Here is a 202,116-nt window from a genome sequence, read left to right on the forward strand (position 1 = left end):
TAGTTGTACTCCCTGACGTCTTCAGGCAGTTTAGAAAATTTTGTGCATATACTGGTGTATAGTGACTGCAGAAGTCTTCTTACACAAAGACTTTTATTAAACATGTAAGATAGTTTATTCCATGTGCTATAGTACTGTTCAAGTGGTTAGTGTAGTGTTCTTAGCATCAATATTCTTAGCTTCAACATATATTATGTTGAGTGAAATTGCAGATATGAAGGCTCAGGACCACAAAGACAAGGTATTTCATAATTAAATTTTTGCTGTTTTTTCACTGTCAGCATAGCTCTGGATGATCACTGTCAGCATTAGTGAGAATTTAGACATGATGAAAGCTTAGACAACTGTAGACATGGAAGCACATCATCATCGTGATTTATAGCATGGGATATTATACTGCAAGGTTGCAGTACTTTAGCATTCTATATTTACAGAGAAAAGAAAGTAATATTCGGTCTCTAATATAGCACAAAGCTAGGTTAGTACACATGCATTTTTCTGGTATCCAGAGTAGATGATTTCTCTTGCATGGACATGAGGACTTATTATTATTTTTGATTTTTTATTAAATTTTTTATTTAGTGCTTAAAGTCAGACTACAGTGCAGTAGTTACTTCTGAAAATTAACACTGTGTCAGAGACAAAACAAACAAGTACTCACCCTGGAACAGGAGATTGCAGCAACCACAATATTGTAGAGGTTTATTCTGTATTAGTTAACAAGTGAATAATAATATCTACCAAATAACTACAAATTCCCCCAGAATCTAAGCCTTTAAGCTCAGACCCTTAACCCTTAGAGCCACTTTTATGGCACAATAATATCTGCACTCGAGCAGAGCTGTCTGGAAAGCAGAGAACACAGGAGCATCCTGTCAACTCAAGTCAACTACAGTTATTGCTACAAAAATTGTCAAATACTAAAACACTTCATGAAAGACCTCTGGTTACAGAAGATACTCTTAACTCAGTGTCACAGACTCTTGGCTTGCCTGTTTTTCTCTCAATGGCACTGTGTGTCTGCTGCCTGAATGAGGTTAAATGTGTTCTGATACAATGTTGATGGAATTTGTATGAACCTGGGTAATAAAACTTGTGATGGCTTACACCACTCACTTCTGAGCACTGTTTATAGAAGACTGCTAAGACAAATCACTCCATGCCAGTGGTGTTGGGATGGGAATAATCTTATCCTCATACCTATTTCAATTCTGCAGAAGAAGCACCCGCTTGATAATAAAATTGAAAACAACCTGCTGTGCTAGAAATGGTCATTCCCATTACCCATCCTCAGAGACCCCTCCAGTGCTTCACAGAATCATGGGATCACTGAGGTTGGAAAAGACCTTTAGGATTGAGTCCAACTGCAAACTTAATACTGCCAAGCCCACCACTAAACCACATCCTTAAGTGCCTGCTGGGATGGTGACTTAACCAGTTCCCTGGGTAGCGTGTTCCAAGGCTTGACCACTCTTCTTGTGAAGAAATGTTTCCAGATATTCAATCTAAACCTCCCCTGGTGCAACTTGGGGCCATATCCTCTCATGCTGTCACTTGTTACCTGTGAGAATATACTGACCCTCATCTCACTGCAACATCCTTTCAGGCAGATGTAGAGACTGATAAGATCCCTTCCCTGAGCCTCCTTCTCTCCAGGCTAAACATCCCCAGCTCCCTCAGTCATCTCTTGTAAGACCTATGCTCTAACTTCCTTCCACAAAGCTATCCCCAAACAAACGGGGCTTATTACTTTACCAGAATGAGCACATAAAGGGAGTAATCTGGATTTGTTGAAGTGGTAGACACAGGAAGGACAAAGAAAAGTCCTGAAGAATGACGGGCAAAGCTACAGCCAGCGCTGACAGGAAAACAAATTAAATGGGTTCAAGGCCTTACTGGAGACACTGGAGCCTAGGTAAGCTGGAGAGTAGTAAACATGCTATTTTACCTGAAAAATGACAGGCTGCAGCCAGTTTTTCATATATTCATAGTTTTTCATAGATTGCCAGCACAGAAGTGGATAACAGAACAATAAACAGAAAAAGAACAATATGTATTCTCTGACCTTTCCCAAACAGTAATTTGGGTACAGACCCAGAGAGTTGTGGTGAATGGTGCTGCATCCAGCTGGGGATCAGTCACCAGCAGCGTCCCCCAGGGATCTGTGTTGGGCCCAGTCCTGTTTAGTATCTTTTCTGATGATCCAAATGAGGGGATTGAGTCTGCCACAGTAAATTAGCAGATGACACCAAGCTGGGTGTGAGTGTTGATCTGCTGGAGGGTAGGAAGAGCTCTGCAGAGAGACCTGGACAGGCTGGATAGATGGGCTGAGTCCAACAATCTGAGGTTTAACAAGACCAAGTGCCAGGTCCTGCACTTTGGCCCCAGCGATCCCCTGCAGTGCTGCAGGCTGGGGATAGAGTGGCTGGACAGTGGCCAGGCAGAAGGGGACCTGGGGATGCTGACTGACAGCAGCTGAACATGAGCCAGGGTGTGCCCAGGTGGCCAAGAAGGCCAATGGCATCCTAGCCTGGATCAGCAATGGTGTGGCCAGCAGGACCAGGGCAGGGTTTGTCCCCCTGTACTTGGCACTGGTGAGGCCACACCTCAAATCCTGTGTTCAGTTCTGGGCCCCTCAGTTTAGAGAGGATGTCCAGAGAAGGGCAACCGAGCTGTGGAAGGGTCTAGAGCACAAGTCCTGTGAGGAGCAGCTGAGGGAGCTGGGGTTGTTTAGCCTGGAAAAAAGGAGGCTCAAGAGAGACCTCATTGCTCCCAACAACTGCGTGAAGTGAGGGCACAGTCAGGTGGGGGCTGGTCTCTTTTCCCAGACAACCATTGACAGGACACAGCCTCAAGCTGTGCCAGAGAAGTTAAACTAGACACTGGAAAAGATTTCTTCACAGAGTGATTGGACCATGGAATAGGCTGCTGAGGGAGGTGGTGGGAGTCACCGTCCCTCAGAGTGTTTAAAAAAAGGCTGGATGTGGCACTCAGTGCCATGGTTTATTTCATAAGGTGGTGTTAGGTCATAGGTTGGACTTGTCTCCAAGGTCTTTTTCTACTTGATTCTGTAATTTTGTAATTGCTACCGTTAAATTTTGCTGGTAGTGGTTCAAGCCAAGGTACTCAGCAATCAGCAACCATTGCCTTTCTTCCAAGTTCTAATTAACTAACCATTCTGACATTCGTTTCACATGTGTGCCTACTGGGTACCATCAGAATTAGGATCCATAGGATGCAATAACGCCCTTTTGGCATTACAGCTGTGGTAGCGTATTTAGTATCTAGTGGTTTAGTGGGTTACATAATCTTGAAATGAACTTGGCCACTGTGACTTCTGTGTATTATTTTCAAGTGCTACCTACTGACTTTTGGAAAGGAAGCTACATGTGTTTCTGCAACTTTTAATTATTACAGCTGTGTCAAAGAAGCTGTAATTGCCAATGCCCACACAACATACACAGATGTGCTATTTATCTAGGCTAAGACTGTATTGTAGCTTTTCAACACAACAAGGGTGAGAACCTCATTGTTTAAAAAAAATAGCATTTAGTCACACTGAAGTTCTAACTAGTTATGCTGGGTCATAGGAATGTTCTTCCAATGCTGTAAAACATTTATTAAAAAGTTAAGATAAAATTTACATTGAATGCACTGGCTCAATGAAAATTACATTACTATTAAGGATCCCACTATGAAAAAGAATACAAATATTTCCACTAAAAGCTAAGAGATTTTGAGAATGTTGAGAAAATCTCTAGCTCCAAAACCAGTTAAAATAATCCAGTAGCATGTGATTCTATTCTGTTTCAATGTTCATTCAACCTTCAACAGAAGACCCTCTGGATTTAACAAAAACAAGTAAAAGCAAAGGTGTGGTAGCATACTTGAATTCACCATATCTAGGCTGTATCTCCATTGGAACGCTTGAGGAGTCTGCAGTTCCAAAAACTGTTGTGTGTGTACTCATAAATCCATTATACAATTGCTTTGAGGCCATTTGCTCTAGCAATGTTTCTTACTCTAACATTTTTTAAGCATTAGGGTTTCTCCTCTGTTTCCATATTTGTCTATTTGCAGCTGCAGGGTTGCAGTGAACTTTTTAAAGTCTTCAATCCACCAAATATTTTACTGACAAATAATCAGTCTGTTTTGTTTGTAATACTGTATGTGACTAATTTTCTGCTCTGCAGACCTGATTAAAAGTATGCTGATCCTAGGACACAGAGAAATAACACGGACATCCAGTCACAAGCATAAAAGAATATATTTTTTTCAACTTCTAAGGACAGTTATGTCTTGCAGTTTTTTGTTGTTTGGTTTTTTGGGTGGGTTGTTTAGTTTGGTATTTTTTTAATAATAGTGGTTGGTTATTTGAAAGCTTCAAGGAGCAAAAAAGCATGATGCAGAGAACAAGTGATGAAAGACATACTGGTTATATTTCTCTTTACACCCCTCCACTTGCATTGTCTGTCCTTCCAGCAGCCCAATAAGTCTTGGAAAGGCGACTGCCTTGCTGATTAGCTGTTGTGAAAAACGCCAACCACTTGGTTTTTAAGATTTTTAAAGTTTAATAATAATAAAATGGTTATAAAAATTTAGAGTTAGGACAATTACAAGACAATAAAAAGCAAAGAATTACGGACGTCCGGATGCTCTCGGGCACTTAAGCCACGACAAGCACACCTTGTGAACAAAGGAATAACCTTAAAAGCAATAGCCTGTTGCATATACAAAACACTTCATGATATATTTTATTTAACCTTTCTGTTAATCCCCAGGCGCCTTCGAGTCTAAGTCAGGCTTGAAGAAGTTCATTTCTATTGATAAGGAAAGCCATAAATTCTCCTCCTCTGGAAAATTTAGGGGTTTCTGTAATTGTTATCTTTGTGCGAAGAATTCCTTGATTATCTCATCTCTTTCTTGAGCTAGTTAAAAAGTATCTTACATAGTATAGTTTCTCTTTTAACATTGTGTTATAACCTAAAAATACATTCAACACACTACTTGAGAGAATTAATATAGTATAACTTTCCAACATTACACATATAATATTCATTGTAACATTTGTGAAAAGCCAATCATAAAATATGCCTTTTTCACAATCCCTCCTCTTATTCTTTATAAATCATTTGACTTGAGCAATATTTCTTATCCACTTGCATTCTTTTGACTCTGTTGGTAATTAAATAAAACATGGGATTAAACAAGGAAGAAACATCAAAACAGTTGTAACACATAAAAGGAAGAATCTTAATCCACCATCCCATTCTCAATACATTACCCCACCAGTTAGTTTTTTACTTTGTTTTCCCATTTTTGGACTGATACCTGGGTTATAATTTTTTTTTTATGATATCCTTTGTTTTTCTCAGGATGACTTCCCTATTGTCATCTATTTTCAATGATCTGATATATTAAACTTTCTACAAACACCCCCTTCGACAGCTAATAAATAGTCTAAAGCCAACCTATTCTGATACACTACAGTTTTTGTTTGGCTTTGCTGACTTGATATTAATTTCAATGGCTGAGCGGTTTTGTTTGTTATCTTTATAACTACTTGGAGTCCTATAATACGATTCAGTATATAATTTGGGGTCAATATAGAGCTAGATTGCTGTGCTGGTATCACCTTTTTTTTTTTTTTTTTTTTTTTTTTTTTTACTAATTGCTTTTTTACCGAATCTTGGACTATATCTCTGAGATCAAATGTAAAACAAATCCATCTCTCTCCTTTTGGACATTCAATGCCCCATCTATTAGCGCTTTTTCCTAAGCTCCTTGTTATCTTGTATTTTTCCCCATTTGGCCTGCAGGTACTTAATTTGGATGGGTCATAACAGTGGCTGTTGACATGGGTGTGTGTAACAAAAAAGGAACGTTGGTTTCTTTCCATGTAATACTTTCTGTATCATTTGCGACACAATTTTGCTGGTATCTCGAAAGGTAAAAGACAACAAATGAGAGACAGAAACAGGAATAACAGAGGTCTGGAATGGCTTATACCCCTACCTCCCCTGCCTATGGAGTTGCTTCCCATAGCAGGTATGTGTGATCTTCTCGGTGGCAAGTACAGTGGTCAATCCAGGCTTGCCCTCTGTTTCCCTTGTCACTTCTTTTTACTAATATTTTTTTTTTGGCAAGTCCTTTTTGACACTCCTTAACTGTGGTTTCCCACTATTCCTCAGGTTTCTCTCAGTCAACAGGCATGGATAATTCCCATGCACAAAACAAAGTTTTTACTTCAGTTCTTTTGAGTTCTATCTGTATAGGGGATAGATTCAGTACTCAATACCTCTTGCGACAAGAACATAGATTTTGTGAGCTCTAATACCAATTATTCCCATAATTTGAACATTTACTTATAACCCAGTTAATGTGTCCAGTATTGGGATGAATCAAATAAAGTATACAGTATAGTACTAATCGCAATTTCCCTTCTTCCCTGTACAAGTCCCAGGCTAAGGCCAGAATATAAGAACCTTTAATTAAAATAGTCCTGATCTTCCTGTTTGAAGTGGCAGTAGTCCTCTCCCAAGGAGGTGTCGGAGACGTCTCAGGGCTTATTCACGCAGTGCTTAAAAACCAGTGATGTAAGCTTTGCCTTATTTCTCAGGCAGGTGTTATTCTTTGTACCTTCCTTGGATCATTTGGGTCTTCCCAAACTTTTACCACCCAGTCCCAGTTGAAAGTCAATTTGTTATCACCCGGTTTAGATGTGATAGTCCATTCCTCAAGTTTCTTCACAAGTTCTTTGATTTTGCTGGCATGAATTCACCCTCTTTCTGTGATTCGGATTGCTGCTTTAGTAGTACCTGGAAAGGACTTCTTAATAACACAGTGTTAAAAGAAAGACAGTACTGCATTAACTTTTACCATTAGTTTTCCTCAAAACTTCTTGGGTTTAACTAAAACTGTTTTTCTACAGCTGCTTCTTGTATCCAGCTGTGTTAATAGCTGCAGAGGCCAATTAAACACTAGACCAATTCTAACACGAGATGTATCACATCTCTTGCTTTTTACTTTTTGGGTGACATTTAACTGTTTTAGCCTTACAGACCCATTCTTTAGAACAAAAGCCTCCTCTTCTTAACAACAACAACAAAAACAACAAGAAAAAAAAAAAAAACAGAAAGAAAAAATCTTGTCGAAAAAACCTACTTTGTGAGGTTTTGGAGTGCCAACTATTTTTGCTTTAATCCTTATATCTTCTTTTTCACAGCTTTGCGTTTAACTCTGTTCTTGGCCTCTCTCCCTACCTTGTTGTCACTCTATCTAGCGGGCGAGAACTTACAGACAGCCATGGGCATGGTGACTTTGGGGGCTTATTTCACTATCTCTTTCACTCTCTCTCTCTCTCTTTCTCTCCCTTTCTCTCTCTTTCTTGACTTATGTGCCGGGGCAGAGGCTGCCATCTTGGACTCGGGACCCTGGCAGGCTGGGAGCTGCCCCTGGCAGCTCTGCTACTGAGCCAGGCCACTCCTGGGCTGCAAACCTGCACAATCCACACCCAGCCCCGCTACTGGGCTGGCGAGCGCCTCTGGCAACTCCTCGCTCTCTGGGACCTTGGCACAACCCAGCCAGCCCCAAACCCCAGTGGTACCTTGTGCTGTGCCACTTCCACCGGGTGGGCGAAACACTAGGAGTTGCTGCGCTGGGTAACCTCCATGAATCCACTCCTGCCGCAGCCCCTGAGAGCAGCCAAACACTTTTCAACTTCAACAACTCTAAACCTGGCGTCCCCAGGTGTTTTTGGTATTCTATTTCCTTAGTCTACATATCATTGAACAACTTTCTAACAACCATGTGTTAAGACACTTCTCTGCCCTTTATGCAGAGACTGCATTCAAGCACTTGTCCTCTTCTAGCACCAAGACATCACCACTCTACATTCCAACATCTACATTCCAACATCTACATTCTAACATCACTCTACATTCCAACATCCCAGAGAGGTGAGTCTGCCAATCAACCCTCCCCCCTTTTTCAACTTCTTCTGCAAGTATGCAATTCACAGCATCCTCCACCAAGGCTACTAGCCACTCACAGCTGACACAGTGCCAAAACAAAAGACTTGCTTTGCTATGACCATTTTTTTATTCACAAGCTTGAAAAGGTGGCAGGAACAAGGTAAACTACAACTAACTTCCAAAGTGACCCTGCCTGCACTAAAAAATTTGAGGCAATGTTAGTTAGTGCAATACAATTTGCAACCAGAGTTTTTCCATTCACAGATTTCCAGCCACAGCTCTCAAGAAATACCTCACCACCTCCGTTTTACTGAAACAGAGGAATTCAAGGAACTCCATCACTAAAAGGCAAAAGAAATGGTCAAACATCAGAACAAGCACCTCTTCTATCACCAATTGCTCAGGACACTATGAACTCACCCCTGGGCAGAAACACTAGTTCTGATGACACCCTTGCCTCAACATCCCAGGGCCTCTGAGGTAAAAAGGTACTGTGGCACCAAATTCAATGGATTGAAAACATCCCTCCATAAGTCATGGAGTGGAATAATAAAGCTAAGGTTTGATTTGGGAAGGGCATCTGAGGACACAGAGCATGAGTTTTACAAATCCATATTTTGAAGAGGGAATGGACAAAATATGAGTACAGTGGGGAGACAGCAAGTAAGGAATTTGTCTTTGCAATACCCTCCCTTTGACTGCTAGGAAACACTGTCCAAAGAGGTTCCTGTGGTACAAACAATAACTGGATGGGAAGAGGCACTCTTGAATTTCATAATAGGAAACAGCACCTGAGTACTGCAGTGGTGAAGCACCTTGCCTGCAAACTCACCAGAGGCAAGCGACTGCTGCCACGCTGCAGGGCTACCTGCAGCACAGAGGGAATCATGGCCAAGCCCTCGGTGCAGGCCTGGAAAAACCACACAAGGAACCCACAACTTCCTCACAGCTCTCCAACTCACTCAAGAAATAAAACTACAGCAAGCAGAGATCTCCCCCCACTATCTTTTTTATGTGTGTGTCACACACCTACAGTAATGCTGAAAGTAACAAATTAACAGCTTACATTAGAAGATACCTTTTCTTCATCTAGCTTTGTAGGTTCCCTTTTATATATGTAGCCACCTCCAATTCTGGGTAAAAAAATGAGCCCTATTTTTCAGAAGGGCTATGCATGCACAACTCTAGCCACTGTTCCAGGTGCACTGCAAGTAATCAGTACTTCCAGAAAAACTACCAAACAAACAAAACAAAAACTAACAAAGCAAAAACACCTTTGCGTACCTGAAAAAGGACTGGCTGGAAGGAAAAATGTTTCTCATTGACCTACTAATCAGCTGGTGTTACTTTTAGTTTAACTTTACACAATGAGAACCACTTGATTGAATAACCTGGCCTCGACTCAAAATAAATTGACTAGGTTTTGCTATGTCACAGCCGTAAACTAGTTTTTCAATCTTAAGAGTACAGCAAGTTACATATTTGAAGATGAAAAATCACAATGCAAATTGGAATAAATAGTTTAAACTACTTGTACACAAAGGGAAAAAAATTAGCTGAATCAACAGCTCCATGAAGACATCTGCTCCATATGAAGCATCCTCCCCTATTTCCTTCTCCAGCCCAAACTTCCTTGTTAATTTTTCTTTATCTTCTTGGCTTAATTTTAAAAGTCTGGCTGTCATCTTCCCATCTTCTGGGATAACCCCTATTCTTAATTTCACTTGTAAATCTCGTCCTAATAAGCTGCTACCCTCCCCTGGGACTAATAAGACATCCCTTATTTAAAATTTAGTTTCTCCCTCAATTGCCACATTTTTAATGACAGGAACTGTGAGACTTTCTTCTCTTGCTCCTATAACTTTACAGTCTTTTTACTCACACTATAACTTTTTAGAATATTTAACAGACAGGTTCTTTCTGCCCCTGTGTCTACCACAAATTCCAATTCTTCTTCTTGGGGACCCACTTTTAAAGTCATCACAGGCTCCAGATGGTATCTGTCCCCTAAAAAATAGAGCCTTTGACACCCCTATTCTTCCTCAGTGTTCATCTCTTTGAAGATTTTCAGATCTTTTGCCTATTTAGGACAGTCCCTCTTATAATGTCCTTTGTCTTGGCAGTAAAAACAGACATTCCTGGAATGCTCTTGAGGTTTGGTTTGTATTGGGGTTTTATTCTTTTCTGTTCCCCTGTCTCTACAACCATCATATCTAGGAGTAGTGCTTGTGTGTTTTTGATTTTTCTTGTAATTGTTTTCTCATGGTGACTGCCATAATTTTTGCCTTCAGTTTAGCTTTTTCCTCATCTTTCCAGACATAAACTTGCTGAGCTTCCTTCAATACGTCATCTAATGGTTTATCATGCTAATCCTCAATTTTTTCTAATTTCTTTCTAATATTTGGCCAAGCATTTGTAACAAAGTTAATTCTTAACAAAGCTTTTCCCACATCAGTTTCAGGATCTATTCCAGGATCCGGTTTTATATTTCTCCTAAGTTTGTCTAACCATTTGGTTGGAGTCTCTTCTTTCCCCTGCTGTGCCTCAAAAAGCCTTTTTCATCGAGGTGCTGCCCCTTTGGGCCGGTCGGGCAGCCGCGAGCAGCGAGGTGTGGGCCGGTACCGAAGCGGCAAAAGAGAGAGCGGGGGAGCTGCTGCGGGCAGCGGGGCGGGAGCCTGCAGAGCCGCCGCGGGCAGCGAACTCGCGCCTGGGGCATGAACACGCGGCAAGCCAGGACCTGGGGTAGGCGCTGGGACCGGGACAGGCACCGACACCGGGGCCGGCGGAGCTGAAGGGAGCAGCTCGCTGGGACATGAAACCGGCGCTGGAGCCGCAGGTGGTGCAGGCGCGAATGGGAAGGGAGGGGGTAGAACTTTTAAAGGATCCCATTCTTTTTCTTTTCCTCTTGCTCCCCTCCCTTCTCTTTCCCTTTTTTTCTTTTTTTGTTTTGTTTCGGGGATTTCTGCTACCTTAAAGATTTTTATTTTCCTAAAATCCCCAGTCCAACATGTGGCATATTCTCTTTCTTCTGGATTAAACAGTTCCTTTGAGTTTACAAATACACTTAGAGCCTGACATATCCATCTTTCAAAAGAATCATATCTAGGCCAATAAACGTGGTCAGATCTTATTTCCTTTGTTGGCCATTCAAGCATACAAAATTGTATCATCTTTACTTTGTCCTTTTTTCTTGTACAAGGGTTTTTTTCCCAGTTGGCTAACATAACTCCCAGGGGACTATCCTGGGGCATCTCTGTTGATAATTTTTTACTCCTGGATTTCTGTCCCATTTTTCAAGATCTTATCTATTCACCCCCTGCCTCTGTTTTTCACTTTCCTCTCACTACCTAAATACCACTTTTCTTTCGGCTATATTCTCAAAAACCTCCTTTTTCTCACACTACTTTTCAATACAATACACTTTCCTCCGATGAACTATAATAAAACTTAAAATAAACAATCTACATTACATATACTTTAATTCATCCACATTCACTCAATTTTATTTTTCACTTACTCTCACACACAACAAAACAACAAGGTACCTTTTATTTTTCAACACACCTATTACACTTTTCGGTGTCCCTGGCCAGTCCCGGTGTTCTTGGATACCCCTCAATCCAGCTGTGTTGTTCCCAACCCCAGATCCTCTCAGGCTTATCCTCAAACTGGCAAAATTTATACTCAATCCTGGGTGCTCTCGAATATTAATATCTCAACCGAGCAAATTTAATTCTGGGTGCTCTCGAATAATAATATCTCAACCCAGCAAACTTAATTCTGGGTGCTCTTGGAATGTTAATCCCTCAACCCAGCAGGTTTGAATCAACCCTGGAGGCTCTTGGAACATTAATCCCTCAATCCAGCAGGTTTGAATCAACCCTGGAGGCTCTTGGAACATTAATCCCTCAACCCAGCAGGTTTGAATCAACCCTGGAGGCTCTTGGAACATTAATCCGTCAACCCAGCAGGTTTAATCCTGGATGTTCTTGGGCATTCTTATCCCTCAATCCAGCAGAATTTTTAGGGGCCCCTCCCACACATTTTACCTTTTATTTTTCCCCAATAGCTTATGCCAAGAAAACCCTCTTTTTACCTTTTATTTTTTTTTTCTTCCCAATGAATTACCTTTTATTTTCCTCCCCCACCAAGGGGTCCCACTGTTTCCCCGGGGGGGGGGGGGGGGGGGGGCGGGATTCTCTCACTCTTTTTGTCGCTCGCTTCGTCTCTTTACTGGCCGCTTTTCTCGCGAAAAAGACGGAAACGCAGCATGGGAGACTGCCGGTGTCGCTTAGCAGGTCTGGGGTAACCAGCCCGCTTCTCATTCACACACATTCATCCCCCCTTTATCCGCCCCGTCCCAACAAATACTTACCTATCCTTTCTCCTTGTGTCTTTGTTCTTCGTGCACACTTTAGTCTTAGCGGCTAATTACCGCGGTTGTAGGGAATCTCTTCCCTTTTCTTTGTTTTATTGTCTTCTTTTGTCCATCGGATCTTAACCTGCATCTGTCGGTCACACCAGGGGAGCACAGTGAGGCTGCCTAACAGGGCAGGACGCGTCTCCCTCACTCTGACTCTCCTAAGGCACCGGCAGAGAGGTGTTAGAAACCATCCTCTGCTACCATAATTGTGAAAAACGCCGATCACTTAGTTTTTAAAATTTTTAAAGTTTAATAATAATAAAATGGTTATAAAAATAGTAATACAATTAGAGTAATAAAAATTTAGAGTTAGGACAATTACAAGACAATGAAAAACAAAGAATTACGGACGTCCGGATGCTCTCGGGCACTTAAGCCACGACAAGCACACCTTGTGAACAAAGGAATAACCTTAAAAGCAATAACCTGTTGCATATACAAAACACTTCATGATTATGCATGTATTTTATTTAAAACAAGAAATTCGTCTGGTACTTGTCAAAAAGTTTCTGTTAATCCCCAGGCGCCTTCGAGTCTAAGTCAGGCTTGAAGTAGTTCATTTCTATTGATAAGGAAAGCCATAAATTCTCCTCCTCTGGAAAATTTAGGGGTTTCTGTAATTGTTATCTTTGTGCGAAGAATTCCTTGATTATCTCATCTCTTTCTTGAGCTAGTTAAAAAGTATCTTACATAGTATAGTTTCTCTTTTAACATTGTGTTATAACCTAATAATACATTCAACACACTACTTGAGAGAATTAATACAGCATAACTTTCCAACATTACACATATAATATTCATTGTAACATTTGTGAAAAGCCAATCATAAAATATGCATTTTTCACAGCTGTGCTGCCCATGTGGCCCAGTTTTACACACTGGCATCATGGTACTCTGCGTAATGCCATCTTACAGAATCCAACCTTACAGCTCCCGTTCCTTTTCTTCGCTGGCAAAACTCATTGCAGTCATAAGCTGCACTGCAGCAAGGACTACAGAGTTCTGATTTACTTAATTTTCTCCTTACTTAGATTAAATAAAAGCACCTTCCTGCTGTCAGGCATTCTAATTTACTTTCCCACCTCCAAAAGAAATAGTTCAAACAATACATTTAATCAATTAATTAAGTATTAAAGGCAAACCTCCAAAATGCATCAGCTTTAGTCCTCGAGTGTTGGTCCAAGGCACCAGGTAATGAACTGAGCATAAAATCAAAGTCAAAATAAACCTATTTCAGATATGACTAAAAAGGCCCAGCCACCTGTACATGGAGTATCTCCTATTAATGTGTAAGTAGACACATCACTTTCCAGTGCATTTTGGCAGATTACTACTGCATTAGTTAGTAGCAGTAGAGTACTAAAAATAGCGGTGCTTTGTAGTAGGCTTGCTGTAACAAAGCGTGTAGCACACTCAGTGTCTAAATACACAGTATTTCACACACTACCTGAAATCTTACTGTGATAGCTCACAAGGGGGTGCTCCAGCACTGAGTTTTACACTGCAGTGCCTAACTTCCAGAAGATGCTCTTCCTACATTAGCTGTCACACTTATACTTTGTGAAATTCCAGGACTGATTCTGGCTTAAATATTTTTGTTTCTACACTGTAATCTCCTCAACAATCCTTCAGGGGCTTGAAGCTTTCTTGGAGGTTTCTCTCTTGGGTCACACAACTAGCCTGTGTTCTCAGCAATAAGGATAACGCTTTCAAAACAATGTATTGCTACAGCAAACCCAAGACTATGATCTGGAAACTTCTGGTAAATGATACACAGAATCATGTTTAAAAAGGAGGATTTCTGGCTTCAGTCGGGAAAATACCAGAAAGGACCCACTAACAGGCTACATTAACTGTGAATGTTAAATTCCTCTGTCGATCTTTCTGGGCCAAATCAGTAATTCCTTTGATTGTTATGTAAATGACGGCTTTTCAAAGTAGCAATTTCTAAATGGCCCAAGATTTACTCATCAGTGCAGCAGCAGTTCTAAATCTTTGCACTAAGGAAAGAACAGAACAACGATTTCTAAGAAAGCCAGTTAACTGGCAGCCTCATTAAGACTACCAAGAACTGCGTGAAAGGGAGATGAAATTATTCTTTTACTATTGCTGGCAAGCCTTTCAGGCCAAAAAAGACATACATAGCCTTTTCAATGGAAAAAGAATGATTCCATTAGCAACTATGATAGAATACACTTCGTACACCAAAAATTTCTGATCTCACATAAAATTTGACACTAGAGGAACATAAAAAAATGTAACAAAAAGGTGTAAGCCAAAACTTTTCAGAACAGTACAAATAGCTAAAATCTAATTTTTGCTCTCCATGTCCTGCTGCATTAAGTTAGACAATCTTAAAACTGCCTTGTCATGACAATAAAAAAAAATTTTTGCCCTCTTGGATAGTCAGAGTTCACATATTCAGAAAACAAGCTGAAGCTGGTAGACAGACAGATAGATACTCAACTGTAGTATTTATTTAAATAATACAGAATCGAAGTGTGAACTGCCACATCTCAAACTAGAGAGAAAGTATCTGCCAACATATTGAGCAGTTTATTAAGCTGTATTACATTCAAGATAATAGAAAAGAAACCCTTGTGCTAACGTGCTCACATCTTGCAATAGGACTTACCTACATATGAGGCAGTCTTGAATTAAAAAGTGTGGTTCTCTTACATTAAAAAAATCCTTTTGTACAGTGCTTTTAGTTTTCAATATTATTTTAATTACACATTTCAACATATAAAAATAAAGCTAAACTACAAGCTGAAAACTTCTGTTTATGCAAACAAAATTAAATTTCAGGTTCTCTTTAGGCTCTAGCACTTAATGATATCTACATATATTCAATTCTCCACACTCCAGTCTCTGGTGAGAAAACTACATCTCTCTGAACTGTCTACTGATTGACATGATTTTAGCCATCTACAGATTTCAGCATTTATGCCACTAAGTCAAATTTTCATGTTCAGAATTATGATAACATTAAAAGTGATATTTGACTGCTATAAAATGGAAAATACCAAGCAACATTATGTCCCAGATAATGATTCAGAATTCACATCTTTAAGACTGTTTTACCACTAAAATGCTATTATCACACTAACATTTACAAAAATCCAAGATTATTCTGTGTGGATTTTTTTTTCTTCTAACAATACATGAGCTCTGATCTTCTTTCACTACAAAAGTGCAGAGATGCTTCAGACCTAGAAGTAGACAATACACATACCATTATGGCATTACTGTTTGCAAGGTTCATACTCATCAATGAAAATAACTAAGTAAGGACTGACAATACACATACAATAATTTATAACATACATAGCAGGATTTACTTACTATCTCTTCCTTACAACAATTAAAAAAAAAAAAAAGTCACTTCCCTAAACTAGTAACTATTACAACATAGCAGTACGAGCAAAGGGCAAAAGAGAGGAGCTACTACGTAACAGATCTGAAGAGTTTCAACATAATTTCAGGTATTGCCTTAAATGTAACTGGGCCAGTGACCACTAGCACCTAATGCAAAGCATGCTACTATGAATTTAATTCTGGCAGCATAAATGGCACTGAAGCATCCACAGCTCATTTCAGAATCCAAACTGTACATAAATTGCTGTCAGCCCGTTAACATAAGGCTAGTTCAGATGTAACTGAATCTATCTATCTATGGCAATCTAAAACTGCCATAAAAAAAATTAGCAAGTGATTACCTAATAGTCAAAACCCACATCTCATCCATTTCCCAAGTATTCTTCATATATTTCTGGTTTCTAACCAAGTGCTTTTATAATCCCTAATCCCCAATTTCAACACGTAAGAATTCTTTACATACCATACTACTACTGGAGTTTGCAAACAAAATTCCATGCCTCACACCTGTGTAAATCCATTGACTTTGATGAAATCATCTAAGCCACAGCCACGTCTGTTTTGAGCTTGACATCCTCTTTGATCCGCCAAATTATCTTTTGCTACCTTCTCTTTTCAGAATGCAATCCAGAACCCTCTTGGGAAACTGCTATGGGCACTAATGGATACTTATGCTTATGTGCTTTATGTGATCTTAGCAAAATGGCAATGTGTAATTACTCTTCTCAGCAATTTACATTTCAAGTAAGGGCTGATTCGGATGAAACTACATGTAAAACAATACAGCTACCATGAACCACATTTCTCAAAACCTCTACCCAAGTTAATCCCATTTACAAAGTGCAAGACCAGATAATCTGACACAGCATCTCATCACACAAGCTTGTTAATGATGAAGGTCAATGGACTTCCCATGAAGATGGACACTTCCAGTGGATGATGCACTCAGTCCTGTAGGAGCAGGCTGGAACTTCATTACTATGCTATGTAACCAGTTTGTAAGTGAGCTACCCTCTGCAGAGATAAGCATTTTCTAGACTAATAGTTCTCCGGGGTGGCTTTTTAGGAACACTTGGTGAGATGGACAGATCATAACTACCTCACATACCTGTACAGTATTTACAAAACAAAACCAGAAAATACAGCATTTGCAAGAAAATATGACATGAGGAGGGGAAGAAATGTGTGTTTGGTGGCTGGTTGCTTTGGTTGGGTTTTTTTCCTTAACAAAAAACCAACCAATAAAATCAACTGAACAAAAACCCCAAGACACTTTTTGTAGGGGAACCATAATTAATATACAGTATAACAATGTGCTGCATATAGCCTCACACAGGTGATAAGCTAGCTAGTAAGTTATGGCTGCCACCCATAACTATTAACTTCCAAAGGCACATTTCTCAGCTAAGTATACACAATCCTTCACATATTTTATAACTGATACATCATAGAACTATGCTATTTCAAGATAATAAAACTCAAGAAACCAAACTAATACCAGCCAAAACATGATACACTGAAAGAATACTAGTTCTTCCCAACAGAGAAATTCAGCTTTTCAAAGAAAACATAAATAATACATACATGTTTTCACTAATATCCACATTTAAAATAAAAGATGCTCTATGAGTAAACCCAGATGGTCTAAAAATACTCCTTTAATAAGTATGTACCAGTAGAAACATCCCTCTAAAATACTTACTTTATTAGTGAAATGGTACCAAAGATAACAAGTATACAAACAATCTCTTTGCTCTATGCTACTTACACATCATAAATAAGACAGCTGTTGTTTCAAAACAGAATCTTTCAGTCTTCCTGTAAGCATACAGATTTTTTATTCTTTTATCAGAATTAGCTGTTTACCAGCCAACAGCATGTGGCTAAAAGATCACAAAAATGGCTGTTCTATACTTTACATGGTAAAGCATTTTCTGTTGTCTTAAATGTACACAGTGGCAAGAACATTAAACCTTACAGAAAATGAGGAGTGATTAAGCAGCTTCACAATCAAATTTGATTTCATTACCTTAGGAGTACGGCAAAGTTTTCATTCCCTGTAATATGCTTCCCTTCCACTGAAAAAACTAACTATGTGGAGCTAAAGTAAAACAAGTAGAAAGCAAACAGGCAATACACTTAGTTTTTTATTTTAACTGAAAGAAATAACACTTCCCATGAGGTAAGGCAATTAATAATTTGATTGCATTAAGTTGTAGTAAAAATAATCTACACGATTTTAGCTATAATTATGTCTTAAAAGCGTAACTTATCAGAAATCTCATATAACCGATTAAATTACTTCAAAGAACAAAAGCCATGTTCTGCCATGACAAAACCACCTGTTTTGTCATTCTCTTCTTGCATGCTTTCTCTACAAAAAACGATAAAAGAATCTCTACTATGTAAGCCCTGCATAAATTAGAACTTTCTTCCTCAAATTATTTATCCCCTATTTCTCTGCATGCCATTCCTTTTATATCACCAAACAGGTATCAGAGAAAATAACAGAGAGGTAACAATTAAGGCCATCCAAATGTATATTAAATGTCTTAAGGGCTTTCTTTGATGCAGGTGATGAGAGCACACTTTGTATTCAGCTACTACTTTTGTACAGTGGTGGTCCCTAAATTACATCTTTTCTCTTATTTATAAATCTCTTCTAAGAATAAAAAATAAAAGTAAAATGGAGCTTCACTATTTTAACAAATGAATCAAACAACCATTCTGGCAAGTCACTTGCATTTTTGTCTACAGTATGGTGGTGGCAAAGTAGCAAGAGAGATCATATAAGATTTAGCTAAAAATGTGTAACAGCACGTATACATTTCTAGAAAATACCACATTTTAAGAAGGCACTAAAGCTTCTGCTTGTGCTCCCATATTTTTTTAACAAAAAGGAAAAATTTATTTTCTTAATGGCACCTGTACTATTCTCAGCTGAACAGACACACTGCAGTACATTGCAAAACAAAGCTGTAAGTTATGGTATCATCATACAGATGTGCTCACTTCTCTTTGGACAAAGAAAACAACAAAACAAAACAACCCCAAAATAGCCCTGTAAGCTAACCTAATATCTATAACATGGCAATGTTCCTTTTAGGAACAGAAGAAGCGCATGCATTGTTCAAATACTTTATAAGAAATATTAATTTCAAGGATATTAGTAAGAAATTATTTTAAATAATAAATCCTAAGAATCTCAAGCAGTGAGCAAATGAAAAACATACTAATCTATTTAACATAAGAACAGTAGAACAGTAAAAACATGTTTATGCTAAAACCCCCTTTCCCCACAGTTGTCATTTACAAGGAAAGAAAGTGTGTATATTTATGCACCATTTTCAAGCACATCAAACAGCACACATTAAAGTTTTTGTGGATTTTTTTAACCTACAGGGTAGAACAATCCAGAAGTCATCAACAAGCAGTATTTTAAACAACCTTCAATGCATATCTTCAGCTTTTTTGGGAAGTACAGGTTTACATCTTTCAGTTTCTAGTTATTTGTAACAGCTTATAGCAAAACTTAACATAAATCATTTTACAAGTACAGCCATCATGGAAATGCATGGATTTTCAGAGATGAATAGTTCTGATGGCATCTACCTTTTCATGGTATTAACTACTGGTCTGTGCTCTCTTGCTTTACAGCAAGAAGACAACAAAGCTATCACATGAACTGGAGGAGCTACTAGTACTATCAACACATTCAGGTTGATTGCTTTGACATTTTCTTCCTCATTCTGGGAAACAAAATGCTTTGGATTTCATTCCTTACTTGAATTAGAAGTCCATTCTTTGCTTTAAACCTCTTCCATTTTAATTGAGAGATTTTCCTCATTTGGTTGACAATTCCCATTCTGTTGTAGCTTGACTTCATCTGTCCTTTGTGTATCTCTATTGTCTACTTCCTTGTCAGTTTCTGAATTCTGATCTTCTTTATTGTTATCTTTGTCCTACCAAAGATAAAAGTATTTGACAACAAAATAATATTCTTAGCATTACAGGCTATGACTTCCAACCAACTCTCAGTAATTTTATTGTTTCAAGTTTTACATGTGTATCTTGTGTCTGCAAATTTTAGAATAGAGGTGTGAGCTTCTTTGCCCCTCCATCTTTTTTTAAAATATGCTTTTCAGTTGGCTGAAGTTCAGCACTCACAACAACTCCTCACCCAAGAAATTATGCCATAGAATGATCTGTCTTTATGAACTAAAATAAACTCATATATAAAGTTATAGAACAAGCAGCACCATGGAACGTATGAGAAGCAGCTCCAGAAATTAAGATTTCACTAACAATTTTTAAAATAGAACAGGACTAAATTTTTTCTCATTTTTTGTCAGGTATCTGATGCATTTTTAGAGTTCTTGAGTAAGATACTTCCTCAAGCATTTGAACAGTCACCTAAACCAGCTGTTTTTTACCAGCTGAGTAATTCTGAGCAGAACTAACTACTCTTTAAAGGTGTGCGGCTATTCAAATTCTAAGATTAAACAATTTGAAGATATTTCTTTTCTTAATTGCAGCACTTTCTATTTTGCAGGGGAAAATCCTATACCACTCTTTCACAACTCCTCCACTTTACTCTTACAGAATCCAATATACAGACCAGGACCAATTAAATGAGAGTTTGAACTGCATAGTGAGAGTTTATTTTAAAAGTAATCTTTTCAGTTTCACAGTCAAGCCACCCCTGAATACTGCTTGTTAGTCAATAGTCTGCCTGCTCCTAAAAGTAGGAAGCCAGGCAAGACCTAACATAGGGCACCAACACGAAAGAGAAACAAGGTGTTTCTGTAACCTAAGCACACAAACTCCAATAGGTCAGCTGAAGATCAAATATCTAGACTTAAACTGGCCTACTAACCCCAACTAGCAAATACTGAACTCAAGCAGCACTAATTCGGTAAGAACAGGAGAAATAGAAGGAGTAAAACAAAGAAAAAGTAGACAGAGAATTTCAGTAATGGCTTCACTACCTCTTCATTCTGCTGATCACTTGGTCACACAAACTTACCTTCAAAGTAGTGGTGCTTTTGTCAGATTTCTCCTTTCCCTCTTTTTCTTTACTACTTTTTTTCTTTGAAGTGGAGCGTTCTCTTTCTCTTCTTTCATTATTTGTATCTCTTTCTCTTTTTTTTTCTTTCTTGTTTCTGTTTAAGAAATTTTTAATTCAAATTAGAATTTGATCCAACTACAACAAACTTCAAACCATTTGACTGCAAACTAAACACCCAGCATGGGTTTTCAAAAAACATGCCAAAATTTAACCAAAAATCCTTTTGCAAAGACAATGGCATTTTTTTGGTTGAAGAGAGCTAAACAGTTCACACGACCACCACATACTGTATTAGCAAAGAAAAAAACAATTTAATCTGTATCAGATGAAGGGATTTTATTGATTTGAAGCAATTTGCAATGCTGGTTGATTTGAAACTATGTCATTGAAAGAACACCGCAGCTCAAATTGGTTAAAGTTCTGAGTTAGTTTTAAATTAAAACTGAATCATACTGACAACTGAAATCATCTGAAATCACTAGCGCAAAGGCAGTAAACAGTGAAAGTACTATAAATTCTTCCTTCTTTACTGATAATTAACTTCTGTGCTTACATCAAACTGACCTTCTTGGAGAAGGAGTTCGTGAAGACTTTCTTTTTGCTGTTTTTGATGTTTTAGGAGATTTGGAGGGACTTCTGCTCTTCCTTTTACGCCTTTCTCTACGGGACCAAGTAATTCATTATCATCAAAATCCAAAAATAATAAACTCAAAGGATATAAAAAGAGAAAGCTCTTTTAATGATCTAAACATATTCACTGAATTTAACAGTCTATATTACCAACAAAATATGAACTGTACAAACTAAAAAAAAAAAAATTTGTATGCTTCAGTTTAGTGGTAAAGGCAAGGCCAATGCAAGAAAAAAAATATGCCCTTTCAAAAATTTTTTTACAATCTTTATATGCTTGATAACAATGAAAACACACTGAAGTCAGTAATACTGTATCAGCTGAGTTTCTTCAGTCAGGAAAATAACTCAATTGAATGAAAAGCCATATTAAGACAAAAGGTATAACTTGAGCAATATGAATTTCATAACTTTACAACCTGAAGATCACTGCAACTTCAGTTTAACCTGACTGAAATTTAATTCCTAAATGTATGAGCTAGAATTAGTTCGTTTAGAAGAAAAGAGTGCAAAATGAAGCCCAAGCTGTAGTCAAAGTCACAATAAATAAAATCTATTGTTTCTCTAGTGGTCCTTGCTTAGCAAACAGAATGTCATCATTCTGTAACACATGTAAGAGCTTGAAGTGTTTTACAAAGCAACTGTTATACATAGCTAAATGGAATTTCCTGAAGTTGTCATTATGGAGTCTGATCTTGAATATAACAAAACATGAAATAACTGGTCATTTATACTATATAAATTAAAGCAAAAACTGAGTCAGTACAACTTCATTTAACATAAATGCAGAAGCCACCTATCAAAATAAGATTACTTTTTTCCTATCAACTCTTTGTAAAGCAGGAAAAGCATACTGGAAGAACAACTGAAGAAAAAGAGGGACGTTTAAAACTTACTTCTAGATACAGCAGATGAGCTAAATTTTTTTTTTTACAAAACAGCTTTTGCAATTTGTGACTATTTAAATCTTCAATATATAGAAAAGCCAAGAAATCAACACTTATTAGATAAGTAACAAAAGGATATTTAAATTGTAGCCAGTATCACTATATGGATTCATACTCTGACCTATCAGAGTACCAATCCATAGTGATACTCAATATACCATCTACTGTGACTGTCCTGATAATTTTCTTTCTAGCAATGAGAACGGTGCTGTATTTTGGATTCAGAATGAGAATGATGTTGATAATACACTGATGTTTTAGTTGTTACTTATCCTAAAACAAAGGACATTTGTTTCCCATGCCCTACCAGCAAACAGGTACACAAGACACTGCAAGGGAGGATGACCAGGAGAACTGACCCAACTGGCCAAAAGTCAGAGAGGTGAGTGATTATGTAGTGCATCATTTGTTTCTCTTGGGCTTTATCCCTCTCTGTCCTTTCCATTACAATTACTACTGTTACTATAATTATTTTGTTTTAATTACTAATGTGTTCTTTCCTGAACTCTCAAAACAGAGCCTGGCAGAGCATGACAAGGATGAGCAAGGGAGGGACTGGTGAGGGAAAAAAAGTCAAAAAAAACCTGTCATGGTTTAACCTCAGATGACAACTAAGTCCCAAGTGGCATTTGCTTATTCCCTGCCTTCTTTTGCCCCCTTTGCCCATCAACTTCCATAGCCCCAACCCACCAGGGGAGGGAAATAAGCAGGAAAACAAGAAAAACTCCAGCACTGTACCAGCTGCTAGTAAGAAATTTAACTCTCTTTCAATCAAAACCAATACAGTGACCTCCTGAAGCTGCACAGGACAAGATTTCTAAAGTATTTAGTTCAGCAAGCTTTTGATTTATCTTTGATAAACTAAAAATACAAAATAGCCTCAAAATTGTGTAGTAAATACCAATCACTCATCAGCTGTTCACTACTTAACATGCATTTTGAACATCTCCACATTGATCATCACCTTTATTTAATTAAGGATACTGGAAATTGATCACTCTCTCTCAGTGCTGTCACTTTGGCTACACTGAATACATTCTCACTTAGTTCTGCTTTCCAGTATTATGTACCTGCAAATCAAGTGCTTCAGCAATTGTGTTGACACTAGAAACTGCTTATTCATTAAATTTTATTTTCAGTTTCTGCTTTTCTTATTTCAAGTTGAAGAAATATAACTGCGTTTCACTGCATCTCTTCTCATCTCTATTACACTTGTACATTAGAAGATTTTTGTGCACCCATTTCATTAAATGTCTTACACAATATTAACAGCAAAATTTAAGAAAAACAAGTTCTGAATGCTTTGATAGTGATCTTATGTCTCTTAATTATACAGGGAAATAACATTCTGTATGCCATCTACTGGCTCTGCTAGCCTGTAAGATAGCTCCTTTTCCAACCGATTTCACTTCCCCTGGTCTGTCTCTTCTTTCAGCTAGGAATCACAACCATCTTATTTCCAGTACCTGTGAGCAAAGCAAGTCAGCAAAGCAAGGTCAGCTGCCATTTAGTTCTTAGAAGGTCCTGTATGTCTTATTCCACCTTCACTTCTTCTCCAAAAAGATGACTATTTGCCCAATATTTTATGTTTATACTTATATTTCACATTTTACATGATCAGCAGTCAACTACTGTACTGAAATTCAGGCAATTGAAATTTCCATCTGTTGAATGATCTTCACTGGAAAAGTCTGCAACCATCTCAACTATGCAATGTCCATCACCAAAGAAAGACCCCTAACGTAACCTAACCTACTCAGTATAAAAAGTAAATGACATTACTGAGATTGGAAGAACCCTCTGAAGATCACTTAGTCCAACCTATCCCTTCCCCACCTTACAAGAGGGTCAATCATAGTATGTTATTCAGGGCCATACCCAGTCAGATTTTTGGCTGGAAGAGACAATCCCTTGAAGTAACTGGTTCCAGTCTGCCAAGCAAAACCACAACTTCAACACTAGGAAAAAAAACCCTTTATTTCCCATAGGTCAATATGTGCCTGTCACCTCTTAATTGTCACAGGCCTCCGCTGGCTCTGTCTTCTTCAAGCTCTTATCAGATATTCATACATATTGGTAAGATGCTCCTCAGCCTTCTCTTTTCCAAGCTAAACAATCCCAGATTCCTCAGTATTCCCTTGTATGAAGGAAGTTCCAAGTCCTTTATCAGCTTCGTGGTCCTTCACTGGACTCGCTCCAGTACATCTGCACACCTCTTGTAATGCGAAGCCCAGAACAGGATCCTAAATGTGTCCTCACCAGAAGAGGGAAAGAATTACCTTTCTTGACCTACTAACAACATTGCTGCCTTCCTTGGCTGCAAGGACATGGCAGCCAGCAAGTCCCCATGCTATACTGGTGCAATGGCATTATTTCTGGCTGGGTGTAGGATGTGTCCTTTCTCTTTGTTCAAGTCCATGAGATGACTATCAGCCCATTTCTCCCATCTGCTAAGGTTTCTCTAATGGCAGATCAGCCTCCCCCCCCAGCTGCTTCTCTGCTGTTTGCAAAGCTACAGAGGATGCACTCTGTCCCACTGTCTAAGCCTCTGATAACAACATTCACAGGTATTGGCCTCTGCACTGATGCTCTAAGGATAGTTATATCTGAAAAAAATTGGAAATGCATAATAAAAAGTGTATTTTCTTATCTTCCAGCTTCAAAAGAACACTACCCTTGATTAACAATACCTGTATTATACCAAAGTACCCTTTGGACTTTGACTGCACTAGAAGAAATGCACTAATTTTCACAAGAATTCCATGCTCAAGTACATGACATTGGAGCCTTCCCATAGCGATTTCTTAACTAGTAAGATTCCTAAGGGGGAGCAAAATTATTGCAAACTAGAATATGAGTTTTTTGTTAACATCCATTTAACTACACTTGCTATTTGGCACTAGGAGCCTGGCTTTCCACCAAGGCTCCTATGTAAGATACATATTGCGAAACCCTTACATATTTTTATGCACTTATCCAATTCAAAACTCTGAGGCCTATGGACTGAAAAAAAATGGTTTCAAAGCTGACAGAAGTATCTCTATGTGAGTCTTCCAGACATTTAAATAGGAAGCTGCATATGCTTAATGAAGAAACAATATTTTGCCCATAAACCTCGTAACACAAACACAGTGTTCAGAAACTATTACACCCTTTTTTGCCTTCTATGAACCCTGAACTGATGAATTTTGAGGACTAGAGAAGGTCTGCGTGAAACTATTACAATAGGTAGAACCTGTCCAACTCATTCAGCATTTCATTATCTCAAGGTTACAGATATAATTTGGTGTTTAAATCTGATACAATACTACTGAAGTCCCTAATTCCTGATGTAACAAAAAGGACCTTATCCACCAATGCTTCTAAACTTAACTTAGATACAATGCTTTTAGAATATGCCTGAGCTTGCTTACAGAGATTGTTTATCATCTCACAGCCTCTTTCTGCTGTAATGAATTTATCCAGACTTCCTGCCAGTTAAGCTTCCCTCAGAGCCAAAACCAACAGCCACATTACCTTTGTTTTCCTGCTTACTGTCAGTAGTGTTAAGGAATGTTATACTTTTAACTTACACCTGGGCGTCATATAAACAATACATCTGTCTCTTCCAATTGAGATACATTTACCTCGTGAAAGGCTAGCCAGCCAACCTACATGCTTGCTTCCTGCAGTTCAGTCATCCAGCCAAAGAGAAACAAGTATTAGAAAACAACCGTTTGCAAGATCTACAGACCAAAATGCTGCAGTATGTAAATAATGAAAGAACTATGTAACAGTTACTCAGACTTTCATCAGGGCAAAGATAATGTCTGTGATGTTGGTCAGAACTTTTGGCTGTCTGTAACATACACAACTGGCACAAGAATAATCTCATTATTGCGCTCAAGGTTCATACAATATGGTTATGTGAAAGTCAACCACCAGCAGCCCAACAAGAAACTCTGGTACATCAGGCATAATATAGAGCTTTTTATAATAGATGTTACTTTAAAGGAAAATCTACAAAGAAATAATACAAATTTATTTAGAAAGAGCTATGGTGGCATCAATACATAAAAATTAGGATGGTGCCTCGCTGAACTAACAAGTCAAAAAAAAAAAAAAAGCATGATAAATGCTAAACAAACCTGCTGGAGCTACGAGATCTTCTTGAAGAGCTATAGCTTCTTGGGGGTGTTCGGGATCTCTTATCTTTCTTCTTTTTATCATCTCTCTCTTTTTCTCGCTCCTTCTCCTTATCCCCATCTTTTTCCTTATCTCTGTCCTTTTCTTTGTCCCCTCCTTTGTCCTTATCTCCCTCCTTGTCCTTAATCTTCTCTCTGTCCTTCTCAGTATCTTCTTTTTCTTTGTTCTGATCTACCTCTTCCTTGTCTTTTTCCTTATCTTTATCTTTTTCCTTTTCCTTATCTTTATCCTTGTCCCTGTCTTTGTCTCGGGCTCTCTCTCTATCTTTGCTTCGCTCTTTATCTCTCTCCTTGTCCTTCTCCCTATTTCTCTCTTTATCTCGCTCTCTTTCCCTGTCTTTGTCTCGATCCCTATCCTTCTCCTTGTCTCGGTCTCTGTCTTTCTCTTTTTCTTTGGCCTTTTCTTTTTCCTTGATCTTTTCTTTGTCTCTTTTCTTGTCCCTGTGAAAAGCCAAACACAAACCCATTAATTCATCTTTGAACTTTCCAATTAAAATTACAACTAACTTTTTAATATACATCAAGATAATGAATCTGTTAAAAAATAGTAATTCTTCAATATTTTAATTTTTCACCCCTGTTCATAATAAGGAAAAGCTACATATAGCTAGGAAATACACAGCTATGTACAGCTAGGAAGAATTTGGAAACCCAACTGGAGAAGGGGAGGCCAAAACCAAATCAAACCACTATCTTCCAAGTGATGCTACTATGTTTGGAAAGAATGTGTCTTTTCACCTCACAGTTATGTAATTATACGTACATAAATTTTCTATACTTTGTCAGGAGAGACAAACTCTACAATCTGTAAATCTACTCTTTACTAAAATGTATCCAAATAAAATGGCCTTCAGATTAATCATTGCCAAATGAATACTGACAGCTGACTGACAGAAGTCTTTATATTCTACAGTTTTTTCTCACACAAATATCCTTGAACTGCTTGGCAATCCAACAACACTTAATACATAGAAAAAAAAAGACAACATGGAGAAAATGTCACCGGATTCCCTTAAAAGGCAAATATAAGATCAAAACTTAATCAAAACAATTCAACCATCCATAATGTCAGTAGGAATTTGAGAATTACTGAAAAATGCTAATGCAGTAAAAACAGAAGAAAGGAAAATAGCTTCTTTGGGACAGCAAATATGATACATGTTCATAAAAAGAGCAGTGAGGAAAATTCCATCTGATGTTCAAGTTATCAAGTCAAACAAAAACTAATTAGGAAACAGCTTTGGCTGGAGAATTACATTTTAGTATAGTACTATTTGAAAATGCAAGACTCCATCTTGTCCCTCTAGTACAGAGACACATAATGAAAGAACAATTGTTCAGAGAGAGAAACAGGAGAAAGAGGTAGAGGAAAAATTGATTAGCAGGCCTTATTGTGTCAAGAACCACCAGACTGGCAGAAGTTACCTGGTATCTATTGGTATCTATTCTAGATTTTTACATATTCTAAAAGAGACTCCTTCACATATGAAAGGTCCTAAGCACTCAAACTTTCCTCAAATTGAAGAAGTGTTTGGCTTCTCCTTCTCAACTGCAAATAAACAGCAGACTGTTGTATCCTCTACAGCCTGACAACTTTGACTCCCATCAGGTTCTGTCAAGTACTTCATTAGAGTCTCAGATGGAATGTAACATTATGAAGATGAAAGAGTGCACAGTCCCCACAATACCAGCCTTACAGCCTCCCAAGAAATGTCTAGTTAATTTATCAGAGATTTCATTGGGCTCTCCCCTTCCAGTGAGCAGATGTCTCAAGAAGCTCCAGAAAACAGAAACAATCAAAAGGATCCACCAATAAAACCCAGCCAGCTATGCAGCCTAGTTTTGTTCCCACATAGGTTCACAGATCTGCAGCAATCTTTCCCACAAAACTTGTCTCATAGAACAAGAGGCAGCCGCACAACCTAAGTACAGATCTCCCCTCAAATAAATCAGGGGAATTACAGAAATGAAACTAAGAACATACCAAGACTTCTATTCATGAAGCTATTTTCACAGGCACTTTTGGTTTGAGCTTATTCACTACTTCATCCCTAAAAAAATTATGCTATGATCTTGTTAAAATGCTACAGTTTAGTAGTTAGATGATCAGACATAAAAACTAATAAACTAGATAAAATATACATATTAATTACATCCTGAAACACATATATGCCATACAACTGACACATGCATTTGTTCCTGTTGTTTGACAAACAAGAAAAGTCAAAGATGAAAATAAACGGTTATGCACAAGAACTTTACACATATTCTCACAATACAGGATAAAGGTCAGTCTGAATTCAACCTTCTCAAAAGATACACATCAAACAAGCACTATCCATTTTTAGCAGGTTCACAAGCTACAGAGGATATTCCTTAGCTATTGGTTGTAGTCTGATAAAATTACTCTTTTCAGTCAGTCTCATCTACATTTATACTAACATCCAAGCTATGAAAGTTTAAGTGCCTCATCACGATCATTTAACCCCTGGAGGCACCCTACAGGCTACAAGAAAGATAGTTAACTCTATCCTAGCCAAAACTACTATACTCAGTATTAAAATTTACTTTGTCTTTTTGTCCCACAGATGAGACTCCACCCTTTATGGAAACATAAAAGCTTTATTAATTTTTTTTTTCAAAAACTGTATTCTGAGCTAACAGTACCATTTTGTGGAACAGAACTCACCGAGAACGAGAGCGACTTCTTGATTTCCGTCTTTCCGTAGATCTAGACCGTTTTTTCAGAGGACTTCGGGATCTGCGTCTGTCCTTGTGTCTTGAGAGAGATCTGTTGCCAGATCTACTTCTAAATGAAGAATGCCAGAAGAAAAATATTTTAATATGGAAACTTCATACAAATGAAGTCAACCAATAAAACGACAGTATACGTGTGTTGTATCACCACAAAGTATTATCTGACACCTTCAAGAATGACACCTTGATAACATACCATCTGTAAATGTTTTTGCAAACACGGATACTTTATGCTTCACCATGTGTAACATGCTCTACTTTGAAACCATTTAAATTATACCAGTGTTTCATCATAATTTCCATGAATCTGGAAAATAGAAGTTACTGTAATTTACAACAGGTGTCTTTACGAAATGACACTGCACAAAATCTGATTGGCAATTTCTAGCAGATTGTAAAAATAATTAATTACATTTTATTTCCATTCCTGGCCCAAGCACTTACTGAAATCTCAGTCCTCAAAGAAAGAGGACTTTGGCTGCAACAATCTCTTTTTGCTCTGTTCTCCATTCTTATAATTTAAATTCATAAAGTCAAGTTACCTTTCCAGATAAAAAGATCTGTTAGCATAGATTTCAGTTGTAATTAAAGTGTAGATACTCTGATTAAAAAAAAAAAAAAAAAAAAGTCTTATGCTCTTATGCAGGTTTGATGAATAGCACTTTAAATTTTTTTTCCAAAATACTCGTTAATTTCTGGAAGATCTTTTTCCCCAGGGAAACAAAAATAAAAAGTTGAATTTGCATGTTAAGTTTCAAAAAACCACATCACTGGATACTTTGCTTCCCAAGGCACCACAAGGTTTAACTTACCATAGACAGAAAGATCATAAATATTACTGAATAAAACCTAAAGAACTTTGAAGTACAAAAAGTAACAACTGCACCTACCTTCCACAGCTCAAGGCACACAGTTGAATGATGCAACAGGATTTTAGCTGTTATATTTTTCATACATTTGTAATCCTGCAATTTTTTAGTGTATAACTCCATATAGAGTGTTAGCTACTGATCTCCCATTTTGATCAGTCAAAACAATTCCTTTCCAGGCCTGGGAATCAAGTACACCTTACTTTCTCAGCCCCAAGAAATGTAAACAAAAGTGAGTTAGGGGGAGAATAAACTTGGGGTAAATGACTTCATTACCTGAAACTGTAATTGGAAGATTAACCCCCAGTATGCAAAGGAACCAAACTTACAGAAGTGTGAAAACCCGTGACCCGCTGTCCACTTTGGGTGTAGCCCCTGGGGGCAGAGCTTTGTCTGCCCTAAATGTATGTGGAGGCCCTTCAATAAATATAATCACTTTTTATTCCCTTAATTTTGTCTGGCCCCTGTTTTTAGGTAGTTCCAAACAGCATCAGTAAAATATACCAAGAAGAGGGGAAGCCATTTTTTACCTACAGCTTTGTTTTCCTTATCAGCAGAGAAATACAAATCAACTGCAAGTCCAATTTATTGCAACAGAATCAAAGCACAACCTCCAATACATTTTATGTCACAGAGACAAAAATGATGTTATATAAAACAGTGAAACAGGGAAGCAGTAAGGATAGATTATTTTTATGGATGAGGCTGCCTCAACAGGTCAGACTGGCTTTTTTTCAGCATGTTCTCAAAACTGGCAGTAGCAATATTAAACAATTTAACAAAACAAAAAATATAATAATTAACATTTGTTTAAGGAACAGGTTTTCTGCATTTAAAGAAAGAAAAGCTTGTCTTCTAAAATTCCACTTGGTTTGTGCCAATACAACATAGTACTGAAATTACTGCATTGTTGAGCAAAAACCAGTTTGTTTTTCAATTATGCCTTGAGTTAGGGACATAGCAGAAAAGCAAGCAATAAGGAAGTGACCAAAGGGTCCTTCTTGCATTAAAAAGTACCTAACATTTTGAAGTCACTAGAAAACACGTGCTGTGGTTCCCTACCATTGCAAAACTGAAGCCTGCATTTGTATCACATTTATTTGATAGTATAATTGATGATAATTCCCTCTCACCAGATTTTCTGTATTTAAAAGTATCCTAGTAGCCTTGTTTGAAGAGATGAATGAAAGGATGCCTCAGAGCTGTTGCTGCAATATGGACACCACCCACCTTTTAGAAGTGTAAGCAATCAAATAACATTCCAAATTGTGGGGCTTTTTTTTATCCTTAGCCAAGTATCTTTAGATTGATTTGCCTAGGTTCTCAGAATATACTCCTGACATCGAAAGAATCTGGACGATTTTGGGAAGCCTTATAATTCTCACAGAACAAGTTCTATGTTTCATTCACAGAAAAAAACCTTAATCTTTGAGAATGATCTAATAATTTTCTGTTTCAGAACTGAACAAATTTAGCAAAGCAAATAAAACCTGACAAATAAAAAACTGCCCCTGAAGCCTTTTCCGTATGCTTTTTAAAAACATAACTTCACATTTACAGGATGAAATTAACTCACTGCTTAGAAGTTGAGGACAATACCAAAAACCAGGGAAAAAAACAGCCAACCTATCTGCTCAGGTGTTACCAGTAAATTATATGCTTCATCCACAAAATGCAGGTTTCTCTATAAAATACAGGTCACAAAATGTTATTTGGCTACATAGCCTAATGTACAAAAACATAAAATGTACAAAAAACCCACAGAACTTTTTACGTGACACAGGAAGTGCCTTCTAGAATGTTTAAACTGAAAGTAATCCTATAAATATTTAGGGTTTAGAGGAAAAGAGTATCTATTCAGAGACAAAGTTTCTGGTTATGCTGATCTTCTGGGTGCAAGTTAGTAATCTCTATAGCAATACTTGTCTATAACTAAAAATATCAGTAACCAGCACCTTGCAAAAAATCCCAATATGATTTAGTCTGAAACAAAAAGCATACCTACCTGTGTTTTGAGTGTGATCTTTTCCTTCTAGATCGGGATTTTGAGCTAGACCTGGATTCTGAACGAGAATGGGAACGAGATCGACCGCCTTTTCTTTCACTGCTCTTTCCAGACTCTGAGAGGGAAAAACCACTTTGCAGTGTAAGCTCAGAACATTTAAAGATACCAGTTAACAATCTGGCACAAGTGGAATGTACCACATATATTGCACATCTTCCTTCTTTGCAAATATCCTTCAGAAACATCCAAGAAAGTCACTGCATATACTCATTGAGTGCAGCCATCCTGCAGCAGTACACATAAACCAGATAATTATAAACAGCTAGCTCTACTACGAATGTGATTTATGTTGCTGCCACAATGCACAAGATCATAACACGTCCTCCTTTTGCTCTATTTAGTTAATATAATTACCTTCTTTTTTTTTTAATAACTTGAGAAGAACAGAGTAAATTTAGAGGGCATAATTTTGAAAACAAGAATAAAATATAAGAATTACTGTCTGTATTTTTAGATATTTCAAACTGTACAAATACTGAAGTTTTATTCATCATTGTTTCGTAGGAGGAAAGGAAGAACAGAAGAGGCTGAAAAGTCTGACTGAAGGCAAGAAAGTCAACAGAAACCTAAACAGTGAGCTCACCACAATTCAGAGTCTAATTGTTATTCTGTTGCTTAACAGTGATAAAGTGGTAGAGTTATTTTACTTCTAACCAAAAAACACAACAGAAAATTATTCCCCCCCTCAAAAAACCATCAAGACTCCACACTATCTACCCAACACTAGACAGTATCTGGTTTGTTAGGAAGAAGAATGGCAATGACAAAAAGCAGCAGGAAGTTTACGAAGTTGAGATTTTTTTTATGCTATGGTTTTGCAATCAGTTTAAGCCAGTATAAATCACCACTGGAATGTCTGTCTAACCTCTCAACACAACATCACCTTCCTCCTTGAGCTGGCATATCAGTGTTAACAGGGAACAGGGAACTGGATGAAAAGAAGTCCTTTACAATATGTTAATATTTATCCCAGATTCATCCTCTGATCCCATTTGCTTTGAGGATGCATACAGCCTTTAGGCACCATGAAAAAGAAACCAAATTATCCTGCTCATTATAGATAAGTAAAGCATAGTATTACTGCTTTCTGAACCATGCTAGCTAATGCTGATCGTAAAACTATGGCACTAATGGGTGCTAAAGGACAACAAAAAATAGAAAGCATTTTCTTTTAAACGTTGTCAAGTGCTCTTAACTTAAAAAGTGCCATCATTAAGTATGGATTTAGTATCAAATTTGCATGTTTGAAAACATTCAGTGAACATGTATCTGAAAACACATGATGAAATAAAAAGCTTCAGTCCACTTCTTAGATGCATGAACAGAATTTTGATTATTTTGGTTTCTTCCCCCCAGCATGTACTGAATACTTCTGGATACCCTTCTCTTGTGTCTTACATTTGTGTCTGAAAATACTCTTAGAAATGTGTACCAAGGTAAACACAGAATGTGCCTGTTCAGTAATTAACACAATATACCTACCTGGCTCAATAGCAGCAGATATAAAAGACTGGGCTTCCCTTACCCTCTTCATCACTTCTTCTAGCTCCTTGGCAGCAGCTTGTGGTGTCATTTCAGGAGGCTTCACTATTGCATTATTGGAGTGATTTATCCTAAGTTAAAGAAAAACAAAAATCTTTCATTCTTAAAGATTTGAACAGGGCAAATGAAAAACAGGAAAACATCTCAAATTTGTAAAAAATTAAAACTTAAAACTTTAGTAAAACACCCATCTGTTCCAACTATCCAAAGTATCTTTTATTACTTTGAAATCTTACCATTTTTAAAGAAAGGCAGAACAGTATTCTTATGTTGCAATATTTTTAGTAGAAGTCCAGGAAGTTACTTCTCTATTTCAGATCAAATCTTCACATTAACACCTACTAACTACATACACATCATACTGAAAACTTAATTAGCGCTATGGACATCAAAGATTTTTTCACTATTATAGCTTACACTACCTCAAGATTCATATAAATGTATTTTACTCAATGCTATATGTATTCCATTGAGAGAAATTTATGCCAAACTGTGAAACTGGAGTTGATAAAAATGTTTTGGTTTGTTAACAACAGGTCCACATACTGAAAAAATACTAGTCACAGCATTTTGCTACACATAAGTCACAAATGCGTGTATAACGACACAAACAAATACCTCATTCAACAGCAATATGGATAATTAATTTCTTACTTCAGTGGCCGGTCTCCAAACATAACTCCATTAAAGGCAAGAGCTCGAGGTACAGAATTTTGGTCTGCAAATTCCACAAAAGCAAATCGTGTTGGTTGCGTCTCATCACCTGCCATTCGCACAAATTTGACTTCTCCAACTTGTTTAAAAAATTCAAGCAGCTGATCTGCTGTTGTAGTCTAGAAAGAGTAGAAGAGCTCAGCTGAAGTAAACTATACAATGAAAACCATTATCTATTATATTGAGTAGCCTAAGAGCCACAGATTTTTGGAATGCTATCTCAGCATTATTAAAAAGGTGACATGAATTTGGGAATGTTACATTTTAAGACTTAAAGATGTATATTTTTTCTTCCATTAATCCAAAGAACATTCTACAATTTTAAATAGTATAGCCACAAGCCCTTAGTCCTTCACCTAGGTGAAAAAAAGAAAAATATATTTACATGGGATTTTGTAGTTTTTAGGCAACTAATCTGAAGTAATTGGTAAGAAATTTCCTTGTACCTGTTTCCAAGCTACTGATTCTACCTTTTGATCAACTAAAACAAAAAAATCCAAACAATATTAAAGGACTTAGATTTATGTGGCTTTCTACTAGCTTCCAGTTTGTTTTATTTTATCCCAATCAATAGTACTTTTACACTCAGTAGATGTTTCAGAAGTCAAAAACCTCGAAATGTAATACTTACATTACTATCAGTCAAAAGCAAATATTTTTCTATTAATCCGATCGCCTCTCAAAAAACCAAGCTGCTGACTGAAAGAGATTTATGCTAATTTTAGAACTTCCAGTAGGACACATCATTCCATCTTACTGTACCTAAGCAACTACACTGTGATGTGGGGGACAGCTACCATGATCTCATGACTTCTGAGGATTGCTCATCTAACACAACTAAGCTGTACATTTAACCAACACACACAATTAGAAGTAGGTTTCTTTAATTGATCTACAGTGGATTCTCTGGTATTCTGACAAAGTCTGATCTAATCTGACTGGCTCGTGAACCTTCAAATTTGAAACAACATGAATAAAAAATTAAGTTTTGTTTAAAATCAGATCAGTTTAAATTCATATTATCATTAACTAACAGAAACTCTTTTAACATGTAAGATTAGAATTCATAGATAACATTTTCACACCTTCTGTTTGTATTTCTACAACACAGAAACAAAAAAAAACTACCTGGGAATTCAAGTTTCCAACGTAGACTGTTCTCCTGATTTCATCAATTTTGGATGGATCCACATTTCCCATAATTGGTGGTTGTGGTATTTCTCCCAGCGCCGTAATGTTAGGATCCAATGCTGCTGCTGGTATAGCCCCTAAAGTACCAAGTGAAACACCAAGCTGGAAAATACAAGCACAGAATACACTTTGCAGTCAAGCACTAGTGAAAGATATTCTAATTCTTAATACTTGTTTACCTAGATGTATTTCTGTAAAACAGATCTGATGAACAGATCTAATGTAAAACAGATCTAAGCAATACTTTAAAGGTCATAATGCAGCAGGTTTTTTTAAAGAAGAAAAATCTACTCAGAAATTAGCTTAAGATATAGCTATTAGTTAAAATATTCTGTGGGTTATCAGTTAACATATTATTGAAGAGATCTGGACAGGGATATATATTAATCACAAAATATACAGGCTCTAATGCTTAGAGTCAAATAAATTGAGTAAGACTCTTTCAGACACTGCCAGTATTCTTATTTTTTTGAAAAAAGTATTTGGACTGGATGAGGAATGGCTGAGATCTTGCTCAGCAAGGAAAGAAGGGAACTTCCAGTGCTCAGGATCAAAGGGACACATAAGTGTCTTCTGGACAAATGAATCACCCAAGATAAAATCAATTATAGTTGAAATGCAAAGAATGTTCTAAGTTCTTCCACTCATACCTAGAGAATGAGAAAAGTATACAGCTCTCATGTTTGGAACTGGAAATGGAAAACTCTCCTATGAAACGTTACAAAAAGTCACTTATAAATCACTACAAAATTGGTCCACTGAGTTCCTGGCTTGAATTTTCTCTACCCAAAAAGCAACTGTCTTTTCAAGAAATGAATTTTCTAAGAAGTGTGGGGAATTCTTAACAAGCCCTCAGTACCTTTTTTTATGTAACAAAGGAAAATACTACTCTATTTAGCCTTAAATTTTCCTTCAATAACCCACAGCAATTCACTGATGTCAAGAAAGGCTTACAGAGGCAAAAGGGAATGGAGGAGAAATTGCATAACCAAGCTCCTCTACTTTTCATAGTGAAAACATTGTTAGACAGTCTTAACAGTCAAAAATCTTGCCATAGAGATATCAAGGAAAAGTCTCTACTGCAGCTTTTAATGTTTTGAAGCACTGGTGTCAATGTAACTTAGGTTTTAATAAATTTTTTGGCAGTGGTAACTACCACTGGACCAAATTCATGATCCTACAAGGTAGGATGGCAATTAAAAAAGAACAAAAACCAAAACCAGTATTTTACCCGCTATTTTGGAAAATAGTAATCTGAAAGAAAAACCCTGGGAAGGTAGCACATGTATATCTTCTGATCAATCCTCAGGAGAGCCACAGCTAAACCCTCACTGCAACATCTGTCGACCAGATAGTCCTCATTCCTTGTCTACAGAAAAGGCTACAGAGAACAGAGGAAACTGGAAATTATACTGAACTTCACTTACTGTAGTCAAGGGAGTTGGTGTAGGTATAGGAAGCAACCCTGCACCAGGCATCAGACTTGTCATAGTAGGAGCAGGCGCCAGTAGAGACAGGGCTTTGGCTTCATCTGGGATTTTACCTGAAGAAGCAAATGAAAGCATTACACAGAGCTGGAACACTAGCCAGATGTTACTCATTCTATGATTTTACAATTACCCTTGCATTTAAAAATGTAATAAATAACAATGAATCTATCTACCAGATCCTTACAAAGAAACAAATAACGTAAGTTTTTCCTTTTACCCTGCTCTATTAGGAAAAACAAAAGTGAGCAAAACTTCAAAGACTAGCAATCTCATTAATGGATTATTATTTTAAAAACTGAATAATGTATATAATTATTTAACACTTTGAGCTATGGGTCACCTGTACTGGAAACTTAACGTTCATGAACCAAACGATATCAAGCATGGACGCTTTCCCAGGGCGGTGTTTTCGCGGTGATCGAAAGTTGTTTTACACATGACAACCGTTCGTGTTGGCTGCATCACTAATAGCACACAGAACATCAGATACAGAAAAGAAGAACATTTTTTAAAGTTTAATCCCCAGAAATGGCAAATAACCAAATCAGTAAAAGAAAGAAAACCAAAAAAAGAAAAAAAAAAAAAAAGAAAAAAAAAAAAAAAAGAAAAAAAAGAAAAAAAAAGGAAAAAAAAAAAATAACCAAAGTATGTGCTGACTGAAATTTGTGCTTTTCTTTATTACTCTGGTGCTACCTACTTAGAATGTAAAAATAAATAAAACAGAAAATAATAAACTACTGAACTACTCTGACTGCATAGAATACATACTACAAGTGAAGTTGAAAGTGGATGAAGGAAGAGTAGATAAAACTTAAATTTGTACTCTCATATTCTAGTCACCTCAGTTTATCTGAAACTGGTAAGCTAACTCTAAATTTACTAAGACTGAAGAAAATCATAACTGATCAGGCTAAGCAAGCTCTGTTTTCCCAACATAGGTACTTCCTGCTATTTTAACCAGATTATAGGCCTCCTGTAATGCCAAAAGTAAGTAACAACTAATCTGAATTAAATGCATTGAATGTTAGCCATGATTACACTAATAAATGAACCCCCAAAATATCTCCAACACCAAAAAGATTAATAGTTAAACAATTATGATTACATTTAAGTTTACATTTTAAATTTGAAATGCAAAGGGATTAAAACTGACAGAAACATTAAACACTAAACTAAAAAAATACTGAAAGAAGTTCTAACTACACTAGGTATCTATGATCCGTTCAAAATTACTGGCATAACTGTATAAATGTTAATCAACTGAGTCCTTTGATATTGCCCCATGGATCTTAATAAAGTAAATGCTTTTATTTCAACATTGTTTTAATAGTCAAGTAATACATAAAAAGTGTGCCAGTGGTTTCCTGCCTTGATTAAAACTGCATGTTTTAACTACAAAACATCTAAATCCAAAATTTGAAGATTAATATTCTTATTGAAAAGGAAAATTCAAAGTAGGTTTCAGAACAACCTGCAGGTTTAGCGATAGGAGTTCCAACTGACACCACAGCAAACATTCTGATTTAAAAAATGAAAAGAAACAAGTGCTGCAAACCTGCTCTACAGATCTGTGGGAAAGTGTGGGTTACAGCTGGATGACTGAATGACAAACCAAATCTAAAGGAAACTTAATTTATATGTAGCATGGGTCAAACAGAACAGATAAAATAACAGTATCCATTTTTATTTATGCTTTCTATTTACATCTATTTTATTTATGTTAAATTTTGAGACACCTTGCAACTTAACATGTAAGAAACCACTTGATTTTGCTCACTAAGAGAGAAAAATAGGAAAATAATTAGTGCTTAAGAGTTAACTGTGTAATAATGACTCCCAGGACTTCTTAAAAAAACATGCATGAATCTAAGTCACCATCACAATGTTCAGCCCTTTTAACAGATCTCATTTTGAAGTCAGGCATGCAATAAGAAGGGTACCTGATTTGCCTGGCTACTCAAAAGTATCAGGTACTTTGTGTATCCTGTCTAATATGTAGGCCTACTAAAAGGCTTTTGAATATACGGTTCCAGCAGATGTGCATGCAAATTAGGCATAGAGTTATGTACCAGTTCTTCAGAAAATCAAAGTATTAAAGTTTTTTCAAATGAGTAATCAACCAGAACTTATCCTGAACAGTCAGCATCTTGCAATTAAACAGCTACTCCTGCAGGTTTCTATAGTTCAAGAGACATGGCACAATTAAATCCAATGGTAGAAATGGCTCTGATAGTGGTGTGCCTGCATGCTAACTGAGATCCTTGGTCAGTACTATACATAAGTATATGCCTAATTTAAGTATGCACTTACATACAGCCAATTCAATACACACTTAACCAGGTAAACTTATAAAATGCTTAGGCATTTAGCCCTTTTAAACAGGAGTTGTTAGGCACATACAACTAAGACGATGACTCAAGTTCACAAAGTGACTTCAGTAGAAGCCTAAACTTTAAGTATATGCATCATAGCACTGAAATAACTGAAATCATTAACTTGCTGAATTATTGTTCAAGAAATCCACTGAACATTTCAGGTAGGTTCAACACTATAGCAGCTCACAGAATGAACAGCATGCATAAGTAAATTATAAAGTTTGCAGCATTATTTCCAGTATATTTTGGTCTTTCAACAATGTAAAGTTCTATTTTAAAAACAAAAATCAAGTAGGTTAGTTCCACACCACAAAGAAAGATTCATTTATTTTGTTTTCAAGAATGAGAAAGGGTCTATTTCTACAGACAGAATCCTAAAAAATTGCCTGTATATTCAATGACACTGTCTCTTCAGAATAACTTTTACAGTTTTTAAGTCCAGGTCAAGTTTTAAAAAAAATTCTACAGAACACTGTTGTGTAAAAAAAAAAAAAACAAAAAAAAAACAAAAAACAAAACAAAAAAAAAAACCCCAAAAAACCAAAAAAACCCCAAAAAACTGCAGTATCTTGAGTATCTACCTTCATATTCTTTAAATAGTTTTGAAAAACAAATTAACATGTGAGTCCAAATAACTTAATGAGTAAAGAGCTTTAAATTTTGCAGTTTTACCTGTGTGATTGTATTTATAAAAGGAATACAAGCCCACTGAATACATCAGAACATGCAGGTTATGACACAACAGTTTAGGACAATTTATTTTAAAAATAATACTTTCATTTTTCGAACATGGTATTTAAAATCTGAGTAAGAATGAGGTGAAGATATTTATTTTCTAATGAGGGAGCAGTCAAAATAATGATGCCGTATCTATACCACATCCTTAGACAGATTTCTTAGAAGCTCCTCTGCTTAGCAAACTACAGGTTCTATGATCATTTATTGATTCTCCCCTTTGCAAAACAATCTGGAAGCAAACGTACATTGTCACAGTGTTGCTTAAAGGCATGGTTGTGACTGCTACTTTTTTGTACCATTAGTCTAAAGAGCCCTAGACAACCTAGTCCATACTAGAATCCATTTTGCTGAAAGCTAAACAGAATCATCTGCATCAAACAAGTACTAATAACAGTATTTTTATTCTTCAAGCACTCAAATTAATTTCCAACTCTTTGTAGTGAACCTACACAGTCAAGCCTCACATCCAAAGTGCTTCTGCAACGTATTTGCTTGTTTTAAAAAAACTGAAGAGTTCACAGTCTACTATAAACATTAAAAAGGTCATTATTTTCCTGCTATTTTACATCAATGGAACACGTATGCTTAGAAATAAAGTAATTTCTATTAGATCCAACTTATGAATCGTAGTGGACTTAGCAGAAGCGAATGAAGAGATTACAGCTACTGGCAATTACAACTGTCACAGCCAAATTCAACAAAGATCACAAATCAAAGCTCTTCCCAGCTGCAGTGCAGAGTCTGGTGAAAGGAGTAAAAACAAGAGATCCCAGTGCAGCTGGCTGGGAAGAGCAGTGCCTGAGGACTAGACGCACCACTTTATCCACCACCACTTCTGTTTCAGGGCTTCTGTTTCACAAGAAGAACATCATTTAGAGATCAATCACTCCAGCATGAACTGCCAGGGCTTCTGAAACTCTGAGATGACTGGAAAAACCCTTTTTTTTTTCTGACTTTAGTGGTTTTTTAAAAACATCTTCCTGAAATAATTACCACTAGAGCATGTCAAAGTGCAACACACACGCACCCACACAAAGAAAACTGATTCAATCTTCCCACAAGTAACAGTGTTAAAAGACAATGTGTCTCACATAACACACTCCAACCAAAACTTCAGGCTGCATTTGTACTTATGAGTGGTAAATAGTTTTTTCTGAAAGTTACAGAAAAAAAAGATGAAATCTTACTACCACTGATCTCACTGGAGCAAGGTTTCATCAGAAGTAAACAAGTATTTAATGACATTCGATATTCATAAAAGTTCAATTTCAGAAGTAATTATTTTAAACTCATCATGTTAGACATAAATAGTAAGCCTTCTTTTAAATAGCTGGTGCAACATAAAATAGAACACTCTGCTGAGGGAAAGTAGCAGAGAAATACTATGACTTTACTTTCTAAAGTTGCTTTCTCCCAAAGTAAGAGTTTTAACTGTCCTTTTCCAAGACAAACTCATAAAGCACAACATATGGAAGAATAGATCTCGAAACACTATTCCTGTCTTCTGACACAACGTACTCATCTGCTGAATTTAGATACTTAAATTCCAAATCAAAGATATCCTTAATTCAGAGCACTAAAAATGAATCATTTTCTAAATTCTCCATATACCATCCACCATTCATAAGCAGCTTCAGGTCAACTTCAAAATCAAACACCATGAACCCTTTACAAACATCATTTTACAGAACTGAAGTACCAGTTCACAAGTACAAGGGAAAGAGATTTAACAGAACAAAACAAAAAAGGGACAAAATAAAATAAAAATAAAAGAAACAAAGGAAAGAAAGCAAAATAAAATAAAAACAGAGACAGGGCGTCCATCTTCAGCAGGTCAGACTTCGATCTCATTTCCCCCATGAAGGTTTCACTTGGCGGCAGGTTTAGTGGCATGGCAAACAATGCCTAACTCAGGCAAGTGTAACAGGTCTGCCTTGGCCAGTCTAGTCATCTAATAATGCACAAATATCACACAGAGAAAACATACAAAACCAAATTAATAGTCAAAATCCATCTACCAGATAATGTGGACATAAAATTTAGAAAGATTAGGGTGGCATCTTTGTTTAGCTTTCAACCTTTGCATTTTCAAAGCATATTTAAAGAAAAATCTACCAATACAGACACACACAAAAAGTCGTATTTTCACAGCTTAATAAGCTTACTTCATTTACAATTACAATTTTGTTAAATTGTTCATCAACTGTCGCATACTTTACATTGATTTCATTCTGTAGTGATTTCCTCCTTTATTTACCACTCTTTAAATACACTCCAAATTTCAGATTTTTTTCCTATTTTTTTGAACCAGGTTTTTAGATTTCCATTTTACCTCTCCTCTATGTTTACCTACACATTAAATTTTTTATTACTGGCAATGTTGGTCAATGGCAGCATAAAAAGCCATCACTACTTTTAAAACCCATGATCCACTTCACTGACTCTACTAACAGTGCATCATATGACACATAGTGAAAAAACCCTTATGCCATGGTCTCCAAAGCCATACTTATTTCACACAATAAATTAATCAGAAAGCTAAATTTGTATAATTTCACATATTTTTATAAATGAGTGATTTTGATACGAAGTTACAGAGAACAGCATTCTGACATCAAAAAAGGCAACCTCAAAACCCAATCACTTGTTCATCTAATTATGCATACATTACTGTGGAGTCCAGAATGTATCTGAACAGTGACCGTGTTTTCTCAGAAATGCCTGATCAGCCAGTTATGAATAGAGCTGGAACAAGATTTGCCAGAATTTTGACTTATTCTCCTTTCATTCACTGTCTACCACAAAAGACACATGAAAATGTAGCTTTACCTGCCTGTTGCCATATCACGTCAGGCAGTAATCTCATCACAAGAAAAACACCAGGAAGTGTTGTTCCCTCATTAGGCAGCCATCTTCCCTCTCTGGCAATACTGAACCAGTGTTAAAATCTTATTGATGAAATATAAAACTAAGATTCTGAACAATCTTCTGTCTATTTATTTAGGGGCAATTCTTCAACTGGAGACTCTGGTCCCCTTAGCCTCTACACAGTTTCCAGTCCATATATATAGCAATATTCTCTTCGTGGCTTAAGAACAAGTTAAAAATATGAAAACAAAGAGCCTCCAAAACAAGATACAAAAGGAACTAAAAACCTAGGCTTTACAAAGATAAATGTATGTGCTGCATGACCTGCCTAAGAAAGCTACAAGAAAAGGCAGTATACTGTAGGTCAATATGGCCTTTAGTGAAAGTACTTTTATAGTTTGTGAAATTTTGGAGATTTGTCAGTTTGTTAAGAATGTCCCAGATGAGTATTTTAGCAGCACTCACCTCACACTATTTAGATCATGATGCAGCAAACATGCCAAAACATGGTGCTCTGGGACCTTGTTAACAAACTGCAAGAAGTCAATAGTATTTTTTTGAACCAAAACCTGACTCTTGCAGTTAGAGATGTTAATAAGAGGTATTTCTTTATCTGCTGCAGTTTACAGTTCAATCACTCTACATTTTGCTGTTCATGGCAAAACAGCAATTAAGTTGAAAGTACAGTCAGGTTCACTCCATCAGCTGGAATGATTCCATTCTGAAGAGGCAAAAGGTCCAGTACCAGTCAGAGGCTAAATTCCACAGTGATCCTAATGAAGTCAATGGGGCTCTGCCTAAATCCATTGATATGCCTGCCACAAGAACTTGCTTCATGTAATTGTATTCAAATCTAGGATGCTTCTACTAACAACACAAACTGTCTTGTACTCAACACATCTGTAAAAACATGGCCTCAGAGCTAGGGGAAGGAACATCTCTTAATGTAAAATTCATCAACTATTTTATCTTATGAGAGTTTTAATGTAATTACATTAGTAATATTTTTAAGAACATTTAATGCAATTACATTATATCAATAATGTTTTTAAGAACACTTTATGATGGGAGCATTCTGGACAGATCACTGCATATTTAAACAGATATCCAAAACAAAAAAGGAGTACCAGTATACATAATGAAAGTTTTTTATGGCACATCAAGTAACATTTTCAACAGTAACAAGAAGGAAAAATGTTTGTTTAAAAATTAAACTAGCACATAAACATTTATATTCAAACAGTATTTTGAATGCTAAGTATCTTGGATTAGATGACTCTAAAATGGCCAAATGAGTATATCACGTCTGTAAGACAAAACTGGGATGCACTCTAAAAATGCAGAAATAATCAGTATATTTAAAAAAGCACAAATCAGCAAAAAAAATCTCTACAGCAGAGGTGACACATTAAGATTCAAACTGCAATGTTAAGTGTCAGGAAATTGCCTGATCTTCTCAGAGCTCCATTGACTTCAGTGGGAACTCTGTGTGCAAACACACTTGCCTACACAAACCATAGTGAAAGGAATTATTTTCCTTTCTTTTCCTTCAAAATACGTAATAACTATGGAAACCTGAGTTATCATAACTTAAACCAACTAGCTTTTGGCTATTGCTGAATTTCCATTAAACATGTATAACTGGGGCTTTTTTAATTCAATTTTCTATTTTGTTTCAAGGCTTTTTTTTTCCAAAAAGCAATAAAATAAAATAACACAACAACAGAGCATCACCTTACATAGAAAGCTTAAAACAATTAACAAACACAACAAAGACCAACATTACAGGAGAATGTCTAAAATACCAACCTTCTGCGCAGGGCACAACTATCAGAGCTCTGTCAATAAAAACCGTGTTAGTTAGATGCTGGGCCACACCAACACTCGATGCTTCACGAAACTTAATATAACATACTTTGGAGGAAAAAGCAAGAGGTGCGTTGCTGCAAGATAAAAGGAAAAAAAACCAATTAGTCTTAACTGTATGCACGTATTTTCAACTATTACTCCTTAGGAAAACAAAAGGTTTTTTCCTAGAAAAGGAAGCCTAAAGTATAGAAATCTACTAACTTGCTGTAACAGTGAGATAAGATGGAGCACTTTTTTAATGAAAACTTACATAAGCCAAAATCACTAATTAACAAGACTAATTTTCTTCTGTTATCTAGCTACACAACACTGAATAGTACATTTTAAATTACTATTTTAAGGAGCATATTTACTTGACAATTACAATTGCCAAATAATAGTTTATTTTTTTTTCTGAAAATAATCTTTGTTTAGGAAAGACAAACAAGAAACCCTGCCATTTTTTGGTGGGTCCTTCAGATATTAGCCTGTAATAATCAATATTCTTTCTCCAGCTTTCACAAAAGTAGTTTTATTAATTCTTACAAAGATAAAAACAGTTCATGAGAGGGCTTTCAAATACTGGGTCTTAGCTGACTAATATAACAAAAATAATTTGCCTCAGTTCAGCACAATGTAGCACGGAGTAACATCGGAGGAAGTATGAGCAACTCACCACATGGCTACAAAAGGGAAAAAAAAAATTGTAATTCATTTTTCCATTGCACTGTATGCCAAGAGAGAACAATGCAATCTTGATCAAAACCACTTAAGTTTGCTTTAAAAATTGAATCCATAGTCAGTGTTTGTAACCTTTATATTAGCAGCTTATTTCTTCACATGAAGGAAGTACAGGTAAATATTCAAAGAGAGAATACAGTATTGCTGGAATATCAGCAATTTTCATTTGAAATCATGGAAAAAATGTTGCATAGACTGTTTCACCCTGGTCCTGTCACAACCAAAATGGAAATACTTGTCAAATTTCTGGAAGCACCAGCAGCAGTTCAAGTTTAACACAAACCATCTTGGAGTCCCCTCGAATTCCAAGGACGTGTTTCCCCCAGTTATTCTGTGAAATTCTATTAGATTTCAGGATTTACATACAAATCAAAAGTTTCAGACACATGATCTCATCATATTAATTATAAAAATAAACCAAAATGTAAGCCTGAGTCAGGCAAACCAGTATGTTTCTGGCTACCAGGACAGTAGCACAAATGTATAATATCTAGAGATGGCCAAATTCAGAATGGCACTCAGAAACACCTATGATGGAAAATTCTGTAAGAACAGACAAGACTGTGGAAGAAAAACTAGACAGGGAGTGGGAGACACATAAACATGAAAGTCAATGTCATACAATTTAGAGAAACATTTCAAGATGACTACATTTCTTCTGCCCACTTTTATTTATTAGTGATGGGTAATGCTTTTACCATTTCAAGTTTCCACATTCAGGAAGGAAATAACTGCATAAAACAGCTTCTGAGCCAGCTGTAAGGTCTCGGTTGAGACCAGTTTCCAACATCAGAGGTGACAGCCAGCTGTGACTTTTTCAGTACTCTAGAGATACTTCATTCCCCACAAAGACTTCCATGGCCACAAGTAGTTTTTATTTGGTTTGGCTTGGTTTGGTGGGGGAGAGCACTCTAAGGGGAGGGAGGAGCTCATGTCTTGGAGTTTCTTGTCATTACTGTATGGTGTTTGCTTGTTTATTTTAAAATACATCCCTCAGTGTTATAACCCAAACGGCTGAAGTCACCACTGAAGGTTCTATGGCCCACACTGCTGAAGACTTCTAAGATCTGCTGACTTTTCTTCCTTTTTTATTTTCTTTGCCAACTCAAAAATATAATTCCGCTCCACGGAGTTTCAGACCCCCACAATAATCCTTATAAATTTTAATATCTATAGAGCCTGCACTATCAAGTGTGTTTTTGTAATATTTACTCTCCCCTGTATTCCCTGATTTAGAACACAAAAGTTATGTGGACAGTACGTTAAAAAATATTAGATGTCTGAACACTTGTGCAAATGAAGCCCTACAAAGACATCTTGATACCAAGTGTTTTCCAGAGGTTAGAAAGGAGAAATTCTCTACAAGGTGACACTCTCTACTAAAAACATATCAAAGTTGCATCAGGGGAAACTATTAAGATCTAAGAGATCTAAAATTTTAGAAGGTTTAATAGTGGTCGAGTCCTCTCCTTTTATGAAGGGGGCATCCAAAATCTTCTCATCATCCTTTTTAAGAAGGCTTTTTCCTAAACAGTGAAGTCCTACTCTAATTCCTTTTAGTGGGTTTTTTTTGGTGGTTTTTTTTTTTTTTTTTTTTTTTTTTTTTGCTAGCCTTTACTGAGGCTCAATTGAGGGAGACTCATGATCTTTTTCCTAGGTTACACAGCCTTGATGTCAAAAAGCAACTCATGTATCTCTAATTCAAAGTTACTAAAATGCAATTAGTCTCTTTGAAAAAAAAAATTAAGAGGAAATAAATATCTAAATAGTATTTGGACATTTCTAACATTTTTGTTTCACTTTGCAGGAAGACAGCAACATTCATCTCCTAACAGAATAAAAATCAACCAAAGTATTTCCTAAGAAGGATCTATTCAGAAATCTACAGTAATAATGATAATAATGATAATAATGATAATAATGATAATAATGATAATAATGATAATAATGATAATAATGATAATAATGATAATAATGATAATAATGATAATAATGATAATAATGATAATAATGATAATGCTACAACACATTTCTCTAATTCTCTCCAAATTTTCTCAAGTGGGGCAGGGAGGTGGGGTGTGTGAGGTGTGGAGGACATGACCAAAATGAGTTATTCATATTCAATAGAATATCATGGTATAATTCTGCAGATCAATTTTAAAAAGGCTCTGTGTGTTTTGCCTCATTGCTGTCATTACAGGATATAACAATTTTATTTATTGGACTACACAGATGACAACCCCTTTTCTCAGATGAGACTTCCCTTTTCTTGGTTAACTGAAGGTGGCCCATCCAGCTGTGTCAGAACAGATAAGGTATACAAGTGAGAGTGACTTGGGTGGCACTCCTCAATGCTAAACTAGGCTTTGCCCAAATATCTCGTTCATGAACAGAACACTTTAAAACTCCAAACTAGAGGAGGCCCCAAACCCCATTGCCAAGGTCTGGTATGGCATATGCCTCCACCTCTCAACACCTGCGGGGTTACAACCAGAGCAGAACTTCCTGGTGGCAGAACACAGAGGCCAACCCAGTCTTGCCCTTGACTAGGGAAGGGTTATGACAAACTAGCCAGTCATCCAACTTTTTGTTAAACCAAAAGTTTATTCTCCAAAAGAGTTCTAGCTTCCAAGACCACTCCAGACTATTCAGTAGCAAGTAGTACTACACAGCAGGTCTTTCCACACCTAATAGATACAGTTTGTGACTCCCTGCTTTCAAACAACTCGTTCTGCCAAAACCCAATTGTTGCTCAATAAGTTTTTCAACATTTAACCATTCAAAAATCTTCTTAAGGCCACATTTGAAGGCTCATTCCTACACATGTAATTTTGAAGCCGACTCTGAAAGACAGACTTCAACTGGGTTACAAGTGTATGGAACTTTCTGTGCATGTCTGGGACTAAGAATCCAATTACAGGTGTCACTGGTCTCCTGTTAAACTGAAAACACCACTAGGCCGCGGCAGGGGCTAGCATACTAGAGTTCCCATCCAAGTCAAAAGACCTGTCACAACCTGCAAACCAGCTTCAGTTTCTAACTGTACCGCAAACTGACAGTGATTTATGTTTTGTTTGGGACACCTCTGTTTCCTATCCACTTGTCAATGAAATACTGTTTTACGAATTTATCACAATGTTATTCAAATACATTTTCAGAAAGCCAACAGGAAACACTTTTTTTTTTTTAAAGGAAAGGCATTGGAGTAATTACTTAATTTTCTCCCAAGGTAGCAATTTGGAAGTCAGTTCAAATGTCCATAAGTAGGAGGCAAGGAAAACCATACTTTTAACATGTATGCATAAATAACGGTAAATAAAACCAAGAGTCAAGCAGGTATCAATCCTGCATCCTATCTCTGAAAACTGAATTCATCAGCATTATAACCTTGACATTCATAAGTTATTCCCTACTATGGTACTGGATTTTAGTATTTTATGTGTATATACACCCTGGCAAAATTGTACATATTGGCATAAACATTATTTGTGTATAAATGTCAAGAAAGTCCCCATTTCCCTTAAAACCTGTTATATAACCTAGTGAAAGACAAGAACAGCAGCTGCAACAAAAAAATCGATTCAGTCAAGAGAAAACCCAAAATATAAAGAAGCAACTATGGAACAAGTCCAGGACAAAGCCCTATAAAACTGTATAAAAATCCACAATATAGCTATCAGTAATGCATGTCTTATTTTAAGCATATTTTTATGTATTTTTTTTTTCTGAATGATTGGTATTCAAATATAGGCAGATGTTATGCAGCTACGTAAAAACTAATAAACACCAACTTTTTTGGCTGTTCTCTTTTGCAAATCAAAGTTTTGTTAGCCTGAGCATTTTTGTATCAAAGTTCACGTATTGGGATGCTAATAATGTCCTCTCCTTTCCACTATTCCGATTTAATTTTTCTAAGAAAATACAAGGTTTGATAAGGCACATTTATTATTCGCTTCCCAGGATAACTGCTGTCTCGAGAGAAAAAAAATCATCTCCTCCTGCTGATCATCGCCTTCTCGGGAGAGGCAACACTGGTATTTTGCAAGCCCCTGCATCTCCCACCTGAGCGCACCTCTCGCACGCCGCTGACACCACGCGAACCGCTATAACATAGGGAGAGATGTGACGCATTAATTTACTTCATAAGCCTTACTGGGGGCAACTACGAGACAGGGCAGGTTCCCTCCTCTGCCCTCCGCAAAACCTCAGATACTCTGGCTTCTGTTCGAATGGCCCCTTCTCGGAGCACACGGTCCTTCCAACAGAAGGGAAAAAAAGAAAAAGAATAAAGGCAATCGGGCGACGGCGGGCCTGGAATTCCCCGGTCTAGCTCGCCTGCACCCAGCGTGGGCGAGGAGACAGACAAGACACAGAAAGCGAGTTTTTAGGAAAGGGGGAAAATCGCCGGCGCCGCCATCTTAAGTGCGGGCGCAGCGCCTTCTCCGCAGCTCCGGCCATACAAAGGGCAAGGACCACGTGACGCCTCCCTGGTGCCCGCAATCAAAATGGCGGCTCTGGCCTCCTGCCCCTGCCGATCCTGCCACCCCCGGCTCCTCCGCGCCCTCCCTCATCCCTAGGCTCCGTCGCTGCCGAGGGCGGCACGGGCCCCACTTACTCTGGGGGATAGAGACGCAGCTCCTCAATATCTCCCAGGAAGCCGAAGAGCGTCCGCATTTGCTCGCTGGTCACGGCCGAGGAAAGGTTGGTGACCTGGATGACGGACGTGGGGCCCAGGGGGAAGCCCAACGGGACCCCGATGCCGCCGCTGTTCATCATGGCGGCGCCTGCCCAGCCTTACCGCGCGCACCCGGGGGCGCGGGCCCGCCCACCGAGAGGGGCGCGCGCCACCGGCCGTAGCGGCCCCGCGGACGGGCGCTCTAGTGGTGCACTCGGTTGCTCCCAGAAGAGTTCTCAGAGGAACTGGAGGCCCCTGCCAACGAGGCCTTCGGCCCGCCCGCGGCTTGGATATCACTCACTTCCCCAAGAGCCGCTTCCCCAGGAGCCACCTCATATGGAGCCGGCCGGGCCGCCGTGCGTAGGGCGGGACCGGCGCGGGGCCGCGCCCCGCCCAGGAAGAGGCGCGGTCCGTGAGGGCCCGCCCCTGCCTCGCGCTTTTCCGTGCGCGCGGCGGCGGCTATGAAGGCGAGGCGGGCAAGGGGCTGGCCTGGTTGGCCCGTCGGCTGCCCGGGCCCTTCAGGGGTCAGACCCCGGGGAAAAATGAGATTTCCCATTTAATTGCGCGTTTGGTGTCCACGATCAGTAAGAGACAGTTTAATCACCCCAGGGAACAGACCTCTGAACACACCCTCTGTCTAAACAGGAAGGGCTTGTAATAGAAAGGGTTATAAATTGTTCTGGTTTAAATTGACTGCGACGCTATCCCAGTGAAATTGATCTTGCCTGCAGTTGTAGTTCAAGTTCTTAAAAACTACATTGTCTGGAGCAAATGCGGCTGAGCACTTCATGTGTGGGCTATCACCATTAGGGATCAAACTGCTCTCTTTCCTAGTGGTATGGAGCTGTGCATCTTGGCACTGAAAGGTTTAAGGTTTCTGGCAGTTTGTAAGATTTTCCATTCCCCAACTGAGAAGAGATTGAAGTATTTTTGAAGCTATCTGGGTTGAAAAATACTGCAAATTTGTGACAGTTCCCTGAACAAGTAGGTCAGTTGTTACAGAATCTCCACAGATAAGTCTGGGTAGTGCTTCCTTTATTGATGCTCAATACATTACAGAAATGTAATTCCAAGCAATTGTCAGAAATGCATTTTATATAAATATGTTTATGCGTATGTTTCAGATAGGGCTTATTTCAAAATTGTTATCAGTGCACTCATTCTCTTTCTAAATGAAATCTGTATTCCAAAAGTACAAAAATCGGTTTTAAATACATTTTTCAGCCATTCTGTTAGCTTAAGTTGAGAGAAGTTTAACTGGAGCTTCCACATATTTTGTTATATATTTTTGAAAATGAAACTGATACTATTATTCTGCATATAGGAACGTTACATAAAATTTTGTTATGCTTTCACTAGATCATCTTATCCAAAGATGGTTAGCATAGATGTAGAAGCTATTTCTGCTATGAATATTCTTATCCTTTCTCTTTGCATCTCTCAGTGGGGGGTCCAAAATAAAAATCAACTCTAAAATTCACAAAGAGCCTTGTGATGTCAGAACTGACTGGGATACCCTCCTTCAGATAAAGCCTATAACAGTACATACAAAATTTTGAGCTACTGATTTGCTCTTTGAAAACAAAGCAAGCAAAGCAGTGTTTAAATTTTGTAATTATCAGTCCCTGCCATAGTACAAAATTCGTTTGGAAAATAAATTAATTTGTATTTCAAGAAGAATTGGAAAAAAAATCACACCAATCCCAGACCCCCAAAAATCTAATGCTGAAATCTTTGAGTTACATGTGCTGCCACTAAAAGGCTGGAAGCAAATGACTATCTTAGTCAAACCGCTCAAAATTTAACGTGTTAAGGAGCCACTCCCTCTCCTATAATAAAAACTTTGCTGTAGGCCTAGAGAAAACTTTAGGCTCTTTGGAGGTAAACTTAAATATATTTAGGTTACCTAAATATAAAATAAAATAAATAAATTTATTTAGGTTACCTAAATATAAAATGGTGAAGCTGTTAAATAAGAGTGACTATTAAGCTTTTGTCTAAGACTGTATTTTGTGATCTTCCCATGAGGATTAAAAAGCATTTACTGCGTAATGTTAATTACATATACCAGTAGAAAAATACTGGCAATTCAGAAGGAAATTACGGTAAAAAAGTGTTTTAGTGGTTCAGGAGAAAAATCTTTTCATTACAAGAAGTCAGCTTTTAAGCAGACAGTAGGTAGTCTGATAGAGGTGGACATCTCTGGTATTTGCTGTGCTTGCAGGAGAAGGGAATTGAAATAATATGAGGTAAAAGAAAGAAGCATCAGAACGCTTTCATCAGCTTTCCTTAAATGGAGCCTTAAAGACTTCAAAAATAATGTTAGCCACAGATTTGATTAAAAAAAATCAAATTATTTGATTAAAAAAAAAAAAAGTTCTAAGTTTTAAGCAATTTATGAGAAGTGAAATTTAACTTCAGATTCAACAACTCCTGTAGCACTGGTAAAACTTGCCTCTGGACATCTAAAGCCCTGGAGACTAATGAGAAAGCTCAAGCAAAAAAGATGTACCCATGGCTGAGGAGAACCAGGTTAAAGGAGTTGTTCACAGGCAAGGTCACAGGACATGATGGGATGTTTCTGTGAGCGCTGAGGAATCTAGCCAGGGTACTGTGTGGCTACTTCTAATTATCATTCAAAGTTATAGTGTTTGGGGAGGGGAATATCACCCCTAGATTCCAGATGGGCAGGAAAGGAGCATTGGTAAAATTATAGAGGAAATCAGCCCCATCTCAGTCCCTGGGAAAGTGATGGAGCAAATTCCCCTGACAGCCATTTTCAAGCATGCTAATGGCAAGAAGACTGGGAGTTGTGAGTATGGATTTATAAAGAGAAAACTGTGCCTAACCACCTGGTAGCCTTCTGCTGCCATGAAATAACTGGCTCATGAATGAGGGGAGAGTAGCTAATACTTTTATCTTGACTTTTTCGAGGCTTTTGTAACTTTGTCCCATAATATCCCTTAAAGTATTTTTCTTCGACTGCTCTTTTGAAAGCAGTACTAGAATGCCACTAAAAGCCAATATATCTGTATAGCCTGTGCTACCTAAGTTTGTTTTCATACACAGTAACTTTACACCACTTTCCTTATTGTATAACCAAGATGTCAGTGTTTTGTATAGATTAGTGATGCAGAACACAGGAAAACAGTTTCTCTTCTACAACATGAATGTTCCTTCTCTTGAATTAATCAAGAGGCATAATCTTTAAATGCCAATCTCCTACTACTCACAGTAGACTGTGGGTACAAACTACTGCTGATAATACTCTATTTTCTGTTTGTGCTCAGACACATGTTCCAGTTTCACAGATACATTTGCACGTCATATTAACTTGAACTAACTTTCAAATACAGACAAATCAGAACATTTCAAAGACAACAGACTTTTTTCTAAACTCCAGCAGATCCACAGTGCTTCCCAAGTACAAGAAGTGGCTTTCATCCCCTTTCCATTGTTATACCTTTAAGGTTTATCAGGTAACTGCTCTCATTTGTATGTATGCCTTAGTATAATTTATGGAGTTTTTTTTAAGAGTCATGTAGAACAGAAAAACATCTTACAGAAAACAAACTCTTAATTCTGTGTAGTAATCTTCAATCCATCACATCTATAAAATAATTTAAGAAGAAAGTATAAGACCAATTTATATACCTACCCAGAAAAATTATGAAAATATTTTTCCCAGATAAAATTTCTAGTGTAGTAATTGTTTTCCCCAGATTCAAGTTTATGCATTTAGAAATCTTAAAATCTGCCTATGATCAGATTAACAGATGAATGCTACATGGTCAGTGTAAGCAGCTGAAACCAGTTTAAACTTGCTGCCTCTGGATGGCAGTCAGCTGTACAAGTTAGCATTGGTAAACTGAAACAGCTGTGAGATTTCTGCATCTGCTTTTTATCTATTTTACAGCAAACATGTGAAAAAATTTAGAATTGCTGTATTGAGCACAGCAGTTTCAATTATAAGAGTCACGTTAGCAGCTCTAGGAGTGTGTTGAATGTATTTTATAATGACATTCTTCTCCCCATAAAATTGTTTGTATCAAAATGGAGTACCTCTTCTTGACTTAAAATTATTTTTAAACTTACTTCAAAATAAGATGAGGGGGTTAGCTGACAACCTGAGATAGTGTTGCTAACTCTGAATCTTCAAGCACATATTAAATATAACAAAGGAGGAGGATTTCCACCACTGAGAGACTGGGAAAATGCACAAAAGCAGTTAAGATTTGAGAATCTTAATCTGAAAACACCAGCTACTTTCAAGGCAGCATTTCTACTTATGAAATATAGTATGTATTCTACTTGGATTACAGAAGCATTTTTTCTTCAAAAGGTGATTTTAGAAAACCCTTTTTAAAAGCTATATAAAAGCCTACACATCAGTAGATAAACTAATAGTTTTATTATATACTTTTAATACCCATATGTGTGACTAGGTATGTCTAGAGAAATGAAAGGGAAATGTAAAAACTCAGCTTTTTTTTTTTTTTTTTTTTTTTTTTTTTAATTAAACTCTGTGTCTGCTAGAAGATGTGCTACTTAGTGTTTTTCTGGCAGGATATGCAATTGGAACTGTTTGGGTAGGTGCCCACTGGAGCGAAAAAAAGCACCTTTCTTCTTTGCTGTGAGGTTATCCTGCTGGGAATCACAGCATGTAATTCTGCATAAGGGGAGGATGTTTTTAAACCTCAAAAAACCCTGTCTGAACAAGGTAATTCAAAGGTGTTGGATAGAAAATTCTGAATTCACTTGGATGAATTTCTTCTGCTTTCCAGTCACATTTTGTAGGAGCAGGGCAAGAAGTTTTCTTTGTGGCATAAGAATATAATGGAATCTTTATAATTGTGAAGTTTGAGAACTGGAATAAAACTTGGTGCAGATAAGCATTAATGTTTTACTTCCAGCTTTTTTTTTTGAAAGTGGCATAAAATAGGTGGCATTACAAAACAAAGTGAGTTTGTTAAGTAGTAACTCTAAAAAAATTACTGCTGTCTTCAAATGTCTTGAAATATAAGCACATAATGATTCAATCTATAATAGATTAACTATGTTTGCAATTAAATAACATCACACATTGTTTACTGCAGGGTCAGGAAATTACACAGTTTTCATAAAATTAAAATGCAGCAGAAAAAAAAAACTGTTTAAATGTTTTATCTGTTTGGGGGTTTTCAGCATGGTTTCTAACCCTTGCATGCATCAACTCCCACCTCATCATACATTGCTCATGCAAGATAGTAAATGAGACAATTTTACATGATTATTTCATTTTTCCAGGACTTAGTATTATGTCAGCTAACCAGCTGTTACTATCTATTTCAATATGTATTAGTAAACTTCAGTTTCTGAGTAGTGAAGCCATAGCTTTCAGCTGAAGTAGTTTTTGGCAGAAACATTCTCAGCAAAAAATACCTTCTCCATATTCAAAACCAGTTCTTGGTTATTCTGTTGTAAGTGGAAGTTCCTGCAGATGAAAATAAATCAAATATGCTAAAACACTGATGTTGAGAGCTGTGGCACAATACTTAAAAACCCTGTATTTTGCCAGTGCATACTTAAAATTCTGTAGAAAGCTTCTACCCCTTTTTTTGGGTTTTTTATTGTTGTTTTTTTCTCCAAAGTTTCCTTCATAAATTACCAACTTCAGCAGTTGAATGAGAATTTCTCTGTAGAGCATCTGGTTCATCTGGTACTACTGTGTCTATGAAAAGACAGTCCATGAAAGGTTTGTCCCTGTCCCAGATGTATAAATACATCTGGCAAACAGGAGTGAATATTTTGCCACTTTTTTTTATTACTTTGAACAATACTAAAGCAGAAACATTTCAGCCATTTGCAGCATCCAGCCATGCCTCATGAAATGGATGCAGCGCAGAGCCACACTCCCCCTTGTGTTATGCAGCTGCAAAAATAGATGTTGCAGACTACTGTTATAAGAAATTTAATTCCTGGTGCTCTAATGATTGGGCCATGCAGAAAATTTTGTTACTTCAGCAACATGACTCTTCATGAGGAACTCTTTTTGGCCATCTCAGGAACCTTACCAGCCTAGTCATATGTTTTCTTGCACGTTCCCAATGCACCTCTAAAGCTTTTAATCAGGTATTGATCTAAATATGAGGGGCTGAAAGTGTTCTGACTCAAGTATTGCAAGCTATATGTTAACTGAATCTTTCACAGCTCAGTAATGGTTATCCACACTTGCAAATTACTTTCCATAGGCACAACGTCCTGAGCACAGTATTTCTGATGTAGTTTAAAACACTGGATTTAGTGCTCATTTCATGTTTTCTCTTCCTTTAAGCCAAACAGCTGCTATTTTTTCCATACTTAATGCTTATCCCTAATACAAAGCAATAGTTCAAATAGTTCAGATTGCAGAGCTGAAATACAAGTCACATTCTCACAGACAATATTCAGGAAAAGCGAACAAAGGGGAATAAAGACGTGGAAATCAAGGAGTCCCACAGAGAAGAGGGTCTGAACTGCAAGGAACTGTGATGCTGTCAGTACTTGAAACGAGGCTTTCAGACGACAGCAGCAGAAGAGACCAGATGCTCCTAGGAACCCTCTGAGAAACTTGAGGCACATGCTGCTGCCAGGTACAAGACAAGGGGGGCACTGGGGTCTGGGGACACTGGCAGTTTGTAGCAAGTGTAGTCAGCAGCCATTGGTGCAGCCTGCTTGGAGCCTTTGTTGCAGCTGCCTCTGCTTGGAGAAGGTGATCCTCCCACCCTTCAGCTTGGCGCTAGGAAAGAGGCTTTTTGGATCAGAGGGAGCACCTAGGCCCCCCCCGCGCCCCCCCCCCCCCCCCATGACCTTTCATGCAAGACCTGTCCTGCTAAGCAGAGGAATTTTGGAACTCAGCAACTTGTGCAGCTTCAGGAGAGATAGGACCATAGGACCTCTTCAGACCCTACAGCTTCAAAAGCCCTGGCCCCACAGTGCAGACCTGGGCAGTCTGTCACTAGCAGAACCACAGGTGGAATACCAGTGGAAGGCAATAGCTGGAAACTGGTGGCTTCTAGCACTGCATATAAAGTTTCTACAGTTTTAATGGTGTAGCAGAGCTCCAGTTTCTAGGCAGTCTCATAGATACTACAATAGAATCTTCTGTACACATTCCAAAATTGAATATAATCCATGGCAGCAGGGATACCATACCAAAAAATACACTTTCTCTCTGAAAAAGTGCCTTCAGGCAGAAAAACAGAATTTAGACCCAGTATTCTCAGATGCTTAATGAAAAAGTAAACTGTTATGAAATAATGTCCAAATAGGGAGCAGATATAGAAAACCTAAATAACAAGGGACACAACACTCCAGGGTCATCAAGGCCATAACATGTTAATAGTGAGAATCAGATTTCTCTATAGAGGAAGTAGAAGAGTGTTAGTGGTATATCAGATCCACATACACAAGGACAAGAAGACAAAACAATTTGTGTTACCACATTGTTTTGTGATTTTCAAGAAAACTGGATGTAAAGCCAAATTTAGCTCTCCTGTGAAATTCTGTGCCTACCTGTTTAATTTTTTTACCACATTATCCTTGTACACCTCTTCAGAGTGCTTTTAGCATACTCTGAATTTTAACCCTACTCATTGACCTAGGCATCTCCCTCTGCCTATCAAAATTAGTAAACTTGCAACTAAAGTCCTCTCTTTGTGACAGAAGCCACTAACTGCCCTGATTTCATTGCAAGACTGGGATGCACAAGGTCTGGCTGAGATGAAGTTAATTTTCCTTACAGCAGCTCTCACAGTGCTGTGCTTTGCACCGGTAGCTACAGAGATGTTGATGACACCCCAGTGCTTGGCTTCTGCTGTACAGCACTGGCATAGCACCAGCGCCGTGTTCCCAATGTTCTGCCCCCCCCCCCCCATCAGTAGGCTGGGGGTGAACAAGATCTTGGAAGGGGACACAAATAGGCCAGCTGACCCCATCAGACCAAAGGGTGGTCTGTTTCATACCATATCATGTCAGCTCAGATAGAAAAGCTAAGAAGAGGAGGATGAAGGTGGGGCATTGGTGTTTTACAGTGTTTGCCTTCTAGAGCAACCACTACCCATGCTGATGCCCTGCTTCCTGGAAGTGGCTGGACATCAATTGTTCATAAGAAGCAGAAAATAAAATTATTTATTTTCTCTTTGCTTTTATGTATGTAAACTTTCTCTTTTGCTTTAGTAAACTGCCTTGTTTAAACATACAAGCTGTTTTCCATCTTATTTTCTCTCCTGTGCAGCTGGGAAAGGGGGAGTGATAGAGCAGTTTGGTGAGCACCTGGCATCCAAGGCAAGGATAACGCACCCCATGGGGTTATTCACAAAAACACTTATTTGTTGTGAAGAATCCAGTCTTGCAAGGAAATCACTTAGAACAGGCCTGTGGGCACTGAGATGCAGGAACACAAATAAGACTTTACTAATGCACACTGATTGAGTACTGAGGTCTACAGAAACTGTAGATTAATCAATAGTGTTATGGAGAATTTCCTAAAACTTAAATAAGTCAATTTCACACAGCTTTAAAGAGCATTAGTTTATTATCTATTCTCCATGTGTTACCTCAGAAACAGTCTTCTTATATACAAAAATTTGGAATGTTGAATAAATGCTGCTCAATAGAAACATTACATTGCTGTTGACAAGGGAATATTTCTAAACAAAACCAAAATAATAATGAATGTTTTATTTTGTGTGTTGCTTATTGCTATGTCTGTGTTCATAGAATGCTTTCAAGTATATACACTTTTTTAAAATTCATTCAAAAAAGAAACTAAAAAAATATTTACATAATAAATACGTGGGAGACTTCATCTTTTCATTACATCAGTTGAACTGATTCTTTAATGAACTATTAAGAATAGAAAGAATTAACACAGTTTGCATCAATTCACTGCCATGCTGAGTAACTCAGGTTGCTGATGGATTTTATTCTATTCAAAATGTAGTTTACAATGCATTCAAACTGAAAAGTGCTGATATTGTCTGTCTCTCCTTTTGAATCCTGGTTGGACTTGATCAGGAGACATCTTTCTCCCACTCCCCACAAAATCATTTAGTCTGACATGTTTACCTTCACACACTGACAAAACAAACACATTTCAATTCACTGAAAACTCAAACATTTAGTGAGTAAAATCAGCATAATTCATGTTTTATTAGACAATTAATTTGCTAACTGACGGAAGACAAGCTTTGGCCAAGTATTTCCACAAGAAGTACTAAACTTCTTGCTATAAATCTCTAGTTAGATAGTTCTACCAGCCGAACAGTTTTTGGTAGAATTTTTCTGTGATACATAAATCTGAAAATTAAGTGACACAACAACATTTAAAACTTCTGTTACCATTAAAGCAAAATACAATACAGTATAATTTCTCAGTGATATATTTAAATGTACTGCAAAATGTATACAAAGTCAGTCCAAGATCAGTAAAGAATCAGTTCTGCTTTTTGGACTTTTCCCTTCTCAAAGATACAGGTTTTATAGAAGACCAAGGTCATTTAGGACTTGTCTGTATGTATCCCCATTAAAAGGCAGTGTGTGATAAAAATAACATGATTAAAAGTAATGAACATATGATGTGAACAGTTTGCATTTTCAATAAAAAAATAGAAACTAAATAACAACTAAACACTGAAGCCTGCCATTATATAGCTATGTTTCTCATTCTTCAACAGCACACAGAAAATAAGTGAATTTTATCAAAATACAGCACATTTCTGCTAATATATCAAAAAAATCATTTTCTATGTAAATATTACTGAAAATCAACTAAAAAGAATTAAAATATACAAAGAGTTGTTAAAGGGTTTCAATTAAAATTATTAGAACTATACACAGTACAATAAGCAATAGTTAACATCTTTGAAAGAAGTGCAATAATATTGGAGTTCACTTATTAAAAAAGTACTGCCTGTTTATTACTGATAGCTATGTATAATTCTTTCTCTTCCAGCTCATTGTTCCAAAACTAAAGAAAGCTGGTGTTTTTGCTAGCTTTATTAAAAGCATTTACTTTTTGGGTTGAAAAAAGCGCTTATACCTGTCCCAAACTACCAACTTGTATGTAATTAAAAATGAACTGCAATAATTGAATATTGCTCCAATGACAGGCTAATTATTAACCCTAATTAAAAACAGTTATCGGTCTTCTATGGCACTTTTCCCTGGTCCATAACAAACGTGTATGAATTATCACTGCAGACTATGCAGTCTCTATTCAGTTACAAAGGAGAAAGATAATGTATCTGGTAAATAAAATTAATAGAAGCATAATTGAACCTTTTATACAGTAACAAGGAACAAAGGCAGCCTGTGGTAAATCACTATTACATTAATGTAATTAGAAACCCTTTAATGACTCTGAAGTGTCTAGTTCACATTTAATGTTACCTGTAGGAACAGCCCTTTAAGAAACCTCACTACGAACTGGTGGGTTTTAAGTACACCCTCCCTTTGCTCTCCATCTCACCACAGCAATTCTCCATCACTGCTCAAAGTTTCACAAACTTGCTTTGGTTACCTAGCTCCATGCGTATGGTTTCCTTTTTGATTAACAAGGCAATGCAAAGGCCAAACAACATCGAGATGTTTTTCATAACCTTTCCTGCATAATTTGTGTATGTTTAAATTTATATTACAGGCAACAACCTTAAAAACTGGCCATTTCAGTTTCATTTTTAAAATCTGTCAGCTTAAAATGGAGTCTTTTTTATAAAGATAAAATTATCACCATTTCCACAAAATTGGGGATTTCCATAGCACAGAGAAATCTCTGGGCACAATTCCACAGTACAGTTGAAAAAATTATGTATGCAAGAAAACAACTAAACATAAATCACATGTGGCAAATGAATATTCAATGACTACATTAAGAACAAATCCTGTATAATATCACAAATTTGTAGTTACAGTCTTCCTAAAAAAAAACACCATAAGCTTTTATTGCATTTTCTATTGGTAGACGTACACGCCGGAACTAAACACTTTTTCTTCTCTCCTGATTCCAGATTTAGATAGCAGATAATTGTTTCACCTAACCTTTATTCTGTCCAACCAGCACCACCTTCCATCTACCCATTCATCTATACAATGTGCACATAGCAAAGCCAACACTTCATATCCCCGTTCGTATCTACAGAAGTGGTTCAGCATAACACATTAATATCTGGTGAATAAAAATAAAGGCAATAAACAGCTACAGGACAGACAGCCCTGCCATCTGTCCATTGGCTACAACTGAGGCTTCGCAAAGCCTTGCACAAAGTTAGTAATGTGTATGAATTATCCAAAAATAAACCTACCATCTGTACAAAAAAACAACACAGGTTTGTTCTTGGAGGAGTGATCCTTAAATTGCTATAATGCTTAAAAAGAAGTTTATTCACCATACGCATTTCCAAAATTATTTCCTGTATGTTCTCTACAGTGGTTTTTCCCCCTTTAACCACAAGTTCAGTATTTCCTGTACAAATTTTGATCATAATTCTTTTTGAGTTCTTTTAATGTATAAAAATATGCAAAATATTCAGTTTCCCCTAGTCCTTCAATGAATTCTGTTGGTTTATCCCCACAATCCACAGTACTTATGAAGAAACTTCTCGCACAATGATGAGTTCCACTGCATTCTGAAAAGTCTTTAGCAGCGATACTGCTTGTCCATGATCAATATTGATGAAGCTGTATCCATTAGCCTAAAAAGAAATATTTAAATTTGAAAATGACAGTCTTTTAGTCCATGTTACTAAAATATATTTCATTATTTAATGTACATTTATTTAAGCTTTAAGGTCTCTATATGAATGAGCAAAATAAAACACTGCAGGTTACTTGAATTTGTACCTGCATGCTACAAAAAACTAAATTACCATATCAGCCTTGGAAGAATATTGCAAATAATCAAAAGAAAACTGAACTTTAGGCTATTAACATCAGTCATCTAATTCATCAGCTGTTATACAGACACACCAAAAAACCCCAAATGTACCACAAATTACGCATCCTATTTTAAGTATCAGAATATTAGAAAAGGCATCTGTGATAAATTAAAACTATTGACTCCTGCGACAAAAACATTAATGGCACTGGGAGTAATTTTTTTGTGTTAGACTCTGAGATAATTCCCAACTTATATTTGCGTGTGACTCTAAACAATATTGTTATTCTTGGACAAGTTTGTCTTGGCAAACACAGACAGGCCCAAGTGGCCTACAAAAGACAGGGAAAACATAGCTATGGCTCAGAGTGTACCAGTGCAAGATCATGCTCAACCTGGTCAGCAAAATGTTGCAAAAGGACAAATTTGTCCATTTAAACTGCTGTGCATCCCATCTTTTTCCCTGAGCTGCTTATGTGGTGACAGAGAACTGGATGTGCTCTCTATGCCTTAGCAGTGACATTTTGAAAGTTCCAGTTCTTATCCCATCACTGAACACTCGCTGTTATTACCAGCTGAATCTTTGATTAGAAAACTAGGGGTTTTCAAATATTTCTAGAGTTGCAGAGGAAGATTTATGTAGACTGTTCAGAGAGCAGAAGTGCCAACAACCCTTCCAAATCATAATTTGTACAGAATATCCTAGCTTAGTCTTAAGTCTTACTTGCAATTATCTAGTCACTAGTCATGTAGTAGATTTTAACTAGAAATATGTATTAGACATGCATTATAATATGCATGCCTATTGAATGTTTTACAGAGAACACTGCAATATCAAGCATAGCAAAGGCACTTTGGAAGATGTGATATTCATTAAAAAACTCCACATTAACTCTGAGTGGCTCAAGACAGAGTGGGACTGTCATTACATCATCACTGGGACTATCACAGCTAAAACGAATGTGCTGTTACATGAAAAAAAAATACTCTTTGTTATGAGAAATAAAGTGGCTTCTGATTGTCTAAGCATGGAAATGCAACTTGTTCTCGAGCTCTTTTTCAAATTGAATTCCTTATTAAACAATAAGCAAAACCCAAGCAGTGCCAACATAAAAAAAAACTTCATTAAGTAATTTGATTTGTCTGCAAGGCATTTATAATGACAGGAATAAACCACTAAACAGAAATTACCTTTCAGGTATGTTCCACTTTACAAATATGTAACAAAGGTGCTAGCAGTTTTTTCAAAGGTTTAACATGCTTCCTGTTCCTGTATGTGTTGGTAACCCTGGGTGTTAGGTTACCACCATCCCTGTATCAGTAAGAGAACTAGGACCTCTCTCACCCCACTGAGGAGAAACAAGCAGAGATTTATCGTGCTCATGAACAAGCCATCTTTTAGCTGGAACAACTTAGTCTCAGTTCAGTTTTCTTGTATGCCTTTTGGCTTTATTTTTCATTTGAAGAATTTGGCTGAGTTTTCAATTTGGCTTTGTTTTAGAATACAATTCACAGGATGTTGTGGTTTAATCGAGATACTAGTAAGGGCTGGGGTGTTTGGTTTTGGGCTTTTTGTTTGTTCTGTTTTTAGAAAACTGAAATGCAGCAGAGTCAGCTCCGTCGACATTTTAATGATATGATGAATAATTATTTTTAACAAGCTCTGGAATTTAAGGGTAGCTAGAACAATGTTCAAATGTCCCACTAGCCCATTTTGGTTAAGAAAGTAAGGCACTATGAACATACTGCTCATTGCCCTGACCCCTCCCCCAATAGCTTACAAGCTCATTAGACAACTTCAAACAAATCTGATACAGAAAAGGTCTGATAGGTACAGACTTCCTAGAGAAAGGAACAACACAGCTTGCAGTCCAGAAGCCCTGGCTCCTCCAATGCCTGACTTGGCTGGCCAGCAGCAGATGGGCAGCCAGGAGGTGCATGCTGTGACCAGCCATTCACCAGGCAGCAAAGGGGCAGCTCTGGCCAGGGCTCGTGCATGTCTGGCCTGCCAGCAGGGGAGAGGCAGCAAAGGCTGCCAGGAGCTGCAGCATGGAGAGGGATGTAACAGGAGAGTGCAACTGTGGGGAGTGGCTGTCAGGGGCAGCTGCTGGTGTTCAGACAACTCATTGTTCACAATACTGCATGTGAATGACCACAAATGCAACAACTGAATGATAGTGTAGCCTAATGAAATGCTCCTGTTCTATCTCAAATGACATCTTTTGTCACTTCTTTTTGTCTTCAGATGTGTGAAAAATGTTCAGAATTTGAAAAAATGATCCACTGTGCTTTAGTCTGAGTCACTTATTGGTGTGTTAGGTGGCAGAAAATGAAAAGCTTCGTGCCGGAATGTATCAGGAATAGATACCAAAGAATAAATCAGGAAAAGATAGGTAATTATCTAAAAATTAAACATTCTGCTCTTAGGTGCAAACTGAAACCAAACTGGTATATTATGTAGGCTAGTTAATGAAGTCATTATTGTAATTAATTACATTAAATACATTACCTGAATTATTTTATCCCCTGGCTGTAACAACTTAGATGCCGGTCCATCTGGCTGCACTCTGGTTACAAATATGCCCTTGAAAAACAGATGTAGAAATATTTTTGACAACTTTTTATGAATAACAGGATAGCAACAAACAGATGTAATTCAAAGCATTTTTTCTATTTTCCATCCTAATTAGAAGAGAACATCATACTATTCTACAGGTCTCTGGTTTTTAAAACTGCCTCCCTATTCTGATGTTAAAAATCTAGAATTATCTTTAAAGATAATTGTGATCTACCTTGGTTTAATTTGGTAGATGCATATATCAAGACGAATTATTTACTACCAGAAATAGAGCTGTAGGCTAAATCACTGTCTCTTTTATAAGAGGATTCCCAATTGTACACTCTACAATTCACTATCTCAAACCTGCTAACTGATAACTAGAACTGTTAACCACTGCAAAAACTACTCATATGGAATAATTCTCTATACTATCATTCAAGTGTGACCACCTACAACCTTGATTTTCTACATAATTTTCCAGTTTTCTCCCTTCCAATCCTGGCGTGCAGTGGTTTGGTAAATATATATATTTTCTTTTCTCCCATTGCTGAACATGAGAAACATTATAGATTAGAAGGCTTTCAAGAAGCATTAGTATAGAATACTTACGTCATCTTCTGGTCTGAATGGATTTCCTCTCCCCCCAACTCCTCCTGATATACTAAATCCAAGTTCTGGATCCTTGTCAACTCTCACTCGAATCTAAGTGATTACAACCAAAGTTAGATGAATTGGCTGAAAATCTATTTTAAAAGCTATTGTAATGAAATTATTACTAAAGAATTCAGGCGAATAAAAGCTTTGAAATGAAAAAAAAAATTAAAAAGCAGGTCAGAGAGTATTGTATCTCATAATATTAATGCAGAACAAGTTCGCAATATAACATCATGTATCACTGTACCTAAGTTTTACTCCAGTATCACTATTATTATAATCATAATTCACATGGGCTTTAAATTCAGAGATATTTCAGTATTATGTAGGTTACTTTAATGCCCCCAGCAAATATACATGCTCATATGAAAGAATCTGTTCCTCCTATTTCTTTGTTACCTCTAGATAACTTTTGAAAATCAAACCTCATTCCTACTTTGACTGAAAGTTGTACATAGCCAAGACTGTTCTCTTTCTCTTGCTAGAAGAGTTGAATAAAAAATTTATTTTACACAGGAAGTGGACATTCTCATTCTAGCACAGAATGAAAATGAAGATACCAGGATTTTCTCAAAAAATCTCAAACAATATAGAAAGAAGGGTGTCACAATGAAAGTCATTAAATGGTATAAGAATTTCTTATGTACACATCTGTCTATCAAAAACAAAACTGATAATTATCAGGTATGTATCAGATTGCTCCAACATTTTTATGTATTTTTGCTTATGGATACACATTTCTGCACTTGCAGGTTTTTTTTAACCATTCCAGATGCAAAGTACTTGAAGTTGTACTGTGACTTTGTGTTTTTTTCAGTTACTAGCTAAATAATGAAGTTGAGATAAATAAATTTAGTTGAGAAATTAATTTTTAGCTCAGTAAAAATATGCAAGTTAAAGTTTCTGGTGCATTCAGTTAAAATTCTATCACATTTCTCTCAAAACTGGAAGGAATGTGTGATCTGAGGAATCTGAAGATCCGAGATCTTTTGCTGGAGATAAATCCCTACATTGCTTCTATCACCATTTACAGAGAAATGATAATAAATGAAAACAACATAACAATGTCTATGACTGACAGAGGTATCTGTCAGATAGATTTTACTCTTACCTCTTGCTTTGCCAACTCATGGCTTTGTCTGGGACAGCACTGGGACTGGGTATAGGGAGGTTGGTGGGCAACTTTCAACATCAGATAATCAATTAATTGCTCTCTAGATGGGTGTCTTGCAACTGATGACTGAGGAGGGAGATGATGGACTTGGCTATAGTTTGCTGGAAGTCTCTGAGGCTGGCACATTTGTCCATTTGTTAAAGGCATCTGAAAAAACACATGAATACTCAGGGGCATACATTTTATAAGCAGCAATCCTCAATTCTTGCTTCATTAATTCAATACTTCTCATATGTGACTGCTCTTAATTTTCAGCAACATTACTAAAACTACTCTTCTGGATTATGTACAATTATATCCATTTTGTTTATAGTTATCAGCTCTGACCTACTGAACAATATGAAAAACAAAAACTTAATTTGAGTGCTAATTTATTAGCACAAATTATACAGCCTTTGCTTTTAGGTCTTGTTTTTTTCATGGAGTTTCCTCAAATATTATTTTCCAGCAGTGCAACTGATGGTATTGACATTTGATTCATACCATTATAGTCTGTGCTTTTCTTGCAAAAAATTCAGAGGTTTTGTAAAAATTTCCAATAAATCATAAAAAAAAAATCCCCCCCCTCCGCCCCCTCATCCCAGGCTGGCAGACTACATGTTCCCCAAGCATATTATGGTGACCACTTCACAAGAAAACTCCCTGAGCAAGTTCCCATCCAAGATCAAGATTTTAATAACAAAATTGTAGTATTTCTGACAAATGTTACTCTTTTTTAATGCATATGTAATTGATTGATAGGTATAATGATGACAAGCAGTAGTGAGGTACACAATTGTCAAGACATACAGTGCACTCCAATCATGTTACCAGGTATGATGCTGGAGGTGGCAATGCTGGAGGTTTCCTTAGTGAAGCTGTGTTGAGAGGGGGGGCCTTTTTACCCCCTTGCCAATACATCTTGTGCTCTTATCCACCTTAGTCACTGATTCATCTGTATGACTCCAAAAATGCTATACACTTGAGTTACAGATTAGCCTGCCACCATTATCACATTAGTTTTCAGATACACTGATATTAAAACACCCTCTTAGTATTACAAGTAACAAGTGTGTAAATTTCAACGTGTAACCATGCTATGTGAATGGACACATATCAGAACCTGCTCTGTTGAGTTTATGTCACACTGACTCTGAGAAATTATAATGTGTGTATATAATACATTTTTAGACTATTTACATATCATATGTATTTAATATATACAATTTTTCATTGCCTTTTCTGAAAACTTGAAGTATGACAGGAAAACTTTTTTTTGTTGCCAGAGGTACAGTTTATATAGGTAAAATGTATCCACAGCTGTTCAAGTTCCAATACCCATTGTCTGTAGAAATGCAACTGAAATTACTGAAGGTGTAAGAATAAAATCAGCTTCTGCATCATAATAATTTACAAGAATCCATATAGTTTCATGGTAGTAAGACCCGCTTCAAGAGATGGTGCTTAGAGATGAATACAGAGTGTCTCCTACTAATTCTGGTTTATCATCACAATTTCATCACAACAGATTTCAAGTTTGTTCTTTAAAAGTTTTAATCAGCTTCATATTACTTTTTTGAAATCATCTGCCGTATTCCAATTTTTACTTGCAAGTACTTGTTTGGCTGCAAATTTCTTCTTTCAAAGCACCTACTGAAGAAAAATAAGAACCATCTTCCTTCATACAGTCAACTGTTTCATTAAGGATGCTGCTTCATTTATGCCAGTTCTGAAGCCTGTGTATTACATTTTAAAAAAGCCCTAGTTCCAACTGCTACCCCAACGTAAGTTTCTACTGCTAATAAAAAATACAGCCTTACAAATAATAGCAAATAATGCCCTATCCATGTTGTCATGCAGATAACTACCTGCACAGCTGTTTTTTTGATGCTGTCTGGAGGAACATCTTTGAGACTAAGTGTGGCAGATGAGTAATTCTGCTGTCCCGAAATGAATACTTCATCCTGGCATTGGTCTCCTGGAGCAGAAGCCTGGGGATGCTTTAAACAGAACAACGTGGTAAAGACATATGTCTTTATATAATTAAAACAAAAAATTCTCAAAAGTAACTTAGGATAAAACATTTTAAGGGCTTTATAATTATTTATATTTTTTATTAACTAGGACATTATTTATGCAGAAAATCTCACTAACCAAGACATACACCCATAAAATATTGATGGACATGTACAAATCTCACAACTGTTGAGGTGTCTTTTATCTGCAGTAAATGAATTAACAAATCCCAGGGACTAACTATTCAAAGATTCAAGGAAGTCTTCTGTTGATTTTATCCTGCTCACTATGGACACACACAACTCAGGGTGCTTATTTAAAAGCTCATTTCCTCATATTTTCAGACTATAAATTTTCTTGAATGCCTACTGTATTTACAATTTATATCATCAGAATTTCTTTTGGGGGAGGAAGAAGAATAGTAAGATTTTGTTCAAACCTTATCAGCCTAGGTTAAATTCAGAATGGTAATCTTTTGATCACAAAGGTACAATGAAACTAGACAGTTCTACACATGTTCAACCATCTACAAAGCCAGTTAGAGAACTCAACTTCATGACATTAAACTGAAAAGCCCTGCAATAAGTTTACAGCATATGAAGTGAAGGTAAAATATTTAATGCCTAAAAAATAATTTCAGCATATACATTTTATTGTTTTTAATAAAGCATTATACGTATGTAAAAGGATAACTATATCAATTTAAGGACCCCTTTACAGTTTATTCTTTCCCCCTCTATATATTGCAATAGCCTACTTAGGTACTCACTCGAACAATGTGCACACCAGAACCTCTTCCGTCTGCAACACTCAAGGCAACACTACCCTGGCTGCCATGCAGATCCCTAGAGCTGCCATAGTGAAAGCTGCTAACTGCAGCATAATTGGAATTAAAGGACCGAGACAGCATGCTCTGAATAAAGAGGGGACAGATTTAACACAGAGATTAGTGCAGCATGCATAAACCACAAGACATGTTATACATGTAATACAAACATATTCCATTGTCATGCAAGATAAAACCATGCAAGAACAGTACCACTGTGATTATAAACACAACTCAGTGACCTTATTTACCTTTATTTACTGTAAATCAGCATGCAATCAGCAGTTCACATGCAGAATTACATGTAAATAAAGTAATTGAAATATTCACGTCTGAAAAAACAACAAAGATGCATATCAAAATATCCAGGTTTTCATTATATTTGCAAAATATCAAATATATTATAGGAAGATAAGCTGGCAGTCAAGTAAAACACCTGTGGAAATCTGTCTAATTACCCCTCACTATTTTGTCTCATCCCCCCATCCCACTGCTAGTAAAGTACAAATAAAAATTTACACAGAGATTTGACTGACTGAATTTTCTTGCTATAACCATGCTGATAATATCCAGTTCATTCCAGTAATACTTCACTCAAGAATGCAAACAAGCCTCATTTAAAGGAAGAGGCTTGAATGAAACTGAGACTACCCCTGTGCAACTGTAGGCAATCTAAGAGGTATCGTGACCTCAAAGACAGATGTGACAGTGGTTTGGGTTTGAGCTTCATTATCTTGCAAACCTTAGCAAGGATAACAAAATGAAAGCAAGAGACATAACCATCTTGCCACCATGGTCTTTTGTAGCTGTAAGAACAAAACAAAATAAAAAGACAGTGCAAAGGAAGAAATAGAAAATCTTCCATGGGCCACCTGATAAATAAAACAAAGCTATCTTGAAAATGTGACAACCCCATGAAAAAATACTATTATAGGAAAAAGATACAACACAAAGCATTAAAACCCAGCAAATTCAAAGTTGTTTTCTGTTAAGCTTTTAATTTTTCCAAGTTAAAGGAAGGAATGTTCAAAATAGGTATAATTGATTAAGATGCTGTAACAATTCTTACATGAAATAAATACATTTTGGCATTTGTCTGTTGATTATATATACTAATATGATTCTGAAAATAGTCACTAATCCTTAGGCAAACATCTGGTCTTTTGTCCCAGTTTCATCTTGTGAAACTAAACTAGTTTAATAATCAAAGCCATATGCCTCTGCATACTCATATTCCCCAGATGCTCTGGTAGCACAGTCATTGGAAACTCCCTTTATCTTGGCCAAAGTTCTTGGATAACCTTTGTCTCAGTGACATAGTAAGCATTCTTCATGTTTCTCTTTTACACCTTCCCTGTTCTCTAGCCAATGGATTTTTCAAGCTTCCAAAGAAGTCTGCAGATGTTTTCCCTTCCTTGGGAGAGGAAGACTGCTTTTAGCATTTAAATCTACATTCATTAAACATTCAATCTGAGCTTACTGTTCCTCTAAGTTTCAGGCTAAACACCCAGGCAAAAATGCCAAAGTCAATTTTCCTTAGCTTCTTAGTGCCTCAAACAATCTTCTTACTACTCTTCTCATAACAGTGTCTGTAATTAACCAGGTGATCTTCTTGCCCCACCACTACAGGCAATTCATTGAAGTATCCTTACAGGAAGCTCTCAGAGGCTCCTGTATCTCTCCATCCTCTGTAAGTGGCAAAAAGACTGATAAAAATAGAAGGAAAGCATGGTGGGACTAAAAAGTTCTCTCTTCAAAGTGTCTCTAGCAGACCATCGTACTGTAAAGACCCCTAGATTCACTGGATTCATTCTTAGACAGAGCCAAACAGATGGCCAATAAATAGCAACAATCTATGTGACAAAAGAGATAAGTAACAATGCAAATTTGGATTTAAAATCTAAGATAGATCTGCAATAGAGAGGGAGAACTTTCCTAAAATTTACAGAGGTATGAACTTGTACATCAGGAACTGAGATTTCATTAAAGTTAGTTTCAAGGCGACTACATAATCTGAGAAGTATGAACTCTCAAGGGTTTATAAAATCTTCTTTCTTGGAAGAGACTTTTTCCAAAAGTACAAGAAAGGATTGTGCAGTTGATGTAGGGAAGAGTTGAGAACACTGCAAACACCACTACTTTCCTTTTCTACATGAGCACAGCACCTCAACACTAAATTAGAAGAAACCCCGAAGCTGTACTAACAGTACAAAATAAAGACTATTTAAAATTGACATACATGGTCATATAAGAAACTTTTAGTTTAACACAATAAGAGATTCCTAGGGACAAAACAAGAGTATTTGTCCTCTACCTATTTCTAGTTGGGAAGAGAGAAACAGATGCATTTGGAATGTGAACAGCATTCCTGTTAATTTTGTTTCTCAATATGAGAATGATGAAGGTTGTACATTTCCTAGAAAAATTCCTGAAGACTGCTGCACCAGAGAACACACTTTCTGAAATATGAATATGCAAATGCCACTAACCCCCCCCCCCGATTTTCACTCCAAATTATTAAAAATTGAATATGGAATAAATACATGATCTAAATTTCACACTGACTGTTAATTCTATGTACCAGCTCCATTCACCATACCAGCAAACCAGTCACCTGGTTTGCTACCATGTCTTAAGGCATATTGGCCTGCAAAATAATAATTCAAATATTTGAGGCTTGAGAAGAATTACTTCAGTAATTCTGAACTGATACTAAGAAATATACATGTCATGTCTCAGTATATTTTTACTATATATTTAATGATATATATATATATATATATATATAATTTAATAGATTTAATTTACATTTCTATTTAATATATTTTTACTATAAATCAGTTATTTAGCCATCAATAGTTCATATTAGGAACTACAAGACATCAAGAAAAAATGTCTATGTACAAAGTAATAATCAGTATGTTCATCATAATAATTCCAATTTGTAGTCAAATCAGCCTCTAATGGAATCAGTTTAAATGCAGGCAGCTAGTAGCATAATCCTGGGGTTTATTTATATTTTTTTTAAATGATAAAAGCTGGAACATGTTCTCTCTTTTGCAGCTTACAAAAGAATTAACATTTCAGACTCCAAAAAGGTGTGATGTGGGAATTAAAATGCCTTAATGCATTTACTTAGGTGCAAGAAAATAAGTAGTGGAATTTATTTAGGAGAATTTATATGGAATAATATTGTAATTTTAAGACTGTTTGGAGTCTGTCATGACAATCCATGAAATTTGGGCATAGAAGAGGAACTAATAATTTCAATATCAGCAGGGAACAAGACTCTACATTCTACTTATCTCGAAACAGCATAAACTGGTAACGTAACTGTTAAACCTAAGTATTAGTCTTTTTTATTTATTGATTTATTTAACATTACCTAGAATCAACTGCAGGGTGAAGGTGGACATAAGTCATCCTTTGAGATAATATTAAGTGTCAAGAAATTCCTTCAGATTTCATTCCCACTATCCACATAACAGACTCTTCCTGTTGAAGAGTTACATATGGAAAAACTACACATAATTTAAATTCCCCTGTCAGAAAATGTTTGCAGATTGAGAACTTTTGCTGTTTACATACCAAATGCACAAGAATTTTATTCCTTTTAAAGCATGGTGGTTTGACTTCTGAACTCCACAAAATATCATTATAACACACTGATGGTTCAGATGTCCATTAAAAAGGAAAAAATAATAAATATAACTAAAATCAAAATGTAAAACTAACAAGTACTAAAGAGATAATACTTTAATTTATTAGGATATGTAATTATGCAAAAATATTCTTCAGGTTATGATCTTATGAACACTTAAGCGTTTTATTTTATATATGCACAGACCCACTGAAGTCACTGTCTTTGACACACTGAAGCAAGTTTAACTAGGGAGGAAATCTGAGGTCATATGAATTAAAATATTTTTGCATGTTAATTATGTGGCATTAAAAATGTGTTGAAGAAAAATTTTCAAACTTTAATTAAAACTGCAATTCTGTATCAGTACTGAAACAATTAGATATTTTTCTTTTAATAAGGCACTGTAGACTGACAAGTCTACGAAAAAAAAGTAGGAATTAAACTACGATCCCTCCTCTGAATGCATTTTAGATAATCTGTAGATTAGATAAGTAGTAGATAAATTAGATAAAGTAGATAAAAAGAGAGGACTTAGTTTCAGATGAAATTCGAATTGAAAGCAAACACATATCTAATGAACTCCCATGTGATCTGCTATAAAAAAAGGAAACTATACCTATGCAAGGGAAGGACAATCATACTCAGTAACTAATTTTGTATGCTCAGCAAGGTCATGTAATAGATATTTGCAAGTAACTGTTGCGATACTTTCTGATGAGAAATTCCTCTATCACAAATGTATGACACTAGTGTTTTTACACAGGCGTAATTTTAGTTTCAATTCCTAAATAAAAGCCAACAGGAATACTATAAGAGTCTATTGTAACATATTAAGTAGTAAAATGGGTATGTCACACTCAAAAAGGAAAATATGCTAAAAAATATTACTGTTTTTAAAACTCTGTATTAAATTTATGAGGTTGGGGTGGGGCTAAATTGACTGCATGCTTTCCAACATCTTATGTATACAACCACTAGAGAGCAGTTTACATTTAAATAAGCTCCTGTATCCCCCAGTAAAATATGCTTTGCATCAGGTAAGCAAATTGTTTCTTCTAATATATGCAGAATTTCTATTTACAAATGGTCTCATGAACTGTTTTCACCTTCATTAACTCAGATGGGTAATTTTAGTTATTCTCTACATTTCACAGAAACACACAATGTTCTGAGTTTGAAGGGACCCACAAGGATCGTCAAGTTCAACTCCTAAATGAATGGTCCATACCACGACCCTTACAGCTTATTAAAGGTATTACAAATGCTAGCTATTTGGCTGGAACCCATTGTTAACCATTTTTGCTAGAATAAAACTAGTTTGTATTTTTGCTTATGCAAATTAAACTCCTAAAAGTCTTTCCTACCTATCTCAGGTAAAAAGGGCTAATAAATAACGAACTAGTTTCTCCAATTTGTCCAACAAGCAGACACTGTTGGACAAATTTAAGTGGGTTCACTCTTCCCTCTCTCTTCAGTTGCTAAATGTTATAAAAACACAACATGTCTTTCAGGAGCTTAGGAAAAGAAAATAAAACAACCAAACAAACCAACAACCAACAAAACCAATCCCCAAAAGCCCACTACACCCTCCTTCTTAATGAGCATTTCTATTTATAAGAATAGAAATGATAAACATGATTAAATTCAGTAATAGTAGAGTCGCAGCAAAAGTAGTACTATTAATCCATATTGGTCAAGAAAATAGTTATTAAATATTCATCACAATCTTAATTTTGTATATGTGTTTTTTCAGTGTTGCATCTTATGTTTTTAAAAAAAAAGTGCCATTTTAAATCCATGAAAGTTCTGTCAAAGTAGTTTCCAGTAAACATTCCTTAAACAATCTCTGTAATTCAACTTGTTCCTTAAATGAGTTCTGTTAATTCCTGGATTTATTTTCAGATTTCAAAACATTTCAGAAATTTGCTTTATAGATAAAGCACCACTTGGCTAATTTTTAATTACAAACAGAAATACCAAAGCCGTTATTTAAAAAGAACTAAGAAATATTAAGTTGATTGCTAGAATTTCCACATTATCATATCTGCCAGCTGCCATACAGGATCGTATCTGTATTTTTCACAATTCAGATTTTTCTTTTTAAGTCGCTTATATCCTAAAGAATATAAAGTAGACAATTCAATATACAAATTCACTTTAAACCCATAAGTAAGTCTCAGATTGTTAAGGCTACTTTAAAAAAACTTCAAGGCCAGAACAAAAGAAACATAAAAAACAGATTTAAAAGAACTGTTAAATTAAATGCACAGCTAAAATCTCAACAGCAGCTGTTCCACATAATTCTGACAGCAAAAATTAAAGTTTACCTATAAAGCATAATGAAAAGTATTGTTAGATATAAAGGGAATCAAGTCAGGCAGTCAATGTCATTTAAGTCACAGGTAACACTGCTGCATTAAACACTGTTCCTAACATGCCAATGAACAAGCTATAAACAAACTGCATTAGCAGAGCACTGAAGCTTGAGTACAGAATCACTGAATCCTTGAGTACACTCAAGGATTGCTGGTATTTTTGCTTCTCTTGTCACTTCATGTAAGATTTGATACATCCATCCAGGAGAACAGAAAATGAGGGAATGCATGTTTTAATAGAGTTGGAACATGGTGAGATTAGTGATCCTCCTGTGGGACAAGGGTCCCCACACGACAGCACAGTACTACCCTAAGACACTTCCTGTTGCGGGTGACCAGCTGGATCAGAAGAGTATGTACAGCTTTTGTACAGGTGTCTATGAAAATGAAACCCATCCCCTTCTGTCACCAAAATTTATGCAATTTGAAACAAAAAATCCAACCAAAAAAACCCCAAGAAAACAAAAAGCAAACCCCTCCCCGCAAATACTGGGATTTCTGAAGAAAAATCATAGTTAAAAATAATTTCTCCAACCATCTCCAGTTAAATTTCTCTAGCCATCACAGATATTCAAGTATTTACCATAATAATTACAAAGCAAACTATGTTCTTAGAAAATAAACTAAAAAACAAAATCCATCTAGCTGGCACAATCAAAATGAAATTTGGATACTTTACTCAATTCCCTTCCAAAGAAACATGATCTGGCTAAATGACATATAAGCCATTTTTAGGGATGATATTTTCAACTGGGTTAGCAGGACAGCACAGATTACACTCTTCCAGGCTCTACTCAATTTCTTTGAAGATACATAATTGTTCAGCTCTACTTATCAGCTCAAATTCTTGATGGCATTTACAGTACATAAATAATCCTGTTCATCATCTCTACTTATATCAAAACCTACTGTGATTTTTCTGAAATGAACAAGATTTTTAAGTGTTCTCATCTCACAGCAAGCTATAAATATTCATTCAACAATCTGTCAGATACCCAACTTCAAAAGAAAACTGGCTTGGAGGCAAATACATGATAATTACAGCTTTTGAATTCCTCAGCAACTAAAGCTGCAGACCTATACTTCTAAACAGATTTTACTGATTTTCTTTTTCCTTGTTCTTAAAGAGAAGAAATAGGGTGAAAAAAAGGCAGAACGGAAAGATTAAGAAGTGTAAGGGAATATTTTAGTAAATTGTCAATACAAAGCTACAATAAAATTTACCTTAAAAATTACCTTAAATGATCTGGCCTTGCAGTCCGGCAGGTCTGTATGACATTATTTAATGTATTCAAAAGTAATCTGGCAAAACTGGCAAATATGATGTAAAAACAAAAGCACCTTTCTTTTTTCTTTGGGGGAGAAGCTCTTTTTTTTTCTTTGGGGGAAAAGTTCATTTAGTTCAGTCTACCATCTGAGTGTTTCTTAGATATTCATCACAAACATTTATCCTTTTTAAAGCAGGATCAAAATTAGATTTTCAATAGTAATTAAAAGCTGTTCAAAACAGACTATTTACCTTATTCCATATCTAGGTAACAGAAAAGTAGAAAAAAATTTAGAATTATTATTTTTACCTTTTCTAGCTTTTTAGCCTCAATATGTCGCAGCACCTGTTCCCTCCAGTCATGAGGGACTTTAGTTTTTCCTGCAGGGTCTAATAACGAGTGCTCGGAGTTAACCCTTGGGTTTGATCTCTTGGAGGGGCTAGCCCGCGAGTAATTGAAGTCACTGACTGACATAGTTCTTTCTGGTATTTCGCTCACCGACGGTCGTGCACTCTGCGGCCGGGTCACATTGGGACCATCAATGCTGTATGTCCGAGCAGAGAGAGGCCTCTGCTGTCCCGACATTACCGCTGCAGCTCTTCCCATTGAATGCAAATCTCTGTATGTTAAGTAGTCCCCTTCAGGAACTTGGGCTCGTCTTGAAGGTCCACTATCCCCAATATTTATGGAAGCTGTAGAAGATACACTGCTCTGCCTTTGAAGAGTGTGCCTGGTTGCTCCTGGGAGCAGTCTGTCACTTGGTGGAACAGCCCACAGATCTGTGTGTCTCCCAGCCATCCGCTGGTGAGTGTTGTACACAGCGTTGGCCCGGATATTGTTATGATTGGAGAAATTCATGTTGCCAGAATGCTTTACATAACTGGGAGTTTCTGTACTGTCAGACCTAAGCAGATGCGAAGGAGGTAAAGTGCCCTGTTCTACTTGGGTGGTTTGTTTCTGGGGCCACAAGGCATCTTTTGCTGCTGCACTGCTGCTGTACTGAATATTATATTGGGGAGCACAGAGCATCTGTGCACCGCCTGTCACTGGTCCCCTCACTACATTAGCACCTTCAGGATTGTGATTTGAGTCAAACTTGAACACCGTTTTTGTAGAAGATACTAAATCAGATGATGACGATGACCCAGGAAAAACCTGTAAATGCTGATCATAGAGAAGAGTAGCAGATTTACTTCGGACTATGTTTTTTCCATCTGCAGTATCAGATCCTGATTTTACCGCCAAGTTTGGTTGTTGAGATCCATTCTCATTTACAGTATCATAGATTTTCAGCCCACCACTGTCCATACTTGTGATGCTATGAGATTTCATCACAGGACCACTTCTCTGTGGGGAGAAATCTTCAGTACTTCTAGAAACAGATAGCTCAGCAGAATCCCCATCAACTGTAGTGCTTTTTGCTAGTTTTTCTTTACCGGGAGACTGTACTGTTTCCTCAGCAAGTCCGTTTACTTTATTTACACGATATTTATTTCCATTTTCCAAGTGCTCACTTTCTTCTTTTGCATTGTTATTCAAAAAGCCCATTACTGAAACCATTTTCTGTGTTTCTAACTTTTCTACAGGAACTGCCACTGCCTCTTCACTAACGAGTTTATTGATATTCATGTTTATTTGGTCTAATTTGTGAGACTCCTCTACAGGAGTACTTAGATCAACACCTTTTCCTATTAGGCCTAATCGTTCTTCAATGCTCAATTCGTATTCAGACAAATTTGTAACCTTCTCTTGCACATTTAGTTTTTCTTCCACTGTAATACTCAATTCTCCTCCATTTTGCAAGAGATTATTCAAATTTTCATCTTCTTGCCTGGAAGAAAAAAAGATGGCTCTTAAAGAAATTCTCCTAAGAATGAATGTATTTCTCAAAGTATCATTTTAGAAAAAAAATTACCACTAATATGCAACCATGTTGGGCATACAAAACAGGACAATGAAACAGATTTGTGATTTGCTATCTTATATTGAAGAAATGTTATATAAAGAGCTCATTTGGGCAATGTTTTTATATCATGTGGTTTCAGAAGTTTGTTTAAACTCAACAACAATAATTAAAAACAGTTCAAAAGTTTCAAGTACAAAGTGATAATAACTTATTTTTTTATTAATTTATTTTAGTTTCCATTTTGGGCAATTTTCCTGTTTGTATTAGCAGTTTTTTTGAAAAATGGCACTTTTTAACTAGAACTCCTAGAAGAGTAACAACTGTAATTCCATTATTTGTAAGTTTTTAAGAACCTTTAATAGTCATGTCAGCAGTCAAAATGATTTTCAAAATTAAGCAAATAAAAACACAGAGCTTTCAAAATGGCATACTGATGTATTTTGTAGGGATAAAAACTTAAAAAGATAAAATTATTACACTGTATTATTAAGGGTGTAATATGTATTGTATACCCATGTATTGTATACTAAAGCTAGTCTCTGAAAGTTTTTTTTTTTGAGAACTTTATTAACCTTAAGAGAACATTATTAACCCTGTTATAAAACACTGATATTTTAAACATTTAATGAATGATAAATGAATTAATTAAAGGAAAGAACACCATATAAAATATTAAGTAACATTTTTCTAATGTATGTTCTTAGTGATCCACAGTATCTTACAAACCTGATTTTGGATAGAACAGCAGCATGTGTTTCTTTGTCAGGAGAACAGAGAGAAATATCTTGGCTACTGTCAGTATTTAAGGAAACAGAATCTGACATTCGAGAAGGAGAGGAACAGTTGCTGTTATTCTGATTACTATTGTGGGTAGCTTCATCTGATAAGGAATCAGTATCTTTTGAATCATCTGAAATAAAAATGTGCCAATTTAGTTAGATACACTGATCTTATTAATAGCCATTTCATATGTGTATGTAGAGTATTTAGAAACTCTCTCTTGTTCTTCAGTATTTCTTACTACCAGAAACTAAAATGTAAGCTAACATCTTTGCAAAATTCATTTAAACTTACAAAATACTGTTGGAAATAGTTCCTATTTTTTAAAATATTTGGCCTAATGTAAACAGCCCTTATCTGCTAATTAAATCTAAATTCTTGCTTTATTCCCATTTCCCTTGTCATACACGAGTGCTATATTACTGAGTACTTCCTTAAAATATCTAGCAAATCATACTTCTGTTACTATATGGATTTCAGAATTGTCCATTACATGAGTCTATTGGCCTCTAAGAAAACGAAGCACATTGCTTCACATGCAGTATTTTGAAAGGGTACACCATTCTTTATTTTGAATATTCTATCATTATTGAAGCTATTTACTAGACCAACTATTTACTATTTACTCTGGAACCATCTAGATCACTGGAAAAGCTCTGTATAGCTTTTTAGGTAAAGTAAAAAATCGGCAATGAAAAACGGTCTTATGCAGATTTTGAATTCAATGCATTCCCATGCTTTGCAGATCCCTTAGGACAACATTTTCAGAGTACTTTACCCCTGTGCACATTGATTCTTGCATAATGTATGCATACTTACATACTACATCCGTATAAAAATAATTTCTCTGGGAGAATTCAAGGCAGCCGTGATTCTGACATGAGTGTAGAAACAAATACATTTAAATTTTTGCTTCAAGCCAGTAACAGATGCCAAATGCATACATTTTGTGGAACTAATGTCTGTCTTCAGAGACAAGAAAGAAGTTTTGACCTGGTACTTTAGTCAGACAAAAAAATCCAAGGACAGCATTGGTAAACATCCACCTTTTCATCTGTATGTGACCCGCAGCAGATTCTTCCTGCTTCCACCATGTGGCTTTCCTCACCAAATCTCACCTTTTTATATCTAATGTCCAGAAAAGCCTTTTGTCCTGGAAGTACTGGACTTGGATGTCATATGAAGCAAAATATTATTTGCTATCCTCTTTCTATATCATGTTTTCTCTGAATCCTAGGCCATTTCTTACTCTTAAGGAAATGATTACCCAGACCAAATTTATATTTCAGAGAATATAAAATTTAGTTAATATAAAAACAGAGTCAGAATTTTCATGCTAGAGGAGCAAAGAAAAATAGAAGAGTGAAATAACTCTGGAGAAAGAGTTTTCACAAGAAAGGATTATTCTTAAACCTTAGGAGGAGAGCACAGCTTCTGTAGAGAAATTTAAGTAAGTGATACTGCTGCCTACAGCAGCAGTTCTAGCAGCTGCCTATTGCAGCAAGAATTCACAAAATCTGGATGAAGGGGGAGTTACAGAGTATTTCTAATATAAATACCACTTTCTGCAATCCTTTTCTTAAGGACATCAAGAGTGTGTTCAAGCTCCAAAACCCTCAAAACAAACACCCCTTCTCTTCCTGTCTGATTTAAACTGACAAGAATCAAGAAAATTAAGATATCAACACAGATTTCCCTCCCATGTACTCCAGTATATGCAATTTTTCCCCCTTTCGTTGCTTAATTAGGAAAATCTTTCTTTTAAAATATACAATTTAAGCCTACTTTGACTGAATTTAATTTGAAAAACTAACCACTTTTATTTGAGTCAAGAAATCATCAAAATCACAAAACACGTCCAATGCGTTTTATGGTATCTTACCTTTTTTGCTGTTGCTTAGGGCTACCACTTTCGGTTGGTTTATGGAGGTTTCTATCAGTGGTGGTCGCATTTCTGCCATTTTCATCTCTTCATCAGAGGAGAGTTCTTCTGACTCCTGCTAAAGAAAAACCAGCTTTACACTGTCTATTTTGAAGAGCAGTTCAAAGGTGAGTAAATGCTGTTCAAACTATCACTAAACAAAATAAAGGGGTAAAAAGATAAACGAGCCACATAACATATGCAAAGCAAAACAACTTTGTAGTGCATCTGTAGTGCAAGTCAACTGAATTATCTTTAAGAAGCAGCACTTTCAGACTTGCATTGTCACTGCTGAACTCTGTGGGATGACACCCAGACAGATAATTTTAACTGCAAAAAATTTCTTGGAGCAAGCAGATGAAGCCTTCATTTTAGCACTGGAGAGAGCATCCAGTTGAGTCCAAGTCACAAAGTGATCACTGAACCAGCAAACACCGCAGACTGACAAGCTGGGTATTGGTTTTGAAGAAGAGAGCTCAAACTTAAACGGCTATAAAGTAGCCATGACCAAGTCAATCCTAGGAATGGAGACATATGCTGTGAGAAGAAACTGAAGGAACTTGGCTTGCCTAATCTAATAGAAACAGAGTAAGGGTAGGTTGCCAGGGGTAAATTCCAAAAGGAAAAGAAGTTACTTAACTTCAAGAGCAATGGCAGAGAAAAAGCAGTACTGAACACATTTAAATTAATACTCACTAGTTCTGAACCAAAAAATGGAACTCAGTGCAGTTATGAGAGAGATTAATTAACAAAGCTGCTGCAAGAGGAGCCATGCAACTGATTCAGTTCCTACTGTAGTATCCAACTGCTAGCCCTATATTCATTTATCTTCAAAACTCAATTGTTTTCAGTAAGAAACAAATCCCCAACAAACCGTTCCTCAAAGCAGAAATTTCTTTCTAGTAAACATGCTTCCTGCTCCAAAATCCATGTTGCAAACTGCAAAGAAAGCCTGCCAATATTCACTTTTTCTTACTGTTTTGGAACACTTAATGCATGGAACCTACTGGAGCATCATCTTCCCATTATACAAATTACCTGGCCAGTTCTTAGGTCTATAGGAAGGACAAACTTGACTGAGACTTAACAAACAAGCTATATCAGTCCTAATTAAAAATAATAAAAAAAAAATCATTGGCTTTTCTCTACAATCCAAACATCCAACTTCTTCACTACATCTACCACATGCCCTTCCTCTTGGATGTGATATACAAGTGTAATCAATGCTGAAATGAAAAGCTTACATAGAGGCAAAGTTTAGCTATCTGGATTCTGCAACAGTGTTACCAGCAGGAAATAAGGAAATACATTCAAACAAGGACATCACTGTACCTGACTTGTGTACTTACTACAGTTACAAAGAATTACTGTCACTATCATTAGACAACTATCATGATCTTCTGAAATATTTTAAAACGAAAGAAAAAATGTCAATACCAGTATTTTCAAAAAGAATGTAGAAGCAGGAATATACTAGTGGGGAAGCAGCCAGTGACAGCCACTACTGCCTGTCACTCGAGTCTTTTCACTGTATGATATAGGCACATTCCACAGCTTACACAACACAGGCAAAAAAAATCACTTGTGAAATTATAAAAGAAGTATTTTACAGGTTGTGACTGGGAATTGATTGAATGGCAACTTCCAAAATTTGTCATAAAGCTCAAACTTCCTAAATAAATAAATTCATGGCGTTTGACAGAGAGGTGCAAAGTTCAGAAGTTTAAAATCCTTCACTGTAAGGGAAGGACTTTAGTAAGTATATTCCAAGTAATATTCCTGACAGCTTACTAGTAAATACAGAGGAGTAAATATTTTTAAAATTACTTTCCACTTTTCATTTGAAATGCATGTGTATAATCACTTGGACACAGAAAAATTTTATTGCTACCACTGACATTTTCTCATTTCAGCAATAATTAAAAGAGATTATTTAGTGAAGTACTGACAGTCAAACAACTGGAGAATTCTACAGAAGTACGAGTCTTTTCACAGTGTATATCAACTGAGTTTGCATTATTTTTCTTTAAATGCATGCATCTTTTATTATGAACTTTTTATTAGCTGTTTCAACTTTTACTTAATACAAGCGAGAAAAGTACTGTATTGAAAATTATCTGAATTTACAACATTTATGGAGAGCAATTTTCTTCTATTGTCAACAGAAATTTTCATCTCCCAGAAGAACAAATTCAGTACAACACCAGCACAATTTCTAACTGCTATAATGCTCATAGCAATGCCATACCTCAAGCATGTCCTCATGGTTGACAATTTTTTTCGTGTTCTGCAAGGTTTTAACAAGTGCAGTCACATGTGAATTTGCAGTGCTGTGCTCAGCTTCTGGTTCACTAGGCTTCTGCACAGAACTTCCTGCTGAATATTGCTTTCTCTCATCGGCTTTGTTCTTTATTGAACCAATTTCTGAGGTCTACAAAATTAAGAGTATTAGCAGAGAAAGCATCCTAAAACCTGTTTAGCAACATACAGACCCAGCATTATATATTTTCGGAAAACATGGAATGGAAAAATCTGAGCTCTGGAATTGTAAAGAACAGAATGCACCAGGTATGAAATGCTAAGAAAACATCATAGATAACTAAGGTACAGTCCCTACCCTGTGTCAGTCTGACTCTTATCCTTATTGGTGTCAATATGCACCATTTTATTTCAATATGTATGTCAGATGAAAAAAATCAAACAGGCCAATACCTGCAACGATTCTATGTGAGCACCAAAAAGTAGTCCTATCTTCTATGATGCTGCATCAAGCTCTTAGAGACTTGGACACTTTTGCCAGTCTGCTATTACCGCTTGTTACCACATAAAGCTTTCAGTCATGAGCAGTAAAAGCCTTTGAGATTATCCAAATTTCATTGTGAAGTCTGCAGATGAAAGAGGATCCGAGGATGACGAAGATGCCATCCTCCAGAAACCAAAGAAGGCACCTCCTTAACACATCCAGTTTGTATATGTTTGTATATGTGCCTGAGAATTAGGTCACTTTTCTTGTTTTTAGTGCAGGAGGAAGACTGCTACTGCAAACCTTATGTTTGTGACAGACCTCCTTAGGTGGGGAAGAGGTAAACTGGTTCTGTAATCTAAGAATTTTTTTTTCTAAAACATCAAAGGGAAGGGAGAAGAGAATTAAAAGGAATCAATGACACTTTAGTCTTTGGAATTTCTCACAAAACCAGAAGATAATATTATCTCTAACCTTTACCCCCACATCTTTTACAGAAACTGTCTGGACTTCACGTTTTGACTCTTTGGCATTATCTTCAGTTGATTCTTCATCCTTTAGTCTATGTACAATTGTCTGGACTGTTTTGACCATATTCTTCAGTTCATCAGGATATGGAGTTGGGTATCTCTTCAGATTGCCCTCCTGTGTAACAAAAGGCAATAAGGTTCTACACTTATTTAAATGTCAGAACTAAAACGTAAGCTTTAAAAAAAATAATTAGTTAGGCCACACCACTGAATACTCTAGAATGTCTACCTTGATACTCAAGTCTGCTGGCACTGAGGCACACATAAGCTTATACAACCAGGCAAGATTATGAATCACTTTCACTCCCTTTCCCCCAACATGTCCAGTGATTGCAAGCAAAGATTAAACCAACTATTAATTCACTTAAAATAAAATCAGGATTTATCATGGTTTCCCCACTTGTTCTCCACAGCACTATTACTCAGGTAGCATCCTAGTTAAGCCCTTCACTGCCAAGTATCAGCTTCAGTTCTTCCCTTGTGCCCTGCTGAAAATATCTGGCCAAATAACGCTGAAACTAAAAGCAAACACAACAAAAAAATCCAAATCATAGTGGTTCATCCTGCTAGATACTCTAAACTGATGACTTGATTTATTCAGGAGAGTGAAACCCCTAACCAAAGTAAGGAAAAGGATGAGATTAAGGGTGGAAGTAAGAGGGAGGGAAGCACCATGTATGCAAAAATAAATTTAATACTAACCCGAGGTGGTGCCTCTCTCTCGTCTTTGTCTTCATCACATTCAAATGCCACCTGAGCACGCTGTTTCCTCTGTTCCTCCCACAGAGATGGATTGAAACTTTCATTATCAGATATGAACATAACTGAAAAAAAAAAACCCAAAGAACCCAAAGAAGTATAAGAATAGGCTACATTATGTAAAACAAAATACACTCTTTTTCTTTCACTTGGGTGGGATTGGTGTGCTTTTGTATTCATTCTTTTTAAAAGATGAAAGACTTAACAGCATCATTAATTGAAGATTGGATGCAATACCACTGCTTTATGAATTTGGCTGCACTTTTATATTTAAAAATCCCTATCTTTAAAAAGAAAATCATATCCTTAGCTGTACACTAGTCTTAACATTCACATTTGAAAATTTTCAGCAGAAATCTGATGAGTGGTTTTATTCTATATCTAAATATGAAATAATGTATTTGTGTGTGTGTATATATCTATAGACATTAATTATACTTGTATAGATATATACAGACTATTATCAGTGGTTAACATCATTAAGCACAGGTAAGTACATTCATTAAATTAATTCATCTGATTTAATTTAATGAAAATATAAAATGAAAACCAAGAATGACTTAGTGAGAAAAACTGATCTTACTATTCCTAAAGCAATGTAAGCACCTAAAACTGAAGGTTAAGTTAATCTCCATGATTTTGCAGCACTTACGCAGTTGACAGGGACTTTGGATACAAGTGTTTCGTGCTTAATTTTCCAAGAGATTAAAAAAATCTTGCAGGTACTCGATGTCTCTTATTTTAGCATGTCTTGGTGTTACATCAGCCAGGTTCTACTTTTAGCATGACAAATAGTCTAATAAATTTGCCACTGCCACCCAGAAAATTTATATCCTTCACTAGCAATACCAAGACTTGTATTAACCACTTCTACACCTGACATAGAAAAATACTTAATTTTAGGGCTTAGTAAGTGCAATGGAATATTTGTTACTCTGCATTTATTGGGTAAACTTAAAATTTTAACACATCTGAAAATATTATAATAAACTTCACTATCACTATGAGTTCCTGACCAAAAGCCAGGAACCTAATCTTATATAAAACCAGTTCAAACTACATGTGAGCAATATGCTTTTTCTGGACTGACTTTTTTTTTTTATTTCAAAATAAACCAGAGAATACTATGTACTTGTCAAAAAATACATACTTGGTAATGAAGGAAACATTTTCCTAAAATAGTCAGTTTAAAGCTAATACTTACTTAAGAGAATTTCACCCCAAACCATTAGGCTCTTTTGGAAGGAATGAGGGTGTCATGCTGAGAGTGGCAATCACCATGTGTTCCTGTTAGTTCATTTCTCACTTTACTCACTGAAATAGTTTCATCTAGAATTTCATCTAGAACATCTAAATCTCATTAAGTTACTGTTCTCAGTCATCAGACAGAACTCATCATCTCTTGCAAGTATACTTCAAACTTTAAGCAATTAAGTATTTAAGCATTATTTAATGAAAATCATATTAGCAGGAAGCCTTCTCATTATTATTTTCAGAGACCACTGTGACAGGTAATTTCAGAAATTCCTTACCCTCTTCAGTCCTTGGCTGCTGAGGGAACATGTAATTAGTAAGTACTGTTTTCTGTGTGTCAGGGTCAGCTTCTTTTTGAAGAGGGATAAGTGGTTTAGACTAGAAAGTAAATAAAAGAAGGCTATGTTATGAGACTATATATATAAAAAGTAAATACTACCTATATACCACAAAGCATGCCTGTCCCATGACTTTGAAGACTACTCTCCCTTGAATTAAACCATTTCTCCTCTGAATAATTTTCACAAAATTAAGACATTAATATGTCTGTATTTGACTGATGACAGGCTTTTTGATTGAGGACAAACTCAGCAATAGCTTTTGTGAAAAGAAAACACTAGATAGTCAAAAAGTAACCCAGTTTCTTTTTGTACTTACTACTATCCCAAAGCACACTGATCTGAAATGCATAGATATATTTAGCTATATAAAACTGCAGACAATCATATAAAAAGAAAAATTCAGCACCCTTGTTTTTTCATTTTGAGACCAGATTGAATATCCTCCACCCCTTACAGGGAAAGGCAGAGGATTCTTGAAATTACTGTTTTAGTAAAAGTGAATATCTGAGGCTAGTGGATCTCTGACAACCCTATAGACTTTAATGCCCTTCAGAAAATCAGCATAATATCAAGGACTTTAATAAAAGGGAAAAATACAAACACACGAGTTATTCCTTAAGAGCTTTGAAGTTGAACAGTTACACAGTTCAAAGGTATGGCAGAAAACCTAACTCAAAACCAGGCATGCTGAGTTTACCCGCTGGTATAGTTGTGAAAGCAACAGCAGGCTACATGGTCAAGTTCAAACTTATCAAGCACTAAACTCACCTGAGTAAATTAGCCGGAACAAACAAAACCAACAACAAAAACAAAAAACAAAACCACAAAAAAACCCAAAGAAAAAACCAAACTAAACAAACAAAAACACCCCAAAAAGCCCCCCCAAAACCCAGAGAAAACACAAAAAAACCCCAAAAGTTCCCAATATCTGTTAAAATGCATTTCCTCACACCACTGAATTTCTCCAAGATTATGAGCCTTCAGAGACAGGTAAGCTCAGTACTGGTTACTTAAGGAGAATTGACATAGTAATGTCAAGAAAGTACTGATTTACACAGCACTAGGTCTCTTTATTTAACAGATGGCTCTGTTCTTGTCAGTCCCATTAGGAATGAAGTCAAAAATCATTTATTTTCAATATTAAAAAAATCTTTACCTGATTGTCTGATAGCCACATAGCGGTGAGTTGTTGCAGTTTTGTAAAAGTAAATGGTAAATTCTTTAGTCTGTAAATTACAAGAATATATGTAAGTACATTTAGCCATACTGTTCAGACTTCAAACAATCCTGCATTAGTCTGTAAAATATTTTAAAAGGACATTTTCATATGAAGTTAACTTAATAGTGAGAGCTGAAAGGCTACAGAATGCAATTTAAATTCAAATTAAAAAAAAAAAAACAACCAAACAAGAAAAACTTGTCTGCCCAGTATAGCAAGTAGCTTAAAATAAAGAAGTGACATTGTGACCTGAATTTAACTCAACTGGGTGACCTGAATACAAAGACAATTAATGTGAATTAATAAATCTGAATCCTCACCATTTTATCTGTCAATATACATGCCAATTAAGGAAAAATGTGTTATACCTGAAAATAATTTTTTTTCTAAAAGATACATGTATGGGGACTGGACTGTCATGGATAATGGGTGCTCTGGCACTAAGGGATAAATCAAGCTACAGACAGAGTACAGAGAAGCTGGATTGACAGAACAGGAGGGAGAGCTCTGCTATTTCTCTCTCCCAGTATACTTCAATTGTATAAACTAACAATTCCCCAAAGCTAAACATTTTGTCTATTTTTAATGACCATCTCTAATAAAAGATAACTTATTCTCCCCTGCACAGAACACCAAGGTCTTTTACACTATCCTATGATACTGTTGGGTGCTCCATATGCAATTCAAGAAGCTGTTAATCTTTAAGTAAGAATCAAAAGTTTTATGAAAATAACCAAGTAATTCCCTAGAAAAACAGATGCTAACAATCATGAATGTAATGAAGCTGCACTTCAATGCATCTGCCAGGTCATTAAAATAAAGATAGCTTAATATAATGGAGCTGCAAGATCCAGAATATAACAATAATACATTAAATATATTTCAGTCACCTTCTGAGCTATGTGTGAGATAAGGAAAGACAGCCGTAATGTATTCATAACAATCCCTCTACATTATTGTTGTGTTTTATACAACTTCTACTTGATTAAAAGCATTCACAAACCTATTGTCACTCAGATTGATGACTTTTAATTTCTGCATATCACCCATTTCTTCAGGGAGAAACTCAAGCTTATTAGAATGCAGAAACAACACTGTTACATGCTTCCAGTTTCCAATCTAAAAAAAAAAACCCAAAAAAACAAAAACAAAACAAAACAAAAACAAAAAAAAATTAAAAATAACCACAAAGAATTAATTCATCTTCACAACATTCATATGGAAGTTTTAAAAACAATTAGTATTGAGGCTATTTTGCCTTGAAAGTTTATTCTTACATACTAAAACTTGTTGCTTAAAAAAAAAAAAAAACAAATTTCATTATTTATAAACTTGTATATTTGTATACATCCTCCTTTAAGAAATACAAAGAAAATCCTCTCAAAAATTAGTAACTTGTTATTCACAAGTTGTACAGACTATATAAACACATTATTGTTATTCACAAGTTGTACAGACTATATAAACACATTAAAATATTCAATTTACAGACTTGCAATTAAATACATACCTCTGATGGCAGCTGAGTTAAAAAGTTATGATCTGCAGCAAAGGTTCTTATATTTGAGAGCTGCCCAACAGATGAAGGCAATGTTTCAATTTCATTGAAACTACAGTCCAGTTCTTCCACTGATATTAACCTGCAAAAAAAAAAAATTAATTCCTCTATACAGATTAATTAATCCAACATTAATTGAATACTTGCAGTTTAAATTAAGTTAATATCACTATTAATTATTAATCGCAAATGTAGTTCAAAATAAACCCAAAGGAATTAAAATCCAAGAAGAATTCTTTACTGATGGCCTAAAATGTGCTTTTTGGGTGCTGTTAGTTGATTACAGGTTTTTTGGTTTTGTTTCAAGCTTGCTTATTTTTTTAAAATCTCCTTTATGCTGTCCTCACAATGAAAACAATGACCAGCAACATTGAATGCTTGTGTACTACATGACAACATGCCAGTGTAAGGCATTGAAAACATTCAGAATGGGATACATCATAGTCAAATCAGAGCTGAGTGCAGTTTCTGAACAAGCAAAGAATTTCAAGTGTTACAGACTGTGAACCTAAGTATCTGGCAGTGAAGCAGTACTTTGTAAACTCTGACAACAAAAGATAAGCTATATTAATTAAAATATATGAAAATAAAGTGGTAGACATTGTACATTTGTACAGCACTTAATTGTGAGCCAATTATTTCCGCTATTATTTGCAAGTTTTAACTTAAATTACTGAGCATCAAAATATATATTAAAAACTTGCTGATGTACAGCTGAAAATTCTCCATATATATACATAAAAGATAAATACATGTTCATATTTATTTTTTACAAGATTTTTGAGATTGGACAATCACTTGCAATATCTACCATAGCCATGTTACTGTCAAAAAAAAAAACAAACCACACAACAGTTTCAGAAAGCTAATTGACTCTTTAAGAACCTTGTTTTCTGTCACATTCAAGTTTTGTTTTATAGATTGGTGGCTGCATTAAGTGAGGAACAAATGTCCTTTGGTATTAAGTAATAGGAACATTACTTATATTACTTCGTTCTGCAAAGCAGTACTAAGATATGAAAACTCTTGCTTTAAATTGTATTAAGGCATTAACACATAGAAGAAATTAAATCAAGTAGTTATAAAAAAAACTCCAAAAGAGGAGCTACTGTTACAGAAGAGTAATTCAGTTCAGAAAGGCAATTCAACTTCTTATTTTGGTGAAATACCTACCCTCCTATGGAGTCTGGCAAATAAATTAACTGGTTTTCATCAATTTTAAGTGTTGTCACCTTTTTCAGAGAACCTATAACAATAGGAACAAGTAAATCAAAATGGACATTTGAGTTCATTAAGTTGAGTTTTAACTTTAAATTAAGAGGGGGAAAAAAATCCAACATTATGGGCAAGCCACCACATCTTCTCTATTCCCTGATGTGCCTATAGTGCTGTATTCCTAAGGAAATAAGGAGATGAGCTTACAGAACTTGTCTGCTGGTTTACAATGTGTCAACCATTTGGCAGGTGGGGAAAGGGAGAAAAAGAAATTGTTTGGGTTTTTTTTGCTGATAGAGACAGCAGTTTTTCATCCATTTACAAACTAGTGTATAAAGTAAAGAATGCTCCAAACCAATTTTAATTTATTATTCAGTCATGCATTACAGCTTTATCAAGAGCTGGCACAGAAACAGATTTAGAATGTAATTTTTGTATTTTCAAGTTCTCTGTGTCTGAACTACAGGCTTCTAACAACATGAATTAACTTAAAATACAAACCAATAGACTCTGGCAGCTGCTGAAGTGAATTACTGGATAACAGTAGGTCTTGTAGGCTTTCACAACCTGAAATACCTTCTTCAACTACTTCAATGTTGTTTTTAGAAACATCCAAGTATGTCAGTTGTTTCAAAGTGCCTATGAACTAAAAGCAAGAGAAAATAATGCATTCTAAAAAGTGGAAGTTCGAAACAAAAAAATCTGGCAAATTTGACCTCTCAAGTGTAATGCCAGAGGAAAAGACTTAGAGTAGTGAAATAGAGTTTTATGCAAAATATACAAACTTTCAAATGAAGTATTTTGTGCAGATAAGCACAGCTAATGTTTTTACACACAGAGACACCCCACAGTAGCTCTGCACATCCCTAAAGTCAGTCTTCTGCACATTCAGTGGTTGGATTAGTTACCATGAATCAAGTAATTGAAGCTTTAGAACAGACTTCAGAAAGAAACACATAATGTGAGAACATCATTATGCTCCAGTAGACTTTTTTAATGCTCATTTTTGCCTTTTGTGTAAAACTGCATCCTCAAAAACAACAATGAATCCCTAATTGTACTAAACTGAAAGAAACAAATCAAAATACAAGCTTGTATTACCATTCCACATGAACCAAGCATAAGCTTTAAAATTTATGCACACTACTCTATTGAAATCTTCACTCTCAGAAATACAGTTTTATTTTACTGCAAAACACTGTTCAGCTTGTATTTTACAATCAAACCACTCAACTCTCTATGAGTTAGCTGATGGAAAAGCAGTAGAAAAGACTACTTATCAGGCAGGAAGGCCACATTTCACAAGACTGCTAGTGCTTTTAAGGTTGAAAACAAACCAGCTGCTTCCCAAATTTCAAATACTCATTTATTAGTTTGCTAAACTTAAGCACAGATTCTCAAGTACTGTAATAATCGGTCACCATGGACCACATGTAATTTTGACAGATGTCAGGAACCCATACAAAGTCAACAGACTGTTTTCTCAGGAACTGACTATGCTCCCTGTTTACAAAGCACTGGAACAAGCACTGCTTTTTTACAACTGTGACCAGTGAAAAACCACACAACATGTTTATCCTATATATTCCTTCCTGCTTGCTATCTAACATAGAATAATCCCTTTTTGGAAGGGCTATTCAGACCTAAATTTGATTTAAGATTTTTATTAGTTTTCCTGAATTGCAGCATAATTTTTAGATGAGAAATATATAACTTTCAATGAAAAAAAAACCACCAAAAAGCTGTGAACGCAGCTCTCGTGATCAGTGATAATTTCTAAGTTAAGCACTCAAGTGCCATTTATTCTTTTGGCTTTAAGTAACACTGAAATTATGTAACAACTTCAACATACATACTGACAAAGCAAGTACCCGTGTAATTTAAAATACTGTATGTTTAAAACAGCGAAAGAACTTACCCCAGGAATAAGTGTTAGTCTATTACCATCCATCCAAAATTCCTTTAATCCACTCAGTTGTTCAAGTACTTCAGGCTGTAAAGGGAAGCCATTTAAAAAAAAATCTTATGAAAAATCGCCAGTGAATGGCAAAACCAACTCCAGTGATTTGTCTATTGCAACTTCAGTAATGTGTTACTGTAGCTGTTATACCCACTTTTTTCACTGGGTCATCAGAGAAAACCCAGATAACTCACTTTTAAATGAAAATATATACTAGATATAAAAAAACATTGAAGAACCTGACCATAGCACCAAATAATTTTCAGAGAAATGCTTTCTGTTGGTTTGGTGTCTTTTACAGAAAGTATTATTTTTCAACAGGCACACACTAAGTACATGTTACATGTACAGTTTTGATGGAAGACATCTAAAAACATTTAAATTTCAATCAACTCAGAGGACCTGTTTTTCAAAAACCCCAGTGATTTTTTGGTTTGGGGAAAAATCAAAACAAATTTCATTTTTTCTATCAACAAAGGGTGCATCTCCATGATACAAGCTAACCACTCTATCCATAAAATGAAGTGTGGGATTGTGTTTCCAATACAACTTATTGTTAAAGGTGTCTTGTTTATCAGGGAAAGACCCCTTCTTCGTAAACATTAATGTTGCATATGCTTTCCCTATTTAAACTTCCCTCCAGAGAAAGCAATACAAAAGAGGTACTACTGCACCTTAATAAGTACAGCCAAGTTCAGATAAATGCTAAGTAAATTTTGTTATACAGTAAATAGACAGTATTTCTGCTGAAGTTGCAGTCCTGACTTCCAATAACTCACTTTCCAAGAAGATGTAATTTAAACATTAGTTTAAGGCTCCCACACAAATATCTACCCTGTGATGAGAATATGGCAGTCATAGTAAGGGCTAGATGTTTAACCGTAATAATGAAAAATTCCTTAAATAGACTCCCCTATTTTCCAAACTATATCACTAGGCAAGCGTTCAGCTCTGCATGCTCTACTAGTGGCACACAAGGGTTTGATTCTATTGTGTTGCAGGTCGTCAAGTTTCATTATACTTCTATTTCAATTCCTTTACCTAGGAAAGTACTTGTAAAAGCAGAGAGATGTTGCATGACCCTTAAATACAAGATATATTTGCCTGTGAGACCACAAGCAGGAAACAAGTCAATGCATACTGAAGGAAAAATCTGAGCACCTCAACTGTAAATACTGCTTTGAACAACATTCAAATTTAATATGGTTTCCTTTGGATCTAAATCGTGCACAATAATAAAAGCAGATTAGGCAAAAAATTGTAACATTCAATACACTATAATCAATAAGTGTTTTGAATTTATTCTAAGCCTAACAATTATTTTTCTAATTCAAACACATATTATTCTTAATTATTTAGCAGTACAGTAACCACACTATATAACAGAGTGTTATTTTAAAATGGAGTAAAAACATACTCTCTTTCATAAGATCACACACATGATTTTTATAACAGGCTCCATAAAGTAATGTAAGGTATAAATAATGCTTGGAAGCAGAACTCTTAAGATTACGTTCATGTTTTTGTATTTGTTAATAACAGATCAAAGGATAAGAAGATTTATAAGAGATACATAGCTCTTTTACAAAGCAAAACTCACCACTTCTGTGAATTCATTACTTCCCAAGTCCAGTCTCTCCAGCTGAGTCAGTCTGGACATGGTTCTGCACAGGAAAGGGATTAATAAAAAATTAGGTCTAAGAAAATACTAGCTACATCAAATCTTCCAGATTTACAAAAATCTAGTAATCAGTATCAAGTAGTGCTGCTATTCTGTAACTGGAACAATACCTAATTAAAGAGAAATTTTTCACATACTGGTCAACCAGGCAGATATTACTGATCCTGCAGACTGCTGAGTGTCACACAAAGCATATACTGCAACACACTTGAGGCTGCAAGATGAACTTAGAAAAACTAAAGACCAGTAAAGAAATCTTCAAGATAATGAGTAATGCAGTGGTGCATCTCTTCTTTTGAGTGGTTCAGCTTTTCACCTCCAATCACAATATGTCTCTTCAGCAGTCAAAGGCTGGTTAACTACATGTTTTCTTCTCAAAGGAAGACTAGTGATCAATTAAAACAGAGAAGAGCACTGTTGAAACACAGTATGTAACACCACCCTTGTACATCTCCAGGCTGCTACGTTACTTCCATGTAATGTGGTTTGGAATCCTAATTATTTCTCTAGTTGTACATTAAATGAGATTACTAAATTGGATTTTGTGACATATCAATACTCTTTAACATAACTTATGGCAAATACTAAACCAATGTCTGAAATAAAAGTAAAATCAATTACTTCAAGCTGTGTTTTGGAAACATTTTTCCTCTATTTAAGTGCACTTTGGGGACACCATAGAGATTATCTACCATTGCATATGTGGTCACAACGGGTACTTCACAGTCAATAGCAGTTCTACCTGGAAGTATTTTTTAAGAGAGTGTGAATCCCTAATATAAAAACATATTTATGTATTTATTTAATAAGAGATTTTCACAGAACGATTAGTAGTGTCTAAAACTTTCATGTATAAACTGCAACTATGTACATACTATCAATTTCTGGAAAAATTAAATGTAAGAGCTTCTAAAAGGTAGAGTCTTGTATATTGTCAGAATATCACACTAATTTCTTCAAGAAACAGTTGCATGAGCACAAGATGCTCTATGCAGCTAGTCAAAGCTTCAGTTTTTCTTCAAATACAGTAAGATCTATAGTTGATCTTAAAATACAGTTCAAATATAATATACTGGAAAATGTCATATTTACTGAAAGTAATTTAATGTGATAATTAATATTATTCATGGAATAATCTCCAAGAAGGAGACTCAACATTTATTTAGAAATCTGATTTTCATGACATTGGAGTAATTAAGCTAGGGACAAACAAGGAATTTAGCATAAGTAGGTAAAGACAAGAGCAAGACAAAAGCAGCAGAAACCTTTGTTGCACTGTATAAATAGTATACACAGGCTTTGAAGGAAAGCGCCTAGCTAACATTCCTGCTAGAGAAGAAAAAACCCAGTAAAACATGAAAATACTACTTTCAGAAGACTCTAAGAAAATTCCCTCATTTGTTGAAGCTAATGAACAGGATGATTACCAGTAAGCTAATATTCTTTCTCAATTTCTAACTAAACTTATCTGAGTCCTTCTGAAATCCTGCTGAAGATTGATCCCTCAAAGCTTTGTGAGACCATGCCAGTATCAATTTTAGTGCTGTATGTTCCTAACAAATTTGCCCCAAAGAGTCTCCCAGAAGCACTGCTGAAGAACTCCTTTAGAAGAATCCAACATAGCATTCTGTAGCTTTTGCAACTTCACAGACCACACTATGCAAACCAATGTTATGTAACAATGACAGGGATAACAAGTTAACTTTATTGATTTGGGGCCCTTTTTTCCCTTGCCCAAATGACTGTGATCTAGCAAACACATCCGCTCAATGACAAAACATACACAAATGTGTTTGCAAGATGAGGTCACCAAAATATTCCCTCCTTTCCCTGCTGTTTACATAATAGCACTATCTTCTAGGACTATCTTCTTGCTTTTCTGTATTGTTTATAGAGAAATACCACCAGACAAAATGCAAACAAAGCTTCCAATAATGTTATGGTAGCAGGAAAATTCAATGCCAAACTATGTTGAAACAAACATTAACTAGATCATGGACCTATTTTCATCTTTGACATGGTGCTGTGTAATCCTTCCCATAAACTGAAAGCCTCTTTCATAATTCATAATATTGAACTCGGCATCAATTCAACTCAATACTAAGGGATCAGATAGCCTAAATTATGTCTCAAATTCTGTTGTATACAGACAGCTTCACTAAGGTTAACAGTAAAGCTTATATCAAGTGGCATACAATTCAAGGAGAGTGTGTGTCATGGCAAGATTGGGCCTTGCATCGCTGTAATTATACTCTCAAATAACATGCTTCTTTCTAAAATGTTTACTCTTTTTATTGACAATTAGGCCATAGAACCTTAAAAAAAATGAAAAAAAAAAAAGTACCACCATATTTTTACTGGACCATCTTCCCAATTTACCCATCAGAAAAATGCCTCTAAAATAGTCTCAGTGTTTTTGCTTTCCTTTCAGTGGAAATAGTTTCATCCAGCTGTTTTGCATTAGAATGGTGCCACTTGCAGTCTCTGGCTGTGGATAAGCTCCAAACAAAATGATACATATTTGGCATAAAGTTTGACATAAAGTAAGGTTGATGTAGTGTGTTGGCATTGATTACCCATTTTGATTAACATTCTTTCAAGTACTTCATACTTTAGTGTCATAAAATATTTGCATGTTTTACTCAGAAAGAGGGCTAGTTTGATGCTGCAGAATTTATCCAAATACATTTCTTATTACAAATAGGAAAGAATTTACTGTAAGAATATTAGAAAGATGAGAGTCACAGGAAAACAAGAAATATATTGGTATTTTATAGCAAAAATATTAGGACTACTTATTAACTGCTTAGCATCTTATTAACTGCTTTGAATTTTCTATACTTTTTAAAGCTGTTGCATCTTCTATAAGAGTACCAGAAAAGAATAATGAAGCTGACAGCCCAGCATGTACCATAGATTATTATGGAAGAGAGGAGCTCTTCATGACAATTACTGTTTAGTTTTCAATTGAGAACAGAACTCTGAAAACACTGAAGTCAACAAAAAAGTTTCCCAGCACCTTCAACAGAGGGTACATTTGACTTAAACACATTAAAGCATGTATTACTGTCTCATCAATACAAGTAAACTAAATTTTAGAAATATTTCATGTAATTCATGCTGTTAATGTTAATTATGGCAATTAAGGCCAGAGTGATCTTATAAACAAAATCTCTATTAGCTGTAAGTTTTAATTATAGCTACTGTTCCTCAGTTGGGAGCAACTTAATTTAGAGAGGTACCACTCTAAATTACATGCCCTGTAATTTTTTTCTGCTAAAATCTAATGATAGCAGAGAGAGCTGAATAGAATTGAGAGTATTTATACCACAGAACATTTCACACTTTGAAGATGTAACTTCATACTTTCTGATGTTGTACATGTCATTCTAGATATATGAGTTCTGGCTTGTTTATACCACAGACTCCACAGTACAGTATCTAGGGACTTAAAAAGGGAATCCAAATAGAACATAACCCTTGATCATGTCTTATGCATATAATTAGCTACAGTCACTAAAAAAACTCGCTGTTGTATTTAAAGAGCTGGTAATTTCCACTTCAGCCTACGACATTCAAGTACCTCCTAGCATGAACTGGACAGCGCGAATATTCGATTGTTAGAGCCTCCTGTTCTCCACCAGAACGTCTTACATCCACCAAAACCAGCAACTCTACCAATTTCTGTTGCCAGAGAAAGATCACTTTTACAGTACCCCACAACATATTCATGACTCTGGGTGGCTATTCACATCCCATCTTTGGGATCAGTTTCTTTCTTCATTGACCTCTTGTATCTTTGTTAACCTGCTTGGAGCTCCAGAGTCCCAGCTGGAAAATACTGAGCATTGCTCTTGTTCATAGAAACAGCAGGAATTGCATCACCATCAGCCAAGGCTTGTTTGATGAAGTGAGAATTGCAAGGCAGGGACTAGAAAAATGTTAGATTTTAGGAGAGAGGTAAAATGGATTAATGTTTAAACAAATGCTGTAGGAATTTCTAGAACTATACAATACTTACTTTGGCAATATTTTTAACTGGTTTTCTCTAAGTTCCAATATCTGGAGTTTAGTTAATCTGTAACAGAAAGGCATAACAAATTACTACAATATTCTGTATTTAATGACAAAAGCAATCTCTGACCTTAGTTATTATTATAGAATTAAAAAAAATCTGAAAGCTTGAATTTTTTTTCTTGTAACTACATTTTGTGCAAAATTTGCATGTTATTTTAAATTAATTGGTTGGAGTTTGATTTTGGTAAAGCAACAAACAATATTCTGTCTGCTTTTCTAGACCTGTTTGAACACATTTTGTTCCTTCATCCCAAAAATTTTGAAACACTTCATTGGATTAATTATGGGTACATGTTATAGTCCTAATGAAAAGTACACAGGAAGTAACAGAGTTACTTTGCACAACTAAAAATGTTCAATTTCTACTACTGGCAATCAAACAGTTTAATATAAAAAGTCTTATCTGAGAATACCTGTAGTCTTCCACCTTATAGCTTTAAATTAATCTTGGATTTCCTTCTATATTCTCTTTCTAGTCAGCTTCTGAATCCATTTTGACATTTCTGTTAGAAGGTGGTTTGACCTTTTTTCCAGTAAATCCTTGGTTGCAAAACAAATAACCTCTAAATCCCAACTCAACTGCTTAGAGCCAAGGTAAGTTCCAAGCAGTCTTGACATACATGCAATGTACCATTCCCATTGAAATTTTTTGTATTGGGACAGAAGTGACAAAGCTCTATTTGTTAAAAAAAGAAATTAAGAAACTGATTTAGTTTAAATACAGATAGGATTGTAATGACAAGAGTTCTACATGTGACCCAGTGACAGCCCTCACACAACACAGACTAGGGTATTAAGGTCCCTGAATCAGAAAGGAGCCTGGTGAGTAGACCAGTCTTTCCTGAAGGTGCTTAACTTAGTGCATTGTAAGGACAGAGACAAAAACCTTAATTTTAGTTAAGTGGTAAGAACTATACTTTCTGTAGAAATAGAAAGCAGAAAACAGTATTTGTATTTCCTCTAGATATTCACTCATTTTTGGATGAGTTTGAATGCAGCCATCTGCCATGCGCACAAATAACCTAAGAATGTAAAAGTCACCTTGAAAGAGAAGAGAGGTCAGTGCAGCCCAGCATTGCAAGCAGCACTCACTATCTGGTAGCAACTGCTGGAGGGGAACCTCCTCCCTCCAACTTCTTAAAAAAAATGCAAAACACCAACATCCTAACAGTGGAATACCCTAACAGAAAGAATACCCTAATAAAAACTCCATTCATGGTAATAGCACTCCTGTTCACCTAGAACATAAGTGGGAAAGACTTCTTAAGCATTTTACTCTAGCAGCACCCTAAGATACCAATCTAGTGCAAAACAGAACTCTTTTAAGAACCCTTAGACATGAATGAACATTTTGGGCTTTGATTTCTAAACCAAGCACTGCATTAGGCTTCAGCTGGTGTTCTGCTTTGATGACAGGGACGACAGCTACACAGTTTGTAGGGTTTTTTTCACAACTCATATATGCAGTCAAATTTACACTGAATGCAATGGCAGCAATCTCCCATCATATGCTAAACTATAAATATGCATATCCACACTTCGCTGACCTTAGCCAAAACTGTGTGACGCTTGTAATAAGCTAATTCTGTGAACTTAAAGATTGCCTTTGGTGACAGAAATGTTTACAGCTTTGTCACCTTGTTCCTGTTCTGATCTTTTCTCAGCTAGCCTTAAGAGACTGAAGATATAAATATTGAATTTCTTATGCATAGAACTTCACAGAAGCTACTAGGAAAACATTCTCAACCTTTCCTGGCTGGGAGATGCAGGCTGTGTCTAAACATGTAATTTTTTTCCAGTAATTGATGAGAAATACTGGACTGAAGCAGTTGTCACCTCTTCCATTATGACTTGAAGAGCTAATTCAAGATTAAAATAAAAATGCACATCAAATACTAGGTCTAGCTGTTTTTTCCAATTGCCAGTGCTAAGCATCCAGCATCCATCCAAGCTGAGCATCTGAACTGCAATAAAGGACCCGAAGAAGTGGCATTTAATTTGGAAAAGAAATCAAGAACTAATTCACCTATACTAAAGGAATAACAGAATTCACAGTGGCAGAATGTGTATTATCTGTGCCACTCAGTGGCAAAGATCTGTCCTTCTTGTACAGAAATATTTAATTTCTGGACTTGAAAAACCCATCACCACAGAACTATCTGCACATCACCAATGCACAAAGCTGTAACAGGTATACCTGTGTAACAGGTATATATGGAAGTATACGTAATAGCTTAAAAATTATTTTTTCAGCATTGTTCTTTAATGATAACCATCTTTGCCTGCATTTCAAATGCAACACAACTTTTCAATAAAACAAAATCTCTACATGAACAATTTTCCAGGAGAAGATCAATATCATTCTTAAATCTGACTTCATAAACTGTACCACCTGTAAAAAATGGAAAAGAAACATACAGCAGGTACACTTGAAACTTGCTGTGCAACAAGCAGTCATTCCTTGGAAATATAAAAATATTGCATTGAGAGATGTTCTTTACTTTACACCACCTCAGCAGTTTTTCTAAAGCAGAATATTTTTATTTTATTACTAAAATGCAAAGGCATGTGAAATAAAAAGTATGCATGTTGCAGGCTGCATTTACCAAAGTTTCTGCAAAACACATATATACATATGTATATATGTAATACATATATAGATACAAATATAGATATAGATATAGATATAGATATGTAACTAAATTTGATTATCACTGTACACTTATGTAAAAAATATCCCGAAGTAGATACTACTAAAACCATCTACCACTACAGATACTACTGGCAAATTGTTGAGAAAGTAGATACAAAGCAAATTAATTGCAATATCCAGTAAAGAGGCTCTGGAAGTGATATCCCATTATAGACACCATTGCCAGATTTTTAGAATTACACTGAAGATAAATCCTTGTTTATCTTAAACACCTGTTAGTAAATAATGTTTCCCTTTTAAAACCCTGTCTCAAAATGAGCAAGAAATGAGTTTCAAGTTTAACATTTTCTGCTTATGGATTTGTGTATTCAAATGTAAATATACAAGTATTCAGATACAACATATATGGTTTTCTTAGGCAAGGATATTAATTCTCAGATATTTGTGCACTGGCATGAAGACTAAAGCCACGATGTGTGCCAATATCAACACATTCAAATTTCCATTTGGAAATGGAGGAAAAACCCCCACTTTGTCACCTGAGAATTCCAAAGGAACTCTCATCATATCAAAAGTCCGGTGACTTTAGTAAACCCAACAGGCTGGACAAGAACAACATCATTGAAAGACAGCCAATATACAATACTCACAAAAAAAAGGGGAAAAAAGATGGCATAATCTTGACCTCGCAATTATGAAAATCTTTAGCACAAATTCTGAAGATGAGAATAAAGCATGGAGATAAATCCAATAAAACACTGCATGGATATACTAAAAGTGCTTTCCATTATAAACATTTTTTCCTAAGCATCAGGGCGAGTGTTAGGTTAGTAGTGACAGGGGTGCTTAAAGACGCTTTCTACGACTATCCTGTTCAAGATTTTTTAATAGCAATCTTTTAAGATCAGAAAAATGTTTAAGTTGGATTATGTCACAGACAATACAGTGATTTAGTAAGACACCATAGGGAAAAAAAACTGTACAGACTTATGGACAAAAAAAAAAATTAGAAAAAAGGACAAGATACCATAACACCAAGCCAAGTACTTAGGATTTCCTTGTAGGCATCAGCCATTTCTAACTGAACTGTCCAACACATCAGTTAATCATGTAAGAAATTACACTAGGCAGTTGCAAAGAGGATAATTGGAACACTGGAGCACAACCACAGACATTTCCAATAGAAACAAGAAGATAATCATGACACTGTACAAGCCATGAAGAGACCCCAATTAAAATTCTAAATATAGCTATAGATGTCATCATCCTCTGTCAAAAAGAAGATGAATTAAAACTGAAACCTGTTCCAAGATATATTAATATACTCAGACACAGAGGAAAACCTACCACACCAGAAGAAAACAAAATTTTATTTAGTCTAATAATTGAAGGATGTGAGAACACTACAAATACAGCAGGTGAGAGAATGAGGGACAACACTCATGAGAAATGTCAGCAATTAAACTGCAGAAACAATGAACACTCAGAGAGAAAGAGATGTAAACCAGGTTTCTAACCTGACACACAGAGCAGAAAAACCTTGTTAGCCATTATATGTATTGGCTTAGCTTTTAGGAGATATTATTGACAACAGTTGGCAGTAGCAGCAGGCAAAAGAACTCAGTTACTTCACATATTCCTAAACAATGAAAAGTAATAGCTATATGGCTGTATAAAAAAAAAAAAATAATGCACCAAACTGGAAGAAACTGAAGGCTTGTCATTTATGAGATTAAATATTTCAAAAGCTTCTAGGAAAATTTATTTGTTTATAAAAGAAGTATTTCCATATTCTGAAGCACAAGTTAAAAGACTTTGAACTAGAAAGTATTTATACCTAGATGTAAAATTGTGGGATAGTACAGCAGTCTCATCACTTACAGAACAGAAGTAGACAATGTCAAAGGGGTCTGAACCTTACTTTGAAATGGTATTTTAATTTTTCATTGTTTTCCAATTTATTTGATCTAAACATCATCTCCCTATAGAACACTATGTTTTCTATGCAACACTGTTTTAGCAGGTAAACTTACATACATGAATACTTCAAATTCATTCTTCCAGGTACAGAACAGGATGCTGCAAATCAATAGATTTTAACAAGCAAAGCAGAATTCTTCATAACTATCAAGAGAAACACTGCAATGGAGAACTGGCTTTCAAGTTGTCTTCAGTAACTGATTTATTCTTATGATATTAGTAATAAATTACTTCACCATTTCACTAACCATTAAGCATTATAGAAGCTGACAGTGACAAAGAAAAAAATTACGAGAATTTTTAATGTGTATTATGTATTATGTGTAAGATTAACTACTTAAAGTATCAGCTGTGTCAACCTCAAGTCTTCAAGTTTATCTGTAGTACCTGTTTTAATTATGAAAATCTTACCATTTGGTTAGACTATTAAAAAACAGAACAGAAAAAAGCATACACAATCATTAGAATTTCAACAAGATTATGTATATTCCAGATATTCTTCAACCTTAATGAGGGCTTCTGAAATGCAAACTTTGTGCAGCAGAAAAAGAAAAAAAAGCATGACAATAATGCATCTGCATCATAAGCAGCTGTTTTGATAGCTGAATGTGTATCAGATCTGGTGCTCTTAGTCATTCATTAACTGGTAACAGAGAAGAGGAAGCCAACAGCTCTGATCACAGATGACTAATAAATTAAGGGTCACTAGTGGAGAGCACCTGTGCTTATGTTCCATTGCTCATCTCCTGATCTGCCCAACTGCTCCAGCACTATCTGGGGGTGTACTAATCTCTTGCAAACTGCTGACCCACACAGCACAATGTGAAAGACACAGTAAAAAAATGGCCTAAGGCAATTTTTTCACTCAGCAACATGATTGCTTAACTAATTGCTGTATTTTCTGAAAGAGATGCTTGCTGGACATGGGATGGGTCAAGAAAGCGACAATCTAGGAGAAAAGAGCATAAAATAAGAATGGAGAGGGGAAAACTACAGAAATGGCTAAAAGCACTGTGATGTGGACATCATAACCTAGGACAGCATAACCTATACTCATCTAGGAGTTTTCCTTTTTTGAGTATTACCCTTTCATTTTTGCTCGCAAGATTTAATCTATTTTACAGAGGTAGCAGATTAGTATTTACTTTGTACTAAAACTATTACATGTAATAGTTTTGCATAGTCAGTATGCACCATAAATATGCCAGGTTTTTCAGAAATATTCCTGACAATAAAGGACTTGAGAGTTACAGCTGTGCATGAAATAATTTGTGCATCCAGGACAAGCAAGACAAGTGGAATTACAGTTGTCATTAATTGCTTCACTCGAATTACTACAGGACAAGCAACACAAATTTCAAAAATACTTCCTTACTTACCGGACTAGTGTTGGAAAAGAAACAAGAATGTAAATGCATTTTACAGCCTTCATAAGCATTCCCTTTGTCCTTGAGAAGTCAAAATTAAAAGCTGCTGATACAGATTCAGGGCTTTTTTTCCCTGTAACTACTGCAAATCCATAATGTACACTTCTTCCCTTTCTTCAGTACCCACTTTGCTCTGCAGAAACTTAAAACTAATGTAGATATAAAGTTTCATGTTCAACTTACCTTCCAAAATTGGCTGGCAAAAACTCAAGAAAAGCATCATTCAGGTACAGCTGTGTTAGGTTTAACAGTTGAGAAAATCCATCTGGCAGCCTATATAGAAGTAAAATAACATAGTACCTTAGTTTCATTTAAATTCAGGGCATTAAGTCGTATTTTCTTAAGCAACAGTATAGTACTGAAGTCCTACATATTGATAAAATTAAGGGGTGAATTTCTTTAAAGCCACACTACACAGCTGTTCTCTAGAAGATGAGTTTCAAATTTATTTTAAGTATTGAGAAAAATACCTACAGGCAATAAAAACTACAAATAGATGTAGTCTTGCCATGAACTTGTGATGTCCTGATATGTAATGAGAAGAAGGCATTAATTAGAAACAACGGCATAAATTAAAAAATACACAACCCCTTTTTTCCCTGGAAGAGATATGCTGTATCTCTGGCAGTGGAGATTTCTGGCAAATTAATTTTGTCACTATAGCAGAAATGCATATTAAATCAGAATTAATTTTTGTTATTAAGAAAACTCTTTGCACACTTCTGTACAGTCACAGAGAAGTGATGGATTTTAAGCTGACAAAGCTACATGGTATAATGAAGGATAGTCCACATAGCCTATTAGCTTTGGCAAAGTACTTTAATGAGATAGCTATACTGGATCACAGTGCAACAAGGTTAATTGAAGATATTTCTCAGGGAACTCTGCTCTCGCCTCCAAGGGCTGGCACATGTCTTGGGGCAAATTCTAGACAAAACATAAAACATCGAAAAATTTACAAACTTACTTTGAAATTGGATTTACACTTGCCTCGACAATTGTCAAGACTTTACAGTTTTTTATATTTTCTGGAAACTCCTGTATGCCTGCAAGATGCAGAAAGAAGTAGAAAAACAGCCTTTAATTATTAGATTCCACCACATCCATAAAAATTATGCACATGAAACCATGAGCCATAAAAACTCTGATTTATTTAGCAACTAGTGAACTGTTTTTCTGATGTCTCATTTTACATACAGTTTTCATTAAGGAAATACTCCTACGCAATATCATTTTCTTGCTATACTATTCCTAAAGCTTTTCATGTTTCAGGTTAGCATGAAGCTCACAAGCTACAAACACAAAGTACACTAAATTCCTATTGCTTGTTGCCAAATATTGAATTACTTGTGCTTTGGAATGTACTTAAGATAAGAACCTCTGTCCCAACATAATTTATTTTTAAAAAGGCAATCACTTGGTAGCATAAAGTTTCCAGTGGGATCTCTTTATCAAATCCATGGCTTGTATAACATCCAGGTGAAATGGTAATGCTTCAAATCTTTGAGTATTTTTACAGTTTCACAGTTATGAACAGATATCCATCCCAAAATGTGATGTATGCTTGCTGTTAGCATCTAGATCATTTGAGAGGAGGACAAAAAATGCTCCAGGCACACTTATGTTTGAAAATTAAAACAATAAGCGACTTTCTTTTTTTCCAAGATTATTTGTGAAAATGCCAGAGTGGTGCTACATTCCACATATCTGCCAAATCTCTATCTGTCAGAAACTTAAAAAGCAGGCCTTGAATATGACACGTATCCACCACATCAGAAGGAAATCAGTATTGAATCATTCTACCATGCAAAACCGTTACCTCCATCTTTATTATATACACCATGAAAAAAAATTAAAATAAACCCACTGCTATCACAACTGCAGTTGCTTTTGCAACATGCTCTTACATCCTGGTACAGGTGTCTTTATTTTAAATATATTTGTCCTAAATACAATAACCATTCATACTGGTATCTTTCTACTTGGATTAAGAATACGCTGTTGTTTGCAGCAAAAAAACACCATATGCTAATAAATAAAGCTAGTTTAAAATTACTTTTTTTTCCCCCAGATACCAAGCCTTAGCTCTTTGTTTTTGAGTTAATGCATGTAATTGTGTTTGTGAGAGCTTTATCAGATATGTGGAAAGTGCAACTGAACCTAGGGAACAAGATCACAAGTTCCACAAGAAGGAACCATACTCTGTGAATGCTTGTTTGTAGATTAGCAAGAGTACTAAATTTCATGCTGCTTGAAACAACATTAACAGTCCAGCTTCAGAGAGAAAGACAAGGGCAGCATCACTTCTCATTCAGGCTGGCAGGTGGAACTTTATGTATCTATTCTGAGAACATGTGGCAAAGCATCAGCTGCTAAGTAATATTTTTGCTAACATAAAAAATTGCAGAATATTTGATGTTTAGCTTAAAGCTTGAGTCTATGTTTGTGCAGTAACAAGACTGACCTGGTATATAATGACTTAAGAGATAGCAGTAAACAAGAAAAACAGTAACAAAATAAAAACTTTAAGCAATTGGTTATAATGAGTGGCAAAGACACTGTGCTGACTTTTCCATAAGTTCAACTAAAACAGCGACACCATTTCTTTCAAACTAGACTTTTAGGTCTTTTCTTGACAGGAACTTGTTTGTCAATACTACCATCGAAACAATACTTTTTGACTTATTGTACTCCATTACTCAAAGGTAAAAGGCAAGAAAAAAACATGACATTTAGTTAATCCATGAGTTTAAATACACCTAAGTATGATGGACATTTTTGGGAAATAATTTGCTAAACTCAGAAGCAGAAGGGACTAGGAAGAATAGAACTATCAGTGGTAAAACAGGCCAACATTTCTGATGCTTCCTGAGTAACATGCATGTTTATGCATACTCACAGGTGTAAATAAAAATATAGCTTTATATATATATATATATATATATATATATATACATACACGCACATATATACACGTGTGTGAGTATGTGTTCATGTGTATGAGTTCAGCCATGTGAAATTTACTGAATCTGTGAGTGGAGTCAAAGCAGAAGATGGCAATGGGATACTAATTTAATTAATTTCCATTACTCAGTACAAAATCAAAACTAAAAAGGTAATATTTATAATGTCATAAAGTTTCATTTCTGTAAAGCAGTAATGTTATTTTTGAGTCCAAGAAAGATTAGGAAACTACCACAGACAGAGCAGAACCATACCTTATCTATTGCTGTCTTATCTATTGGTATATTTTCTCTTTCTTACAAAGAGAAACACACTTCTAAGAAACTCAAATATACATGATCTTAATTCCAGTTGTAGCAATAAACCTCATTCAGCAAAAAGAATATCCATACATGGAAAGCATCTAACATGACACAACACTCTGAGCCTGCAGAAATGAAGTTACAGATGATTTGTATGAAGTGAACTTCTGGTGTCTGAAAAAAAAACGAAGACCTCTTTATTGCTGAGGATACAAATTTACCTTCTTAAAATAAGTATTTACACTAATCAGAAAAGCTAAGCTCTTTCTTGGAGAAAAGGCAAATGCTTAAAATAAGCATTTACACTAATCAGAAAAGCTAAGCGCTTCCTTGGAGGCCAAGCTGTGTCTCAGACTCACTCTGTGCCCTTAGTTTTTCTGTTTGAATCATGCTGAGACATTCTCTAAGCTTAGTTTTTCTGAGAGATGCTCTCACTACTGGCCTTGGCTTGGTCCTTGGATGAAAGATTGCTCTGGTCCAACACATTAAACCTTGTGTTTGCAATATTAACATTAGTTTCCACTGTCTGTGTAATGAATTCATGGAAGGACAAAATGCTTAAATTTGCAGTAACTACCTAAAAACCAAAACACATAGCACATCTACAAGAGGGGAGAATGTCAATTTAAGCTTACTCTCAAAACAACAGCCAAATAAAATATTAGCTATTCAAATACAGACATGTTAAATCAGCATGCTTTTATACATAATCAGAGGACACTACAGTAGTCCCCTGTTTGACTATGCCTTGGGCAAGAGACAGCAACAGTTTTAGCAACAAATTAATAATAGAAATTCAACTGATATGAGAAACCTAACAATGAGGGAGCCTGGGAACTCAATTTTGCTTCTTCTTCAAGCCAGAATCATTATGGTACATAGCATCTTAACCAACCTCATTCAGTACTTCAGTACAGATAAATGGCCATCATTCAAAAAAGCACCATATTGAGAATGACAGTATGAAATATACCAAATATTTGTAATATACATTCAGAAACTAGGGGGAAAAAATCAGGAGACTGCTACTCTCTACCACATGATAGGAAATTGCATGTACTGACTGGCTACATAACAATGTTCTGACCACTCCCTTTTCCTCAACTATACTCCTCCTGCATGCTAGAAACATGCAATTATTGTTGAATTAGTATTGTTTAATTTCTCCCACCAAGAAAAATTCAAAAAGCAAGTAGAAAGAAGAATAAATAAGAAGGCAGAGAGACATGAGAAAAAGCTATGAGGGAAGGAAAATGGAGCTGTAAAGAGCACACTTTGTAAGAGGAATTGTTGCTTGTTTTTCTGCTTTTCATCTATCCTCAATATTCTGAATCTTCTTCCTCATCAAGGAAGCTCAGAAAATCAAGACATTCTGCGACCACATGTATCTTCACTCATTTTTAACATTGTGCTAATTAATTCAATTGATAGCCAATTCAATCTTTCCACGAGCCTCTCATTAGATGAATACTGCAAATTGAGATCCACATTCCTTCTAAATCCTATTTTTCTTTAGGGGTCTTTACTGCTTTCTCTGTACACTGATACCCAAGGATTATAGAAGATAGTGCAACAGTTCACCTAGTCTGTTGCAGCCTTATTCCACTTTCATTGAAAAGCATTATATGGACAGGTTCTTCAACATATTATTAATTTTGTACTTTACATGGTAACAATCACTATACACAACACATTTCAGTGCTCAATTTGTTTATAGATCACGCTCACTGTTTTCCAAAAAAATACAAATCATTGTGCCTCTGGACATGAACATCTGCAGAGCACAGTAGGAGAAAACACAATTTGCTGATCATCTTTAACCACCAGATCCAACTGATTTGGGAGTAAATCTCTTTTTGTAGTGTAGTTTACCACAGAAGTTAGATTTATGTAATAGCTTTTAGCATTCACTTGTCTGTTCTTTCCTCCTTGTTTTCCCAGATTTCAAGGACTTTTAAACTCGCTGGCCAGTTTCTATCAAAAAAAACATCAAACCCCCTCAACAACAACCCCCCACCCCCCAAAACAAAACAAAAAAAGCAACCAACAAGGAAAAAACAAACAAAAAAACCCACCCACCCCCAAAAAACCCACACAACTCCCCCACAAAAAAAACCCAAAACACAAAAACAAACCCCCAAAACAAAAAACAAAAAGACCAAACAAAAGTTTAAACAAACAAACACATACAACAAACAAATCAAACCAACCAAAAAAAAAATCTCTGAAAATATGTTTAAGAACATCTGGCAGTAAGATAAGAAGAGGAATTTAAAATTCTTGTCTGGATTAAGCCAAAAGCAGAAAGCATTCATCATTCAGAACTCTACTTGGCAAAACCTTGTGGTATTCAATTACAATCCAAGACCAGCTGTGGCACATGCCCAAAGAACATAACAAAAAGGTCATACAGGGATTTCGGGTCAACAAATGCAAATCTAGAGGCAATCAACCTCAGTTCTTGATCACATAACATGAGTGAAATACAGAATTTCACCTGATTTTTAACTCCTTGGAGAACAATGATTTTTTCTTGCATAGCCTGTCACAGCAAGTGTGCTCAAATGTCCTTCTGCCTGGATTAAGGACTGTAAGTATAAATGGGGTCCCCCTCACCATCTGGAGTTACACTCATCTCCTCCCCTACACAGCACAATGCTCTCCTATCAACTAGGGTCAGTGTAACTTGCAGAGCAGGAGAAAAAACAGCGACAATTTTTTCTCTCCATCAGATAATTTTTTTTTTTACTCAAATACTGGCAATTCCGTATCTATAGAAAATTGTGCAAGGCAGATCCACTGTTTGCAGAATCATTTACTGCAATAGGTCTCAGTGCTGACAGCCCTGTACAATCCTGCTTCAGCCCCAGTGCAGATGGGGACTTGCTCTGCAGTTCATACTGTGGTCATACCTTAATTCAGAAACAAATGCTAAAGCTAGCATGTCCAGACAGCAGTTATAGAAACCAGCACTGCTATACAGAATTGGCAGAATCTACAGATTTGTAACACTATTCATAGAGAGTTACACCTCTTCTTACATAGAAAAATTTTAAATAAGCTTAAATAGTACCAAGAAAAACATTTTGGTTCAATACCTAAAATGCACAGAGCAAGAAAATCACTTACACATGTGAGACATCTAGAAGCCATACAGGTGATGTTCCCAAAGGAGTCTGCAGCTAGATCTCTCAGTTTGCAGAAAATGTGAGGGGAAAATCTTCTCTCCAAACAACAGGCACACTAAAAAGCTCTCTTGGAGCAAAATATATTAAACTACAGCCTGCTGTGCACTTACTCCATTTGGCACCCTTGCAAGTATAGAGAACACACAGGCAAACATATAGGTTCAGCTTGCATAAATACAAATTACCCGCTTTCTTACCTCACCTAGTCTGTTTATCCTGGGTCTAACTTCTGGACAAGCAGCTCCACCACAAAAAGAGAAGCTGTTGTTTGTTCTTCCCCTCAGGCCTCTGCTACAACTGTCTTTCAAACCCATATGGATCGACCAAGTAAAATATTTTTAAGAATATATGCCACAAATCTCCCAAATAATATGAAAGATCAGTTTGCAAAACCTGAAATTTTAAACTGAAAACCTGAAGTATCAGTCACAGCCCATATTCTTACATAATTATGTATTTACATATTTATACATTTTACTTTAATGCTGCACACCTTCTGAACGAAAATGAGCACTTTTCATTATTTGAAGTAAACAGTGTATTAGAACCCAAACAATTCAAAGCACAATACGTACCCACCTACCCTTACATTTTGAACATTCATTCCCTTTCCATATTCTTTCCTCACTGCACTGGTTTCAGACTCACCAGCATTTCAGGTTCACAGAAGATGCAAGGCTCATCTGTAGGACAGCAGTAACACCTTTCCCATTACAGTTTTGGAGTTTGTGGGTTTGCGTTTTTTATTGCTTTTATACATATGTCCTAGCACAGCTAAGACAGTGCAACAAATATTTAAGAGTCTTCCAAGCATTCCTCCTCAAACCATTTATAAGACCTTCAATTTTTAAAGTAAGGTCTCTCTAGGCATGTTCTAGTCATGTCTCTTACATAATGTAAATGAGAAGGAATACGAGTAGCAAGACAGGCTTCTCAATACCTGTTCTATGGAAAAAAAGGATAGCCAGTAATTCTTGAGTAATTTAGCCAGGCTTCTTAAAGACATGCCTGACACATTAATTTACATAAATTAAAACATGCCAGGGCAGGGTAAAATTGCAAAATGTGGAGCACCAGCAGAATTTTTGACAATAGTTGTGGCCATGATGCTGTTTTGGACAATTTCCAAGGTTACATGGTTTTCAATCATGTCTAATTCATGGATGGAATGCTGTCACGTACCCAGAGAAGCACAAAACGTAACCATTGGAAGCGGCTTTGCTTTTCCGTGTCCTGTTCCCTACTACCCTGGACTGCAAAATCAGTGCTGTGCATCCAGTCACTTTTTGCTGTCACTTTTGAGTGACATGACAACTGTCACTCAAAGCACACCCTGTTACAAAAGTAAAGAAAGAAGTTTCTCCTTGGGGTAATTGGCGAGGTGCATAGTGACAGTGGTGACACCACCAGTTGCTACAGTAAGTTCTGGGCAGACTAAGCACTAGGTTTCAGCTGGGCAGGAGGTTCCTGGAGTCAGGGTAAACTGAGTAACAGCTGAGAGACCTATCAGGACTGCCAAGAAACAGACAAGTCCCAGCAGTTCTTGCAAATGAGAGAGAGCAGTTCTACAGATGAGAAAGGAATAGCCAGGGGCAAGCAATCATGGGAGACTTAAATGGGTCCAGTGAGTGCAAGTGACTGGGAGCGTGGGGAACAGGATGTGTGGCTTTAGAAGTGGTGCAGGGGTCTGCATGGCAGTTCATGAGGGCGGGCCACTTCATCCTATGGAGTCATCAACACATAGCAAATTTTTTTGGCAACAAAATTGGTCACAATCTACCCATTGCGACTCCTGTTCTGAGCATGAAACCCAAACAGGCCACAGCTTCCTCAGGTAGATACCTACACCTGAACAGACCTCCTGAAATCTCAGAGACTCAGCTGCAGGGAACACTAGAATCTGGGAGCCCTGCCAGAACCCAAGGACAGAGTTGGGTGCCATGGGTGCAAGTGTGCCCAGACAGACAAGCTTCATTGCATAAAGCACTCACTAGGCAGGGTACCATCTGGGAATCTGAGCAGGCCATTGATGCTAGCATTAAGCTCTCACACAGGAAGGATGATGACCCTCCCTTAAATCCTTTAGAGCTGAAGGTAAGTTAACATCCAACCCAAGGAAGTAGGATCAGCTAATTCACATGGCAAGGGAGAACAGACTCTTGTCTCAGCTCAGAGCAGGAGAAAGAATCTTCCCTGTGCTACCAATCTGCCCCTAAAAATAGATAAGATGTTCTGGAGTTAGAAGGAGAAGAATCTAGGATAGGTAGTTAAGATCCAGAAGAAGAGAATTCTACTAAATTTGTATATTTATCTTCAGTGTTACCTAATTACAGCATTCCAGTACCTGAAGGTCCATATGAGAAAGGTGGAGAGAGACCTTTTACAAGAGCAAGTAGTGACAGGACATGGGGTGGATAGGACTATGTTTAGATTTGATGCTAAGAAGAAAGTCTTTACTGCGAGGGTGGAGAACACTGGCTGCCCAGAGAAGCTGTGGATGCTTCCTCCCCTGGAAGTATTTAAGGTTGAGTTGGATGGGACTCTGAGCAACCTGGTCTAGTGAAAAATGTCCCTGCTTCTGTCAAGGGAGCTGAAATGGGATGAACTCTGAAGTCCCTTCCAACACAAATAATTCTATTCTATGATCCTATTCTATGCTGTCTTTACATGTAAATCCATATCCACAAACACTATAATTACTTTTACAATACCTTTTCTTGTGTTACAAATATTTCTTTTGAGTCCAAGAAGACATTTTTAATAAACTAATTTCAGAATTTCAGATACATACACTCAAATTTCACATTCAAAACCTTATCTGCATTGAAGTTTATTTCCATTCCCATCCTCTCTAACACACAGAAATAATTTTACTGTGAATAGACAGACTCTTTTCGGTACCTTCAATATGACAATGTATTTAAGGAAAAAGTACTGCAAACACTTGAAAAAAGACTTTAAATAGAAAGGCTGCCTACATTTAGAGCACATTTCTAGGATCTATACAGTGATACACTATCACAGAGCTACAGATTCAGAACTCTGCAGGAAATCAATCACCTATTTCACTATCACGGATGATTTAAAAACCCTGGTTGTGTCCACCTCTCTGTCAGTATAAGCAGAGAAACGGCAAATTTACAGCAAGTTATTTTGTATTCAGGATCTTTCTGTCTTACTTCTTCCTGCAGAAAATGGAACTTGGATCTGTCTCCCCCTATTACTATGAACAATTCTCAATCCCTTAGAAAAGCCATATTCCTAAACGTACCAGATAGGCAACACAAAACTGGATAGTTTCTTGAATTCTCATTCTCCAATTCCACAACTTCTGGCACAGAGCATATTAAAGACAATTTGCCAAACCAATAGATTATTTTAGAACATTGAAGAAAACATATTTGATACAAATTTGCATCTGTTAACAAAATCCTTTAAAATTACTGAAATAACTTTATAGGCAGATATGCCTGGAGGCAGGGGGGTGAGGGTTTTCTTAGGTTTAGGTTGTCTATTTTTCCATGAAGATTCCTTGTAATACAGATTAACTGACAGGAGGAAATTTGCTTAACATCACCGTGAAAGAAATATCTCAGAGATGACTGAAAGTATTGTTATTTCCAAAGCCCCAGGTTACTCTTGATCTTGCTAGTAATTTGCTCATCTTGCTGTTTAATCCTCCAAAGGCCTGAATAATATGGAACTTAAAAATTCAATCTTTTTCTTTCACCACCTGCATGTAGGGAAAGGTAGATCATGTTTCCCACTAGACTAACCCACAGACACAAGCAATTTCAAGTGCATTTCCCAGGTTTCCAGGAGAGCTTGATTTTCCTGGCAGTCATCTCATCCTATGTTTCAGCCTTTCAAACCACTTGATTCAAGTAACCCGTAAAGCTAACTCTTCTGTACATTTAGATATGCCATCAGACACTGCACATAAATGCTTTCCCCTTCTTCAAAGAGTCAAAAATATTTCCTTGACAGCCTTCCACATTGCCCTAGATGCATGCTAAGGTTGACATGCCACAGTCACAAGGAAATGATTGTTTCCTAAAGTTTAACCCCAAAAGACATTGATTTAGGGTGACGAGTGGTGTTGCAGGGTTTTTTGGAAGGTGGGGTTTTTTTTCCTGTACAGCTGTCAACACATAAATAAATTAGCTATTCAGGATTAAAAATGCTTTGATTTCCTTTGGCCTCTTAAATAAAACTTTTTTTTTTTCTACACTGGTCCCACATTCTGTATGCTGCAACTTATTTTTAAGATGTGACCCATTAGGTTACAGGGGTGGGAGAAAAGGCATCTCTCAATGCTTTGTATAGTTCAGGATGTAATTTCTGGTATAGGAATGCAGTTTATTTATTTTTGAACCATTTGTTCAAGTATGATGTCATCTTTGTGACTAGGCCAGCACAAGGCTTCAGCTAGAAATTTCAAAGCTGAAGTGTATCTGGAAAGAAGCATCAAAATACTTCTAATATTAAGGGTTCACAGTAGCCTTGGGAATCTGGTTAAAATGCCATAAAAAGACAGCGGATGTCCTTACCAAAAACCTACGGAACTTATTGACTACTACTAATAATAAAAACAGAGTTAAGACTAACTCTAGTCTATCCTTGCTGCACATATAGCAGCAATTTGGTATTTCAAGGCTACACTTGCGCCACAACCATTTCAGCAGCCAAGGATAATACATTCCAGACCACACTCTTGTACAAAGACTTCTCTATGCTCCATTAAAGGTTTGTGCTCTAACTCAGCACATTTCAAAACATACATCACTTCGAAGAGTAGATAAACTGACAGAAGAAAAGTAGTCAAATGAAGGTTTGTAAATTAAAAAACCACCCTGTCTGGCTCAAGGAGACCAAATAAGAGAAGGCGCTGCATGCTGGGAGCATACAGGGAAACATGCACATCTCCTGGCTTCCTGTATTTTACTAGATTTTCCTTAGGCTACTACTTTTGGTCACTTTTGAAGGATGCTAGATTAGATGAATCCTTGTTCTGATAAAATGTTATTAAATATTCTTAAGTATCAGCATTTGCACATGTGCCGTGTCTCTGTTACAGTTTTATATATTGTGTGCATGAAACCAAACACATTTAAGCCAGAAATCTAAAGGGCAAGATTTTTCCTATGTGTAGCAGCCTGAATTGCTGCTACTAAAGTCCAGGGTAAAGAAGCAGAAAAGGCCTTTGCATTGTATCCACAGATGTTTAATTCAGCCACGCGATTAGATGCTCAGGACTCCGGCACACACACGGAGAGTCCCGCTTACCCACTCCCCAGGGGCCCGAGGGACACCCTGGTCTCGGGGCAGTACAAAGATATGGGCCAATCAGGGAATAGGGAGGGAGTGGCTCAGGGACACAGGAACCGACATAGGAACAGGGGAAGGAGCCAATGGGGTTTTAACAGCTTTGAGGGAAGCTTCTTGTATTCTCCTTATCGCACCCATGCTATTAGAGCACCATTGCTTTCTTGGACTAAAACCTTTTATGTAACAAATCTGCTACCTTGAAAAATTTCTGATTTTGATCTTTCATCTAAACATCAAATATTAAGCACACACATATATATGCATATAATTCTACTTGGACAACTGGATGGTCTCCCATATGACTGGTCTCACTCTGTTAGCCAGACTGCAATTCATTAAGTAACCTGGAAACATTTTAAATTTGAAGCTTAGTTTTTCATTTTCCTATCAGCTCTTTAGAAAATTAAATACTTTGATCAATACGTCTGATTATGTCTCTGCCAGAAAAAGCTCAAATATTTTATGCGAAAGTCCTATCATATTTCATGTGCACTGGTATTCGAAAATTAAAGTCTAACTGTTCTTCTAAAAATACAACCTTTAAAAATAAATGCATATTTGATGTCAAGGCATCTGCAGTTCATGATGTCGCCCAATCCGTCTCAGAAGGAAAGACTTAATGGTATATCAATTCTTCAAGAAAAACAGAGGAACTATCACCATTCACTTGCCACAACCGCAGGAATGTGAAAACCACTGAATTATTTTAGAATTTGGTATCTTTCATCATGCTGCACTTTTTGGGCCTAATCTCCACTAATGATGCTTTTTTTCATAAACTAAAAAAAAAAGCAATTCTTTCTACAGAAGTCCACATTCTATTCTTTTGAGATATAACAGAAAAAGAAAGAACTGCATATTTGATAAATTTTGCTATTCTTAGAAAAGTAGTAAAATACCTCCTATTTGGCTCTTTTAAAGACACCCATTAAAACAATGGGTGTGAATGATAAAGTGAGCAGTAAATTCTTACAAAGAAAAAAACAGACACAGGGGAAGAGAGTAGGCTCGCAGATGTCAAGAGCAAAATTTTCCATTGTTGAAACAGTGGAGAGCTGAAGAGAAAGGGAAAGGTACTTATGCCAACAAGCAAGGTCTCAAATAATACCAAATTTATTACAGAATAAATACCACTATTTCTTACTTCACCCAGCAGGAACAAACAGGGACTATAATTTGGTTCTTTTAATTTTACAGAGGTTTTAGAACTACTGGAAGACAAGATGACCTCAGTAAACAAGCTTGTGACCTCAGAACTATTTTTTATGTGCAACACTAGTCAGAGAAGCTATCCAAATTGTGATAAGTCTGACACCAGGCACATGATAATAGTTTAAATAAGCTTGTACTCCCTGCCATTTCTTTGAAGGGTGTTAAAAAAAACCCAACCTCTAGAAAACAGAGATAGATAGTTTACTGGGATAGTGTATCATATGCCTCAGAGGAACAAGTGCTCTTTCAGCACTGACCTCTGTAGGCTTAGTTCAGGGCCATAACATTTTAGACAGACAAGTAGGTCTCTGGCTTCAGCTGCCTATTTATGTACATGAACTATGGAATTCGTTAACAGCAGCACACAAATTCCATTTTGCTGCTTTTAAGTCTTCTTCATTGAGAACCTGTGTTGCAAACAGTTAATACTTTCAACAGTTCAGTCCAGGACAAAAAGGTGATTCTTTCTCTCTTGTGTGTCACTGTGACAGTTTTAATGCCAGCATTCTTTAAGAAAGACTATCAATCCACTTGTACCAGGAACACATCAGTAACAATTTATCACACTAAATGCTGTGTTCATTAAATAGAGATAATAGAGTAAGAGTTTAAGTACAGATTGGGCTAAAACAAACAACAAAGGAAAATACCAACACCGCAACAACTGGAATGCTTTCTTAGTAAAGCTGAACTTCTCTTTGTGGAGTCATAATTACTTAGCAGCCCAAATAAAACAATTTTGAATTACAAAATCTTTGGAATATTTATGTAATTCTTATTTTCAAGTATTATTTCAATTAAGTATCCTCTTACTTTGCTTTAAATTAGTAAGACAGAACTATTCTATTCTCCTCAATTAGCGTGACTTCTCTCTCATGTAAGTCACACAGCTAAGTTCAATGACAATGTTATTTCAATTTCCTCACAGTTGCACACATCTGTGAGCTTACCAAAGCAGCACCATCAGTAAAACCCCATGAATACAATCCTTGGCTGAAAACATTTCATACCTCATAAAAGTCTGACTCACACAGAATTACAGATTTTTAGTAAGTCAGGCAAGTGAACCAAGTCATGTCTGTGGACACATAAGTACACTTCCCCATGCAATAGAAGTTACCATCCCCAGAGCAGGACAGCAAAGCCAAGTCCTACTATACTACAATATTCCAAGAGCTTATAAAAATAAACCCAAAGCAATTTTCATATTAAATAAATAATACTAATAAAAGCCAGCAAAATTTACAAGTTATGCAAACTTGAGCAAACTTTCTTCAATATAGTGACAGATGACAAAAGTTACTAAAATTAATGTTTGAGCTTACGCATTTTGAGAGAATATAAAAAGCCAGACAGCATTGTCTACAAATCAATCAATGTAAGAGATACAATTAAATATCACAATCAGATCATAAAAGAGATCTTTTTATTTTAAGAAGGGATTTAGAGTAGTAGTTTTAAAATTACTAGCTGTGCAGCTTCTAGAAGATATAGTTTCGCTAGTATCTTAGTACAGTCAGTGGTGGTTCGCCTTTTAGTTACCTCAATACAATAAGCAAAGTGACTTACCATTCTTGCTGACATCCAGTTCCCTGAGATTAATGAGATTTGCAATGGATGCTGGCAATGTGGTTAGATCATTGTCTGGCAAACTCAGCTTGTGTAGAGACTGACAGTTAAAAAGTTGCTATTGAAACAAAGGAAAAAGTTAATTTGATTTTCTCACAGTTTTCTCTATACAGCTTTTGTTTTTAACCCCTTGAAACTTCTAACCTCACGGCCTGAAGACCAAGCTATTTAGAGTTTTTGTCTACCAAACATTTTTAACTAGTTTCCTTGAAAATTGACTCATATTACAACACATAAGAAAGCAAAAAACTGTAGATGGTTACAAGGCAGTAGTTATGCTTAATACTTCCTACAAATTCCTTCCAGGATCTCAGAAACTGTGACCTGTAGTTACATATAGACCTGCAAACATTGCAAAACATTTTCTTTAATAGACATGCCATGTTACAACCCAGGTGAGTAGAGTTTATTCAAGAAAGAAAAGAAAAAATTGACAGACACATCTTTTAAAGTCAAATCGTTCTGAACACAAGATTTCAGCAGGTATGCACCTCATCTAAAAGTATAAATTTCATTTTGTTATGTCTTCTAATATTTCTTCCTGTTCATACTTCCTGCCTTAAGTATGAAAAAAATAAAAAAAAAAAGTTGAAAAAAAACTTGAAAACTAGTGAAAAATATTGAACTAGTGAAAAAATTGAAACTAGTCAAGCTAGGGGTACAGAAAACTGTCTAATCTCTTCTGTATACATGCATTACCATTCTTATCAAATACTACCTCAGAGCCAGATCTTTTCTTAAATGCAGGGTACCAGAGATTCTTCCTCAAAAGCTTAAGAAATTGACAAAGTAGGGCAAATAATCTTAACGTAATGAAAAGAAAACCTCAAGATATGCAGGAAACTTACATATAGTATAAAATAAATATCTCTAAGAAAGAAGTTGAAAAGATTCATCTGAAAAATTGATGATGAGTATTCCTTTCATGACAGCTTTGGATAAAATCATTCATAAATGCCTTGACTTAGTTATTTTCTGGTTTGGAATTCTGAGAAAATATAATAAAAAAACAGGAAGGGTTTATTGACTAAAAAAAATTATCCCAATCACTACCATGCCATGGGCTTAGTTTGACCAAAATTTTTCTGTTAGAACTCATTTATCATTAAGGCTTTGAAGAGTGTGCTCAGGTGTTTTGGAACCATTCCCTTATTTCAAGAATATATACTTAGACTCTTTCCCAAGAAAGCAATAATCTAAACTCTTGGAATCATTAAAATTTTCTCTGATAACTCAGGTCAAGGCACTCGCAGCACAAGGTATTGCAAAATCTCCTAAAGGAAAATGGAAGGGGAAGGGAGGATGATGTTGACTTTGCAGTCATTCCTTTTGTTGTTCTTTTTCAGTGTTTACATATTCATAATTACTAGCAGTAAATGCAGGAAGCCACATAATTAAAGAATGTTTAACTAAATAATTCTTATTTCTTCCAAACAGAGTAATAGAAGTAAAACTGTTACAGTTTGAGCTTTTCAGCCCAAATGCACACTGTGGCTCCTGGAGTAAAACAGGGTACTTTTTCAGATGTGATTTAGTATATAGGATGAAGGAGGATGAAGTAATATCAAGTGCCAAGTCAATTTTGAAGCTGAAACTACACACCAACATTTCATGTAAAGTCAATTCCTTCCCTACCACAACTTTTCTCTCCTCCAGCTTGCTCATACTGTGCCCTTGACAAGTCAGCTAAATTAAGGAGTTATACTGTAAGAACTGACTTTTCAAATAAGCTAGAATTCTGAAAAGATTCAGAGCAATTAAAAAAATACAACAGCCACACTGATGGGTCATAAGGTTGACAAGCAGTCTCAAAACAGATCACAAAACACTACTGGGGCAAAGAGGAAAGGTGAGAGTGGGAATGTCTTAACAGGGTTTCAGAAAACTAGAGAGGGCCTGATAAGTATCACACCCTTCATATTTGAAATGGCTTAATTAAAAGCCTTTTTCAGAGTTGGAAGACTAAATAGAACGGAAAAGGAATACACAGCTTGAAACTCTTATCTCGATATTGGCTAAGATAATTTCAAATATTACAGGCATTCCCCTATATTTCTTCTTGGAAGTTTAATTATAAAAAATTTGGTCAAATGAATAAAAATCATTTGACAACACTTCACTACCCCTAATCTCTCTGCTTGTGTCTTTTGCCGTATTTGAATTTATATGTGGGAGTGTTTTCTTTTGAAAATTGAAAGGGAAGCAAAAAATAATGACCAAAATTACTTAAAAGCTGGGAAAAAAAAAACTTTAGTTTCTCAGAAATATGCCTTTAAGTATGACTTATTCTAATATAAAAACACATACACTTCAAGCAAGTGTAGGCTATTACACATCCCTGCAGTTAAGAAAATAAAACCAAAACCCAAAAATGAACAAAAGACAAATGTTCAAGCAATCTTTATAATCACATGGATAATTAAACTGTAGACTAGACCATGGCAAGTGGTAGCCTACCCACTTCACGATGCACAGAAATAGATTTATTAGCCAGTCTTTTCTGCTTTTTAACTCTCTTTGAGCCGGATCTGTTGCTTGAGCAATTTCATTCAAATTCATAAAACAAAATCATCCAGCTGGAATGCATAAACTTTCAGTCTACCAAGGCTGCTTCATGGCAAACTGTGGCCCAAAAGCTGAAGCTGGACACTATTATCTTCTACTACAATGCTGGTAAAGTAAAGATATAGTAAGTGTACTTAAAAGGAAAATCATCCAACATACCTTTGGAAGCTCTTCAATCTGATTAGCATCTAAATACAGTTCTTCCAAGGTCTTTTCAAAAGTAAAAATCTCCTTAGGCACCTGCTCCAGGCTGCAGTGAGAATAATCAAGTGTAGTCACAGTTTCCTCCTCTCCACGCAGACAGCGGCATGGCACTAGCCGCAAAAACAAATTCCGCTTTGTTGTCATTTTCAGGCACTGCAAAAGGGAGATTGGTCAATTTATAAACCAGGACAACCTCAGAAATTCTCACTTGCAGTTTCTCAAACTTCCACTGGCTGCAAAATACTGAAAAGAAGTAGCATATATATGTTTCTGCATATATATTTGTATACACATAAGACACAGTGAGGAGCACGGACTTACTTTCTTTTAAATACAACAGAACTCTGACATTAAATGGGGTTAACACATGTGCAGATACCAGAAGATGAAGCCAAAGTTTAGCCTATGATTCGTCACCAACTAACACAATCCACCAACTACACTGCAGAGAATCAGAGAACTTTGAAACGGGCATTTCTGAACTGTTAATTGTGCCTTTACAGTACAGCTTATCACACCTTTACAACGGTCAGTGGGATATTTTTTTTTAGCACAACAAAATTCACCCTCTACAGAGAATTAAAATGTAGCTATAGGAAATCTAATCAGGTTTTTTTTTTGTACATGTAAATTCACATACCTTAATTCCAAATCCCTCATTTAATGACAGAATACAATAAAAAAGCCCAGTTCCTACTAACTGCTCTATCTGCAGTTTAAACAGACAGGTTTCCAAGTTCAGAGATAACAAGACGACCTCTTCTTGCAACTTCACTCCTCTTGGAAAACTTCAACACATCTTGCTGCGCACACTGGAACAAGAAAACTTCAGCTTGCTATGGGAATGTACCTTTCTTCCTTTAAACTCATTGTTACAACAGTTCATTCTAGTCTCCATGACTTCTACATTATCCCTATTTAGCCAGAGAAGGCAAACCTAAATGGTGCTGACTCTCTAATCACTGACAACATACACCAGCAATGTTCCTGCCTCTTTTCTTCTCTGCAACAGCACAAGTTTAGGTCTCTTTCTCTAAGAAGCAATGGATTTTCACAAAATCTTCAGAATGTCACCTCAGGTTTCAAGTTTGGCTGAAATTAGACGACAGACTTGATTTTTCAAGAAGGACCAACATATGCAGACGAACACCATGATCATGTCAGCTTCATTTCCTCAGGAAATTGGCCTAAAAATACATTCTTCCCCAAAACAGCACTGAGTATTTATTTTCTCAAACTGCCAACACTCCTAATGAAAATATGCCTTTTTTATCTCCTTTTTTTTTTTTAACTGCTGAAATTATATTTCAATTTCTGGATGAGTGACAGGAAAGTTTCTCCTCCAAATGCCAAAAAAGTCTTTCAGACACATTTAGTAGACTGCACTTCAACTTTCAGACAGTATGTTAGTAATTCAGGGAGAACATAAAATACCATGCCCACGGCACTGTGTAAAGTCACAAGCAAGACCCCTTTTCTCACTAATACAGAAACAAGTAATGCACTTCAATTTTCCTCTATGTGCAGCTTAACTTTGCAGATACTTCACGGTATGTATAATTCATATGGCAACAGATCAAGGGACTGCTATACTTTAGTGTTTTCATTAACCAGAAGTAGAATTTATCACTTAGGCTGTGAACAGTCGTATTCTACATACATCCATTAAAAAAATGGAAGAAAACTTTTCATTAGAATAGTGGGATGTCAAAACCTATTTGTTTAACAATGCTTCCATGTTGCTAGAATTTTGTTACAACATTGATTATTAGAACACAATATTTCCCATAAAACTGCAGCCATATTAGTTAAACAAGAAGTGATCTAATTTTTTTTTAACTATTTGACTGTACTGCAATACGAAGAGATTGGAGACTCCAAATTTCACACTGAGGATCCTCACAAAATGGAAAAGTCAGCAAAACAGACAGCATAACCTCCTCCTGCCTCTTTCACAGGAAAAGGCTCAAGAATTACATCCTCCAGCCACCCACAGACAGATGCCAAAGATGCTATGGAAGCTGATGTGCTCACTGGTCAAAGTTATCTATGCCTTCTCTAAGTCTCTGATGCTGCACATGAAATCACAAGTTGAATTCCCTGGCCAACATCTAAAAACAAAAAAGCTTTTGACAAAAAAGAAATTTTGTCTTATTTTGCTAGTAGTTCAGAGAATGGCACAGCTGTGGAAAAACACAATACTTCCAAAAGAAGCATCAACAGCAGTCTCTTTAAAGAGGAGTATAAACAGAAGAACATATGTCATGGAAACAAGCATTGGAAGCAGAGATTGTACATATGAATTGATTACCAGAAGTCTGGCAGGGAAAGGCACACCTATATCCCACCAGCTGCAGCTGTCAATAAATTCACTTTGTCCAGCCATTTCAACTTCTGAGAACTATATTTTGAAAGCAGAATATTAAGAAGTTTACTACATGCTTCATATAAATAACAAAAAAGATACTACTTGTTATTCAAATCCCTCAAAAAACACATTCATTACACTGTTTTTTTTTCATTACACTTCTTCAGTGGCTGTTCTTTTCACACAGAGTCTTACTTGTCCATGTCTCTACAGTTTCTGAAGCATCAAAACTCATAAAGCCTAACAATGCAAAACCCACACGTACCTAGTTTTCCTAACTTCTTTATTTTGTAAGAGAGATCTTGAGGTTTTGGAAGGCGTGGGGGAAAAAGGATCTGGTAAAAGATCACATGCATCCACAGCACTATAAACAGATTAGTAAACAAATGCCTGGACAATATCACAGTGCTGGGTCATATCTCCTTCAGTTACCATGTACCTTTAAGTAGCTAAGCTCACATCACATCTTAAGCCAAAACAGTCAAAACTCATATTAAGTATCAAATAAACAAACACCCCCTAAAGCACTGATTTGACCAACCTAGGTATATATCTAACAGTAACTCTTCAAAACCCAGGATGAACCAAAAAAGCTTCATTTAGGTGAAGGCAGGAAACTGCAATGTGATTTATTTCAAAATGATTTTATGTCTGTTCAAATTTTACTTATCTACAGATACAGGAAGAACTGTTTAACACTCATGTTCTACAACAGAGATGGCTGCCAATACTAGGAAATGGGTGCGTCAGGATAGTGGCAGGAAGCATTCCCCACTGTCACTCCTCTACAATATATATTTTATAAACCAACAGTCAGACATATGCACTTATCTGTCTCTGTCTACCAGTCTTGTGGTCAGTTGCCCAAGCAGAAAAGTTGTAATGGAGGAAAGGAATGAGAAAATACTGAAGAGAATCCACTGTTAGAACTATCAAAGACAGGAAAATGTAATTTCAGACACATATGCTTTTCCTATGTTGCTCAAATAGGAACTTCTCCATGTTTAGTTTGTAAATACACACTGTAAATACACAGAATGTAGTAAGTGACACAAAAGATAGTGATTTTTTCCTGCCCATAAAACAGTGTTCACAGCCAACAGGAAAATTATGACCTTTATATAGTTCTTGGGTTGTTTTGCATTTTTTTTTCACTTCTTGAAGGAATAGGAAGGGGAAAAAATCACTCTGTACAGGCTGCAGGTGTATATGTGCTCCACCGTGAACAATGGTCTGCAGGGGAATCTCCGTTCAAGTGCCTGAAGCACCTTTAACCCCCTCCTTCAGTGGCTCTGGTGTCTGCAGGGTTGTCTCACATATTCTCACTTTTCTTGGCTGGCTGTTGTACAGTTGGTTTTAATGCTTCCTTAAATATGTTATCACAGAGGTGCTACCACAATTGCTGACTGACTCAGCTTTGGCCAATAGTGGGCCCATCTTGGAAACAGCTGGAATTAGTTCCAACCAGCATGGGGGCAGCTTCAGGCAGCTTCTGCATGTGGTGAAGTCACACCTGCAGATCCCCTGTAGAATCCCAGAAGATAAGGGGCTAATGTGTTTGTCTCCAACACAAGTAGCACAGTGGCTGTGGCACCAAGGACTTTAGGTAACAACAGCCAAGGACTGTTGGCAGTAACATGCTGTGAGAAAGAACAAGATGTGACTGGACAAGGGGCCATATGGAGGTAGGACAGCACTTTTCTGGGACAAAGGTCTTTGATCTACCTCCTGGAGATAAGCACAGCTCAGTACAGCACAAACACAGAAATGAGGTGGAGAAGCAGGCACAAACTGTACTGGGGGAACAAGACCACCAAAGACCTCCAAAGCCCTCTGACCCATTTCCACAAGGACCTGGAAAAACAGACAGTGCATGATTACTAATTAACATAGAAAATCCAAAACTTTTCTCCAGGTCCAGGAAAGCTTACCAATTAAAAAGCCACCCAAAACCAAGCCCAAGTGCATAGGTGCCCCTAGTCCCTGGACATCCTATTGGCTAGATCAATACTGGAGCCAGCACTGGCTCTGTCTCTCTTACTCCCTCTCTCTCCATTTTAATTTGTCTCTTTTTCTCCTTCTTTTCACCCTACCCCCTTTATCCAAAATCCACTGATGTATACTTACATTAGGAGGTGTAGGACTAACAAACCAACTTGCATGCCATGTTTAATTAATTAACAAAACTTCATAAGCTTCTGTGGACTCTCTAATTTCACTTATTCCTTTTGAAAAGCATCTACAAATCTTGGGTTCTCCCTTCCCCTTTCAGGTGGGACATCATACCCCAACTACTAAATCCGTGCCACCTACACCCAATACAAACTATGAACAGTAAAACTGAATAGAATACAATCATGTAAATTATTGCAAAATGAAGCTGAAAAGAAAAGCATTGGTTTGAAGACAGTCAAAGATAACAAGATCAACAGCAAGCTTGGATATACACTAAATTCTAATCCAGAAGAGACTAGCATCATTTAGTTAACCATGACTCTTCCCTTTAACTCTGATGATTCCCTGCATACTCTCATCACCCATGTACCTGGCAGTTCAACAGCATCCAGAGACCTGCCAGAACCCCATGGGATATTTTCAGTTTAACCTCAAGTAGAGCTTAGGATCACAGTAATTTTGTCCTCAGTCTATGTTAATTTGTTTTGAAATTAGTCCCTTAGATTTCCTATCTGATGCTAACAGGATGGGATCACTGACGGTCAAGAAGGCACTGCTTCCCCCTTGCAGGCCTCATAAAAGGATGTTACATCAACAGCAGTTGAAAATGAAACTGGGTATCAGATGTCTATACAGAAAGGCAAGACGAACTAGGCACACAAAATACACAGTGAAGTACTTTTTAGTCCACCTCACTGTCTACAAACTAATGCAGAATTATGGAGCTGAGCACGTGTAAACAAAGAAAAGGGAAAAATTGTGTTGAGGAGTATGTAACCAAACATGCTGCCTGACAAATACAGAAAGGCTTAACTGACCAACTGACAGAAGTCCCAACATTTTCATGTTGAAACAAAGAATTATGAAAAAAACTGCAAGGGGTTTTTTTCTGCCTAAAGCAGCACCAAGCACCACAGAAGACACCAAAACACAGACTTTTTGGTTTCTCAATGAGACATACTATATTGTGAAAAGTAACAGCACAATGTACATGAATGTCTTCCAGTTAAAAAAAGCACTAGTTCTCGTGAACTTGGGAAAACTATAAGCAACATAGTTGTTTCTAGAAGGAACAAAAAACAACCTAGGTTTTTACAGTAAACAGAGCACAGAATTATTCACTCTTTAAACCCAAAGTACTTGGCACCTCTTACTTGTCAGGAACGGGGTGGGGAAAGTGTGTAGGGGGTGGCACTAAGGCTTGGTACAGACGCCCCCTAAGATCAATCCCATCCTCTTGTGCAGGAAAGGTGAACTCTTAAAATAACAAACTGCAACCACCATTTTGCACACCCTAGCTTGAAAGTGTGTTTCTCTTCAATCCTTTTTATTGTCACCTTTGGGAAACAAAAGGATGGCTCAAACCTGATGGCCATGGAAAAGGACCTGAAACATGCAAAAACAGTCTGCACTATGAAGAAGCCTTCCCTTTTTAAGGATCACTGGCATTCTCTGGTTGAGCTGGTGAAACCTCATTTGGCTACAATGCCAACTTCAGGTATTTTCACTGCTTCCTCCCTTTTCATCCAAGCTATTTCTTTGTGTCTCTTCTAGGGGAAAAAAAAAAAATCCCCAAACGGGACTGATTATGTCATACATTTCACTGAATGAAACTGGCAAACATACCAGTACGAACAAATGAACCAAAGTACTGCACTCTGGAGAAAGAACAAGTGGTTGGAAATAAAATGGGCACCATTTTAATATGAAGCTATAGTTTGAGGCTCCCTGGTTCTGGCATAAAAACAATGCTCAAATGCATCCATGGCTGTGTGTCCTCAAGCAGGCAAGGAACATCAAAAAACATGCTGTGCTTGCTCACAGACAACATTCAGAGAAAAAGAAATAAAAGCCATTACTCTTGAAACAACAATAGTGAATGGTAACAACAGGAGGAAGAACATGTTATAAATACAGTGAATGGCCAATTGTTAAATGAGAAAATATTAAGGATGCTTGCTAAATTTTTTGAGCAAGCTAAGAGAACAGAGAGCACAGAATTTAGATTGTTTTACTGATCCAGCATACCAGAATGTTACCAAACCCAGCCATTCTCTACTCCTAGCTTAATAAATATCAAGTTCAAAGTTTTTCTTGGGGTTAACTACTTTGCAAGTTCTCAGTGCATCTACACATTAAAATAACCAAAACAAACCACCCAAAACCATCCACCCATCTCCAAGGGCCAGGGCAGCAAGATAATTTCAGTTAATTGCCAGAAAAGCAATGTCAGGTATGAATTCTAGAGACATTTGCTTAAATTATCTCTTTTTTTTTCCATTCTATAAATAAATTCCAACCAAATTTCTATTTTGCTTTGATTTAAAATAATCAGAAATCCTTTACGTAATTAGAATGAGAAGCTTCTTATCAACCCATACTATAAAATCTCTTTACTTGTTGCAGTTACAATGCTGTTACCTGTATCCCCCACATTTTCTTTATTCAACAACAGCATTTTCCTGCTTTACTGGAGTGAAAGAATCTCTGACTAGACTATGTATTGTAACAGATACTTTTTAGCTGAAAAGTTAATCTAAACTGCCTACACTACAACAAACCTCAGGAGTTAATTTTAACAAGTAAAATCCACCCTAAGCATATCAAAAGAACTCTTTAGAATAATTATTTCTATTTATTTTCCAAAATAAAGCAGTCAGCAGTACTTGGCCTTATCATGGAAAAAGCTTAACAATGACAAAACCAGAATGACTCTGTCAAAACAGAACACAAGCATTATTTTTAAAGAAGAAAATCTCTGGCAAATTACCTATGTAATAAAATGTTCTATTTCAAGTGCAGCCTTTAGCTGAAATGCAGTAATACTCAATATCCTTATAAGCCTAGACCAAGACATCAGTAAGTCAGATGTATATGGGAGTATAGATCTGTATTTCAATCACCCTAGTATTTTTTGGAGAGAGACAACATGACTCAGCACACAGTCCAAGAAGTTCCTGCAGATCATTGACAGTAGCTTTTTGACATAAGTGATAGAAAAGCCAACAAGGAAAGGTGTGTTGTGGGACTTTGTACTGTACAAACAAGCCAAGAAGGACTGAAAACGTGAAAGTTGGGGGCAACCAGGAGATGGTGGAACTCAAGACGACCAGGTGCAGAAGAAGCAAAGCAGCAATCAGGACTAGAACCCTGAACTTCCAAAGAGCTAACTTCCGTCTCTTCTAAGACCTGCTTAGCAGAATGTCATGGGTTAGGGCTCTAGAGAAGAAGGGGGTCCAAGAAAGCTGGTCAATATTCAAGCATTATTTATTTCCTCCAAGCTTGAAATCAGTGCATTCCCATGAACCAAAAATTAAACAAAGGGGGCAGGAACCGTTTATGAATGAGCAGGGGATTTCTAACAAATCTTGAACAGAAGAATTAAATTTATGGAATGTGGAAAACAGGACAGGCCACATGGGAGCATGACAGGAACATTGTCACAGAATGCAAGGAGGTAACAAGAAAGGCCAAAACCCACTTCCAGTTGAGTCTGTAAAAGGAATATCAAGGACAACAAGCAGGGCTTCTACAAGTAGATCAGCAGCAAAAGGAATACTAGGTAAAATGTGGGGTCACTGCTGAATCAGATAGTTGTCCTGGTGAAGGAAGACAGAGAGAAGGCAGAATTACTGAATGTCACAGAGATGATGAGGGGTCTGGAGCATCTCTCTTACGAGGAGAGACTGAGAGAGCTGGGCCTGTTTAGTCTAGAGAAGAGAAGACTGAGAGGGGGGATCTCATCACTGCATATAAATATCGGAAAGGTGGATGCCAAGAGGATGGTGCCAGACTCTTTTCAGTGGTGCCCAGATACTGGACAAGAAGCAATGGCAATAAACTAAAACACAAGAAATTTCACCTCAAGATGAGGAAAATTTCTTTATGTCGAGGGTGGCAGAGCACTAGACAGGCTGCCCACAGAGGTCATGGAGTCTCCCTCTCTGAAGATATTCAAAACCCAGATAGACCTGTTCCTTTGTAACCTGCTCTAGGTGACCCTGCCTTGGATGAGGTGATGTCATTGTAACTGTAACTCTTCTGTGATTCTGTGTATTTCAGGCAAGATCATTCACAGCAATAACCGTACAAAAAAAGGGAGAGAGAAAAATTACAGTTTAAGTTTACTGGAAAACATTATATTTTAAAATATTCAGATAACCAAGCAACTGTACTTGTTACTTTTTTTTTAAGTATTTATATTGACTTTTCATAATAACACTATTTAACAATACACAGCAACACACACACACACTGTCATAACACAATTGCAGCCCAGTAGCTGCAAATATGTTCTCACACATTTTCTTTTGCTCTTTTTCTGTGACAGCCCTAGAAAATAACTTCCATCTGGACAGTAAATCTATCCAAGTAAGTGCCAGTATAGCACTTCCTCTAAGAATGGTTTCTAATTGGATACCATTAACAACACTGCTGAGATTAGCATTAGATCTGAGCTTCATTTCTGATGTTTCACTTGATTGCATATTCTTTGGGTGTGTATTTGTCATGCTACTAAGAAAGCCTTAAGAGGGAGGAATAAATTGGTTTTTAAAACTACTGCATTTGAATCTCATCCAATTCTCTTCCTTAAATCAAAAAGAAAAAAGAAACACCATATAAATGCAGTGATTTTTACAACAGCAAACTAAGTCTAAAGGAAACTGCAGGAGTCCCACAAATCTTCATGGAATATGCAACAACCCAAGCTTCTTTAAAAGCCATGACATTGATATTTCAGTATTTCAACTCTGATGTTTTCAGATGGCTGATAAATTCCTTTACATTATCAAACTGAGACAGATTTAATTTTTCTCATTTTTAAGTTAATACATAGCCAGAAATATGAAATATTTATCCCAACAGGACACTGAAGTGCACTCCATCCCCCACTAGCCACATCTTTTTTTTTTAAATATGCAGTGGAAATAATCACAGCTACTATATACCTAGTAATCACAGCTATTTAGTGTAGCTATCTGGAACTAAGCTACTTCAGAACTGCTTTGCTTTCCGAATCCACTAATTTCTATGTCAAATAGCCTTATTTTCTTTCACTGCTACTGTGAAAAAGATCCACAGAAATAAATTCCTGACTTTCTATACAAAGAAAACAATGAAAATTAAATACACAAAGCAACCAGACTAAAAGATGGCAAGCTTCTGGCAAAGGTAAAAAACCATAATAAACAGCTTATGATTCAGGTTTAGTTTTTTGAAGGATTACTACTGTATGAGAAAATATTTTAGCACATACAGTTACCATCTATTCCAGCAGAAAGGAAGAGATACTGTCTTAATTCCTCTAGTTATACCACCACAGTCAAAAGAGATGAACTAGCACAGCGAAAGTGAAGGCAAGAGGCAGTGCTAGTCATATGCCCACAAGAAGCAACAAACCTTATGGTGCAGCAAGCACAGCTGAGGCAGTGCAGCAACAGCACGGATTATTAGCTCAGTAGAGAATGCCAAAGCACACAAAGCTTACAGCATTGTAGGCTACACAAAAGTTTAGAAAACAAAAGCATGTGCACATGCTTCTCTCTACTTATGCATTGCTGTTTATAGAAATGCCAGATAAAATATGCAGAAGATTTTGTATCCTTTGAACCAGTATTTTATAGTCTCAAAATTAAAGTAATTGAGGGGTCAATATTTATTAGCACTTCCACAATCTGAGCAGCACTATTAATAAAATCAGAGGAGATGGAAGCTGCTGTCATATTATGTTGGGGTTTTTTTTCTGGGGCAGGAGGGGGACTCGGCAGTAACAGTTCCTCTACAGGAATTCATATAGAACTTACAACGACTAAATATTCTACTGGGTACTCTTTTTATTCATGGAAAATACTTGCCTCTACAAAGCCTTACACTATGAGGCAAAAGCCAGTTAGTGCCATCTGCATTAGCATCATTTAATAAAGAAAAAAGCTGATTCTGAACATGTGTTGCTTTTCCATAGAGCTTTGAAAGCAAATCAAACTTTGTCTTGTTAACACTTTTCACATTTTTATATATGCTCTCTAGCTAAAAAATGTCAACACACCAGTAAGAGACAAAGTATATGATGTACTGTATGTCTAGGCTTTAGAGCAGCAAACCAAAAAGGACAGCAGGAGGCTCAACAAAAATTTCTAGCATTTTTTCAAGCACCTTTTATCCAAGTTTTCAAGAAAAATATGCTTATAATTTGTAAGAACTGAAAAAAAATACAAAACTCAGTATTCTAAAGTTCTTAAGCCAAAACACTTAATGGACTCTGAGCTTTAAAACATAATTATTTTACTTTTTCATATATTTCCCCTTCTATATAAGCACACAAATGCATGTAAATAAATATAATTTACTTGGGTCTTCAATAGATATTCAGAGCTAAAAAAAACCAGCCTTCAAAGTAACATGAGATGTGATGCAGAATTAAATTCAATTGCTTTGAAGGCAATTATAACAAAATATGAATAAACAAGAGGATTTCTATTTTAACACATTAGGCAGTTGGTCCAGAGGAAAGAAAAATAATGTACTTACCACTGTGTTACTTTCTTCTCCCTGCTGCTTCTTCCCTGAGCTTTCAAAGTCAACATTCTGTTTAAGACAAAGGGACAAATTTTAGTAAATCCTATCACTACTAGATAAGAGCAAACTAGTGGTTTATTGTATTGTATTAGATATTTTTTTGGCTTTCACAGTTTTGGTTTTGTTAAAAGAAAAGCTTTACATGTGTATGAACAACAGCTTGAATATTTCAGAGTACTTGAAAGACTTCCAAGACTGCATATATTCTTTTAAAGGAGATCATTCTTTTGTTTACAAAACATTGCTTTTTACCCCGTTTTTATTTTAAAGCTCTCTGTCTACAAAGTTGTTTCATTTTTACTCCTTTTATAGTTACTATATTAAAATATTAAGTATCACACAGATTTCTCTTGCACACAGTTCTGAAGAATTCCAAGAAAAAATACATCAAATACTAACCAAAGATGAAAAGAGCACATTTTTTCATTGTTAACTTTAGGAATTTTTTAGGAAGTTGCAACATAAGGCATAAAAGATCTCTGATGCTAACTTCACTGATGTAGAACAATTAAAAACAAATGAAAGCATCCAGTGTTTTTGACTGAACAAACACAAAATTAGTTGGCTGGAGTGATGGGAAGGATTCATTTTGCCTCCAACAAAGGCAGAAGTAGAACATATCTTCAGAGGGATTAAATGTCAACTGTAGTCAGACAGATCTTCTAATGGAACACAAAGTTATGTAGAGCAGATAAGAAGCTAAGTCAAGCAGAGTATAATCTGTCAAATTCACACTATCTAGAAAAGAATTTATGTTGTGAGGATCTCAGGTAGTAACTTCATTCAAAGGATTTGCCTAAAAATGGAACTATATTTCATTTCTTTCCAATAAAAGCAGAATTAGGCCACCATAAAATAAATAAATAGATCCTGAAAGGTATTTTAAAATCAACTTTTTCCAGGAGAAAAGCAAGTTCCTTGTTTTGGGGTAATAAACAGGACAATGAACTCCCACAGAAGTCAGGACTGTCACAGCAGGATTGTACTACAATCAACTTTCGTATATCACATGTCCTGTTCTTCATTTGGGAGTCAATAGTGTCAGCTTCTGCATCATACCAAATGAACTCCAGTGCACTACACTGCATACATCTGTACATTTATTTTCAATAGAAGGGCATCCAAGACATGCAAATAGCAAGGGTTAAAAGTAATATTAAAAGCCTTTCAAGTCTTTCAAGCTTCCTACTGAAAAAAAAATTCTATTAGTTTAGCCAGTCTCAGAAATGCAGAGCAGAACAGCAGAACCACTCAAGACAAAAATATCAAGAAAGATATCAATGATCAAACCAGATTCTGAAACTTGGTCTCTAAAAGAGTCAGTCAAATTGCCATGGCTGCAGGCTTCTTTCCCACACCACTTTGCTCCTATTGCAAAACTATGATCTTTACAAAAACTATTTCAGAGGCACTGTACACAAACTCCCAAACAGAAGAAATGCAGGTCTGCAATAGTTCTGCTAGGATAAGCAGAATTCATCCAGAGAACACAACAGTGCAGAGCTGGATCTGACAAAGAGACAGTCAGGTGATCATGCCTCTGACAGATAAAGACTTAAGGTCAAGAGTCTGCAGGCAAATCATTCACAGTAGAAAAATTATCAAAGAAATAGCTAGCCCTATAATCACAAAAACAATAAACAAAAAGGGATTACTCTTGCATCATTTCCTGACACCTGTTTGGCTGCCTCTGTTGAAATATCTAAAAGAATAAAATCTAGTGGTAGGGAGTCATTATCATTTGAACTGTTTGCAGACTTCCAACACAAGCAGAAGGAACTCATCCAATCTCAAATATCCAGAGGCAATAATACAGCAAGTGTGTGTGTGAGGGGAAGAATACATAAGGCTACCTGGATATTTCACGTCATGCTGCTTTATAGAGATTTAGCAGCTACACAAGTCTCTGAATAAGAGACATCAGTTACAAAATCAAACAAAAGCAATGAACTCAGTGCAACTGATCTTTACGTAATGTCACTTGAAACTGTGACATTGAGTCACATTACCTTAAGCCTCGATCAAAAGACGCCAGCTCAGGATGTGCTGTAACTACAGCTGTAAGCACTGATGAGTTTGCAATAGCAGAAACCTCCGATCACCACACAGTTTGCAGGAAACAACCTCTCTAAGAAAAGAAACTGGGATATTTGGAGGAGCTCAAAGTAACCATGCACCAGAACTGCAGAAATCTAGAAGACAAGGGGCTAATGTGTTTGTCTCAAACACCAATAGCAGGGAGGTTGTGGCACCAGCCAAGGACTGTTGGCAGTAACATGCTGTGAGAAAGAACAAGAAGTGACTGGACAAGGGGCCATATGGAGGTAGGACAGCACTTTTCTGGGACAAAGGTCTTTGATCTACCTCCTGGAGATAAGCACAGCTCAGTACAGCACAAACAGAGAAATGAGGTGGAGAAGCAAGCACGGACTGTATGGGGGGAACAAGACCACCAAAGACCCAAAGCCCTCTGACCCATTTCCACAAGGACCTGGAAGATTGGACTGTGAGTAGTAAGTAATTTACATAGAAAGCGTGACACATCCCCAGGGCAGGGAAAGCTTATCTATTTACAGGTACCCTGATTTAAGCCCAGGAAGTGGCCCCAGGACATGCCATCAGCTGAATTGATGCTGCAGCCAGGACTGGTAATCTCTTTTCTTCTTTCCTTCCTTTCTCCCCCTCTTTAATTAATCTCTCTCTCTTCCCTTACACACTACCCCATTATCCAAAATCCAGGGTCATGTGCTTATATAAGAGGCCAGGGTACATACTAACATACCAATTTCCAAACCAAGTGTGTAATTTACTAATAAAATTTCATAAGCTTTTGTGGATCATCTGAAAGGAATTCTCATTCCTTTCAACCAATGAGTATCAACAAATCTTGGGTGCTCCCCTCCCCCTAAGGGTGCAACATCACAAAGACCTCAGCTAGTTCAGTTCACCACTTTTCTAGTTGTTTTGCAGAAGTGGTAACAGGTGTTTTAGATGACTAGAGGTAACTTACCCTCAAGGTAAAAATACCCAATGAAATCTTATTTAACCATACTCTAGCAAATTATATCAATCACATCAGACTGAGTCTCAATATGATTCTCTAACAAAAAAATCTCTAGCACTCAGATTTTACGGAGAGAGTACTTCGGGGAACTATTTTAGGTATCCGTCCTTTTTGTACTCTTTCTCAGTTAAAATCCAAATGCTACTAGCAATGCTTGCCAGATGGACTGCCAGTCTGACTCAGAGCAGCCATTCCAATCACTGTACTCCAGGGGCTGCTCACAACTAAGTAAGCAAGTATTTTTCATTTCACAAAGTATTTCATTTCCAACTTACCACTGGCTTTAGCCTATGGAGGTGAAAACAAGGACAGACAGCCTAAGAAAAATTGTGAAAGGCTGTCTGAGCAGTCAAAGATCAGGTTGGGAAAACTAAAACACTGGTAAAACTAAATATGGCCAGGGGCATCAAAGGCAACTAGAAAAGCTTCTTTGTCATACAGAGGGAATTGGACAAACTTCAGAAGCAGATCCACAAGAATCTCAAAGTTCAACAAGGCCAAATGCAAGGTGCTGCACTTGGTTCGGGGCAATCCCAGACATGAACACAGACTGAGGGGCAAACTCAGTGAGAGCAGCCCTGTCAAGAAGGACTTTAGGGTTCTCCTGGATAAAAAGCTGGACAAGAGTGTGTGCTCACAGCCTATAAAGCCAACTGTCCTGGTCTGTATCAAAACAGCAACTGGGGGAGCTGATTCTGCCCCTCTTCTCTGCCTTTTTAACACCCCACCAGGAGTATCGTGTCCAGTACAAGAAATTCATTACCATGAAGGTGATGAAACACTGGAACAGACTGCCCTGGAGAAGCTGTGGATGCCCCATCCTTGGAAGTGTCCAGAGAAGAAGGGTGTGAACTTGATGATCTTTAAGGTTCCTTCCTTACAGAAGGAAGGTGATTTCTATTATTTCTATAGGCACATGGGTAAAAAAGGAAGACTATGAAAATGTGGCTCCCCTCCAGAGGAAATGGGAGAACTGGTTATCTGGGACATGGAGAAAGCCAAAGCACTCAATTACTTTTTTTGTCTCAGTCTTCACCAGCAAGTTCTCCAGCCACCTCACCTGAGCTGCAGAAGACTAAGGCAGGGACTGGAAGAATGAAGAACTAACTACCTGCTGTAGAAGAAGATCTGTTTTTTGACCATTTAAGTGAATATGAAGGTTTACAAGTCCATGGCATCCAATGAGGTACATCCATAGATCCTGAAGGAATTGACAAAGGAAGTAGATAAGCCACTACCTATCATACTTGAGGAGTTGTGGAAATCTTAATGACTGGAAAAAGGACACATAATCACAATTTTTTAAAAGGAAAATAAAAACCCATAGAATTTACAAGTCAGTCAGGTCTCATCTCACTGCTCCTAAAAATCATTGAGCAGATCCTCCCGAAAACTCGGTTCAGGCACACAGAAAACAAGGAGGTCATTTGTGACATCCAGCATGTCTTAACTAAGGAGAAGTCATGTCTGACAAATGTGGCTGCCTTCTACAATAGGGCTACAATTTACCTCATATCCTCGTAATTCTTTCAATTGGTTTTGGAGGTCAACTTGGAAAGAATACTGATGTACCCAGAACATGTAGCAAACTTTCATACAACAGATCAGGATGTAGGGTAATACTGCAGTACAATGAATGAGGCCCAAGCAGTTTTTACTTTCTCCAAGCTGTTTAAGGAAACAAAAAACAAAACAAAAACAAACAAACCACCCCCCCAAAACAAAAAAACAAGCAACAACAACCAAAACAAACACAAACAAACAAACAAAAAAAAAGGGAGAGAGCAAGAGAGTGCGCAAACCACAACGTGCTCTTCATTTTAGGAAGGGTTGGAAATAAGTATCTTAAAAACTGCTTGCTTCAGAGACATTTTAGACAGCCTCTCGATAACCATCCTCCATTTTAAACACTGAAATCATCCATACCAGAGACTCATATTAAGCAGAAAGAGATCCCATAGTGAACCACTAAAATCAGTCTAGTAAACCAAAAACAAATTTAGGGCAAGGAGATCAGTTGGTTTTTTGCCCTTTGTAATGGGGATGAGGAAGTTGAGGCATTCCAAAGACTGAGAAAGAGCAACTGTATTCACCATTGGTGTCACTGTACAAGAAGACTCTGCCTGCCAAAGGATACCCATAACCAGATTTTTTTTTTTTTTAAGTGTCAGGGGAGTACATGAAGATGAGCATAATCATTTCATACACAATGATAATAAATGAGTTTTACTGTCAGTGTTTACTCACAAGAAACAACCTAATTCACAACCTGCCACATTGGAGGGAAATGTGTGCCTTACAGTGAGCTAACTTGAACAAACAAAACAACATATGATTTTGATTGAGGAAACAAAAGATAAACACAGCTGAGAAAATATTTATCTCTAGACAATATATCTTTTGAAATGAAACATATTTTGCACAAAGTAGAAAGGCCTGTACACCACAGACTGCTTAGTCCATCTCAGATTCCCAGACTGGGGAACAAAGAGATAAGAGAGAAGGACCAGGGAGACACAAAGGATCCAGAGACCACTCTCAAAAACAAATTCATCTTGCTTTTCCTGGAAGCAGATGCTGTCATCCTGTCCCACTGTTTCTTGTTGTTTCAGTATCTGAACCAAAGTCAGACATTTAGAGTAAAGCAAAGGAACATTGAACTGTCTCACTGACAGAAATCTAGCAAGTTTCAGGGAGCAGAACTACCTTTCTACTGATTTGGGGTGGACAAGTCTGAGATATTAATAACAAAACATTACCTCAATCAGCATGAGACTGACCTGCTTGACAATTTGTTACCTCCTAGTACCAACGCTGTCAGAGCTGCTGACAACCAGAATCCTTTAATGCAGGAAGAGGACAGCTGATGGCACATTCTAAGCAGGCACACAAAGGTTCACTTTTGCTTCCAGAATGCCCCAAAATAACCTGCTGGTGTACTACAGGGGACATGCAGTTCAAAAGTGTTCTGCCAAGGGCTAAGGGTATGCTTATCAACATATGGAATGCAAAAAGCACTATGACAGGTCCCTGGAATGGCTAACTTCTTATATGACTTATATTTTAATATTAAGAGTTTCACTGTTCTGCCAGATCATCTACAGTTCTATTAGAGGTCTTTTTAATTATCTTAAACTTAATGGACTGCGTAGAGTGCAATAAAGTGAAATTTTGTTATTTTCCATATCACAACAGCACTTTTGCACAAGACAGTTAAGGAAACACATTCATACCTGTGCACACACAAATAAATGAGAGCTGCTGGATTTTGTGGTTGACTACTTTTCCTTGGGAAAGCTGGTCAAAAAAGGGTCTCCAAGTCATAAATGAAGACTGCACCTGTGACCTCAATTTTTTTAAAGGCAGCATTTCCACCTCTGTGGATATAGCTACAAAAACCTTGTCTTAGTGTTCTGAGTGCAAGTTGTAGTTTTGCAATAAAACAAACATACCTAGACCTAGGAAAATTGTCTGGTGTTCAAAACTCCCTTCTATAACAGTGCAGTTGATGCAAAACTGACCAGTATGTCTGCATTTGATCTCATCAGTGAAAAACTGCTATAATGCATATGCACCAGATTGGAGGAGTTTTAGATCTCGTCAGACTACAAGAAATCATTTAGAAATCAAGATGCCTGCTTCCCAAAGCATAAGCCTCAGCTCATATGCTGTGAAAAGTTATTCAATAATGCAAAGAACAAAATACCATGTTGTTATTAAACATAAACAGTTAGATCCACAATACCCTCAGAAGGTATAGCTGTTGCAGGTAAGAATCACATTGTGATTTTTAATTGCCTTTAAACTCTATATTCTCCAGAGGAGCAGTAAGATATAGCACTATTTTATTTTCTTTCCCAAGCACTGAAAACTGCAGAATGAGGGAGGTTCTTAGGCACCTCTCCAGATCATTTGGTCCAACCTACCACCCAGCCTACCACATCAGAGCAAACCAACATCAGATGGTACGAAGTCAAACTCTACTTCTGAGTTAAGGTCAATGTCAGTTTGTAAAAAAGGAAGGAGATCAGTTGGATTACTTGGAAACATTTACAGGGGATAAAGCTGAGACTTGGTGGTTTTTGCTAACATGGCAGTACATGGCCACTCTAGCAAAATTGTCCAGTCAATGTAATTACTATCTTAGGTAGTCATTTTCCAAGTCTTATTAAAGCAACTGAATAATCACATATTGATTCAATCATACATGAATGCATAATGTAAAATGTTCCAGCTCACATTAAAAAAAAAGGTATCAGGCAAATCTCTTTGCAGAACTATGACCGCTTATATCAGTATATTCTGCTTTACAAGAAAGTAGGGTTGGTTTTCACAGACTTACAATTTATTAAAATCTATAAACGGAGATTGCTTTCTAGAATGGTAAATGTGAGGGGGATTAAACTGTTACTGTATGCTGTTCCTAATCATTGTGCTTAAGGCATTACTAATGTCTACTGTTTCTGTTACTTGATGCCATTACATTAGCTCAAGAAACCAGAAACCAAGACAGAAATGAAAACACAGAAAACTGAACCAACACTGTCCAACTTAATGCTAAAAATTAATAATTTTAGGAAGGCTTTAAAACATTACTATTCACAGCATCCTTAAACACTGTACTCATTCAATATATACCTGTTTTAACACAAAATAAACAAGTTTAGTGATCTCTTCATAAGAACTTGAGTCTTCTCTTTGAAGTATACAATATAGCAATACCTGAACTTAATAAAAAACTAACTGAACAAACAAAAAAAAACAAAAAAAAAAAAACCCAACACTCCCCCCACCAAAAAAAAAAAAAAACAAACAAAAAAAAAAAAAAACCCACAACAAACCAAAAAAATCCCAAACCAAACCAAAAACCCCATACACAATAGAAAACTACCGGAAATGGTTTTGTAGACCATTTATCTTGGCCTCACAGATCATTCTTAGGGACAAAACCAACATATTTCAGAATAGCAACAATCTGTACCCTGTGCAGTGTCACAATTCTTTACCAAACCATTTTTCTAAAAGTGACAGTTGTACTAGCTCAGTGACTAAAAGTCAGCAGCTGTGCCAAGCTACACACTGAGGTCCAGTTAACCCTGAAGAAGCTCTGTTTTTAGTGGCAACAGAAAGAATCCAACTTGATTTAATATAGGAATTAAAAAGAAAAAAAGATTTTTTTTCAAGCTGTAACTTTCACACAAGCTTCAGCCATTCCAAAGATTTCCACTGTTACTACTGAACTGACATTAACTTTTGAGATAACTGAACATATCTCTGTGATATCAGAAGGCCAATTAACACCACAAACAACGTGACACAAGCACTCAGTATAACAAGAGAGACTGCAAATCCAAGAGAAAACTATTTAGATCTGGTGCCCTCACCCTATACTCCGATGTGGCCATGTTCCTGTTCATCCTGCACCCCTTCATTCTTTAGTTTTCCATCAGCACATGGATCCTAGACAGTAACCACTCCAAAAGGTCAAAGCTTTTTCAGTCCTATTGTTGCTAGCCACAGCAAATGTGGTCAGAACTCAGCTTTTTTTCACTGCAGAACAAGAGAGACTGATGAGGGGAAAGATGAGGAATGTGGAAAATTTGGAAAACAAGTGACTAAGAGAATAAGAATACATAAAATAATATGCCAATTGAATTCATTGTAATAATTATAACTAAAATCACAAAACTCAGTCATATATATATACACACTAAACAACACCAGAACATACACCACTGTTTCTAGAAAAGATATACTTGATCAAAATTAAGTAGGTGGCTCACTTGTATTATGCTGTTATCATGATCCTAATTTCTTTTTGCATACTGCCATTCATCAGATAAACCCTTTTTCCTCCCCTACTTCATCACACTCGTATCTTTTATTAGATATTGAAATACTTCAGGGAGGCTTATCTAATTTTATTTGTGCAGTACTTCAGAAATATGGCACCAAGTCTTATAGAGACCATGGGCATATATAAAATGCTGGTGGCAGCCAACACCCACACTTCTGTGTGCAAACAGCACTTGTCTAAATATTGCTTTAAGTAGATGCTGAGTCACTAACAGATAACATGTTAGCTACTTAATATGAGGAAAAAAGCAATTTAGATATTAAAGCAAGCATATGCAAGCATGAGAGAAAGCGCAAGGAATAAAAACCTGTATACTCAATTCTCCAAAAACATGTGAAACTTAATCAAATAAATCCTAGAATAAGTCCTCCATCTGAATGAACCCAAGATTGTCACAGACAGTGTATTCTTGTCCTGAAAGACAATCGACCTAAGGTTCAAGTCCTCTTGGACAACATTTTGAGTATAGGCTCCCTGCACTGCAGATGAACCACCTATTGCTTACACCCCAATAGCAAGACGAATAAAGATGGTATATTTATCTCCATTTAAAACCTAGGCAGTCAGATAAGACATTTGATAACACCTCCTGCATTCAGGCAGATACTCTGCCAGTTATGACACAGCTTATGCACAAAACCAAACTCTAGAGCTGTTTCAAACCAATAAAATACAGATGGTCATGACAGAATTCGGACTACAAATTTTAACAATTCTGAGAATGTTTGTGGCATCAAATGTTTGAATTCATCTTGTGTCTGTGGCCTTTTATGGCTACTGGTTGGTCCAGGAGATACTACAACACAGTTTGACCTGTTAAACAGCTGAGGCTTTATACTAGAAATTACCAAATTATGCATAAAATACGGAATTCTTAGAAGTAATAAGATCTAAGTTGTCTTAATATGTTATGAAATTGATATTAGGAATTGGATGAGTCTTTTACATTTCACATTGTTAAGAAACAAAATTTTATATCATAATGGAGATTTCATATTTAAATGATCTCAAAAATAGAAGAAACTAACAGCAAACAGTTGCTGTTGTATATAATTGTATACTTAATTATAGATCTCACACTACCAGCCAAGTCATTGTTAGGGTATGTAAATTCCTGAGTTCCCTTTCCTTTCAGGGCAGAGGTGAGCAGTGCTAGTCAAGCAACACTTAAAGCTATTTTTAGATGTCATTTCCCCCCCCAACATGTGCATAACTTTCCAATTAACAATTGCTATTATGAACCTTTTACTTCCTTCTGCTTTTATTTTGTTCCTCACTGCTTTACAAAATTGAATTAGGAGACATCACTGGCCAGTTTGATTACAACTACAATCAGCAATCTGACAACATGCTTGCAAAATTGCTAAATATTCATAGCCACAAAGGAAATTAACTTCAGCTGTGCTCTTAACATGTGAAGAGAAACAAAAATATTTGTGTGTAATTGCTTGTCTGAGTGGGTTTAAATAAAAAAAAGAACCATCAGATACTTATTAGAGCTTAAATTGTCAATTATTGCACATGCCAACTTGAAAGTCAGTGTTGTCTGTAAACAGTAACAAACACACCAGGAGGAATAATACATTTCTATATTGAAAATGGAAATGATATAGTCAAGCAGCAACAAAGAAGAATCAGAGATATGAATTTTTAAAAACACACTGATCTGAAGGCAAATGTCCAGTATCAAAACTTATTTGTAAGCTCTGGACAATTGAACAGGTGTCTTCCTGGAAGCTGGTGTTTCCTGTTTGAATTGATATTAAATTTTTAACTAACTACAACAGCTACAGATTATGACTAAACATATAAAACATCAAACCAGTAAGTATTTTTACTCTACTACACTTCACACAGGCATGCACCATCTGTCACTGAGGTATGATCTGTAACTCTGTGACATTATCACATTACTCTCAAAAAGACTAATGCTACTGCCTAATCTCATGGTTTGAACCAATTTCTAAACACTAAGCCTTGGCTCGCTGTCAGATCTCACTACCTGCCTGAGAAACAATGATGGAGCACAATTGTCACTTTTTATCATACAATTTAAAACTGCTCAACCCCTTTGTTGCAGCTAATTTATATTCTGCAAACACTGTTAAGGTGATTTGTTTCACAGATTAAAAGAAGCTATAGAATCCCCCTGGATTTTTCCTATGTAATAGGATAACAATCCTCCTCTAACACACAAAACAATCCAGGGCCCATACCTGAACTAAAAGGCAAACAGCTTATTAAGGTAATAAAAAAAATGTTGTTTGAAATTGCAGAGCTGCAAGGTAATTAATCCCCAGCTCACAATATATTTTAAGGAAATTAATATGCTGAATTTATGATTGGAAAATAGCCCTGGTTGGTCCTGCCTAAAAAAAACCCTCTGCTGATTGAATTCGAAGTAACCAATGTGGACATAGCTTCTCAATCTGAAAAAAAAAAAAAAAACAACAAACAAACCCACAATAGTTACTTAAAAACCATGTATGGACGGTAGTCTCTGGAAAGGAACAGCATATGAGTTTATTATACTCCCTTCAATAATGAGATGGCAGGATTTTTTTGTCTCAGTTCTTACCCTTTTTTTAAGTTTAATTTAAACCAACATAGCATCACATGCAGAAAGGCTGTTTGTGTATAGTCTGAAGTATCATATACTGATAGAAGCACTACCAAAATGTATGCCCTAAAATGCATTTGAATATTATATCCATACATCTTCCAAAATCCTTTTCGCTGTAGTTGCCCATTCCAGTTCAAAAGGTCTTCCAGTAATATTTGAAATGCATTATTAAATCTGATAGCCAAACAATGGATGTTCTTAGGGGTTTCTGGCTTCTAGACACTGGTCCATTCTCACTTCTGAGCTTTGAAAACAACCTAACATCTGTTTAATCTAAATTTTCTGAATCTTCCAGATCTTCAATAAACTAGTACAAGATCTGGGCAAATCAATTAAGTCTGTATTCAAAGCTTTCCTAGCAATAAAGGAAGCCACCTGTTTATGTGCAGATTACTGGATTCCAATTTCTAGGAGAAAAACTGCTTTAGATTACACCTCTATGCAATATTCTGTCTAGCAGCAAGACACAGTAACTAAAAAAGACCGTAAAATCAACCCTTTCCAACAGGTTGATTCCTAACATGCCAGTCAGCTCAGTTAACAGTTGAAAAAACACTAGAATATTTTCTAGTATGGAAAAAACCTCAGTACTAAAGATCAATAGTGAGATTAATGGACTTATTTCATTCTAGATACCAGCTTTCATTTTAATACCATTAAGGGTTTAGAACTTAGACAGATTTAAAATGATGGACAAAATCACTCAACAGTATTAATGTATGTGCTCTATGACAATGCACATAGTCCAGCTTTCCCATAAAATTACAGAAATCCAAAAAATAATGCACATGAATTTAATCTTTTCTGGTGTTCACAAGAGACTGGGCTGAGAATAAACATTAACAGTATGGCACATAAAGAAACCAGAATGAGCATTAGCAGTTAGATAGCAGTAGTGTTATTAGCACCTCATTTAAAAAGAAACAAACATTTTCAACAGCTTTGACTAGACTAGCAGACCAGCATCTAAATCTGTAATAGCAAATACTGAAACAGAGCTTAACCAATTTATCTAACACCTACTCACTAGTTTAAGTCTAATGAGCCTAAAACTTAAATCTTGCTAGATGTAAAAATGCGTGGGTAATCGCACCCTACAGATACCAAATCTTTATCTCCTATGGTTACTGTTTGCTTTAAATACATGTGAAGAAAACTACAGTTCACATGCTTGAAAATGAGGAGTACTGACCCTAAGTAAAAATTTGACTATTTCAGAGGTATGGAACTAAAAAGGAAAATAAGGAAAAGGGAAATACCAAAATACAAAAAAGGGAAAAGAAAAGCTGGGTTGGATTGCTGATATCTCCTATCAGTCCAAGACTTCTCAGAGACCTAGTACAGGTCTACAGGTGATCCTTCCAGTGACAAAGTCTTCAATAATCATGAGAGCCCCTAAAGAGTCACCTCTCTTGCTTCCTTATCATACCACTGTGATTTCTTCTGCTGTTGGTCAGTCCACTCCTCTCCACTCTTCCACTGTTTCTTCTGTTTCAATGTATTTTTTTCCATACCATAAGTTGCTTCCCCTGCCTTTCTAATACTAGTGTCCCTGACATGCTTCCATCTCAAAGAGGGTTATCATCCAGATGATAAGCACAGCTGGGAATTGTCAATTTACATTCAATGCATATAAAACCAAACATAAAAACATTGTTGCTGATGGTTGAGTTTATCACATGCTTTGCTTACTTCTGAAAATCACCAGTACCCTGTCCATTACTCTGACCCACAACTCTCCTTCCTTCTTCATCCTTTGAACCCCTGTAGTCACATCCGTCCCCAACCCCAAACACCCAAAACAAAACCTTAACCCCCAAACTTATACTTGCTACAAAAATAATTTCTAGAACACTGCTTAACTGTATTGTTGGTTTAAGTACTCCTATTTTGCCCCTTTTCCTGTGATGATATAAGCAGTTTATTTCTCTTATTTTTTAAACTATTTTCTCATTCAAAATCAAAAGGGAGACTACTCAGTCAATAAAGTTAGCTTCTACCACCACCTATCCAGTCTCCTGTGTTGTAAGATATGGTCTGGGGATATTCTATTTCCCATCTGTTAGAGGTGGGGAAGTTATCCTCTGTTAATTGGGCAGTTTTCTTTATCTCCCCCACAACCAGTCCTCCCTCCAGAGAGATCTTCTGTTAATGGACCATTGAGGCTTACTGCATGACTGATAAAATTACATCATCCATTGGGAGATACGATGCCCAGAGGAGCCGAACATTCCTACCTGGATATAATGAGAGATCTGGAAGACCAAAGTCAGCCTTTTCCCACTGGATTCCAAGAGGAGCAGCTGTCTTCTCCACTGAATTCACAGAGGAAGACCAGGCCCATCTACACCACCACAGGACCTTCAGAGGAAAATTCCACCCTTCTACAGGATCACTGCTTCAACAGAACCACAGCTGTCACTCCAGGAGGACTGCAGCCAACATTTAATCAAACTGCTACCAACACCGACACCACAAGGTGTCAAGTCACATTCTGACTTTGGTCAGAAGGGGTTTTTTTGTTGTACTATTGCATTTGTATTTTTAATTTTCCTAGTAAAGAACTGTTATTCCTATTCCCATATCTTTGCCTGAGAGCCTCTTAATTTCAAAAATTGTAATAATTCGGAGGGAGGGGGTTTACATTTTCTATTTCAGGGGAGGGTCCTGCCTTCCTTAGCAAACACCTGTCTTTTCAAACCAAGACATCTAGCTTCACCCATTTTTCAGAGTAACTATCCACAGCATTCCCACATAGATATATAAAAAGTATTCACTGCATTTTCCTTGCTTCTTGCCTTCACAACAACGCTTATAAATAAAATCCCAACAGCTTCCAGGCTGCTGTTGTGGAAATACTACTGCTCATCAAACTAAACAGTGTTTACCATCACCATCCCCCACATCATGTGCTCCTCTACTGAGCTAAGTCACCCTAACCTGTTCTGAAGGACAATCAACCTGTTGTCTATCCTACACTTGTGTTGAATCATGAGAGGCAATTCCAGTTTGTTTACTGAAACTCCTTTAGATTACACAAAGGCTAATCATAATGCTTTGGAAAAAAATGATTTTACCCATCCTGAATGGAAATGCACTACATATGTTACACCTCTACAAATACATGTATAAAAAACAAATAGGACAGCTATGCTGGTACAAACATTTAGGCTTTCTAAAAAGAAAATTTAAAGCAGACATATCTCCCTGGTCTGTTTCTTTACTGTTCCAAATCATAGTAAGCAAAAATACAATTTAAGTTTAATAAAAAACATACCATCCAAGTGAAGAAATACTTTGAGTCCTGATTTTTTTTTATTCAGGGAGAAGAACAAGCCCACAATTCTACCATGAGAGGCAGGAGGCAACCGATTTTCTTGATATCTGCAAGAAGGTAAATTTTTTCCCCCTTGTGCTCCAATTAGGTCAGCTACAGAATCATAGAATGGCTGGTGCTGGAAGGGACCTTAAAGATCATTAGTTCCAAACATTTTGCCACAGGCAAAGGCACTTTTTCCACTATATCAGGTTGCTCAAAGCCTGATCTAGTCTGAGATGGGTCATTCCCAGCTCCTCTGGGCAACCTGTTTCAGTGCCTCACAATCCTCACAGGAAAGAATTTCTTTCCAATATCCAATTTAAACCTACCCTCTTTCAGTTCAAAGCCACTCCCCCTTCTCCTATCACCACACACTCTTGCAAAAAGTCCCTCTCCATCTTTATTGTAAGCATCCTCCAGATACTGAAAGGTGCTGTAAGGTTTCTGTGTCTTCTCTTTTCCAGTCTGAAGAACCCCAACTCTCTCAGGCTGTCTTCACGGAAGAGGTGCCTTAGCCCTCCAATCATTTTCATGGCCCTACATGAAACAGACCTACTATAAAAGGTCCAAACTTTCAGAAAGTTTTACCTCTGGATTCAAGGGGAGGTATTATTCCAAAATAAATTACAGCATTTTTAACTGTGAATAGAGATTCAGAATAACTCTGGAATACTTTTTACTTGAAGTCTGCATTTCAGCACAAAAAGTAAGGAAGGACTGAAGGAGAAACCATACAAACATCTAAACTGAGCAAGAACATTCTCTTGGTTGAATTTAAAATGGCTTGGTATTAGCAGAAAGACCAGAGAGGCTTCTCCACCTAGCCAAGAGTCAAATCAAACAGATTTGTATCCTCAAACAGCAGCAGATAATGCAAAAGATAAGCAGTGCTCCTTTCTCACTTAGACAATTAGTTCAAGGGGTAGAGAAAGGAAGCACAAGAGTAAAACAAGAGTTTTACATGATATCTGGGGAAAATATTAATCCTCTTCTATAAATCCAGAATGAACCTATCTAATTACAGGATTACAATCAAACAATTTTCCAAATTATCAAAAAATTTAAAATGTGAACCATTTGTTAGTTGATCATCAAGTTCTTCTCAACTTTCATAATTAAAAAAGTCTCCTATTTTGCCAAGCAAATTAAACATATCTTTTAAATTTATAAGAAGTAAGTATATTTTGGTATATTTTATCTTATTCTCATTCACTTTAGTGGTCCTAATATTAGCCTCCTAGATATCTTAGATAGACCCCCATCATCTTTTACTTTCTGAAGTCTTCCGCTTCTAACCCACAATTCATTGCTATAGCTTTCCCCCCCTTCATTTAATTAACAGATGCACACTTCTCACTACTATATTAACCTGTTTTAGATTCAATGTTTTCTAAGCATCTAGTAAAACATCCTTTAACTGATTTCCCTTCAAAACTTAGTAGAAAAGGAATTTCTATACAGATGATTTCACTGAATGGCTTCCAAGTGATCTTTATAAAAAGGAACAAATAAATGCTGCTGATTAAACTTCATGTTTATTACGTACAATCAAAGTCAATTCACAGTCATTTATGCATTATCAAAAACAAGGAGGTTTTAAATACACTACTGGTTATTCGGCTCCTTTCAATAATAGGTGTGACTCCAAATACTTTTATAATTACTTCTAAAAATACCGCATCCATCATCTTTTTTAATGAACATTTTAGTATTAGTAGTACAAGACCAACTGCACATAAAATTAAGTTTCCTGTACTTAGGGAGTTAGTCATCCTGTATATAACTGCAATTTGATAGTCCATAGCAAGCTATTTCTGCTGTGGCCACAGGGAAAACCAATTGATGTTATTTTTTTTTTTATTTTCAGTTCTTATCAAAATAGAATTGTCCTTTTTCTTCACTTTGCCCTTCCTAAATTGCAAGCAGCTATTTTAACCACCAAACACATCACTTTTTCTACCATGGGTCAGCGACACTACACAGATCAACCATAAGCGTTTTCTTTTCTCCTTCAAACTGAGTACTTAACACTTTTTTCTTAATTATAGAATTATTCATCAGTCTTTCATGAGCAGTATTTCCAGTATCTTGCATTTATATTAGAAAGAAGTTGGATATTTTTCCTTCTGCACGTGTTTTAAGAGATATTCTACTTGCCTCTTTTCTGTAACTGATGTTTACTTCAAGTCTTTTTTCTTTGAGGAAAATCTGTCATCTCTTTTCACCCTAAAATCAAGCTGCTGGTTCATAACAGGAAAACCCACTCCTTTTACACCACTTACCTAGTCAGCTAGCTCACTCTTATCATCTTTCTCCTCATTTGCTGATCAACAGAAGTATCAGAAGACCACTTGGACCTGCAGAAACAGTATGGTTTTTGTCCATTTATAAAAACACGACTGCCTGTCTGTCTTGGATGGCTAGAGTCTTCAAAGATATGTAATCTATAGTACAGCATCATCAACAGCATTCCAAAACACACAGCACTTACTTACCATGCTACTCCTTCCCTATAAATCAAAGCAACTCATTCTTTTTGCTTTCTATGCACAAGGCTTCTTTGGACTGAACTTGATGCAGATTGGCTAGCTTCAAATTTACCTGGTCTTATTTAATGAAATCCAGTATTTCTCATTCTGATGTAGAATTCTATAAAACATCTATCCAGCTCTCCACACCATTGTTGTACGATCCTTCTGACACAGCAATGATACAAGAAGAAAATCGTAATTTTTATATAAGCTTGTACAATTAAATTTGTAAACTCATACAATTAAGACAAGTATTTTGGCAGAAAAACAAACTACGGCACATCCATTACAACTACCCACAGCTGCTTATGACATCACTGAAAGTGAGCTATTCTAGCAGACAATTCAGTTTCACCATCACTTCTTCCCAGAAGGAGGAAAATATACTTTCATATTATAATGTATACAACTGGACCGTTATGAAAAAAATATCCTGGGGTTAGCGGGGGAAACAAGGAACAAAAGGAAAGGAGGAAATTGCCAGAGAGGTCTGTGACTGACACAGAAGCAATATCTTAACTGAATAAATAGGCACTGACATTCAAAGACAACTGTCAAAAGCAAGTTAACTTGCCTACATTAGGTAGCACTTGATTCTATCTCCATGGAATAATGCAGATGGAAAAGGATAGAGGGAAGAGGAAGCCAGAATGTTCTCTGCACACTTCCCCTCTGACACCACCACACATTTATGACACTGTTTAAGAAGTTTTTTATTTGCTAGCTGCTAAATTGACAAACAAGATTCAAGAACTGCTTACATAATGCAAGCATGAGTATCCCAACATCTACCTTTTGCACAGAATTAAACAAAGTTGCCTCTATGGAGACAGGATGCTTTCCTTATAATACCCAATTCTGGCCATGTGACAGCCAGCAAGCTTGTCACAGAAGTCCACCTTATGATAACCTAATCTCGTTTAGACTCTTTAGCAGGGCACACATTTTAAGGGACAAACTAACTACTATTCCTTCTGTGACCTAAAGAAAAAAACATTCAACAAAGCAGTCTAGAATATGTTAATGGAAGTGCCTATGGGTCTGAGAAACATGTCAGTTATAGAGACAGCATGTCCATAACCTCACCTACACTATAGGGAACACTAGGGTCCCAGAACAATGAGTTCCCCAAGTGTATTGCCAAGATAAAATATATCTCATGCTGACTAGTTTAACCTTCACAGCTGAAACACAGCTGAGATATGTTTGAGCAGGCATTTCATGCCATAACTTGTCAAATATAACTATGAAGGGGGAGAATTTGGGGCAGCATTTATTCCTACAAGGAGAAATGAATCAGCAAGTCAAGACGGCTCAGAGATTAAATAAGCAAACCAGAGTTTATGTAAGAATCTTGGAACATGTCCAAAATAAATAAGTCACAAGAACACCAAAGGGATGGGATACAGGGGATCCTTTTTAGTTAACAATTTTCTTTATTCAGGTGGAAGTCTTGATAGCAAGACAATGAAATAGGAATTTTCTTAACTAACTGTAATCACACAGCTTCAAAATTGCATCCTTAAATAAAGCATTGTCGAAAGACCAAATATAGTCCAAATACATCTCAAAAGAAGCTGCTATACACTCTTAAGAGTGAAGATTACAGAGTTTTGTCAAATTCACCTATCAGACAACTACAAAAAGTTAAAAAAAATAAAAGAACTCTGACAACTTTCAGTCTTATGTTTCTTTCATATACTTTGGCTGTTCTCAAGTAAAAACTTGTTTATGGTTTCTATTTCCATGTCATATTTCAGTACCTGTAAATACATGTTGATACATTACGTTTACATTGGATCTAAGCATTTAACATTGTGCTCACTATGAATTTAGCAGCTTGACAAATACAGCAACTTTTCCAGAAACCTACTAATTACAAAAAGCTTTTGAGAAGCCGGAGAACATGCACTAAAAATTGGCATTAAAATGCCTCTATTCAAGATGATCACAAAACGTGAGGAACACTTATTAGGTCTTTTGTAATGCCTACAGTAAATTTTTCATTACAGCATGCTTTACAATTCAGCTATTGAAGCTATGTGTGCAGCCACAAGCTTATCAAAAAGCATTTCCTTCACAATCCTGTTCTTTTTAGCAGGTAGAGATTTTTCTTCCCCCAATAAAGACTCATTAATCAAAGCTGCTAATGAATCAACTGTTAGGAGTGAAAAGGGGACTAGACTTAAGAGCAAACTACTGCAAAGCAAGAAACAAAATCTAGATCTAAGCATGTTTCCAAGAAAAAACAAGCAGATTCACAATGACACTAGGATTATAAAGCAATGTTCTAATTTAACATAAAATTATTAGCAACATTTAAATATGTGTATTTGCCTATTATCTTACCCATAATCAATGTTATTGAACAATATTAGTAGCATAAAAAAGAAAGAACACCCACTAAATCCAAGCTGTGCACTGCTGCCTGAACTCTCCACTTTGTGGTTAGCTTGGCAGTAGCAGCTTATTAGAAGTCCCAGCCTATCCAAATGATAAAATTGTTTCTCTTTTGTGACAATTTTTTCCATAATATCACTCTCTAGTCAGAGAATTATGAAAGAAATCTCCGAAGTTTAACAGAGAAAAATGGCACTTATTAACATTCTGTAAACAAGGATCTACAGAAATAATTGTGAAGCCCTCACACAGATCATCAAGTACTTTATATATATATATATACACACATACATATATAGGATTTTCCTCTCAAAAAAAGAATATACTCCTCAAAATCTAACTTTTTTTCATTAAAACCCACTCTTTCCCCATGAATTCATTTTCAATAAAAAGTTCCTACACCTCGTATTGTCTTTCCACAATTGTACCTAATTTAAGTATCATAACATCTCTATTTCCAAGCACACAGTTTCAGCAATTATTAAGCATTTAAAACATTATTTTTGCCATTAAAATATTTCCCCTCTCAAAAGTCAAACATTTTCTGTGGCTAGTTACACATATTTGTGGGTGCATTCTAACTATATTCTTGAATCAGAGCAAAAGATGGTGATAGCAGAATAAAAAAAATGCATTTGCTCAACAGTCTTTATTAGGACTAAGACAGTGTATTACCCTACTCCAGTATATACTGTAATTTACCAAAGATTTTTGTGGCACTTCAATTAGGGGACAAAAACTGGACAATAAAAAAAGGGCCACATCATTCTAATCAGTTTTTCCATATTCTGGTATGATTCCTTTCTGAGCATCTATGTGCATTTGCTATTAAATAATGCAATGAAAAATAAGTTTAAAAAACCCCATGCTTTCAATCTTAGCCCACCCTAAACACACCATTAACAAAGATATAGAACCACAACAGTATACACATTCAACTGAAAAAAAAAAGATTACTTCCCCAACACAAAAATAAAACCAACCCAAATCACTCTAACCTTTCCCTAGATAGAACAACAGCATTTAAGTTAGCTTATCCAGGGCAGAAATATTTTCTTGAAATTAATTTCATTTCTTGCACAAAGCTACCTGAATACATTACCATAAAATGGGTTATGAATTCAAAGTAAGCAAATAATGGAGAAAAATAGAGCAGAAGCAATGGAAGTCATTCTACACAAGTGCTCACATAGAGCTGTACCAACTTTAAAATACAAACAGACCATGCTCTATGACCCAAGTGCATCAGACAGTGCCAGTATAGTGAATATTCCCAGCTTTCCTTGAGAGAAAACAAATATAATTCACATTTCTTAGGCATCATCCCTACAAGCTACTGTAATACAAATTCAGCAGTTAAAAATTTGTCATTCTTACATGTGAGTGGGAGAAGATATTAATAGCACACTTAAGAGTGTAACTGAAACAAAAAGTGTACCAAAACATTTATTTCCCTTATCTCCTTTAATATATGTAGACAGTCACCTACCCAAATCACTCCACCACTGCCAATTTACACCATAGGAGCCTGAATCAACTTCTCAGCTGGGACCATAGATTCACGAGGACATCGAACAGTTTATTAAACCATCCACATGGATCTGTGAAAGATAATTAAGAACTGTTTTCAAAATGATGGGTGTAAGTGGCCTTGCACAAAACTACGACAGTTTCAAATCCACACATTTACTTTGTTCTACACCAGAATCAAACACAGACAACACAGAAACAATAATATGTAGCTTACCAGAACAACCACCATTCTATCAACATTAATTTTTTTTCTTTGTCAAATCTGAACATAATGCAACCAGAAAAAGCAGTGTGTCAAAACACAGAAAAGGTAGAACTGATTACAATCTCCTCCTTCTATGGCAGCCAAAACTGAAACATACACTTGCAAGCTAGAGTTCAGAACAGCTCTCTGTTATTTCTATGAATGGAGTCAATTATCAGATTAACAAAATGTAACCAAAACCAACAAGCAGTTATGTGCAGGACCTGGACTGAATGACTTCCTCTTTAAAGTTCTGATGAATCTCAAGCATGTTCTCTGAAAGAGAATCTACACCACCCACACAGACACAAATGCTCCCACAACCCTCATGGGGAAATAAAACTCACTGCAACAAATGAGCATTTAAAAAAAGCTTCAATTATTTAACTGGACCTGCCAGGTGCCTTTCATTTAGCTTAACATCATATTTTACTGAAGGTCTGCAGCCACAGCTATTGACAAGAGTGGAGACAGTTGCTTACAAGTAGTTGGATCTATTTCTCAGAAGCTTACTCTGCCTGGTGAGCTTTTGTGGAATATTGCCATACACTCTGTATGTTGAGAAAACAAAGTTTTAATATGTGGTCCTGGCTAGTAGGCCAGAATAATGCAGTAAATCTGAGATGCCTGTGAAACACACCCATGGCCTCATCTTGGTGACATTTGTTGAAGACAGTTCAAATACAGTGCCAAAATACAGAAGAATGGTTTCTCATCTGGTTTTAAAACAGCTAACACATCTCACCCAAAAGAAAATGGTCTATTAAATATAGGTTTCTGTGTTGATAAATGGAATCTTACCTGAAAGAAGCTATTATTCAGGAGATCAGATCCTGATTAGTTCTTAATACACAGTCACAAAACTGAGTTTCATGATTCCTGGAGTTTTGTAATTCCTAAAGTTTCTACAACAAACAGCAGCAACAGAATTGCCAAGAAAATAAGTGTTTCTGCCGCTGGCAGAACACTGTGAGATTTAACAAACCATGAAGCATCCATAGTAATACAGTTGTTTAATAGATCTTAGCTACCTTTTCCAAAATATTTGTTTTACCAGCTCCCCAGGGTGCCATGGACACCCCAGCTAGAAACTCTGAAGGATGCCACAGTTGATTACTGCACTGCTACTTTCCTGGCTTTCTCAGGAATAAAAAAATTGGGCTGCTGCCCCTTAACGCAGTGGCTCTGATTTTTCCTTAGAAAATTTTCCTACTGCTTTCCCACCTATAACCAAAATTCTTGCATGGTTGAAAATACTAACATAAGTATCACATTAAATCAAGTTTATATCTAGCCAGCAACTCCCTTCATACACACCCTGTTTAGGAATTGATGGTCTATGATGTAAAGCCTGGAACAGCTTTTTTAGCTCTTAACTAAGGAGAGCTAACTTCCCTCTCTCTTGTCTTGTGATCTTCCAAATAAGATTCAGTTCAATTTGAAATGTAAGTGGTATTTTTACAGATGAAGAATGGACTGTTGAATATGCTGTCTCTTCCAGATTACCTATTCAAGCTTGTGACTACCTGGCATCCATGATACAAGTGCTCTGTGGTGATGTAGACTCCAAAAGTTAATAGCTGAGGAAGAGTAAAAACATAAGAATTTTACACATCATTAGAAGAGAGACCTTTGACACTTCTCCTAATGCCATATTCCCCACAACAGGGTAACTTAGAAAGTAGAACTAAGGCTATGGTCTACTTCTAGCTTTTTCATTATCAGAGACTTGTAATTTTTAATTAAAACACACTACTTAATTAGTATCAATAAGGCAATCCAACTCAAATCCCTGATGGACAGGTCACTCCAGGAAGAAGGACCCATACTACATTTGAGTTAAAAACCCATTTCAGAACAATTATGAACAGCCAGAACTTTTCAGAAGTAGACAAATTTGTTCTGCTGAATACCTAAATCATCCCTTGCAGACAATATGTTGGAGCTTTTGTGGCTGCAAATACAATTAGGAAAAGAATCAACTTGGATTTTACTCTACTATCACACTTGTGAAAACCATGCTGCATTTAAAAAATATTACTTAAGACACAGAACAATTTTTTTCCATTTTATTGTATCTAATCCGCTGTTACTGTTACTCCATTTTTTCAATATATGACATGAATAATCAGGGTTTGCTTATCTACATGAAATTTTGTTGAAGTCCTGTGAAAATTTAGATGTGGTTACTACTGCTATCAAGTACTTCAGAGTTTGCAAGAATGTATCTGAGAGCCTATGCTAAATTGACTGGTAATATTGCATTATAAACCAAGGGTATCTATCACTTTGGCTACACTTACTGGAAAAAAGTGTCAGATGGAACACCGCAATGGATGCTACTTTCATTTTCACCCAGAGCCAAGAAGCATCATCACACCACTATCTTAGCAATATAAGAGCAACTAATGATAGCAGTGAGTAATGGAAAAGATAGCTTAAAGCAGCAAAATTAATTTAGAAATATTCTATTAATCGAGTTTTAATATTGTAAAAAAGATTAGATGAGATATTTATTAAGTCAGTTCTACTGAATCAGTAGATCTATGCGTAAAATGTAACATTTTGATTTCACAATGAACAAGAAAAAAAAACATTTAGTACCACAGAATTCTTCCCCTCCATTTTATTCATCTACCATGATAAATTTTAAAATGTTATTTAGATTTTTTTTTAAGCATAGTTTAGCTGAATCTAAAGTGCCAAATAAGAAAAATAGGAACTTAGGAATATATGGGCATATTTACTAGCAGTGCACACACAAAATCAATACTTCAGCAATTACATTAATGCAGCTAGTCATGAACTGAAAAAAAGGTTTCCTCAACTGCTTTCTGAAAGGAAGTAAATACTTAGTATTTTTTTTTTCCATTAAGTTGGACAAACAGAGGATGCATATAATTACAGGTAACAAAAATTAGTTAGCCTATATTACAAGAAGTTGCTTTGATATGTATTTATTCTACTTTTAAAAATCCAGTAATAAGTGCTTAAACACACTTGACTACTACCATTAAAAGTGTTAAAAGATAGTCTAGTTATTAGAAGCTAGGTGATGGGCAGGAGAGGGCATCAACTAGCAGATACTTTGTGAGCTTTTTTTATTTTACGTTGAGTAGCTGACTGATTTGTACACAACCTTAACACTTGAATTCTTCATTAGATCCTAAGGACTCCTCTAGATCAATGACTCAAGGAAAGGGTAGGAAGAAACCCACTCCAGCAGTACATAATACCCTTACTAAGCTCAGCTTAGATCTCAGAAAAGAGATCACCACAGCAGAGAGAGAATGAGTAATTTTTATGGATCTTTAAATATTGTCCCCCTGCACCCCCTGCTTATTTCAAGATACAGAGATATAAATACAGGCACATACACCCAAAAAGCAGTGTTCAACTTGCCTTCTAACTACACAGCAGAACAAATGTAAAAATACATAGCTATCTTTCACAGACCTTTCCTGCCCAGCATTTTAACATATGCCAGATGCACTGAAACTATACGCCAGTCCCTCAAAATCTGACTCTTCCCCCAAAGCCCAAAACTGTAGCATCCAAAAAAAATGAAAAAAAAAAAAAATCTTTGTGTTTTAAGTGGAAAAAAAATGCAGGAAAAAGGTAATTCTAAAAACAGTAAAAGTGAATGCAGTTGATATTATTTCAGTCACACATTCACTTAGAGGGGAAGGGATTAATGCAAACATGAAACTGTACCAAAAAAAATATACCTGCCCTCAGGTTCAATTTCAATTTACCACACTCTAGATTCTTATTACAGATAGACTCTCAAAAATCAAATAACAAATGAAGGAAACAAAAAAAGTGCAACTTTTCCCATGCTCATTTGCAAGGTCAACAGATACTTCAGTATCTTAATAACTAATGAATGCATTTAATAACTATGAATGCATTTAAGAAAAAATCCTAGTATATTTTCAATCTGGGGGTGAGTGAAGGAAATGAAACAACCAACCTTTGCATCACTGGAACAAAAATTCCAGTCCCAGAGAGATTAATACCATTATTCTAGTTATTCTCAAGTATGCAGAAGATCATCATTCAGAAACTATCTTCAGGAAGAATTCAGTATCTCCAAATCCTGCACCACTTAATCCTTGTACTGCATCATTTGAAAGAAAAAGCCTAATACATAAGTTATCTTCCCAATTATAATGTTCAAGAAAATTTGGGACTTAATATATTCTGAACTTTTTTTCCGTCTTTGAACTCCAGGAAAATAAATTATCTTAACAGCAAACACTATTTCCCCTGAAATGCTACATCAAATACTTATCAAATACTTATCAATCAACCAGAAGGTAAGGTGTTATTTTACAGAAAAAAGAGCAGGACATACAAATAGACAACTGCTGTCATGAGAAATAGCTTAACTGCTTAAGGATGTGCTGAGAACTATCCATTTGACACCTTAGGATTCCAGCAAGCAGGCAGTGTACAGCTAAGTTATCAGAAGTAATTGCTACTAACACTGGTGTGCCTGGAGAAGGAAAAAGTCCTCACAACTCAATTTAAATGTTTTTCATGCGATGACTCTAAGAAATGCATTGCAGGGAGCAATTTAAACTCAGATAACAAGAAATACATTTTAAACTCACTAGTGCTTTAATATATCACTGCACTGTAGTCTCTCCTGAGAAGCAGACATAAGCACAGTATCAGAGTCTTAAAAAGTAGGTAACAGCACAAATACCAGCTCTTTCTGCTCACTTCATGCCCATGAGTGCCACCTCCTCTCTCATATAGGGGCTTGGCCCTTCTGAAACAGGAGGGAAAGATCAGAAGTCACCCGCATTTCATAACTGCAGTACAGTCAAGAGAGGCCACTATACATGGCTTCTCAGTACAGACCCAAAGCACCTCCACACCCAGCTAGCAATCTTCCTAGAAGATTTGAGAATGATGAAGCTAAATGTCCTCTCTTCTTCCATCCTCTGCCCCCTAAATTATCTCGCACTTTCAATCCCTCCATGAATAAAGGTGACTCTATCCTGCCCATCTGAAACTGAAAAAGTAAAATACCATAAAGGCATGGCACATTCTAGGTGACAGACCTAAGTCCGTCATTTTGTCGTAATATGTAACATATGAACTTGTTTACTAATCATACCAACTGCCCATCACCTGTCTGTTCTCCACTCACATTAGGCTTAAGGTCTAATCTGAAGGAATAGCATGCCACATTCAAATACTGTTGACCTACACATTTTGATCAAGAGATTCCTCTAGATAATGAAAAACACAATGAAACCAGAAACCTCAACGAACTAAAGAGGCTAGATATATAAGTCTCAAAAGCAAGTGCTCTGAAACATAGCTTTCAGGAGAAAAGGTCTTCACTGTTTCTTCTCCTTTTCCATGGTTAGTTTCTTCTTCTTTTCCATGGCTGCACTCCTGAGCAATTAAAAACCATTTTACAAAGAAACATGAAAATCCCAGCCTACCATCTCAAGTCTAGAAGTCAATCTGCCTATGGCAAGAAAAAGTAGGAGAGATGGGAGGTGGTAGACTCTAAATCTGCTGGGTAAATATCCCAGTTTTTAACTGCACTTTTGACTTTTATGTACATATTATCAAGGATCAAATCACTGATGATGAATAGCAACATTTACATTTATTGTGCGTAAGTGGAAGACTATTCCAATTCAGCAACTGGAACTCAAAAGACAAGTCAATCTCCATCATGCAAAATTCAAACTACAGCCTGCTGAAGCAAGAGTATTCCCTGCTTCTCCCTCACCCCTGCCTTTTATTAAAGCAAGGGTTTCATAATCACAATGTAAGTCCAATCAATAACTGATCCAAAAAGCCTAAACCTGCAAGACGTTGAGGAGAATTTTTTTTCATTTAGATCAGTTTGCTCAAGAACTCACTGACCTTCAGTACCATTTCTCTACCTTCAATACCTTGTCTTCACTTTCAATACCTTGTCTTCCTTCTGATGCAAAGAACCACATTGGAAGCAAGGAGGAAGTGTGCAAAGCAGATGCAGCAGAATGTTAGACATTTAGCCAGAGGCTTTATAAATTAAAACTCCTTTAAAGTAAAGGTGATAATTTCATTATTACTGGTATTTTTTTAGCACAAATAAATGTATCAAAAAATATATGCAAGCATATTTTAATGCTCACAATAGCACATGTTGATGGCAAAATTCATTAATGTGTGTCACATTTATATTTTAGTCCGCCTTGGATTCATAGTTTTAGTGGAGGGGGCAAGAGGGAAGAATTAAAAAAAAAAATTAACCATGATAAATATCTACAGGCAACCAGGAATAAACAAGGATACTCAGTGAATCCAGTGAACAGTTTGGTCCAGACACTGACTGTACCAGTATTTTTTTTACTCTACAAAACTGAAAGAAATATTCACAGGATGTGGTCTGAACTTCAAGACACTGTGGCTCAGCAAGTACTGCGCATGTTTTTGCAATGAAAACTCAATTACTTGCCTACAAAGCAACACTTTAAATTAAAAGAGACTTGAGGGAATGAGGATAAAGCACACAAAAGTATACAGATCATCCTCCCCAACATGGTAGGTTCAAAATTTACATACACTTTCTTTCTTTTAACCAAAGCAAAAACCATTTATAGATTTTAAAGTGATCAATACAAGGAGATGTTTTGCAAAGAAGCACTATTAAGAGAAAGTCTCAGTTGTTTACTTTGGCCTAATATTAAGGTTAAAAAAACATTTAGAAAAATCTTCAATTAATATCAACCTGCAACTCAAACCATAAATAGATATACTGAATAGATTTATAAAAATTGATATTTATATACACAACAGCACCACTAATTTAGATGTATCTTTCTTTCACATGTCCTACTGTTTTTAAAATGTAGTGAAGGTACAAAAAATGCCAAATTCCTAGAGTATCAGAAAGCTGCCACTTTATAGCCCATGATGCCCATAACTTAGAGCAGAATGCAACCTATTTCCAATATTGACAGTAAAGGTGATTTGTCCTAAATCAAGTCCACGAAATATGACATTTCCTAATAGACTTCAGATGCTTGGATATAAAGCAAGGCTAGTAATTGCTATGAACAAAACCTGTCTCTACACTGCACCCAAATTTCTCATCTAAATTCCTCTTCTACAGCCCCTCCTACCAACTGATTAACCTAGAGCCACCCACACCATGCACCTCAAAAACAGACTTAACAGTATATCTTGATAAGAAGGAATAGAAACAGCTTTTTTTTCATTAAAAAGAATTCTTCCATGATTCTGTCTGCTGTTTTGCCCTCAAATAAATATTACCAAAGTCTTAGAGAGCTTAAGGAGAATGGACACCTTCAGGAAGAAACCACAAGAAACAATGAAACAAAAGTGTAACAGTCAATATGCTTTTAAAAGTTACAACAGTTATAAATCCATGTAAATTAAATTACAGGGTAAAATTAAGTTACAAAGTACCTCAAAAAGAAACAAAAACAACCAAAGATAAAACAACTCAACTGTTTAATGGAGAGGTATAAAATAGGTATTTACAACCAATAGCACAGGAAAATCTTGGAAAAAAAATTTGGAATAAATGCCAAGGAGGGGAAAAAAAAACCCTGTAGATTCCATAGCATTATTTGTCTATTAAAACCAGAAATGACAGGTACTTTGATGACGGCTGCAGTTGGTTATAGAGTGAGAAAAGACAATACATTATAACTCTTGCAAGTGCACTGCAATCTGCAAGGTTTACATGTTCCAAAAGGTGAAACCCAAATTTTATTTCAAGCTTATGCTTTCTGGACAACTGCATTAACACTATGACAGCAGCAAGTCCAACTTGAACACAGGTCTGTGAACTAATTTCCAAGTCTGTTTGAAAATCAATCCCTGCTACTCATGATGACATGGGCTAAAGTGCAAGTAAGATTCAACTTAGTATTCCACATGGAAAATGTCAGTGAACCAGGCCAGACTCAAGAGAATGAACACATAGGTCTAAGGTGCAGGGAGGAGAGGAACACCCATAGACAATTGCCTGTACACCTGAAGTACATTTCAGATACACTAAAGAACAAAAGGAAAACACAGACCTGGGAAAACATTTCTCTGAGTTACTACTTCTGATACTTCCTACAATTCAATAGCTACAGACCACTCCTGTAGCCACTGATAGCTGGGAGACAAGCAGAAACACTGGAATTAACTGTGCTTGAACAGGTGAGGCCTCTCTGTGGCTAACAGAACCACTACTCCTTCATGAAACACAAAATTTGATAACTAGAATGAAGATAAACACCAAACTTCAAAGAAGAACAAAGGCTGAGGAGGAGGAAAGCTCATGTGTACCTGAACATATGTCTGTAGATTTTCTCATGCTTATCCCAAAGAAGGCTGAGACCAATCAAACTAACACACATCACAATCAGGGAAGGCAGCTGGACTGCCAGAATAGATACATAAGCAATCAATAACCCAGCTGGCTTGGACCAAGATACAAACAGGCAACTCCAGGATTTGTCTCGTCTCTCAGCAGATGAGCAAATCTTTAAATGGTGGTACCATTTAAAAAATCTCAGGGACTGGAATTTAAACCAGAAAACAAACATAGCAGCACCGCCTTTTCAACTCGAGAGACATGAACGTATCATGCTTCCAACCCTGCTTTACAACAGATCTCTTACAATCACCCCAAAAAACTACAGCAGTTACGGCCTCTGTTACAGACTCTGCTTCGCATGAAGCTGCTTTATTAGTAAATGCTTGTTTTAAACAAATCTGTGCTTTCCACAGCTATGGAAGTAAAATATTTGCCCTCTCTTCTCTTTCAAGGACCTCTCATTTCTTACACAAGACTGAACAGCAATTAGGATGTTATGTAAGTTAATTTACTGAAGTTAATTTTTAACTCAATTTCTAATCATAGGGATTGAACAACAAGAAAAAAACAAGAGAAAAATTACATTCAGAAAGAACAAGCAAAATTGTTTTTAAAATATACATACTTCATTCCTCTGTCTTAAAGAGGCTGTTAAATTATTTCAGATCAGTAAAAATTATGCAATATACTAGTTAGAAACTAATCAGATGAAATTACAGCTTTTAGATATACATGTATTTTTCTGTCAATGCACTTTTTAATACCTTTGCCTTCTAACTAGAAGAAATTAAAGTGAATTCCCACCTACTTTGCCAGCATGGAATACAAGCAACAAAACGCTTGGCCTTGGGCTTGTGTCTTTATAATAACAAAACCCTGCAATATTTGGAGCTAGTAAATGTTCTTACTCCTTGTCTTGAGAACTTGTTGGAATTAAGATATTGAGCAGAAGCAAAATCCTTCATTGGTTATTTTTATCAACCATGGCTTTCTTCCTGCATTATTAAGTAATTACATACTTCTCTCGGTGTTGTAAAGACCACATACACTACTAGCCTTAAAACAAACAAACAAACCCTACAAATAAAACCAAAACCTCCACCAAACCAAAAAAAAAAAAAAAATTCACCCACCAAAAACCTGCATACTGTGCACAGGCCTAGATATCCAAGGAGGAAAATATAATTATGGTTTTCCTCTTCCTTCACTCGTATTGATAAGACTCCTGCTTTCAACTTCTAGCTATGGCATATGTAAAAGAAAGAAAAAATAGGGGATGGGGAAAACAAACAGTAGTGAAAATGCTAACAGTGTAAGTCAACAATTGGTAGTTAATACCATCCTCAATACGAAAAGCTCTCTTTATGCTCTTAACTCAGGAAATAAAATATGTTTGAAAAACATAATTACCACATTCTGTTTCACGTGACTATGGTATTTTTATTCGTTTGACATATGCTGTTTCCTGAATGGATTTAATGTATTTTGGCATTCCAGAACAAAACCACTCTCAGCGTTTGGCACTTCATGTACAATGCAGCCAGGAAGCCACTCCTCAAGACTCTGCAGCCATCTGCAGCAGACACCAAAGGTTTTTGACAAGCAAGCTGCACTGCTGTAAATATGCAGTATTTAAAATAAAAGAAAAGTTCTCATCTATTAATCAGACTCTGCACATAATTGCCTGCAGATAAATTCAGGTGATCTGCAACATAAAACATGTCAGTACAGAAACAAAAAAGGGAAAAAAAAAATTAAAATATACTATTTCTTATCAGAAGGTTACTGATTATTTAAATGCTTACTAAATTGTATGGTCTACACAAAAAAATCCAGTCCCCAATGCCCTGTCTTACATGCCCTCTCCCTCAAAAATGCAATTCCCAGAATTCCTACCTAAAAGCTAGGAAGGATCAAACAACAGAGATCAGAATAACACAGCAGGCGCAGAACACTTGAAATACAAAGTAAGCAGTGTTGGGTACACAGGAGGGGGAAGGAAGAACCACACTCAAAACCCTCTAGCTAGTAACTGCTCAAAAAAAACAAATCCAGACAGGTTACATAATTCTATTTATGGTAACAGGAAGATAAATGGAAACACATTCATAGATCAGAGTTCAAAGGAAGTACGTGGGGGTATATATATTCATTTCCTATTTTGAATTTGGCAGATATCAAAAAAATATATCATACCAAAAACTACAAATAAACATGCACCCCAACATTTAAAAGACTATACAGTGCACTAGTGCAAGTTACTACTTGAAGAGAAATAGTATATAGAACTGGACTTCCATTTTACTTTATAATTTCTCTTCCTTTAAAGAACACTTCTGTCTGTCTTCTAAGTATTATCCACTTCAACAAGCCAGTTTGGTTTTTGTTCTTACATGTTTAGTATAAAATGCTGTACTAAAAGCAGAAGCCTTTATTCATAATGCAGCTTTAAATACAGTTTCACTTTAATATGCCTTTTTCATTACAATAAGGAGTGGCTAGAATAAGAAGTAGCCACTATTTTTAAAAAAAAGCAAAGGTTCAGAAACTGAAACAGAAATAAGTTGTATTTTCCAGACTCTAAGCATCTCGTCCCTCTAGTTTATACAATAATTATGCTACATATTATCTCAATATAATTCTCAACAGTTTTAAGAATTACTGTCCTGGACATATAAAGGAACCCCTGAAGCTACTTACCGCTGTCTATGGTTTTTCTTTACATTAATTTTACTTACATGGATCCCAATACATGCCAGTTTGCTGTTTGTAACAGTGATGCAGAAGAATTACTCCTCTCTGCATTGGCTGGGGTTCTTTCTAACTACAACATTTTTCACATCTTCCATGTGGGTAAGCACTGTTATTCTTGTCCTCTATTTACTCAGCTTTTCTCTCACAATGCATGTTTGATTTTTGCCAATTTATAATCTCTTTTCACTGCCAACAAAGTGATGAAACATTCAAGTTAGTATTTTTGTACTAATTTTTTTCCTTTACTTAGTGTTCTGTTCCTCTAAGTGAATAGATGATGATTAAAGAGAGCTGTTATGTTATTTTTATTTTACTCTCAGACATTTTGCAGATCACAAAAGCAACTGATACAAAAAAAAAAAAAAAAAACAGAAGGCTATTTTTGAATAGCATATAAAGTATTTTTGCCTCTTTAGATAGGGAATAACAAGAGTGCACTGCTTACAATAAAACTTTTATGAATAACTTAGAATTTAGACAATTATATTTAATTACACTTTCTCTTAAAAGTGTTGTTTTCAATAGGGATAACAATTCACTATCGGAAGCCAAAAACAAGCTTTTCTCCTCACAGGAGATTTAAGATGCACTAAAAGAATCTTCTTTCTCATCAAAATGCTGAATTTGAAGTTGATTTAATAATTCCCAACTTAAAGTGTTACTTAACTTCTGATACCCTGTGCTTTCCGGCATGAGAAAAAAATAAAGGTACAATACTACTTTGACACTACCAAAGTAAAAAGGGACACTGCCATGCTGATTTGCTATTAACATGTCACCCTCTTTTCTCAGAACAAGAAAAAGTGACTGAAGAACACAATGCAGGAATTCCAGAGAATTTCATAGCTGTGACTTCAATTAATTTGAACCGTCCAATGCGTACTTCAGACTTCTCAAAGATTAAAACCATGTTAATACAAAACTGGAGGAAATTAGTAACATTCTGATTTTGAGGGAAAGTTATTCCTCTGCAGATATTTCATGCTCTGAAGCTGAAATTTAAAATCTAGAAATTCAACACCTGTGGAAGGATGTGTGAGCTACAAATCTAAACTAAGCAAACATATATTTAAATTCAGTGGAAATAAGCCACTCTGTTACACTTTCTTCTAACCTGCTCCATTGACAAGGCCATAATATTTCCCTTGACACATCACCACCTGCTGCTGCAAAACCAATTCAGTAACTGACATCATGAAAGACTACAGGATATTTGAAATGTTGACAACACATCTCCAACAGATCCCACAACTTCCCACAGAAAAATCCCACAGAAATGTTTGCCTGCTTTACTGTCTTTTTCTCATAAGAACAGCATTGCAAAACCACAGAATAATGCCAGGATCCTCAGCATTTCTTCTGCTTTGTTTCAGTAAAGCAAAACAAAATAAATGCTCCCTGAAAAATTGATGAACACACTCAGATAAATAAAAATGAAAGAGTAAATTAGTGCCAAGTCTATTAAATTCAATTTTAAGTATATCTTGCTTTTCTAGTACTTGTATTACTTACATTTTCATTTAGTTAGATGAAATACCTGGTACCAGACCAAAAGTCTTAACATCTAAATCAATAGTAACATACTGGAAGAACAGGATTGTCTAATAGCCATAGAAAGCTCACATCCTCACAAAATGTTCAGGGAAACAAAACTCTCCTAAAAAACACAAGTAAGATGCACTAGAGATAAAAAATATTACAGTAAAATAGAAAAGCTCTGAAGGATTTTTTTCCCCCATATCAATGTTTCCAGTCTTATCCATCAGGATCAGAGACAGATGGATTGACAAATTTTGAGTTCCAACTGATTCTCTCTCCTTGTCACATTCTGAGAAGATGGTTAAACATTTATTTACATACTTTTTCACCTCTTCTTACTTATAGTCCTTATTTTTTGTTACTTTGTTTTAAACAGTTTCCCAACACCCATATGTGAACCAATAACAGTGACCTGGCAAAAGTCACAAGAAAAAAATGTAGGTTTGTTCCAAACCCTGTTTTCTAGCACTGCACACTCGATTCCTTTTGCTTGTAACTCCCTCAAAGAGGTTTAAAGAACTCATTAATTACTTGGAATAAATCACCCTGTATAAGTTTACTACAGCATAGCAGGCATGGTATAAAGACTGAATAGGTATGAACCAGGAAGAAATTAACTTCTGAATTTTCTCCCTCAGTAATGAAATTTTATTGCCAATCCCCCAAAAATATAGAGCAGTTCAGAAATTAAATAACCAACAGAGCTCCAGGGTTAGCACCACATATGATTTTGTGACCAGAAGTAACCCAAAATGAGTATGTTCTCCCAAAAGGAGCTAACTATCAACCTCACATTCCAGGCCACCACAGACTAACATGCCACAGCAAACTAACATACCACCAAGAGGAGACCAGTGAACATTATCTGCCATCTGCACGTTCACTGATCCTCCTTCAAGGAGACCCATCTCAAAGTGAAACCAAAGTGAAACCTAAGTAAATTAAATATCTAAATATCATACTCAGTAGCATAAGCATGGAAAGCAAGCATTTACAAAGCATTTAAGTCACAAATGATTTAGACTGCTATGCTGACACACTTTTTAGTCTAATTTTACTGAAAATACAGGCCTCAGTCTTGTAAATACTATTGCAGCCACGTTGTTTTTTTTGTTTGTTTTGGTGCACCATGAGTGTGCATAAGCACATACAGATTTTTAAGCAACAACTTTCCACAGACATAAAAAACTTGTAATTCCTAATAATAAATATTCTCTGATACCCAGTTTCAAATATAAAATCCATGTTACCTTCAGGGTTACCTGTAAGACAAAAGACCTGCAGTAACTTGATCAAATTGACAAATTTGATCATTTGGCAATTGATCATTTGATTGATCTTCTGAATCATTACTTCTCCCTCTGATAGAGTAACGCCAGGAAGACAACACCCACATGGGGAATAAGCAGCAGCTCTCAAACCTTAGCAGTCTATCAGAAGTCTTCTAGACAAGCCTGGAAACACTTTCCACCATTCAAACACTTACAATGATATCTACAGTCATTCTACATGACCAAACCTGTGAATGACATTCAATCATCTGGCACTGAGTTTTAGATGTTTCTTTAGATGCACTGATATAGCTCAAAGCACCTATGCCCTCTCTTCTGCTTCTTAAAACTTGGAAGTTTTGGAAGATATGTACTGAAAAACTCCAAGGACAAGAAGGGCAAAGAATGCTGAAGAAATAATTTCTGCATATGTACTAATCACATACCCCACATCATGGGGCAGAGGACAAAGGAATAATATGAAACTTCTCTTCCATAACTATCTGCCAAGATGGAACCCCTTACACAGTTGCTACAGGAACTACTCATGCCAACTTAGAGATGAAAACTGGTGAGAAGATTCCAAAGGCAGCAGTAAAACCCAAAGCACATTACTTCAGAAAAACAAGACCGCCCTTCTGCATCTATCTTTAATGCAATACCAGAACTGCAAATATTTTGAATTTATTTATTTATTGGGATTAGAGCTTTCCCCAGCAAGGAGAATAAGCCCTGGCCACTTTGCAGGAAAATACCACCCATTCCAAATTAACACCCAAATTATATATGTTTCACTTCAAGTATTTGTAACTTTTACTAACACTTTAAACCATCTCTGAGCTTTTTTCATTCCTAAAGCTGGCCACAGACAACTGACACAAGAAGTAGCTCTTGAGCACTACAAGCTCACAGCAAGACAATTATACCCCAACCTATACAAACCATCTTATCTAGTAAGATTGAACCTTATAAGGCTCAGTTACCTTCTGACATTATTACAAGTACCAGAATTTCCACAGCAGCCAAGATTGCTTAGACCGCCCTCAAACTCTGCTTAATCATCACTGTTTGTTCCTACACATAGTGATCACTTAGTGTCAAGCACCTACAAATTCCCAGGAACAGAAAAAAACTAATCTACTTTTTAACTTAGATTTTTAACTTTAACTTTTTACCCTAGGCAGGACAGCTGCAATGCTGGTGTTCTCCAATATAAGTACACTTCAGTTTGGTTTCATTTAGACCAAAGGAAGAGGTTTGTTCAGTTTTATTTCTCAATTATGTGAAGTTACAGTGTATTTTTGAAGGCAGAATTGCAGCCTAGTGTTGAAATATCACACTTCTGTATCCCCTTTATGGAAAGTACAAAGAGTAATAATTCAAACACCTGTACTGAAATTCAAGCATCAGAGAAACAAGAATTTTAAAAAAACCTGACTTTGATGATGTTCCTTTGGATCCACTGAAATTCAGGACTAAGTCCCATCTGGTCAGCAAAACTGTTACCAAAAATCGGTAAAAAAAAAAAACTCCTTACCCCCAAGGGCAGCATTAAGAACCAGGCATTCTTTATGAGGCTGGATGCATGAGAGGGTATCTCCTCCAAAATACCATGCATGCTGAGTACAGAAAAATCTCCTGTTTATACACTGTATTTTACATATATATTCACTGATTTCCTGGAAAAAACATACATATGATAACCATTTCCCCAAAATCATTAACATATTTTCCCTCCCCTTTCCACATGCGTCCTTCGGTCCTGGGGGTCTCTTTGGTGGTCCCTGGTGGTCACCAACCCCAAAGCCATAGCTGACTGCTTGGGAACTGGTAAAAGTTGGCACAACTGGGCTGATTGCTTTCCATTTCTTCCTAAAGAATATGTATTGTGCAGTTCCATAGGCCAGCGGTTTTTGAAGAATAAGCATTGTATTAGCCTATCAGTTGCAAACGATTTTTCATCTGGCAACAATGAAGGCAAGCCAGCAGAAAAAGCCTAATTATCCTGAGATTACTAGAAAAGAAAAATACTATTGATTCCAGCGTAACAATTTTTTCCATTTTAATTAGACGAGACATACATAAATCTCTCCTAAATCTGCATCCATATTTTGAAATCTTGTATTTTTAAGATTTAACTCAATATCCAAACACTGTATTCTTAGTTCAATGTGAAAGCTGTATTTCAGAGAAGTAACCTTTTTACAATTAAAAAATCCTAAAAAAAGTCCCATTACCAAGGTTAAATACAGACTATTTACTACTCAAACTACCTTCAATGTTTTCATTCTGATATGAAAAGTGTCCTTTGACACATTATTTCACTTACTCAAAAGCCGACAAGGTAAAATAGGAATGTTTATAAATCTTCATTTTCCAGATGATCTTCATTTAACTATCTATTTCAAATGTCACCATGAATATTTGCATGCTCACATAGGAATACTGTCTACTATTTTCATGTCCATATGAGTAACTCTTCGGACAACTCCACAAGTAACTCATTTGGAAAAGGTTAGATTTCTAATTCCTCTATGTGGATTAAATGTCAGGCACTTCTTAAGCAGATCAGGTTATTCTATAGGGAGAATCTGCTGAAGATATGACATATCAACTATTTGATCTTCACATAACATTTTCCCAAAAAGATTTTCCTTTTTGCTTAGGAGCAGGAAGGACAAAAACAAAACAAGAACGCAAAGCAGACAGACAGTGATTCATTACAGCCCTACCGGAAAGCCAAGTTGACAAATTTGCTCCCATCCCCTTCTATTTCTAGGGCCTACTGCTAACACGTGAGGTATAATGTATGTTACACATGTGCAAGGCTTTCCTTAGCTTTGATCTTCCAAGCATAGCTCTTAATGACTGGGACTAAAAACTCTCAACAAATTCTACCGTTCAAATCAATTCAAGTTCAAATCATAACACTGTTTTCTGAGACCACCAATGCAATCCACTAAGAAACTATCCTTAGTATTTTCTCCACAGAGCCCCCTTATCCACTCTATATGAACATGCTGTGCCAATTGATACCCTACAGAGCTTTATGTTTACACTAAGCATTATCTAATGTGCAGCTTATGCATAAGACAAATCTATTCATATTTTACTAATACAATTATCATCTTAATGATAATCACATTCCATAATATGCCATATACTGCAACTTCTAGCTCTCTGATTGCAAGCATACCTTCTTAAAATTAGTGATGTTTACTCAAGCTTAATTTAATTCATTAATAAGAACCAGTCAGGTCAAAAGAACGTTTCCCCAAGCCATCAACACATAACTATAAAAGTGCTATTTCAAGCACATGCACTACTATGTGTAAGATTAAATAATTTTGTTCATAATAAGAATATCAATGTCAGACTGATTTTTAGTTGCGATTGTTGACCTCAAGAAAGAACACATCCCTTCATATTACTCCCAAACTATGTTAATGACATAATGGCATTCAATGATATAACCATGAGCTGTAAGCAGGACTGAATCACACTTTCATCATTAAAAAGGGCTTTATCCATAGCTACCATGGTGACAAAACACTAGCGTAAAAAGTTGTGCCTCCACTACAAGGAACTATTCTTCTGCACGGCATTGAAAAATATCAAGTACATAATGAGAGACACAAAAGGCCTGAAAAGAAACAAAATTGCCTTGATTATGAACATACTGGTTTACAGCTAAATTTGTCATGCAACGCTACAACTCCTCACCCTCCCCTCAAGAATCTCAAGTCATTATTGGGACTGAAACACTGCTCTGGAAAGGGATGGCTCTTTGTAAAAGGATTACTCTATTCAGACTTTCTGCCAAGCATCAGCCACATAAGGAAAGCAAAGTTCATTGCCATTTATTTTGTCCAGATCTTTCTGATGCCTAAGAATAACCCTTACTGCTGCCTAGAAAGGTAAGTCTATAAATTGCAAGTCAAATAATTTATTTGTTATCAGACACTGAACCCACTTTAGGCATTTATATGTTAACATTTTTCCTTACAATATATCAAGCAGGAGTTGGATTATTTTTTCTTAAAGCACTAAATTACTCCACGATGTTAAAGAACTATCTATGAAGGAGTATTAAAAATTTTGCACAGAAATGACTTTGTCCAAGAATCCCAAATACCAATACATGTCACACATTGGCAAGACTGAAGCATACACATCCTATCTGACCAACATGTTGCTTCTGAGTTTGACAAATAGGAACAAACATTCCAGAGCTATGGTTTCTACCTCGTTCTAAACATTCACAATATGAGAAACTCCTTGCCTTCACGAAAGGACTAACCTGTAATTGTCCCTTTGATGCATGAGAAATAAACAGTGCATCTAGTTAGTTGGTGTAACAAGCACTAGAGGTACAAAATCTTACACTAAAACTTCACACTTAATTTCCTCTTCAACAGCTTAAAAATAGGAGTTCTTTCAAAAATTAGAAAGGGGAAAGTGGTCACCAAAGCCAACAAGGCTGCATTAACAGCTTCAATTGCATGCACTTTAAAGAAGTCAGACAACTAGCTATCTGCTTTGGTTTTGTTCTGTATTTTGTTTTAAATGAAGGTTCTTAAGATGAACTTTGCCAGGATCAAAATGCAGGATAGACCTCTGCTATACAAGCTGAAAAACAAGCAGTCCAACCCGTTGGTTTGAGAACAGAGAAGGTAAAGGGGAAGAAGACGGGTGACTGCAGCAATCGAAGGTGGAAAAACTGCGACATTTACAGATGACCAGGAGGGCATATTTTTATAAAGAAACTTAACAGCAACCCTGAAGAAGTCCAGTCAGCCACTAACCGATATTCCAGAAAACAACACAGACATAAGCACAAAGCCTCAAGAGCTTTCGATTAAATAAGAAATATTACCTCCTCCATGACTTTCTCATTTCCCGGTAAGTTAATTGTACTCGCAGGGTTACCAAACGTTTTGCAAGGGAGAGCTGAAGAAGCAGTTACGCAGTCGAGCAGCTTCAGCTCAGTGCCTTCTCGGACAGAACAAAGAAACTTCTGTGTCCGATAAGATTAAAAACTTTCGGTCTCACAGACTCTTTCTCGGCCTCCATGAAACCAGCGCCTCGGTTCACACGTTCAAGCGAGACGGGGAGAAACACAATGAGCTGCTAAACAGGGCAGGCCAAGGCGGAAAACAGAGACAAAATATAAAGGCCAAAAACAGGATATAAAACGAAGCCTGAACGCCTTGTTTTTTTTCTCCACCCCCTTCCCAGAGGAAGGATTTTTCTATTTTTTTTGTTGCTGCTGATCCCAAGCCTTCCATATTTACCTTAGCTGTCGGGGCGTCGAAACCAGATCCAGGAGGCAGGAGTTTCTTCCAACCCCAAGTTAAATCCAAACGAGTTTTCTTCTTCACGGAGAACAAGGGCAGAAAACGGGGAGAGGAGGAGAAGGAATGTTAGCAGCTTTCGCCGAGGACGAGGGAGTTCGTGAGCACGGGGAGAGAGCTCCAGAAAAGCCGGGTTCCTCCCGGCCCCCGCCGAGGTCTGCCCCGCGGCCGGCCCCACGTCGCGCCGGCCCCGCCCGGCGGCGACACCGCAGCGCCCCCCACCACCCAGCGCGGCCCGGCCTGGCCTGGACCAGCCCACCCGCCGCCGCCCCTCGCCCGCCCGCTCCCCCGGCGCGACGGGCACCCCCGCTCCCCGCCGGCTGCACACCCGGGGTCGCGCTGCCCGAGCAATGGGCTGAAGGGAAGCGGGATGGCCGCCTGCCTCACCTGCCTGCCGCCGCCGCCGCCCTCGCTCCCCGCCTCCTCTCGCACACTTCCTCCTTCTCCCGCGGCTTCAGCCTCCCGCCCCCCTCCCCGGCCTCGGCAGCGGGGGGCCGGGGGAGGCGGCGGAGCTGTGGGAAGAGGGAATGAACGTCCCGGGCAGACACGCGGCAGGGGGAAGGGGAGGTAGCCGCGCCCCTGCTGCTGCCGGCGCCGCGCTCCGCTGGCCAGACGGGGGAGGCACTGCAGCGGCACGGGGGGCGGAGCGGGAGCAGAGCCCGGGCCGAGACCTGGCGGAGGCGGGAGCGGGATCGGGCGGGAGCGGGAGCAGAAGCAGGAGCAAGAGCAAGCAGGCGCGGCGGACGCGCCCGCACTGGCTGTGCCAGGCGGGAGGAGGGATGGGCGGACAGCGCCGGGCGGGGGTCCGAGCTGGGGGAAGGCTGTGAGGGACGGGCGCTGCGGCCAATGGGGAGCGGCGGGGGCGGGCTCTGCAGGAACACGGCGAGGCGGGACGGGGGGCGCTGGCGCGGGCTTGGGGCAGGCGCGGGCCAGAGGGAGGCGGGAGCGGCGCCGGGCGGGGGCTCCGTCTCGCCGCCGCGGAATGGCTCCTCCCGCTGCTGCCCGGTGTGGGGCCTGTCCTAGTTTGTCTTCTGCAGGGGAGCGTTAGTCGCACTGACAAATTCAGACCTGAATGACAGAAGTTTCCTCGTTAGCAGCGCAGCTCCGTAATTTATGGTTGCACACCCTCTGTAGAAAGCGCTGGGGCGCCGGCTCACGCCATCAGGCGCTGGCCGTTGTGCCTTCGTGGCCATCCGACCCCTGCTCCCGCACCTTGTGCTGCCTGACTCGGAGTTAACCAAGGGTCTGAGAGAACGAACACACCCAAGGGAAAAACTGACAGCCTCCACCCACGCTTTGATGTTTGGGTATGGTACGTTAAACTTGGATGCAAACATCAACAATTAAAATAATGCCGCCCATATTGTCACAATGTTTCACATAAACCCTAGAACACTGCTGTACTTTCTCTTCCAAGTATTTCAACACAGTCAGTACAATACAATGGTACTGAAAATGCGTGTTGACTGACAGAGTCATGTACAAATACATGTTTGAAAAGCAGGCAGCACATAGATTACTAGGCTTTGGTATTAGTTGGATTTGGATTGCAGTAGTACAGTTGTGATCTGAACAGAAACAGTGAGTTTCTGTTTAATTTCCTGGATTGTTTGAAATGGGTATTTGATAACCTATTGTGTAAGCAATATGCCATTTTAACAGTCCTGGAGCCTGGAGTTCTGCTCAGCCATAACGGAGCACATGAAGCTGACAGCAGGGTGGAATTGTACATGCTGCTCACCTTATGCTCCTTAATTGTGCTCAGCAGAGACCAGATCTAAGGACAGAGGTAGTTTTGTTTTCACACTAATTTAATCCCTGGCTACTCTACTGGGACTGCCACCAACTAAGATGGAATAGTGTTTTATGATGATAATCGGTTTACTGAGAAATTGGCAAAATGCTAAGAAGTGTTATAGGAGCCACTGAGCAGCAAGGGAAATGGTATGTCAGGTTACTACTGACCTGTCCCTGATTTTAACATAGGACTAGATAAGAAAAGTTGTTCACACCCCTACCAGTCCTTGACAGTAACTCAAATTGATATTTCCTGTTCAGGATCATTGTTTGCTTCATCTATTTTCTCATAGGGTTTTGAATGAAGGGTTTAATCTTTAGCAATAAAACATAGAGATGATCACATTTTTATAAAAGTCCACTGTGTTTAACACACTGTGTTTAACAATAGTGTTATTAATTTTAAACTTCTTGCCTATATATGGGAATTGTATGTTCAAATATCCAGCTTGTATCCAGATCCAAAAAATAAGCATGCATTTCTACCAGGATAATAATATTCACTTACTGTTTCTTTACTTTTCTCCATCTTCACACAGCATACAGCCCTACTTTGGGTACTACATCTCTGCCTAAATTTAAGTAATTAAACTAAATCAAATGTAATCATCAGAGTTTATAAAAAAGAGAATTGTATGTATATTTCCCAAATATATTATATTTCCCAAATATAATATTTCCCAAAACATTAAATCGCTTCTATTTCTTCTTGTTCAGAAAAGCCATTTTCTTCAAATGAGTCAGCTTTGGACTAAGTCCAAGCAAGAGAACTTTACCCCCACTGACAACAGATTTAGAATTTCTCACTACAGTACCCTGCAGTAGTGCCCTACACTGTGTCTATAATAAAATTACTTATTTTTAAAAAAATCTCTTGCAAATGATTGATCATTCCTGTCATATACCACATAACATATCCTTATCATAATTAATGTGACTAGCTCTCTGCAACTGATACCCTCCACCATGAACTCTACAAAGCACTTTCTTATGTGAATTATCACAACTTTTTAATGTGAAAATATTTTTAAACTGTTTATTGCAAATTGCCCAGGGCATTTATTAATGCAGCAGAGTAATAGGTGGGTGTGAGAATTTATAGTAGCTGTTGCTCAGATGGGGAATGTCCCAGAGTTGTTAACATTAGTTGCAATGTAAGATGCTGTTTCACTTACAATTTTAGCCAACAAAATAAAAGCCTATCCAAAGTCTGCTGAAACTACAGCTAGCTGGAGCAAAACTACTGAAGACATTTTGCACAGACAAGATATAACTACCTGTACAAATTAAGAAAATACCGGGAGTTATCCTAGAGATCTAAATAACTATCAAGACAGTATTTAGATTTCAGCTCCAGCAGAGTCCCCAGCAATATTAATCCCCAGAGTTCGTATCCCAGTTACCAAATAATTACAGATTAGGTGCACAAAGTACAAAATACAGAGTTACATAATAAGTCTTTCAAGTGAGACAATACATCTGATCCCACTGAACATTTAAACAATTCCTTTATACACACTTTCATGCTGGACATGAACCCCAAACTCCTCTCATTTTAATTTTTATTTTTATATTTGAACAGGAGCACTAGTAAATACTGCAACAACATGCAGCTAAATCGAAAGAACATTTGGTGAAACAGTCACCTGTATGTTTGTCTCTCAGGAGTTAAGTGGTCTGAACAATTACTACATAGTTTCTTCTGAGTGACAGGGTTTAACTGATGGTTTTCCCTATTCTTACTACTGTTGTTCATTATGATTGCATGTTTCCACTTTTCTAGAGAGATTTCCACTTTTCAAAGACATTGAAAGGCCTCTGGGTAAGCACTTCTGCTTATTAAATGCTCAGGTAATGACTTGAATGGTGGATTTCAAATTGATTTGAAGTGGGACTTCTGGGCATGATTGCAATACAAATATTAAATAATAATTAGTGGAAGTAATAACCACCTGAAAGACACAAAGAGACAATAAGTATTTTTTTTTCTTTAACAAGGATATATTGAAGTTTATTTTAAGTATTCTATAATTTAAACATGCCAAAATATCTTACTGTAGCATTTTCTGAATTTATGTGGTTCACAACTGGATGACACCACATTTATGCTGGTGAAATTAACACAAAACTGGTATAATTCAGTGGCAATTAAGTCTTAGAAGTGTACTGCTATAACATCTAAATGCATAATGCATTTCTACTGTAGAAGCTAAGTAAACAACTTCTATTCAGTCTAATTTCAGTACAATCCCAAATATACACTGGCCAAATACACCACACAAATAAGTTTTTTCTGTATTTGGTTGCTTTGTTTCTCAAACAGTAAAATCAAAGTAATGAATTATTATGCAAGTACCAATAGAAAACCTTGGTAACGCCACAACCTATTTTTTATATGCTGTGTTCTAGAAATGGTTAGGAATGTTTTAGAGTTATTTTTAACCATTACATTGTGACTTTTTTGCTTGTATTTATCTTCCTTGGTTAGCATGGGAGAGCTGGTGAATTCTGAGGAACATTTGGGACATAGAGGAGCATTTCATGTGAAAGATAAAAGACAAAAAGGTGGTGTTTAGGTACTTTTATGCTTTCCTGGTTTGGACTGCTTTGCTCCTGGCCAGTCTCCTTAACACTGATTTTAAGCTATGCTGCAGCCTTTTAGCCTACGGGTCTGTTTTGACAGCTGATGCCACCACATAAATCTTGTGCTGGTGAAAACAAAGAGAAAGGAATGAAAATGAAGCTATACTATGTGAGGACACTGACATCTGTAGATCATAACCAAAAATTCTTTGCTGACTAGTTTAAGACAAAGAGTTACACATTAAGTTGGCAGAAAGAGCCAACTGCGAAGTTGCCTAAAATAAACCATATGCTCAGTATGTTGCCTATGCACCGATGGTAGTTTTGGACTGCCTTTGCTAAGTTCTTGAATCTAGAAGGGTAGCAATTAATGCTGTTGAGGTTGTTTGTGTCCAAATATAAATCCTAAAAGAATGCTGTACCAACTTCTAGTCATATCTGGGAATACTCTTCTATGGAAAATCAATTATGTTAGCTCTATAGGACCCAGCATCACACAAGCATTAAATAAAACCAGTCTTCTCTAATTGTGGGATGAATTGCATTTATTTTACATTTTATGGCTTACCTCTATTTTGACAATTAATTTTTCTTAGAAGATGCTGACAATACAAATCTCTTAGTAGTCTTTAGCACAGTGTTGTGTGTATGCACACATAAATTTTTTACTTTTCCCTTGTCTTTTTCTGGAATAATGTCTATCATGTAAAAATAAATGCTAAAAATGTGTGAATTCTTGATTTCAGTGTTGGTTCAATGATATTTCAAATTGAATTTCTTATGGACTACCATATTTGGAATCACAAGGTAAATCTTTTCAAAGCAAGGACATGCAAACAGTCCAGTGAGACAAACTATTCTGTCTCCTGACCAGCTAAACTGACAGATTGTACTTTAAGAAAAGAGTTTTTGATTTCTACAAAAGCCACCATGGACCGTTTTAAGGAGAGTTCTAAAAATCCTTTTGATTATTGCCCATCTGCAAAATATGGTTCATGATAAAAGATAATTTCATTTTGGGGAAAATTATTAATTTTTTTTAGAATCTGTTAGAGCAATTGCAGATTTCTTTCATTACATATGAAATTCAATTTTAAGTTCAATTAAAAAAGAATAATTTTGTCTTCCCCATTTATCCTCTTTATGAAGTCTTCAGTTCCCCTTTTTTACTTATTTTTTGCCTTTTTTCTCCTCACACAATCAGTACAGATGACATAGTTCTAAGTGCTAAAATGTTCTCGTTTTTCAAATATTTTATCCCTTTCCCTTGGAACAAACAAAATATTAGAAATATTTTGAATTAGAATATTAGAAATATTAGAAATCACACTTTACCACTAGTATCACTGAAAGCCTTATAGAAACATTATAGATATTTTTAATTTTCCTTTGTCAAAAATGGTTTCAGAGTATTTTTTAAAATTTCAAATAGGTTTTTTTTTTCAGTTGTATCTGTCCTATGTTCTAAGGCATGGAAGACATAAACAATAATTTTTTTATGTTTTAGTTCACAGGTTTCATCTACTGTTTTCCTCCATCAAAGGATATTTTTATACATCTTTACATGGCAGTATATTATACAGCATTGTTCCACATCAGTAAGGAAATAGTCACTTTCCAGGCCACAAAAGTGAAAAAGTTGTCTATTAACTCATTTCTATTCCTGCAAACAAGCAAAAGTGCTCAACAGAGAGCTTGGCTTTACTGAGTACTTTGAGAAGTGCACTTCAGTCTAGAGGTGTAATTGTTTCTATTTTTAGAAAAAAAAAATTAAAATATTTTACTTTCTTAGACAAAAGTGAAAATGCATAGCTTCTGTTTAACCATGTTATTAGCAGTGTAGCAGAGTATACTTCTGAGCATCATGACAACATTGACTCAACCCATTTCCATGAACATATTTCTAACTGCTGTGATTAAACAGTATACATTCAGATTGAACAGGCACACAGCTCAGGTGAGACAGACCTTCCATGAATTTTGATACTGGGGTATAAATTAGACAAAGTTTGTAGAAAAGGTGATACCTTCCACTAGATCAACTGACAGAAATGGAGAAAAAGGCTTTGACTTGATTGACATCATTAATGAGAACTGAGAAGGAGGAAAATCCAAACTAAATACAAGTGAGATGTATATTTTAATCAATTAAACCACTAGTGAGAAAACAGCTGCTAACATGAATGTACAGAGGATGAATCAGTAAGAAAACTGTCAGCTTTAAAAACAGTGTTGCTACTGTCTCCATGATTATTTTTTAAACATGACTTGGAGGTCCCTTGTTAGTCCCTGCTCTGTACAAGAAATAGATTATTTTTTGTAATGAAATAATTATTCCCCTACCCTTTGCTGTGTTTTGTCTGTGATCTGTGCTAGTTCAGTGTAGTGAATAACAGTTGATGAGTTCCATGCATATAATTCTTATGAGGATGTGTGATAGTGTAATATATCACATTTTAAAGAGTATGAAGAAAACCTAAAATAATTAATTTCCATTAATTTCCATTAATTCTGGTCACTGATATCAATCATGTTAAATATGTCAGTATTCATGAAGTTTACTTTGGCTGTGCCAGCAAGGTTTCATTCTAATGAGTGTTTGTTAGTACAGGGGAGGTCTGCTTTGGATTGTGAGTTTAATACAGGAACCATTGTTTAAAAGAGATGTGGGAAAGAAGGAGTCTTCAAGGAGGTGTAAATGCTGTAATTATCTAACAGTTGTTTTATATATACCAGCATTGAGTATTATGCAATAGACAGGAATATTTTATCAATGAGGTCTTCCATTTTGAATTATTAGACTGATAGGTGGTATTTGGGAGGTTAATTCAAATGCAAGGCCTGCTCCTTGCAAGGTGGTTCGGAGACTTTTTTCTAGTGTCTCACATAGTGGCTAATCTTCTGAAGTTTGTTGATTTGTGCATTCCTCTACGAGGTACTTTGTATTGTCACTTTTTGCCAGCCGTGTAATCTAGAAAGGTGATGTTCATCTTCTAGTACACAAAAAGCAATAAATTCTTAATTTAGCAGTGAAAATCTGTGGAGAAGTTTAGGTGAGGTTTAGTGGCACAGTCCTTTGAAATACTTTCCCATGAGTAGTTCATGAATATGATGCCATTACTGGTATGAGGGATACATTTTAAAATATGTTCAAGCTTTGGTTGCTCTCTCCTATGATTTCCACAGTTCTTCATGAGTAGTAGGCACCTTCATCTGAAAACCACCAACTTAGGTGTGTCAATATTGTATTAAATGAGAGAAACAATTGTTCTGGTTTCAAGTTCTTTCCTTATCTTTGACAGAAACCATCTTGAATTAAGCCCCTGCACATCCAAGAGACGTTTGGGAGAGAAATCCTTTAAGATGTGAATATTCATAAACTGCTTTTTAAGACATTCAAATGTAAATGGCACTGTTCTTGTCAGGCTGTTCAGCATTTTAGAACTATGCAGACATTTTCTTGTCATACTCTGAAGAAATGGGAAATTGCCAGGGTGTGGTTGTGTTCTTTTCCATCACATATCTATTTTGACTATATAAGCTATTTTGCTTCTAGTTCAGCCATGTCTTTATGTGTTAATACACACATAAAACAAGTAAGAGTTATATATATATATATATATATATATATATATATATAATTGATCCATGAAAGCCTAAATATGAAATATTATGAGACGTTTATGTATATAAATCAATGTCTCATGTACATATATGCACATATGTATATGCATATATATGTGCACAAATATTGAAGTGAAAGCATTCATCCTTATAGTGTGAAATGCTTATGGTATAGATGTAATTCCTCTTTGATTTTAAGACGATAAATGTCAATAAAAATATATAGACACAAAAGCTATGTGAATCACACATATGTCTAGGAAAGGTAAGTAATGTGCCAGAAAGTCAGGTAATTTAATAGGTATGCTACTGTCACAGAGATTTAAAATATAAGGATCTGCTTTTTCAAATGCAGAGATATTTTTCACAGGAGCAAGTTTATTGCCTTCACTGATATTGCTAATTGAAATAAGATGCTACACCTGTCTCTAGATCAATTACCTAAGGACTTGTTTACTCTGAATCAGAAAAGTACACTAACACTGTGTACATTGAAACACCTTAATTCCATGTGATACAGTACTCACTGTTGAGATAAGGTAAAGCCCCAAGTAAGTACCCATCTGGTACTTATTAAATGAGGCACACATGTTTTTCTGAACTACTGCCTTCCTGCCTTTCCAAAGCTTTCCAAAGAGAATATATTGGAATGATTAGGAAGCTAAGAAAGGTCCTCCTTGCCCCTGAACTTCACTTCCTCATTATGATGTTACAGGCTCATAACAGCACAGCAAGCCATTTTCATCTCCTTGTTCAGCAGAAATCAAATACAGAGCTTCAGAGGGCACTTACAGACACTTAACAACAAACAGTCTCCTCATACAGTGGAAGGAGCTTAGACCTTGTTGAAATGAAGACCACAATGTCTGGCTGCCATAAGGTAGCCCACAGCATTTGTTCTGCTGCTCTATTGCCATGCTAAATAAAATACCATAATCTACTTCCAAGAACAAAAATAGATCACCGGCAGTCCTGCATTTAGCTGCATACATTAGGAGAAGCCTGACTGGCTTTTGTCAAGGAAAGATGCACCAAAATCAGTTTGCTGTAGGCAGTGCTGATGCCAGTGTACACAATGAGGACTCCAAGGCTGATACATGACGTGACATATCAACAAGACTCAGATAAAATCCAGGACCATTTTGTCTGACTGCCTAAGTGTCTTTGCTGGATACATGCAAGGGGAGCAGAGCAAGTGTTCAATTTGCTCATATTATAGACTACTTGTGCTGGCAATCCTGAGAAGGGAACATCAGCCAGTACATCTTCTTGTTTTGCCTGGTTAATATGCCAGGTTAATGTGAAAAGCTATGGAAAAGGTAGCAGGTGAGGGAGTATGACTTGCAGTGTTACTTGTAGGCATTTAAAATTCCTCTGCTCCTAACAACCAGATGCAGTCTGCAGATCTCTTCTTCCCCTAACTGCTCAGTTGCCTTCATTTCTACATTCCAAACAGTGATCATACTAGAAGTTTCAAGAGCTAGTTAAAAATAATGATGTCTCAGCAAATGCAATAGTTGCTCTCAGATGTTCAGTGGAAAACATTCCTTTCTTTCCCTTCCTCTCCTCCCCTACAATACACACTTTTTCCTTCCTCCCCTCCCTCTCAACTGCTTGATCTTAGAAGGGAAAAGTCCTGGAAATCTCAGTAGTGCAGCAAACATGTCCAAATTCTCCACCATCATCCCTCACCAATAAAAGAAGAGACATCAACCTCTTCTTCACTGTTAGCTACTGAAATTTTAAATAACCAAGCTTTACTGCAAAAAGAGCATTTCTTAGGGGAATTAAAAACTAAATTTAAGATGCCAAAATTATTACTGTATAGCTGTCTTGTCCCTTATTCCAACATTGAAAGCAGTGACTGTGCTTCCAGAGATTAGACTGCTTCTGTTCAACTACTTATAGAAAATGTCCTATGAATCCTTTCTTTCCATAATGATTGCATGAAGAGGGAAATCACCCAGAGCCAGAGCTGCATCAGTGCTGCATTCTCTGTCCTATTTACAGGACTGCAATAAAAAGGAGATTGATTAGCTGCTAATGAATACTGAAGACCTTTCTGGAGCTGAATGAGGTAGTTCAGCTGTCATTCAGAGAACCAACCTTTGAATGGTGAAAAGCAGAATGATAAACAGAGGTGTTTTGGTGTCTGGTGAAGGAGAGTGCTGCTTTGGGAATAGATAAGTCTGTCCCAGCAAACCACTGTGGAATGAGTGGGGCCCAGTTTTACCACATCCAAATATCATGCAGGTGTCCCAATAGTTGTTTTATTTTCTTGTGTGTGAAGCAGATAAAAGTCCTGGCAAATTTCAGTTATGCTGCCTGTGCATACAGGCTTCTGGAGATGCAGATGTTAGGGTTCTTTGTAATGGAAGAATCAGCATGCTGAAAACTGTAAGAATCATCTTTTAGGAAAGAAATATAAGTACAGATTCTACTAAGAAGGCTACAGTACGGAGAAGCTGCTGACATTGAGAAACATGAGGAATAATACTTAGAAAGTAATACCTGTTGGTTACTACAGAGGAAATCGATGTGACGAGTTAGTATTTACTCTCAAGTTAATGTACAACTGTGAAGAAATAAAGGATATAAATGAAAATAAATATTATTAAGTAGAACAGAAGGCTATTCAGTGGTCTTGTCTTGGGAAAACAGGTAAGCTGGAAAAGGAAATGAAAGGACATGAACTAATTTTCAAAATTAGTATAGTCATATGTGTCTGGGAAAACATGGGCATTCTCATTCTGCAGAACAAGCAGAGATATGCAATTGGGGTGAAGACCATGTTAGACATAAGGCTGCCATGTCCATGCTTTCTTACCACAGTGCAATAGTCACACCACCCTTTCTGCAACTGTTTCATCACCCATCTCTCTCTTCAGGGTAACTTGCTTTTTTTTCCTAGGGCTTTAATGAAGAGCAGAAGTGATAGTCTGATGAGGTAAATGAAGTAAAGACAACCAAAGGAGTGGGAAAAGTCATTAAGTCTGTGGTGAATATGACTGTGAAGGAGAGGAAGATTAGTAAGTGGAAGGACAGAGAGGAGGGAAGGGTAGGGAGAGGACAGAAGAGGTAGGTAATAAAATAACCACTTTTGGCCCAGCACACCATTCCAAAAAGAAAACTACAGACCTACACAAATATCATTTTCCACTTAATAAAATCAATAAATACATAACATCAGTTCTCTGGAACTTCTGGCAAAGGATTTAAATTTGATTTCAGTACTTTTCTGTTTCCGGCCTTACAAAGTTCTACAAGAGCCTTGTGGTTGTTTACAGCCTCTTGAGGATAAAAGACTGAAATGAAGTACAGACTTTTGAACAAAAGGCTAGAACCTAGAGCCAGTAAATGTATTTTGGCATTTAATTCCATTTATTTTAGGGGAAGTAAGATTCCTAAATACTTCCTCTGGTGTGAGTTGGATGTGTTACTCACAGAAAGTACAGTTACAATGGAGGCCGTAGGACTCTGCAAATTTATGCCACTTGACAGTTCTCATCAGTTGTAGGAAAAATCCACTATGGCAGTACGACAGGGCAGCAAATGTGGCTCATCTAAATAAAGGATATTTTCCTTGTACTTCATGAGACATACTCAGATATACTATTCACCTAGTGCTCAGGTTAAAAAATTAAACTGGGATATATTTTAGTTGTTTTCTAATGGTTGAAATTAATTAGTCAGGTGTTAAATATGTTGAGGCATCCACATGAATCATATTGCACAAAAATGTTTTTTTATATAATTGTTAGCCTTTTATATAACTGAAGTATTAGACATTTTAAAATTATATGTATCTATTTTTAATTTTGAATGTTTTGTACACTTTTTTAATTTTCCTTTACTGACTTCTGAATCATAAAAGGTTGAGTTTCAGTTCATGTGGTCTTTGCTGTCTAAATCACATAAATTTTAAAGAGAGAAAGTATTTTATATATAGAGAGAGAGGCATCTATTCACTAGGTGTTTTAAACAAAAATTACTCTGCAAATATTCTTTTTTGTTGGTTTTTGTTTTGTTTTTTAAGAAACATTTTCATATATATTGAAGATGACCATTTTTAAAGAACGGTATCTTTTTGAAGAAGGTTGCTATATAGCCAACATCATTGTAAAATACATCTTTTATGAATTCTCTGCTTTGACATTCACCACTACTCATTAAACTTTGCTGATAAAAATATTAAAAGAGTGGACAAGTCACACTGAATTTAAAAATTACATGGAACAATAATTTTCCCATTTCCATTGATGGCAATTTACATAACAGAAACCTAGGTTAAAATTAGTTCCTTATGACGTTTGGGGAGTAATAACTCACAGAAATACTTTGCTGTTTCTCTCTTCCACACCCAGATATTTTTGTGTAGATTTCAGTTACAAAACATAGCATAACCTGACATAACATAAACACAGCAGTGATAAAATGAGCTTGATTTAACCCCACTTAAATACAACCTGTCCCCATCTTTTTATTTTCCGCAATACATACCATTATTTTCCAGATGGGATATCCCATAGTAAATAACACATATCCTATCTATATACAGAATGACAATTAATTTGAGTACAAATACAGCATTTCTAATGACACTGTTGTGTGAGGTCAATGTTCTGTTTATCTACAGTACAAGATGTTACTTTCCAAAAAGTGAAAGACAGTTTTATACTTGTCAAGTGATCATAAAAAACTGTTAGTGCCCTGCAGCAGTTTGACAGTGCAGGGGAAGAGTGGCAAAGCAGAAGTTTAAAAGCTACCAGTGCAGTAAATACAATAGAACAAAGACTGAAGACAGACTTTCAATGTAAGTCTATATTCCTTTCTCTTAAAAATGTTCTTGAAAAAAATTCTTAAAATGGTAGATTCGTTAAGAAATAACTAACTCTCCCATGTAGATAGCTTCATACGGGAAAAGTGATAGAGTAGCCCACTCTCTGACCAATGTAAAATCATTAAAAGATGCCCATGTTTTCCAAAATCTCAGTCAAAAATGTTTTCAGTTGCAAAATAAATGCCCTGTTATGATCATCAGTCTTCAACCAGAAAACTCAAAATCAATATACCTTAAGCTAACATTAACTTAAATTTTATATATGCAGCATGAAATTGAAATTATTTTATCTTGTATTTTCCGAATTAAGATTTTTTTTTCCAGAAAAGGTATGTTGGGTTTTCTCATTTAAACAGTGCTTCTGAAAATCCTGAGACTCTGAGCAGCACCTGTTAGTACTGGGAATTTTCTGCTGACTTACACCTCAAACTAAATTAAGAATTACTGTAATAGGTGTCTATGCAATAAAGAATAAGAATCTCCAAATTCTACTACCAGCTGAAAAAAGAGAGTCTTGCTTAGATCTCTTACTGAAAATTGATCAGATCACAAGGCACTGATTTAGATCACAAGGCACTGATTTTGTTTAGGCTGCAATGGAGAAGGAATGTGCATTTTTAGTGTAATAAAGCTAAGCACAATATGGTGAAAGTATAAATACATTTGCTTAGAGATCTTCTGTGCCATGCATTTTGACTATAAAATACAGACTAATCATTCAGATGTTAGGGCTGCTAATTGATCTACTAAAAGAAGTAGAGGCAATTAATTAATTGTATTGATTTGGCACAGTCTCATTTTTTTGGTAGTGGCAAAGGGGGGCTAAAGGGGTAGCTTCTGTGAGAAGCTTCCAGAAAGCCCTACCATGTCCAGCAGAGCCAAACTCTGATGGCTCTGAAGATGGACATGCTGCTGGTCCAATTAGAGAGGTTGGTAACACCTCTGTGATGACATATAAAAAGAAAATCAAAACAGTGCATGTCGCACTATGACACAAAATAGTTCACACATGCATGCTAAGATCAAAAGAGCAAAAGGAAGCAAGTTTTATTTCTGACCTTGCAATATATAGAATTCCAAAACTGACAGTGGACTGGAGGATGAAATTACCACCTCTCCAACCACACTGGTCAAACCAATAGTCCATCAACTCTCTCTTCCCACAAAGAACAATGTAAAACAATCATTATTTACATGACAGTGCATGAGAAACTCCAGTAGAAATATGTAAACATCAGAAGGCATAGAAAACTTTTAGAATAACTTTAAAACTTTTTAAAGAACAGGGCGATAAACACACACACATTTTTTTCCCTGGGGTGGTGAGGCAGCATGGATGCCACCATCTGGGTGCAGCCCATGGCTTCCCCTTGCCTGGCCTGTGCCCCAAGCCAGCTGTGCTGCTGGCAAAAAGGGCAGGGGCAAGAGGGGCTTCCCCCTCCCAGCATCCTGCAGGAGGAGAAGCGTTAAACAGTGCCAGCTCTGTGGCAGCCACCACTGTTCACGTGGTGCTGGCACGGCCACATGGCTGATGGTGAAAACACGGCAAACGACTCCCCAACACGGAACCTAGGTGAGATCAACTTCTTGGTGCTGTGGGATCCTGCAGGAATTGTTGCATTAGTGGAACTTGTTGGCAATGGTACCTACGAGCAGCAGTTTTACTTCTAGATAGAAGAAGAAGTGAGGAGATGTGAAGGAAAAGAACATGGCAGCACCAAGGTCAGTGCAGAAGGAGGGGGAGGAGATGCTCCAAATGTTAGAGCCAAGATTCCCCTGCAAGCTGTGGTGAGGACCATGGTGAAAAAGGCTGTCCCCCTGTAATGCATGAAGTGCATGGGTGAAAAGTAGGAAAAGTGCTCATGCTGAAGCAGGTGGATGTTGGAGGGGGCTGTGATGCAATTGGAGACCTGAATGGAGGGAGAGGGCCTCTGCTTCCAGAGACAGAGGGCCCTTGCTTCCAAAGTACAGCAGCCCATCCTTAGAGGATTGCACCCTGTGGACGAGTGACCCACACCACACCAGTTTTTGGGAAGACTGTTTGCCCATGGGAGGGATGCCATGGCATGGCAGAGAAAACACTGCTCTCCCTGAGTGAACAGAAAATGATCTCCAGTGATGAACTGACCAAAACCCCATGCCCTGCCTCCCTGCACTGTCGGTAGGAAGGAGGGAGAGGCTGGGAGGAAAAAGGTGTTTAAAAGGCTTGTTTACTTCTCATTATCCTCCTCTTACTCTGTTAATAATAAATTTACTTTATACCTTTAAATTTGAACCTGTTTTGCCCTTAGAGTATTTTTCTCCCAATCCTTATCTCAACTCATGAGCCCTTCATTAATTTTTTTTCCCTCTCCTCTGCCCAACTGTAGCCAGAGAAAGTAAATGAACAGCTCTTGTGGATGCCTGGTGTTTGGCCAGTGTCAAACCATGACATTACTTAATTACATTTCATTATTTTTAATTTTTTTACCCAAGACCCAGTACTATTTTGTCCAGTAAAATATTTTTTCTGAATGCATCTACCATTTAAGCAATATTTTACTTGAAGAAATTCAAAGACAATTCTTTCACATTGGTTAAAATACAGTTCTACAGCATATATGCTAATATAATTTAGGTAATATAAGAACAAAAATTCATTTTTTGGTCAGCTGAAGAAAGCAAGCAGAACAAGTAAGGAGTTTTTTTCTTTAGTTTGGACTTCGGGCTTTTTGTTTGGTAGGGTGTTTTTTTTGTAATCATAAGTAATCCGATATTTTGCTGATTTAAAAAAAAAAAAACCTTAGGACACAGGAAAGCAGGTTCTATGATTACAATATACAGCCCCAATTCTGTTCCAAATCTGATGCCTGTACAGTATTCATTCATGCATCACTTTTAGAAAATGCTTTAAGAAATAGGACTCATGCTGTGGCATTATTGCAGATTTAACAGAGATACAACAGTCTTTTTCTTGGTCCTTCAGCTTCATTAAAAAGTGAAAGCCCATTATTTTATTAGAAATAATTTCTAATATTTATTTGCTGGGAAAATATGTATAAATGGTTTATTACTTCTCCTAGGTTCAGTTCAAGAAGGACTGCAGCACTAAGGTAGACAGGTCACCATTACTTTTATTACTCCTCTGACTTTGAACATACTCCTCTGACTTTGAGTGATAATTGTTTTTCTTTCTGAACCATTCTTCTGCTTGATCAACTGCTAAGTGGGTTTGTATTGTTTCCACCACTACCTCCACCAATGATACTACACTTAGCCACATAGAAAAAAATTGCAGACTTTCACAGAGGTCACAGAAATCCAGAAAAGGACAATGATGAACACTCAGGATCACCTGTTCTAACCATATTACACGTCACTAGTGTATTTTGCTGCTTTTGAAGATAAAAAGGCTTTATGGAAGAGGTGCACTAAAAATGAGCATTGAATAAGCAAACAGCAAATCAAATAAACAGTGTAGTCTAAATACTCAACTAAAATGATCTGAAGTGGCTGTAACATTTTGTTAAATTCATGGAACCCTTAGGTCCACTAAAGTTTTGTTGTTCTAAAATATGCAGGAGGATGCAAATCTTTCAAAGTTAACATGGTAAATATATATTTTTAGGGTTCTGCTCATTTGTAATAATCCTACCCTGTTGCTTTTTAACCTCAGTTGCTGAGCAATCTTTATTGAAAAAACTGCTGGTATATCCATGTGCTAGTAGTTTCAGAAATGTATATTAACTATTTCAATTTGATAGTATCTTACTGAATTCCTGCTGAAATTTGGTGTTGGCATAAGTGTTCAGGTCTAAAGCACACTGTTGAAGCTCTTCCACTTCAAATTACTTTTATCTTTCAAATAACTGAGGTGTTTCTCCCCAGTGTTCATGTGGCATTTTCCAGGCAAAAGAATTTAACAAGTGAAATTAAAGTTAAAAAAGAGAGTGACATTAAGGCATGTTTAGGCCAAAATACAGTACAGAATTGTCAGATGACTATGTAGGGTAATTTAAGATTCAGTGTAAAATCCATATATAATAGTAGTTTGTTAAAGAAGGAAAGAAATTTCATGCCAACAGTTTATCCGCTCATGCAGAATCAAAGCCTCCCCATGCAAAGAATTCTTTAATGAGCAAAATAAGATGAGACTTTGAAGGTGTATATACTATATTGCAAAATCTGGCACGAAGACTTGGCTCCAGTAGCAGAATCTCTGTACTCTTTTCTCTGCAGATTTAGTTTTCAAAACTAAAAACACCCTGTAGGGAAAAAAAGAAAAACTTTTCCAATCCTCCAGCGCAGACACACTTCAGACACAGAGCACTGTGGTGGCAAGAGGAGCCTCTTGATCCCGGAGCTGGAGGAAGACAGCTGTGGGTACCCTGGGTAAACAGTGCTCCTGTGATGGAGTGGGAGCAGGGTCCCAGCCAGAGGGACCCAGTGCTGCCACAATCAGGGCCTCCAGTCTCGCAGGGTAATGAAAGAAACAGGCATATGCTGCCTGATCCTGACCCAGGCTGTAAGGCTTGCACTTTGGCCCTGACAAATGTGTGGGCTGCAGCACAGCACACAAGTGACATTTACTCTTGTCAGCCAAAAGGCAGTGGCAGAGGCATGAAACAGCTCGAGGGGAAGGCTGATGTCCCGCAGCTGCTCTGCTGCAGCCAGACAATGCAATTTCTAAATTGCTGATTTCTAAATCTATAAAATCCCTTCCTGGAGCATGGACATTCCTAACACAGTCTAGATATTGCATATTTCTGATTTATGGTGGATTTCATGCAAATCATAAACCTTAGAAAAAATTAATGGAATAATACAATAGAAATGTGTATTTAAACAACTAAAATTGGATTTCAGTGGAAAAGTAGAAATTCCTTGCTTTGGGAATATGGTAATATGGGAGTGGGCCATTTGCCCTTGGTACAACTCTGCTTTCCCTCATTATCATGGACTGCCTTAGTTTTACTGGAAATGCAGATAATACTAATAAACTAAATGATAAAGCAATAAAGTCTCATGGAATTGGGCTAAAATATATTATTGTTATTTTTGCTGGTTTTGTTGTTGTTGTTATTATTATTATTTTACTGGATAGCACAGATAGTTTTTCTCATTGTGATAAATACTGATGGGAGAACAGATCCAGTTCTACAAGTATGTTAATGGCAGTTTTTCCACTGCTCATATTCCTAACACACAAGTTTCAAGCAAACATATCTACAATTACCTGATCTTTTCTCCTCTCTCTCCTCAAGGCCCTGCTAGGCAGTCCCGCCAGCTCCTGGGCACAGCCCTCATTGTACTCAAAAATTGGTGTTTGGGGTTGAAATGAAGCACTCTGACACCAGCTCAGGACAACGGAGCCTTTTAAGGGGAACAGTGAAGGGAGACATGGATAAAGCTCCTTCTATGGTATGTTCTGAATTTAAAGCTGACATGATGAAACTCTTTGTAACTCCCACCAAATGCTGAGTACACATCCAGCCATGTAACAGGGAACATGGCTGGACATAGCTTTTGCCTCCATAAAGGGTGCATAAGTAGTCTCTTGGTGGGTATATGCATCCCCCACACGCATACCAGGCAACCAGAAGGGCATGCTGCTGTGTAATGCTAACAGTGACTATCCACCATGTTCTGCCATGAGAGGAGCAGTCTGGATGTCCTGACACCTCTGTCACTGCACTGAAGTGCTGCCATAGTTTGACTGAAGTGTGTGGGACGGAGCCCAATGGAGGCCAGGCCCTAACATAGTATGATCGAATGGCTTGGGTAGGGAGAGATCTTAAAGATTATCTAGTTCCAACTCCCCTGCTGTGGGTAGAGATGCCACCCACTGGATCATGTTGCTCAAGGCCCCATCCAGCCTGGCCTGTGGGTATCCTCACACCACTCACAGACATGCACAGGCTGTATCTCTTGCAATCTTCTCACACCTGCAAGAAACTGGTCACAGAGGGGCACTCTGTTTCCTCATCCTCAGGAGACCCCAAAAACCACAGAGGCTGTAGGTGGCAATACTGTAAAGAAGGGAATTGGTCTGTTGAAAAATGTGTGAAGAGGAAGGACTTACAGATTTGGATTTGTAAATTTTTGGATTTACAGATTTCTATGCCAAAGATATATTTTAAATTTAAGATTTGTCTCTGACTTTTTCTTTCTCTTAGACAATTCATTGCTTTTGTCTGGCTAGAGCTATATTGCTTGGGTGTAACACAATTATTCAAATAGACATATCATAAATGTCAGAAAATAATTTATAATAGAAATGTGTAGAGAAGCCTAAGTACCCAGTGCTGGAAGTGGCTCTGTGGAACTGTATACACCCAGCACTTTGTACAAAACCTGTCCCATAAAAACTCGTTTTTATGGGGATCCACCTGTTCTGGCTCTCTGTGGCATCTAGAATATTAGCAGAACTGTTGATCAGGACAAACTGCTGCCATTAAGCCGAAGACTCTGGCATGGCAGCAGCATGTATTTAAGTACTAGGATATCTACTCTTTCATGGAACAAGTTATTTTCATTATGAAGGCATTCATAATATCATGAGCTATTAAAAATAAAAGACATGTCAGTAGTATAACTTTCAAACAGTCTTGCAAGTAACATGTGCCTGTATCTGTGTGATCAAGGTGGGACTTCTACACTTTACCAACAGAGTGGTGGGTAGGTTGGTTTTTTCCTTAAGCGTAAAATCGAAATGTTTTACAGTTACAGGCAATTTAATGTAACTAGTTTTGGATGTTACCAAAATGTCTCTCTCAATCTTGTTTTCAGAGTGAAAGGATAATCTTGTTAATTCGCTAATTTAGGATTTAGAAGCTCTGAATTCTATCCTGGTCTGCCACGGACCACGGGTAGCAGGAGTGCAGCAATCCCTCCAGCCTTGGATGGTACACAACCTGGGAGAGGGAACCTCCCTTATTTAGCATTTGCAGGACTTGGTATGCCATTTAATACAAATCATAAGTGCTGCAATGTGGGAAGAACCTGTCAAAGTCAATGAACTGTTGTTGGTGTGTCAATATCTGCTAAGCTGCCGCAGGAAATGTGGCTGACAGATGCAGCTGGGTCACCCAGCACAGAGCTGGAGCGGTGCTCGGTCTGCAGGGCTCTCTGGTGGCGGTGACCAGTGGAGCACGACTGGCAGCACGGGGACTGGTACAGCTGAACCTTCTGCTTCTGGCATCTGAGAAGCGAGTCCCCCACAACTGCTGGCCAGCAGTGGAGCTGCCGTGCTGCTCCTCTCCTTGCTGCTGAAGGCCCCAGGGAAACCACAAACTGCTTAGACGTGGCAGGGGACCAAGATGAGATAAATAAATTTAAAAGGCAGTTCAGCTTGATAAACCGGATAAGTTTCTACTCTTGCAGACTCGTGACATCTAAACACTATGGTAATAGCTTACCAGAAGAACAGCATATGTGTTTTCCTTAGCCATTCAAAACTCCTAGGGTCGCCACAGCCGCTGCATGGACTTTGGCATGCCACCTGCCTTACAAAAGCTTCCGATGCTGCGCTTCATTGCTCAGAGGTGGTGAAGGGCACAATATGCTTTGTGTTTGGTTGTTTTCTTCCCTGTAAGTCAGCCTCAGGCCTTTGAGAAACATTTTGCCAATTCAGTCTGCCAATAAGAACAGGTGGTTGCACAGCTTCCTCTAAAAAGGGCAAAAAGCCACATAGCCAAGGACAGGTGAAGGGAATAAAGAAAAGTATATGAGGACAAACTCAAGGTCAGGAGCAGCCCAGGTCAATGGCTTTGTTTTCAGCACAGTCCAAGGCCTCATTACTGAAGGTACAAATGAAGACAAATCCAAACATGGGAAGCATGTTTCAATGGGAAACAGCCTGCAGCATGACTGGAGCGGGGTTCTCTCTAATAGAGAGAATTTATAATTTTGTTTCTGCAAAGTGGACTTAAACATGAGTGCCAACATAGAAATGGTTCTCCAAAGTACCAGTCTGAGCCATTTGCATCATGTGCAAATGGCACAGGTGTATCTTCTCCCACCCTCTCCAGGTCTTCCCTCTCCACTAAAGCACATCCGTTTGCTGTTTACACAATTCTCTCTGCTCTCCCTCCTTTTTCCCCTCTGTCTCTTCTAGTTCTGCTTCATAAGAGTTTTACTGTCAAATACAAATGGCACTTGAAATGAAGTAGTCATTATTAGATATTCTGCATGTAAATTTTAAGTGTTCAACAAACCAGAACAACTGTCCTTTTCTCTGACCCAGCCATCTGCAGGCTTGCTGTGTTAGATTCTCCATCTCCTGATGCCAGTCGTTTGCCTGCTCTGCAGAACACAACTGAAGTTGAGCAGAGTATGCTATTGGATATTCAGATCAGACGTTCTTTCAGTTTTGCAGTTTCAGATCATTGTTACTTCTATGTAAACTGATTAAACATCCTTAATCCTGCTATTTCATTTGTACACATTTATGAGTATTCTATCCCCAGTTCACCTACTAAATTTCTCCATGAGGAAAATCAGGATGATAGCCAGCTCTCTGCCAGGACACAAAACAACATCATATGCTCTCATTTAGCCTGCTTGTTTTACAGCTGCAGAGGACTCTTGAGTTTTCTGGGAGATGGCAGATCAGCCTCCATAGCTGTCTGCTCAGAGGCAGAGGAGATTATAAAGAATCAGTCTTCCCAGGTTTCTCTTTCTAGAAGTTGTCTTTAAAGCACTATGACAGAGACAATGAATGAGATACCTCCTCTGCTTTATTCCAACTCCTATGGAGCTGCAATATTTGTCAGACAGATATGTTGCATACGACAAGGCAATTTGTAGCTAATGTGCAACCACACAGAAAACACAAGAGAAACATGATGGGCCTTTAACCCCAGGTATGAGGACATCTAAAATAATCATAAGCCAAATGAGGACAAGAGGATGGTACAAGATGTCTCAATGCTGTTGCCTTTTTGTAAACACCCTATCAGACTCTGATACTCAATAACATGGTTTGTTTGTGTAAGTAGAAGGATTGAAGGAAAACACAGAAACACTAAGGTTCATAGAGTCCAACTGTGATACCAGCTCCACCACTGGGGTAGCTTCACTACCCCAATACAGGGACTAGTTGTGATTTACTAACCATGACACTTGTCAATAAAATAACAGCAGCACTATGAATGTCATTGTCAACAGTTCTTTTTCCTTCCCCTGCTCTCAAGTTTGCTAGCCGTGAAAAACCATTTTTCTCAAAAGCAACTTTTCCTTTCCTTTTCTTTTTCCATTCCCTTTCCCTTCTTCAGGTAGACCCATCACTTGGGAATTTTTTCCTTTGCTAGCACATTAAGGGCCTTGCCAAGTAGAGAACAGTATAACTTACAAGTATATATGTCTCAGCATGAAAAAGTCCTATGAACTTAAATTAATCTTTCCTTGCTTGAAATCAGGGAAGATAAAACATGCCCAATTAACTCTCACTTATTTCAGGTATCTAAAACTAGAAAACTGATCCTGTGTCATAAAAGCTATGCCAAAAATAAAAGGAAGTAACTAAAACAAATGCAAATATTTAAGCTACAATATTTTGATAGAAATAAATAAAGTGTCCTGATCTTCAAAATTTATGATCATCCAGTTCCTCCTTAGATCTTAAGGCACCATATATTAGTATTGCTAATTTCCCTATTGTTTTTATTTAAGTAAATAGAATAGGTATAATCTCACTGTAAACAGCAGATTTTCTCAAAAGTGAAATTTAGTATGAATTGCAGAATTAAATAAACTTTATTTAGCTTAAATAAAAAGAAATGTATTAGGTGACATTTTCTTTTAAAATGTATCAGTGCTAATACCAGAAAAAAAATATTTCTGGCTGTTAAGACTTCCAGAATCACCGAAAAGGAATTTATACTACAGAATCTTTATGATCCTTATTGAATTATGATGTAATTTAAAACACCCTGTAGAGGAACCTGTCTGTAAAGCCAAACACTCTCTCTTGAAGTGAGTTGTTAAAGTGCACTGTTGAAGTACTTTTGTTGGAGCTGATTTTGAGTTCTGAAGCTCACTGACGCAAAAACCAAGATACCTTATAATTTTCTCTTGCTCACCACTCCACTCAGATCGCTTCAGAACTTTCAGTCCAGGGCACAGAAATGTCATGCTTGCCTTTGCTGAGCATAATGAATTGTCAACTACCACAGCATGGAATGTGCTACTTCATAAAGAAAATTTTAATAATTTGCATTTACAACATTCAGGGAAATATCACAATTACACAATAAAAGCTTAAGTATCTAGACGTTCCTGTAGCTCATGGCAGACTAAGTAGGTTTAATACTGAATGTTAAGTCAGCGACATAAACCATTCTAAATACAGTCCATTTACAATTTCAGACATGCTCAAAGCACTGGTGGGAATTTCATTCTCAAAATTTGCCTGGTAGACAAGACCCAAGAGTCAGGAAGTGGCAAAGCTGTTGTTCTCAGCCCAGGAGGCTGCAGGAAAAAAGACAGTTGCTGAGTCAGACAGAATTTCCCCTGAGGACTCTGGCTGCAGACCAGCCTCTGGAAGACCTGCCAGCACACCTAAGGGCAAAAGCAAAGATTTTAAAAAGCCAATATAGCCAATATAGCTCATAAAGAAAGAAATGAAATTTTGGCATCGCTGTTTTTGGCATTTTAAGTTAGGTCTGTGGCAAAGAAATCTATGGAATCTTAGAACATCTGTATGAACAATTTGTATAGTCTTTCCAACCTCAGCCACTGCTGACATAGCCAAGAGCTCTGAATGCTGCTCGGCTGAATGCTGCTGTACCTGCTACTGTTACCATGGGAATGGACACTGGCAAAAGTAGGATTAGAGCTTTAAAGTAATTACCAATGTAATTAGCACTTTCACCTTTTTGGAGATTGCATCCCCAAAAGCTCCCAAATAGTGAAACCATCCAATTCAGACTCATCAATATAACAATTAGTGTCTAAAGAGGCATCAGTTAACATGATCAATGTGGGAATGACACACAAAAGGAAGGCATTGTTGGAGCCGGGAAGCAGTGGGTTCCTGTGGCCTTCTTTGCTTATTACTAATAAGGAACTCTGCTTCTTTGCTATGAGTCACTGCTCCAGTTTCATCCTTAATTAATTCAGCGTCAAGAGAAAGGATACTAAAGTGAAGAGAAGCTCCCGGAGATGGCTCAATGAAATTTGCAGAAGAGGGGGAGGGAAAGAAGTCATTACAGGAACAAAATTTGAGATCATAGAGAGGAAAAAACTAGTGGAGAAATCTAAGTACAGTGTTTCTTATTATACTGCAACTGTCTGAATGAAATACCTAGACAAAAAAATGCTCGTCAGAGCAGTGCTACCTAGTCCCTATGCACAAATCTTTCATCCAGACAGTGAGTGTAGCAGTTAGTACACTATGATCTGCACTGGTTTCTACAACAATGCAAAAGCCTTCAAAGGTCTCTCAGTGTTTCCAACAACATTTTTAACTACGGAGGGTCAGAAGGGAATTTTGGAATTTGGTACAATTTTATGCTTCTTCAATTCTTCCACAATAGCCTGCTTGTATTTACGTTGAATACAGAACTCACCTTCGGTGACCAGTGAAGTGACTCCTTGCATAATTATCACTGGTTCTAAAAACATTAACATTTGACTGGATACAGCCTGAAAAGTTCTGGCTGTGGTTATTTAGTAGAAAAAGACACACTTTCAGAAGGAACTGATGAACACCCTGAAGAAAAATAGGGCAAGATAGTAAGAAAATTATGTAAATTTACTGGCTTACTAGTGTATATTGACAATCTCTAAACACATATTTGTTATTAAAAAAAAACAAAAAAACAAACAAACAAAAAAAAAAAACCAACCAAAAACTATTAATTACCTATGTTCATTCCATACTGTTCTTTCAGGCTGCCTTTGGGTAGGGCTCGGCAGCAGAGCCAAACTCCGGGCAGAACCTGTGAAATGAAGCTGTTTCCCGGGGGATGTCTTTTATGCAAGTCCTACTTGTTAATGTGTTCATACCCCCCTGTCTATTCCCTTTGAGCATCTTGTTACTTAGGCATTATCACACAATCTGGTCACTACACAGCAGAGCAAATAAAGTGTCTTTGTTCTTCCTATCCCCATCAACAGTGATGTAAGGTAGCATAGTGAACTTTTACTTTGTTGGCTAAATATAGGGGAGTACAGTGGCGGGGGGGAAATGTGTTGCTTTAAGCTATGTGTTGTACAGCTGTTTCTCATGCATCTGGATTTTCAGGACCTTTTAAGATATCAAGTAATTTTCTTCTACTTATTCAGTGCAGGAATTTTTTGTAAAGACACTGAGATCTAAAATTGCTGTTATTCTTCAACAAAATACCATTGAGAAAAAAGATTCTATCATCCAGATGCATTTGTCATAGTCCATCTCCCTGCCTACTGCTGTTAAACACTTTCAAATGAGTGTGGAGTTAGGCCAAGTTCTTCCACTAAGGGCAAAACATTGCTGTGGGTGGAGCCCTTCTCTGCTTTCCCCATGACTACATAGACGTAACTGGCTGGACGGCTTTCTTACAATAGAGCACCCTTGAGACATTTGTGCATGTGAAAGACACACATTTTATAATGGCTCATTGCAGAGAAGACGGAGCCTTTTTCCCAGAAAGAGAAGTAAGTAGAGGCAAGAGTGGTGAAGATCACCTGTGTGGAGGGAACTGTCATGCCATGTGACTCTATGTGTCAGAGTGTACTGTGGCTGCTAGGTACTGTGTTTTGCTCCAACACACAGTTTGGACATTTTCCAAAATCATGCTGGCTGCTCCAGATGCTCCAAGATGCTTCCAAAATTCCTAGGCTCCCCAGCTGCTACCCAGAGCCCTCCCAAATAGCTCTCATTCCCCAGAAAAACAAAGCAGGCAAAGCCCTCAGCAACAGCTTTACTTTATTCACAGTCTACTGCCAAATTTCTTCACTAACTAGCTTTAAAAAGTTAAATAGATAGAGAAAACCCACTGATGCTTGCATTAGTCAAGTAACTGTCTTTAGCTGTAAGAGGGTCACAGCTGATACAACCATGGTGCATTTTGTGGGCCAGCACAGTTACACCAGACTGAGTTTCAAGGCAAGTATGCAGAGTCAGGAGGTGCTATAATTAAGGTACATAAGGTTAGGAGGTACATAATTATGTTCAACCATAATTACACCCATTGGTGACTGTGCTTTATGATATAGTCTTCAATTACATGATCACCTCCTTTCTTTTCCCTATTGGATCTGTGCCTCTGTCAGGACTGTCAGTATGGTGCAGTGCTGCAGGATTGCCCAAACTGCCATTAAACATTCAATTTAACACACAGGGAAGTGCAGTAGTATTTGCATTGCATTCTATTCAGGACACACTACCTTCTTTTGTGATAGAGACGTTTGAGGTCTAGGAAGTCTGAGCTCACAGATTAAAATGTTCCCATGCAGATTTGAAAAAAATCCAGATTTGCATGTCTGGCTTGCATATTATTAAAGCCTGTATTTATATATAACTTCTGATATGCAGCATCTTTATGAGCTGTTTTCTTAACTATAGGATAAGAAGCTACTTAACAGGACTGAATTTTTTCACACAAAAGGCCTTATCCAGCCTCAGTTTCTGTAGTAAAATCCTTACTGACTAAAATGGGAGTGGGATCAGGCTTCTGGCACCTGCTATCCTGCCTCACTCCAAACAAAGCATTGTTCAGTTCAGCCAAACCAACAGGAAAAACTGTAAGGTAATTTCTCAAGTCACAGCACCAATACATGGACACAGTGTGACACACTGGAAGGCTCTTAGTATTGCTTACACTGAAAAAGTGAGCTGGCTCTTCAGATATATCTGGCACTTCTTTGTGCATTCATTCTAAAAAGCAGAGCACAGCACTCATCTTTTACAGGCACTCACATGTCAGTATCATGAAGAAATATTTATACTGTGAGCAGCTAACAGCAATCTTTCATAATTGCTTATTAACATCTCCATATTTCTGAAGCATGGTAGAATCATAGTTTCAGTGATACTTTGTAATGCAGTGGCGAAACAGAAGTGTAACTATTCATAATTTTAGCATCTCTGTCTGAAATAAATAATCTATATAGCAACTATATTGGTGGTACTAAAACACAGTCCCAAATGACAGGCTAACAAAAATCTGATTTTTGAAAAGATACTACTAAACTATAGCTCTCCTTATAATATAAAACTAGACAACTAAGTCATAGAGCTTGCTCTAGAATAAAAGTGTGCTTGAAAATTCATGATTACGTGCATCAAGTAAAGCATACAAAGACCTTACTTTGGTTTACTTAACAGTGTAACTATCCTATGAAATAGGAAGAACTGCAGAAGAAATAAAAAATATGCATCTATCAAACAAATATGTAAAAGAGGGACAAACTTACTAAGGGAGTCCAAAAAAGAAAAAAACCTCCATATTTCAGAATTTATTTATTTCTATTTGCTGTGACCAACCTGGGAAACCATTCTACAAAAAAACTCAAGTGAGGCTACTTGCTTTCCTCCAGCTGAACACTTGGCATGGCATTCTTGGCACCACAAATTCCATCAATAAATTTCAGTAAGATTTTTGGCAGCAGGAATAAAACTATTTCTACCTTTCTTTTATCACACTGAACAACCCAGAGCTGTTATGGTTCAGTTCATTGTCCCTGGAACAATTGGAGGAGATTTTTTGATGTATTATATTACACTAGGATAAATAAGATAAAAGATCTTATTATATCTGTAAACAAAACAAGTATTTCAATCAAGTCGTATTCCCTTCCCCCATCGTCCCACAGCAATAAATATTTTTAACTTTAATCTGTTAGTTACATTCTGTTTATGAACACACAGTTCTCTTACCAATACCTAATTTACTCTAGTTCATTCTCTTGGTGATATTTTTTCATGTTTCCCCTTTCAAAAGTTAAAATATCACGATGTCAGATTTCATTATCAAGGAAGAATTAATGCTGAAGTTGAAGATTACAGTCACCTTATTTACACCTACAATTACTACCCACACAAGTGTCATCTTGCTTTTAGTTTCAACACATCTTCCAATGAAGCAT

At 36.8% G+C, this 202,116-nt stretch overlaps 2 protein-coding genes across 9 annotated transcripts; both read right to left on the reverse strand.

Moving 5' to 3' along the window:
- Window positions 1–17,414: 17,414 nt before the first annotated feature.
- On the reverse strand, window positions 17,415–50,990 carry SREK1 (splicing regulatory glutamic acid and lysine rich protein 1). 2 transcript variants are annotated; one of them, XM_054002723.1, is made up of 12 exons: window positions 50,417–50,990; window positions 45,022–45,155; window positions 37,169–37,284; window positions 35,679–35,843; window positions 34,491–34,669; window positions 33,777–33,907; window positions 32,235–32,349; window positions 29,293–29,412; window positions 26,547–27,044; window positions 21,407–21,502; window positions 20,801–20,936; window positions 17,415–19,736 (listed from the first exon to the last, which is right to left on the reverse strand). In XM_054002723.1, exons 1-12 carry the CDS (start codon window positions 50,575–50,577, stop codon window positions 19,584–19,586), a joined length of 2,004 nt encoding a protein of 667 aa, XP_053858698.1. In that variant the 5' UTR covers window positions 50,578–50,990; the 3' UTR covers window positions 17,415–19,583. The 2 variants fall into 2 exon arrangements, with proteins under 2 accessions (XP_053858698.1, XP_053858700.1); XM_054002725.1 differs by lacking the exons at window positions 45,022–45,155; window positions 50,417–50,990 and adding an exon at window positions 37,572–37,652.
- An 8,021-nt stretch (window positions 50,991–59,011) lies between these two features.
- Window positions 59,012–174,755, reverse strand: ERBIN (erbb2 interacting protein). 7 transcript variants are annotated; one of them, XM_054002717.1, is made up of 29 exons: window positions 174,162–174,235; window positions 154,663–154,774; window positions 150,525–150,599; window positions 133,332–133,388; window positions 122,216–122,413; window positions 119,432–119,549; window positions 105,836–105,914; window positions 105,052–105,141; window positions 98,753–98,809; window positions 94,651–94,714; window positions 93,009–93,083; window positions 91,592–91,736; window positions 91,049–91,121; window positions 89,828–89,957; window positions 89,321–89,436; window positions 88,255–88,324; window positions 87,036–87,135; window positions 85,447–85,568; window positions 84,689–84,859; window positions 83,720–83,902; window positions 81,433–81,550; window positions 79,497–79,680; window positions 77,174–78,695; window positions 69,522–69,665; window positions 68,605–68,736; window positions 66,695–66,904; window positions 65,539–65,631; window positions 64,879–64,953; window positions 59,012–62,187 (listed from the first exon to the last, which is right to left on the reverse strand). In XM_054002717.1, exons 5-29 carry the CDS (start codon window positions 122,402–122,404, stop codon window positions 62,080–62,082), a joined length of 4,368 nt encoding a protein of 1,455 aa, XP_053858692.1. In that variant the 5' UTR covers window positions 122,405–122,413; window positions 133,332–133,388; window positions 150,525–150,599; window positions 154,663–154,774; window positions 174,162–174,235; the 3' UTR covers window positions 59,012–62,079. The 7 variants fall into 7 exon arrangements, with proteins under 7 accessions (XP_053858692.1, XP_053858696.1, XP_053858693.1 ...); XM_054002721.1 differs by lacking the exons at window positions 150,525–150,599; window positions 154,663–154,774 and adding an exon at window positions 174,609–174,755 and having other exon boundaries at window positions 174,162–174,242; XM_054002718.1 differs by lacking the exon at window positions 150,525–150,599 and having other exon boundaries at window positions 81,433–81,547.
- Between the last annotated feature and the right edge of the window lie 27,361 nt (window positions 174,756–202,116).

This window comes from Vidua macroura, chromosome Z (assembly GCF_024509145.1).
Source record: "Vidua macroura isolate BioBank_ID:100142 chromosome Z, ASM2450914v1, whole genome shotgun sequence".
Classification (NCBI taxonomy): Eukaryota; Metazoa; Chordata; class Aves; order Passeriformes; family Viduidae; genus Vidua; species Vidua macroura.

Coding starts and splice junctions, on each gene's coding strand:
- ERBIN (XM_054002721.1), bottom strand. CDS start 122,404: ATGACAACAAAGCGGAATTTGTTTTTGCGGCTAGTGCCATGCCGCTGT. Junction 87,136..88,254: donor TGTGGCTATCAGACAATCAG/GTAAAGATTTTT, acceptor TTTACTTTCTAG/TCTAAACCACTTATCCCTCT. Junction 83,903..84,688: donor TAAAAGATGTGGGGGTAAAG/GTTAGAGATAAT, acceptor TTAATTTTGTAG/ACCTCAGAAATTGGTTCAAT.
- SREK1 (XM_054002723.1), bottom strand. CDS start 50,577: ATGATGAACAGCGGCGGCATCGGGGTCCCGTTGGGCTTCCCCCTGGGC. Junction 33,908..34,490: donor TTTGGAGACCGGCCACTGAA/GTAAGAAATTAA, acceptor TCTTTAACTTAG/GATAAATCACTCCAATAATG. Junction 29,413..32,234: donor AGATCACACTCAAAACACAG/GTAGGTATGCTT, acceptor TTCTTCATTTAG/AAGTAGATCTGGCAACAGAT.